Source organism: Ranitomeya imitator, chromosome 8, assembly GCF_032444005.1.
Source record: "Ranitomeya imitator isolate aRanImi1 chromosome 8, aRanImi1.pri, whole genome shotgun sequence".
NCBI classification, from domain to species: Eukaryota; Metazoa; Chordata; class Amphibia; order Anura; family Dendrobatidae; genus Ranitomeya; species Ranitomeya imitator.
This window is the reverse complement of record NC_091289.1, coordinates 53,231,775-53,520,132: the sequence shown is the minus strand read 5'-3', so window position 1 is coordinate 53,520,132 and position 288,358 is coordinate 53,231,775. Positions and strand designations below refer to the sequence as shown.

The 288,358-nt window shown below is 45.5% G+C and overlaps 3 protein-coding genes across 5 annotated transcripts in view; 2 read left to right on the top strand and 1 right to left on the bottom strand.

Moving 5' to 3' along the window:
* The first annotated feature begins 22,165 nt into the window (after positions 1–22,165).
* On the top strand, positions 22,166–24,401 carry LOC138647705 (protein BTG1-like). The gene is made up of 2 exons (XM_069736924.1): positions 22,166–22,552; positions 23,795–24,401. The coding sequence occupies exons 1-2, from the start codon at positions 22,435–22,437 to the stop codon at positions 24,136–24,138; spliced, it is 462 nt and encodes a 153-aa protein (XP_069593025.1). The 5' UTR covers positions 22,166–22,434; the 3' UTR covers positions 24,139–24,401.
* A 124,668-nt stretch (positions 24,402–149,069) lies between these two features.
* Positions 149,070–275,936, top strand: IPPK (inositol-pentakisphosphate 2-kinase). 3 transcript variants are annotated; one of them, XM_069736918.1, is made up of 13 exons: positions 149,100–149,354; positions 215,273–215,320; positions 220,324–220,419; positions 226,118–226,184; positions 237,117–237,235; positions 237,895–237,984; positions 239,407–239,465; positions 241,749–241,821; positions 243,369–243,651; positions 251,809–251,959; positions 263,763–263,865; positions 265,369–265,448; positions 269,493–275,936. In XM_069736918.1, the coding sequence occupies exons 1-13, from the start codon at positions 149,274–149,276 to the stop codon at positions 269,713–269,715; spliced, it is 1,473 nt and encodes a 490-aa protein (XP_069593019.1). In that variant the 5' UTR covers positions 149,100–149,273; the 3' UTR covers positions 269,716–275,936. The 3 variants fall into 3 exon arrangements, with proteins under 3 accessions (XP_069593020.1, XP_069593019.1, XP_069593021.1); XM_069736920.1 differs by lacking the exon at positions 149,100–149,354 and adding an exon at positions 194,180–194,259 and having other exon boundaries at positions 269,493–272,217; XM_069736919.1 differs by lacking the exon at positions 215,273–215,320 and having other exon boundaries at positions 149,070–149,354; positions 269,493–272,217.
* A 2,583-nt stretch (positions 275,937–278,519) lies between these two features.
* Positions 278,520–288,358, bottom strand: part of CENPP (centromere protein P) — a 406,761-nt gene continuing 396,922 nt past the window's right edge. The window contains exon 9 of the mRNA XM_069736923.1: positions 278,520–278,850. Within this exon, the coding sequence (XP_069593024.1) occupies positions 278,717–278,850 (134 nt within the window). The 3' untranslated portion in view covers positions 278,520–278,716. The remainder of the gene's footprint in view (positions 278,851–288,358) is intronic.

Genomic DNA, 288,358 nt, shown 5'->3' with positions numbered 1-288,358 from the left:
TTAACTTTTTAGTCACAAAAATGATTTTTCAGCAACAATTTTTTTATTTTCCCAATGGTAAAAGGAGAAACTGAACAACGAAAGTTGTTGTCCAATTTGTCCTGAGTACGCTGATACCTCATTTGTGGGGGTAAACCACTGTTTGGGCGCACGGCAGGGCTTGGAAGGGAAGGAGCGCCATTTGACTTTTTGAATGAAAAATTGGCTTCACTCTTTAGCGGACACCATGTCACGTTTGGAGAGCCCCCGTGTGCCTAAAAATTGGAGCTCCCCCACAAGTGACCCCATTTTGGAAACTAGACGCCCCAAGGAACTTATCTAGATGCATAGTGAGCCCTTTAAACCCCCAGGTGCTTCACAAATTGATCTGTAAAAATGAAAAAGTACTTTTTTTTCACAAAAAAATTATTTTCGCCTCAATTTTTTCATTTTCAGATGGACAACAGGATAAAATGGATCCTAAAATTTGTTGGGCAATTTCTCCTGAGTGCACCTATACCTCACATGTGGGGGTAAACCACTGTTTGGGCACATGGTAAGGCTCGGAAGGGAAGGAGCGCCATTTGACTTTTTGAATGAAAAATTATCTCCATCGTTAGCGGACACCATGTCACGTTTGGAGAGCCCCCGTGTGCCTAAAAATTGGATCTCCCCCACAAATGACCCCATTTTGGAAACTAGACGCCCCAAGGAACTTATCTAGATGCATAGTGAGCCCTTTAAACCCCCAGGTGCTTCACAAATTGATCTGTAAAAATGAAAAAGTACTTTTTTTTCACAAAAAATTTCTTTTCGCCTCAATTTTTTTATTTTCACATGGGCAATAGGATAAAATGGATCCTAAAATTTGTTGAGCAATTTCTCCCGAGTACGCCGATACCTCATATGTGGGGGTAAACCACTGTTTGGGCACACGGCAGGGCTCGGAAGGGAAGGCGCGCCTTTTGACTTTTTGAATGGAAAATTAGCTCCAATTGTTAGCGGACACCATGTCGCATTTGGAGAGCCCCTGTGTGCCTATGCATTGAAGCTCCCCCACAAGTGACCCCATTTTGGAAACTAGACCCCCCAAGGAACTTATCTAGATGCATACTGAGTACTTTAAACCCCCAGGTGCTTCACAGAAGTTTATAACGCAGAGCCATGAAAATAAAAAATAATTTTTCATTTCTCAAAAATGATTTTTTAGCCTGGAATTTCCTATTTTGCCAATGGTAATAGGAGAAATTGGACCACAAATGTTGTTGTCCAGTTTGTCCTGAGTACGCAGATACCCCATATGTGGGGGTAAACCACTGTTTGGGCGCACGGCAGGGCTCAGAAGGGAAGGCACGCCATTTGGCTTTTTAAATGGAAAATTAGCTCCAATCATTAGCGGACACCATGTCGCGTTTGGAGAGCCCCTATGTGCCTAAACATTGGAGATCCCCCACAAATGACCCCATTTTGGATACTAGACCCCCAAAGGAACTAATCTAGATGTGTGGTGAGCACTTTGAACCCTCAAGTGCTTCACAGAAGTTTATAACGCAGAGCCATGAAAATAAAATACAAAATTTCTTTTCTCAAAAATGATTTTTTAGCCCGCAATTTTTTATTTTCCCAAGGATAACAGCAGAAATTTGACCCCAAAAGTTGTTGTCCAGTTTCTCCTGAGTACGCTGATACCCCATATGTGGGGGTAAACCACTGTTTAGGCACATGCTGGGGCTCGGAAGTGAAGTAGTGACGTTTTGAAATGCAGACTTTGATGGAATGCTCTGCGGGCGTCACGTTGCGTTTGCAGAGCCCCTGATGTGGCTAAACAGTAGAAACCCCCCACAAGTGACCCAATTTTGGAAACTAGACCCCGAAAGGAACTTATCTAGATGTGAGGTGAGCACTTTGAACCCCCAAGTGCTTCACAGAAGTTCATAACACAGAGCAGTGAAAATAATAAATACGTTTTATTTCCTCAAAAATAATTTTTTAGCCCAGAATTTTTTAATTTTCCCAAGGGTAACAGGAGAAATTTGACCCCAATATTTGTTGTCCAGTTTCTCCTGAGTACGGTGATACCCCACATGTGGGGGTAAACTACTATTTGGGCACTTGCCGGGGCTCGGAAGTGAAGTAGTGACGTTTTGAAATACAGACTTTGATGGAATGCTCTACGGGCGTCACGTTGCGTTTGCAGAGCCCCTGATGTGACTAAACAGTAGAAACCCCCCACAAGTCACCCCATTTCGGAAACTAGACCCCGAAATGAAATTATCTAGATATGTGGTGAGCACTTTCAACCCCCAAGTGCTTCACAGAAGTTTATAACGCAGAGCCGTGAAAATAATAAATACGTTTTCTCTCCTCAAAAATAATTTTTTAGCCCAGAATTTTTTATTTTCCCAAGGGTTACAGGAGAAATTGGACCCCAAAAGTTGTTGTCCAGTTTCTCCTGAGTACGCCGATACCCCATGTGTGGGGGTAAACCACTGTTTGGGCGCACGTCGGGGCTCAGAAGGGAAGTAGTGACTTTTGAAATGCAGACTTTGATGGAATTGTCTGCGGACGTCACGTTGCGTTTGCAGAGCCCCTGGTGTGCCTAAACAGTAGAAACCCCCCACAAGTGACCCCATTTTGGAAACTAGACCCCCCAAGGAACTTATCTAGATATGTGTTGAGCACTTTGAACCCCCAAGTGCTTCACAGACGTTTACAACGCAGAGCCGTGAAAATAAAAAATCATTTTTCTTTCCTCAAAAATTATGTTTTAGCAAGCAATTTTTTATTTTCTCAAGGGTAACAGGAGAAATTGGACCCCAGTAATTGTTGCGCAGTTTGTCCTGAGTATGCTGGTACCCCATATGTGGGGGTAAACCACTGTTTGGGCACACGTCGGGGCTCGGAAGTGAGGGAGCACCATTTGACTTTTTGAATACAAGATTGGCTGGAATCAATGGTGGCGCCATGTTGCGTTTGGAGACCCCCTGATGTGCCTAAACAGTGGAAACCCCTCAATTCTAACTCCAACACACCCCTAAACCTTATCCCAACTGTAGCCGTAACCCTAATCACAACCCTAACCCCAACACACCCCTAACCACAACCCTAATTCCAACCCAACCCTAACCCTAAGGCTATGTGCCAACGTTGCGGATTCGTATGAGATTTTTCAGCACCATTTTTGAAAAATGCGCGGGTTAAAGGCACTGCGTTTTACCTGCGGATTTACCGCGGATTGCCAGTGTTTTTTGTGCGGATTTCACCTGTGGATTCCTATTGAGGAACAGGTGTAAAACGCTGCGGAATCCGCACAAAGAATTGACATGCTGCGGAAAATACAACACAGTGTTTCCGCGTGGTATTTTCCGCACCATGGGCACAGCGGATTTGGTTTTCCATATGTTTACATGGTACTGTAAACCTGATGGAACACTGCTGCGGATCCGCAGCGGCCAATCCGCTGTGAATCCTCAGCCAAATCCGCACCGTGTGCACATGGCCTAATTCTAAAGGTATGTGCACACGCTGCGGAAAACGCTGCGGATCCGCAGCAGTTTCCCATGAGTTTACAATTCAATGTAAACCTATGGGAAACAAAAATCGCTGTACACATGCTGCAGAAAAACAGCACGGAAACGCAGCGGTTTACATTCTGCAGCATGTCTCTTCTTTCTGCGGATTCCGCAGCGGTTTTACAACTGCTCCAATAGAAAATCGCAGTTGTAAAACTGCAGTGAAATGCGCAGAAAAACCGCGGTAAATCCACAGCGGTTTAGCACTGCGGATTTATCAAATCCTCTGCGGAAAAATCCGCAGAGGACCAGAATACGTGTGCACATCCCGAACCCTAACCCTACCCCTAACCCTACCCCTACCCCTAACCCTACCCCTACCCCTAACCCTAGCCCTAACCCTACCCCTAACCCTACCCCTAACCCTACCCCTAACCGTAACCCTACCCCTAACCCTACCCCTAACCCTAACCCTACCCCTAACCCTACCCCTAACCCTAACCCTAGTTCTAACTCCAACCTTAGTGAAAAAAAAAAAATTCTTTATTTTTTTTTATTGTCCCTACCTATGGGTGACAAAGGGGGGGGGGGGTCATTTACTATTTTTTTATTTTGATCACTGAGATAGGTTATATCTCAGTGATCAAAATTCACTCTGGAACGAATCTGCCGGCCGGCAGATTCGGCGGGCGCACTGCACATGCGCCCGCCATTTTGGAAGATGGCGGCGCCCAGGAAAGAAGACGGACACCGGCAGGCTCGGTAAGTATAAGGGGGGGGGAGATCAGGGCACGGGGGGGCGTCGGAGCACGGGGGGGGGGGGGGCGTCGGAGCACGGGGGGGAGGCGTCGGAGCACGGGGTGGGGGGCGTTGGAGCACAGATGAGGATCGGTGTGCGTGCGGGTGGATTGGAGCACGGGGTGGGGGATCGCTGTGCAGGGGGGGGTGATCGGAGCACGGGGGGGATCGCTGTGCGGGGGGGTGATCGGAGTGCGGGGGGGTTGACTGGAGCACGGGGGGAGCGGACAGGAGGACGGTGGAGCGGAGCACAGGATGGAGGGGAGCGCTGCACAGATCGGGGGGCTGGGGGGGGCGATCGGTGGGGTGGGGTGGGGGCACATCAGTGTTTCCAGCCATGGCCAATGATATTGCAGCATCGGCCATGGCTGGATTGTAATATTTCACCAGTTTTTTAGGTGAAATATTACAAATCGCTCTGATTGGCAGTTTCACTTTCAACAGCCAATCAGAGCGATCGTAGCCACGGGGGGGTGAAGCCACCCCCCCTGGGCTAAACTACCACTCCCCCTGTCCCTGCAGGCCGGGCGAAATGAGAGTTAACCCTTTCACCCGATCTGCAGGGACGCGATCTTTCTGTGACACAGCATATGCATCACAGGTCGGATTGGCACCGACTTTCATGACGCATACGCTGTGTCACAGGTCGGAAAGGGGTTAATAATGGTTGATGTAAAAAAAATCAGATTGCGTAGAGATGACAATTGCCATAAAAATCGCCCGTCATTTTTCTTGATTAGGATGATTTTCCATACGTTTGTGTGAACTTAGTCCTAGACATAGTGGGAAGGCGTTTACAGGTTTGATTTCAGAAATGAATAATAGGTCTGTCCTATTGACAAATTTTCTTTAACGATGTTTGATAATTATCACGTGGACATTCATTATTCTGAGTCACGTATCAATAGTGGATGTTGATGTATAAAAGAGTTATTCCCATCTCCGCTTTTAAAGGGGTTTCCACTACTAGAACAACCCCTTCTTGATCGAAATGTTCTGCCTGGATAACATAATAAAGCCTATACTCCCCTCCCGTGTTGGCGCTGTTCCCACGGTATCGGTACTCACTCTCCCCAGGGCGCTTGTGCGGTTGTTGTGACACGGGAAGCCGACGACCAATCAGCGCTGGCATCACTGGCCCCGCCTTCAGACGTTTTGAGCAGGAAGAGGAAGTCAGGAATCAGCTGCAGCTCTGACTTCCTCTTCCTGCTCAAAATGTCTGAAGGCGGAGCCAGTGATGGCGGTGCTGGGGTCACGTGTCACAACAACCACACGGGTGCCCTGGGGAGAAGGAGTGCCGACACCGCGGGAACAGCAGCAGCACGGGAGGTGAGTATAAGCTTTATTATGGTATCAGGGCTAAGTGAGAAGTTATCCAAGTAGTGGGCAACTTCTTTAATGCACTAGACGGTAATAACTACGTCCAAGCGCCGTCCATTGTAGGTGATCTGCAACAGAAATGAATGCCACAAATCAAGGGAGCTGCAACAGCACAGTTGAAACATCCCATAAGGACATAGCACATGTCTGACAAACAGTGTTTTATCAGCAGGAGATTATCACTACAGGACAAGTGGCCTTGTGCCTCCTAGTCCAACCCTGTCCCCATGACTTATTAGCAGCTGTCACTATACATTGGAAAGCAGCGATGTGGACAGGGTTGTACACAGCTCAACAACTGAGCTCTGCTAGATCTACAGCAAAGAATACTGTGATTCTATCATAACGGCCAGTAAACTAAGTGATACAGTACATCGCTGGAATCAGAGTCTCTGTCCCTACATCATGCTGCTCTCAGATTACATAGCAAAAACCTGCTGACAAATTCGCTGTACGATAAGTGTGATTCTGTTATGTTTGTGGCTTTGCTGCTTTATGTACAGGGGCTGTGGAGACTATTGTACCAGCACAGAATGCCTTTGATATTATGTTTCTTAATTGTATTTTCCGAATGTAGCCTGCTGGGTGACACGAATCTCTCCCTAGACACGCACATTACTATGGTGCTACGGCTGATTACATACACGCATCTTTATAATTGCTTTTACAATAATACTATCTAATACTATTATTAATCTAATACTATCTAATAGACCTGACAGAATAACAAATCTGCAGGTGGTCGGGCATTTAGGAAATAGCGACCACAATATTGTGCAGTTTCACCTGTCTTTCACTAGGGGGACTTGTCAGGGAGTCACAAAAACATTGAACTTTAGGAAGGCAAAGTTTGAACAGCTTAGAGATGCCCTTAATCTGGTAGACTGGGACAATATCCTCAGAAATAAGAATACAGATAATAAATGGGAAATGTTTAAGAACATCCTAAATAGGCAGTGTAAGCGGTTTATACCTTGTGGGAATAAAAGGACTAGAAATAGGAAAAACCCAATGTGGCTAAACAAAGAAGTAAGACAGGCAATTAACAGTAAAAAGAAAGCATTTGCACTACTAAAGCAGGATGGCACCATTGAAGCTCTAAAAAACTATAGGGAGAAAAATACTTTATCTAAAAAACTAATTAAAGCTGCCAAAAAGGAAACAGAGAAGCACATTGCTAAGGAGAGTAAAACTAATCCCAAACTGTTCTTCAACTATATCAATAGTAAAAGAATAAAAACTGAAAATGTAGGCCCCTTAAAAAATAGTGAGGAAAGAATGGTTGTAGATGACGAGGAAAAAGCTAACATATTAAACACCTTCTTCTCCACGGTATTCACGGTGGAAAATGAAATGCTAGGTGAAATCCCAAGAAACAATGAAAACCCTATATTAAGGGTCACCAATCTAACCCAAGAAGAGGTGCGAAACCGGCTAAATAAGATTAAAATAGATAAATCTCCGGGTCCGGATGGCATACACCCACGAGTAATAAGAGAACTAAGTAATGTAATAGATAAACCATTATTTCTTATTTTTAGTGACTCTATAGCGACAGGGTCTGTTCCGCAGGATTGGCGCATAGCAAATGTGGTGCCAATATTCAAAAAGGGCTCTAAAAGTGAACCTGGAAATTATAGGCCAGTAAGTCTAACCTCTATTGTTGGTAAAATATTTGAAGGGTTTCTGAGGGATGTTATTCTGGATTATCTCAATGAGAATAACTGTTTAACTCCATATCAGCATGGGTTTATGAGAAATCGCTCCTGTCAAACCAATCTAATCAGTTTTTATGAAGAGGTAAGCTATAGACTGGACCACGGTGAGTCATTGGACGTGGTATATCTTGATTTTTCCAAAGCGTTTGATACCGTGCCGCACAAGAGGTTGGTACACAAAATGAGAATGCTTGGTCTGGGGGAAAATGTGTGTAAATGGGTTAGTAACTGGCTTAGTGATAGAAAGCAGAGGGTGGTTATAAATGGTATAGTCTCTAACTGGGTCGCTGTGACCAGTGGGGTACCGCAGGGGTCAGTATTGGGACCTGTTCTCTTCAACATATTCATTAATGATCTGGTAGAAGGTTTACACAGTAACATATCGATATTTGCAGATGATACAAAACTATGTAAAGCAGTTAATACAAGAGAAGATAGTATTCTGCTACAGATGGATCTGGATAAGTTGGAAACTTGGACTGAAAGGTGGCAGATGAGGTTTAACAATGATAAATGTAAGGTTATACACATGGGAAGAAGGAATCAATATCACCATTACACACTGAATGGGAAACCACTGGGTAAATCTGACAGGGAGAAGGACTTGGGGATCCTAGTTAATGATAAACTTACCTGGAGCAGCCAGTGCCAGGCAGCAGCTGCCAAGGCAAACAGGATCATGGGGTGCATTAAAAGAGGTCTGGATACACATGATGAGAGCATTATACTGCCTCTGTACAAATCCCTAGTTAGACCGCACATGGAGTACTGTGTCCAGTTTTGGGCACCGGTGCTCAGGAAGGATATAATGGAACTAGAGAGAGTACAAAGGAGGGCAACAAAATTAATAAAGGGGATGGGAGAACTACAATACCCAGATAGATTAGCGAAATTAGGATTATTTAGTCTAGAAAAAAGACGACTGAGGGGCGATCTAATAACCATGTATAAGTATATAAGGGGACAATACAAATATCTCGCTGAGGATCTGTTTATACCAAGGAAGGTGACGGGCACAAGGGGGCATTCTTTGCGTCTGGAGGAGAGAAGGTTTTTCCACCAACATAGAAGAGGATTCTTTACTGTTAGGGCAGTGAGAATCTGGAATTGCTTGCCGGAGGAGGTGGTGATGGCGAACTCAGTCGAGGGGTTCAAGAGAGGCCTGGATGTCTTCCTGGAGCAGAACAATATTGTATCATACAATTATTAGGTTCTGTAGAAGGACGTAGATCTGGGTATTTATTATGATGGAATATAGGCTGAACTGGATGGACAAATGTCTTTTTTCGGCCTTACTAACTATGTTACTATGTTACTATGTTACAATTTCTATTCCTTATAAACAGACTGGCGATCAGATTTGGACAACTTAGCACAAAATACAATTCGGCCATAGATTATAACACTGGCGATTTCATCACTTTCTACGAGGTAGCTTAAGTCAAAACTTTAGAAATATGAATATGATTTTTTTTTCCACCAAAAGCAATAAAAAAAAGTTATTAAGTTATTCTAAAAGTTTAAAAAAAAAAGTTCCAAATAAGAGACAAGTAGCTAGTGACAGAGGAATGTTGGCACCGAATTGTGCAACTTTTTTTTTTTCCACTTGAAGCGATCTGGCCTTCTTTGATAAATGTCTCACTTAATCAGTCCTACATCCGCAAGCCATATGTCTGGCATTCCCTAAAAGGATGTGTTGTTATAAGGCTGTATGTGAACTCTGTCTAGGAGGAAACGTGGGTTATTTATAAGGGAGGGCAGCACTTTTTGCAAGTTACTCGTACAATCAGAGCCTGTGTACCTAACTGTGCAGTGTAGATGTGTCAGGTCACCGCAAATGTACAATAATAGCGAGGTTGCTGTCTGTCTGAGCTCCTTTTACACAAGACTGAATTCACCATGTATGAAATCCTGATCGTTACCGAAAGCGTTTTACGCCAATATGAAACTAGCTTACATATCGAACATCTGTGCAAATGTTTACAAAGACAGCAGCTCCAGAGAACAAGACCTGACCGCCAACTTTTGTAATATCTGCTAATTTAGTGTATTTAGATGCAAACATCACAATTGTGGGCTGCCAAAATCAAACTATTAACATGGTCGTACTTTTAGCCTGTCTGTCTATCCTCTGATACACCAGAAAATAACTTACATAGCGGAGATGCTCAATGCTTTCAGGGTTATGGATGATTTAAGAAATGATAGCCTATATTTTGGATGGTGCATCGATATTATATCTTGGGCGTCCATGGGTGGCATGGAGGCGATCAGCCTGTGGCACTGCTGAGGGGTTATGGAAGCCCAGGTTGCTTTGATAGCAGCCTTCAGCTCTTCTGCATTGTTGGGTCTGGTGTCTCTCATCTTCCTCTTGACAATACCCCACAGATTCTCTATGGGGTTAAGGTCAGGAGAGTTTGCTGCCAATCAAGCACAGTGATACTGTTGTTTGTAAACCAGGTATTGGTACTTCTGGCAGTGTGGACAGGAGCCAAGTCCTGCTGGAGAATGAAATTTCAATCTCCAAAAAGCTTGTCGGCAGAGGGAAGCATGAAGTGCTATAAAAATTTCCTGGTAGACGGCTGCGCTGACTTTGATCTTGATAAAACACAGTGGACCTACACCAGCAGATGACATGGCTCCTCAAACCATCACTGATTGTGGAAACTTCACACTAGACCTCCAGCAGCTTGGATTGTGGCCTCTCCACTCTTCCTCCAGACTCTGGGACCTTGATTTCCAAATGAAATGCAAAATTTACTTTCATCTGAAAACAACACCTTGGACCACCCCCTTAATAAAGGGGATGGGAGAACTACAATACCCAGATAGATTAGCGAAATTAGGATTATTTAGTCTAGAAAAAAGACGACTGAGGGGCGATCTAATAACCATGTATAAGTATATAAGGGGACAATACAAATATCTCGCTGAGGATCTGTTTATACCAAGGAAGGTGACGGGCACAAGGGGGCATTCTTTGCGTCTGGAGGAGAGAAGGTTTTTCCACCAACATAGAAGAGGATTCTTTACTGTTAGGGCAGTGAGAATCTGGAATTGCTTGCCAGAGGAGGTGGTGATGGCGAACTCAGTCGAGGGGTTCAAGAGAGGCCTGGATGTCTTCCTGGAGCAGAACAATATTGTATCATACAATTATTAGGTTCTGTAGAAGGACGTAGATCTGGGGACTTATTATGATGGAATATAGGCTGAACTGGATGGACAAATGTCTTTTTTCGGCCTTACTAACTATGTTACTATGTTACCACTGAGCAACAGTCCAGTTCTATTTCTCCTTGGCCCAGGTAAGACGCTTCTGGTGTTGTCTATTGGTCACAAGTAGCCGGACACAAGGAATGTGACACTTGCAGACGATATCTTGCATACGTCTGTATGTGGTGGCTCTTGAAGCAATGACCCCAGCAGAAGTCCACTCCTTGTGAATCTCCCCCAATTTTTTTTCAAGGTTGCAGTTATCCCGGTTGCTTGCACACCTTTTTCTACCACACTTTCTCCTTCCACTCAACTTTCCATTAATGGATATCTGTCAAGTCAGCAGTCTTCCCCATGATTGTGGAGCCTACTGAAACAGACTAAGGGACCCTTTTAAGCGCTTAAGAAGCCTTTGCAGGTGTTTTTTGCTAATTATTCTAATATACTGAGATAATGACTTTTGGGTTTTCATTGGCTGTAAGCCAGAATCATGAGCATTAACAGAAATAAACACTTGAAATAGATCACTCTATTTGTAATGACTCCATATAATGAGTTTCACTTTTTGTATTAAAGAACTGAAAGAAATTAACTTTTTGATGATATTCTAATTTTGTGAGAAGTACCGGTATGTCACTGTGCAATACACAGCATGAAGAAGCCCATCGGAGCACCAGAACTCTACTCAAATAGCGGGGATTGATGGCCTATCGTTAACTGGCCTAATTACATGGGCCAATTAAAACTGATGGAGACAGAATTATCCTACTGACCCCATACAGAATCATGTTGTCGGCAGCACATCCCCTGTATACATAATGTGATATGCTGGCAACACCGCTAATTTTTAAGCTGATCACACAACGAACAATCACTTTGCTCGTTTTAGGGCGATTGCTGTCATATTTAGGCCAATCAGTAATAGGAATCTAGGGTTTATTTGCAGATTATCGGTTTGTCCATATGGGCCTTTACTCTCCTCTTCCCATACAGAGCACATGCAGGCTCGGCTTAGCAGATCATGCATGCGTACGGCGATTCTCCAAAGTGATAACTGTCATCCATCTTTTAACTTTAAAGGTATTTATCTATTGGGTGTCAGCGAAAATGACAAAAAGCAAGCCCTGCTTTTGCTAAGGCATTTAGATACCTGGCTAGGGCAGCAAACTGAATTTTTGTCCCAGAAAAAAGCAGACCTAGCTAATAATCTGACCAAAGTATGAAAAAGTGAAGACCAATCTCCTTATCTAAGCCTAAGTGATGTGTCGGCGTTACGACTGTTTTCAGCATGCTCAAACATATTTAGAAATGATGTAACCCTTGTTTTCCAGAATATATCTTTTACCATACGGTTGTAATTTGATGCTGAGAAATTGTAGAAAGGTTTCGGGAGCAGTGAACAGTGGACCCTTATGTGAGTCCCAGCAGCAGAATGTAATCTCCTGGAAATGTTTGCTCTGAGTTTACATTCTTTGCAAACCTCTTCAGATCAGTTTATACGAGTATAATATAACTTTCATATAATTTACTCAATTGGCATTCTCCGTAAAGGAGATTATAAGAATTCATTATACAGATGCCTGAACATTGAACTTTCACACCAAGAAGGAAAAGTCTTGGGATTATGGAGTTCACAGGATGGAAAGACGTGTTACTAGTCTGCAAATGATGAAAAAATGCAAACTGCTCTTAGTAGTACGAGCAACATGTGCAGGGGCGGATTATAATAGGGTCAATGAGGGCGGGAGCCCAGGGCCCAGTGGTGTGGGGGGCCCTGGGCTACCGCTCAGATTGCCCGCCCCGGCCCGCATCGGGCCCTGTCTCATCTGCTCACCAGGCCCCTACCGGCGCTGCGGCAGTTAAACGCTATTGATGTGTGGGTGCGCGCCCGCACGTCAATAGCTAACAGCCGCCAGCCAATCGGAGGCTGGCAGCTGACATCAGCCGCAGCGTGCACGTCGCCGGCGTCTGATGTCATTGTCAGTCGCGAGGAGAGAGCTTCCCCGAAGGAGCGAGCGTGGACAGGTGAGGAGAACTTTTTTTTATATATTGTGAACAGCAATCCGGGGGGCCCGGGCCAGTATGCTGGACACTGGGGGCAGAGATGCTGGACACACTGGGGGCAATATGCTGGAGACACTGGGGCAGAATGCTGGAGTCACTGGGAGCAATATGCTGGACACACTGGGGGCAATATGCTGGAGACACTGCGGCAGAATGCTGGACACACTGGGGGCAATATGCTGGACACACTGGGGGCAATATGCTGGAGACACTGCGGCAGAATGCTGGACACACTGGGGGCAATATGCTGGACACACTGGGGGCAATATGCTGGAGACACTGCGGCAGAATGCTGGACACACTGGGAGCAATATGCTGGACACACTGGGGGCAATATGCTGAACACACTGGGGGCAGGATGCTGGACACACTGGGGGGCAGGATGCTGGATACACTGAGGGCAGGATGCTGGACACACTGGGGGCAGGATCCTGGAGTCACTGGGAGCAATATGCTGGACACACTGGGGGCAATATGCTGGAGACACTGCGGCAGAATGCTGGACACACTGGGAGCAATATGCTGGACACACTGGGGGCAATATGCTGGACACACTGGGGGCAATATGCTGGACACACTGGGGGCAGGATGCTGGACACACTGGGGGGCAGGATGCTGGATACACTGGGGGCAGGATGCTGGACACACTGGGGGCAGGATGCTGGACACACTGGGGGCAGGATACTGGACACACTGGGGCAGAATGCTGGACACACTGGGGGCAATATGCTGGACACACTGGGGGCAATATGCTGGAGACACTGGGACAGATTGCTGGACACATTGGGGGCAGAGATGCTGGACACTGGGGCAGAGATGCTGGACACACTGGAGGCAGGACTGGAGACAGATGGGGCAGGATTGGAGACATGGGCAGAATGTAGATACGGGGCATGATTGGAGACACGGGGCAGAATGAAAGATATGGGGCAGGAATGGAGACAGATCGTGCAGGATCATGGGGCAGGATGGATACGATGGAGAATGATGGGGCAGGATGGAGACATCATATGGGGCAGAATGGATACTCATGAGGGCAGGATGGGAGAACATATGGCTGGAGCCAGAAATGAGATACACGGGCAGGATGGGGGATTACCATAGGGTCTAATTAAGGGATATTATTACTGCAGTGATGTATTTATTTTATATTTTGAGGACACTGTTTTAAATGGGGGCGGTCCTGTTACTGTGTAGAGTGACACTATGTCGCCTCTTTTTCCTCATGTGGTGTAATGTAGAAGTTGGGAAAAATTAAGTAATGTGTTCTGCAAGCGGCGCTCGAGATAACTGTGTTATTTCCTGCAGAGACGAGTCCTGGCTGGATGAAGTGATGGAGGTCTGTGCTGGATGAAAGATGAAGGACTTCACCTAGAGGCGTCACTGGTGAGTCAGTATGTTACCTATACACTGACACTATACACTGTATACTATATACAGAGGTTCTGTGTATAATGTCACCGGTGATCACTGTATTACCTGTACACAGACACTGCATACTAAGTACAGTTCTCCTGTGAATACTGGCACTTATGGTGATAGTATTGTTTTTTTGTTTTCTTCCTAACTGAAGGGTAAATTGACTAGATCAATGGATGTTTGATAGGTTATAGTTTCACACAGCAACTATTTTCTTGGAATAATCTGGGTTCAGGTATATGATGACCCCGTCGCATGACTCGGTCACATAACCCCATCACATGACCCCGTCACATGACCGGGGGGCCCACAGTGTCTGAACAGCCCGGGGCCCTTTTACCCTTAATCCACCCCTGGGTGTTACATTGATTTGGTTGTGAAAACAGTGGTATGACCATTTTTACAAGGTGTCCCAGGAACTGGTTTTCGACACTGGTTTTCACATGCTACTGTGAGCAGCCTGCATGGCCTAAATGTGCTACCATGGCCTGCAGTATCTCCAGACTTATCTCCCATTAAAGGGAACCTGTCTCCTGAATTTGGCGGGACTGGTTTTGGGTCATATGGGCGGAGTTTTCAGGTGTTTGATTCACCCTTTCCTTACCCGCTGGCTGCATGCTGGCTGCAATATTGGATTGAAGTTCATTCTCTGTCCTCCGTAGTACACGCCTGCGCAAGGCAAGATTGCCTTACACGTTTGCCTATCACTAATCCTGAGCAAATGCATAAAGGTGTAGAGTGAAGTGAATAGCAGACCTGTATGTGAGTCCCCTATGGCCAATCTCGGTCCATTAACGAGCGCCGTTCGTCAAGTCTATGGGCGCTTGTTTACTACCTATCTACATTGGATGATGATTACTGATAGGAACAAAACCGATGGGAGTGCGATTGTTCTGTCCCCATACATCCTCATGTTATTGGCAGCATGCTACATCGTGTAGACGGGAAGTGTGCTGGCGATCAGGGCCGGCTCCAGGTTTTCGGGGGCCCTGGGCGAAAGAGTCTCAGTGGGCCCCCCCTTTAACACATACCCCGATTTATGATGCAGAGATACGGCAGAGAAATGTATAGTACAATGCCAGATTTCACTTCTTACATGAGTGACAGCTATTGTAAATTCTGCAGTGTATATATACAGGAGGAAAGGTGCTGTGCAGTGTATATATACAGGAGAGGTGCTGTGCAGTGTATATATACAGGAGGAAAGGTGCTGTGCAGTGTATATATACAGGAGAGGTGCTTTTCTGTTTTGAGTTTTTCTATGAAACAAAGACTTTTCTACATAAACAACGTTGTTTGGTTTTGCGGCCCCAACAGATCTGTGCTACAAAGTAACAGGCGGCTCGGGCATTAATGAGGGACCTGATGCTGAATCCTTTCCACAAACCCTAATGACCCAATTAGTGCCTCGTCATTAGAAGCTCATTAAACGCCTCCCTGTCCCGGGCAGTCATGTACAGTATGGGGGGATCCTGCAGCCCACCCCCTGACTGCTCCATACCATACACTGCCCTCTGTCGCGCTCACTATTACCCTGTGCATTTCTCCATCATCGTTACCCCATGTTACACTTGTCACCCCCCACTACAGAGTAGCAGGGCAGCCAATGTCACCCCCTCCCGGACCCTAATGGCAGCAGGAAATGTCTGCTCCTCTATTGGGTTGGAACCTGATTTAATCAAGGAATAATGTGTATTTGTTGCCGGTGGCTGCAGGGGAAGGGTTAAGTGATGCCATGTCCTTGGTGGGAGCAGTGGCAGCTGCTGGGACCTGGACAGAGACAACCAATGTTGCTGTGACTGCACAGTGTGACCTGGAGGAGAGAAGCTGAGACTCCGGAGCAGAAATCACCCACATGCCAGCACTGGGCAGAGTCCCTCCAGTCACCAGCCTGGGGCCACGGGGCCCCAATGTACAGCCCAAAGCTCAGTTTTATCCATGGCAGCAGCTCCCCTTCCTCCTGGCATCTGGTTAACCCCATTTATGCGGGTCGGATTGTTATCTTTAAGGTTTAGCAATAACCTTCATACAGATGGGAAGGGGTTAAGCTTCTTCCTATCCCACTGGTGCAGGTTTGGTGCAGCATGCATGTATTCTGGGAGAGCTGGGTGGCTACAGGCTGCACCCCACCAGCTGCTCCTCCAGACATCACCCACATTTTTAGGCAGCGGAGACAGACAGCAGCAGACTGAGCCACAGCTGCAACCACTGCTGGATACCATAACACTCACTCAGGCACTGGTAGACGGAGCTCCTCGGAATCTGCCTGATAAGTTCAGCTCAGCACTGTCTGCAGCCACCCAGGGGGGAGAGCAGAGAAGGTGCTCTCTCCGCCCACAAACAATGTCACACTGGCTGCCTTCTCTTAACCCCTATGTGTGCCTGCCTGGCTGCACTGACTGAGTGAGAAGATGCTTGTGTCAGAGCTGGCACATAGGGGTTAAGAGAACGCAGCCAGCAGTGACATTGTGGGCGGAGAGAGCATGTTATCTCCTGCTCTCCCAGCTGTAAGTGGGCCCCCCTCTCTCCCCAGGGCCCCGGCATTTGCCCGGAGTGCCGGGTGCTGACGCCGGCCCTGCTGGCGATAGCAATGATTTTTATGCCGACATAATCAATCCAATCACCCGATGAATGAGTGTTTTTACACGGGACAATAACCAGGAACGAGTGTTCCTTCGAATGCTTGTTGACCGATTCTCAGCCTGTCTTTAGTTTACATACATTCAATCACTCTGCCACTAAGCAGAGCCACACTTGCACTTCGGACGCCGCTGTGGTATACAGATGTGGTCCTGTTTTACATTATTCTGGCTGGGACTTTTAGTCCTGCTTCTGGTGTCTCACTGTTTAGTTCCTGACCTTGGCTTGTATTCTGAGGTTCTCAATTTTGACCCTGACCTCGAACTCCTGGATTCGATCTGACATCACGACCATTCTTCCAGCTCGATCCTCCGGGCCAGTAGCCTCTCTGTGGACATAACCCAGGGTGCCCTGCATGAGTCCAGATCCGTGTATAGGGGTTAAAGGGTGAAGGCTATAGTTCCCATGGGACCTACTAAGCGGATTGGCTTGTGCAAAGCCTGTCCATGGAAGGCTTCTACTTAGGCCATGTTCGTACGTTCAGTATTTGGTCAGTATTTTGCCAAAACAAGCAGTGGGTGATAAATACAGAAGTGGTGCATATGTTTCTATTATACTTTTCTTCTGATTGTTCCACTCCTGATTTTGACTTACAAATACTGATGTAAAAAACTAAACAAATACTGAACATGTGAACATGGCCTGACAGTTTGCCTTTACAGTATAATTTTCTCCAGAAATACTACAATGCAACCAAGATGGAGGCACCAAATAGTAGCACAAGAAGTACCTAGAGGTCTGTAACATGGACATCGGTGCAGTCTGTGCACCTCTGCATCACTCCATGCACATGGGATAGCACGCTGGTTGTTGGGTCAGCCAGTATCGTCACCACCAGTAATGTTACCATTGATTAACATATGATCTGTATGAGGCATCCTAGGGATGTAAAGCAAAACCTACGAGATGACCCAACATCAGCTGCAATGTAACTACAGACCATGTAAAATGTTTATAGGCAATAAAATGAAATACAAAGAAGCACAAAAGACGAACATTACAAGATTGTCGCCAACCCACTTATTAGACCACTTAGGTTAATTCCCTTAATACACTTATATGCGTTTTACAATGCAGTCATATTATGAGCATATGATATTGGCCTTTTACAATTAGAATCCATTTTCATAAAGTGTACCTCTTACCAAGCCGATCACTAGAACGGGTCAGAGATCTCGCCAGCTTCTGCGGCACTTGGTAGAGTTGAAGACAAGGCCTAAACAGTGGGGGAAATAAGTATTTGACCCCTTGCTGATTTTGGAAGTTTCCCCACTGACAAAGACATGAACAGTTTATTATTTTAAGGGTGGGTTAATTTTAACATTGAGAGATAGAATATCAAAAATAAAATCAAGAAAATCACATTGTATAAATTATATAAATTTATGTGCATTTTGCAGGGAGAAATAAGTATGGTAAATGCACAATGTAATGCAGTTTGCCATATCATTGTTTTTCTGCCGAGAATCATACAGAATCAAAAATAACATAGAAAGCTCCATTATACAATTACTGGTATACTGAGGTATGATATTAAAACTCTGCAAACTCTCGGAATGTTCATGAGCCCTTAAAGTTTGTAACTCTCCCTAGCGAGTCTAGCAGAAGGCAATGTGGTCTGAAAATGCCATGTACAGAGGTTTTAAAGGGACTCCGTCACCTGAATTTGGAGGGAACAATCTTCAGCCATAGGGGCGGGGTTTTTGGGTGTTTGATTCACCCTTTCCTTACCCGCTGGCTGCATGCTGGCTGCAATATTGGATTGAAGTTCATTCTCTGTCCTCCGTAGTACATGCCTGCACAAGGTAAGATTGCCTTATTATTATTGGGGATATGGTTGTGTTCAGAATTAGCCAATCATCACATTTAAATTCAGGTAGTCCATTATTTACAGTGATTCTGACTAAGCCCATATAAAGTTTAGCTTTTTTTTAGTAGGATTTTCCTGATATTTTCTTAGTTGTATTCCACAGCGCAAGTCATGGTCCGTAAACAGCTTACAACACAGCAAAGGGATCTCATTGTTGAAAGTTATCAGTCGAGAGAAAGGTAGCAACACATAAAATGTTCCAAGGCATTATATGAATTTGGCACAACAGTGACATTATCTAGAACTGGATCTCTCTCCAAAATGGATGAAAATAGAAAAAGAAAACTGATCTGTGAGGCTGCCAAGAGGCCTACAACAACATTGTTTTCAGGAATTTCTGGCAAGTACTGGTTGAGTACTGCATGTGACAACATTCTCCTGTATTCTTCATATGTCTGGCCTGTGAGATAGGGTGGCAAGATGAAAGATTTTTCTTACAAAGAAGAACATCCAAACCTAGCTATGTTTTTCCAAAACTTACATCGTCTTCCAAAAGCATGTGAAAAAATACCCACAAAAGCTAGCCCTGCACGTTACCAAAAAAACACCATACCCACAGTGAAGCATGATGGAGGCAGCATCATAATTTGGTGCTTGCTTTAGGCAAGGTGGAGGAAATTATGAACAGTTCCAAATAGCAGTCAATTTTGCATCAAAATCTTGAGGCCTTTGTTGAAAAGCTGAACATGGGGAATTTCATCATTCAGTACAACGACTCTAAGCATGCCTCTAAATTAACAAAAGAATGGTTTCACCAGAAGAACATCAAAGCTTTTGAAAGGCCCACAAAAGAGCCCAGAAGAGAATCCTATTGACAATGTATGTGTGACCTGAAGATGGCGCTGTATACAGGACATACCCTCGCAATCTGACACATCTGGAGCACTACTGTAAGAAGAGTGAACAGATTTACAAACACCTGGCATTTTAACAGGGGTGTGTAGACATTTTATAGCCATGTACATACCTGTGTGTAATAAAAAAAGATATTTAACCATTTGCTTAGCTTATTTTTTGTAATCGTATTTTAAATTACTAATAATAATAGGATATTGATTTATTCACAATTCTGCACCCTACAATTGTATCCATCTGTAGGGAAAATTTTAGTCAAATGGAAACTTACTTATCTAAGTTTTCTGTTAGGCACAACAAGGCAATATATCCAATGTGTTTTTAATTATTGTACTTGCTTATATACCATCGTATTCTGCAGTGTTTTCCAGACATCGCCGGCTCTGTCCCCATTGGAGCTCACAATCTACATTCCCTATCTGTAAGTTTCTGGAGTGTGGGAGGAAACTAATGAAAACATTAATGTTTAGGTACCACCCAACCACCTACGTGGAGGGTCCTTCATAGTGTCTGGAGGGCCCATAGTGAGGAGACAGCTCTAATATATCATGTAAGCGTGGCAATACCCGATAGTGAAGAACTCCATATACACAATCCAGCTGAATTGGTGAATTGTGCCATTTTACGTATTATAACAGGTATAGGCTGTTCACATGTCACTTTTATTTCTCGTCTTATGATGTATGGGCAATAGACCATAATGGATGGTCATCTCCTATGTCGTCCCAAGGCCCTCACTAAACCGCCTTCCCCCGCTTTCCTACCAGCCTCTCCTAGCTTTCACCCCGCTATTCCGAGAACTCCACTGAAGCAGCCTTCCATGGCTTTCCAGGGTCCAACACCCAGTTTCTGGAGTTATGTACTGAAGCAGCCTTCCCCAGTTTTTCCAAGTCCACCACCCAGCTTTCCCAGGTTCTCCACTTATGCAGATTCCCCAGCTTCTGAGTCCTCCACTGAAATAGCTTTCCCCAGCTTTATCACTCAGGTTTTCAGAACTCTCCAGTAAAGCAGATTTCTGAGATTCCTGGGATCCACTACTCAGCCTGTCCCAGCTTTATTACCTAGCTGTTCCAAGAGATCCAGTTCACCAGCCTTTCCCAGTTTTCTGTGATCTACCACCCAGCTTTCCCAATTCCTCTGCTAAAGCAGCCTTTCCCAGCTATCCCAGGTCCATCACCCAGTTTTCCCATGTCCTCCACTGAAGAATCTTTTATAGCTTTCCCAGGCCCACCATCAGTCTCCCAAATCCTCTGCTGAAGCAGCCATCCCCAGGTCCACCATTCAGCTTTCCTAAACTCTGCTCCTCCACTGAAGCCTCCTTTCCCAGGTCCATCACCCAGCTTTCCCGAGTCCTCCGCTGAAGCCTCCATTCCCATGTCCACCACCCAGCTTTCCTGAGTTCTCCGCTGAAGCCTCCATTCCCAGGTCCATCACCCAGCTTTCCTGAGTTCTCCGCTGAAGCCTCCATTCCCAGGTCCATCACCCAGCTTTCCCGACTTCTCCGCTGAAGCCTCCATTCCCAGGTCCACCACCCAGCTTTCCCGAGTCCTCCGCTGAAGCCTCCTTTCCCAGGTCCACCATCCAGCTTTCCTGAGTTCTCCGCTGAAGCCTCCATTCCCAGGTTCATCACCCAGCTTTCCCGACTTCTCCGCTGAAGCCTCCATTCCCAGGTCCATCACCCAGCTTTCCCGAGTCCTCCGCTGAAGCCTCCATTCCCAGGTCCATCACCCAGCTTTCCCGAGTCCTCCGCTGAAGCCTCCATTCCCAGGTCCATCACCCAGCTTTCCCGACTTCTCCGCTGAAGCCTCCATTCCCAGGTCCACCACCCAGCTTTCCCGAGTCCTCCGCTGAAGCCTCCATTCCCAGGTCCACCACCTAGCTTTCCCGAGTCCTCCGCTGAAGCCTCCATTCCCAGGTCCATCACCCAGCTTTCCCGACTTCTCCGCCGAAGCCTCCATTCCCAGGTCCATCACCCAGCTTTCCCGAGTCCTCCGCTGAAGCCTCCATTCCAAGGTCCATCACCCAGCTTTCCCGAGTCCTCCGCTGAAGCCTCCATTCCCAGGTCCACCACCCAGCTTTCCCGAGTCCTCCACTGAAGCCTCCATTCCCAGGTCCACCACCCAGCTTTCCCGAGTCCTCCACTGAAGCCTCCATTCCCAGGTCCACCACCCAGCTTTCCCGAGTCCTCCACTGAAGCCTCCATTCCCAGGTCCACCACCCAGCTTTCCTAAGCTCCAGTCCTTCGCTGCTGAAGCCTTCTTTAGCTTTCTATCACTCCTCTTTCCTCTTCCTCCGGTATTATTTATTCCTTGCATCTCCTGCCGTTACACTATTTATTCCTCTATGAATCTTCCATAGCTGTACCTATAGGTGGTATTTTCAGCGTTTCCTCCCCCTCTGAATGCAGCAGTTGCTCGGCGGCAGGAGGGGCACATAGCGGTCTGGAGGGTACACGGCTGGTCATGAGCGTGGTGCTGGGAGAAGTTTCTGCAGGAAGTTGCTGCTCGGGTTCACCCTATTTTCCACCTGTTGCTAAGCAGACTCCCCCTCCCCGCCACCCACTCCCACTTGTTGCTAGGCAGACTCCTCGCCCGTGACGTGTCGGGACGTTTCGTTTGTTTATTTATACATTGTAACAACCTGTGCGGACGTGCTGAGTCGGTTCCATTGTGACGTCACAGAGGCGTGGCTCCTCGCGGCCCCGCCCCCTCTTGTTTCCCCTCGGCTGTGGACGCTGCTATCAGCTTCTGGCTGTCTTGTCGTCCAGACGGAAAGCTGCGACCATAAGGCGCTGAGGCCAGAGAATAAGGCACGGGGCCTGGAGGGAGGGTGAAGAAGAGAGATTAATGACCCTATAGCAACCCCCCGAGACCTGGGCCACAGCCCCCCACTAATGTCCAGTATTGTCCCCCCAACCCCAAGAGCTGAGAGACCCTCGCAGAGAACCCACTGATTGTACGGTCTGGAGCAGGAACCTGAGGGCACCATGAAGACGGAGATCTCCACAGCTGCGGGCTTCCTCACCAGGCTCCTCACACACAGCGGCCTCCTGGAGGAGCAGCAGCTGCAGCGGTTCTGCCAGTCCCTGCAGGAGTCCATGAGAGGTGAGGAGCCGAGCGGCTGTACAATGCTCAGGACTTTATGACGTTCTCTACACTGTGTTCTGTCCCTCTGTGGGCGCAGACCTCATTCTCATAGATCATCGATGCCTTGGATTTGGCTTCATGGTCCATTGAGAACGCTGACGTTAGTTGTATTCTGTGTATATAGTAGCGGTATTTTGTATTTGTTAGTAGTATTTTGTGTAGTTAGTGGCTGTATATTGTGTGTGTTGGTGGTATTTTGTATAGTTAGTAGCTGAATTTTGTTTTTTTGTTCTATTTTGTACATATAGTAGCTGTATGGTGTGTTTTGTACACATCACATTGTAGCTGTATATTGTTTTTAGTGCTATTTTGTATATCTAGTAGCTGTATTTTGTATTTTAGTTATATTTTGTACATATAGTAGATGTGTATTGTATTTTGTATTTGTTAGTGGTATTTTTCATAGTAGTTGTATTTTGTACATATACTTGTTGTATTTTGTACATATAGTTGTTGTATTTCGTACATAGGCTTGTTGTATTTCGTACATAGGCTTGTTGTATTTTGTACATAGGCTTGTTGTATTTTGTACATAGGCTTGTTGTATTTCGTACATAGGCTTGTTGTATTTCGTACATAGGCTTGCTGTATTTCGTACATAGGCTTGTTGTATTTCGTACATAGGCTTGCTGTATTTCGTACATAGGCTTGCTGTATTTCGTACATAGGCTTGTTGTATTTCGTACATAGACTTGTTGTATTTTGTACATAGACTTGTTGTATTTTGTACATAGACTTGCTGTATTTTGTAGCCATCATTTACTTTGCTTGCATTATGACGTTGACCTAGTTTCTGCCCAGATCCTTTATTGTCTCTTTGTCTTCGGACTTCTGCAGTGTTCCTGTTATGAAAACTCTCCGCTGATCCATATTGATTGAGGAGATGTAGATCTAGATTAATGGATTGCCGCACACAAAACATTGCAGTTTATAGCTTCCAAAAGAATTGGTCAGAGCTGCCAAGGGCCTACAAGAATTCACTTGGCCCTTGTCTTTATGCAGAAGGGTTCATCTCGATGGTGCGAATGAATTCTCTGCCATATATTTTAGAATGAGTCCGAGGATTGAATAGTTATATTGTAATGAATAGTTGCTAATGTTGTTTTTTTTCTCCCTTCTCCCACCTCCTTTCAACTCCAACCCTCCCTTTTCTCCTCCTACTCTTCCCCACTCCCACTTTCTCCTCTTTGTCTCCAACAGATCATTATAAACATCACTGGTTTCCCCAGATTCCATGCAAAGGATCAGGGTATCGCTGTCTAAGAATCAACCACAAAATGGACCCTTTGATAGGTCGCGCGGCTGGACATATTGGCCTCAGCCATCAGAGACTGTTCCAGCTTCTTCCCAGTGAGCTGACAATGTGGGTCGACCCATTTGAAGTTTCCTATCGCATTGGAGAAGATGGATCTATCTGTGTATTATATGACGGATCACCAGCGGTGGTCAAGCCTTTGGAGACCCACTCTAGCTGCAAAGATGCACTTCGGATGGGACGGCACAGCCCGTCCAAAAACTACAGCATGATGACGGTTTCTAGTTAAATATACAGTTAAAAGGAACATTCATCTGAATTGTACAATGATTTATGTCTCCATGAAGTTAGATGACCTCCTCGGCACACAGACCCTAAATTGTAGTACTGCCAGGCCTCCGGGGCATAGTAATTGTAATTTGGTGTAAAAGGCGCTTATTAGGTTTTTTTTCTCCCCATGTGGAATTGTATATTGTAAATGAAATATTGAGTCAAGAGAGAATTTATATTTTGGCATTACCCTTGACTCTTTTTAATAAAACATATGTTTTATTATGGCTTCTTTTACTGTTCTCAAGGAAGAGACGTATTATTTATCAAAGATTAATGTGATCTTAATAAAGCCACATTGTTTGCTGTGACTAGAGAGGGTGAGGAAATCCAGAGCCGATAAAGTCTCCTTACACATCATCTGGGAAGTGTCTTGCCAGCAACAAAAAGTAAAAATTCTTTTTTTTCCTCTCTTCTTTGTTTGAGATATCTGTAATCTCACAAACTGGACATTGTTTTCAGGCTCTTCTGAAGCTTTACGCCCAGATACATTATAGCAGAGATGTCAAACTGCATTCCTCGAGGGCCGCAAACAGGTCATGTTTTCAGGATTTCCTTGCATTGCACAGGTGATAATTTAGTCACCTGCACAGAATGATTCCAGCACCTTGTGCAATACAAGGAAATCCTGAAAACATGACCTGTTTGCGGCCTTCGAGGAATGCAGTTTGACACCTCTGCATTATAGGATCTAAGAGAAGGAGAGGTTTATCTGATGCTTGTTTTCCTCAGTTGCATATTACATTTCCCAGAGGAGCATTGCATGGCCAATAAGTCTCCTTACACTGGCATATCAATCTCCATAAGGAGAAACGATACTCCTTAGACCCAAGGCTATTAAGGGAATGGGTAAACTACATTACCAAGACAGGTTATCAAACATGTTGTTGTTCAAGGCTTAGGGGCGATCTTATAGTGTACAAATATATGAGGGGACAGTACAGATCTTTCTTAAAAAAAAAAAAAAAAAAAAAAGTTTACATTTAGGCCGGTGATGGTGACGAGGGGGCATTTTCTAAGCGTAGAGGAAAAAAAAAAGGTTTTATCATATTCATGGGCAGGGATTCTTTACTGTAAGAGCAGTGAGATTATGAAACTCTCTGCCCCATGATGTGGTAATGCTTAACTAAACAAGTACAAAGAGGGCCTGTTCTTGAAAAATTATATTTATTTCTTTTACTTACTTATACAGCGCCATTAATTGCACACCGCTTTGCAGATGTTATCGACACTGTCCCCATAGGGGCTCACAATCTAAATTCCCTATCAGCATGTTTTTGGAGTGTGAGAGGAAACCGGAAGACCTGGAGAAAGCCCACGCAAACACGGGAAGAACCTACAAACTCCTTGCAGATGTCGTCCTTGGTTGGACTTGAAGCCAGTGCTGCTAACCACTGAGCCACCGTGCTGCCCCCTGCCATAATATTAACTATAGTACTAGATTCTGTGATAGGACATTAATCCAGAGAACTAGTCTGATTGCCATATGTGGATTCGGGAAGGAATTTTTCTCCTAATATGGGGCAATTAGCATCTGCCTCATGGGGTGTTTCCATCCTCTGGATCAGTGTTTCCCAATCTCCAGTCCTCACGGACCCCACAGGTCATGTTTTCAGGATTTCCTTAGTATTGCTCAAGTAGTGGAAGTATCATCAAGGCATCCGGAATTGTCTCACCTGTGCAACACTATGGAAATCCTGAAAACATGACCTGTGGGGTCCGTGAGGACTGGAGTTTGGGAAACACTGCTCTGGATCAACATGTTAGGTTGTAGATTGAACCTTGATGGACCTGTTTCTGAGGGATCTGTCCTCCATTACACAGACACACACTGATTTGGAGGAGAACAGTGAAATGTCTGGTCTCCGTGTTGTGCCACTGTCGGAAACGGAACACCAGTGACTGAGCTTCTTTCTCAACACATAACCGCTGATTGCTGGAACTTAGTGACCAGCCAATTGCCAGAGGAGCCTTCCAAGGGGGAATATGCCTTAAAGGATGTTATATCATTATTGTGAACAACATGCAGATGATCCTGAGATTTTGGAAATTCTTTAATCTTTAGAAAACCTTGTAGCTTTTTTTAAGATACCCAACACAATACAAAGTCTGTATCAAGGCTTCCAAGTGCTGCTGTTCTCTTGGGTCCGCCAGCAATGTTAGCATCCTAAAACTAAACCAATGGCTGATATTTCATTAACCAAGGATAAAGGATTGGTCTGCTACCCTAGCCTTGTATCTAAATGCCTTAGGCTAGGGTCACATTGCGTTAGGAGTGAAGATCCAAGACAAAAAGAAAAAAAGAAAAAAAAGGGGTCGAGCTGCACAGCCTTATCTTTCAGCAGATCAGCGGCAATGATTCACAGCAATCAGCCTTCAGTGCAGGGGGTGCTCGCATGGAAGACAACTGTGTACATATGACTAAGAGCAGAAAAACGCGGCAGCACTCACCCTGTAGTGGTCCAATGCTTTTATTCAAGACATGAGGATTTACAGCTTCACGGTCCGAGGGAGTGCAGGTGAACGGGAGGTGAGCAGGGAATGACGACGGCCGTTTCACGCTGATCAAGCGCTTCAACAGGTCTGATCAAACCTGTTGAAGCGCTTGATCAGCGTGAAACGGCCGTCGTCATTCCCTGCTCACCTCCCGTTCACCTGCACTCCCTCGGACCGTGAAGCTGTAAATCCTCATGTCTTGAATAAAAGCATTGGACTACTACAGGGTGAGTGCTGCCGCATTTTTCTGCTCTTAATCACATTGCGTTAGGGCAGTCTGTTTAGCGCATAGAGCTATGGACTGCGCTAACGCAATGTCGCAAAAGGGATCGCGTTAGCCGATCCCGCTAGCGCAGATCCCCGATCTGCGCTAGCGAGGAACGGACCGCAAGCAGCGTTCGCGGTCCGTCACTCAAATGACGGCACATCGCTAGCGCATGCCCAATGTGGGCGTGCGCTAGCGATGCGTTCGCCATTACAGGCAATGGCGGCGTTAACAGATTACGTTAGACCGCGTTATGCCGCGGTGTAACGTAGTTCGTTAAACGCAGTCACATAACGCAGTGTGACTCTAGCCTTAGACAAGACAAAGTGGGCTGTTTGGCATGTGCCCCAGTTTCTCCCAGTCAATGCCATAGCGCGAGGGTGGTCAGGGAGGCAATTGCCTTGGACTCCAAATTCTATGAGGGGGCAAAAAGTTTGCTGCTTATGAAGAGCACAACAGGCAAAATGAATTTGTCGTTGGCTACAGGGCACCAAATAGGCAGCAATCAAAACAACAAGCCTCAGCATAATGAAGGGAGCTTTGTCATCTCAGTCGCTGCCTATGCAGAGCGCAACAGCCAAAGACAAACTCATCTTGACCGCTGCTATCTGCATAAGCAAAACAGATGAGCATCTAATGAATTAAGATAGTATTGAATCAAGTGCACGATTCAATATGGTCTTCATTAATTATTCAAAACTAGGATTAACACTAAGGATTGGTTAGGTTTAGGATTAGGTTTAACCCCTTAGTGACGGAGCCAATTTTTTTAAATCTGACCATTGTCACTATATGTGGTAATAACTCTGGAACGCTTCAACAAATCCCAGTGATTTTGAGAATGTTTTTTCGTGACACATTATACTTTATGATAATGATAAATGTAGGTCAATATGTTTTGTGTTTATTTATAAAAAATATCAGAAATTTGAGAAAAATTTAAAAAAATTAACAATTTTCAAACTTTGAATGATTATCCCTTTAATCCAGATAGTCATACCATAGAAAAACATTAATAAATAATATTTCCCACATATCTGCTTTACATCAGCACCATTTGTAAAATGTTATTTTATTTTGTTAGCATTTTAGGAGGTTTAAAAATGTAGCAGCAATTTTTCTTTTTTTCATAGAAATTTACAAAATTTATTTTTTTAGGGACCTATCCATGTTTGAAGTGCCTTTACGGGTCCCATATATTGGGAAACCCCCAAAAGTGATACCATTTTAAAAACAGAACCCCCTGACATATTGAAAACTGCTGTCAGGTAGTTTATTAACCCTTCAGGTGCTTTGCAGGAATTAATGCAAAGTGGTATGACAGAAATGAAAATGTGTATTTTTACCACCTAAATATCTCTAAAGGTACCGTCACACTTAGCGACGCTGCAGCGATACCGACAACGATCCGAATCGCTGCAGCGTCGCTGTTTGGTCGCTGGAGAGCAGTCACACAGACCGCTCTCCAGCGACCAACGATGCCGGTAACCAGGGTAAACATCGGGTAACTAAGCGCAGGGCCGCGCTTAGTAACCCGATGTTTACCCTGGTTACCATGCTAAAAGTAAAAAAAAAAAAAACCGTACATACTTACCTAACGCTGTCTGTCCTCCAGCGCTGCGCTCTGCTTCTCTGCTCTCCTTCTGTACTGTCTGGGAGCCGGAAAGCAGAGCGGTGACGTCACCGCTCTGCTTTCCGGCTCACAGCCAGTACAGGAGGAGTGCAGAGCACAGCGCTGGAGGACAGACAGCGGTAGGTAAGCATGTATTGTTTGTTTTTTTTTACTTTTAGCATGGTAACCAGGGTAAACATCGGGTTACTAAGCGCGGCCCTGCGCTTAGTTACCCGATGTTTACCCTGGTTACCAGTGAAGACATCGCTGGATCGGTGTCACACACGCCAATCCAGCGATGTCAGCAGGAGTCCAGCGACGAAATAAAGTTCTGGACTTTATTCAGCGACCAACGATCTCCCAGCAGGGGCCTGATCGTTGGTCGCTGTCACACATAACGATTTCATTAACGATATCGTTGCTACGTCACAAATAGCAACGATATCGTTAACAATATCGTTATGTGTGAAGGTACCTTAACTTCTGAACAGATTACTACAGCCGGCAGACTCTAAGGCCGCTATTTGGTCATGAATTGCCAGGGCAAATATTAGGACCACAAAATTATGATCTCATGGTGCCAATTGGGATAAAGGGGAAGCCCCCACGCTCTGTTAACCATTTATAATGATGTAGTCACTATTGACAGCAGCATCTAAGGGGTTAAACAGAGTTGGACAGTGCAAACACTGATCGTGGCTGTTGCAGGAAGTTGTCAGCTATAGTGGACAGCCAACAGCTGCTGGATTGTCACCTGTATGGGGAGACTATTCTCTCATATCTCAGGTCAGTTAAAAGACGTATTGGCGGTCATTAAGGGGTTAAGACTAGGGCAGGGGCAGACATATCATTGGTACAATGTGTGTGGAGCGCCCCATAGGGCCGTGGGATACTCTGTACAGGGTCCGACACAGTTCTTAAAGGAGAAGGTCACGGCAGGAGTGACCCGGTCCGTGGCCCTGGGCATCCATAAATAAAGTGTTGTTTTGTGGTATAAGGGTTATGGGGAAAATGTTGGACACCACCCGTGGTATTCGGCTATAATAGCGAAGCTGCAATGAGATCCTCTGGGGCGATGGTGGTGCAGCAAAGATAGTGCAGCCATCCACTGATAGAGCTAGCCCCAGGGCAGTTGTAGAGTTAAGTGTTAAGATGGCGATTGTGGTTGTGCCAGGCAGGTGACGCAGGAATAACTCAAAGGACACAGCAAGGTGCAGCTTCCACTTTTACTCACAGTTCTCCAGTCCACAAACGCCAGCCGGATGCTGTGTTCTCCGGGTCAGTGGTCCAGCAAACTCCCAGGTAAATTGGGGTGCACCTTTCCAGGACACCTTTCTCTGGCCGTCTCCCTACACTGGCTTCCACTTCTCCTGCCCAGCATCTCACCCACAGTGTCCCAAGCCAGCAGCCACGAACCTGGTAGGGCGACGTCCTCTCAGTCCCCTGGATTCTATCCGGCTGCCATTATGGCGAGTTATGGGTGGATGTGGCTGTGACACTTACAGACGCCACAGCTTTCATTTTTTTAGCTGAACTTGAAGATTTCCACTAAGCTTGGGCCGGTCCCCTGACCGCGACCTGGTCCCTCCACCTGGCAATGGTCAGCGTGGATGCGGGCCACATGGGTGGCTTCTGCACTTCCCGTGCCCCTAGGACCCCCTCTGTCTCTCCCTCACTTCTCTCCTCAGCCACGTTCTTCACTCCTCTCCCTTTGGTCTACCAGGACCAACTGCTCTAGCACACTGTCTTTTTCGCCTCATAAGCTCCTCACCCTTTCCTACCTACCCCAACCACTCCCACCACCCAGTCCTATCCAGCCTGGGATGAGGCCTTCCTCTCTAAGGGTGCGCCCAGATCCCCTGACTGAACTGGTGTGTGTTGGATGTGAATGTTAGAGTCCTGGGTAGTGCCCCTCCTTACCTGACAGTGGGATACCACACCTCTGGATGAGGTGCAGTACCTCTATGGTGACTGGACCCTCAGGGGCGCCACATGAGCAGCTGGCCCAAGAGGTATGGGGACCACTGCCACCTTCATAGCAACATGCAGGTCCTGTCCCAGACATAAAGAAGGGCCCATATACTGTTCTTGTACATTGGCCTTCTTCCATCTGTGTCCTCCAGTTGGCTAGGGTTTGGATTAGGCTTACAAGTAAGGCTAGGCTGAGGGTTAGACTTAGGGCGCAGGCAGACAGCCGTATTATCCGTGCGAGGATCACATCACAATCCTTGGACTGGCTGACCTGAATGTGACAGCTCCATAGAAATACTCGCTGTCGTGCTCAGGTCAGGTGAGCCGACAGCCAGTCCCAAGATTGCGATGTGATCCTCGCACAAGTAATACTGCCCTGACTGTGCCCTTAGGTTTAAGGTTAGGGATAGAGCTAAGATAATAAAATTGTTACTTAAAAAAATGTAACTTAAAGAAAGAAAAAATATATATCACAATGTATAACATTTTAGTTTTTAAATTCTATCAAAAAGCAAAAAAAAATCTAGGCGGTCAAAGAGCAAACATCCTCAAATTGCAATACATATCCTTGAGAGGTAAGGGGTTCAATATTGGACTGGTAGAATGGAGTCGGAGTACTGTACTTCTGGTTCATGGCTATGGGGTGCAAAATACTTGCCTTGCACCAGGCGCTGGTAATTGACATTATGCCTATAGCTATACCAATACATATTACATCTGATTCATGGCCTGGAATAAAATTATAATGCCACAAAATGCACATCTAGGCCCTACCTTACTTATTGCCCGGGCCCCTATTTTTTTAAGCAGCTCTGTATAATGAAGTCATATTTGCCTTTACTTATCTTTTCCTCCATTTACAATAAAGACAGGACATTAAAAAAAAAACTTGAGACCGGATATAATGTGATTTAAAAGAGGAACTTGTCATTTTCATGAGGCTGCAGACTACATTATTGTGTGAATGGAATAATTCATCAGTGTCCCTCCCCGTGCGCTCAGCCGTGTGATACATATGTATGCAGAATGCAATACGGCTCATTAGAGAAAGAAGATAGATGTTCTTAGTTTAATGGTTGTCTTTGCTGAGGTTGGAGCTTGCAGGATTTAGAGTTTGGCATGGAGATTATCTTGCAGACTGCAGTATGTATGAACATGTTGTTATTTGCCCTGGCCAATGGTGTGAGAACGTTGTATATTGTGTTGCCCATGTTCCCTTTAATATATATATTTTTATATATATATATATATATATATATATATATATATATAATTTCTGGATGGCAGAAAGTGGCCCCAGTTCTACCATATTAACACTTTCCAAGCTTCCTAGCCTATATTCATGCTAAGAATTCAGCGGCATTATATGGGCATGACTAGAGTCGGACAGGCCCTGGTTCATGATTTGGACCTGCCCCCATGTTGGTCAGATCAATAACTATTACTTAAAGGGAGTGTGTCACCAGGTTTTTACTACCCCATCGTAGAACAGCATGAAGTAGGAGTAGAGTCCCTGACTCCAGCGATATATATCACTTACTGGGCTGCTTCCTGCTGTTTTGGTATAAACACTATTTTATCTGCTGTAGACCTAGCAGTTCTCTGAATGCTGAGCTCTGTATAACCCTGCCCACACCAATGCCAATGCTTTCATTGTACACTGTGCATAGGCAGAAAGCTGCCAATCAGCAGCTTGTTGGCATCCCGTCTGGCACATGCCCCACCAACGCATCGCTCTTCGCAGGGCTGTGGAGTCACAGTCGGAGCCCATTTTGGTGGAGTCTGTGTCGGTGTCATGGGAATTGAGGAGTCGGAGTCAGAGGTTTGGCTTACCAACTCCACAGTGATATATACAGTATATAGTACTAACATATTCCGGAGAGATTTACAAACATGTACAAACAAAACTAGACATTACATAGCAGCACATACAATGTAAGAGTTTACAATCTATGAGGAATTAGAAATGAGATTGGAAAGAATACATAAACCTGCAGGAACTAGCTATCAAGCCAGAAACTGTAGATAGAGTGTATTAGGTTTTGAGGGGTGTGGGGGCTATTGTTGAAGGAAGGGATCAGGTTCTGAGGAATCATGTGGAGGGAAGGAGTAATGTAAAGAAGTTAGGTTAGTGATTGTTATAGACCTGCCTAAAACAATACCCCCAAAAAGTTGAGCCAGGGCCTATGTTTGTATAAGTCCATTGCATATGTGTTCACACTGTGGCCATTAAACAAAAGAGAACCTAACATAAAAAAAACCAAAATGAGCATATGCCCTGTAGTAAGTAAATAAATAAAAAACATAAAAAGGTTTTTTTGTTAAATGGCCCTAGTGTGGGGGGCACGCCTTCCCTGAGCTCCTGTGGCACTCATCTTGACTGAGTGATTTAGAGGCAGAGGAAGGGATCAGCGCTTGCCTCACCCACTTCCCTAAAGTCCCTGAACGTCAAGGAGCTGATCTACATTTGCAGCAGTGTCTTGATCCGCTCCAAGAAGCAGGGGAGAGAAGAAGATGTGGTGCCGACCAAAATCGAAGACTTGGAGCTCGCACTGCCGGCGAGCAGAGGTATAAAGGTGCGTTGGGAGATGTGGCTGCGTGGTTGGAGAAATTAGCTCACAGGCTTCCATCATCTAGTACCCCACTCAAGAAGTCAGTGTCTGCCACACAGGGGGCGAGGGCCACACCTGGTGAAAGGTCTTGATTAATGGTCTTATCTCTGGAGAAGGAGACTGAGTTCCCTGAGCTGCCACTAGCTCCCCTGCCCCTAGATCCCCCCACAACCAAAATGGATCTGCAAAGTTGTATCCTTGAAGAGATTTCCTTGGGGGGCTCCCCTTCCCTGCAAGATGTCCTCAATGCTTTAATACATGCACCTTTTTACTCTCAATACACTGATGGGACAAGTTGACCATATACAAGAATCTATTTCTATAATACATCATGACGTGCATAAAAGGGCAGAACGCACCACAGCGGTCGAAAGCAGGGTTAGTGAGTTGGAAGACGCCCTCCGGACAGTCCACAGAGATATACAGAGTCACGTGCAAGCAGTCGTAGCACTTATCACTAATGCTGATGACCTGGAAAATTGTCAGAGACGCAAAGATATCAGACTGGCAGATGTCCCTGACAAAGCTGAGGGGAATGACCTGGATGTTTTTTTTTTTTTAAATGGTTACTGGATACCTTTGGCAAAGATACTTTCACTTCTTCATTTGTGGTGGAGAGCTCACAGGGTCCCCACAAAAACAAAACCCAGTAGACAGAGCCCCGGGCCTATTCAATTAAAATACTGCACTACAAGGAAGAAGAGATCATACTAAGGATGGCAAGAGAGAAGCAGGACATTAAGCTTGAGGAAATAGAAAATATAGTTTTCCTCAGACTTCTCACCACGGGAGGTCAAGCGCAGAAGGTCCCAGTTTCTGGACATAAAAGGGAGTATTAGGAGACTGGGCCTGCAATACACAATGATCTACGCAGCCAAGCTCAGGGTGGTTGTCTTTGGCACTATCACATTCTTTGAGTCCTCAAAAGACCACTTAGATGCCTGGATCGTCATGAGCAACAAACGCCTGAGGGGCCGGAAGGACTCGAGACAGCCCGAACACTCACTGACCCTGAACGTCCTTTTTCTCACTACCTGTTATTAATTTCAGAAGATCTCTCTGTTGCAGGACTCAGACCTCATTTAATGTTACTATGTGGCACCAGAACTTTTGTGGCTGGTATTTCTGGCCAAATCTTTGTGTTACTTAGTTTAATTTCCACATTAATGCGATGGGCGCTTGTTTCTGCCTTTGCAGATGCATGCACCTAATGGTTAAGGGTTTGGAAAGGTTTGCCTGAGACCCATCCCTTGCTAATAAGGGCAAGTTTACAACATTACTGGGAGGGGTTTTATTGGTTCACAGTTGAGGTAGATGAGGTAGATGGGGAGGGGAATGCTTATGCACAGAAATTTGGATCCTTTTAAGAGCAGGGTAATCGGCTAACTCGCAAGGATCATCTTTCATGGTTGTTCTTAAAGATGGTTACTTAGGTTGATTTGATTTCTTAGAATATTCGTGAGTTGAGCAACAACTCAAAAAGATTCGCAATCCTTGACTATATAAAAAGATTCAACCCTGCAATAATAGGACTACAGTGGACCTATCTAACAAACAGCACTATCAATCAGATACAAAGGTCCTGGATAAGGTATAACCTACGTTCTAATTACTCATGGGGGGTTGGTCTAATTATATAGAAAAGTCTCTCATTTACGCATATTGACTCCTTCAAAAACTCTGACAGTAGATTTCTTGGGGTTAGATGTAGAATCCTGCACTTTGAATGTATCATTGTCGTAGTCTATATACCCCCTCCATACTCAAATATCCCTGTCAAAAGGTACTTGAGAGACTGGCATTGTGGCCGGATGTACCCTTAGGGAGTCTGATGGATTGTAATAATTGCCACCTTGGAACTCATAGGTTTACGAGGGGAGGTAAAGCTTTGTCCCCCTTTGGTAGTCTAATCAGAGAGGTGGGACTGTTTGACATTTGAAGGGAGGAGTTTCCAAACTTAAAGGTCTTTTCTTGTGCCTCGTCTACCTATCAATCTCTTCCAAGGATTCAGCTAGCCTTATGTAGCGCTCAAATGACCACACTAATTTCCAAAATGTCTCTGTCGGATACTCTCGCTTCTGGCTACAGGTGCAGGTGGTCTGCCAAGATCTAGGTATTCAATAGGCTAGAAACGTAATCTATTCTGGTTTAAAATTATTAAATGCACTACCATTAGGGTGAAACTTGGGGAATTCTTTGATATCAATTCTCGTTTGGCCCTAATAATGTGGTTTTGGGGGGTTCTGATCAGATGGATTAAACTAGTAAAGGATAATTTTGCGGAAAAGAGGGCTTCAATTCGAGACTAAGGTTTGAGAATCCGAAACATTGTTTACCCAGTATAATTTGATAATTTGTGTTGGACAGCTAAACATTGACTGTCCAACACTGCACCTACAATAGAGGAAGTGGTCCAAACACTAGTATTCTAATGGAGAGAAAGATTTACATTGAGAGGAGAGCCATGGCCAAATTCGGCAAGCCGTGAGGAGACTGGATTACATGTCCAACAGTGGTACGCATCTGAAGCTCTCGCTGGGGACGTGGTCTTTAATATGTTTATTCTTGGATAATTCATGTACAGCCGGAGAGACGACTTCTCTGTACTGAAGCACTGGAATAAATGGTCCTTACATGTACTCATATCGGTCTGCATTCTGGGGTGGGAACAGTGTCGGACTGGAGTAGTTTGGGCCCACCAGAGAAAATCATTCTTGGGGCCCACCATGCTTAAAGGTACTAACTGCAGAGTCTTCCCTTAGCTTCCATCTAGTCAAGCTAATAATCAGAGAATTTTTTGCAAATATATACCTGTCCAAACAATCACCGGACAAACCAGGGTGCAATGATTTTTACTCTTGATTTAAAAACATCCTTATGGGCAGCAGATAACTTTGTGTAAATAAGACAAGTGCTGCCGAGAACAATGATATTCTATAACCACAGAAAGATTGTATTAATTAGACACACGCTAAACACAAGACACATACACACTAGACACAGGATACATACACACCAGTCACACACTAGACACAGGATACATACACACCAGTCACACACTAGACACAGGATACATACACACCAGTCACACACTAGACACAGGATACATACACACCAGTCACACACTAGACACAGGATACATACACACCAGTCACACACTAGACACAGGATACATACACACCAGTCACACACACTAGACACAGGATACATACACACCAGTCACACACACTAGACACAGGATACATACACACCAGTCACACACACTAGACACAGGATACATACACACCAGTCACACACTAGACACAGAATACATACACACCAGTCACACACACTAGACACAGGATACATACACACCAGTCACACACACTAGACACAGGATACATACACACCAGTCACACACTAGACACATGATACATACACACCAGTCACACACACTAGACACAGGATACATACACACCAGTCATACACTAGACACAGGATACATACACACCAGTCACACACACTAGACACAGGATACATACACACCAGTCACACACACTAGACACAGAATACATACACACCAGTCACACACACTAGACACAGGATACATACACACCAGTCACACACTAGACACATGATACATACACACCAGTCACACACACTAGACACAGGATACATACACACCAGTCATACACTAGACACAGGATACATACACACCAGTCACACACACTAGACACAGGATACATACACACCAGTCACACACTAGACACAGGATACATACACACCAGTCACACACTAGACACAGGATACATTCACACCAGTCACACACTAGACACAGGATACATACACACCAGTCACACACACTAGACACAGGATACATACACACCAGTCACACACACTAGACACAGGATACATACACACCAGTCACACACTAGACACAGGATACATACACACCAGTCACACACACTAGACACAGGATACATACACACCAGTCACACACACTAGACACAGGATACATACACACCAGTCACACACTAGACACAGGATACATGCACACCAGTCACACACTAGACACAGGATACATACACACCAGTCACACACTAGACACAGGACACATACACACCAGTCACACACTAGACACAGGACACATACACACCAGTCACACACTAGACACAGGATACATACACACCAGTCACACACTAGACACAGGATACATACACACCAGTCACACACACTAGACACAGGATACATACACACCAGTCACACACTAGACACAGGTTACATACACACCAGTCACACACTAGACACAGGATACATACACACCAGTCACACACTAGACACAGGACACATACACACCAGTCATACACTAGACACAGGATACATACACACCAGTCACACACACTAGACACAGGATACATACACACCAGTCACACACTAGACACAGGATACATACACACCAGTCACACACACTAGACACAGGATACATACACACCAGTCACACACTAGACACAGGATACATACACACCAGTCACACACACTAGACACAGGATACATACACACCAGTCACACACTAGACACAGGATACATACACACCAGTCACACACTAGACACAGGATACATGCACACCAGTCACACACTAGACACAGGATACATACACACCAGTCACACACACTAGACACAGAATACATACACACCAGTCACACACACTAGACACAGGATACATACACACCAGTCACACACTAGACACAGGATACATTCACACCAGTCACACACACTAGACACAGGATACATACACACCAGTCACACACTAGACACAGGATACATACACACCAGTCACACACACTAGACACAGGATACATACACACCAGTCACACACTAGACACAGGATACATACACACCAGTCACACACTAGACACAGGATACATACACACCAGTCACACACACTAGACACAGGATACATTCACACCAGTCACACACACTAGACACAGAATACATACACACCAGTCACACACTAGACACAGGATACATTCACACCAGTCACACACACTAGACACAGGATACATACACACCAGTCACACACTAGACACAGGATACATACACACCAGTCACACACACTAGACACAGAATACATACACACCAGTCACACACACTAGACACAGGATACATACACACCAGTCACACACTAGACACAGGATACATACACACCAGTCACACACTAGACACAGGATACATTCACACCAGTCACACACACTAGACACAGAATACATACACACCAGTCACACACACTAGACACAGGATACATTCACACCAGTCACACACTAGACACAGGATACATACACACCAGTCACACACACTAGACACAGGATACATACACACCAGTCACACACTAGACACAGGATACATACACACCAGTCACACACACTAGACACAGGATACATACACACCAGTCACACACTAGACACAGGATACATACACACCAGTCACACACACTAGACACAGGATACATACACACCAGTCACACACACTAGACACAGGATACATACACACCAGTCACACACTAGACACATGATACATACACACCAGTCACACACACTAGACACAGGATACATTCACACCAGTCACACACACTAGACACAGGATACATACACACCAGTCACACACTAGACACAGGATACATACACACCAGTCACACGCTAGACACAGGATACATACACACCAGTCACACACTAGACAAAGGATACATACACACCAGTCACACACACTAGACACAGGATACATTCACACCAGTCACACACACTAGACACAGAATACATACACACCAGTCACACACTAGACACAGGATACATTCACACCAGTCACACACACTAGACACAGGATACATACACACCAGTCACACACACTAGACACAGGATACATTCACACCAGTCACACACACTAGACACAGGATACATACACACCAGTCACACACACTAGACACAGGATACATTCACACCAGTCACACACACTAGACACAGGATACATACACACCAGTCACACACTAGACACAGGATACATACACACCAGTCACACACACTAGACACAGGATACATTCACACCAGTCACACACACTAGACACAGAATACATACACACCAGTCACACACTAGACACAGGATACATTCACACCAGTCACACACACTAGACACAGGATACATACACACCAGTCACACACTAGACACAGGATACATACACACCAGTCACACACTAGACACAGGATACATACACACCAGTCACACACACTAGACACAGGATACATACACACCAGTCACACACACTAGACACAGGATACATACACACCAGTCACACACTAGACACAGGATACATACACACCAGTCACACACTAGACACAGGATACATACACACCAGTCACACACACTAGACACAGGATACATACACACCAGTCACACACTAGACACAGGATACATACACACCAGTCACACACTAGACACATGATACATACACACCAGTCACACACACTAGACACAGGATACATACACACCAGTCACACACTAGACACAGGATACATACACACCAGTCACACACTAGACACAGGATACATACACACCAGTCACACACACTAGACACAGGATACATTCACACCAGTCACACACACTAGACACAGGATACATACACACCAGTCACACACTAGACACAGGATACATACACACCAGTCACACACTAGACACAGGATACATACACACCAGTCACACACACTAGACACAGGATACATACACACCAGTCACACACACTAGGCATATGACATATACACACCAGTCACACACACTAGACCCAAGACACATACACACCAGTCACACACACTAGGCATATGACACATACACACCAGTCACACACACTAGACACAAGAAGCATACACACCAGTTACACACTAGACACATGATACATACACACCAGTTACACACACTAGACACAGGATACATACACACCAGTCACACACACTAGGCATATGACATATACACACCAGTCACACACTAGACACAAGACGCATACACACCAGTCACATTCACTAGGAATAAGACACATACACACCAGTCACACACTAGACACAGGATTTGAGAGCCCGTTTCCAGGAGAGAGGCTATAGTCGAAGGTATATCAAACAGGGATACCATCAGGCTAAATATACCCCACGACAAGGCCTACTCGGTAGCTGTGGTAAAGTGAAGGATAAGGCCGGCTTCACACTCAGCGTATGAAAATACGGTCCATATATTACGGCCGTAATACGCTGAAAAGTCCCGAAAATAGTCGTCCGTAGCTCCTCCGTAGGCAGGGTGTTTCAGCGGTTTTTTGCGCATGGCATCCTCCGTATGTAATCCGTATGGCAGCCGTAATGCGTGTTTTTATCCCAGGCTTGCAAAACCGACATACGGCTATACAAGGGATCCATGTGTAAAAAAAAACAAAAAACATATATACTGTCTATATATATATATATATGTCAGTAGACACATATATGTATATCTAATATATAATTGCCTAGAATACTACTTCCTGCAATTTGTGCCAACTTCCGTGGCTTTGTCCGGAGCTAATGTCCGGAGCTAATGTCCGGAGCTAATGTCCGGAGATTAATTGCCTAGAATACTACTTCCTGCAATTTGTGCCAACTTCCATGGCTTTGTCCGGAGCTAATGTGCGGAGATAATGTGCGCAGATAATGTCCGGAGCTAATGTCCGGAGCTAATGTCCAGAGGTAATGTCCGGAGATAAGTGACGTCAACAGTGTCCAGTGTCTGATTGGTTGCCGCCTGCTGCGAGCGACCAATCAGAAACATGCCGTACTGTGACACACTCCGCCCGCCATTTTGGTGTGATTTTTGAATTTTTACCTCACAGCAAGTTTCTACTGCGTGGAGGCGGGCCCAGTGACGTTGCTCTTCAAGCTCCTGCCGAATTTCGTCAAAAAAATCATAATACCATTTACCAAAACTATATATATTTAGTTGTGAAGTGGTTCAGTGACATTTTCACACCAATTTTGAACTTTTGTTTGGTGTTTTCTCCATATACTGCCTATTATTTTTGTTCTTTCTTACTATTATTTATTAATTGTATTATTCTTACATTTGAATAAATAAAGTATATATGGATTCTAGACTCCCGATTCTTTAGAATCGGGCTGCCATCTAGTATATTAATATTTCATCCAGCGCGATATAGCAGAAAGCCGGTAATTCAATTACCGGCTTTTGCTTTCTCCTTCCTAAAACCCGACATGATATGAGACCTGGTTTACATACAGTAAACCATCTCATATCACCATTTTTTTTGCATATTCCACACTACTAATGTTAGTAGTGTGTCTATGCAAAATTTGGCCATTCTAGCTAGTAAATTAAGGGGTTAAATGGCGGAAAAAATTGGCGTGGGCTCCCGCACAATTTTCTCCGCCAGAGTAGTAAAGCCAGTGACTGAGGGCAAATATTAATAGCCTGGAGAGGGTCCACGGTTATTGCCACCCCCCCCCCCCCCCGGCTAAAAACACCTGCCCCCAGCCACCCCAGAAAAGGCACATCTGGAAGATGCGCCTATTCTGGCACTTGGCCACTCTCTTCCCATTCCCGTGTAGCAGTGGGATATGGGGTAATGAAGGGTTAATGCCACCTTGCTATTGTAAGGTGACATTAAGCCAGATTAATAATGGAGAGGCGTCAATTATGACACCTATCCATTATTAATCCAATACTAGTAAAGGGTTAAAAAAATACACAAACACATTTTTCACAATTATTTTAATGAAATAAAAACAAAGGTTGTTTTAATATTTTATTGAACGCCCAATCCAATCACTGAAGACCCTCGTTCTGTAACAAAAAAAACTTAATAAACCAACAATATCCTTACCTTCTGCAGATCTGTAAAGTCCAACGATGTAAATCCATCTGAAGGGGATAAAATATTTTGCAGCCACGAGCTTTGCTAATGCAAGGTTGCTCATGTCTGCAAAACCCCGGAGAATGTAGGTAAAGTAGGTCAATGACCTATATTTACCTGCATTTGCGGTGAGGCGCCCTCTGCTGGCTGTTCCTAGATCGTGGGAACTTTCCTAGAAAGCTCCCAGGCTCGAGATCATAAGAGGCGCCCTCTGCTAGTTGTCCTCGAGCCAGGGAGCTTTCTAGGACAACTTTCTCATTGACCTACTTTACCTACATTCTCCTGGGTTTTGCAGACATGAGCAATGTTGCATTAGCAAAGCTCATGGCTGCAAAATATTTTAACCTCTTCAGATGGATTTACATCATTGGACTTTACAGATCTGCGGAAGGTAAGGATATTGTTGGTTTATTATGTTTTTTTTTGTTACAGAACGAGGGTCTTCAGTGATTGGATTGGGCGTTCAATAAAATATTAAAACAACCTATGTTTTTATTTCATTAAAATAATTTTTAATAATGTGTTTGTGTATTTTTTTAACCCTTTACTAGTATTGGATTAATAATGGATAGGTGTCATAATTGACGCCTCTCCATTATTAATCTGGCTTAATGTCACCTTACAATAGCAAGGTGGCATTAACCCTTCATTACCCCGTATCCCACCGCTACACGGGAATTGGAAGAGAGTGGCCAAGTGCCAGAATAGGCGCATCTTCCAGATGTGCCTTTTCTGGGGTGGCTGAAGGCAGATGTTTTTAGCCAGGGGGAGGCCAATAACCATGGACCCTCTCCAGGCTATTAATATCTGCCCTCAGTCACTGGCTTTACTACTCTGGCGGAGAAAATTGAGCGGGAGCCCACGCCAATATTTTCCGCCATTTAACCCCTTAATTTACTAGCTAGAACGGCCAAATTTTGCATATACACACTACTAACATTAGTAGTGTGGAATATGCAAAAAAAATGGGGATATGAGATGGTTTACTGTATGTAAACCAGGTCTCATATCATGTCGGGTTTAGGAAGGAGAAAGCAAAAGCCGGTAATGGAATTACCGGCTTTAAAGCTGTCTGGCGCTGGAAGAAATATTAATATATATATATATATATATATATATGTGTGTGTCTCACTGACATATATATATATATATATATATATATATATATATATATATATATATACCTATTCTATGTGTACACATTTATTCTACCTATTCTATTGTAAGCTGTCAGTGTGATTTTACTGTACACCGCACTGAATTGCCGGCTTTTCTCTCTAACACCGCTGCGTATTCCTCGCAAGTCACACTGCTGGTCCGTGTGTAATCCGTATTTTTGGGGCTTCCATAGACTTTCATTGACGTTTTATTTGCGCAATACGGTGACAAACGCAGCATGCTGCGATTTTCTACGGCCGTAGAAAGCTGTATAATACGGATCAGTTTAATACGGCAGATAGGAGCAGGGGCATAGAGAATAATTGTGCCGTATTTTTTGCGAGTTTTACGGACGTAGTTTCTGCGCTCTTACGTCCGTAAAACTCGCAAGTGTGAAGCCGGCCTAAGAGTGACCCCCAAACGAGATTTATCTCAACTTTTAATTGCCAGTGGGACACTATTCGCCAGATTCTCACTAAACATTGGCCATCCTCCAAACTGATCCGATCTTGAGGAAAGAAATTTCCACAAGACCATTGATCACGGCTAGGAGAAGCAAAAATCTCAAGGATCAACTGGGGAAGAGCCACTATGTGGTTCCCCAGAAAAGTCCCTTTGGAAATTCAAAACAAAGGTAGGGATGTTTCACCTGCGGGAATTGTTTGGCGTGCAATTTGCATAATATCATAAGGGCTAAAACCTTTACAAATATGGATGGCACTCGGGAATACACTATTAACCATTACATTTCCTGTACCACTTCATATGTGATTTATTTTGCGCAGTGTCCCTGTTCTAAGGTCTATATTGGCCTAACTTCCAGGGAACTGCGCATTAGTGTAAGGGAGCACGTCAGGGACATACTCGCGGCAAAGGAGGTGGAGGACCTTTTGCTGTTGAAGACCCTGCCCAAACACTTCAGGCTATACCACAACTCTGACCCACGTGGCCTTAAAGTGAAGGGAATCGATAGAATACATGGGGGCATAAGAGGTGGAAATCTGAAGCAGATGCTAGCAAAGGTCGAAACCAGATGGATCGTGGAGCTTGGCACTATGTCCCCCAGTGGCTTAAACGAGAAATTGAGCTTTGCCCCGCACCTGTAATCCCTGCTTGTTTTTAATTCTGTTGTGTCTTTAGTAAGGCCATGTTCACACAGTGCGTTTTTTACCGCGGAAACGCAGCGGTTTTGCCGCTGCGGTTCCGCAGCTGTTTTCCATGCAGGATACAGTACAATGTACCCTATGGAAAACAGGACCCACTGTGCACATGATCCTGAATTTAAAAAAAAAACCCGCACTGATTAGCTGCGGTAAAAAAGAAGTACCATGTCACTTCTTTTTGTAAAACAGCAGCGGTTCTGCACCCATTGACCTCCATTGTGAGGTGAAAGCCGCAGTAAAACCCGCAGATGAAAAAAATATCTGCGGGTTTTACTGCGGTTTGTGGTGCAGAACCGCTGCAGTGTGGCTGCCCCCCGTGCCCCAATCCCACCCCCCCATGCTCCGATGCCACCCCCCCGTGCTCCGACGCCCCCCCCATCTCCCCCCCTTATACTTACCCGGTCCCGTTGTCCGTCCGGCCGTCTTCTCCCTGGGCGCCGCCATCTTGCAAAATGGCGGGCGCATGCGCAGTGCGCCCGCCGAATCTGCCAGCCGGCAGATTCGTTCCAAAGTGCATTTTGATCACTGAGATATAACCTATCTCAGTGATCAAAATAAAAAAAAATAGTAAATGACCCCCCCCCCTTTGTCACCCCCATAGGTAGGGACAATAAAAAAATAAAGAATTTTTTTTTTCCACTAAGGTTAGAATAGGGTTAGGGTTAGGGGTAGGGTTAGGGGTAGGGTTAGGGGTAGGGGTAGGGTTAGGGTTAGGGTTAGGGGTAGGGTTAGGGGTAGGGTTAGGGGTAGGGGTAGGGTTAGGGGTAGGGTTAGGGTATTTTCAGCCATTTTAACCCTAAAAAACTTCCTAGAAAACACACAGACTCTGGCTAGAAAACTGCATCAAAAAACGCATCAAAAACGCATCAAAAAGGCACCAAAAAAGCACCAAAAAAAAAGGACCTGCGTTTTCTGCCAAGAGCTGCGGTTTCAGTCCTGAAAAAAAAAGGATGGAAATCAGGAACGTGTGAACATACCCTAAATGTGTTTTATTGTTATATTTTTTTTATTTTAGTAATCCAGTTATATGAAACCTCATACTTTGCTATGGCTTGAGATATGGTTCCCCTATGATGATTAAGATCCTGTACTCACTGACAACCTCTGAAGATCGCATGAAAGCCGACTTGGTTGCACTATATGTTTGAAGAATCCCCCGAATTAACCTGGAGGCTATAAATCTGTGTTTGTGTTTTTTTCCCTGAATGCCCCTTGATCACTGTGTGATATATCACTGCTTGTATTTTTTGAGCAATTTGGACATCTAAATGATCTAAACATCAACATAGGGAAAGCGTAGGGAGATATGCGATCCTTCTCATTAGTATGCACAGGTCAGGGCGGGATCTCTGCACCACCTTAATCCATCAAGAGAAAGGGCTGCGCACTTGCGCATTAGAGGCTGGTGTGTGGGATAGTTGGACTTCAACAAAATGGCGACGCACATGTGCACCACACTCCGGGATCCGACATCTTTTTGTAGGCCTCTTTTAACTCCGGCGTTCAGATATGACGTCGCGGGGGATTTCCTCCCTGCACGCTGAAGCTGAGTGCCGGCATTAGATGCACCTGAGACCCGGGGGCGGCGGCACCGTGCGCGGCACACTATTGGGCAATAGGTGAGTGGGGGTACCATATAAGCCAGCAACTATGTAGACATGACATGCACAATTATCTTTTTCTCCCTTGAGAAAGCGGAAGACGCGAAACGTACGTCGGGACGTGTGTGATACTAAGGACGGGCTCACCACATGGGTATGTGTCAGGCATTATATATGTGTTAAACTGGACTGGGAACTTGGCACTATGCACTTTAGGTCTATTTAGACTAGGGCTTATATATTTGGGATGCCCATATGCTATGACACAGACTATATGATCCCAGAAGCCTGTATACTATTTCCTGTATCACTTTTTGTTGCTAGGTACTTGGGTACTCATCCTTTCCTCTTAATGAATACGACATTTTGATATTTTCTGTGTTTTTAATAATAAAATTTGTTAATTTTTCTAAACACTTTTTTGTGAGAGTGGTGTGTTTGGCTACTTGGTACCCGGTTGTTAGATTAGAACAGGATACATACACACCAGTCACACACACTAGACACGAGACGTACACACCAGTCACACACACTAGACACGACAAGTACACACCAGTCACACACTAGACAGATGATACATACACACCAGTCACACACACTAGAAACAGGATACATACACACCAGTCACATGCTAGACACATCACACATACACACCAGTCACACGCACTAGACACAGGGCACAAATTTGGCACCCCAGGAGTTCGGGTACCACAGTGGTACTGCCTTCCTCTCGGGGAGAGTGATGCCATGTCTGGAAATGAGAAGGATCCCTTTGGCAGGTAATCTGTACATGCAATACGTTCTGACTCCAGGCCAGAAGGGGGAGCTCTGAACCCGGTTTCAGGGGAGCTTCCCTAGATAGATATACATTTTGGTCTGGAAGAGGTGTTACTCAGTCTGTAGCAGACAAGGAACAGTGAGCACAGAAGTCAGGAGCTAGAAGAGAGCTGCGAGTGGGCTCCCTCTAAGCAGAAACCGGGCAGCGGGAGCCCGAGGCTGTGTAAAACTAAATGTCCCACGGCAGAACCGGAGGGCAGGAAATTGAAAGTGACTTACCCACATTACACCCTGAGGTACAGCAACACCCAGAGCCTGGAGTCACCGTGGATAGAGACCCCAATGAAACAGCTCACGTTGCCTACCATGCAGGAATTTTCCCAGGACAGAGAGTAAAAGAGGACCTTGAAAGAAGCCACAGGCAGCAAGGGACTATTATTTAGCGCATTGTGGAAGGCTCCCAATCCGACCTGGCAAAGGGGATTCTACTCGTTTTCAGGCTGTCTGGACTCCACTGTCACCTATTGCTGGTACCCTGGACTGTGGCTGTCTACCATCAGTAAACAAGGTAAAGAGACTGCAACCCTGTGTCCTCCGTTTATTTTCCGGCACCACACCATCCTTGCCAACCACACCGGGAGCCCCGAGGACCCAGCTTCACCTGTGGGAAGCCATACCATCCCTGCTGCCATAACATCACCCCAGAGGACACCTTTAAGCAGCATCGGTCACCCCTGACTGAGTACCACAGGTGGCTTCACAAACTTTTATTATTTTACAAACCTCTTTAAAGGCTGTACCTTTTACTTGGGTTCCCAGTGCCACAGACTGGGTCACCGCCACCGTGACACATCCCTTTAAGTACCGAACCCGGTACCGAGTACCCCATGGCACTGGCAGGAGTTTCAACTTGGCGTCATGAACAGGATTCATGCCCCGTCATCGCCGGGTACTGTGTGCCATAGATGGCGTTAAATTTGTTTGTAAGCTGCCATTGCCACACTGCATGGAGCGCGAGAAGAAAGAGGGAGGCGTGCCTTTGTGGGCAGAGCCTGGAAAAAGAGCGCGAAGAGGAAGCGGGCGCCATGCAGAGAGATCTGCAAGTGAAGAAGCCGGAAGTCCCGGAAGGAGAACGGGGAGGAGCACCTTACTGAGTGCAGGAGGAACCGCTGCAGACTCTGGTGACGGGACGTCAAGCCTGCTTGAGGTTAGCACGGAGGAAGGGATATGTCCCTATTGAGGGCAGAGCAAAGTACTGCAGTACGCAGGCGCCTGGCCTCTCTGACCTTTCCCGGAGCAGCAGCAGGAAGACAAGAAGAGGAAGTCATCGTATGAAGATGGAGGCGCCGGACCCGGACCGCGACGCCCATCGGACTGGACCGCAGTGGGACAGCCCCTGCGTAAGTATAATATAACCTGTTCTTCTTACCTTTCAGGTTACATCGGAGGTTTATCTACAGCTTTACAGAATGCTGTAGATAAGCCCCTGATGCCAGCGGCCTTAGCTCACATACGATTTTTGGGGTGACAGATTCCCTTTAAAGACAGGGCCATCCGGGTGCTACATGAACCACAGCCCAGCCACACAGCGCCCCCTTGGCATCAGCAATCATGTACCATCAGGAGGTGGCATCCTTTCATCAGGCCCCCGTTGAGGCCGATGAACAGATCCTGGATGATGATCCCTCAACAGAACTGCACCTCCAGGTCTAGGAACTGACTAAAAGCGTAGCTGCACTAGCCAGAACCGTGGAGTCCCTGCAGGAATTCCCAAAGGAGAAAATCCAGCTGGCTTCCAGTCCAGATGACGTCCCCTGTAAATTGTGATTATGTGGTTTTGAAGTGCCAGCCTTTAATACAATTGGACGTTTTTCGTGAATTTGATACCTACTCTTATCTCTGTGGTAGTAAGCTCAGTTCCTTTCCAATATCACTGTAGTAAGCTCTGTTCTGCTCCCATATCTCTGTAGTAAGGTTAGTTCTGCTTCCATATCTCTGTAGTAAGCTCGGTTCTGCTCCCATGTCTCTGCAGTAAGCTCAGTTCTGCTCCCATATCTCTCTAGTAAGCTCGGTTCTGCTTCCATATCTCTGTAGTAAGCTCGGTTCTGCTCCCATGTCTCTGCAGTAAGCTCAGTTCTGCTCCAATATCTCTCTAGTAAGCTCGGTTCTCCATCCATATTTCTGTAGTAAGCTCGGTTTTGCTCCCATGTCTCTGTAGTAAGCTCGGTTCTGCTTCCATATCTCTGTAATAAGCTGGGTTGCTCCAATATCTGTAGTAAGCTCAGTTCTGCTCCAATATCTTTGTAGTAAGCTCAGTTCTGCTCCCGTGTCTTTGAAATAAGTTAGGTTCTGCTCCCATGTCTCTGTAGTAAGCTTTGTTCTGTGCCGTGTTATGACCTGGTGGTTAGGAGCACCCGACCTGATAGTTAAACTCATACAGGACGAGCTCTGGGATGTGGGAGCTCTGCTGACCGCAAGCCCTAATCCTATCACACACACTAAAAATAGCCGTGGAGCGCTCCTGACGCTCCCTAGGCGCCTCGTCACAGCCTCAGAGCTAGCTAGCCCTAGAGATAGAAAATAAAGCCTACCTTGCCTCAGAGAAATTCCCCAAAGGAATAGGCAGCCCCCCACATATAATCACTGTGAGAAAAGATGAAAGTCACAAATGCAGAAATGAAATAGGTTTCAGCAAAGAGAGGCCAGACTTACTAAATAGACAGAGGATAGGAAAGGAATCTTTGCGGTCAGCACAAAAACCTACAAAAGACCACGCAGAGTGTGCAAAAAAGACCTCCGCACCGACTCACGGTGCGGGGGGGGGGGGGGATGGCACTCTGCATCCCAGAGCTTCCAGCTGGCAAGACAAAATCAGGATAACCAGCTGGACAAAGAAACAATGAGCAAAAATAACAATAAGGAACTTAGCTTCTGCAGGAGAAGACAGGTCACCAGGCAGATCCAGGAGCGAACTGAACCAATGCTAAAACATTGACAGCTGGCATGGAGTAACGATCTGAGTGGAGTTAAATAGAGAAGCCAACCAAAGGATAAACCACGTCACCTGTGTAAGGAACCTCAGAAGCAGCAGCTTCACTCATAGCCACCAGAGGGAGCCCATAGACAGAACTCGCCGAAGTACCATTCACGACCACAGGAGGGAGTTCGACAACAGAATTCACAACAGTACCCCCCCTTGAGGAGGGGTCACTGAACCCTCACCAGAGCCCCCAGGCCGATAAGGATGAGCCAAATGAAAGGCACGAACAAGATCGGCAGCATGAACATCAGAGGCAAAAACCCATGAATTATCTTCTTGACCATAACCCTTCCACTTGACCAGGTACTGGAGTTTCCGTCTCGAAACACGAGAATCCAAAATCTTCACCACATACTCCAACTCCCCTTCGACCAACACCGGGGCAGGAGGATCAACGGAGGGAACCATAGGTGCCACGTATCTCCGCAACAACGACCTATGGAACACATTATGGATGGCAAAAGAAGCTGGAAGGTCCAAACGAAATGACACAGGATTAAGAACCTCAGAAATCTTATATGGTCCAATGAAACGAGGCTTAAACTTAGGAGAGGAAACCTTCATAGGAACGTGACGAGATGACAACCAAACCAAATCCCCAACACGGGACCAACACAACGCCGGCGGTTAGCGAAACGTTGAGCCTTCTCCTGGGACAATGTCAAATTGTCCACCACATGAGTCCAAATCTGCTGCAACCTGTCCACCACCGCATCCACACCAGGACAGTCCGAAGGCTCAACCTGCCCTGAAGAGAAACGAGGATGGAAACCAGAATTGCAGAAAAAAGGAGAAACTAAAGTAGCCGAGCTGGCCCGATTATTAAGGGCGTACTCAGCCAGAGGCAAGAAGGACACCCAATCATCCTGATCAGCAGAAACAAAGCATCTCAGATATGTCTCCAAAGTCTGATTAGTTCGTTCGGTTTAGCCATTAGTCTGAGGATGGAAAGCCGAAGAAAAAGACAAATCAATGCCCATCTTAGCGCAAAAGGACCGCCAAAACCTTGAAACAAACTGGGAACCTCTGTCCGAGACGATGTTCTCCGGAATGCCATGCAAACGAACCACATGCTGGAAAAACAATGGCACCAAATCAGAGGAGGAAGGCAGTTTAGATAAGGGTACCAAATGGACTATCTTAGAGAAGCGATCACAAACCACCCAAATGACCGACATCTTTTGAGAAAAAGGGAGATCAGAAATAAAATCCATGGAAATATGCGTCCAGGGCCTCTTCGGAATCGGCAAGGGCAAAAGCAACCCACTGGCACGAGAACAGCAGGGCTTAGCCCAAGCACAAATCCCACAGGACTGCACAAAAGAACGCACATCCCGTGACAAAGACGGCCACTAAAAGGATCTAGCCACCAAATCTCTGGTACCAAAGATTCCAGGATGACCAGCCAATACTGAACAATGAATCTCCGAGATAACTCTACCAGTCCATCTATCAGGGACAAACAGTTTCTCCGTAGGACAACGGTCAGGTCTATCAGCCTGAAACTTTTGCAGCACACGCCGCAAATAAGGGGAAATGGCAGACAAAATTACCCCTTCTTTAAGAATACCCGCCGGCTCCGGAACACCCGGAGAGTCAGGCACAAAACTCCTTGACAGGGCATCAGCCTTCACATTCTTAGATCCCGGAAGGTATGAAAGCACAAAATCAAAATGGGAGAAAAACGCATCTACATCTCGCAATGCAGGATCTCCTGGCGCAAGGGAAAATGCTCAGTCTTGAGGGTCACCACGCAACAAAGAAATTATGATTTTTACTTGTTGAACGGGGTCACCAGAGGAGCGGGGTTTCAAAGCTAGAAACAGTTTACAATTATTTTTGAAATTCAAGAATCTAGATCTATCCCCAGAAAATAAATCAGGAATAGGAATTCTAGGCTCAAACATAGGATTCTGAACCACAAAATCTTGAATGTTTTGTACTCTTGCAGTGAGATGATCCACACAAGAGGATAGACCCTGAATGTCCATCTCTACACCTATGTTCTGAACCACCCAAAGGTCTAGGGGAAAAGAAAGACAAAACACAGTGCAAAGAAAAAAAAATGGTCTCAGAAGTCCTCTTATCTCTCTATTGAGATGCATTAATACTTTTGGCCAGCTGTACTGTTATGACCTGGTGGTTAGGAGCACCCGACCTGATAGTTAAACTCATACAGAACGAGCTCTGGGATGTGGGAGCTCTGCTGACCGCAAGCCCTAATCCTATCACACACACTAAAAATAGCCGTTGAGCGCTCCTGACGCTCCCTAGGCGCCTCGTCACAGCCTCAGAGCTAGCTAGCCCTAGAGATAGAAAATAAAGCCTACCTTGCCTCAGAGAAATTCCCCAAAGAAATAGGCAGCCCCCCACATATAATCACTGTGAGAAAAGATGAAAGTCACAAACGCAGAAATGAAATAGGTTTCAGCAAAGAGAGGCCAGACTTACTAAATAGACAGAGGATAGGAAAGGAATCTTTGCGGTCAGCACAAAAACCTACAAAAGACCACGCATAGTGTGCAAAAAAGACCTCCGCACCGACTCACGGTGCGGGGGGGGGGGGGGGAGAGCCACTCTGCATCCCAGAGCTTCCAGCTGGCAAGACAAAATCAGGATAACCAGCTGGACAAAGAAACAATGAGCAAAAATAACAATAAGGAACTTAGCTTCTGCAGGAGAAGACAGGTCACCAGGCAGATCCAGGAGCGAACTGAACCAATGCTAAAACATTGACAGCTGGCATGGAGTAACGATCTGAGTGGAGTTAAATAGAGAAGCCAACCAAAGGATAAACCACGTCACCTGTGTAAGGAACCTCAGGAGCAGCAGCTTCACTCATAGCCACCAGAGGGAGCCCATAGACAGAACTCGCCGAAGTACCATTCATGACCACAGGAGGGAGTTCGACAACAGAATTCACAACAGTGCCGCCCATATCTCTGTAGTAAGCTCAGTTCTGCTCCCATATCTCTGTAGTAAGCTTGGTTTTGCTCCCATATCTCTGTAGTAAGGTCGGTTCTGCTCCCTTATCTACATAGTAATCCATCCTTCTCGTGTCTATGTAGTCAGCTTGCTTCTGTTACAGTATCTATGTAGGCAGTAAGCTTGGTTCTGCTCCCATATCCATGCAGCTAGCTCCGTTCTATTTATATATATCTACTAGATGGTGGCCCAATTCTAACATATCGGGTATTCTAGAATATGTATGTATATAGCAGCCACATAGTATATAGCACAGGCCACATACCAAACAGTATATAACACAGCCCACGCAGTATATAACATTGTCCACGTAGTATATAACACTACCCACGTAGTATATAGCAGCGACGTAGTATATGTAACACTGCCCACATAGTATATAGCACAGCCCACGCAGTATATAACACAGCCCACGCAGTACATAACACTGCCCACCATATACTGTATATTGCACAGCCCACGCAGTATATAACACAGCCCATGCAGTATATAACAGCCCACGCAATATATAACAACACTGCCCTCGCAATATATAGCACAGCCCACACAGTATATAACACAGCCCATGCAGTATATAACACTGCCCAAGTATTATATACCAGCCACGCAGTATATAACACTGCCCACGTAGTATATAGCAGTGTGGGTACCAAAATTAAAAAAGTTATATACTCACCCTCCGTCGTCCAGCGAAGCTGTGTCGATGCGCGCGCGGCTGCCGCCAGCTTCCATTCCCAGAGATGCATTGCGAAATTACCCAGATAACTTAGCGGTCTCGCATTAGATCTTTTTACTATTGATGCTGCATAGGCAGCGCCAGCATCAATAGTAAAAAGTTGGTCACACAGGGTTAATAGCAGCATTAACAGAGTGCGTTACCCGCGGCATAACGCGGTCCGTTAACGCTGTCATTAACCCCTTTACCCCCAAGGGTGGTTTGCACATTAATGACCGGGCCAATTTTTACAATTCTGACCACTGTCCCTTTATGAGGTTATAACTCTGGAACGCTTCAACGGATCCCAGTGATTCTGACATGGTTTTCTCGTGACATATTGTACTTCATGACAATGGTAAAAATTCTTTGATAGTACCTGCGTTTATTTATGAAAAAAACGGAAATTTGGCGAAAATTATGAAAATTTCGCAATTTTCCAACTTTGAATTTTTATGCAATTAAATCACAGAGATATGTCACACAAAATACTTAATAAGTAACATTTCCCACATGTCTACTTTACATCAGCACAATTTTGGAACCAAAATTTTTTTTTGTTAGGGAGTTATAAGGGTTAAAAGTTGACCAGCAATTTCTCATTTTTACAACACCATTTTTTTTTAGGGACCACATCTCATTTGAAGTCATTTTGAGGGGTCTATATGATAGAAAATACCCAAGTGTGACACCATTCTAAAAACTACACCCCTCAAGGTGCTCAAAACCATATTCAAGAAGTTTATTAACCCTTCTGGTGCTTCACAGGAATTTTTTGAATGTTTAAATAAAAATGAACATTTAACTTTTTTTCACAAAAAATTTAATTCAGCTCCAATTTGTTTTATTTTACCAAGGGTAACAGGAGAAAATGGACCCCAAAAGTTGTTGTACAATTTGTCCTGAGTACACCGATGCCCCATATGTGGGGGTAAACCACTGTTTGGGCGCATGGCAGAGCTCGGAAGCGAAGGAGCGCCATTTGACTTTTCAATGCAAAATTGACTGGAATTGAGATGGGACGCCATGTTTCGTTTGGAGAGCCCCTGATGTGCCTAAACATTGAAACCCCCCACAAGTGACACCATTTTGGAAAGTAGACCCCCTAAGGAACTTATCTAGAGGTGTGGTGAGCACTTTGACCCACCAAGTGCTTCACAGAAGTTTATAATGTAGAACCGTAAAAATAAAAAATCATATTTTTTCACAAAAATTATCTTTTCGCCCCCAATTTTTTATTTTCCCAAGGGTAAGAGAAGAAATTGGACCCCAAAAGTTGTTGTACAATTTGTCCTGAGTACGCTGATACCCCATATGTGGGGGTAAACCACTGTTTGGGCGGATGGGAGAGCTCGGAAGGGAAGGAGCGCCGTTTGACTTTTCAATGCAAAATTGACAGGAATTGAGATGGGACGCCATGTTGCGTTTGGAGAGCCACTGATGTGCCTAAACATTGAAACCCCCCACAAGTGACACAATTTTGGAAAGTAGACCCCCTAAGGAACTTATCTAGAGGTGTGGTGAGCACTTTGACCCACCAAGTGCTTCAAAGAAGTTTATAATGCAGAGCCGTAAAAATAAAACAAAAAATTTTTCCCACAAAAAATTATTTTTTTAGCCCCCAGTTTTGTATTTTCCCGAGGGTAACAGGAGAAATTGGACCCCAAAATTTGTTGCCCAATTTGTCCTGAGTATGCTGATACCCCATATGTGGGGGGGAACCACCGTTTGGGCGCATGGGAGGGCTCGGAAGGGAAGGAGTGCCATTTGGAATGCAGACTTAGATGGAATGGTCTGCAGGCGTCACATTGCGTTTGCAGAACCCCTAATGTACCTAAACAGTAGAAACCCCCCATATTGGAAACTAGACCCCCCAGGGAACTTATCTAGATGTGTTGTGAGAACTTTGAACCCCCAAGTGTTTCACTACAGTTTATAACGCAGAGCCGTGAAAATAAAAAATCTTTTTTTTCCCCACAAAAATAATTTTCTAGCCCCCAGTTTTGTATTTTCCCAAGGGTAACAGGAGAAATTGGACCCCAAAAGTTGTTGTCCAATTTGTCCTGAGTACGCTGATACCCCATATGTTGGGGTAAACCCCTGTTTGGGCACACGGGAGAGCTCGGAAGGGAAGAAGCACTGTTTTACTTTTTCAACGCAGAATTGGCTGGAATTGAGATCGGACGCCATGTCGCGTTTGGAGAGCCCCTGATGTGCCTAAACAGTGGAAACCCCCCAATTATAACTGAAACCCTAATCCAAACACACCCCTAACCCTAATCCCAACAGTAACCCTAACCACACCACACCTCTAACCCTGACACACCCCTAACCCTAATCCTAACCCTATCCCCAACTGTAAATGTAATCTAAACCCTAACTGTAACTTTAGCCCCAACCCTAACTTTAGCCCCAACCCAAACTGTAGCCCTAACCCTAGCCCTAACCCTAGTCCTAACCCTAGCCCTAACCCTAACCCTAGCCCTAACCCTAGCCCTTGCCCTAACCCTAACCCTAGCCCTAACCCTAGCCCTAACCCTAACCTTAGCCCTAGCCCTAATGGGAAAATGGAAATAAATACATTTTTATAATTTTTCCCTAACTAAGGGGTTGATGAACGGGGGTTTGATTTACTTTTATAGTGGGTTTTTTAGCGGATTTTTATGATTGGCAGCCGTCACACACTGAAAGACGCTTTTTATTGCAAAAAATATTTTTTGCGTTACCATATTTTGAGAGCTATAATTTTTCCATATTTTGGTTCACAGAGTCATGTGAGGTCTTGTTTTTTTGCGGGACGAGTTGATGTTTTTATTGGTAACATTTTCGGGCACGTGACTTTTTTTATCGCTTTTTATTCCGATTTTTGTGAGGCAGAATGACCAAAAACCAGCTATTCATGAATTTCTTTTGGGGGAGGCGTTTATACCGTTCCGCGTTTGGTAAAATTGATGAAGCAGTTTTATTCTTCGGGTCAGTACGATTACAGCGACACCTCATTTATATCATTTTTTTTATGTTTTGGCGCTTTTATACGATAAAAACTATTTTATAGAAAAAATAATTATTTTTGCATCGCTTTATTCTCAGGACTATAACTTTTTAATTTTTTTACTGATGATGCTGTATGGCGGCTCGATTTTTGCGGGACAAGATGACATTTTCAGCGGTACCATGGATATTTATATTTGTCTTTTTGATCGCGTGTTATTCCACTTTTTGTTCGGCGGTATGATAATAAAGTGTTGTTTTTTGCCCCGTTTTTTTTTTTTTTTTCTTACGGTGTTTACTGAAGGGGTTAACTAGTGGGCCAGTTTTATAGGTTGGGCTGTTACGGACACGGCGATACTACATATGTGTACTATTATTGTTTTTTTTTTCATTTAGATAAAGAAATGTATTTATGGGAATAATATTTTTATTTTTTTTTCTTTATTTAGGAATATTTTTTTTTATTTTTTTTTACACATTTGGAAAATTTTTTTAATAACTTTTTTACTTTGCCCCAGGGGGGGACATCACAGTCCGGTGATCTGACAGTTTGCACAGCACTCTGTCAGATCACCGATCTTACTTACAGGGCTGCAGGCTTCACAGTGCCTGCTCTGAGCAGGCTCTGTGAAGCCACCTCCCTCCCTGCAGGACCCGGATCCGCAGCCATCTTGGATCCGGGCCTGGAGCAGGGAGGGAGGTGAGCAGACCCTCGCAGCAACGCGATCACATCACGTTGCTGCGGGGGGCTCAGGGAAGCCCGCAGGGAGCCACCTCCCTGCGTGATGCTTTCCTGCACCGCCGGCACATCGCGATCATGTTTGATCGCGGTGTGCCAGGGGTTAATGTGCCGGGAGCGGTTCGTGACCGCTCCTGGCACATAGTGCCGGATGTCAGCTGCGATAGGCAGCTGACACTCGGCCGCGCTCCCCCCGTGAGCGCCGATCGCGCTGGATGTACTATCCCGTCGGTGGTCATAAGGGCCCACCCCACCTTGATGGGATAGTACGTCCGATGTCAGAAAGGGGTTAACCCTGTGGGAGCGCTGACTGGAGGGGAGTATGGAGCGAGTGCCGGGCACTGACTGGACGGGAGTAGGGAGGGACTAATTCTCGGCCGGGCTGTGGCCGTCGCTGATTGGTCGCGGCAGCCAGGACAGGCAGCTGGCGAGACCACTCAGCGACGTGGGATTTCCGTGACGGAAGTTGCAGACAGAAAGAAAGACAGTCAGACAGACGGAAGTACTCCTTAAGGTACCGTCACACTTTAGCGACGCTGCAGCGATACCGACAACGATCCGGATCGCTGCAGCGTCGCTGTTTGGTCGCTGGAGAGCTGTCACACAGACAGCTCTCCAGCAACCAACGATCCCGAGGTCCCCGGTAACCAGGGTAAACATCGGGTTACTAAGCGCAGGGCCGCGCTTAGTAACCCGATGTTTACCCTGGTTACCATCGTTAAAGTAAAAAAAACAAACGCTACATACTTTCCTACCGCTGTCTGTCCTCGGCGCTGGGCTTCTCTGCTCTGGCTGTGAGCGCCGGGCAGCCGGAAAGCACAGCGGTGACGTCACCGCTCTGCTTTCCGGCCGCTGTGCTCACAGCCAGACCAGAGAAGCCCAGCGCCGAGGACAGACAGCGGTAGGAAAGTATGTAGCGTTTGTTTTTTTTACTTTAACGATGGTAACCAGGGTAAACATCGAGTTACTAAGCGCGGCCCTGCGCTTAGTAACCCGATGTTTACCCTGGTTACCAGCGAAGACATCGCTGAATCGGCGTCACACACGCCGATTCAGCGATGTCAGCGGGACCTCAGCGATCAAAAAATGGCCCAGGCCATTCCGACACGACCAGCGATCTCACAGCAGGGGCCTGATCGCTGGTACGTGTCACACATAGCGAGATCGCTACTGAGATCGCTGTTGCGTCACAAAACTTGTGACTCAGCAGTGATCTCGCTAGCGATCTCGCTATGTGTGACGGGGCCTTTAGACAATTATATACATAGATGTACAAGCCTGTTTTTAAAGCCTGTTATCTCTTTTGCTTTAACCCTTTCTGACCTCGGACAGGATAGTACGTCCGAGGTCAGAACCCCCGCTTTGATGCGCGCTGCGGCGGTGTGATGACAGTGTATATAATATACAGGTATAATATACGTGTTTGCATGGGTTTCCTCTGGGTTCTCCGGTTTCCTCCCACATTCCAAAGACATACTGATAGGGAATTTAGATTGTGAGCCCCATTGGGGACAGCGATGATAATGTGTGCAAAAACTGTAAAGCGCTGCGGAATATGTTAGCGCTATATAAAAATAAAGATTATTATTATTATAATATTTAGGTACCGTGCCGCTATGTATGATGACAGTGTATATAATATATAGGTATCCTGCCGCTATGTATGATGACAGTGTATATAATATACAGGTACCCTGCCGTTATGTATGATGACAGTGTATATAATATATAGGTACCCTGCCGCTATGTATGATGACAGTGTATATAATATATAGGTATCCTGCCGCTATGTATGATGACAGTGTATATAATATACAGGTACCCTGCCGCTATGTATGATGACAGTGTATATAACATACAGGTACCCTGCCGCTATGTATGATGACAGTGTATATAATATACAGGTACCCTGCCGCTATGTATGATGACAGTGTATATAATATACAGGTACCCTGCCGCTATGTATGATGACAGTGTATATAATATACAGGTACCCTGCCGCTATGTATGATGACAGTGTATATAACATACAGGTACCCTGCCGCTATGTATGATGACAGTGTATATAATATACAGGTACCCTGCCGCTATGTATGATGACAGTGTATATAATATACAGGTACCCTGCCGCTATGTATGATGACAGTGTATATAATATATAGGTACCCTGCCGCTATGTATGATGACAGTGTATAAAATATATAGGTACCCTGCCGCTATGTATGATGACAGTGTATATAACATACAGGTACCCTGCCGCTATGTATGATGACAGTGTATATAATATACAGGTACCCTGCCGCTATGTATGATGACAGTGTATATAATATATAGGTACCCTGCCGCTATGTATGATGACAGTGTATATAATATATAGGTACCCTGCCGCTATGTATGATGACAGTGTATATAATATACAGGTACCCTGCCGCTATGTATGATGACAGTGTATATAATATATGGGTACCCTGCCGCTATGTATGATGACAGTGTATATAATATATAGGTACCCTGCCGCTATGTATGATGACAGCGTATATAATATATAGGTACCCTGCCGCTATGTATGGTGACAGCGTATATAACATACAGGTACCCTGCCGCTATGTATGATGACAGTGTATATAATATACAGGTACCCTGCCGCTATGTATGATGGCAGTGTATATAACATACAGGTACCCTGCCGCTATGTATGATGACAGTGTATATAATATACAGGTACCCTGCCGCTATGTATGATGACAGTGTATATAATATACAGGTACCCTGCCGCTATGTATGATGACAGTGTATATAACATACAGGTACCCTGCCGCTATGTATGATGACAGTGTATATAATATTCAGGTACCCTGCCGCTATGTATGATGACAGTGTATATAATATACAGGTACCCTGCCGCTATGTATGATGATAGTGTATATAATATATAGGTATCCTGCCGCTATGTATGATGACAGTGTATATAATATATAGGTATCCTGCCGCTATGTATGATGACAGTGTATATAATATATAGGTATCCTGCCGCTATGTATGATGACAGTGTATATAATATATAGGTATCCTGCCGCTATGTATGATGACAGTGTATATAATATATAGGTATCCTGCCACTATGTATGATGACAGTGTATATAATATATAGGTACCCTGCCGCTATGTATGATGACAGTGTATATAATATATAGGTATCCTGCCGCTATGTATGATGACAGTGTATATAATATATAGGTATCCTGCCACTATGTATGATGACAGTGTATATAATAGTATCCTGCCGCTATGTATGATGACAGTGTATATAATATATAGGTACCCTGCCGCTATGTATGATGACAGTGTATATAATATATAGGTACCCTGCCGCTATGTATGATGACAGTGTATATAATATATGGGTACCCTGCCGCTATGTATGATGACAGTGTATATAATACATAGGTACCCTGCCGCTATGTATGATGACAGCGTATATAATATATAGGTACCCTGCCGCTATGTATGGTGACAGCGTATATAACATACAGGTACCCTGCCGCTATGTATGATGACAGTGTATATAATATACAGGTACCCTGCCGCTATGTATGATGGCAGTGTATATAACATACAGGTACCCTGCCGCTATGTATGATGACAGTGTATATAATATACAGGTACCCTGCCGCTATGTATGATGACAGTGTATATAATATACAGGTACCCTGCCGCTATGTATGATGACATTGTATATAACATACAGGTACCCTGCCGCTATGTATGATGACAGTGTATATAATATTCAGGTACCCTGCCGCTATGTATGATGACAGTGTATATAATATTCAGGTACCCTGCCGCTATGTATGATGATAGTGTATATAATATATAGGTACCCTGCCGCTATGTATGATGACAGTGTATATAATATTTAGGTACCCTGCCGCTATGTATGATGACAGTGTATATAATATACAGGTACCCTGCCGCTATGTATGATGACAGTGTATATAATATATAGGTATCCTGCCGCTATGTATGATGACAGTGTATATAATATATAGGTATCCTGCCGCTATGTATGATGACAGTGTATATAATATATAGGTACCCTGCCGCTATGCATGATGACGGTGTATATAATATATAGGTATCGTGCCGCTATGTATGATGACAGTGTATATAATATACAGGTACCCTGCCGCTATGTATGATGACAGTGTATATAATATACAGGTACCCTGCCGCAATGTATGATGACAGTGTATATAATATACAGGTACCCTGCCGCTATGTATGATGACAGTGTATATAATATACAGGTACACTGCCGCTATGTATGATGACAGTGTATATAATATTTAGGTACCCTGCCGCTATGTATGATGACAGTGTATATAATATACAGGTACCCTGCCGCTATGTATGATGACAGTGTATATAATATACAGGTACACTGCCGCTATGTATGATGACAGTGTATATAATATTTAGGTACCCTGCCGCTATGTATGATGACAGTGTATATAATATACAGGTACCCTGCCGCTATGTATGATGACAGTGTATATAATATACAGGTACACTGCCGCTATGTATGATGACAGTGTATATAATATTTAGGTACCCTGCTGCTATGTATGATGACAGTGTATATAATATATAGGTATCCTGCCGCTATGTATGATGACAGTGTATATAATATATAGGTACCCTGCCGCTATGTATGATGACAGTGTATATAATATATAGGTATCGTGCCGCTATGTATGATGACAGTGTATATAATATACAGGTACCCTGCCGCTATGTATGATGACAGTGTATATAATATACAGGTACCCTGCCGCTATGTATGATGACAGTGTATATAATATACAGGTACCCTGCCACTATGTATGATGACAGTGTATATAATATACAGGTACACTGCCGCTATGTATGATGACAGTGTATATAATATTTAGGTACCCTGCCGCTATGTATGATGACAGTGTATATAATATACAGGTACCCTGCCGCTATGTATGGTGACAGCGTATATAACATACATGTACCCTGCCGCTATGTATGATGACAGTGTATATAATATATAGGTACACTGCCGCTATGTATGATGACAGTGTATATAATATTTAGGTACCCTGCCGCTATGTATGATGACAGTGTATATAATATATAGGTACCCTGCCGCTATGTATGATGACAGTGTATATAATATATAGGTATCCTGCTGCTATGTATGATGACAGTGTATATAATATATAGGTATCCTGCCGCTATGTATGATGACAGTGTATATAATATATAGGTACCCTGCCGCTATGCATGGTGACAGTGTATATAATATATAGGTACCCTGCCGCTATGTATGATGACAGTGTATATAATATATAGGTATCCTGCCGCTATGTATGATGACAGTGTATATAATATACAGGTACCCTGCCGCTATGTATGATGACAGTGTATGTAATATACAGGTACCCTGCCGCTATGTATGATGACAGTGTATATAATATATAGGTATCCTGCTGCTATGTATGATGACAGTGTATATAATATATAGGTATCCTGCCGCTATGTATGATGACAGTGTATATAATATATAGGTACCCTGCCGCTATGTATGATGACAGTGTATATAATATACCGGTATCCTGCCGCTATGCATGGTGACAGTGTATATAATATATAGGTACCCTGCCGCTATGTATGATGACAGTGTATATAATATATAGGTATCCTGCCGCTATGTATGATGACAGTGTATATAATATACAGGTACCCTGCCGCTATGTATGATGACAGTGTATATAATATACAGGTACCCTGCCGCTATGTATGATGACAGTGTATATAATATATAGGTATCCTGCCGCTATGTATGATGACAGTGTATATAATATATAGGTATCCTGCCGCTATGTATGATGACAGTGTATATAATATACAGGTACCCTGCCGCTATGTATGATGACAGTGTATATAATATACAGGTACCCTGCCGCTATGTATGATGACAGTGTATATAATATATAGGTATCCTGCCGCTATGTATGATGACAGTGTATATAATATACAGGTACCCTGCCGCTATGTATGATGACAGTGTATATAATATACAGGTACCCTGCCGCTATGTATGATGACAGTGTATATAATATACAGGTACCCTGTCGCTATGTATGATGACAGTGTATATAATATATAGGTACCCTGCCGCTATGTATGATGACAGTGTATATAATATACCGGTATCCTGCCGCTATGCATGGTGACAGTGTATATAATATATAGGTACCCTGCCGCTATGTATGATGACAGTGTATATAATATATAGGTATCCTGCCGCTATGTATGATGACAGTGTATATAATATACTAGACTGTGGCCCGATTCTAACGCATCGGGTATTCTAGAATATGCATGTCCTCGTAGTATATGGACAATGATGATTCCAGAATTCGCGGCAGACTGTGCCCGTCGCTGATTGGTCGAAGCGACCTTTATGACATCATCATCGCCATGGCAACCATTATGACATCATCGTCGTTGTGCCCGTTGCTGATTGGTCGAGGCCTGGCGGCCTCGACCAATCAGAGAGCCGGGATTTCCAGGACAGACAGACAGACAGACAGACGGAAAAACCCTTAGACAATTATATATATAGATAGGTATCCTGCCGCTATGTATGATGACAGTGTATATAATATATAGGTATCCTGCCGCTATGTATGATGACAGTGTATATAATATATAGGTACCCTGCCGCTATGTATGATGATAGTGTATATAATATATAGGTATCCTGCCGCTATGTATGATGACAGTGTATATAATACACAGGTACCCTGCCGCTATGTATGATGACAGTGTATATAATATACAGGTACCCTGCCGCTATGTATGATGACAGTGTATATAATATACAGGTACCCTGCCGCTATGTATGATGACAGTGTATATAATATATAGGTATCCTGCCGCTATGTATGATGACAGTGTATATAATATATAGGTATCCTGCCGCTATGTATGATGACAGTGTATATAATATACAGGTACCCTGCCGCTATGTATGATGACAGTGTATATAATATACAGGTACCCTGCCGCTATGTATGATGACAGTGTATATAATATATAGGTATCCTGCCGCTATGTATGATGACAGTGTATATAATATATAGGTATCCTGCCGCTATGTATGATGACAGTGTATATAATATACAGGTACCCTGCCGCTATGTATGATGACAGTGTATATAATATACAGGTACCCTGCCGCTATGTATGATGACAGTGTATATAATATATAGGTATCCTGCCGCTATGTATGATGACAGTGTATATAATATACAGGTACCCTGCCGCTATGTATGATGACAGTGTATATAATATATAGGTACCCTGCCGCTATGTATGATGACAGTGTATATAATATATAGGTACCCTGCCGCTATGTATGATGACAGTGTATATAATATATAGGTATCCTGCCGCTATGTATGATGACAGTGTATATAATATATAGGTATCCTGCCGCTATGTATGATGACAGTGTATATAATATATAGGTACCCTGCCGCTATGTATGATGACAGTGTATATAATATACAGGTACCCTGCCGCTATGTATGATGACAGTGTATATAATATATAGGTACCCTGCCGCTATGTATGATGACAGTGTATATAATATATAGGTACCCTGCCGCTATGTATGATGACAGTGTATATAATATACAGGTATCCTGCCGCTATGTATGATGACAGTGTATATAATATATAGGTACCCTGCCGCTATGTATGATGACAGTGTATATAATATACAGGTACCCTGCCGCTATGTATGATGACAGTGTATATAATATACAGGTACCCTGCCGCTATGTATGATGACAGTGTATATAATATACAGGTACCCTGCCGCTATGTGTGATGACAGTGTATATAATATATAGGTATCCTGCTGCTATGTGTGATGACAGTGTATATAATATATAGGTACCCTGCAGCTATGTATGATGACAGTGTATATAATATATAGGTATCCTGCCGCTATGTATGATGACAGTGTATATAATATACAGGTACCCTGCCGCTATGTATGATGACAGTGTATATAATATATAGGTATCCTGCCGCTATGTATGGTGACAGTGTATATAATATATAGGTATCCTGCCGCTATGTATGATGACAGTGTATATAATATACAGGTACCCTGCCGCTATGTATGATGACAGTGTATATAATATACAGGTACCCTGCCGCTATGTATGATGACAGTGTATATAATATACAGGTACCCTGCCGCTATGTATGATGACAGTGTATATAATATATAGGTATCCTGCCGCTATGTATGGTGACAGTGTAGAAACCTTTTTACGACCACTCACATTTGATCTTTTACCATAATGGATTTACAGTCTGTACCTTTTTTGCAGCTCTGATTACAATTAGTGATGAGCGAACGTGCTCAGACAAGGTGTTATCCCAACACGCTCCGGTGCTAATAGAGTATCTTCGGAGTGCTCGCATGCTATGTTCTAGTCCCCGCGGCTCCATGTCTTGTGGCTGTTCAATAGCCGGAACACATGCATGGATCACCTAACAAACAGTCTGTCCCTGCATGTGTTACGGCTGTTGAACAGGCACCAGACATGCAGCCGCGGGGACTAGAACATAGTATTCGAGCCGAAGACACTCTATTAGCGCCTGAACATGTTGGGATAACGCCTCATCTGAGCACGCTCACTCATCACTAATTACAATCCTTGATTATGTAATGGGACATTGATACAGGGAACTAGTCTGATCGCCACTTGTGGGGTCGGGAAGAAATTTTTCCCCTAATATGGGGCCTTTTGCCTCACGGGGTTTTTCCTTCCTCTGGATCAACATGAATGGGCTTCTTTAGATTTAGGAAAATGTCCCTTAAATATAACAGGTTACATTGAACTAGGGACTTATCCTGATTGTCCCTTCTATCGTTATGTTTATACAGAGGATTCCATTCTTTAGATTGTAAGCTCCTAGGAGTGAGGTTTATCCTGTCATGTTAGTACATTGTGAGCCGTGACCGGCAGGAATCCTCTCTAGATATTATATATGTAATATTATAATAATAATAATTTTTATTTATATAGCGCCAACATATTCCGCAGCACTTTACAGTTAAGCGGGGACATGTACAGACAATAAATTCAGTACAAGTTAAGCACTGTAAGCCTTCACCCCTCAATGACCAGACTTATTTACTTTTCCATTTTCATCTTTTATCTATGATATTAGTATTAGCCCTTTTATAGATATAGATTTTATAATAATTAATGTTTTGTATCATCTTAATTTTCCCTATAAATATTGTCATAAAGTCATTAACGGGTAAAGTCAATATTCCTAGATTGTGAGCTCCTCGGAGCAGGATTGTGTGCCCCAGAAATAGAATAATAATAACAATTATTATTATTATTTATTGCAAGGAGTTTATTAAAGACGTTGTCCACTACTTAGGCAATTTGTCATAATCCTCGCTTGGCCCCCATAAAATAATAAAGCCTATACTCGCCTCCCATGCTGGTGTCGTTCCCCCGTTGTCAGCACTCGCTCTCCCCAGGGCTCCCGTGCTGTTGTTGTGACACCTGGTGCCCGGCGCCCATTTAGCGCTGGCGTCACTGTCCCCACCTTCCTACAATTCGAACATGAAGAGGAAGCCCGAGATCAGCTGCAGCCCCGACCTCCTCTTCAGGTTCGATTTGTCTGAAGGCGGGGCCAACAACGTCAGCTCTGATTGGGCAACTGGGTCACATGACACAACACAGCAGGAGAGCCCCAGGGAGAGCGAGTGCTGACACCGTGGGAACAGCGCCAGCATGGGAGGTGAGTATAGGCTTTATTATTTTATGGGGACCAAACATTTTGATCAAGAAGGGGCTGTCCTAGTAGTGGACAACCCCTTTAACTATTTCTTGTCTTAGCCAATTTTGTTTTTGCGCCTTTATTTTTTTTCCTCCTCTTCTTCCAAGAACCATAACTTTTTTATTTTTCCATCAATGTGGCCATGTGAGGACTTGTTTTTTTTTACCGGGACAAATTATTAGGATTTTTTATGGTTATTATTATTTAATATTCTGGGACATCTATTGCGCTCACTTTAATTTTCCATGACACGTATTATAATTATTATTTTTGGTAATAAATACAATGTAGCCACAATTAGTTCTGCTGTCGTTCTTTTCTGGGATTATTAGATCACACAATTACTAGTGATGATTATAGACGCTATTTCTCCATATTCCATGATGATCTGGAGCACAACCTGACCAGTCCCCGTCCATCATCCACTCTCCACTCTTTATGATCATCCTATAAGTCTGCAGCAGGAGTGTACCTAGAGTCTTAGGGCCCCGGGTCAAGTTTTGGACCTCCCCACACCCCCAGAACCACCAAGTCGTTGCTTTGATGTGTGGGCCCCGGTCAATCTGCTTAAATCTGTAAGGATATATGTGTTTCCTCAGATGTATTGACCCTTGTAGAATTCTAGATCTAGATCCTATAAAGACAATTGTGTTCGCCCTCTCATGTAACAATGTCTCCCATCCTGACATCTTTCTGTAATAATGTCCCTCATCCTAAGTCCCTTCCTGGTATAATGTCCCCATCCTGTAATAATGTCCCTCATCCTAGGCCCCTTCCTGTTACAATGTTCCCCATCTTGGTATAATTTCCCTCATCCCGGGCCCCTTTTACTTGTTTAAATAATTCCCCCATCCTATAAAAATCTACCCCATCCTAGTATACTGTCTCCCATTCTGGGTCGCCTTACTGATATAATGACACCCATCCTGGCATAATGTCTACCATCCTGAGCCCATTTCTTGTGTAATGTCTTCCGTCCTGCGCCCCTTCCTGTATAATGACCCCCAAACTGGTATCATGACCCTATCCTGGTATAATGATTCCCACCCTGGGCCCCATTTAGGTATAATAACTGCCATCCTGGACGCCTTCTTTGTATAATTTCCCCATCCTGAGCCCCTTCCTGGTATAATGTCCGTCTTGCTGCTCTTTTCCAAAACATTAGAAAAAAATAAACAATTCATTTTACCTTTTTTTCCGCTCCCACGGCAGAGGGGTGTCCTCTCCTATAGCCTGTGGCTCAGTTCGGCGTGACAGCTATGGATCGTGGATGATGTCACTGCGTGACGGGCACACCATCGTCAGCTGCCAGCCTCTGATTGGCCATTGGCGTGTGTTGCAGTACATTTTTCCGGCGGGTCTGTGGGTCACAATGCACTTCAGCCTGAAGTAGGAAATGGCATTTTTAAGTCACTTTTCTTTATTCGTCTTACATTATTATTTAAGTTTTTGTGCCAAATTCCTCCAAATGCATGTAAAGGAGCTACGGAGACACCATCACGTGTTTCTCGACGCAAGCAATGAATAGCCAGGCCTTTCCCCGGGAAGGAACAACCACGGGAAGGGCAGCATCCTATGAAGGAAAGCCACCTATGCCAAGCATGGTATCCATCCACAGACAGCTGTTTCGGGGTTTTTGCCCCTCATCAGTGTGGAGTAGGAACCTGGCTATTAGGAGCAGTGCCTAGTGAAAAGGCTATAAAGGCACAGATGATTGGCCTCGGGGAGACCAAAACATCCAACACCGCGGAGACACCATCACGTGTTTCTCAACGCAGTGATTCCAGAACACTGCCCCCATCCCTTATGGGAAATATGCAGATGCATGTAAAGAAGCTACGGAGACACCATCACGTGTTTCTCGATGCAAGCAATGAATAGCCAGGCCTTTCCCCGGGAAGGAACAACCACGGGAAGGGCAGCATCCTATGAAGGAAAGCCACCTATGCCAAGCATGGTATCCATCCACAGACAGCTGTTTCGGGGTTTTTGCCCCTCATCAGTGTGGACTAGGAATCTGGCTATTAGGAGCAGTGCCTAGTGAAAAGGCTGTAAAGGCACAGATGATTGGCCTCGGGGAGACCAAAACATCCAACACCTTCATAGGATGCTGCCCTTCCCGTGGTTGTTCCTTCCCGGGGAAAGGCCTGGCTATTCATTGCTTGCGTCGAGAAACACGTGATGGTGTCTCCGTAGCTTCTTTACATGCATCTGCATATTTCCCATAAGGGATGGGGGCAGTGTTCTGGAATCACTGCGTTGAGAAACACGTGATGGTGTTTCCGCGGTGTTGGATGTTTTGGTCTCCCCGAGGCCAATCATCTGTGCCTTTATAGCCTTTTCACTAGGCACTGCTCCTAATAGCCAGATTCCTACTCCACACTGATGAGGGGCAAAAACCCCGAAACAGCTGTCTGTGGATGGATACCATGCTTGGCATAGGTGGCTTTCCTTCATAGGATGCTGCCCTTCCCGTGGTTGTTCCTTCCCGGGGAAAGGCCTGGCTATTCATTGCTTGCGTCGAGAAACACGTGATGGTGTCTCCATAGCTTCTTTACATGCATCTGCATATTTCCCATAAAGGATGGGGGCAGTGTTCTGGAATCACTGCGTTGAGAAACACGTGATGGTGTCTCCGCGGTGTTGGATGTTTTGGTCTCCCCGAGGCCAATCATCTGTGCCTTTATAGCCTTTTCACTAGGCACTGCTCCTAATAGCCAGATTCCTCCTCCACACTGAAGAGGGGCAAATACCCCGAAACAGCTGTCTGTGGATGGATACCATGCTTGGCATAGGTGGCTTTCCTTCATAGGATGCTGCCCTTCCCGTGGTTGTTCCTTCCCGGGGAAAGGCCTGGCTATTCACTGCTTGCGTCGAGAAACACGTGATGGTGTCTCCGTAGCTTCTTTACATGCATCTGCATATTTCCCATAAGGGATGGGGGCAGTGTTCTGGAATCACTGCGTTGAGAAACACGTGATGGTGTCTCCGCGGTGTTGGATGTTTTGGTCTCCCCGAGGCCAATCATCTGTGCCTTTATAAATTCCTCCAAATGGCACACGGGTTATGAATTTTGTGTCAAATCAATGCAGCTCACTTTTTTTGTCTTTAAAGGTGTTTTTACAACTTTTTTTAGAGCAAAAAAATAGCATGATCTGATAAAATGTGGCAAAATATACAGAAAATATTCAGGTGTACAAAAAACTACTCCGAGCTGTGGATCAGGGATCGGAGGACATTTGCACACAAAGTTTGTGACTTTTTAAAAAGTCACAATTGATCAGTCAGTCGCAAACATCTGCAAAACAAAAACTGGGCCTGCGGAAGTGAACATAAGCAAAAACAGGCAAACACATCAAAAACAGACTTAAAAAAAGATGAGAATTAAAAAAACAGAATTTGGCGCAAATCAAAAATAGTTGGATAATTCCAAATAACAAAAACTAGACAAAAAAATAAAACAAAACATTGCAAATGTAATAAGAAATTGGGCACTTAGTTTATTTTGTGTTAAAGGTTTGCCATCTAGTGGTAACAAAAAAAAAAATCTAATTGTAGAGGTGATGTGTGGCATAAATGGATGTCCACTACCCGGACAGCATCTGTGGTCAGCCCAGGAGAACTGGCCAAGGACAGAAGACCCCTGGTGTTCGGGGATTATAGGAGTGGACATGAAAAAAGTTTGTTGTATCGATCTATAAATGCAGATCGGTCATTTAACTGCTTGGAAATTCGAGAAGTAATTTTAGCACAAAATTGTTTAGTTATTGGGGCCAACAGAATCCCACTTTTGCCTTTATCATCTGACACTTATTTCTCGTAAACTCATATCCTTGACTTCTCGTACAGTGAAATTCTACATTCCCCGCGTCTGACCCTAAGGGGAGCCCTCTGGCTGTAGACAGTTTCCACTGAACCTGATATATTGAAATATCACTCGGTAATACATTGTGTCACCTTACCTACTTGGGTTTTTTCTAATTGCTTTTTAACTAAAAAAGGCTGATTCTTTCTATACTGTCCCAGAGTTTAGAAGTTGTCGTTCTTGGAGTATTCTGTCCTTGCTTGATCTTAGGGTAATTTTTTGTCTGGTTTGTATTTTCTAATGATCTCATTGTTTTGTCAAAGTTGACAAAATTTCAATAAAATCAGAAGTTTATATAAAAAAAAAAAGCAAAGAAAAGAATAAACATTCTGCGAGATGTTAGCAGTTAATTAATAGGAAAATATAGGCAGCACATAAAGTAGTGCATGTTTTTTGTGGATTTTTCCAACTTTTTTTTCTCATTTGTTACTACATTTATTAATTTATTAATCTTAAATCTCATTAACTGGACACCCTGATGCTGTTTAAAGGGAATCTCTCACCAGTTTTTTGCTAACTCATATGAGAGCAGCATAATGTAGGATAAGAGACCCTGATTCCAGCGATGTATCACTTAGTTTATTGGGTGCAGCAGTTGCGACACAATCAGAGTGCTTAGGAATAGCATGCAGCAGAGCTCAGGAAGCTAACCCCGCCCATACTGAGTCGCCCCACGGGCTAGGGGTACTCGGTAGCGGTTCCTGCGGTTCACAGGGGGATGTCACGGTGGCTGCGACCCGGTCTGTGGCCCTGGGCACCCATGTAAAAGGGGGAAAGGTATTTAAAAGGATAGAGTTTATGTTCGTGACGCCACCTGTGGTATTCGGTCAGGGTGACCGACGATGCTTTAAGGGGTTCGCTGGGGTGATGTTATGGCAGCTAGATGGTATACCTTCCCACAGGTGAAGTGTATCCCCAGGGCTTCCCGGTGTGTAGATGGTGAGAGGCGCAGAGAATAACGAGGACGCAGGGTTGCAGTCTCTTTACCTTTACTGAAGACTTCAGCATCCACAGTCCAGGGCACCAGATCACAGGGCAGGCAGAGTCCGGCCAGTTTGGAGGCAAGTCCAGAGTCCCCTTGTCCAGGTGGAGAATAGAAGCCTTCCTTTCGGCTGCGGTGGTGTAGTCCCTTACTGCCTATGGCTTCACATAAGGTCCTCACAGATGTTTCGCTCTCTCTGTCCCCCGGATAGGATAGACAAAACCCGTATGACTTGTGACTTGAGCCTGTTTATAGGATCTCTTAGATGACCCGGCTCTGTGGGGTGTCACCGTGCCTCCTGGGTGTAGGTGCGGACAGGTAACGTGCAGTTAGCTGTCCTGCCGGTCTTTGATGTAAGGCGTAGAGGTCCTCACAACCTCAGTGTTCCGGCTACTGGCGTTTCTGCACCTCAGAAGGAGGCAGCCTGCTCGGGGCTGGTTCCCTTCTGATATCCTCTCCTATGCTTCCTCTCCTGCATGCTCCCTGAAATAATTCGGCCTTCAATGTCTCTTTCTGGGAGCTGCAGCTCTATGGGCATGCACAGCTCCTTGAACCTTCTATCCTCCGCAGACGGCTGTCTGGAACTAACTGAGCTGAGCTCAGCCAGCAACTAACTGTGTCCGGAACTGACTAACTTTCCCTACAGTCCACCAGTTATTTATATATTGGGAGTGACCGAATAAATAGGAACAGAAGCTCCCCCTGGTGGCCTGGAGTGTGAAGTGTTGCATGTTTGTGGTACCTGGATGCAGTTATCCTTCCTTGCCTCCAAACGGAGCATCACTCTCCCCTGGAGGAAAGCAATGCCACTGTGACAACCAGGACCCTGGGGCACCACAATACCACAGCTAATCTCGCCCACATCATGCTCTCCATGTACATTGTCTATTGAAAGTGGGCTGCTTATCACAGGAGGGGCATGGTTGGACTAACAGAACACAGATTGATAAGTGACACATCGTTGAAATCTATTCTGGGGACAGGTTCTCTTTACAGAGGAGCTGTCTCAACTCTCCACATTTCTGTTTTAGTGAAATCTTGCATCACACATGAAATATCAATTCTGGAGCATGCTGGATTGGACAGTGTCAGTGTTTAGGTAGGGCTGGTTTTAAACAAAGTGGGGCCCTGGGCAAAAGTCTAAAGTGGGGCCCCAAATGCTAACATGTTGCACCATCATAGAAACATTTCCTTTGTATTTACATGTGCTGAGATCAGGCCATTCAATGAGTGTGATCGACAATACTGAAGTCATTCGCAGCTTGCTTCCCGGCCTCTTTACTCCGGCTGTGGAAGAATGATGGGCAAAGAACAATCATTAGTAGATCAATCTGTCCCCATACAATCTCATGTTATCAGCAGCACATCTGCCGTTTACACCGGCGATGTGCTGCTGAGAATAAGGATTTCTGTTACGGCATAAACAATCCAATCACTCAATGAATAGGCAGCATTTTTCTATTAGCAAAACAACACAGCGGTAGGAAAAAAAGACCTACAGAGTATATGTATAGGCATGTATATGTATGGGCATACTGCGGTGGGACCTCTGCAGGCAGCTGGTGATAGTGACATGTAAGTGATGCTCTTCTACTCTAGTTCCCCTTCTGTTTTATATATGGTTATGGAAAGCTATATCCAATTGATTACAGTATATTTAGAGGGTCATGCTACATTTATTTTATACCTCTTATGCATTTCACCTACTGCACATGCCTATGTTCCTCTGCATGTGTGTTCAGCAGCCTCTGTGTTTTACTATTTGTATACCTTGTGTCCTAAATTAATAAAGTATTTTAATTGAATGCATATACGCTGTAGGTATTTTTTCCTATCTCTGTGTTGTTTTGCTATATTATGTGAGTTGAGCCCTTACTGTGGTTTTTATATGGGTCCCTTGTTGATAATGATAGCGTTTTTCTATTAGCATAATGCGCCCCATAGTTCTCCATATAGTATGAGGCACACCCCATAGTCCTCTGTATAGTATAATGTACCCTATAGTCCTCCATATAGTATAATATGAACCATAGTTCTCACTGTACGTAGTATAATACACACCCCAAAGTCCTCAACATTGTATAATGCATCTCCTAGTCCTCCATATTGTATAATTCACTCCCACAGTCATCCTGTCATGATCCATTTTTGGATTTGTGGCAGCTCTGGTTCCACTGTTTTAAATGTAGCTTTTTTCTTTTCAGGCCAGCGGAGTTAATGTCAGTTTCCCCTGTTGGCAGCCTGCTGCATCTGCACAGTTTCTAGGTCAGCTGCTGTGGGTGGTGACCACTCCCACCATCCTTTAAATGGTCACCTGATGCATCAGCTGATTGTTGGTGATAGAGTTTCTCTATGGAGACCAGCCTTGCAGTTGCAGCTCTCTGGTGTCAGCTACTTCTGTGTCATCTGCAGTGTGCAGCTTGGCATCGGTGTCTGGAAGCTAAGTGTTGTATTTATACCTTGTCTCGTGTTTGTCACCACCCCCTGTGTCAATACCATCTGCAGTGGTGAGGCTAGTGCCCTTGCCGGCCCGTGCACTAGCCAGGGCAGTGCGAGGTAACAGCTAGGGACGAGGTTCATGACAGCGGCAGGGGGAAGGACCCGCTTAGGGCGTTAGGGGAGTGCAGGGACAGGTTCAGGTTGGAGCTCAAGAGGTGTCCCATTCATCATTCCATATTCGTGGGGCCTTCCTCTCCCCTATACTATTCCATTGTGTGTGTGTTGTGCTGTCCAATGACCGACCCCCTGGTGGGACTGTGACACCTCCATATAGTACAATGCACTTCCCATAGTATAATGCACGCCATAGTCTTTCATACAGCATTATGCATTCCCCATAGAGCTCCATACAGTATAATGCATTCCCCATAGTCCACCATACAGTATAATGCATTCCCAATAGTCCTCCATACAGTATAATGCACTCTCAATATAGCTCCATACAGCGTTGGACTGGAGCACCTTGGGCCCACCAGAGAAAATCATTCTTGGGGCCCACTATGTAGCTACATAGAAATAGATACAAGACCACCAATTGTGCGGTAAAAAGCGCTAATATCAGGGTATAATATAAGGTAGTTCACGTCTTAATAATGTAGCAAGGGTTGGGGTAGCCCCCTCACAGAATATAATGTAGCCCCCTCATAAAATATAATGCAGTCCCCTCTCATAGAATATAATGCAGCACCCCACAAAATATAATGCAACCCTCTCAGGTATGACGCAGTCCCCACCATAGAATATAATGTAGCACCCCATAGGGTATAATGCAGCCCCCCCATATAGTATAATGCCACCCACCACAGAATATAATGTAGTCCCGAGAGAATGCAGTTCCACCACAGAATATAATGCAGCCCCCCCATAGAGTATACTGTAGCCCCCTCATATAGTATGATGTAGCCCCCATAATATTATGTAGTACCTTGAGTATAATGCAGTCCCCCCACAGAATATAATGTAGCCCCCCAGGGCCGTATTTAGAGTTTCTGCTGCCCTAGGCACTTTTAGTGCTGCCTCCCCCTTTGGTGAGTATGACACTATCGGCATAGACTTTGGCAAGAATCACTGATGTGAAAGTCGCCTTTTGCAGCAGATCCTACAGTTTTTCTGCATCTGCCACGTAACGGATTACTTACGGCAACACTGCGTTCGGCCTCATTCATTCCCTATGGGATTTGCGGCACTTGCCGTGATCTGGCAAATGTGGTACCATACCTCCCAACTTTTGAAGAAGGGAAGGAGGTATAACGTTTGCGGCGCGCGTAGTGCGCCGCGGCAAATTTTAGGCCACGCCTCTGACCAGACCCATTTCACAACTAGTCACACCCATATCCACGTCCCAACCGCAGCCGTTTAGCACTGCTGATCACACTGTTTGCTTATAATTATTGTATATAAAACAAAAATATGGCCACACAGTGCTCCATACTGTATAATGGCCACACATGATGCTCAATACTGTATAACGGCCACCACACATGATGCTCCATACTGTATAATGGCCACACATGATGCTGCATACTGTATAATGGCCACACACAGTTCTTCATACTGTATAATGGCCACACATGATGCTCCATAGTGTATAATGGCCACACATTGCTCCATACTGTATAATGGCCAGACAGTGCTCCATACTGTATAATGATCCCACATAATGCTCAATACTGTATAATGGCCACAAATGATGCTCCATACTGTATAACCGCCACACATGATGCTCCATACTGTATTATGTCCATTGGCCACACATGATGCTCCATACTGTATAACGGCCACACATGATGCTCCATACTATATTATGTCCATTGGCCACACATGATGCTCCATACTGTATAACGGCCACACATGATGCTCCATACTGTATTATGTCCATTGGCCACACATGATGCTCCATACTGTATAACGGCCACACATGATGCTGAATACTGTATAATGACCCCCCTCCTGTATGCATGGCTCATCTCCCTCCTATCCCATATACATAGCTCATATTACCCCCCCCCCTGTATGCATGGCTTATATTCCCCCTGCATGGCTCATATTCCCCCCTGTATGGCTCATATTCCCCCCCGTATGCATGGCTTATATTCCCCCCTGTATGGCTCATATTCCCCCCCGTATGCATGGCTCATATTCCCCCCTGTATGCATGGCTCATATTCCCCCCTGTATGCATGGCTTATATTCCCCCCTGTATGGCTCATATTCCCCCCTGTATGCATGGCTTATATTCCCCCCTGTATGGCTCATATTCCCCCCCGTATGCATGGCTCATATTCCCCCCTGTATGCATGGCTCATTCCCCCCTGTATGGCTTATATTCCCCCCTGTATGGCTCATATTCCCCCCGTATGCATGGCTTATATTCCCCCTGCATGGCTTATATTCCCCCCTGCATGGCTTATATTCCCCCCTGCATGGCTTATATTCCCCCCTGCATGGCTTATATTCCCCCCTGTATGGCTCATATTTCCCCCTGCATGGCTTATATTCCCCCCTGCATGGCGGCTTATCTCTCTGCACCAGCACCCGCTCCTGCTCGGCGCGCCGGCTTATGTCCTCCTTCCTCTGTCCCCCCCTCCCTCCGTCCCTCATACTCACCTGTCCCACTGCACGGCCGTGCCGACATCCCTCGCGCTCTGTCCCGACTCCAGGCGGCGGCGCCGGCGCAGCAGCTTCTTCCTGCTTGAGCGGTCATGTGACACCGTTCATTAAGATCATGAATATGCGCATATTCATGATCTTAATGAGCGGTGTCACGTGACCGCTCGTTCAGGACGAGCTGCAGTGCAGACGCCGAGACCATCGCTGGAACAGGGTGAGTATTCAAGGTGGGCGGGGGCCCTGGAGCGGGAGGGGGGGGCCCTGGAGTGGGGGTGGGCGCCCTGGAGCAGTGGGGGCCCTGCCAGTAGGTGTCAGTGCCAGGGCCCACCGGAGGATCCTCCGGTTCCCCAGTGGGCCAGTCCGAGCCTGGCTCCATACAGTATAATGCATTCCCCATAGTCCTCCATACAGTATAATGCACCCCATAGTCCTCAATACATTATAATACACCATAGTTCTTGATATTAATGCAGCCCACATATAGTTTTTGATATAGCAGAATGCAGCCCCATAGAATATAATGAAGCCCCATAGGGTATAAAGTATAATGCAGCCCCATAAAGTATAGAGTATAATGCAGCACCATAGAATAAAATGCAGCTCCATTGAGTAAAATGCCACCCCATAATGTATCATGCAGCCCCATAGAGTACATATAGTATAATGCGACCCATAGAGTACATATAGTATAATACACACCCCTTAGTCCTCCAGTATTATGGCCACCACATACTCACTGATTTAATAAAAATGCATTACTCTCCTCATTCCCTCACTGCTTCGGTCTCTGCAACAAGTCTCCTCAGTAGTTCCTCTGTCTGGCATAGCGTGGAACTGCGTCAAACACTCTATCCTCCATTATTGCTTTTCAACTGTATCGGCATCTATGATGCCGATACAGTTGAACGCACGATGCGGGGAGAGGGGTGAGTGCTGGCCCCCTCTCACTCACAGGCCCCATAATGGCCCCGTGGTGTGCCGCTATTAGCTGCATGCCACTGGCGGGAGCCCCTGGGGGAGTGGAGGCCCTAGGCAAATGCCTAGTTCACCTGCCCCTAATGCTAGCCGCCCTGTGTTTAGAGACACACTCCCAGCAGTCATACATTATCAGGAGGATCAACAGAGAAACTATACAATGCATTGTTTTAATAAAAGATGCTCCAGAACTTATTTCATAACATATCAAGTATTTATCATAACAGATATATCAGAAGAGCTGCTTCTAATATCATATTGGCTACATTCCAGTAAACTGATTTATAGACTTTTTCAAACTATGTGCTAGAAGTTTTTCTGATTTATATAATAAAATGAAAAGTGCCTTTCTGATTTAATATTGGTAATTCCAAGGTGCTGGCATAAGAAGAGGCTGCTTACGCTGCTGCCCACCCTGTCTTTCTGAACTAATACTGGGCATACCAAAAGTGTAGACAAGAAGAGGCTGCTCACACTGCTGTCCACCCTGTCTATCTGATCTAATACTGGAAATACTAGGGGTGCTGATGTAGGAAGAGGCTGCTCACACTGCTGTTCATCCTGTCGATCTGATCTAATACTCGTGATATCAGCCGTGCTATGGTAAGAAGAGGCTGCTCACACTACTGTCCACCCTGTCTATCTGATCTAATACTGGAGATTCCTGGGGTGCTGACATAGGAAGAGGCTCCTCACACTGCTGTTGAACCTGTCTATCTGATCTAAGACTGAACATACCAGGAGTGCTGAAGCAAGAAGAGGCTGCTAACACTGCTGTCCACCTTGTCTATCTCATCAAATATTGGAGATACCAGGGATGCTGGGGTAAAAAGAGACTACTAACATTGCTGTTTTCCTGTCTATCTGATCTAATACTGAAGATACCAGGGGTGCTGAGGTAAGAAGAGGCTGCTCACACTGCTATCCACCACGACTTTCTGAAAGTTAAGTGCATGCTGTGAACTATAGCTATTAGTGATGAGCGAGTATACTCGGGGCTCGGGTTTTCCAGAGCACGCTCAGGTGGTCTCCGAGTATTTATGACTGCTCGGAGATTTAGTTTCCCTTGCTGCACCTGGATGATTTGCAGCTACTAGACAGCTTGATTACATGTGGGGATTCCCTAGCAACCAGGCAACCCCCACATGTACTCAGGCTGGCTGGTAGCTGTAAATCATCCAGCTGTGGCAAGGAAAACGAAATCTCTGAACAGTCATAAATACTCAGAGACCACCCGAGCAACGAGTACACTCGCTCATCACTAATAACTATCTGATCAAATACTGGTGATATCAGGAGTGCTGAGGCAAGAAGAGACCACTCGGACTGCAGTCCACCCTGTCTTTCTGATCTAATACTGTAGATACCAGGAGTGCTGACATCAGAAAAGACTGCTCACACCCAGGGCCGTATTTAGAGTTTCTGCTGCCCTAGGCACTTTTAGTGCTGCCTCCCCCTTTGGTGAGTATGACACTATCGGCAGTGACTTTGGCAAAAATCGCTGATGTGAAAGTCGCCTTTTGCAGCAGATCCGACAGTTTTTCCGCATCTGCCGCGTAATGGATCACTTAGGGCAACACTGCGTTCGGCCTCATTCATTCCCTATGGGACTTACAGACATGTGCGGCTCTTGCGGTTTTGCCGCCATCCGGCAAATGCGGTACTTGCAGCAATGAGAAAAAACACTACTAGCAGTGTTTTATGTATCATCGTAAGTGCAAAACCGCAATTGCCGCACATGTTCGCAAGTAGCCATCATTACCTGTCCCTGCACCTTGCTAGCTCATCCCTATCCAACCCTCCCTGACCTAAAACTACACTATAAAGCTTCAGAAAAGCAATTTATTAACTGCCATATTCCTATGATAATGAGGGCTCTAGGCTACGGCGTAGACTGGGACGGGCAGTCTCCGGGTCTCCATTCTCTCTGTGCACACCCTCAGTCCCTGCCTCACTGCCTGTGCACAGACCTCCCTCCACCGCACCCGGTAATCACCGCTCGCAGTAGCATACCAGCAGAGGTGTATCTAGGGTTTCTGGCACCCGGGGAAAGAATTCATTTTGGTGCCCCCCCTCCGCCAAGGACATATGTGATTTGCACACTCAGTCATGTGCCCACGAGCTCCTCTCCCTAATGCTCTCAATGTTCAGTGAAAAACTAAGAGAAGCAGAAGAGAAGCTCGATGTCGCAGGACCATAAGAGTATGTGTCCACGTTCAGGATTGCATCAGGATTTGGTCAGGATTTTTCATCAGTATTTGTAGCCAAAACCAGGAGTGGAACAATTAGAGGAAAACTATAATAGAACCATATGCTCCACTTCTGTATTTATCACCCACTCCTGGTTTTGGCTACAAATACTGATGTAAAATACTGACCAAATCCTGATGCAATCCTGAACGTGGACACACACCCTAATTCTGAAAAATCGCATATGAGTGACGTGTCCATGTGACGACTACTGGAACTTGCAGAGCTGAATCCTGACATCGCAGCTTCTGAATTCTCACAACGCATGCACTGCACTTTTAGGATTCTCCCTTGCCGGTGGACGGTCATGTCAGCACAAGTATGTGATTTGTAGACTTCTGACCACATTCTGACTAGATGTGCCCGGCCTCGCTCAGTTCATTTTCATTGACGGAGGTCACGCATGTCTAGTCAGCACGTGATCGCATTAATGTAAATCCCCAGCATGAGAGAATCCTGACAGCGTGCAGTGTGCACTGTGAGAATTCAGAAGTCTGCAGTCACAAAGAATGACTGCAGACTCATCACAAGCCTGGACATCCCCTTTAAAAGGGACTCTGTCACCTGAATTTGGAGGGAACAATTTTCAGCCATAGGGGCGGGGCTTTCGGGTGTTTGATTCACCCTTTCCTTACCCGCTGGCTGCATGCTGGCTGCAATATTGGATTGAAGCTCATTCTCTGTCCTCCATAGTACACGCCTGCGCAAGGCAAGATTGCAGATTGTGCAGGTACAGTATGTACTACGGAGGACAGAGAATGAGCTTCAATCCAATATTGCAGCCAGCATGCAGCCAGCGGGTATGGAAAGGGTGAATCAAACACCCGAAAACCCCACCCCTATGGCTGAAAATTGTTCCCTCCAAATTCAGGTGACAGTGTCCCTTTAAATCTCCTAACATATATAAAAACATGAGAGTTAGCATCACAAATAACATTTACATCCAGGTACCTGATAGATGACGTCGCCTCTGGAGCCGTTCTCCTTTTCTTCATCTTGTCCAGATCCCATGATGAGTTTTCTCATCCACAGCCGTCTCTGCAGACTTCCATCTTCGCCGCTCTTTTGCAGAAAGTCTCCACATGACGCCCTTAAAGATACAAGTGTCATTATAATGCTCCCAAATAAAAAATTGCCCCTCACTATATTGTCTGCACAAAGTATGACCCCCACACTGTCCCTCTTATGGTACATGCTCTTCACACTGTCCTCTCCTTTCTATACCAGTCCCCTCTTCACACTGTCCTCTCACACTGTGTCCCCCTTATAGGGCCCAGTATTTATACTCCATATTTATACTCCATCCTCCCACACTGCGTTCATGCCTCCCCCATCCTCCCACCCTGCGTTCATGGCTCCCCCATCCTTCTCCCCTGCAAGCATGGCTCCCCCATCCTCCCACTCTGCGTTCATGGCTCCCCATCCTTCTCCCCTGCGTTCATGGCTCCCCCATCCTTCTCCCCTGCGTTCATGGCTCCCCCATCCTCCCACTCTGCGTTCATGGCTCCCCCATCCTCCCACTCTGCGTTCATGGCTCCCCCATCCTCCCACTCTGCGTTCATGGCTCCCCATCCTTCTCCCCTGCGTTCATGGCTCCCCATCCTTCTCCCCTGTATGCACGGCTCCCCATCCTTCTCCCCTGTATGCACGGCTCCCCATCCTTCTCCCCTGTATGCACGGCTCCCCATCCTTCTCCCCTGTGTGCACGGCTCCCCATCCTTCTCCCCTGTGTGCACGGCTCCCCATCCTTCTCCCCTGTGTACATGGCTCCCCATCCTTCTCCCCTGTGTGCACGGCTCCCCATCCTTCTCCCCTGTGTGCACGGCTCCCCAACCTTCTCCCCTGTGTGCACGGCTCCCCATCCTTCTCCCCTGTGTACATGGCTCCCCATCCTTCTCCCCTGTGTGCACGGCTCCCCATCCTTCTCCCCTGTATGCACGACTCCCCATCCTCCCCTGTATGCACGGCTCCCCATCCTTCTCCCCTGTATGCACGGCTCCCCATCCTTCTCCCCTGTGTGCACGGCTCCCCATCATTCTCCCCTGTATGCACGACTCCCCATCCTTCTCCCCTGTATGCACGGCTCCCCATCCTTCTCCCCTGTATGCATGGCTCCCCATCCTCCTCCCCTGTGTGCACGGCACCCCACTTTTTTCCCTGTCATACTTACCTCTCACCGGCGCGCAGCACAGAACTTCCTGGCATCTCAGCGTCTTCCTTCCTGTCTTCAGCGGTCACATGGTAGCGCTAATTAAGGGTGATGAATATGCGCATATTCATCACCCTTAATGATCGGTACCATGTGACCGCTGAAGACAGGACGGCGCTGAGACGCAGTTGCAGCCACCGCTGGAGGAAGGTGAGTATTACGTCTTCAGGGAGGGAGGGAGGGGGGCGGGAAGGAGGGAGGAGCGGGAAGGGGGGAGGGAGGAGGGGGGGCGGAAACTTGACCCCGGAGTTTTATAAAATAAAAAAAAAAAAAAAAGGAAAAAACCTAGCTCAAGGGCGCCCCCCCGCATCCCGCCGCCCTAGGCACGTGCCCTCAAGTGCCTAGTGGCAAATACGGCCCTGCTCACACCGCTATCCACCCTTTCTATCTGATCTAATACCGTAAATACCAGGAGTGCTGGGGTAAGAAGAGGCTGCTCACACTGCTACCCACTTTGTCTGATCTCATACTGGAGATAGCATGTAAGGCTACTCTGCTAACACTATTGCATGGTATGAGGACATCAGAACAGTGAAAAAGTTGAGTTTCAGCTCACCCCCATTAGCAAATCCATGAGAGTCCACAGGAACATCCGAGCAAGGAAAACGCCACTTACTGCTGAGTAAGTAAGAAAAAGAAATCCAGCTCCGGAGTAAAAGTCATCAATTTTATTTCCACATATTTAAAATTCGGAAAAAGCTGCTTGCAAGCAACTGCACAACTATTCCAGAAAAGAAGCCATAAGTTAGCTGAACGAGTTTCGAGCACGCATGGTGCTCTTTGTCCACAGCACTTACTCATGAGGACATCAGATCAGACTGTTCTGAAATCCTATGCATGCTCTTTTAAGGTCCAGGCTCAGAATGCTTCTGTCATGCATAGTGAGTTGAGATATATTGTATACAACTCAGCCTCACCAAGCTTACTGTGCATGATCATGATCTATCCCGTGTGTGCCACTTCTGCTCCAGACCATAATCATTTGCAGTAAGTTTGGGGAGACTGGGATGTATACAGCTTGACTCAGTCACTGCGCTTGGCAGAACCCAGACTCTAAAAAAAGCATGACCAGAATTTCAGAAACGTCTGATCTGATGTCACCATACCATGGAGAAATCAATAGAGAATTGGTGTGTGTTTAAAGGGATGATTCCCTCTCGTGTCTCCCCTTTTCCTCATAGTTTGTAAGCTTGCGAGCAGGGCCCTCACTCCTCTTGGTATCTATTTTGAACTGTGATCTCTGTTATGCTCTAATGTCTATTGTCTGTACAAGTCCCCTCTATAATTTGTAAAGCGCTGCGGAATATGTTGGCGCTATATAAATAAAAATTATTATTATATTATTATGATTCAGTGATTCAGCCAGGATGCTGTTTCACCTAGATGAGTTGGAGTAAAGGTTTTTCACACAAGTAGGCACATTTTTATTTTATAACTATGTCACAACAACTAGTTGTACAGCTTTACAGAGCTGAGTGCGCAGTCATATTCTTATCTGTTACAGCACTTGTTTTTCTCTGTTCCCCTCCTCTGTGTGCTCCTGACAAGGCCCTCCTCGCTGAGTTATTATCAAGCTAATCTAAGTATAAAATTCATCTTCTGCCTCTGTGCACACTCTTTATATTCTGCCATCCACATCAGTATAGCTGCAGTGTGGTTTTATATCACTAGCTGGTTCCAGCAGAGCTCCACTCTCCTACAATCCTCCCTAACAGCAGTGCAGAGCTGTGTTTCTTCCCTGCAGGATGGGACTCTGCATACAGGGGACAGCAAGAAGGATTAATCTGGCTCAAACCTTATTTGGTTAGCTAACCATGCCCACTTTCCGACACATTTTTTTTAAGTGCCAAAAGTGAAGTAAAAATAGCAAAATGTTCTAAACTTATGCCCACAATCTACACACGACAAAATGTTGTGACATTTTGGCACTAAAAACCTGGGACAAAAAAAACTGTTTCCAGGAATTTATAATTTTACAATACAAAAATAACATTTATTTCTTAAAAGTGGTTTACCCCTTGAAGCTTCACTAAAAAAACAAAAAACACTGCGTTACAAAACTGAAGTCGAACACTTGTAGGAACACTAATCATTATATTTTTCTCACTTGAAAATACTTATTATTATCTGATTGCTTCAGTTACTGATGGAGTGTGATACAATAAGAAAAGTTGTATTGGACTGGTTTTTCGGGTTTGCTAATTAGCAGTTATAATATGATAATTATAATATATCTAAGTGTTGATGACATTATGAAATATTTAATTGTTAATGATGTTTGTTAGAATTTAAGAAATAAATCCTTGCAAGTATAGGAGGAAGAGTATCGTATGCTTAATGATATCAATGGTTGTATGTCATCTCGTCTTCACTAACACATAAAACAGGGAGCGGTGAATCAAGACTACTTTTTCCATGCAGTAAAGAATGACAGTTCACCGGGGCAATAAAGCTGACTAGTGACAATAGGGCTGACTGCAGTCTGTGCAGTGACGATGGGCTGCAGTGTTGTTATGCTGCTTGAATACCATGTTGCAATCCTGTTTATTAGCAGGTGCGATCCATTTTTTTATTGTTTAAGTGAGGCAACCCTACTCATATCCTGTGTGATCTTTCCATCTGAACTCCTGTGTGAACGAAGCAAACACAACAGGAAAGGACACTGCCCTTGTTGAGTTTCACACGGCCATAAATGCACCATGTTCTGGCCCGACCTCTCAGTATATACAAATCCTTCAGAGGTAGACACATACTGTAAATCCGGCTTCCTTATAAACACTGAGTTATATGCCAGACCTTTCACTAACACATTTACAAATCCCTCAGCGGATGATGGGGTAGTAGTGTTTATAGAACGGAGTCAGTGTGTTATACTAAAGCGGCAAGAAGCCTAAATACGATTTACGTCTGCAAAATTACAACGCTTTGTACAAAGTGAGAAAATTAAGAAATAAGTGACATCATGCAAGGGGGGGAACAAGTTAACTAATATGATGACCTGATTTTTTATGTCTCCATTATGTTCTAGATTTGTAATAATATTGCAGATCCATACAACACTATGAATCGGCCTGTACACTAAAAAAGGTTCACAACCACAGATTTTTTAGATGATGCTGGAAAACTTTTTTTTATATCTGGGATCAAAAATGTTTCTTGATCAATTCACTTGAATTGGAGCTGATGTGCAATAAAGGTCAGACCGGCCCATGGGGAAACCGGTGATTCCTCAGGTACGCCCCTATGCAGGAATAAGTTACTTACCCCTCAACATAGGCAGCAGTTGGGCCAATATACAGGTGCTTCTCACAAAATTAGAATAAAAAGTGAATTTATTTCAGTTCTTCAATACAAAAAGTGAATCTCATATATTATATAGAGTCATTACAAACAGAGTGATCTATTTCAAGAGTTTATTTCTGTTAATGTTGATGATTATGGCTTACAGCCAATAAAAACCCGAAAGTCATTATCTCAGTAAATTAGAATACTTTATAACACCAGCTTGAAAAATGCTGGAAGCCAGCGGCTGTGGCTGACACCGTGCTCACTATTAAAGAGCAATGAATACTCACTGCCCTCTATGCACATAGTCCCGGCGTAGAGCGCAGTGAGTATTCTGTTAGCTGTCCGCGGCTTGTAAGCAACGTATGTCGTCCCTGCCATGTGCTGCTTACAAGCATAAAGCAGCTGCTGGCACCGGAACAAGACGCTGCGAGGAAGCGCAGGAAGGTAAGTGTAATGGTTTGTTTTTTAATGTTTTTCTGATGGGGCCCTGCTTAACAGGATGGGAATGGGTCAATCATAGATAAATTAATATTTACTGCCCATCATGCCCATGGGCGTGGAATGCAGTGAATATTTATTTCTCTTGAGCAGTGGGCAGAGGAGTTAGCCGCAGCAGCCGGCTCCTGCCTCCTGTGACCCGCTGCTCCGCTGCTGTCGCTCACCACCTTCTCACCACAGCCAGACATGTATATCCAGACTATAAGATAAAGCCCCCCCAACTTTTTTTGGAGGAAAAAAGTGCATCTTATAGTCTGAAAAATACGGTAAATGCTTCAGATTACCAAACAAATTTAAATATGAGACAAAGATAACACAAGTAAACACAAAATGCAGTTTTTAAATGAAGGTCTTTATTATTAAGGGAAAAAGAAATCCAAACCTACAGGGTCCTGTGTGAAAAAGTGATTGCCCCTTAAACCTAATAACTGGTTGGGCCACCCTTAGCAGCAACAACTGCAATCAAGCATTTGTGATAACTGGTAATGCCTGTTTTACAACGCTCTGGAGGAATTTTGGCACACTCATCTTTGTAGAACTGTTGTAAATCAGCCACATTGGAGGGTTTCCAAGCATGAACCTTTTTAAGGTCATGCCACAGCATCTTAATTGGATTAAGGTCAGGACTTTGTTCCATGTTTTTGCCATTTGTGGATAATGTCTCTCACTGTGGTTCGCTAGAGTCCCAAAGCTGTATAAAGGCTTTATATCCTTTTCCAGACTGATAGAGCTCAATTACTTTGTTTCTCATTTGTTCCATAAGTTCTTTGGATCGCTGCATGATGTATAGCTTTTGGGGATCTTTTGGTCTACTTCACTTTGTCAGGCTGGTCCTATTTAAGTGATTTCTTGATTGATTGTGGCAATAATCAGGCTTGCATGTGGATGGGGAAATTGAATTCAGCTTCCCAAAGATGTGATAAACCACAGTTAATTTATGTTTTAAGGAAGGGGGGGGGGGGTTAAATCACTTTTTCACACAGGACCCTGTATGTTTGGATGTCTTTTTCCCTTAATAATAAACAGCTTCTTATAAAAACTGCATTTTGTGATTACTTGTGTTATCTTTGTCTAATATTTAAATTTGTTCAATGATCTCAATATTTAAAAGTGACAAACATGCAAAAGAATAGGAAATCAGGAAGGGGAAAACACTTTTTTCACACAGCTGTATAATATGATGATTGCAATATAATAAGAGGATAAAAACTTTGAGGGGAGTGTGTCTTTAAATTATTCCAGAATTGCTGTTTCTTTGCTCATGCCACCTTCTAAAAATAAGAAAGGGGATTAAGTGTGCTTACCCATAGCGGAGTCAGCAGCAAGGAAAATCCAGCAGTGCAGCAGGAAGATCAATCGATAGCTGAAAAAGGTAAATCCAACTTGAGAAATCCGATGTATATAAAAGTATCAAATGCATTATTTTACTTTAATTTGATACGGTTACCAGAGCTCCTAACCTAGGTAACCTACTATCACCAAGTTTACCTCAATAAACACCAAATAAAAAAAACAAACTTGGCTACAAACCGCTGGTTTCAATCAATGCGGCCACAAGATTTGCACAAACATATAGTCAACACTACTGAGTTTAAATCCACATCTAGTAAGATAAGGTACAATCTAAAAAAAAATCTAACTGCAATTCTACATACATAGTTTATTTACTGGACTGTTTAACTTGCAATGTTCAGTATGTTGGCTGCACCATAGGTCCATTAACCCCTTCATGACCGGGGGATTTTTCGTTTTTCCGTGTTCGTTTTTCGCTCCCCTCCTTCCCAGAGCCATAACTTTTTTATTTTTACGTCAATTTGGCCATGTGAGGGCTTATTTTTTGCGGGACGAGTTGTACTTTTGAACGACATCATTGGTTTTAGCATGTCGTGTACTAGAAAACGGGAAAAAAATTCCAAGTGCGGTGAAATTGCAAAAAAAGTGCAATCCCACATTGGTTTTTTGTTTGGCTTTTCTGCTAGGTTCACTAAATGCTAAAACTGACCTGCCATTATGATTCTCCAGGTCATTACGAGTTCAAAGACACCAAACATGACTAGGTTATTTTTTATCTAAGTGGTGAAAAAAAATTCCAAACTTTGCTAAAAAAAAAAAAAAAAAAAAATTGCGCCATTTTCCGATACTCGTAGCGTCTCCATTTTTCATCATCTGGGGTCGGTTGAGGGCTTATTTTTTGCGTGCCGAGATGACGTTTTTAATGATAGCATTTCGGTGCAGATACGTTCTTTTGATCGCCCGTTATTGCATTTTAATGCAATGTCGCGGCGACCAAAAAAACGTAATTCTGGCGTTTCGAATTTTTTTCCCGCTACGCTGTTTAGCGATCAGGTTAATACTTTTTTTAATTGATAGATCGGGCGATTCTGAGCGCGGCGATACCAAATATGCGTAGATTTGATATTTTTTTTATTGATTTATTTTGATTGGGGCGAAAGGGGGGTGATTTAAACTTTTATGTTTTTTTTATTTTTTTCACATTTTTTTAAACTTTTTTTTTTAACTTTTGCCATGCTTCAATAGCCTCCATGGGAGGCTATAAGCAGGCACAGCACAATCGGCTCTGCTACATAGCAGCGATCTGCTGATCGCTGCTATGTAGCAGAATTGCACGTGTGCTGTGAGCGCCGACCACAGGGTGGCGCTCACAGCGACGGGCAATCAGTAGCCATAGAGGTCTCTAGGACCTCTATGGTTACCATTCACAAGCATCGCCGACCCCCGATCATGTGACGGGGGTCGGCGATGACGTCATTTCCGGCCGCCCGGCCGGAAGCGGTAGTTAAATGCCGCTGTCTGCGTTTGACAGCGGCATTTAACTAGTTAATAGGTGCGGGCAGATCGCGATTCTGCCCGCGCCTATTACGGGCACATGTCAGCTGTTCAAAACAGCTGACATGTCCCGGCTTTGGTGCGGGCTCACCGCGGAGCCCTGCATCAAAGCAGGGGAGCCGGCATCGGACGGTATAGTACGTCCGATGCCGGTAAGGGGTTAAAGATAAGAATCAGGAGACACCTATTTGACGCTGCCAACCAGGACCGCCGTTAGGGGCAGGCAAACTAGGCATCTGCCTAGGGCCGAGACTCTCACAGGGGCCCCCAGTCAATGGCATGCTCTAATAGCGGCAAACCACTATGGGGCCACTTAGTAAGAGGGTCCGGTGTCACGCCGCTTCCCCCCACATGGCGAATTCAGCATATTGGCATCATAGCTGCCGATTCAGCTGAAAGCAATGATAGAGGAGATAACGCTCGCTCTTCCATCACTCTTCCTCTGCTTCTGACTTAGTGGACGGGCGATGATATCACTTCATCATGCGCCATTCTGTGCCAGCAGTGGAGCTGATGAGACGCGCTGCAGAAGCCAGAGCAGTTGGGGAATGGGAAGAGGTAAGTATTGTGTGTGTGTTTTTACATTATACTGTGTGTAATACTGCTGGACTGTGGGACTGCATTATTTTGTGCGTGTGTGTGTGGGCTGCATTATACTGTGTGGGGTGATGCATTATACTTCGTGGTGGGGGGCTGCATTATACTGTGTCCAAAGAAAAAAGAACACACACATCCGCACCTGCTAATATGTCAAACCCACCGACCGTGTACAGCTAACGGTCTTGCACCTGTGACTGCAGTATCGGCTGTATATATCCTCCACACAAAGCTTCAGGGGTGCAGCTTCCAGAAATGCATATGAAGTCCAATGAAAAAGTAGAAAAAGAGATAGGAGCGCACTTACCCTGCGGCCGTTTCGTGCTAAATGGCACTTCAACGGGTCCTCAACTTCCGTTGAAGTGCCATTTAGCACGAAACGGCCGTTGTCCGTAGCTGATCCCGCCCCTCCCTGCTGTTCGTTTTTTATGTCCCAATAAAGTGATGTGTACCACACCAGGGTAAGTGCGCTCCTATCTCTTTTTCTACTTTTGCATTATACTGTGTGTGTGTGTGTGTAAGGGGGGCTGCATCATACTGTATGTGTTTGAGGATGCACTACATTACTGTATGTGTGTGTGTAGGGGGCTGCATTATACTGTGTGTGGGAGGGATACATCATACTGTGTGTGGGGGGGCTTCATTATACTGTGTGTGCGTAGGGGGGCTGCATTATACTGTGTGTGTAGGGGGGCTGCATTCTACTGTGTGCGTGGGGGAGTTGCATTATACTCAATGGGAGGCTGCATTATACTCTATTGGTGGATGCATTGTACTCTATCTAATTGCTGCATTGTACTCTATGGAGGGGTTGCATTATACTGTGTGTGTGTAGGGAGGCTGCATTATGCTGTGTGTGTGGGGACGGCTGCCTTATACTGTGTGAGGGGATGCATTATACTGTGTGCGTTGTGGCTGAATTATACTGTGTGGGGGACTTAATTATAGTGTGTGTGTAGGGTGGCTGCATTATACAATGTGTATGCACTATTTAGCAGTAGTATTTTGTATGGTCCACTTTCATTGCATTATGCACTTTAACTGTTCCCAATATGTTGTTGGGAGGTTATTAGCACCTGTTGGTGCATAGCCTGTGTAGCATAGAGACTTAGTTTCCACATTATAATATATACTATATATTGCTGTCATTGGTATAATAGAGGTATAGAGGGGTAAACTTAGATTGGACTGGGTACATCCGTATACAATTATATTTCTATTTCCATTGGGGTTTTTTTTAGCATTGGTGCATAGCCCTTATTAGGATTACAGGAATTTTTGTTTTCATAGTCCTTTCTGCCCGACCCTTACTTTGCTAGCAATATTATACAATATATAAGTATACAGTTACACTTTTTACCATATTTAGACCATTATGCCATATTACACTTTGTTATTTGATTGAGTTGTCCTGTTCGTGTGCTGTTCCCAGCAAATTTTTTATGAAGATTTTTCTGCTGTTCATTAATGGTTTTAATTACTTTTATTAAAATAAATTTTATTATATTTGGTATATTTAGCCTTAGCCTCTTTTTCCTGTAATACTTTGGTATGGGAAGTTGGATTTTGATATGAATTGTTTGAGGTGTGCACCACACTGTTTATGGACATATGATAATATTAATGTGTATGGGGAGGGCTGCATTATTCTGTGTGTGTGGGGGGTGGCTGCATTATAGTGTGTGTGTGTGTGTGGGGAGGTTGCATTATATTTTGTGTTTGTGGGGGCTGCATAATACTATGTGAATGGGGCTGAATTTTGCTGTGTGTGGGGGATTGCATCATACTCTAAGAGAAGGCTGCATTATAATCTATGAGGGCTGCTTCATTATACTTGAGGTGGAGCTCCATTATACTCTGAGAGGCTCTGCATTATACTCTATTGGGGGCTGCACTGTGCTCTGTGGGGGGGCTGCATTATACTGATTGTGAGGGCTGTTGCATTATACTGTGTGTGTGTGTGTGTGTGTGTGTAGGGGGCTGCATTATACTGTGTGTAGTTGGTGTTGAATTATACTCTGAGGGGGGGTACATTATACTCTATGAGGGGGCGCTGCATTATACTCTATGATGGGGCACTGCATTATACTTTGAGGGGGGATGCATTATACAACGTGGATGACTATGGGATGCATTATACTATATGGAGGACTATTAGGACTATTAGGAGTGAATTAAAGTATATGGAGGGATATGGGGCACATTACACTATATGGAGGACTATGGGGCACATTATACAATATGGAGGACTACGGGGGTACATTATACTATATGGAGGACTATGGCGTGTATTATACTAAACAAGCAAAATGCTGCCTATTTATCAAGTGCAATAACTTGTTTTGTTCACACCGGAACAAAAATCATTGTTCTTTCTGCTGTTCTAGGTGCTTTTAGTGCTGCCTCCCCCATTGGTGAGTATGACACTATCGGCAGTGACTTTGCCATAAATCGCTGATGTGAAAGTCGCCTTTTGCAGCAGATCCGGCAGTTTTTCCGCATCTGCCGCGTAACGGATCACTTACGGCAACACTGCATTCGGCCTCATTCATTCCCTATGGGACTTGTGGACATGTGTGGCACTTGCGGTTTTGCCGCGATCTGGCAAATGCGGTACTTGCAGCAATGGAAAAAAAACACTGCTAGCAGTGTTTTTTGTATCACCGCAAGTGCAAAACCGCAAGTGCCGCACATGTTCGCAAGTAGCCATCACTACCTGTTCCTGAACCTTGCTAGCTCATCCCTAACCATCCCTCTGACCTAAAACTACACTATAAAGCTTTAGAAAAACAATTTATTAACTGACATATTCCTATGATAATGAGGGTTCCAGGCTACGGCATAGACTGGGACGTCTAAAAACAAGAAAAAGAAGCGCACATAGAGTAATACCTTCAGGTGTCGCAATCACGTGGACCCCCACAAAACAGACTCACCTGGTCTGGTTGTGACAGGTCACAACTCCCTTGGATCAGCACGTATGGTCGCAGCAAGCTCCCGGCAAGCAGAACAAATCCACATGGAGAGAAGTAGAACCGGAGAATAGAAGCCGCGCAGACCACAATAAAGGTATCAGAGTTACACACACACTCTGTTTATTAGCCTACGCGTTTCGTGGCCAACAGGCCACTTCATCAGGGCATCAAGATTCATCAGTAAAAACAGGTATATATACCTACAAATACAATCAAAAAAAATATATACAAACATGTATAAACCCCACCTTCTTACGACATCACTTCTGGTGAGAACGCCCACTTTAAATCAAAAATTTATAAATACACCCATAACATTAATTACAAAACATTAAAATACATAAAACACAATAATCAATCTTTAGAACTACAAATATTAATCAATAAATAATAAAAACAAATATATATAAACATTTCTGGTATCTAGATCAACCAGGATCAGAACTCACATATGAAGAAACCTAAAAACTATCCTCCAGAGAATAAACCTCCGTCTTATACCACTACACCACCTGGTGGTCTTAGGTGAGGGCAACTATTTATCCTGGATCCACCAGTTAAACCCATTCAAGACGCTATCATATGTTGACCCATAATAAAGGAAAAACAAACAAAGGGCTCATATAAGGTAACAACATCACATAATATGAAGTAAAAAAGTAAAAAAGTAAGGGAAAGAATGGGTTCCCATATGCTCAATTTCCACAACTCTTTTCGGATATGAACCCATATGATCTAGAGGTCTACAAACACTACAAAGGAATAAGCAGCACCTCAAACCAGTTAACCACCGGAGTTCATGAAAAATGGGGAGCACTGAGGTCCATAGTCTCTCCCCACGACGACACACGGAGGAACTCCTACAATCAAGAAAATCCATCACAGAAGAATCTCCGTGAGATGAAACTCATGATATTAATTACTTATAGGTACCTAGAAGAGGTCGCTAACCTCATTCAATCCACCAGGGCTTAAGGTGCCCAACTTAAATATCCAATATGTTTCTTTTTTACCTAGGACCTCCAATCTCCTAGGTGTATTAACAGGCACATGATCAATGGGAGTAACAGATAATTTAACATTCCCATGATGAACTATGGTACAATGTCGCGACAATCCATGTTCAGAAAAACCTCTAAGAATATTAAACCTATGGGAGTTCACACGTTTGTGAAGAGGTTGAGAAGTTCTTCCCACATACTGTTTACCACAGTTGCACTGAATCAAATAGATTACGTAATCTGTCTGACACGTCATTCTAAAATTGATATTAAAAGCCTTCCCTTTTTTTGCAAACGACGTGAAGCTGTCAACATTGTTACTAATAGATCTACAACATTTACACCTACGTCCATTACATCGGTAAGAACCGTAACAGCCAATCCATTCTTTACCTACTGAAGTGCATCCAGAGGAGGAAATCTTAACTACACTAGGTGCCAAAACATTTTTTATAGTAGGAGCCCTTTTAAATGTTACTGTTGGTTTCATGGGAACCACCTTATTAAGGATCGGATCGTTTAAGATCACACTCCAATGTTCAAACATTGGAGTGTGATCTTAAACGATCCGATCCTTAATAAGGTGGTTCCCATGAAACCAACAGTAACATTTAAAAGGGCTCCTACTATAAAAAATGTTTTGGCACCTAGTGTAGTTAAGATTTGTTGTTTGAACATTGGAGTGTGATCTTAAACGATCCGATCCTTAATAAGGTGGTTCGCATATGAGTGAAGTGTCCATGTGACGACTACTGGAACCTGCAGAGCCGAATCCTGACATCGCAGCTTCTGAATTCTCACAGCTAACGCACTGCACACTTTTAGGATTCTCCCTTGCCGGTGGACAGTCATGTCAGCACAAGTATGTGATTTGTATACTTCTGACCACATTCTGGCTAGACGTGCCCGGCCTCACTCAGTTGATTTTCATTGATGGAGGCCACATATGTCTAGTCAGCATGTGACCACATGTATGTAAATCGCCAGCAGAATGCTGACAGCGTCCAGTGCGCACTGTGAGAACTCAGAAGTCTGCAATCACAAAGAATGACTGCAGACTTATCACAAACCTGGACATCCCCTTTAATGCTCCTAACATAAATAAAAATATGAGAGTTAGTTAGTATCACAAATAACATTTACATCCAGGTACCCTATAGATGACGTCGTCTCTGGAGCCGTTCTCCTTCTTTTCTTCATCTTGTCCAGATCCCATGATGAGTTTTATCATCCACAGCTCGTCTCTGCAGACTTCCATCTTCTCTGCTCTTTTCCAGAAAATCTCCAGATGATGCCCTTAAAGATACAAGTGTCATTATAATGCTCCTGAATAAAAAATTGCCCCAACTATATTGTCTGCACAAAATATGACCCCCACATTGTCCCTCTTATGGTACATGCTCTTCACATCTCTCCTTTCCATACCGGCCCCCTCTTCACACTGTCCTCTTACACTGTGTCCCCCTATAGGGCCCAGTATTTATACTGTACTCTCATCGCACTCCCCCTCGTTGGTATACTGTCCCCTCCTGGCTGTGCCCTTACACTGTCCCTCCATGCTACGCCCTCACTACTCAGTTTGTATTCTGTGCCCACTCACTTTTCTGCCCCCATACTGTCTCCTCACACTATTCCCCTCCCTCCTCATACTGTCTCCTCTCACATCCCCCCTGTTCACCATACTGTCTCCTCATATATTTACCCCCTCACTTTCTATACTGCCTGCTCACCTGACTCCCCATACTTTGTCTGCACACATCCCATCACCCTCACTCCCCGTACTCTCTCCACATCCATTTTTCACATCGCTACTCATACTGTGTCCACACACATACCCCGTTCGCTCCTCATACTGTCTGCACCCGTCCCCCCATATTGTTTCCTCATATATGCCCCCATTCCCCCATACTGTTTCCTCATACATGCGCCCCGTTACCCAGTACTGTTTCCTCATACATGTCCCCCATCCTCCCATCCTGTATGCATGGCTCGGCTCCCCCATCCTCCCATCTTGTATGCATGGCTCGGCTCCCCCATCCTCCCATCTTGTATGCATGGCTCGGCTCCCTCATACTGCCATCTTATATGCATGGCTCGGCTCCCCCATCCTCCCACCCTGTATGCATGGTTCCCCCATCCTGTATGCATGGTTCCCCCTCCTCCCACCCTGTATGCATGGCTCCCCCATCCTCTCACCCTGTATGCATGGCTCCCCCATCCTCCCACCCTGTATGCATTGTTCCCCCATCCTGTATGCATGGTTCCCCCATCCTCCCACCCTGTATGCATGGTTCCCCCATCCTCCCACCCTGTATGCATGGCTCCCCCATCCTCCCATCCTGTATGCATGGCTCCCCTATCCTCCCATCCTGTATGCATGGCTCCCCCATCCTCCCATCCTGTATGCATGGCTCCCCCACCCTCCCATCCTGTATGCATGGCTCCCCCATCCTCCCATCTTGTATGCATGACTCCCCCATCCTCCCATCCTGTATGCTTGGCTCCCCCATCCTGTGTGCATGGCTCGGCTCTCTCATCCTCCCACCCTGTATGCATGGCTCCCCCATCCTGTATGCATGGCTTCCCCATCCTCCCATCCTGTATGCACGGCTCCCCCATCCTGTATGCATGGCTCCCCCATTCTCCCATCCTGTATGCATGGCTCCCTCACCCTGTATGCATGGCTCGGCTTCCCCATCCTCCCATCCTGTATGCATGGCTCCCCCATCCTCCCACCCTGTATGCATGGCTCCCCCATCCTCCCACCCTGTGTGCATGGCTCCCCCATCCTCCCACTCTGTGTGCATGGCTCCCCCATCCTGTATGCATGGCTCCCCCATCCTCCCACCGTGTGTGCATGGCTCCCCCATCCTCCCACACTGTGTGCATGACTCCCCTATCCTCCCACCCTGTGTGCATGGCTCCCCCATCCTCCCACCCTGTGTGCATGGCTCCCCCATCCTCCCACCCTGTATGCATGGCTCCCCCATTCTCCCACCCTGTATGCATGGCTTCACCATCCTCCACCCTGTATGCATGGCTCCCCCATCCTCCCACCCTGTATGCATACCTCCTCCATCCTCCTCCCGTCCTCCTCCCATCCTCCCCTGTCATACTCACCTTTCTCTCACCGCACAGTGCAGAACTTCCCGGCATCTCTGCAGCGTCTTCCTTCCTGTATGAGTGGTCACGTGGTACCGCTCATTAAGGTGATGAATATGCATCCATATTCATCACCTTAATGAGCGGTACCACGTGACCGCTGAGGACAGGACGAAGTCTTCAAGGAGGTGGGGAGGGGGGGGAGGAAGGTAGGTGGAAGGGTTGAGAGGGGGCGGGCGCTTGACCCCGAACTTTATAAAAAAAAACCTTGCTCAAGTGTGCCCCCCGCATCCTGGCGCCCTAGACACGTGCCCTCAAGTGCCTAATGGCAAATACGGCCCTGTCGACAGCACATTTCCGGATGAAAACTGCAGATATGCTGCTGATAACACGATACTGTATGGGGACAGATTGATCTACTAGTGATCGTTCTGTGCCCACTATTCTTCCTCAGCCGGTGGAAAGAGGTCAGGAAACAAGCATCGAACGACGTCAATATTTTCGATCACGCTCATTTAACGACCTGAACTCAGCGCATGTAAATACAAAGGAAATGTTTCTGTGTGATGGTGCAATATGTGAGCATTTGGGACCCCACCTTAAAGTTTTACCCAGGACCCCACTTTCTCTAAAACCAGCTCTGCTGCTAACAAACAGATCTTTAAATGCTCTGCAGCATCTAAACATTTCTCTGTTCATCACAATGGGGATACCTCACAGTGTAGAGTCATGGGTTTAGAAAAAGTACATAAATCACATAGAGGAGGAGACCACCATAGGAAACTGCTTAATCGGGAGTCCTGGTGGATATATTTGCTTCAGACAAGAACGCCTCAGGGAATGAATGTTAAACATGATTTGACATTCGCTATACATCCATTCAGATCATTGTTTTATTCATTGTTATGTGTATTGTTCCACATTTTTCTACCTTTAACTTGCATGTTAAATGAGTTTTTATTGGTTTATCACATCTTTTCTCTGATTGGCATAGACAGGAAGCACTATATAATATTAACCGACTGGCCCTTTTTAGATTGCTGAGGGTCTGAAACGCGTCTGTCTGTATAGGGCTGTGACTACCATGCTGTTGTCTTATTTTTACTTTGCCTATTAAATTTGATACTTTCATACATATCAGATTTCTGAAGCTGGATTTACCTTTTACGGCTACTGACCTTCTAAAAATGGTATAAAAAGTCATCGAAACGTTGTGTATTTCCCAAAATGGTAGGCAAGAAAACTACAGATCATCTCACAAAAAAAAACAAGCCCTCATACAGCTCCATTTTCCTAAGGGCAGGTCATCAATATCATTTTAGTGGAAAACCAGTTTAAACAATAGTGAACCGTGGGAGGATATGAATTACACAGACATATTACCTGTGTCACGCAGATCATTTGACTGCCTCTCCCATACACAGGAGTGCTCGGCCCACCTCTGTATTCTATGAAAGAGCCGCAGCAGAATTATCAGGCATATATCCCAACAAAAAAAACAGAAGAAGAAAGCGTGTGCATTTCTATTCTTGAAAAGTTAATTTTTATTGAAATATTCAAATATAAAATTTATCTTAAAACAGGGAGAGGTGTCAATGAGTGCCACATGACTGGAGGTACAGTGGTTACTGACAGTATTTAGACCCCTTTACATTTTTCACTCTTTGTTTCATTGCAGCCATTTGGTAAATTCTAAAAAGTTCATTTTTTTCTCATTAATGTACATTCTGCACCCCATCTTGACTGAAAAAAACAGAAATGTAGACATTTATTAAAAAAGAAAATCTGAAATATCACATGGTCATAAGTATTCAGACCCTTTGCTCAGTATTGAGTAGAAGCACCTTTTTGAGCTAGTACAGCCATGAGTCTTCTTGGGAATGATACAAGTTTTTCACACCTGGATTTGGGGATCCTCTGCCATTCTTCCTTACAGATCCTCTCCAGTTCCGTCAGGTTGGATGGTGAACGTTGGTGGACAGCCATTTTCAGTTCTCTCCAGAGATGCTCAGTTGGGTTTAGGTCAGGACTCTGGCTGGGCCAGTCAAGAATGGTCACAGAGTTGTTCTGAAGCTATTCCTTTGTTATTTGAGCTGTGTGCTTAGGGTCATTGTCTTGTTGGAAGGTGAACCTTCTGCAAAGTCTGAGGTCCAGAGCACTCTGGAAGAGGTTTTCATCCAGGATATCTCTGTACTTGGCCACATTCATGTTTCCTTCAATGGCAACCAGTCGACCTGTCCCTGCAGCTGAAAAACACCCCCATAGCATGATGCTACCTGTCATGATCCCAATGGCAGGGGATCACAAAAGGACAAGCACACAAAAAACAGAACAAGCTCTAGGGTGATGGAAACTGAGCTGACCGCGATCCTGAACCTAATTCACAACACTAGCAGTAGCCGGGGAACGTGCCTACGATGATTCTAGATGTCTCGCGCCAGCCGAAGGACTAGCTTCCCCTATTAGAAGAAACAAAGACCTCTCTTGCCTCCAGAGAAACACCCCACAGAAATAGCAGCCCCCCACATGTAATGACGGTGAAATGAGAGGAAAGCACATACGTAGAAATGAAAACAGATTCAGCAAAATGAGGCCCGCTAAAACTAGATAGCAGAGGATACAAAAGTGAACTGCGCGGTCAGCGAAAAACCCTACAAAAAACCATCCTGAAATTACCTGAACTCATGTGCCAACTCATGGAACATGAGGAGTAATATCAGCCCACTAGAGCAACCAGCAACAAGGAATCACATAACTGCAAGCTGGACTAAAACAAAAATAAAGCAAAACGTGGAACAGGAAAATCAAAAACTTAGCTTGTCCTGAAGATTACAGAAGCGGAAAGCAGAGGTAACAAGACACACTGATTACATTGATCGCCGGCGAGGAAATGACAAGAAAGCCAGGTTAAATAGGAAACTCCCATATCCTGATAGAACAGGTGGACACCAGAGACCGCAGAGAACACAAGTCACCCAGTACCATCTGTAACCACCAGAGGGAGCCCAAAAACAGAATCCACAACAGTACCCCCCCCTTGAGGAGGGGTCACCGAACCCTCACGAGAACCACCAGGGCGACCAGGATGAGCCCTATGAAATGCACGGACCAAATCAGCAGCATGAACATCAGAGGCAACCACCCAAGAATTATCCTCCTGACCATAACCCTTCCACTTGACCAAATACTGAAGTTTCCGTCTGGAAACACGAGAATCCAAGATCTTCTCCACAACATACTCCAATTCTCCCTCCACCAGCACCGGAGCAGGAGGCTCAAGCGAAGGAACAACAGGTACCTCATACTTCCGCAACAACGACCGATGGAACACATTATGAATAGCAAACGATGCCGGGAGATCCAAACGAAACGACACAGGGTTAAGAATTTCCAAGATCCTATAGGGACCGATAAACCGAGGCTTGAACTTAGGAGAAGAGACCTTCATAGGAACAAAACGAGAAGACAACCACACCAAGTCCCCAACACGAAGTCGAGGACCCACGCGGCGACGGCGATTAGCAAACTGCTGAGCCCTCTCCTGGGACAACTTCAAATTGTCCACCACATGACTCCAAATCTGATGCAACCTATCCACCACCATGTCCACTCCAGGACAATCAGAAGGCTCCACCTGACCAGAGGAAAAACGAGGATGAAACCCCGAATTACAAAAGAAAGGAGAAACCAAGGTAGCAGAACTAGCCCGATTATTAAGGGCAAATTCGGCAAGCGGCAAAAAGGTAACCCAGTCATCTTGATCAGCAGAAACAAAACACCTTAAATAAGTTTCCAAGGTCTGATTAGTTCGTTCCGTCTGGCCATTCGTCTGAGGATGGAATGCAGACGAAAAGGACAAATCAATGCCCATCTTAGCACAGAACGTCCGCCAAAATCTAGACACAAACTGGGATCCCCTGTCAGAAACGATGTTCTCCAGAATCCCATGCAAACGAACCACGTTCTGAAAAAAACAGAGGGACCAACTCAGAGGAGGAAGGTAACTTAGGCAAGGGGACCAGATGAACCATCTTAGAAAAGCGGTCACACACAACCCAGATGACGGACATTTTTTGAGAGACAGGGAGATCCGAAATAAAGTCCATGGAAATGTGCGTCCAAGGCCTCTTCGGGATAGGCAAAGGTGACAACAATCCACTGGCCCGAGAACAGCAAGGCTTAGCCCGAGCGCAAACTTCACAAGACTGCACAAAAGAACGCACATCCCTCGACAAGGAAGGCCACCAAAAAGACCTGGCCACCAAGTCTCTAGTACCAAATATTCCAGGATGACCTGCCAACGCAGAAGAATGGACCTCGGAGATGACTCTACTGGTCCAATTATCCGGAACAAACAGTCTTTCAGGCGGACAACGATCAGGTTTATCCGCCTGAAACTCCTGCAAAGCACGTCGCAAGTCTGGGAAGACAGCCGACAAAATCACCCCATCCCTAAGGATACCAGTGGGCTCAGAATTTCCAGGGGAATCAGGCACAAAACTCCTAGAAAGAGCATCCGCCTTCACATTCTTTGAACCTGGCAGATATGAAACCACAAAATCGAAACGGGAGAAAAACAGTGACCAACGAGCCTGTCTAGGATTCAGACGCTTGGCAGACTCAAGGTAAATCAGATTTTTGTGATCAGTCAAGACCACCACACGATGTCTAGCACCCTCAAGCCAATGACGCCACTCCTCAAATGCCCACTTCATGGCCAAAAGCTCCCAATTACCAACATCATAATTCCGCTCAGTGGGCGAAAACTTTCTAGAAAAGAACGCACATGGCTTCATCACCGAGCAATCGGAGCTTCTCTGTGACAAAACCGCCCCCGCTCCAATCTCAGAAGCATCAACCTCAACCTGAAAAGGAAGCGAAACATCTGGCTGACGCAACACAGGAGCAGAAGAAAACCGGCGCTTAAGTTCCTGAAAGGCCTCCACAGCCGCAGGAGACCAATCAGCAACATCAGCACCCTTCTTAGTCAGATCCGTCAAAGGCTTAACAACACTAGAAAAATTAGTTATGAAACGACGATGAAAATTAGCAAAGCCCAAGAACTTCTGTAGACTCTTAAGAGATGTAGGCTGCGTCCAGTCACAAATAGCTTGAACCTTGACGGGATCCATCTCAATAGTAGAAGGGGAAAAAATATACCCCAAAAAAGAAATCTTCTGGACTCCAAAGAGACATTTAGAACCCTTTACAAACAAAGAATTGGCCCGCAGGACCTGAAACACCTTCCTGACCTGCTGAACATGGGACTCACAGTCATCAGAAAAAACCAAAACATCATCCAAATACACAATCATAAATTTATCCAGATATTCACGGAAAATATCGTGCATAAAGGACTGGAAGACAGAAGGAGCATTAGAAAGTCCAAAAGGCATCACCAAATACTCAAAATGGCCCTCAGGCGTATTAAATGCGGTTTTCCACTCATCACCCTGCTTAATCCGCACAAGATTATACGCACCCCGAAGATCAATCTTAGTGAACCATTTAGCCCCCTTAATGCGAGCGAACAAATCAGTCAACAATGGCAAAGGATACTGATATTTGACCGTAATCTTATTCAAAAGACGGTAATCTATACAAGGCCTCAAGGAACCATCTTTTTTGGCCACGAAAAAAAAAACCTGCTCCCAAAGGAGATGAAGATGGACGGATATGTCCCTTTTCCAAGGACTCCTTAACATAATCCCGCATAGCAGTATGCTCTGGCACTGACAGATTGAACAAACGACCTTTAGGAAATTTACTGCCAGGAATCAAATCTATAGCACAATCGCAATCCCTGTGAGGAGGAAGCGAATTGAGCTTAGGCTCCTCAAAAACATCCCGATAATCAGACAAAAATACAGGAACCTCAGAAGGAGTAGATGAAGCGATAGAAATCGGAGGTGCATCATCATGAACCCCCTGACATCCCCAGCTTAACACAGACATCGTTTTCCAGTCCAAGACTGGGTTATGAGTTTGTAACCATGGCAGACCAAGCACTAAGACATCATGTAAATTATACAGTACCAGGAAGCGAATCACCTCCTGATGAACGGGAGTCATACGCATGGTCACGTGTGTCCAGTACTGAGGTTTATTCATAGCCAAAGGTGTAGAGTCAATTCCTTTCAAAGGAATAGGGACTTCCAGAGGCTCCAGACTAAACCCACAGCGGTTGGCAAATGACCAATCCATAAGACTCAGGGCAGCGCCTGAATCCACATAGGCATCGACGGAAATGGCTGATAATGAACAAATCAGAGTCACAGACAGAATGAACTTAGACTGTAAAGTACTAATGGCAACAGACTTATCAACCTTTTTTGTGTGTTTAGAGCATGCTGATATAACATGAGCTGAATCACCACAATAAAAACACAACCCATTTTTCCGCCTATAGTTTTGCCGTTCACTTCTGGACTGAATTCTATCACATTGCATTGTCTCAGGTGCCTGTTCAGAAGACACCGCCAAATGGTGCACAGGTTTGCGCTCCCGTAAACGCCGATCAATCTGAATGGCCATAGTCATAGACTCATTCAGACCTGTAGGCGCCGGGAACCCCACCATAACATCTTTAATGGCCTCAGAAAGGCCATCTCTGAATTTTGCAGCCAGAGCGCACTCATTCTACTGAGTAAGCACCGACCATTTCCGAAATTTCTGACAATATATTTCTGCTTCATCTTGCCCCTGAGAGAGAGCCAATAAAGCTTTTTCAGCCTGAATCTCTAGGTTAGGTTCCTCATAGAGCAAACCCAATGCCAGAAAAAACGCATCCACATTGAGCAACGCAGGATCCCCTGGTGCCAATGCAAATGCCCAATTCTGAGGGTCACCCCGCAGGAAAGATATTACAATTTTGACTTGCTGAGCAGGGTCTCCAGAGGAGCGAGATTTCAAAGAAAGAAACAACTTGCAATTGTTCCTAAAATTCAGAAAACTAGATCTATCTCCAGAAAAAAACTCTGGGATAGGAATTCTAGGTTCAGACATAGGAGCATGTACAACAAAATCTTGTATATTTTGAACCTTAGCAGCAAGATTATTCAGGCTGGAAGCCAAACTCTGGACGTCCATGATAAACAGCTGAGGTCAGAGCCATTCAAGGATTAAGAGGAGGTAAGACGCAGCCAGGCTGCAATTAAGGCTAGGCAGCAAACTCTGAGGGAAGGAAAAAAAAAAAAAACTTCCTCAGACTACTTTTCCTCCTACTTCAGCCTATACGATTACCACTTTTCTGGCCGGCGATACTGTCATGATCCCAATGGCAGGGGATCACAAAAGGACAAGCACACAAAAAACAGAACAAGCTCTAGGGTGATGGAAACTGAGCTGACCGCGATCCTGAACCTAATTCACAACACTAGCAGTAGCCGGGGAACGTGCCTACGATGATTCTAGACGTCTCGCGCCAGCCGAAGGACTAGCTTCCCCTATTAGAAGAAACAAAGACCTCTCTTGCCTCCAGAGAAACACCCCACAGAAATAGCAGCCCCCCACATGTAATGACGGTGAAATGAGAGGAAAGCACATACGTAGAAATGAAAACAGATTCAGCAAAATGAGGCCCGCTAAAACTAGATAGCAGAGGATACAAAAGTGAACTGCGCGGTCAGCGAAAAACCCTACAAAAAACCATCCTGAAATTACCTGAACTCATGTGCCAACTCATGGAACATGAGGAGTAATATCAGCCCACTAGAGCAACCAGCAACAAGGAATCACATAACTGCAAGCTGGACTAAAACAAAAATAAAGCAAAACGTGGAACAGGAAAATCAAAAACTTAGCTTGTCCTGAAGATTACAGAAGCGGAAAGCAGAGGTAACAAGACACACTGATTACATTGATCGCCGGCGAGGAAATGACAAGAAAGCCAGGTTAAATAGGAAACTCCCATATCCTGATAGAACAGGTGGACACCAGAGACCGCAGAGAACACAAGTCACCCAGTACCATCTGTAACCACCAGAGGGAGCCCAAAAACAGAATCCACAACAGCTACCATCACCATGTTTCACTGTTTTCTACCACACATATGGCTTAGAATTATCACCAAAAAGGTCCATCTTTGTCTCATCAGACCAGAGACTCTTATTTTTCATAGTCTGGGAGTCCTTCATGTGTTTTTTTTAGCAAACTCTATGCGGGCTTTCATATGTCTTGCATTGAGGAGATGAAATATGAAAATTAAATTGCATTACTGCACTAGAAATATGAAAAATTGGGATTACTTAGCGCATAAATTGGCCAATTCATGTGTACACGGCAGCCACGATAAGGCGATTCTCGTTGCCTGGAACTAATGCCAATCCTCTCTTAGACTGAAGTCTAAATCTCTATGGAGGGGTAGGATTCTGCTGCAATTAAAAACACCTGAGGCTAAGAGGTGGAGTGCTCAGTCAGAAGGCTTTTGCATACAAATAACAAAAGACTGACCGTCACATCCAAACATAAATTAGGTCTGAACACGTGCTTACCTAGAATAGCCAGCTCATGTGCAATCAAACAAAAAGCAGCAGCAAAAAGCAAGCCAATTCAGTCTAAAAAATGCAATAATGGGCGATCAAAAGATCGTATCTACACCAAAATGCTATAAAAAAATCAGCTCGGCACGCAAAAATGAGCCCTCACCCAGCCCCAGATCACGAAAAATGTAGACGCAACGCATCTCGGAAAATGGAGCAATTTTTTTTTTAACAAACTTTTGATTTTTTTTTTCACCACTTAAATAAAAATAACCTATACATGTTTGGTATCTACTAAATGGCAGAGAATCATAACGGTAGGTCAGTTTTATCAGTTGGTGAACATGTTAAAAAAAAACCCACTTTTTTTGCAATTTAACCCCACTTGGAATTTTTTTTCCATTTTCCAGTGCATGATATGGTAAAAACCAAACATGTCGTTCAAAAGTACAACTTGTCCCTCAAAAAACAAGCCCTCACATGGCCATATGGACGGAAAAATAAAAAAGTTATAGTTCTGGGAAGAAGGGGAGCAAAAAAATGAAACGCAAAAACGAAAATGGGCTGTGAAGAAGTGATTTACTATGTCCTGTCCGTGTCAGCTGATACAGTATACAAGTGATTCTCACTAAATTAGAATATCATCAAAAAGTTAATTTATTTTAGTTCTTCAATACAAAAAGTGAAACTCATATATTATATAGAGTCATTACAACCTTTTGTGGCTTACCATCTTTGTGGATGACTGCCTTCTGGACATCTGTGAGAAACCAAAAAACACCAAGCGCACAACTAATAAATTGTATAAAATAGGTGTCAGCCGGGGTGCAAAAAGTGGCCAATGTACAACCAGAAAAAAAAAAGAGAAAAAGGAGCCACTATATATATATGCACACCACGGACATATGAAACAACAATAACTCATATAAAGTAACAAGAATTTTATTGGCAAACCACACAAAGAGAATTTAAAACATAATTAAAAACAATGCATATAAACAACTTGGTCCCTCCGTTATTATAAACATATAGTGTTATAGTATACAATCATATGCCTGCAAAACAATGTAAAGGGAAAACCTATCCCCTGGCTCATGAGGTCAAAATGGGGACATACCCAAAACCTGGACACAAATACTGACTGCCCTGAGCCACCAAACTGATGGAAAAGTGCATGCAAAAGAGCGGAAAACAGTAGCTAACTGCACAATAACATAGTGACCTACAAGCGATCACTCATAACGGACGCATGGGGGAAAAACCCCAAACAAGAAATAGGCAGTAGGACAGTGCCCAGTACGATTAGCGGGTTAAATAACTCATAATAGAGCCAAGAGGTGCAGTATTACCCAGAGGAGTAACAGAGGACAAAATCCCCATGTGCAGGCACACCGGAACCAAGGCAACGCGACCCCACGCGTATCGCCCTCTGAATAGGGCTTCGTCAGGGGAAGATGTGGTGTGGATACCAAGTCCTGTTAATATAGCAACTAATGATACAGACCTGATGAAGATCAGGTGAGCAGGAGCATGGAGTGGACGGCAATAAGCTGTGTTCACCATTGCACATGCGGCATATAGAACAGACGTACCTCCCTGCAGAGCAGAGAGAGAGCCTGGCAATAACAGTGCGCAGGCGCAGTGTGGCAAGAGGCGCCAATGAGCATGGAGCGGGCAATAGTAAAATGCAGTACTTGTTGTGCCTGAGGACATAAAGTCAAAGAGAAATGACAAGCTACCGTCATTTGAAGGAGCACAGAAAGACTCAGGATGTGGGCAAGCTTGTGCAGCCTAATCAGGGGTGCATATACAGAATATCAACCCAAAGGGAAAAAAAAAAAAAAAAATTACACACATAGGGCAAAAGAAGTCAAATGACATGAAAAATGTCTAAATCATAAGGGCAAACCCCCCCACTGATGAAAATATATGGGGGGAAAAGGCAAGATAGTGTGAATAGGAAACTGGGAAAAAGGGACAAATTGTCAATCCCTAACCCATGTATACACCAACACATAAAGCCAGATTTATCATTCATAAACATACAAGCCACATTCAGCCCCCGGGGGTATTAAACACATACCGCATGTATAATTCACATATACGCATCATAAAAATTTTTTTTAATAGAGACCCAAATGCGTGCATATATCAAAATAGTTTTATTAAACAGCACAACATCCGGAATATATAACAATCAGGTTTTACTTAATAAAATATTATATAATATATATTTGCACATGACCCGTGATACGGCCTATAAATATGCTTTTCCTTCTTTCCTTCCTCCTTTTTCCTCCTCCTTCTACTATTTCTTCTTTGCACATCCCCTTTTAGAACCTACAAGGTCAAACAGTAGTCAAATAGACGCCCAATGATGAAAACATTCCCAAAATGGGAAGAGATGAATCCCGTGTCCGAGTCCTGCCCCAAAGTAGCATTGTTGAAAGAAAAATATATGCCAAGAAACGTACAAGCAAAATGGTTTAGAGTAGGGCGCCCACTACACCAACTAACCATGATCATCAAGCAAGAGAGAAAAACCCCATGAGCCAGGTGTGGAGGCAGTAATGCGCGATATGCAAGAATAGAACAATACGACAGTAATCTGTCCGGTCAGGAGCACCTGAATAGCCACCACATATAAGAATAAAACAAATATACAGAATACACCATATACGGGCAGGGCCAGCACATCGGTATGTACAAACCACCATAATACCAAAGCCATACAGAGAATGAATACAAATCATATTCATCGTCCAAGTGGTAATGGATATGAAGAGTGTAACCATGCACCCAGGTGTGCTGAAGAGTTGGTGGAAGGCAACCAATGCGTAATTTTCTTAAAAAGTTTTAATCCCAGATCAACATCGGCATATTCCTCCATAATAGATTCCAAGTAGATTCACCCAGGTAGGTCCTATATAACACCTAGAGAATGGGAAGAAGAGAGAACACAGGCAATTAGCCCAGAAAACCTGTAAACAACAACTCCTCATTGAGACCCGCTGGGGCCACCGACCCCAGATCAAAGATCCATCGGGCCTCGGATCTGAGGAGACGGGGCTTAATAGGACCACCCCTGTTGGAACAGTTGATCCTTTCCAGCCCCACCACTTGTGTATGGGACACACGACCTGAGTCTTCCCCATGATTGTGGAGCTACTGAAACAGACTAAGGGACCTTTGTAGACGCTTAGGAAGCCTTTGCAGGTGTTTTTTGTTAATTATTCTAATTTACTGAGATAATGACTTTTGTAATGACTCTATATAATATAGGAGTTTCACTTTTTGTATTGAAGAACTGAAATAAATTCACTTTTTGATGATATTCTAATTTAGTGACAAGCACTTGTATGCAGGACTTACATCTCACCAACTGAGGATCTGGGTTAGGGATCATGTTAGAGACATAAAAAATGGATTAGAGGTTATGGATGACACACAGCTCAAACCCATACAAGGCATTTTAAAGCTGTACAGGGCTGTGATGCGGGTCTCCTAAGGTACATGGGACTGATCGCGTCTTGATTGGGGACTGGAGGAAGAAATTGGCACAATTAGAATCCCAATGGATAATGAGAATTGATTGTGTTCGACCCTTAACGAGATCCTGAGTTTTGCCCCTTTCCTTTATATTAGTAGTGTAGGGTGTTGATTCTTTTGTTTTAATTTTGTATTTTAGCCTCACTTTTAGTGTTACATTGAATAATGTTATAAATGACTATGATATAGCCACTCCACACTGTGTCAATATTATTATTGCTGATGACATTTTGTTGTATACATCCATGATGCATTGTGTGATGTTTTTTCTTCATTTTTTTGGCTGTTTCTTTTTTTCTAGATGCTATTTTTGCACATGATCGCTTGCATGCAATTAACTGATAGCCTGTATCTAATTGCGCCATGTGTTTCATGTGTTCTTTCCTCTTCCTGCTTGCTATATATACATCTGACTTGGACACACTTATTGTCAGGATTAAGAGTGTCCAGCTCTAAATGCGTAGACCTGTGTCCTATTTCCCCTCCCTTCCCTTCCCTTATCCCTCCTCCCCTCCATTTTTGTCACTTGTTTTTATCGATATGTTTCAGTCTTATATTTCTTAATTTTAATTATTAAAAGTCATGTTTTAATTTTTCATACCATGCCGGATGCTGGAAGCTTTTCTTCCACTATGCTCTTTGCTCAGTTGCCGGTCTGGAGTCCATGCACCGTTGACGGAGGCAATCTTTTCCACACTTGATGAGATGAATTTTTTGCTTTTTTCATTTTTGAAGCTCATTGTCCTAGTGCGGCCAGCTCCAGAACTGTTTCCTAATAAGTTCTTGTTCACATACGTGGTTATCTTCAATATCCAAACTGTCCATACAGTCCGTCAGTCTCCGTTTCCTGCTAGTCACTGACCTCAGTATTGTCTCCCCATATCAGTGAACCCAATCCCTGGGATGAGCAGCTGCAGGACTGGGTCCTGCCTAAGAGTGGTGCCTGGCGACTACCTGCAGCCCAGTCTGTCTCCACCACCAGGAGCTCTGGCGAACACCAGGTAGCTGCTTCGGTACGCCCCTTCCTAGGCAGGTCCTGTCCCGTGGCACGGTGGGTCCACATACCAAGTGCGCCACCTGCGGGTTTGACAACTATTTTATACAGGTGATACCATCAAGCACATATCCTTACAATCTTAGCACCCAAACATTAGATGCATCATACTATACATCTCAGAAACTTTGTAAAAGGGACTGTTATTGATTGGCAAAATTTTGCGTGGTTTTCAGAAAGTAGGATTATGAAACATGTAGGAGTTACACAACTCAGCCAAAGCTGGAAGACCATGAAAACTCACTCCAAAAGGTTTCAGACTGGCTCTGTAAGATGTCCGCAGCACCACGGGTCAGCTGAAATGGTCCACCACTGGATGCTGGAGCAGTAAAACATGCAAATGGGGGATCATCTCCATTTTCCTGTCCAGGGTTTTGCGATGGGATGCCCACCATATGTGAAGCTCAAGTGCCCACCTACTTTTGTCCCAAGGAGTTAATATAGCATGCAACTACATTTTCTCTTTGCTGTTTCCAACTTTATATGACCCCGTATCTGTGCTTTCCAATTAATTCAAATTGTTTTCATCCTGACTTGATTATCAGATGTTTAGAAATCGCATGGGAATATATTTTGTTTCCGTTTCCAACTATTAATGGTCTATTATAATTATCTAATCTCATTACATGTGCATCTTAAGATCTTCCACGAACTGAGTGCAGTACAATGTGTAAAGCATTCACATTACCAAGTAAAGCAGCACAACTTTTTACATCCCTGTTATCTGTTAAAGGTACGATTATCATAACCGTAAGGGCTCATTCACACGTCTGATTTTTCCACTTACGAGAAATAGGAACCGATTATTCTGATCAGACTTTGTGTGAGTTTGATCATTGTGGCCCGAGTGTCAGCCCTTTTTCTCATACGTGGAGAAATAAAAAAAAGTTTCGCCAACCTTCTCCATTCTGACAGTCCGTTAAAATTGGACCGCCCTCGGATGTCATCCAGCAGTGGTCCGATTTTTTTCTACGGACCCAATGACTGGCATGGCCGATTTTGATCCGCCACTTGAATCAAAATTGGACAAGTCTCCACGATTTTTTCTATGTGAATGATCCCATAGACTTTCACAAGTGTGAGTGCTATCCATGAAAAGCTCGGTTACCACTCGTACGTGAAAATCGGATACCTGAATGAGCCCTAACAGTGTGCAAAATACATATAGTGCACTTATTTAGTAGTAGAAGGAAACCATACAAATTCCAAACTGGCAGTTTCACAAATGTTGGCTCAGGTGTTGCATATTAATGAGTGGTTTTATTTTACAGTGGGATGACCCATCTCGGTGGTCCTTACACTGGGGATAGAGATTTTGATCTCTGATGTAGTTTCCACTGGAGTAAGGTGTATTATGAGACACAAGTTACTTCATGCCTCGCATGCTCCTCTTAATGAATGAGACAACTTGTACTCCACTCCGAACCCTCATCAAGTCCATCGTGAAAAACGTCGGCCTTGATGAATTGGGTCCAAGTGTCCTTTAATATAAGCCCACGGTCTTGTCTCACACATTGCTCTGGAATTAATGCAGCAGATGCCATTTTAATCACTTTCTCCTCCGAATATGCCTAATTATTCCATGGTGCCAAGCTCAGCACCATGACAAGCCCTGCATGACCTCATGTCGTTGCTTGACTCTTCCTTCTTTGAAACAAAGTCAGGGAATTCGAGTTCGATTGTGCCACCGGAAATAGCAGCCGTCCAAACATCAACACAAAAGGAGCAAGACAGGCGTACATCGATCAGCTGGACAAAGACTCCGGGGCCAAAAAAGGGCAAATCAGAAAACACAAAAATACCGTACACAAGAGGGGTGATAAGGGTTAGCCAATACTTGGCAATGGTTGTATGAGCTCACTAGACATGTTGTATTAAATCATCTGAAATTCTTCAATTCCTGGGTGATTTACAAGAAACTTCTGTTGTGGCTACACCTTCCTTCCATCTACATTTTTTTGCAATCTTTACAGAGCGTTTTTCTCCCTGTTTCAAAACAGAATGTGACATTTTTGGAAGCATAACCAAGAGATCACCAAAGCTTCATGTAGAGAAAGTGATGCTTTGTGCTACCAGGAAACACTTGTATTTGAAAAAATAACCAGTACAACATAACACTAACTAATATCCACGGGATCAGACGACAATCTAATGTGTATGGGGGCTTCATGAATCTCCCCTGACCGATTATTATAAGAGCAATGTACGGTAATAAAAGTGATATATCAAGGGGAAAAAAAGGTGTGGAAAACACCAGCACTTGAGTAAAAGATGAATACTTTATTAGAAACAAAAAGGTAAAAACATGGTGCAAACAGACAATTTAGCATTTTTTAGTTTTTTTTTTTCTGTGTATGGTGTTTATTGATCAGGTTAAGAATTTTTATATTTTGAAGATTGGACTTTTCTGGATGCAATAATACCACATACAGGGGCATGTAAAAGTTTGGGCATCGCAGGTCAAAATTACTGTTATTGTGAACAATTAAGCAAGTTGGAGATGAAATGATTTCTAAAAGGGTGCAGGAGAGGTTTTCTTCTGATGACTCTTCCATGTAGGCCATATTTGTGCAGGTGTCTCCAGGGCCGTATTTAGAGTTTCTGCTGCCCTAGGCACTTTTAGTGCTGCCTCCCCCTTTGGTGAGTTTGACACTCTCGGCAGTGACTTTGGCAAGAATTGCTGATGTGAAAGTCGCCTTTTGCAGCAGATCTGGCAGTTTTTCTGCATCTGCCGCATAACGGATCACTTACGGCAACACTGCGTTCGGCCTCATTCATTCCCTATGGGATTTGCGGCACTTGCCGTGATCTGGCAAATGCGGTACCATACCGCCCAACTTTTGAAGAAGGGAAATAGGTATAAAGTTTGCGGCGCGCGTAGTGCGCCGTGGCAAATTTTAGGCCACGCCTCTGACCACACCCATTTCACAACTAGTCACACCCATATTCACGTCCCAACCACACCCATTTAGCACTGCTGATGACACTGTTTCATATACAATAATTATAAACAAAAAAATATGGCCACACAGTGCTCCATACTGTATAATGGCCACACATGATGCTCAATACTGTATAATGGCCACACATGATGCTCCATACTGTATAACGGCCACACACAAAGCTCCATACTGTATAATGGCCACACATGATGCTCCATACTGTATAACGGCCACACATGATGCTCCATACTGTATAATGGCCACACACAGTTCTCCATACTGTATAATGATCCCACATGATGCTCAATACTGTATAATGGCCACACATGATGCTCCATACTGTATAATGGCCACACATGATGCTCCATACTGTATAATGGCCACACATGATGTTCAATACTGTATAATGGCCATTGGCCACACATGATGCTCCACACTGTGTAGTGGCAACACATGTTGCTCCATACTGTATAATGACCCCACATTATGTTCAATACTGTATAATGGCCCCACATGATGCTCAATACTGTATAATGGCCACACATGATGCTCCATACTGTATAATGGCCACACATGATGCTCCATACTCTATAATGGCCACACATGATGCTCCATACTGTATAACGGCCACACATGATGCTCCATACTGTATAATGGCCACACACAGTTCTCCATACTGTATAATGATCCCACATGATGCTCAATACTGTATAATGGCCACACATGATGCTCCATACTGTATAATGGCCACACATGATGCTCCATAGTGTATAATGGCCACACAAGATGCTCAATACTGTATAATGGCCATTGGCCACACATGATGCTCCATACTGTGTAGTGGCAACACATGATGCTCCATACTGTATAATGACCCCACACGATGTTTAATACTGTATAATGGCCCCACATGATGCTCAATACTGTATAATGGCCACACATGATGCTCCATACTGTATAATGGCCACACATGATGCTCCATACTCTATAATGGCCACACATGATGCTCCATACTGTATAACGGCCACACATGATGCTCCATACTGTATAATGGCCACACACAGTTCTCCATACTGTATAATGATCCCACATGATGCTCAATACTGTATAATGGCCACACATGATGCTCCATACTGTATAATGGCCAAACATGATGCTCCATACTGTATAATGGCCACACAAGATGCTCAATACTGTATAATGGCCATTGGCCACACATGATGCTCCATACTGTGTAGTGGCAACACATGATGCTCCATACTGTATAATGACCCCACATGATGTTCAATACTGTATAATGGCCCCACATGATGCTCAATACTGTATAATGGCCACACATGATGCTCCATACTGTATAATGGCCACACATGATGCTCCATACTGTATAATGGCCACACATGATGCTCTATACTGTATAACGGCCACACATGATGCTCCATACTGTATAATGGCCACACACAGTTCTCCATACTGTATAATGATCCCACATGATGCTCAATACTGTATAATGGCCACACATTATGCTCCATACTGTATAATGGCCACACATGATGCTCCATACTGTATAATGGCCACACAAGATGCTCAATGCTGTATAATGGCCATTGGCCACACATGATGCTCCATACTGTGTAGTGGCAACACATGATGCTCCATACTGTATAATGACCCCACACGATGTTCAATACTGTATAATGGCCCCACATGATGCTCAATAATGTATAATGATCCCACATGATGCTCAATACTGTATAATGGCCACACATGATGCTCCATACTCTATAATGGCCACACATGATGCTCCATACTGTATAACGGCCACACATGATGCTCCATACTGTATAATGGCCACACACAGTTCTCCATACTGTATAATGATCCCACATGATGCTCAATACTGTATAATGGCCACACATGATGCTCCATACTGTATAATGGCCAAACATGATGCTCCACACTGTATAATGGCCACACAAGATGCTCAATACTGTATAATGGCCATTGGCCACACATGATGCTCCATACTGTGTAGTGGCAACACATGATGCTCCATACTGTATAATGACCCCACATGATGTTTAATACTGTATAATGGCCCCACATGATGCTCAATACTGTATAATGGCCACACATGATGCTCCATACTGTATAATGGCCACACATGATGCTCCATACTCTATAATGGCCACACATGATGCTCCATACTGTATAACGGCCACACATGATGCTCCATACTGTATAATGGCCACACACAGCTCTCCATACTGTATAATGATCCCACATGATGCTCAATACTGTATAATGGCCATTGGCCACACATGATGCTCCATACTGTGTAGTGGCAACACATGATGCTCCATACTGTATAATGACCCCACATGATGTTCAATACTGTATAATGGCCCCACATGATGCTCAATACTGTATAATGGCCACACATGATGCTCCATACTGTATAATGGCCACACATGATGCTCCATACTGTATAATGGCCACACATGATGCTCCATACTGTATAACGGCCACACATGATGCTCCATACTGTATAATGGCCACACACAGTTCTCCATACTGTATAATGATCCCACATGATGCTCAATACTGTATAATGGCCACACATTATGCTCCATACTGTATAATGGCCACACATGATGCTCCATACCGTATAATGGCCACACAAGATGCTCAATACTGTATAATGGCCATTGGCCACACATGATGCTCCATACTGTGTAGTGGCAACACATGATGCTCCATACTGTATAATGACCCCACATGATGTTCAATACTGTATAATGGCCCCACATGATGCTCAATACTGTATAATGGCCACACATGATGCTCCATACTGTATAATGGCCACACGATGCTCCATACTCTATAATGGCCACACATGATGCTCCATACTGTATAACAGCCACACATGATGCTCCATACTGTATAATGGCCACACACAGTTCTCCATACTGTATAATGATCCCACATGATGCTCCATACTGTATAATGGCCACACATGATGCTCCATACTGTATAATGGCCAAACATGATGCTCCATACTGTATAATGGCCACACAAGATGCTCAATACTGTATAATGGCCATTGGCCACACATGATGCTCCATACTGTGTAGTGGCAACACATGATGCTCCATACTGTATAATGACCCCACATGATGTTCAATACTGTATAATGGCCCCACATGATGCTCAATACTGTATAATGGCCACACATGATGCTCCATACTGTATAATGGCCACACATGATGCTCCATACTGTATAATGGCCACACATGATGCTCCATACTGTATAACGGCCACACATGATGCTCCATACTGTATAATGGCCACACACAGTTCTCCATACTGTATAATGATCCCACATGATGCTCAATACTGTATAATGGCCACACATGATGCTCCATACTGTATAACGGCCACACATGATGCTCCATACTGTATAATGGCCACACATGATGCTCCATACTGTATAATGGCCACACATGATGCCCCATACTGTATAATGGCCACACAAGATGCTCAATACTGTATAATGGCCATTGGCCACACATGATGCTCCATACTGTGTAGTGGCAACACATGATGCTCCATACTGTATAATGACCCCACACGATGTTCAATACTGTAAAATGGCCACACATGATGCTCCATACTCTATAATGGCCACACATGATGCTCCATACTGTATAATGACCCCACATGATGCTCAATATTGTATAATGGCCACACATGATGCTTCCATACTGTAGAATGGCCACACATGATGCTCCATACTGTATAATGGCCACACATGATGCTCCATACTGTATAATGGCCACACATGATGTTCCATACTGTATAATGACCCCACATGATGCTCAATACTGTATAATGCCCCCCTCCCAGCTTGTATGCATGGCTCATCTCCCCCCCTCCTGTATGCATGGCTCATCTCCCTCCCATCCCATATGCATGGCTCATATTCCCCCCCCCCTCATGTATGCATCGCTCATATTCCCCCCCTCCTGTATGCATGGCTCATCTCTCTCCCATCCCATATGCATGGCTCATATCCCCCCTCCTGTATGCATGGCTCATACCCCCCCCTCCTGTATGCATGGCTCATATCCCCCCCTGTATGCATGGCTCATCTCCCTCCCATCCCATATGCATGGCTCATATTGTCCCCTCCTGTATGAATGGCTCATATTCCCCCCTCCTGTATGCATGGCTCATCTCTCTCCCATCCCATATGCATGGCTCATATCCCCCCTCCTGTATGCATGGCTCATATCCCCCCCCTCCTGTATGCATGGCTCATATCCCCCCCTGTATGCATGGCTCATCTCCCTCCCATCCCATATGCATGGCTCATATTCCCCCCTCCTGTATGAATGGCTCATATTCCCCCCTCCTGTATGAATGGCTCATATTCCCCCCCCTCCTGTATGCATGGCTCATATTCCCCCCCTCCTGTATGCATGGCTCATATTCCCCTCTCCTGTATGCATGGCTCATCTCCCTCCCATCCCATATGCATGGCTCATATTCCCCCCCTCATGTGTGCATGGCTCATATTCCCCCCTTGTGAATGCATGGCTCATCCCATATGCATGCTCATATTCCCCCCCCAACCTGTATGCATGGCTCATATTCCCCCCCTCCTGTATGCATGGTTCATATCCCCCCTGTATGCATGGCTCATATTCCCCCCCCCCTCCTGTATGCATGGCTCATATTCCCCCCTCCTGTATGCATGGCTCATCTCCCTCCCATCCCATATGCATGGCTCATATTCCCCTCCTCCTGTATGCATGGCTCATATTCCGCCCCACCTGTATGCATGGCTCATATTCCCCCTCCTCCTGTATGTATGGCTCATATTCCCCCCCTCCTGTATGCATGGCTCATATTCCCCCCTCCTGTATGCATGACTCATCTCCCTCCCATCCCATATGCATGGCTCATATTCCCCCCCTCCTGTATGTATGGCTCATATTCCCCCCCCTCCTATATGCATGGCTCATATTCCCCCCTCCTGTATGCATGGCTCATCTCCCTCCCATCCCATATGCATGGCTCATATTCCCCCTTGTGTATGCATGGCTCATCCCATATGCATGCTCATATTCCTCCCCCCCACCTGTATGCATGGCTCATATTCCCCCTCTCCTGTATGCATGGTTCATATCCCCCCCTGTATGCATGGCTCCTATTTCCCCCATGTGTATGCATGGCTCATCCCATATGCATGCTCATATTCCCCCCCACCTGTATGCATGGCTCATATTCCCCCCTCCTGTATGCATGGTTCATATCCCCCCTGTATGCATGGCTCATATTCCCCCCTCCTGTATGCATGGTTCATATCCCCCCTGTATGCATGGCTCATATTCCCCCCCTCCTGTATGCATGGCTCATATCCCCCCCTGTATGCATGGCTCATATCCCCCCCCCCTCCTGTATGCATGGCTCATATCCCCCCCTCCTGTATGCATGGCTCATATCCCCCCTCCTATATTCATGGCTCATATTTCCCCCCTCCTGTATGCATGGCTCATATCCCCCCCTCCTGTATGCATGGCTCATATTCCCCTCCCTCCTGTGTGCATGGCTCATATCTCCCCCCTTCTGTATGCATGGCTCATCCCATATGCATGGCTCATATTCCCCCCCACCTGTATGCATGGCTCATATTCCCCCCTCCTGTATGCATGGCTCATATTCCATATTCCCCCCCTCCTGTATGCATGGCTCATCTCTCTCCCATCCCATATGCATGGCTCATATCCCCCCCTTCTGTATGCATGGCTCATATTCCATATTCCCCCCCTCCTGTATGCATGGCTCATCTCTCTCCCATCCCATATGCATGGCTCATATCCCCCCCTTCTGTATGCATGGCTCATATTCCCCCCCTCCTGTATGCATGGCTCATATTCCCCCCTTGTGTATGCATGGCTCATCCCATATGCATGGCTCATATTCCCCCCCAACTGTATGCATGGCTCATATTCCCCCCTTCCTGTATGCATGGTTCATATCCCCCCCTGTATGCATGGCTCATATTCCCCCCCCTCCTGTATGCATGGCTCATATTCCCCCCCTCCTGTATGCATGGCTCATCTCCCTCCCATATGAATGGCTCATATTCCCCTCCCTCCTGTGTGCATGGCTCATATCCCCCCCTTCTGTATGCATGGCTCATCTCATATGCATGGCTCATATCCCCCCCCTCCTGTATGCATGGCTCATATTCCCCCCCACCTGTATGCGTGGCTCATATCCCCCCCTCCTGTATGCATGGCTCATATTCCCCCCCTCCTGTATGCATGGCTCATATTCCCCCCTTCTGCATGCATGGCTCATATTCCCCCCCTCCTGTATGCATGGCTCATATTCCCCCCCTCCTGTATGCATGGTTCATATTCCCCCCCCCCCCCTCCTGTATGCATGGCTCATCTCCCTCCCATCCCATATGCATGGCTCCTATTCCCCCCCTGTATGCATGGCTTACCGTCCTCCTTCATCCCCCGTCCCCTGTCACTCATACTCACCTTTCCCACACCGCGCGGCCGCGCCGAACATCCCTCTAGCTCTGTCCCAACTCCCGGCGCAGCACCTTTTTCCTGAGTGAGCGGTCATGTGGTACCGCTCATTAACCCCTTTACCCCCAAGGGTGGTTTGCACGTTAATGACCGGGCCAATATTTACAATTCTGACCACTGTCCCTTTGTGAGGTTATAACTCTGGAACGCTTCAACGGATCCCAGTGATTCTGACATTGTTTTCTCGTGACATATTGTACTTCATGACAATGGTAAAAATTCTTTGATAGTAACTGCGTTTATTTGTGAAAAAAACGGAAATTTGGCGAAAATTATGAAAATTTCGCAATTTTCCAACTTTGAATTTTTATGCAATTAAATCACAGAGATATGTCACACAAAATACTTAATAACTAACATTTCCCACATGTCTACTTTACATCAGCACAATTTTGGAACCAAAATTTTTTTTTGTTAGGGAGTTATAAGGGTTAAAAGTTGACCAGCAATTTCTCATTTCTACAACACCATTTTTTTTAGGGACCACATCTCATTTGAAGTCATTTTGAGGGGTCTATATGATAGAAAATACCCAAGTGTGACACCATTCTAAAAACTACACCCCTCAAGGTGCTCAAAACCATATTCAAGAAGTTTATTAACCCTTCTGGTGCTTCACAGGAATTTTTTGAATGTTTAAATAAAAATGAACATTTAACTTTTTTTCACAAAAAATTTAATTCAGCTCCAATTTGTTTTATTTTACCAAGGGTAACAGGAGAAAATGGACCCCAAACATTATTGTACAATTTGTCCTGAGTACGCCAATACCCCACATGTGGGGGTAAACCACTGTTTGGGCGCATGGCAGAGCTCGGAAGCGAAGGAGCGCCATTTGACTTTTCAATGCAAAATTGACTGGAATTGAGATGGGACGCCATGTTTCGTTTGGAGAGCCCCTGATGTGCCTAAACATTGAAACCCCCCACAAGTGACACCATTTTGGAAAGTAGACCCCCTAAGGAACTTATCTAGAGGTGTGGTGAGCACTTTGACCCACCAAGTGCTTCACAGAAGTTTATAATGTAGAACCGTAAAAATAAAAAATCATATTTTTTCACAAAAATTAACTTTCCGCCCCCAATTTTTTATTTTCCCAAGGGTAAGAGAAGAAATTGGACCACAAAAGTTGTTTTACAATTTGTCCTGAGTACGCTGATACCCCATATGTGGGGGTAAACCCCTGTTTGGGCACATGGGAGAGCCCGGAAGGGAAGGAGCGCCGTTTGACTTTTCAATGCAAAATTGACAGGAATTGAGATGGGACGCCATGTTGCGTTTGGAGAGCCACTGATGTGCCTAAACATTGAAACCCCCCACAAGTGACACCATTTTGGAAAGTAGACCCCCTAAGGAACTTATCTAGAGGTGTGGTGAGCACTTTGACCCACCAAGTGCTTCACAGAAGTTTATAATGCAGAGCCGTAAAAATAAAACAAAAATTTTTTCCCACAAAAATTATTTTTTTAGCCCCCAGTTTTGCATTTTCCTGAGGGTAACAGGAGAAAGTGGACCCCAAAATTTGTTGCCCAATTTGTCCTGAGTGCGATGATACACCATATGTGGGGGGAACCACTGTTTGGGCGCATGGGAGGGTTCGGGAGGGAAGGAGTGCCATTTGAATGCAGACTTAGATGGAATGGTCTGCAGGTGTCACATTGCGTTTGCAGAGCCCCTAATGTACCGAAACAGTAGAAACCCCCCACAAGTAACACCATTTTGGAAAGTAGACCCCCTAAGGAACTTATCTACATGTGTTGTGAGCGCTTTGACCCACCAAGGGCTTCACAGAAATTTATAATGGAGAGCCGTAAAAATAAAACAAAATTTTTTTCCCACAAAAATTATTTTTTAGCCCCCAGTTTTGTATTTTCCCGAGGGTAACAGGAGAAATTGGACCCCAACATTTGTTGTCCAATTTGTCCTGAGTGCGCTGATACCCCATATGTGGGGGGGAACCACTGTTTGGGCGCATGGGAGGGCTCGGAAGGGAAGGAGCTCCATTTGGAATGCAGACTTAGATGGAATGGTCTGCAGGCGTCACATTGCGTTTGCAGAACCCCTAATGTACCTAAACAGTAAAAATCCCCCACAAGTGACCCCATATTGGAAACTAGACCCCCCATGGAACTTATCTAGATGTGTTGTGAGAACTTTGAACCCCCAAGTGTTTCACTACAGTTTATAACGCAGAGCCGTGAAAATAAAAAATCTTTTTTTTTCCCACAAAAATTATTTTTTAGCCCCCAGTTTTGTATTTTCCCAAGGGTAACAGGAGAAATTGGACCCCAAAAGTTGTTGTCCTATTTGTCCTGAGTACGCTGATACCCCATATGTTGGGGTAAACCCCTGTTTGGGCACACGGGAGAGCTCGGAAGGGAAGAAGCACTGTTTTACTTTTTCAATGCAGAATTGGCTGGAATTGAGATCGGACGCCATGTCGCGTTTGGAGAGCCCCTGATGTGCCTAAACAGTGGAAACCTCCCAATTATTACTGAAACCCTAATCCAAACACACCCCTAACCCTAATCCCAACAGTAACCCTAACCACACCTCTAACCCTGACACACCCCTAACCCTAATCCCAACCCTATTCCCAACTGTAAATGTAATCTAAACCCTAACCGTAACTTTAGCCCCAACCCTAACTGTAGCCTTAACCCTAGCCCTAACCCTAGCTCTAACCCTAGCCCTAACCCTAGCCCTAACCCTAGCCCTAACCCTAGCCCTAACCCTAACCCTAGCTCTAACCCTAGCCCTAACCCTAGCCCTAGCCCTAACCCTAGCCCTAACCCTAGCCCTAGCCCTAACCCTAATGGAAAAATGGAAATAAATACATTTTTTTAATTTTTCCCTAACTAAGGGGGTGATGAAGGGGGGTTTGATTTACTTTTATAGTGAGTTTTTTAGCGGATTTTTATGATTGGCAGCCATCACACACTGAAAGACGCTTTTTATTGCAAAAAATATTTTTTGCGTTACCACATTTTGAGAGCTATAATTTTTCCATATTTTGGTTCACAGAGTCATGTGAGGTCTTGTTTTTTGCGGGACGAGTTGACGTTTTTATTGGTAACATTTTCGGGCACGTTACATTTTTTGATCGCTTTTTATTCCGATTTTTGTGAGGCAGAATGACCAAAAACCAGCTATTCATGAATTTCTTTTGGGGGAGGCGTTTATACCGTTCCGCGTTTGGTAAAATTGATAAAGCAGTTTTATTCTTCGCGTCAGTACGATTACAGCGACATCTCATTTATATCATTTTTTTATGTTTTGGCGCTTTTATACGATAAAAACTATTCTATAGAAAAAATAATTATTTTTGCATCGCTTTATTCTCAGGACTATAACTTTTGTATTTTTTTGCTGATGATGCTGTATGGCAGCTCGTTTTTTGCGGGACAAGATGACGCTTTCAGCGGTACCATGATTATTTATATCTGTCTTTTTGAACGTGTGTTATTCCACTTTTTGTTCGGCGGTATGATAATAAAGCGTTGTTTTTTGCCTCGTTTTTTTTTTTTCTTACGGTGTTTACTGAAGGGGTTAACTAGTGGGCCAGTTTTATAGGTCGGGCCATTACGGACGCGGCGATACTAAATATGTGTACTTTTCTTGTTTTTTTTTTATTTAGATAAAGAAATGTACTTATGGGAATAATATATATATATATTTTTTTTTTCATTATTTAGGAATATTTTTTTTTTTTTTTTTTTTTACACATTTTGAAATTTTTTTTTTTACTTTTTTACATTGTCCCAGGGGCGGACATCACAGATCGGTGATCTGACAGTTTGCACAGCACTGTCAGATCACCGATCTGAGAGCAGTGCAGGCTGCTTCACAGTGCCTGCTCTAAGCAGGCTCTGTGAAGCCACCTCCCTTCCTGCAGGACCCGGATCCGTGGCCATCTTGGATCCGGGTCTGGAGCAGGCAGGGAGGGAGGTAAGACCCTCGCAGCAACGCGATCACATCGCGTTGCTGTGGGGGGCTCAGGGAAGCCCGCAGGGAGCCCCTTCCCTGCGCGATGCTTCCCTGCACCGCCGGCACATCGCGATCATGTTTGATCGCGGTGTGCCGGGGGTTAATGTGCCGGGAGCGGTCCGTGACCGCTCCTGGCACATAGTGCCGGATGTCAGCTGCGATAGGCAGCTGACACCCGGCCGCGATCGGCCGCGCTCCCCCCGTGAGCGCCGTCGATCGCGCTGGACGTACTATCCCGTCGGTGGTCATCGGGGCCCACCCCACCTCGACGGGATAGTACGTCCGATGTCAGAAAGGGGTTAAGGTCATGAATATGCCCATATTCATGACCTTAATGAGTGGTACCACGTGACCGCTCACTCAGGATGAGCTGCAGACGCTAAGACCAGGCATCGCTGGAGCAGGGTGAGTATCACGTTTTCAAGGAGGGTGGGAGGCAGGCAGGCGGTCGGGGGGGGGGGGGGGCGGTCGGTCGGGAGGTGACCCAGGACTTAAATAAAAAAAAAAAACCTTGCTCAGGTGCCGCCCCCCATATCGTCCCGCCCTAGGCACGTGCCCTCAAGTGCCTAGTGGCAAATACGGCCCTGGGTGTCTCTGAACAGTAGAACAATGTACCACAACTCCAGAGTCTGTTAAATGTTTCTGAAGGTCTTTTGTAGTCAAGCGGGGGTTCTTATTTGTCTCTCTAGCAATCCTACAAGCTGCTCTCACTGAAATTTTGCTTGGTCTTCCAGACATTATATTGACCTCCACTGTTCCTGTTAACTGCCATTTCTTAATTACATTTCGTACTGAGGAAAGGCCAACTTGAAAATGCTTTGCCATCTTCTTACAGCCTTCTCCTGCTTTGTGGGCCTCCACCATTTTCATTGCTAGGCAGCTGTTTAGAAGAACCCATGGCTGCTGTTTTTGGACACAAAGTTAGGAGGCTGGGTTTTTATAAAGCTGGGAAATGTGCATCACCTGGCCTTCCCTAACGATGATAGTGAACAAGCAATAACCCTAACAGGCTAATTAAGGTCTGAAACTTGGTCAAAGTGCACACAAACCTCCAAGGGTGTCCAAATCTTTGCATCGGCCCATTTTCCTTTTTGTAATTTTTAAAATGTAAAAAATGACAATACGTATATTTTTTTTTGCCTAAAATACAAAAGAAATATGTCATCTTTAACTTTAGGCCTTTTAGAGATCAATTAATCTTCAACTTGCTTAACTGTTCACAAGAACAGTAATTTTGACAAGGGGTGCCCACTGTATGTGTATTTTTGCATCTTTACTTTTAATGGGGGGAAAGATTGGAGCGATTGAATTTAGATATTTTCATATTTTTAAAAATCTTTTTCAAACTTTTTGTCCTTTAGAGGACTTAGGGGACTTTTGGTGCTCGTCTGATCACTTGTACTATACACAACAATACCACAGCATATTGCTGCATATAGTAAATATTACAATCTCCTTTGAAGCCCGGTCACAGACTGTGTGTCAAGGAAGCTCTGTAATGACAAGCACAGAGGTCTCCATCAGACCCCCAGCTGTCATAGAAACCCATCGGCACCACATGATGGCGTCAAGGGCACATAGAACGATGCGCCCCCATGCTCGTTCTGCTAACGCCGCTGTCAAAGATTGAGAGCGGCATTTAACAGCTTAACAGTGGGGGACCCCTCATTACCTATGAGTATTGGGCGCGCTCACCCCATGAGCCTGCTTCATACATCGGCTACCAACTTGTGCTGTACATGGATGGCGGATATCGGTAAGGGGTTAATAGTCTATTCAGAAAAGCCGACTGCACATCATATGAATACAGAATGATTGGCAATAGTTCATTCTGTGCTGTTTTTGTTCTCGGCAGCACATATTCTATTTACCCAGGACCAAGTGCTGCCGAGAACGATGTTTGTAAGCAAGCCCTGTGTTTTCAATGTTTTTCTAATAAAGTGTAGGACTTCTATTGGAAGGCATAACAACTTTCGGTTTCCCTAGAATTATAAAATAACAGGAGGTGTCGAAAAGATCCTCTACATTGGAGCAATCCAAAATAATATAAAATTTGCTTCTAATCTTTTCCATATTGTTTAAGAAAAGCAATAATGTATGTACACCAGGCATTCACATTCTTCATTCCTGAGTGATGCATTTCTTCCCGTAACCCATAGATTATGTCTAACTCCAGTGGATTCCTTTGAGGAATTATCATCAGCTAAACAGCAATTTTTGCTTCCGCTGGCGAATTTGCTGTGATATAAGGCTGTGGAGGTGCTGATTATACACGGTAATCTGAAGAATTATCACACTGACATGTATAACCGATAGAAGGGTCCCACGGCACTTAAGCAGTTTCTCATTTATCAGGTTGTGTGCGAACAATTATTCCAACATGGCGATCCTCTACGTAGAACATAGGTAATGGAAAAAAACGAATGGGTTGATTCTGCGCTACTTTAGGAAGAATGACAGATGCCAATCTAATAGTAATTGGTTTATTTATCAGCATGAATAGGTATAAATAGTCTATGTAGAAAATAAAGGTAAAAACTACTATTAAGGGGGTCACTAAGAAATCACTAATATGGCATGGCGCATTAATGGAACAGCAAACTTCTGAATTGTAGCTAGAAGTCATGGTGGAGGTCTGGGCCAGATGGTAAAGATAAGGGAAGGCGAATCGCTACAATTAGCGAAGACCTCACTTCAGAGCGCCTGTAATTACATGCATTACCTTAGTGCTATTATTATTGTATATTAGTATACAGTGGGGCAAAAAAGTATTTAGTCAGTCAGCAATAGTGCAAGTTCCACCACTTAAAAAGATGAGAGGCGTCTGTAATTTACATCATAGGTAGACCTCAACTATGGGAGACAAACTGAGAAAAAAAAATCCAGAAAATCACATTGTCTGTTTTTTTAACATTTTATTTGCATATTATGGTGGAAAATAAGTATTTGGTCAGAAACAAAATTTCATCTCAATACTTTGTAATATATCCTTTGTTGGCAATGACAGAGGTCGAACGTTTTCTGTAAGTCTTCACAAGGTTGCCACAAACTGTTGTTGGTATGTTGGCCCATTCCTCCATGCAGATCTCCTCTAGAGCAGTGATGTTTTGGGCTTTTCGCTTGGCAACACGGACTTTCAACTCCCTCCAAAGGTTTTCTATAGGGTTGAGATCTGGAGACTGGCTACGCCACTCCAGGACCTTGAAATGCTTCTTACGAAGCCACTCCTTCGTTGCCCTGGCGGTGTGCTTTGGATCATTGTCATGTTGAAAGACCCAGCCACGTTTCATCTTCAATGCCCTTGCTGATGGAAGGAGGTTTGCACTCAAAATCTCACGATACATGGCCCCATTCATTCTTTCATGTACCCGGATCAGTCGTCCTGGCCCCTTTGCAGAGAAACAGCCCCAAAGCATGATGTTTCAACCACCATGCTTTACAGTAGGTATGGTGTTTGATGGATGCAACTCAGTATTCTTTTTCCTCCAAACACGACAAGTTGTGTTTCTACCAAACAGTTCCAGTTTGGTTTCATCAGACCATAGGACATTCTCCCAAAACTCCTCTGGATCATCCAAATGCTCTCTAGCAAACTTCAGACGGGCCCGGACATGTACTGGCTTAAGCAGTGGGACACGTCTGGCACTGCAGGATCTGAGTCCATGGTGGCGTAGTGTGTTACTTATGGTAGGCCTTGTTACATTGGTCCCAGCTCTCTGCAGTTCATTCACTAGGTCCCCCCGCGTGGTTCTGGGATTTTTGCTCACCGTTCTTGTGATCATTCTGACCCCACGGGGTGGGATTTTGCGTGGAGCCCCAGATCGAGGGAGATTATCAGTGGTCTTGTATGTCTTCCATTTTCTAATTATTGCTCCCACTGTTGATTTCTTCACTCCAAGCTGGTTGGCTATTGCAGATTCAGTCTTCGCAGCCTGGTGCAGGGCTATTATTTTATTTCTGGTGTCCTTTGACAGCTCTTTGGTCTTCACCATAGTGGAGTTTGGAGTCAGACTGTTTGAGGGTGTGCACAGGTGTCTTTTTATACTGATAACAAGTTTAAACAGGTGTCATTACTACAGGTAATGAGTGGAGGAAAGAGGAGACTCTTAAAGAAGAAGTTACACGTCTGTGAGAGCCAGAAATCTTGATTGTTTGTTTCTGACCAAATACTTATTTTCCACCATAATATGCAAATAAAATGTTAAAAAAACAGACAATGTGATTTTCTGGATTTTTTTTTCTCAGTTTGTCTCCCATAGTTGAGGTCTACTTATGATGTAAATTACAGACGCCTCTCATCTTTTTAAGTGGTGGAACTTGCACTATTGCTGACTGACTAAATACTTTTTTGCCCCACTGTATATACTGATTGTGATATAATCAGTGATGGTTTGGGGAGCCATGTCATCTGCTGGTGTAGGTCCACTATGTTTTATCAAGACCAAAGTCAGCGCAGCAGTCTACCAGGACATTTTAGAGCACTTCATGCTTCCCTCTGCCGACAAACTTTTTGGATATGGAAATTTAATTCTCCAGCAGGACTTGGCTCCTGTCCACACTGCCAGAAGTACTAATACCTGGTTTACAAACAACAGTATCCCTGTGCTTGACTGGCAGCAAACTCACCTGACCTTAACCTCATAGAGAATCTGTAGGATATTGTAAAGAGAAAGATGAGAGACACCAGGCCCAACAATGCAGATGAGCTGAAGGCTGCTATCAAAGCAACCTGGGCTTCCATAACACCCCAGCAGTGCCGCAGACTGATCGCAGATTGATGCAAAAGGAGCCCGACCAAGTATTGAGTGCATTTACTGAACATACATGTCAGTAAGCCAACATTTCAGATGTTAAAATCATTTTTTCAAGCCGATATTATAAAGTATTCTAATTTACTGAGATAATGACGTTTGGGTTTTCATTGGCTTTAAGCCATAATCATCAACATTCATAGAAATAAACACTTGAAATAGATCACTCTGTGTGTAATTACTTTATATATGAGTTTCACTTTTTGTATTGAAGAACTGAAATAAATTAACTTTTTGATGATATACTAATTATGTGAGAAGCACTTGTAGATAGATATTTATATTTCTGTAACATTTATATTTTTTCAGTCCATTTAGCTGTATGAAGGATTTTTGTTTTTCATCTTTTACATTTTACAAATTACAAAAAGGTAAATGGGCTGATGCAAACGTTTGGGCACCCTGCATGGTTAGTACCTAGTAGCACCCCCTTTTTGCGAGTATCACAGCTTGTAAACGCTTTTTGTAGCCAGCCAATTGTCTTTCAACTTTTGTTTAAGGAATTTTTGTTCATTTTTCTTTGGAATATTCTCTCACTTCTCTGAGATTCTTGGGTCGCCTTGCATCATCTGCTATTTTGAGGTCTAGCCATAGATTTTCAAAGATGTTCAGATCAGGGGACTGTGAGGGCCATTGTAAACCCTTCAGCTTGTGCCTGTTGAGGACGCCTATTGTGGATTTTGATGTGCGTTTAGAATCATTATCCATTTGTAGAAGCCATCTTCTTTTCAACTTCAGCTTTTTTACACTTGGTGTTATGTTTGCATCAAGAATTTGTTGATATTTCATTGAATCCATTCTCCTCCCCACCTGTGAAATGTCCTCTGTGCCCATTGGCTGCAACCCAACCCCAACCTTAATGGTTGGTGAGATGTTCTTTTCCTGAAATTCTGTGCCCTATTTTCTCATTACATTGTGGCCGGTTCTATTTTAACCTCATCTGTTCACAGGACTTGCTTCCAAAAATGAATCAGGCTTACATATACTGTATTTTTCGCTTTGTAAGACGCTCCGGTTTATAAAACACACCCCAAATTTTGAGGAGAAAAATAGGAACCTTTTTTTAATAAATTGCTGGTGATTGTTATAATCCATGCGTCTTATTGCTTACCAGGAGTGGTGGCTGCAGTGAAGCGGGGTCCCAGGGTCACTGCTGGAGGAGACAGGAGTGGAGCGTTGCTGCAGGCTGGGATGAGGGGGTGTGCAGGTGTCCTGTGCTGCAGGGGAGCTCCGATGGTGCAGGGGTGTCTCTGGTGCTGAAGGGTGTCTCCAATGCTGCGGGGGGCTCTGCCGACATTTTGTGAAAGGCCAGAGCCCCCCGGCAGTTCGTCCATGCTTTCCTGTGCGGTGGACTTTGGGTAAATGGCCGCCGGGAGGCGACGCATGTGCAGATGGAGATCTTGAGACCAAGATCTTGAGAGATGAGATCTCAGCACTGAAATCTCATCTCCTGAGATCCCGGCGGCCATTTTCCTGGAGTCTGTCACACAGGAAAGCATGGGCAAACTGCCAGGGGGCTCTTGCCTTTGACAAAATGCTGGCAGAGCCCCCCGCAGCACGGGAGACTCCAGCATCACCCTGGGCAGCAGTGGACAACCTGGGCAGCGGCCGCAGACACCCCCTCATCCCAGTTTGCAATGGTAAGCGGTATTTCCGCTTTGTAAGACGCACCCCCATTTCCCCCCCAAATTTGGGGGAAACAAAGTGCATCTTACAAAGCAAAAAATACAGTATATATTTTTTGCCTAAAATACAAAGGAAACGTGTCACCTTTAACTTTAGGTCTTTTAGAGATTAATTCATCCTTAACTTTAACTGTTCACAATAACAGTAATTTTGACCAGGGGCGCCCAAACTTTTACATGTCACTATATGCTTTATAACAAGTTTTTCTAGGATTTTTCTAAATTTCATAGTAACTGTAAAAAAAATAAATACAGAGCCGCTACTCCTTGAATTCCGTGTGACTCGATGGTTCTGATTTGGGCATCGAGGGGTATTTAATAGCAAGTTCTCTATTTATAGTGCTTTTGTAAAAAGCACTATATTGTTATTCCACCGTAGACAACTTATTATAGTGCTTTTGTAAAAAGCACTATATTGTTATTCCCCCGTAGACAACTTATTCTTCTTCTTATTATTATTCAGTCCGCAATTAATGCGGCCCGAACCGCTGCACGCACAGACTCCAGTGAGGTGTCATTTCGAAGCCAGCGTTCCTGGGAGGTGTGCTAAGTATTTTTCGTGTCGATCGGATTTGTAGTTTTGGCGCAATTTGCGTTTGAAAATGTTGTCTCAATGCATTTCAATAGGGAAATCTTGCCATAAGCTTATAATGGCAGTTATTTGGAAATTGCCTCAGAAATCAGCCCAACTGCCACCTGGCTGATTAGCTCATTGATATGCGAAGTCAGACCCAGTTACTATGCCAACGCCTACGAACTCTACATGACCCCACCAGGACACAGTTTTGCCAGATAATATCAGCTCTTAAAGTGACCCGCACACCAAATCCGACCCAGAGTGACCCCGGCCACCAAATCGGACCCAGAGTGACCCCGCCCTCCAAATGTGACCCAGAGAGACCCCGCCCATCAAATGTGACCCAGAGTGACCCCGCCCACCAAATGTGACCCAGAGTGACCCCACCCACCAAATGTGACCCAGAGTGACCCCACCCACCAAATGTGACCCAGAGTGACCCCGCCCACCAAATGTGACCCAGAGTGACCCCGCCCACCAAATGTGACCCAGAGTGACCCCGCCCACCAAATGTGACCCAGAGTGACCCCGCCCACCAAATCGGACCCAGAGTGACCCCGCCCACCAAATGTGACCCAGAGTGACCCCGCCCAACAAATGTGACCCAGAGTGACCCCACCCACCAAATCGGACCCAGAGTGACCACGCCCACCAAATGTGACCCAGAGTGACCCCGCCCACCAAATCGGACCCAGAGTGACCCCGCCCACCAAATGTGACTCAGTGACCCCGCCCACCAAATGTGACTCAGTGACCCCGCCCACCAAATGTGACCCAGAGTGACCCCGCCCACCAAATGTGACCCAGAGTGACCCCGCCCACCAAATGTGACCCAGAGTGACCCCGCCCACCAAATGTGACCCAGAGTGACCCCGCCCATCAAATCGGACCCAGAGTGACCCCGCCCACCAAATCGGACCCAGAGTGACCCCGCCCACCAAATGTGACCCAGAGTGACCCCGCCCACCAAATGTGACCCAGAGTGACCCCGCCCACCAAATGTGACCCAGAGTGACCCCGCCCACCAAATGTGACCCAGAGTGACCCCGCCCACCAAATGTGACCCAGAGTGACACCGCCCACCAAATGTGACCCAGAGTGACCCCGCCCACCAAATGTGACCCAGAGTGACCCCGCCCACCAAATGTGACCCAGAGTGACCCCGCCCACCAAATGTGACCCAGAGTGACCCCGCCCACCAAATGTGACCCAGAGTGACCCCGCCCACCAAATGTGACCCAGAGTGACCCCGCCCACCAAATGTGACCCAGAGTGACCCCGCCCATCAAATCGGATCCAGAGTGACCCCGCCCACCAAATCGGACCCAGAGTGACCCCGCCCACCAAATGTGACCCAGAGTGACCCCGCCCACCAAATGTGACCCAGAGTGACCCCGCCCACCAAATGTGACCCAGAGTGACCCCGCCCACCAAATGTGACCCAGAGTGACCCCGCCCACCAAATGTGACCCAGAGTGACCCCGCCCACCAAATGTGACCCAGAGTGACCCCGCCCACCAAATGTGACCCAGAGTGACCCCGCCCACCAAATGTGACCCAGAGTGACCCCGCCCACCAAATCGGACCCAGAGTGACCCCGCCCACCAAATCGGACCCAGAGTGACTCCGCCAACCAAATGTGACCCAGAGTGACCCCGCCCACCAAATGTGACCCAAAGTGACCCCGCCCACCAAATGTGACCCAGAGTGACCCCGCCCAACAAATGTGACCCAGAGGTGCCCCGCCCACCAAATCTGACCCAGAGGTGCCCCGCCCACCAAATCTGACCCAGAGGTGCCCCGCCCACCAAATCTGACCGAGGTGCCCTGCCCACCAAATCTGACCCAGAGGTGCTCTGCCCACCAAATCTGACCCAGTGGCCCCGCCCACCAAATCTGACCCAGAGTGGTCCCGTCTACCAAATCGGACACAGAGTGGCCCCGCCCACCAAATCATCCCCTGAGGGGCCCCGCCCACCAAACCAGCGCCTGAGGGGCACCCAAGTGTGAAAGTCTTGCAGGGGCAGCCCGGGCACCATTACAAAGCACTATCTGTAGTTCCTTCAGGAAATACCCATCTAGTTATAGTGCTTTGTAAAAAGCACTGTATTGTTATTCCACCGTAGACAACTTCTTATTCTTATTCTTCTTATTATTATTAGGCTTTTTTCCGCAATTAATGCGGCCCGAACCGCTACACGCACAGACTCCAGTGAGGTGTCATTTCGAAGCCAGCGTCCCCAAGAGGTGTGCTAAGTATTTTTCGTGTCGATCGGATTTGTAGTTTTGGCGCAATTAACGTTTGAAAATTGTTTTTCTCTCATTGGAATGCATTGCCAATGCATTTCAATAGGGAAATTTAGCCATAAGGTATAATGGCTGATTACTGAGGCAATTTGAAAAATTACTGCCAACTGCCACCTGGCTGATCAGCTCATTGATATGTGCAGTCACACCCAGTTACTATGACAACGCCTACGAACTCTACATGACCCCACCAGGACACAGTTTTGCCAGATAATATCAGCTCTTAAAGTGACCAACCCACCAAATTGTTACCTGAGGTGTCCAGCCCACCAAATAGGAGGCCGAGGGGCCCCGACCACCACATCGGAGGCCGAGGGGCCCCGACCTCCAAATCGGAGGCCGAGGGGCCCCGACCTCCATATCGGAGGCCGAGGGGCCCCGACCTCCAAATCGGAGGCCGAGGGGCCCCGACCTCCATATCGGAGGCCGAGGGGCCCCGACTTCCAAATCGGAGGCCGAGGGGCCCCGGCCTCCATATCGGAGGCCGAGGGGCCCCGACCTCCAAATCGAAGGCCGAGGGGCCCCGACCTCCATATCGGAGGCCGAGGGGCCCCGGCCTCCATATCGGAGGCCGAGGGGCCCCGACCTCCATATCGGAGGCCGAGGGGCCCCGGTCTCCATATCGGAGGCCGAGGGGCCCCGGCCTCCATATCGGAGGCCGAGGGGCCCCGACCTCCATATCGGAGGCCTAGGGGCCCCAACCTCCATATCGGAGGCCGAGGGGCCCCGGCCTCCATGTCGGAGGCCGAGGGGCCCCGGCCTCCAAATCGGAGGCCGAGGGGCCCCGGCCTCCAAATCGGAGGCCGAGGCGCCCCGGCCTCCAAATCGGAGGCCGAGGCGCCCCGGCCTCCAAATCGGAGGCCGAGGGGCCCCGGCCTCCAAATCGGAGGCCGAGGGGCCCCGGCCTCCAAATCGGAGGCCGAGGGGCCCCGGCCTCCAAATCGGAGGCCGAGGGGCCCCGGCCTCCAAATCGGAGGCCGAGGGGCCCCGGCCTCCAAATCGGAGGCCGAGGGACCCCGGCCTCCAAATCGGACCCTGAGGGGCCCCGACCTCCAAATCGGACCCTGAGGGGCCCCGACCACCAAAGTGGACCCTGAGGGGCCCCGACCTCCAAATCGGACCCTGAGGGGCCCCGACCACCAAATCGGACCCTGAGGGGCCCCGACCTCCAAATCGGACCCTGAGGGGCCCCGACCACCAAATCGGACCCTGAGGGGCCCCGACCACCAAATCGGACCCTGAGGGGCCCCGACCACCAAATCGGACCCTGAGGGGCCCCGACCACCAAATCGGACCCTGAGGGGCCCCGACCACCAAATCGGACCCTGAGGGGCCCCGACCACCAAATCGGACCCTGAGGGGCCCCGACCACCAAATCGGACCCTGAGGGGCCCCGACCTCCAAATCGGACCCTGAGGGGCCCCGACCACCAAATCGGACCCTGAGGGGCCCCGACCACCAAATCGGACCCTGAGGGGCCCCGACCACCAAATCGGACCCTGAGGGGCCCCGACCTCCAAATCGGACCGAGGGGCCCCGACCACCAAATCGGACCCTGAGGGGCCCCGACCACCAAATCGGACCCTGAGGGGCCCCGACCACCAAATCGGACCCTGAGGGGCCCCGACCACCAAATCGGACCCTGAGGGGCCCCGACCACCAAATCGGACCCTGAGGGGCCCCGACCACCAAATCGGACCCTGAGGGGCCCCGACCTCCAAATCGGACCCTGAGGGGCCCCGACCACCAAATCGGACCCTGAGGGGCCCCGACCTCCAAATCGGACCCTGAGGGGCCCCGACCTCCAAATCGGACCCTGAGGGGCGCCGACCTCCAAATCGGACCCTGAGGGGCCCCGACAACCAAATCGGACCCTGAGGGGCCCCACTTACCAAATCCACGCCTGAAGGGCACCCAAGTGTGAAAGTCTTGCAGGGACAGCACGGGCACCATTCCAAAGCACTATCTGTAGTTCCTTCAGGAAATACCCATCTAGTTATAGTGCTTTTGTAAAAAGCACTATATTGTTATTCCCCCGTAGACAACTTATTATTATTATTATTATTATTATTCAGTCCGCGATTAATGCGGCCCGAACCGCTGCACGCACAGACTCCAGTGAGGTGTCATTTCGAAGCCAGCGTTCCCAAGAGGTGTGCTAAGTATTTTTCGTGTCGATCGGATTTGTAGTTTTGGCGCAATTTGCGTTTTTCCCCTGTTTGGAATGCAATTTCTCTATGGGTAAATTTTCCTATAAGCTTATAATGGGCTGATTTCTGAGGCAATTTCAAACTAACTGCCAACTGCCACCTGGCTGATTAGCTCACTGCTATGTGCAGTCAGATGCAGTTACTATGACAACGCCTACGAACTCTACATGACCCCACCAGGACACAGTTTTGCCAGATAATATCAGCTCTTAAAGTGACCCGCACACCAAATCTGACCCTGAGGTGCCCAGTGCACCCCCGGTCCCGTGTGTGAAAAGTAAGTGCACCCCCGTTCCTGGTGTGAAAAGTAAGTGCACCCCGGTCCCATGTGTGTGAAAAGTAAGTGCACCCCCAGTCCCTTGTGTGAAAAGTAAGTGCACCCCGATCCCGTTTGTGAAAAGTAAGTGCACCCCCAGTCCCGTGGGTGAAAATTAAGTGCACCCCAGTCCCGTGTGTGAAAAGTAAGTGCACCCCCGGTCCTGAGTGTGAAAAGTAAGCGCACCCCAGGTCCCGTAAGTGAAAAGTAAGTGCACCCTCGGTCCCGTGGGTGAAAAGTAAGTGCATCCCTGGTCCCGGGTGTGAAAAGTAAGTGCACCCCCGGTCCCGTGGTTGAAAAGTAAGTGCACCCCCGGTCCCGTGGGTGAAAAGTAAGTGCACCCCCGGTCCCGTGAGTGAAAAGTAAGTGCACCCCTGGTCCCGTGTGTGAAAAGTAAGTGCACCCCCGTTCCTGGTGTGAAAAGTAAGTGCACCCCCGGTCCCTTGTGTGAAAAGTAAGTGCACCCCGGTCCCATGTGTGTGAAAAGTAAGTGCACCCCGATCCCGTTTGTGAAAAGTAAGTGCACCCCTGGTCCCGTGGGTGAAAAGTAAGTGCACCCAGGTCCCGTGTGTGAAAAAGTAAGTGTGCCCCCGCCCACCAAATCGGACCCAGAGTGACCCCGCCCACCAAAACGGACCAAGAGTGACCCCGCCCACCAAATCGGACCCAGAGTGACCCCGCCCACCAAATCGGACCCAGAGTGACCCCGCCCACCAAATCGGACCCAGAGTGACCCCGCCCACCAAATCGGACCCAGAGTGACCCCGCCCACCAAATCGGACCCTGTGGGGCCCCGTCCACCAAATCGGACCCTGAGGGACCCCTTCTACCAAATCGGACCCTGAGGGACCCCGTCCACCAAATCGGACCCTGAGGGACCCCCCGTCCACCAAATCTGACCCAGAGTGACCCCGCCCACCAAATCAGACCCAGAGTGACCCCGCCCACCAAATCGGACCCAGAGTGACCCCGCCCACCAAATCGGACCCAGAGTGACCCCGCCCACCAAATCGGACCCAGAGTGACCCCGCCCACCAAATCGGACCCAGAGTGACCCCGCCCACCAAATCGGACCCTGTGGGGCCCCGTCCACCAAATCGGACCCTGAGGGACCCCTTCTACCAAATCGGACCCTGAGGGACCCCGTCCACCAAATTGGACCCTGAGGGACCCCGTCCACCAAATCGGACCCTGAGGGGCACCGTCCACCAAATCGGACCCTGAGGGGTCCCGCCCACCAAATTGGACCCTGAGGGGCCCCGCCCACCAAATCAGCACCTGAAGGGCACCCAAGTGTGAAAGTCTTGCAGGGGTAGCCCGGGCACCATTCCAAAGCACTATCTGTAGTTCCTTCAGGAAATACCCATCTAGTTATTATTATTATTATTATTATTCAGTCCGCAATTAATGCGGCCCGAACCGCTGCACGCACAGACTCCAGTGAGGTGTCATTTCGAAGCTTGCGTTCCTGGCAGGTGTGCTAAGTATTTTTCGTGTCGATCGGATTTGTAGTTTTGGCGCAATTGGCGTTTGAAAATTTTGTCTCAATGCATTTCAATGGGGAAATGGCTGATTTCTGAGGCAATTTCAAAATAACTGCCAACTGCCACCTGGCTGATCAGCTCATTGATATGCGAAGTCAGACCCAGTTACTATGCCGACGCCTACGAACTCTACATGACCCCACCAGGACACAGTTTTGCCAGATAATATCAGCTCTTAAAGTGACTCGCACACCAAAATGTGACCCTGAGGTGCCCCGCCCACCAAATTGGACACAGAGTGACCCCGCCCGCCAAATGTGACCCAGAGTGACCCCGCCCACCAAATGTGACCCAGAGTGACCCCGCCCACCAAATGTGACCCAGAGTGACCCCGCCCACCAAATCGGACCCAGAGTGACCCCGCCCACCAAATGTGACCCAGAGTGACCCCGCCCACCAAATCGGACCCATAGTGACCCCGCCCACCAAATGTGACCCAGAGTGACCCCGCCCACCAAATGTGACCCAGAGTGACCCCGCCCACCAAATGTGACCCAGAGTGACCCCGCCCACCAAATGTGACCCAGAGTGACCCCGCCCACCAAATGTGACCCAGAGTGACCCCGCCCACCAAATCGGACCCAGAGTGACCCCGCCCACCAAATCGGACCCAGAGTGACCCCGCCCACCAAATGTGACCCAGAGTGACCCCGCCCACCAAATGTGACCCAGAGTGACCCCGCCCACCAAATGTGACCCAGAGTGACCCCGCCCACCAAATGTGACCCAGAGTGACCCCGCTCACCAAATGTGACCCAGAGTGACCCCGCCCACCAAATGTGACCCAGAGTGACCCCGCCCACCAAATGTGACCCAGAGTGACCCCGCCCACCAAATGTCACCCAGAGTGACCCCGCCCACCAAAGGTGACCCAGAGTGACCCCGCCCACCAAATGTGACCCAGAATGACCCCGCCCACCAAATGTGACCCAGAGTGGCCCCGCCCACCAAATCGGACCGCGAGTGGCCCCGCCCACCAAATCGGACCCAGAGGTGCCCCGCCCACCAAATCGGACCCAGAGGTGCCCCGCCCACCAAATCGGACCCAGAGTGACCCCGCCCACCAAATCGGACCCGGAGTGACCCCGCCCACCAAATCGGACCCAGAGTGACCCCGCCCACCAAATCGGACCCAGAGTGACCCCGCCCACCAAATGGGACCCAGAGTGACCCCGCCCACCAAATGTGACCCAGAGTGACCCCGCCCACCAAATGTGACCCAGAGTGACCCCGCCCACCAAATGTGACCCAGAGTGACCCCGCCCACCAAATGTGACCCAGAGTGACCCCGCCCACCAAATGTGACCCAGAGTGACCCCGCCCACCAAATGTGACCCATAGTGACCCCGCCCACCAAATGTGACCCAGAGTGACCCCGCCCACCAAATGTGACCCAGAGTGACCCGCCCACCAAATATGACCCAGAGTGACCCCGCCCACCAAATGTGACCCACAGTGACCCCGCCCACCAAATGTGACCCAGAGTGACCCCGCCCACCAAATGTGACCCAGAGTGACCCCGCCCACCAAATGTGACCCAGAGTGACCCCGCCCACCAAATGTGACCCAGAGTGACCCCGCCCACCAAATGTGACCCAGAGTGACCCCGCCCACCAAATGTGACCCAGAGTGACCCCGCCCACCAAATGTGACACAGAGTGACCCCGCCCACCAAATGTGACCCAGAGTGACCCCGCCCACCAAATGTGACCCAGAGTGACCCCGCCCACCAAATGTGACCCAGAGTGACCCCGCCCACCAAATGTGACCCAGAGTGACCCTGCCCACCAAATCTGACCCAGAGTGGCCCCGCCCACCAAATCTGACCCAGAGTGGCCCCGCCCACCAAATCGGACCCAGAGTGGTCCCGTCTACCAAATCGGACACAGAGTGGCCCCGCCCACCAAATCATCCCCTGAGGGGCCCCGCCCACCAAACCAGCGCCTGAGGGGCACCCAAGTGTGAAAGTCTTGCAGGGGCAGCCCGGGCACCATTACAAAGCACTATCTGTAGTTCCTTCAGGAAATACCCATCTAGTTATTATTATTATAGTGCTTTTGTAAAAAGCACTATATTGTTATTCCCCCGTAGACAACTTATTATTATTATTATTATTATTATTCAGTCCGCGATTAATGCGGCCCGAACCGCTGCACGCACAGACTCCAGTGAGGTGTCATTTCGAAGCCAGCGTTCCCAAGAGGTGTGCTAAGTATTTTTCGTGTCGATCGGATTTGTAGTTTTGGCGCAATTTGCGTTTTTCCCCTGATTGGAATGCAATTTCTCTATGGGTAAATTTTCCTATAAGCTTATAATGGGCTGATTTCTGAGGCAATTTCAAACTAACTGCCAACTGCCACCTGGCTGATTAGCTCACTGCTATGTGCAGTCAGACCCAGTTACTATGCCAACGAGTACGAACTCTACATGACCTCACTAGGACACAGTTTTGCCAGATAATATCAGCTCTTAAAGTGACCCGCACACCAAATCTGACCCTGAGGTGCCCAGTGCACCCCCGGTCCCGTGTGTGAAAAGTAAGTGCACCCCCGTTCCTGGTGTGAAAAGTAAGTGCACCCCGGTCCCATGTGTGTGAAAAGTAAGTGCACCCCAGGTCCCTTGTGTGAAAAGTAAGTGCACCCCGGTCCCATGTGTGTGAAAAGTAAGTGCACCCCGATCCCGTTTGTGAAAAGTAAGTGCACCCCCAGTCCCGTGGGTGAAAATTAAGTGCACCCCGGTCCCGTGTGTGAAAAGTAAGTGCACCCCCGGTCCTGAGTGTGAAAAGTAAGCGCACCCCAGGTCCCGTAAGTGAAAAGTAAGTGCACCCTCGGTCCTGTGGGTGAAAAGTAAGTGCACCCCGGTCCCGTGTGTGAAAAGTAAGTGCATCCCTGGTCCCGTGTGTGAAAAATAAGTGCACCCTCGGTCCCGTGGGTGAAAAGTAAGTGCACCCCGGTCCCGTGTGTGACAAGTAAGTGCATCCCTGGTCCCGGGTGTGAAAAGTAAGTGCACCCCTGGTCCCGTGGTTGAAAAGTAAGTGCACCCCCGGTCCCGTGGGTGAAAAGTAAGTGCACCCCCGGTCCCGTGAGTGAAAAGTAAGTGCACCCCTGGTCCCGTGTGTGAAAAGTAAGTGCACCCCCGTTCCTGGTGTGAAAAGTAAGTGCACCCCCGGTCCCTTGTGTGAAAAGTAAGTGCACCCCGGTCCCATGTGTGTGAAAAGTAAGTGCACCCCGATCCCGTTTGTGAAAAGTAAGTGCACCCCCGGTCCCGTGGGTGAAAATTAAGTGCACCCCCAGTCCCGTGGGTGAAAATTAAGTGCACCCCAGTCCCGTGTGTGAAAAGTAAGTGCACCCCCGGTCCTGAGTGTGAAAAGTAAGCGCACCCCAGGTCCCGTAAGTGAAAAGTAAGTGCACCCTCGGTCCCGTGGGTGAAAAGTAAGTGCACCCCGGTCCCAAGTGTGAAAAGTAAGTGCACCCCTGGTCCCGTGGGTGAAAAGTAAGTGCACCCAGGTCCCGTGTGTGAAAAAGTAAGTGTGCCCCCGCCCCCCAAATCGGACCCTGAGTGACCCCGCCCCCAAATCGGACCCCGAGTGACCCGGACCCCCGAATCGGACCCCGAGTGGCCCCGCCCCCCAAATTGGACCCAGAGTGACCCCGCCCACCAAATCTGACCCAGAGTGACCCCGCCCACCAAATCTGACCCAGAGTGACCCCGCCCACCAAATCGGACCCAGAGTGACCCCGCCCACCAAATCGGACCCAGAGTGACCCCGCCCACCAAATCGGACCCAGAGGTGCCCCGCCCACCAAATCGGACCCAGAGGTGCCCCGCCCACCAAATCGGACCCAGAGGTGCCCCGCCCACCAAATCGGACCCAGAGGTGCCCCGCCCACCAAATCGGACCCAGAGTGACCCCGCCCACCAAATCGGACCCAGAGTGTCCCCGCCCACCAAATCGGACCCAGAGTGACCCCGCCCACCAAATCGGACCCAGAGTGACCCCGCCCACCAAATCGGACCCAGAGTGACCCCGCCCACCAAATCGCACCCAGAGTGACCCCGCCCACCAAATCGGACCCAGAGTGACCCCGCCCACCAAATCGGACCCAGAGTGACCCCGCCCACCAAATCGGACCCAGAGTGACCCCGCCCACCGAATCGGACCCAGAGTGACCCCGCCCACCGAATCGGACCCAGAGGTGCCCCGCCCACCGAATCGGACCCAGAGGTGCCCCGCCCACCGAATCGGACCCAGAGGTGCCCCGCCCACCGAATCGCACCCAGAGTGACCCCGCCCACCAAATCGGACCCAGAGTGACCCCGCCCATCAAATCGGACCCAGAGTGACCCCGCCCACCAAATCAGACCCTGTGGGGCCCCGTCCACCAAATCGGACCCTGAGGGACCCCTTCTACCAAATCGGACCCAGAGTGACCCCGCCCACCAAATCGGACCCAGAGTGACCCCGCCCACCAAATCGGACCCAGAGTGACCCCGCCCACCAAATCGGACCCAGAGTGACCCCGCCCACCAAATCGGACCCAGAGTGACCCCGCCCACCAAATCGGACCCTGTGGGGCCCCGTCCACCAAATCGGACCCTGAGGGACCCCTTCTACCAAATCGGACCCTGAGGGACCCCGTCCACCAAATCGGACCCTGAGGGACCCCCTCCACCAAATCGGACCCTGAGGGGCACCGTCCACCAAATCGGACCCTGAGGGGCCCCGCCCACCAAATTGGACCCTGAGGGGCCCCGCCCACCAAATCAGCACCTGAAGGGCACCCAAGTGTGAAAGTCTTGCAGGGGTAGCCCGGGCACCATTCCAAAGCACTATCTGTAGTTCCTTCAGGAAATACACATCTAGTTATAGTGCTTTGTAAAAAGCACTGTATTGTTATTCCACCGTAGACAACTTCTTATTCTTATTCTTCTTATTATTATTAGGCTTTTTTCCGCAATTAATGCGGCCCGAACCGCTACACGCACAGACTCCAGTGAGGTGTCATTTCGAAGCCAGCGTCCCCAAGAGGTGTGCTAAGTATTTTTCGTGTCGATCGGATTTGTAGTTTTGGCGCAATTAACGTTTGAAAATTGTTTTTCTCTCATTGGAATGCATTGCCAATGCATTTCAATAGGGAAATTTAGCCATAAGGTATAATGGCTGATTACTGAGGCAATTTAAAAAATAACTGCCAACTGCCACCTGGCTGATCAGCTCATTGATATGTGCAGTCACACCCAGTTACTATGACAACGCCTACGAACTCTACATGACCCCACCAGGACACAGTTTTGCCAGATAATATCAGCTCTTAAAGTGACCAACCCACCAAATTGTTACCTGAGGTGTCCAGCCCACCAAATAGGAGGCCGAGGGGCCCCGACCACCACATCGGAGGCCGAGGGGCCCCGACCTCCAAATCGGAGGCCGAGGGGCCCCGACCTCCATATCGGAGGCCGAGGGGCCCCGACCTCCAAATCGGAGGCCGAGGGGCCCCGACCTCCATATCGGAGGCCGAGGGGCCCCGACTTCCAAATCGGAGGCCGAGGGGCCCCGGCCTCCATATCGGAGGCCGAGGGGCCCCGACCTCCAAATCGAAGGCCGAGGGGCCCCGACCTCCATATCGGAGGCCGAGGGGCCCCGGCCTCCATATCGGAGGCCGAGGGGCCCCGACCTCCATATCGGAGGCCGAGGGGCCCCGGTCTCCATATCGGAGGCCGAGGGGCCCCGGTCTCCATATCGGAGGCCGAGGGGCCCCGGCCTCCATATCGGAGGCCGAGGGGTCCCGACCTCCATATCGGAGGCCTAGGGGCCCCGATCTCCCCGCCCACCAAATGTGACCCAGAGTGACCCCGCCCACCAAATGTGACCCAGAGTGACCCCGCCCACCAAATGTGACCCAGAGTGACCCCGCCCACCAAATGTGACCCAGAGTGACCCCGCCCACCAAATGTGACCCAGAGTGACCCCGCCCACCAAATGTGACCCCGCCCACCAAATGTGACCCCGCCCACCAAATATGACCCCGCCCACCAAATGTGACCCCGCCCACCAAATGTGACCCCGCCCACCAAATGTGACCCAGAGTGACCCCGCCCACCAAATGTGACCCAGAGTGACCCCACCCACCAAATGTGACCCAGAGTGACCCCGCCCACCAAATGTGACCCAGAGTGACCCCGCCCACCAAATGTGACCCAGAGTGACCCCGCCCACCAAATGTGACCCAGAGTGACCCCGCCCACCAAATGTGACCCAGAGTGACCCCGCCCACCATATGTGACCCAGAGTGACCCCGCCCACCAAATGTGACCCAGAGTGACCCCGCCCACCAAATGTGACCCAGAGTGACCCCGCCCACCAAATGTGACCCAGAGTGACCCCGCCCACCAAATGTGACCCAGAGTGACCCCGCCCACCAAATGTGACCCAGAGTGACCCCGCCCACCAAATGTGACCCAGAGTGACCCCGCCCACCAAATGTGACCCAGAGTGACCCCGCCCACCAAATGTGACCCAGAGTGACCCCGCCCACCAAATGTGACCCAGAGTGACCCCGCCCACCAAATGTGACCCAGAGTGACACCGCCCACCAAATGTGACCCAGAGGTGCCCCGCCCACCAAATGTGACCCAGAGTGACCCCGCCCACCAAATGTGACCCAGAGGTGCCCCGCCCACCAAATGTGACCCAGAGGTGCCCCGCCCACCAAATGTGACCCAGAGGTGCCCCGCCCACCAAATCTGACCCAGAGGTGCCCCGCCCACCAAATCTGACCCAGAGGTGCCCCGCCCACCAAATCTGACCCAGAGGTGCACTGCCCACCAAATCTGACCCAGAGTGGCCCCGCCCACCAAATCGGACCCAGAGTGGTCCCGTCTACCAAATCGGACACAGAGTGGCCCCGCCCACCAAATCATCCCCTGAGGGGCCCTGCCCACCAAACCAGCACCTGAAGGGCACCCAAGTGTGAAAGTCTTGCAGGGGCAGCCCGGGCACCATTACAAAGCACTATCTGTAGTTCCTTCAGGAAATACCCATCTAGTTATAGTGCTTTTGTAAAAAGCACTATATTGTTATTCCCCCGTAGACAACTTATTATTATTATTATTATTATTATTCAGTCCGCGATTAATGCGGCCCGAACCGCTGCACGCAGACTCCAGTGAGGTGTCATTTCGAAGCCAGCGTTCCCAAGAGGTGTGCTAAGTATTTTTCGTGTCGATCGGATTTGTAGTTTTGGCGCAATTTGCGTTTTTCCCCTGTTTGGAATGCAATTTCTCTATGGGTAAATTTTCCTATAAGCTTATAATGGGCTGATTTCTGAGGCAATTTCAAACTAACTGCCAACTGCCACCTGGCTGATTAGCTCACTGCTATGTGCAGTCAGATGCAGTTACTATGACAACGCCTACGAACTCTACATGACCCCACCAGGACACAGTTTTGCCAGATAATATCAGCTCTTAAAGTGACCCGCACACCAAATCTGACCCTGAGGTGCCCAGTGCACCCCCGGTCCCGTGTGTGAAAAGTAAGTGCACCCCCGTTCCTGGTGTGAAAAGTAAGTGCACCCCGGTCCCATGTGTGTGAAAAGTAAGTGCACCCCCAGTCCCTTGTGTGAAAAGTAAGTGCACCCCGATCCCGTTTGTGAAAAGTAAGTGCACCCCCAGTCCCGTGGGTGAAAATTAAGTGCACCCCAGTCCCGTGTGTGAAAAGTAAGTGCACCCCCGGTCCTGAGTGTGAAAAGTAAGCGCACCCCAGGTCCCGTAAGTGAAAAGTAAGTGCACCCTCGGTCCCGTGGGTGAAAAGTAAGTGCATCCCTGGTCCCGGGTGTGAAAAGTAAGTGCACCCCCGGTCCCGTGGTTGAAAAGTAAGTGCACCCCCGGTCCCGTGGGTGAAAAGTAAGTGCACCCCCGGTCCCGTGAGTGAAAAGTAAGTGCACCCCTGGTCCCGTGTGTGAAAAGTAAGTGCACCCCCGTTCCTGGTGTGAAAAGTAAGTGCACCCCCGGTCCCTTGTGTGAAAAGTAAGTGCACCCCGGTCCCATGTGTGTGAAAAGTAAGTGCACCCCGATCCCGTTTGTGAAAAGTAAGTGCACCCCTGGTCCCGTGGGTGAAAAGTAAGTGCACCCAGGTCCCGTGTGTGAAAAAGTAAGTGTGCCCCCGCCCACCAAATCGGACCCAGAGTGACCCCGCCCACCAAAACGGACCCAGAGTGACCCCGCCCACCAAATCGGACCCAGAGTGACCCCGCCCACCAAATCGGACCCAGAGTGACCCCGCCCACCAAATCGGACCCAGAGTGACCCCGCCCACCAAATCGGACCCAGAGTGACCCCGCCCACCAAATCGGACCCTGTGGGGCCCCGTCCACCAAATCGGACCCTGAGGGACCCCTTCTACCAAATCGGACCCTGAGGGACCCCGTCCACCAAATCGGACCCTGAGTGACCCCGCCCACCAAATCAGACCCAGAGTGACCCCGCCCACCAAATCGGACCCAGAGTGACCCCGCCCACCAAATCGGACCCTGAGTGACCCCGCCCACCAAATCAGACCCAGAGTGACCCCGCCCACCAAATCGGACCCAGAGTGACCCCGCCCACCAAATCGGACCCAGAGTGACCCCGCCCACCAAATCGGACCCAGAGTGACCCCGCCCACCAAATCGGACCCAGAGTGACCCCGCCCACCAAATCGGACCCAGAGTGACCCCGCCCACCAAATCGGACCCAGAGTGACCCCGCCCACCAAATCGGACACTGAGGGGCCCCACCCACCAAATCAGCGCCTGAAGGGCACCCAAGTGTGAAAGTCTTGCAGGGGCAGCCCGGGCACCATTCCAAAGCACTATCTGTAGTTCCTTCAGGAAATACCCATCTAGTTATTATTATTATTCAGTCCGCGATTAATGCGGCCCGAACCGCTGCACGCACAGACTCCAGTGAGGTGTCATTTCGAAGCCAGCGTTCCCAAGAGGTGTGCTAAGTATTTTTCGTGTCGATCGGATTTGTAGTTTTGGCGCAATTTGCGTTTTTCCCCTGATTGGAATGCAATTTCTCTATGGGTAAATTTTCCTATAAGCTTATAATGGCTGACTTCTGAGGCAATTTCAAACTAACTGCCAACTGCCACCTGGCTGATTAGCTCACTGCTATGTGCAGTCAGACCCAGTTACTATGACAACGCCTACGAACTCTACATGACCCCACCAGGACACAGTTTTGCCAGATAATATCAGCTCTTAAAGTGACCCGCACACCAAATCTGACCCTGAGGTGCCCAGTGCACCCCCGGTCCCGTGTGTGAAAAGTAAGTGCACCCCCGGTCCCGTTGGTGAAATTAAGTGCACCCCCAGTCCCGTGGGTGAAAATTAAGTGCACCCCAGTCCCGTGTGTGAAAAGTAAGTGCACCCCCGGTCCTGAGTGTGAAAAGTAAGCGCACCCCAGGTCCCGTAAGTGAAAAGTAAGTGCACCCTCGGTCCCGTGGGTGAAAAGTAAGTGCACCCCGGTCCCGTGTGTGAAAAGTAAGTGCACCCCTGGTCCCGTGGGTGAAAAGTAAGTGCACCCAGGTCCCGTGTGTGAAAAAGTAAGTGTGCCCCCGCCCCCAAATCGGACCCCGAGTGACCCCGCCCCCGAATCGGACCCCGAGTGACCCGGACCCCCGAATCGGACCCAGAGTGGCCCCGCCCACCAAATCTGACCCAGAGTGGCCCCGCCCACCAAATCGGACCCAGAGTGACCCCGCCCACCAAATGTGACCCAGAGTGACCCCGCCCACCAAATCGGACCCAGAGTGACCCCGCCCACCAAATCGGACCCAGAGTGACCCCGCCCACCAAATCGGACCCAGAGTGACCCCGCCCACCAAATCGGACCCAGAGTGACCCCGCCCACCAAATCGGACCCAGAGGTGCCCCGCACACCAAATCGGACCCAGAGGTGCCCCGCCCACCAAATCGGACCCAGAGGTGCCCCGCCCACCAAATCGGACCCAGAGGTGCCCCGCCCACCAAATCGGACCCAGAGGTGCCCCGCCCACCAAATCGGACCCGGAGGGGCCCCGCCCACCAAATCGGACCCGGAGGGGCCCCGCCCACCAAATCGGACCCGGAGGGGCCCCGCCCACCAAATCGGACCCAGAGTGACCCCGCCCACCAAATCGGACCCTGTGGGGCCCCGTCCACCAAATCGGACCCTGAGGGACCCCTTCTACCAAATCGGACCCAGAGTGACCCCGCCCACCAAATCGGACCCAGAGTGACCCCGCCCATCAAATCGGACCCAGAGTGACCCCGCCCACCAAATCAGACCCTGTGGGGCCCCGTCCACCAAATCGGACCCTGAGGGACCCCTTCTACCAAATCGGACCCAGAGTGACCCCGCCCACCAAATCGGACCCAGAGTGACCCCGCCCACCAAATCGGACCCTGAGTGACCCCGCCCACCAAATCGGACCCTGTGGGGCCCCGTCCACCAAATCGGACCCTGAGGGACCCCTTCTACCAAATCGGACCCTGAGGGACCCCGTCCACCAAATCGGACCCTGAGGGACCCCGTCCACCAAATCGGACCCTGAGGGGCACCGTCCACCAAATCGGACCCTGAGGGGCCCCGCCCACCAAATTGGACCCTGAGGGGCCCCGCCCACCAAATCAGCACCTGAAGGGCACCCAAGTGTGAAAGTCTTGCAGGGGCAGCCCGGGCACCATTCCAAAGCACTATCTGTAGTTCCTTCAGGAAATACACATCTAGTTTTATTATAGTGCTTTGTAAAAAGCACTATATTGTTATTCCACCGTAGTCAACTTCTTCTTCTTCTTATTCAGTCCGCAATTAATGCGGCCCGAACCGCTGCACGCACAGACTCCAGTGAGGTGTCATTTCGAAGCCAGCGTTCCTGGGAGGTGTGCTAAGTATTTTTCGTGTCGATTGGATTTGTAGTTTTGGCGCAATTGGCGTTTGAAAATTTTTTCTCAATGCATTTCAATGGGGAAATTGTTCCAATAAGGTATTTCTGATTTCTGAGGCAATTTCAAAATAACTGCCAACTGCCACCTGGCTGATTAGCTCATTGCTATGTGCAGTCAGACCCAGTTACTATGCCAACGCCTACGAACTCTACATGACCCCACCAGGACACAGTTTTGCCAGATAATATCAGCTCTTAAAGTGACCCGCACACCAAATATGACCCTGAGGTGCCCAGCCCACTAAATCAGACCCTGAGGGGCCCCGCCCACCAAATCGGCCCCTGAGGGGCCCCGCCCTCCAAATCGGCCCCTGAGGGGCCCCGCCCTCCAAATTGGCTCCTGAGGGGCCCCGCCCACCAAATCGGCCCCTGAGAGGCCCCGCCCACCAAATCGGCCCCTGAGGGGCCCCGCCCACCAAACCAGCACCTGAGGGGCACCCAAGTGTGAAAGTCTTGCAGGGGCAACCCGGGCACCATTCCAAAGCACTATCTGTAGTTCCTTCAGGAAATACCCATCTAGTTAACATTTAATATTCTTATAAGTTTTGGTAAATCTTGGCTATCTGTAAAAGACTGTGCGTCGTCTGGACACCCCCTCTAATGGGTCTCTAATCCGTTACATAGTACGGTCAGCACACGGACCAATGCATGGCTGCGGGGTCGCACACACGTCAGCACGCGCTCCATTGATCCGCACTTCGATCACACTCGCCCCTGATAGGTCAATGGGTGCACAGATCACGTGCCGCTCACACCCTGCAGATCGCCATCACAATTATTGGGCCTTTTATTAAATCGTTGCTATAACAAACCGAAGCCAGCGGACATCAGATCCGGACATATGGATCATACACGGACCGGAAGCTGTATGTGACAGATGGAACAGCTCTCACACAATTATCCATAGACCACGCCCTGCAAAAATTATCTAGAATAAAATAAAACATATGTTAAATTAAAATGTTTAAAATGAGACATTATCGCCCCCCTCCCCGTGATATTCTCAGGGCTGAGGCGGCACTGTGCGTCTCCTGAGAACTGTACACATATACAACCCCAGTCCGTTGTGAGGTGACACAACCTCCCGCCAGCAGCTCCGGCCTGCAGCCCAGCAGCCGCCACACTGCCGCTCTGCTGCTTCCGCTCCGTGGTCATGAACCCTGTGCGTAGGCCAATCACAGAGCCGTGGGCGTGGCTTCCTGCACAGGGGCGGCCCGACGTGACGTAGAAGCTGTAGTTTTGGCTGTGTCGTTAGCAGGGCGCAGAGTGTGACACTCCGGGTGTGCGCTCCATGCCGGGCACAGCGGGCACCTCACCGGGGCGCTGACGTCACCGAGCGGCTCCCGACTGTCCGGGTACTCGGAACTCTGCACTCACCGGTCCCCTCACCCGGGCTGAGCTCCGGGCATGGAAGCGGAGAAGATGGACGAGAATGAATGGAGTTACCACGGGGAGGGGAACAAAAGCCTGGTGGTGGCCCACTCACAGGTGAGGGCACGGGGCGGCGTGGGGCCTGGGGGACAGGGGCTGCTCACTGCTGCACAGGGTGGCGGCGCTGGATGTGTGTGTCTGCACCTTCTGTGTGTATATATGTGTGGCCCTGCTCCCTCCTGTGTAATGTGTGTACTGTATACAATGTGTATATATGTGTCTGTCCCCTCCTGTGTAATGTGTGTATATATGTGTGGCCCTGCTCCCTCCTGTGTGTGTACTGTATACAGTGTGTATATATGTGTCTGTCCCCTCCTGTGTAATGTGTGTATATATGTGTGGCCCTGCTCCCTCCTGTGTGTGTACTGTATACAGTGTGTATATATGTGTGGCCCTGCTCCCTCCTGTGTGTGTACTGTATACAGTGTGTATATATGTGTGGCCCTGCTCCCTCCTGTGTGTGTACTGTATACAGTGTGTATATATGTGTGGCCCTGCTCCCTCCTGTGTGTATACTGTATACAATGTGTATATATGTGTGGCCCTGCTCCCTCCTGTGTAATGTGTGTATATATGTGTGGCCCTGCTCCCTCCTGTGTGTGTACTGTATACAATGTGTATATATGTGTCTGTCCCCTCCTGTGTAATGTGTGTATATATGTGTGGCCCTGCTCCCTCCTGTGTGTGTACTGTATACAATGTGTATATATGTGTCTGTCCCCTCCTGTGTAATGTGTGTATATATGTGTGGCCCTGCTCCCTCCTGTGTGTGTACTGTATACAGTGTATATATGTGTCTGTCCCCTCCTGTGTAATGTGTGTATATATGTGTCTGTCCCCTCCTGTGTAATGTGTGTATATATGTGTCTGTCCCCTCCTGTGTAATGTGTGTATATATGTGTCTGTCCCCTCCTGTGTAATGTGTGTATATATGTGTGGCCCTGCTCCCTCCTGTGTGTATATGTAATGTGTGTATCTGACCCACCTCCTGTGTGTGTATACTGTATACAGTGTGTGTGTGTGACCCACCTCCTGTGGACTGTATACAGTGTGTATGTGTCTGTTACTGCTCCCTCCTGTGTATGTACTGTGTACAGTGTGTGTATATGTGTCCTCCCTCCTGTGTGTGTACTGTATAGAGTGTGTATCTGTTTCCGGCCCTCTCTTGTGTATACAGTGTGTGTGTCCTCCTGTGTATATAGTGTGTGTATATAGTGTGTGTCCTGCTTTTAGTGTTTGCCCTCCTGCTGTGTGTATAGTGTGTCCTGCTGTGTATATAGTGTCCTCCTGTGTATAGTGTGTGTGTGTCCTGCTTTTAGTGTTTGCCCTCCTGCTGTGTATATAGTGTGTCCTGCTGTGTATATAGTGTGTTCTCCTTTGTATAGTGTGTGTCCTTCTTTTAGTGTCTGCCCTCCTGCTGTGTATATAGTGTGTGTATATAGTGTGTGTCCTGCTTTTAGTGTCTGCCCTCCTGCTGTGTGTATACAGTGTGTCGTTACTCCTCCTGTGAGGACTGTTTGTCGTGTGTATATAGTTTGTATAGCGAGATCTGGTCCTGTGTACGGTGTGTGACACTAGTGTGCGGGCTGTGAGTACAGGCCAGGAGAGGTGTCTTATCAGGACAGGGACCCACCAATGAAGGACGCGTTGTCGTTGGCTGTTGCTTTCACATATATTGGCCAATCTGTGCGCTAAGTATCGGTACTTTCCCTCTTACTGTAATTTTTCATAGTACTGTAATATTGCGGTTGCATTTTTCCAGTATTCCCTGTGTACATAGTGTAGTGTTTATAATTTGTAAAGCGCTGCGGAATATGTTGGCGCTATATAAATAAAATTATTATTATTATTATAGTGTTTTCTATGGCAGTAATGCAGTTACAATATTATAAAGTTATCATTCAGGGTGCAGCATGTCTTGTTGTAAGGCTGTATGTATACTGTGTATGTATAATATATGGTTAAGCTGCACTGTATATACAGTGAGGACTGTATATACCTGGTTAGTGTGGGTGTATGTATCTATAATACTGTATACACACAGCGAAATTGCAGCACCAAAGAAGAACAGTGATGGAGATTGCAGGATGGGCAGGCATGTGAACTGGAGCCTGTCAGCTGATACATGCTGTTGCGGTGTCAGGTCTCAGCCACTGGCTGCACAATCTCAGCTTTGTATGTTTGTTTCTGAAACGCTGAAGAGTTTAAAAAAATAAGATAGCTGCCAGTGACCGAGCCGCATTGTTCACTAGTCGTACAGGCGGGTCCCTGGCATCTTCTCCCAGAATTGTCTGGTCTCTGCCTACATGCCCATAGAAGTAGAGACCTGGCAGCGACAGGGCGAAGCCGCTGGGAGCCTGGTCTTCATCATGCTGGAAAAAGCCTTGTTCATCAACATATTGCTCCTGGATGGTTGGGAGAAGTTGCTCTTGGAGGATGTTTAGATCCCATTCTGCAGGAAGTACAGGAGATTGGACCTCTGTGAACTGGGGTTCATACATTGGGTCCAGTAGTTCAGAGCAGGATGTGCTGTAATTTTTTTCATAAGAATTTTGGAAAGTTATGAAATGTCCTATAAATGTCTGTCCTGTTCCTGATCCTGCTTTTGGTTGAGATGAATCTGTGCTGCCCTTTATGTACATGCTCAGTAGTGACCAGTGTCGTGGAGTCGTAGTGGAGATGAATGTGTGCTGCACTTTATGTACATGATCAGTAGTGACCAGTGCTGTGGGGTCATAGCGGAGATGAATCTGTGCTGCACTTTATGCACATGATCAGTAGTGACCAGTGCTGTGGAGTCGGAGTGGAGATGAATCTGTGCTGCACTTTATGTACATGATCAGTAGTGACCAGTGCTGTGGAGTCGGAGTGGAGATGAATCTGTGCTGCACTTTATGTACATGATCAGTAGTGACCAGTGCTGTGGAGTCGGAGTGGAGATGAATCTGTGCTGCACTTTATGTACATGATCAGTAGTGACCAGTGCTGTGGAGTCGGAGTGGAGATGAATCTGTGCTGCACTTTATGCACATGCTCAGTAGTGACCAGTGCGGTGGAGTCGGAGTGGAGATGAATCTGTGCTGCACTTTATGCACATGCTCAGTAGTGACCAGTGCTGTGCGGTCGTAGTGGAGATGAATCTGTGCTGCACTTTATGTAGATGCTCAGTAGTGACCAGTGCGGTGGAGTCGGAGTGGAGATGAATCTGTGCTGCACTTTATGTACATGCTCAGTAGTGACCAGAACTGCAGAGTCGTAGTGGAGATGAATCTATGCTGCACTTTATGTACATGCTCAGTAGTGACCAGTGCTGTGGGGTCGTAGTGGAGATGAATCTGCTGCACTTTATGTACATGCTCAGTAGTGACCAGTGCTGTGGAGTCGTAGTGGAGATGAATCTGCTGCACTTTATGTACATGATCAGTAGTGACCAGTGCTGTGGAGTCAGGGCCGGCTCCAGGTTTTTGAGGGCCCCGGGCGAAAGAGTCTCAGTGGGCCCCCCCCTTTAACACATACCCGATTTATGATGCACAGATATGGCAGAGAAATGTATAGTACAATGCCAGATTTCACTTCTTACATGAGTGACAGCTATTGTAAATTCTGCAGTGTATATATACAGGACAGGAGGAGTGATACTGTGCAGTGTATATATACAGGAGGAAAGGTGCTGTGCAGTGTATATATACAGGAGAGGTGCTGTGCAATGTATACATACAGGAGGAAAGGTGCTGTGCAGTGTATATATACAGGAGAGGTGCTGTGCAGTGTCGTGAGCAGGGCGTTGTTGTATCAGAAAATCTTTTCTGTTTTGAGTTTTTCTATGAAACAAAGACTTTTCTACATAAACAACGTTGTTTGGTTTTGCGGCCCTAACAGATCTGTGCTACAAAGTTAGGGTACCGTCACACTATAACATTTCGATCGCTACGACGGTACGATTCGTGACGTTCCAGCGATATCGTTACGATATCGCTGTGTCTGACACGCAGCAGCGATCAGGGATCCTGCTGAGAATCGTACGTCGTAGCAGATCGTTTAGAACTTTCTTTCATCGCTGGATCTCCCGCTGTCATCGCTAGATCGGTGTGTGTGACACCGATCTAGCGATGCGATCCAGCGATGCGTTCACTTGTAACCAGGGTAAACATCGGGTAACTAAGCGCAGGACCGCGCTTGGTTACCCGATGTTTACCCTGGTTACAAGCGTTAAACTAAAAAAAAACAAACAGCACATACTTACATTCTGGTGTCCGTCAGGTCCCTTGCAGTCTGCTTCCAGCACTGTGACTGCCGGCCGTAAAGTGAAAGCAGAGCACAGCGGCTGTGCTTTCACTTTCACTTTATGGCCGGCAGTCACTGAGTGCGGGAACCAGACTGCAAGGGACCTGACGGACACCAGAATGTAAGTATGTGCTGTTTGTTTTTTTTTAGTTTAACGCTTGTAACCAGGGTAAACATCGGGTAACTAAGCGCGGTCCTGCGCTTAGTTACCCGATGTTTACCCTGGTTACCCAGGGACCTCGGCATCGTTGGTCGCTGGAGAGCTGTCTGTGTGACAGCTCCCCAGCGACCACACTACGATTTACCTACGATCACGGCCAGGTCATATCGCTGGTCGTGATCGTAGGTAAATCGTATAGTGTGACGGTACCCTAACATCGCTCGGGCATTAATGAGGGACCTGATGCTGAATCCTTTCCACAAACCCTAATGACCCAATTAGTGCCCCGTCATTAGAAGCTCATTAAACGCCTCCCTGTCCCGAGCAATCATGTACAGTATGGGGGGATCCTGCAGCCCACCCGTGACTGCTCCATACCATACACTGCCCTCCGTCGCTCTCACTATTATCCTGTGCATTTCTCCTTCATCGTTACCCCATGTTACACTTGTCACCCCCCACTACAGAGTAGCAGGGCAGCCAATGTCACCCCCTCCCGGACCCTAATGGCAGCAGGAAATGTCTGCTCCTCTATTGGGTTGGAACCTGATTTAATCAAGGAATAATGTGGATTTGTTGCCGGTGGCTGCAGGGGAAGGGTTAAGTGATGCCATGTCCTTGGTGGGAGCAGTGGCAGCTGCTGGGATCTGGACAGAGACAACCAATGTTGCTGTGACTGCACAGTGTGATGTGGAGCAGAGAAGCTGAGACTCCGGAGCAGAAATCACCCACATGCCAGCACTGGGCAGAGTCCCTCCAGTCACCAGCCTGGGGCCACGGGGCCCCAACCTACAGCCCACAGCTCAGATTTATCCATGGCAGCAGCTCCCCTTCCTCCTGGCATCTGGTTAACCCCATTTATGCGGGTCAGATTGTTATATTTAAGGTTTAGCAATAACCTTCATACAGATGGGAAGGGGTTAAGCTTCTTCCTACCCCACTGGTGCAGGTTTGGTGCAGCATGCATGTATTCTGGGGTTCTGGGAGAGCTGGGTGGCTGCAGGTTGCACCCCACCAGCTGCTCCTCCAGACATCACCCACATTTTTAGGCAGCAGAGACAGACAGCAGCAGACTGAGCCACAGGACCAACTGCAATTATTGCTGGATACCTTTGCACTCTGGTAGGACTAGCTCCTCCGGAATCTTCCTGATAAGTTCAGCTCAGCAGCACTGTCTGCAGCCAGCCAGGGGCCAGAGCAGAGAACTGCTCTCTCCGCCCACAAAGAGTCACACTGGCTGCCTTCTGTTAACCCCTATGTGTGCCTGCCTGGCTGCACTGACTGAGTGAGAAGATGCTTCTGTCAGATCTGGCACATAGGGGTTAAGAGAACGCAGCCAGCAGTGACTTTGTGGGCGGAGAGAGCATGTTATCTACTGCTCTGCTCTCCCAGCTGCTAGTGGGCCCCCCTTTCTTCCCAAGGCCCCGGCATTTGCCCGCTGTGCCGGGTGCTGACGCCGGCCCTGTGTGGAGTCGTAGTGGAGATGAATCTGTGCTGCACTTTATGCACATGCTCAGTTGTGACCAGTGCTGTGGAGTCGTAGTGGAGATGAATCTGCTGCACTTTATGTACACGATCAGTAGTGACCAGTGCTGTGGAGTCATAGTGGAGATGAATCTGTGCTGCACTTTATGTACATGCTCAGTAGTGACCAGTGCTGTGGAGTCGTAGTGGAGATGAATCTGCTGCACTTTATGTACATGATCAGTAGTGACCAGTGCTGTGGAGTCGTAGTGGAGATGAATCTGTGCTGCACTTTATGTACACGATCAGTAGTGACCAGTGCTGTGGAGTCATAGTGGAGATGAATCTGTGCTGCACTTTATGTACATGCTCAGTAGTGACCAGTGCTGTGGGGTAATAGTGGAGATGAATCTGTGCTGCACTTTATGTACACGATCAGTAGTGACCAGTGCTGTGGGGTCGGCAGTAATTGAGGAGTCGGGGTTTGGCTTACAGACTTCACAGCCCTGGGGCTCATTCAAAGTTTCGCCTAGGATCACCGCCATGACTAAAGAATATGATCTAAACATCCTCCAAGAGCAGCGTCTCCCACGATCCAGGAGCAATTTGTAGATGAGCAATGTTTTTTTTTTTTTTTTCTGCATGATGGAGACCAAGTCACAAGGCAAAAGTGGCTCAGTGAACAAAACAGTGAATTGTTGGTTCCTTGGCAAAGAAATTCCTCAGGTCTCAATCACATTGAGAACTTATCAATCCTCACACATCAGGTGACAAGGAGAAACAATTGAAATTGTGGTAAACCCCCAAGCACAGATTTGACCAGAATGGGCGGTCGTCAGTCAGGATTTTGCCCAGAAGCTGATATCCCACTACCAGGGCGAAGGGCAGAAGTCTTAAAAAATAAGGGTCAACTCTGAAAATATTAAGTTTTTGCATAAACATGACATTTTTCCAGAAAAGTTTGAAAACTTATGCTGATAATTGTACTTTTGTAACCATAGAAACATCTGACTAATAGTTATAAAAACACTGCCAAATTGTGGTTCTCACAAAGTTTGCTTCAAAGACTTTTCATTGAGGGTGTACTCATTTTCGTAGCATGATCTTGAAAGAATTTGTTAGGACAATTACTTTCGGGGGTTGTGCAGAATAACATTCTGTTTGCAATCAGTGGTTCACATTTGTTGGAGTATTTTTGTAGTGTGGCATCCCATAGAAAATGTTCATTCTGAAAGTTTTTCTGACAAATCTGTTGGGGTGTACTTATTTAATGTTGAACACTGTCTAAATGTTATACTATGTATATTGTGTCCATCAGTAACACTCCTCCTGTATATACTGTGTGTGTCACCAGTGTGAGCCCCTCCTGTGTGTGTATACTGTACTGTGTATGTATGTGTGTGTGTGTATATGCTTCTATGCTTAGTTTATGGTATAGCGGTATTTTTATTTTGCTCTGCTATGCGGTTTTCAGCTTGTTCTGCTGATCCCCATCTCATCTGTAGAGTGATCGTCCTCCGCAGCCTATAAATGAGAATGGTAAATGCATCTCGTGGTTGTCGTTACACTTTGCTGTGTGATTAATGCTTATGATGGAAGTGCGATCACGACCTTTTATAACTATTTTTTGACCCTTCTATATGTTCATGTTGCAATTCTGATTTAAAGGACTTTACCATAAGGCTACATTCCCATGATGAGCCTTTGGTGCATTTTTGATGTTGCAGAATTTCTGCACCTATTATTTAAATTAAGTTTCTTTGGTTTTGTTTTGTTGTTGTTGTTTTTTTTTTTTTTTTTTTACACTGTGATTTTTGTTTGTGTCATGCTTTTAAATGAAGCTGCCTTGTTTTTTACACATCCTGGTATTTTTTACAGAAAAAGAATAAATTTGGCTCTCCAAAACTAGATGCAAGGAACGTAGGAATATTTCATTAAATACAGGTTCATCCACTGTTTAGAAAAGAATTTGACGTTTCGGCCGTTTTACATGGCCTTCATCAGAACAGTGGGACCTTCATATGGGTGTTATCTCATAGCGCTGTGCTTCTTTGGCTACATAAGTGCAATTATTGACAAATACAAGTGTATATAAAGCCTCAATATTTTCAGCATTGACCCTTATTTTTCAAGACTGTTTTGTACAGCTGACATGTGCCCGCAATAGCGGCGAGTGGAATTACGATCCACCCACCACTAACAACTAGTTAAATGCCGCTGTCAAACGCTGACAGCGGCATTTAACTAGCGCTTCTGGCCGGAAATGAGCGCATCGCTGACCCACATCACATGATCGGGGGTCAGCGATGCGTTAGCATAACAACCAGAAGTCTCCTTGAGACCTCTGGTTGTTGATGCCGGATTGCTATGAGCGCCACCCTGTGGTCGGCGCTCATAGCAATGCAGTAAATCAGACGATCGCTCCTATGTAGCAGAGCCGATCGAGTTGTGCCAGCTTCTAGCCTCCCATGGAGGCCATTGAAGCATGCCAAAAAGTAAAAAAAAAATGTTTAAAAAAAAAAAAATTGAGATCAGAACGATGGAGGTCGGTCATCAGACACCCCCTAACCGATCAGCTGTTAAAAGCAGTTGTTGGATTTAAACACATGGAACAGAGCTGCACTACGTAGTTTCAGTCAATATGTCGCGGCTACTGCCGAGTAGAGGCTTTGCTGCAGTACCTCGGAGCCACCACTACACATCAGCGGCGCAGTTGAGAACTGTTCCATATGTGGAATTTTAATAATCTTTATTCTTATATAGCGCTAACATATTCCGCAGCGCTTTACAGTTTGCACACATTATCATCACTGTCCCCGATGGGGCTCACAATCTAAATTCCCTATCAGTATGTCTTTGGAATGTGGGAGGAAACCGGAGTACCCAGAGGAAACCCACGCAAACAAGGAGAGAACATACAAATTCTTTGCAAATGTTGTCCTGGGTGGGATTAGAACCCAGGATCCCAGCGCTGCAATGCTACTGTGCTAACCACTGCGCCACCGTGCTGCCCTGGCGCCACCGTGCTGCCCTGAATTTTCTATTTACACAGGTAACATGCAGGTTCAGGGAGCAATTCACCAGTCGTGATCTCTCTACGGGGTGACATTCCGAATGATAATCTGCAAGAGAAATTGACGTGATACACATTTTAAAAGATTAGTTTAAATCTCATCTAATGCCTGGTAGTATTATCTGCTGTAGTTTTTTTTTTTTAACTAGCGCATATGGCCGGAAATGAGCGCATCGCTGACCCACATCACATGATCGGGGGTCAGCGATGCGTTAGCATAACAACCAGAAGTCTCCTTGAGACCTCTATGGTTGTTGATGCCGGATTGCTATGAGCCCAACTTTGTGGTCGGCGCTCATAGCAATGCAGTAAATCTGACAATCGCTCCTATGTAGCAGAGCCGATCGAGTTGTGCCAGCTTCTAGCCTCCGATGGAGGCTATTGAAGCATGCCAAAAAGTAAAAAAAAATGTTTAAAAAAAAATATGAAAAAAATAAAAATGTAAGGCTGTGTGCACACATTGCTGTTTTTTCGCGTTTTTTCCTGATAAAAACGCTATAAAACCGCAAAAAAACCGCATACAATAAGCATCGCATCATTTTGAATGAATTCCGCATGTTTTGTGCACATGATGCGTTTTTTTCTGCGAAAAAAACGCAGCATGTTCATTAATTTTGCGGGGTTTTTTTTTTTGCGAATTTCCCACTACAAAATGCATTGGGAAATGTCCGGAAAAACCGCATCAAAAACGCATGCAGATTTCTTGCGTATTTCTTGCAGAAAATTTCAGGTTTTTCTCAGGAATTTTCTGCGAGAAATCCTGAACGTGTGCACATAGCCTAAATGTTTAAATCACCCTCCTTGCGCCCCGTTCAAAATAAAAAAAAAAAAATAAAAATCAAACATACACATATTTAGTATTGCTGTGTTCAGAATCGCCCGATCTATCAATAAAAAAAAGGATTAACCTGATCGCTAAACGACGTAGCGAGAAAAAAATTTGAAATGCCAGATTTACATTTTTTTGGTTGCCGCGACATTGCATTAAAATGCAATAATGTGCGATTAAAAGAACGTATCTGCACCAAAATGGTATAATTAAAAACATCAGCTCAGCACGCAAAAAATAAGCCCTCACCCGACTCAAGATCCCAGAAAATGGAGACGCTACGGGTATCGGAAAATTGCTCAAATTTTTTTTTTTTTACCACTTACGGTAGATAAAAAATAACTTAGACATATTAGGTGTCTATGAACTCGTAATGACCTGGAGAATCATAATGGCAGGTCAGATTTAGCATTTAGTGAACCAAACAAAAAACAAGTGTGTCATTGCACTTTTTTTTTTTTCTTCTTTTGCAATTTTTGGATTTTTTTTCCCGTTTTCTAGTACACGACATGGTAAAACCAAACATGTCATTCAAAAGTACAACTCGTCCCGCAAAAAATAAGCCCTCACATGGCCAAATTGACAGAAAAATAAAAAGTTATGGCTTCGGGAAGAAGGGGAGCGAAAAACGAAAAAGCAAAACCGAAAAAAGCTGGGGTCATGAAGGGGTTAAGGTAGTGGTGCTTGGGCTTAAGGTACCGTTACACTAAACGATTTACCAACGATCACGACCAGCGTTACGACCTGGCTGTGATCATTGGTAAGTCGTTGTGTGGTCGCTGGGGAGCTGTCACACAGACAGCTCTCTCCAGCGACCAACGATCCGGGGAACGACTTCGGCATCGTTGAAACTGTCTTCAACGATCCTGAAGTCCCCGGGTAACCAGGGTAAACATCGGGTTACTAAGTGCAGGGCCGCGCTTAGTAACCCGATATTTACCCTGGTTACCATTGTAAAAAAAAAAATGAAAAGAAAAAAGAAAAACCGTACATACTCACATTGTGATGTCTCACGTCCCCCGGCGTCCACAGGGTTAAAACTACTTTCGGCATGTGTGTGACGGTACCTTAAGTTCTGGTAATGAAGAGGTGTATATCAGATGCCCCCATTACTAACCCAGGAAAAAAAACGAAAAACACACACACAAATGCTTTAGGCTATGTTCACACGTTCCTGATTTCCCTCCTTTTTTTTCAGGACTAAAAACCGCAGCTCTTGGCAGAAAACGCAGGTCTTTTTTTTGGTGCGTTTTTTTATGCGTTTTTTTTATGCAGTTTTCTATGCAGAGTCTGTGTGTTTTCTAGGAAGTTTTTTAGGGTTAAAATGGCTGCAAATACCCTAACCCTACCCCTAACCCTACCCCTAACGCTAACCCTATTCTAACCTTAGTGGGAAAAAAAAATTCTTAATTTTTTTATTGTCCCTACCTATGGGGGTGACAAAGGGGGGGGGGGGCATTTACTATTTTTTTTATTTTGTTCACTGAGATAGGTTATATCTCATTGATCAAAATGCACTTTGTAACGAATCTGCCGGACGGACACCGGGAGGCCGGGTAAGTATAAGGGGGGGAGATGAGGGCACGGGGGGGGGGGGGGGAGATGAGGGCACGTGGGGGGGGGGAGGGGGGGGATGTGGGAGCATGGGGGGGTGGGATTGGGGCACGGGGGGGCAGCCACACTGCAGCGGTTCTGCACCACAAACCGCAGAAAACCCGCAGATATTTTTTTCATCTGCGGGTTTTACTGTGGGTTTGACCTCACAATGGAGGTCTATGGGTGCAGAACCGCTGCAGTTCCGCAAAAAGAAGTGACATGGTACTTCTTTTTTACCGTGGCTATTCAGCGTGGCTTTTTTCGCGATTTTCCGCAATGTGGGCACAACAGTTCCTGTTTTCCATAGGGTACACTGTAATGTACCCTGCATGGAAAACAGCTGCGGACCCGCAGCGGGAAAATCGCGGCGATTCTGCATGAAAAAAAGGATGGTGTGAACATGGCCTTATTCAAACAAACACTCCCCCCAGACACCTCTCCATTACTAACATGATGCCAGGTGTGTTTTTGGATACTTTACAGCTGACATAAAGTCCAAGCACCATTACCTTGATGGGCAACGCAGCAGGTGAGTCGGGAAGAGCCGAGGCAAAGTGACAGAATTGGAGCATTTATTGTGATGCTCCGCTTCCGGGGAGGGTGCAGGGTTGGTATTTTTAGGCTGGGAAGAGACCAGTAACCATGGACATTCCCAGCCTGATAATATCCGCTCACAGCTGTCTGCTTTACCTTTGCTGGTTGCCAAAAAATGGGAGGGGCGGACACTAGATTTTTTTTATTTTTTTATTTTGTTTTTGATGTATTAGGATAATAGATGTACAGTAAGCTACACATGTAAGACACTAATTCCTGAGTCACACAGATGGCCAACAGAAAAGCATACTGATAATAAAAACGGATCGTCTCGTGTACTTTTTTGTGTAAATCTTTTTTATTGAATAATATTCATTAATGAATATTCTGTAATGAATAATATTCATTACAGATCAAAACCTCGTCCGACAAATAAGTGATTAGTCTCATGTACTTTTTTTTTTTAAACTGATATGTGAAAGGGGCCTTACTGTGCAAGTGTTCTGCTGCTACAGGAATATTGATGGCCAATTTGATAAGTCATTGAGATCAGAACGATGGAGGTCCTTCATCAGACACCCCCCAACCGATCAGCTGTTAAAAGCAGTTGTTGGATTTAAACACATGGAACAGAGCTGCATTACGTAGTTTCAGTCAATATGTCGCGGCTACTGCCAAGTAGAGGCTTTGCTGCAGTACCTCGGAGCCACCACTACACATCAGCGGCGCAGTTGAGAACTGTTCCATATGTGGAATTTTAATAATCTTTATTCTTATATAGCGCTAACATATTCCGCAGCGCTTTACAGTTTGAACACATTATCATCACTGTCCCCGATGGGGCTCACAATCTAAATTCCCTATCAGTATGTCTTTGGAATGTGGGAGGAAACCCACGCAAACAAGGAGAGAACATACAAATTCTTTGCAAATGTTGTCCTGGGTGGGATTAGAACCCAGGACCCCAGCGCTGCAAGGCTGCTGTGCTAACCACTAAGCCACCGTGCTGCCCTGGCGCCACCGTGCTGCCCTGAATTTTCTATTTACACAGGTAACATGCAGGTTCAGGGAGCAATTCACCAGTCGTGATCTCTCTACGGGGTGACATTCCGAATGATAATCTGCAAGAGAAATTGACGTGATACACATTTTAAAAGATTAGTTTAAATCTCATCTAATGCCTGGTAGTATAATCTGCTGTAGTTTTTTTTTTTTTTTTTCATAAATACATGATGGAAACGTGCAACATTTTCCATCCCATGTGGATGTACTTTTGGAGTGCAGGAGCAGTGGCAGCAGTGTGTGGATTGCAGGGGGCAGCGGTGTGTGGATTGCAGGGGGCAGCGGTGTGTGGATTGCAGGGGGCAGCGGTGTGTGGATTGCAGGGGGCAGCGGTGTGTGGATTGCAGGCGGCAGCGGTGTGTGGATTGCAGGGGGCAGCGGTGTGTGGATTGCAGGGGGCAGCGGTGTGTGGATTGCAGGGGGCAGCGGTGTGTGGATTGCAGGGGGCAGCGGTGTGTGGATTGCAGGGAGCAGCGGCAGCAGTGTGTGGATTGCAGGGAGCAGTCGCAGCAGTGTGTGGATTGCAGGGAGCAGTCGCAGCATGCCATACACCGTCAGGGCTTGTACACAACTATTTCCAGTCTGTGTGAATACTCTAAGAATGTGCTATCTTGATCCATGATGTCATATATGTTAAAGTACGCTAAAGAAGGCAGCGCCTGCACCCGGATCCAATCATGTCTGCATTTTCTGGGTATGACTCGCCCACTTTCTATATGGCCATCTGAACCCAGCCTACCTGAGGTTTTCACCTTGCTCATAAATGAAAGTATAGATAATAATAATAGATGATACATAGTAACTGTTCTGGTAAGTGAACATGGCATCCTTCCGAGTTTTTCTGGGCGAGCCGCTTCAGGAAAGCGCCGATGGTCCTTTTCACCATCTCGTGTAGAAAAGTGATCGTCCCCCACGGTCTGTAGTTGCGAATGGTAAAGGCATCCTGTGGTGTAGGAAGTGGTTGTCATTATACTTTCCTGTGTGATTAATGTTCTATTCCTGAAATTATGTGCCCTTTTTTTTTCTCCACACATACCTTTTGATCATTGTGGCAAAATAACTCTATTTTAACCTCGTCGGTCCACAGGATTTGTCTTCAAAATGCATAAGGTTTGTTTAGATGTTCTTTTGCATACCATACTTCTGATTCTGAATTTTATGGTTAGGATACAGGAGAGGTTTTCTTCTGATAATACTTCCATGAAGCCATATTTGTGCAGGTGTCCCTGAATAGTAGAACAATGTACCACAACTTCAGAGTCTGCTAAATCTTTGACTGTCTTTTGCAGTCAAGCAGGGGTTCTGATTTGCCTCTCTAGCAATCTGAGCAGCTCTCACTGAAATTTTGCTTGGTCTTCCAGACTTTATCTTGACCTCCATTGTTCCTGGTAACTGCCATTAATTACATTTCGAACTGAGGAAAGGGCAACTTGAAAACGTTTTGCTTTCTTCGTATAGCCGCCTCCTGCTTTGTGAGCCTCCACCATTTTCATTTTTAGAGTTCTAGGCGACTGCTCAGAAGAACCCATGGCTGCTGTTTTTTTGGCACAAGGTTAGAGAAGGCTGGGTTTTTATGAAGCTGGGAAATTTGCATCACCTGGCCTTTCCTTACGATGATCGTGAACATGCCATAACCCTAATAGGCTAATTAATTTCTGAGCCCACACATCTCAAAGGGTACCCAAACTTTTGCCTGTGCCCATTTTCATTTTTGTAATTTTTAAAATATAAATAATGACTCTTTGCTTAAAATACAAAGGAAGGAGATCATTTCATCTTCAACTTGCTTCACTGTTCACAATACCAGTAATTTTAACCAAACTTTTACATGTCCGTGTATGTTCATGTTGCAATTCTGATTTAAAGGACTCTACCATGAAATTAGTAAAACTCTGCTGTCATCACATGGGAGGTTCATCCACCTTCCCTGCATGATGAGTGAGTAGATGGACTGGTCTTCTCTTGGGCCTTCCTGCAATCTCTGGCATGAGGACTTCTGCCCACGGTATTATTTTAGGACTGTCGGTATAGTATGATTTGTAGATGATGGGCAAAGTAATTAGTGGCTGCCCTTGGTAATGTGCGGTCTTCATGATGGCATGTTAGTAATGTCATACGCTCGTTATTTGGGTCAGTACTGATTATTAATCTGTCATTATGAATAATGAGAATTGCATCAACCTATAAACCAAAAAAACAAACCCCTAGTATTGTCATGCCACTAGCCACGCAATATCACCTACAAATACCTGACATCCATATACGGTAAATGAAAAATACACAAAATAATTGTTTATTAAAAATTTTTTAGGGTGTTTTCAGATGTTCTGGTGGTTCTGCTGCACCACGACAGATTGGCAGATTTTTTTTTTTTTCAAAAGGGATTCCTGGAATGCACTTTTTAATGTTTGCTTTTATACTGTGTATTTCTGTGCCTGGTACGGCAGCTCAGCCCCGATGAAATGTGTTTGCTCATTTCTTAGCAATGTTGCTACAATGATTTGACCTAAACCACTATCTATATGTTCTTATAAAATGTGGTAATGCTCTGAAAAAGTGATTGGTGTCGGGCATGCTATTTGGCAGCATTGCTTTATAGGCTGCCATATATTGGCTCCTGCCACATCAAGAATTATGGAAGTCACAGGATAGATAGAAATGTGAATTATTTGCAAATTATTAAAAAATTGGAAACATCTTGATTTATTCAGTTTGTAGTTTGAGTGCCACGTGCAGACATCCCTGCACTTACAGCCTTGGCTGCAATCTTTGGTGTTATTAATGGTTGTCTTAGGAATGTTTTCCAACGCTGAATGCATCTGTGTATGAAAATCATCAAGATCCACTGCTGGCAGCTTTCTTTACTACTGCCAACCAATAATGTCCCAGATGTGCTTGATGGGAGACAAGTCTGGAGACTATGTAGCCATGGCAACAGGTTAAGGCCACCCAGTCTACTCACAGTAGCAAAAGCAACATTCCCTCTCTATGGCGCTGCCCACGTGGTCTACAATCAATCTCTGGCTATCTTTGTTTCCAAGAGAAAGGTGGTACTGCTGAAAAGGACTGACGTCCATTTCAGCCTTTACTGATGTCTTGCCCTGTAGCAGGGTAGCCACTGAGAGCGGTGGCGTGAGGTGAAAAGAACAGCTCTAGCTGGATGTCTGGCTCGTGGCCCAATGTTGTACCTTCTAAAGGTTTGTGTAGACCAGTGTTCCCCAAGTCCAGTCCTCAAGAGCCACCAACAGGTCATGTTTTCAGGATTTGCTTAGTATTGACCAGGTGATGATTACATTACATGGAAAGGCAAGAATTCCATCACCTGTGCAATACTAAGGAAATCCTGAAAGCATGACCTGTTGGTGGCTCTTGAGGACAGGAGTTGGGGAACACTGGTGTAGACACTGATATCTCAGTCTTGGTAAGTGACATCTAATTTCACTTGCAGTACAGCATGGATCAGTATGTTCTATTCTTATAATCTAACAAGACCGCGTTGGCAACACCATGAAGAGGCATTAAAGAGGGAACGTCACATCGGCCCTCCTCCCAGGATTATGTTGCCTGGTGGCATAATCAGTCCATGGAGTTGGTAAGCTAAACCTCCGACGACTCAATAAATGACCAAGTATGGAATGGACAAGGCTGCGGTTAGGTGGATTCATAACTGGTTCAGTGATCGGACCCAAAGTGGTCATAAATGGCTGCACATCCAGTTGGAAGAATGTCTCAGTGGGGGTACCACAGGGCTCTAGCCCCGTGACCCTGTGTTTTTCAACATTTTTATCAATTATTTAGATGATGGAATTGAGGGAAAACTGATTTATATTTTTTGATGACACAAAGCTAGGAGGGATAACTAATACTAGAGAGGAGAGAGCGAGAGGATTCAAAAAGATATAAGTAAACTGGAGCAGTGGGCAGCAACTAACAGAATGGTTAACAGGAAGAAATGCAGAGTCCTACATCTGGGCAAAAAAAATGAATAACGCATATACTGAATGGGAGGAATAGGGCTAAGCAACAGCACATGCGAAAAAGACTTGGCTATACTAATAGATCACAGACTGCACATGAGTCAACAGTGTGATGCAGCAGCAAAAAAGGCAAATGCAATTCTGGGATGTATTAACAGAAGCATACAGTCTAGATCACCTGAAGTAATTATCACCCTCTACTCCTACTTGGTCAGACCTCATCTGGAATACTGTGTCCAGTTCTGTGCACCACATTTTTAAAAAGACATGAACAAACTGGAGCAAGTTTAGAGAAGAGCGACCAGGACGGTTGGAGGAGTTGGGCATGTTTAGCCTGCAAAAGAGAAGACTGAGAGGAGACTTGATAGTTGTCTACAAATATCTCAACTGCTGTCCCACTGTAGAGGTATCGGCTTTATTCTCATCAGCCATGGGATGAAACTGAATGGGAGGAGACACAGATTAGATATTAGAAAAAACTTTTGACAGTTCGGGTGATCAAGTGGAACAGGTGGCCACGAGAGATGTGAGTTCTCCTTCAATGGAAGTTTTCAAACAGAGAGCCTGGACAGATATCTGTCTGGGATGATTTAGTGAATCCTGCATTGAGCAGAGGGTTGGACCAGATGACCCAGGAGGTCCCTTCTAACTCTATGATTCTATGTAATCTGATTTTAATTATTTTAAGGCTAGAGAAGTACTCGCCTTAATCCTGCTTTCCTGTTCACGTTCGTTATTAAGATGAGTGCAGGGCTGCAGGTATTCCTTATCGGTGTCTTTTCGCTCTGATCTGTAGAGGAGGCGCTTTACTACAGAGCATGTACATAAAGTGCAGGACAGATTCATCTCAATTAAAAACCCAGATCCTTAGATCAGGAACAGAACAGACATTTATAGGACATTTCATAACTTTCCCAAATTCTTAAGGAAAAATATTCAGCGCATACTACATTGAAACACTGTACCAATTTATTTATATATTTTAGGAGTCGGAGTTGGTCCATTTTATACAGACTCCGACTCCACCAAAATGGACACCAACTCCAGTCCTGGGCATAAAGTATGCTATCCAGACACCTCTAATCATCATTCCAGGTACACTATCGTGGTGTTACTTTGATTTGGTTGTTACACTACATAACTCTTCATCCATATTTAAGTGGGCGGTCCTCTTCATCAACATCCTGTCAGCACTGTAGGTGCTGTAATTTCCTTTTCCTCACTTCCCACATTGCATTTGTCTAACCATTGTCCAATGGCATGCCAGAACTGAAAGCCTGTATGTAGTTCCACAGACTGAAAAGTAGGCTCGGATAGGCAAAGACCCACTGTGATCCTTTCCATGTCTTCCCTGGGTGGATTACACCTGACAACAGTGGGCAGCATGTTAGAGCAGTTGTCGCCCTGTCTTCCTTGTCATGTAGTGGGCACTTGTTTACCAATTTTAGCGTCTCTAGCTGCTAGAGACCTTTTTTTGTATTTTGGTATATTTAATAAACTTTGTAATATGTATCTAATTTTGGACTATTGCACTGATTTATTCCTGCGGGTTTTGATGTTAGACACAAGCGAGACACGTTATAGGCTGCCCTCCCTGTATGGCGTTTTTTCAGAAGTAACGCAACGTAACGTTAAAACAAAGTTGCAAGTCGTAGATCAAATGATATCAAGTTGTGTGTTAGTACACGGACCATTAAACATGACATAATGGAAATGATGGTAAATCTGTTAGTGTCTGCGTGTTTCTCAGTATGGCTCATCTGTGTTCTTGGTGACCTATGAGAAGAAGACACTTGTGGTGATTTGTGTCCACATGACTGACCACATCAGGCCCAGACTATGCCGGTTACTTTTGGCCACATGATGACCTTGCTGCAGAAGTCTTGATGTTGTATTAACCCCTTCACCCCAAAGCCTGTTTTCACCTAAGTGACAGGGCCAATTTTTACAATTCTGACCACTGTCACTTTATGAGGTCATAACTCTGAAACGCTTCAACGGATCCTGGTGATTCTGACACTGTTTTCTCGTGACATATTGTACTTCATGATAGTGGTAAAACTTCTTCGATATGACTTGCATTTATTTGTGAAAAAAACAAAAATTTGTCGGAAATTATGAAAATTTAGCAATTTTCAAACTCTTAGTTTTTATGCCCTTAAATTAGAGAGTTATATCACATAATATAGTTAATAAACAACATTTCCCACATGTCTGCTTTACATCAGCACAATTTTGGAAACATAATTTTTGTTAGGGAGTTATAAGGGTTAAAAGTTGACCAGCGATTTCTCATTTTTGCAACAAAATTTGCAAAACCATTTTTTTACGGACCACCTCACACTTGAAGTGACTTTGAGGGGTCTATATGACAGAAAATGCCCAAAAGTGACACCATTCTAAAAACTGCACCCCTCAAGGTACTCAAAACCACATTCAAAAAGTTTATTAACCCTTCAGGTGCTTCACAGGAATTTTTTGAATGTTTAAAAAAATTGAACATTTAACTTTTTTTTCACACAATTTTTACTTCAGGTCCAATTTGTTTCATTTTACCAAGGGTAACAGGAGAAATTGGACCACAAAAGTCGTTGTACAATTTGTCCTGAGTACGCCGATACCCCATATGTGGGGGTAAACCACTGTTTGGGCACATGGCAGAGCTCGGAAGGGAAGGAGCGCCACTTGACTTTTCAATCCAAGATTTGCTGGAATTGAGATCGGAGCCCATGTCACGATTGGAGAGCCCCTGATGTGCCTAAACAGTGGAAACCCCCACAAGTGACCCCATATTGGAAACTAGACCCCCCAGGGAACTTATCTAGATGTGTTGTGAGAGCTTTGAACCAACAAGTGTTTCACTACAGTTTATAACGCAGAGCCGTGACAATAAAAAAAATATTTTTTTTCCACGAAAATGATATTTTAGCCCCCACGTTTTTATTTTCCCAAGGGTAACAGGACAAATTAGACCCCAAAAGTTGTTGTCCAACTTGTCCTGAGAACGCTGATACCCCATATGTTGGGGGGAACCACTGTTTGGGTGCACGGCAGAGCTCGGAAGGGAAGGAGCGCCATTTGAAATGCAGACTTAGATGGATTGGTCTGCAGGCGTCATGTTGCATTTGCAGAGCCCCTGATGTACCTAAACAGTAGAAACCCCCCACAAGTGACCCCATATTGGAAACTAGACCCCCCAGGGAACTCATCTAGATGTGTTGAGAGCTTTGAACCAACAAGTGTTTCACTACAGTTTATAACGCAGAGCCGTGAAAATAAAAAATATTTTTTTTTCCACGAAAATGATATTTTATCCCCTATGTTTTTATTTTCCCAAGGGTAACAGGACAAATTGGACCCCAAAAGTTGTTGTCCAATTTGTCCTGAGTACGCTGATACTCCATATGTTGGGGGGAACCACTGTTTGGGCGCACGGGAGAGCTCGGAAGTGAAGGAGCACTGTTTTACTTTTTCAAAGCAGAATTGGCTGGAATTGAGATCGGACGCCATGTCGCGTTTGGAGAGCCCCTGATGTGCCTAAACAGTGGAAACCCCCCAATTATAACTGAAACCCTAGCCCTAACCCTAGCCCTAACCCTAACCCTAGCCCTAGCCCTAGCCCAAATCGGAAAATTGAAATAAATACATTTTTTTTTTACATTTTATTATTTTTCCCTAACTAAGGGGGTGATGAAGGGGGGTTTGATTTACTTTTATAGCGTTTTTTTTGGCGGATTTTTAGGGTTGGCAGCTGTCACACACTAAAAGACGCTTTTTAGTGCAAAAAATAGTTTTTGCATCACCACATTTTGGGAGCTATAATTTATCCATATTTTGGCCCACAGAGTCATGTGAGATCTTGTTTTTTGCGGGACGAGTTGACGTTTTTATTGGTAACATTTTCGGGCAGATGACATTTTTTGATCGCTTTTTATTCCGATTTTTGGGAGGCGGAATGAACAAAAACCAGCAATTCCTGAATTTCTTTTAGGGGGGGCGTTTATACCGTTCCACGTGTGGTAAAATGGATAAAGCAGTTTTATTCTTCAGGTCAGTACGATTACAGCGATACCTCATTTATGTAATTTTTTTATGTTTTGGCGCTTTTACACAAAAACTATTTTATATAAAAAAAAAATTGTTTTTGCATCGCATTATTCTGAGAGCTATAACTTTTTTATTTTTCTGCTGATGATGCTGTATCACAGCTTTTTTTTTGCGGGACAAGATGACGTTTTCAGCGGTACCATGGTTATTTATATCCATCGTTTTCATCGCGTGTTATTCCACTTTTTGTTCGCCTGTATGATGATAAAGCAATGTTTTTTGCCTTTTTTTTATTTGTTTTGCGGTGTTCACTGAAGGGGTTAACTAGTGGGATAGTTTTATAGAGCGGGTCGTTACGGACGCGGTGATACCAAATAGGTGTACATTTATTGTTTTTTTTTAATTTACATAAATGGATTTATTGGGAAATGTTTTTTTTTTTTTATTTGGGGATTTTTTTTTTTTTTTTTTAACCTTCTACCATTGTCCCAGGGTGGGACATCTCTGTATTAGATCAGATCGTTGATCTGACAGGCAGTTTAGCTGGCTTTCTGGCGCCTGCTCTCAGCAGGCGCCGGCTAGCCAGGTCATTTCATGACCCGGAAGGAGTCCGGCGGCCATCTTGGATCCGGGGACTCCTTCCGGGTCACCGGAGCAACGCGATCTCATTGCGTTGCTCCGGTGGGAGAGCGCAGGGAGCCCCCGTCCCTGCGCGATCCCCCTCTATGCCGCTGTCACTACTGACAGCGGCATCAGAGGGGTTAAATGCCCGCGATCGGCGATAGCGCCGATCGTGGGCATTGCTGCGGGGTGTCAGCTGTCATATACAGCTGACACCCGCACCCGATCACCGTGGCGCTCAGCGCGAGACCGCGGTGATCGGTGCGCCGTACTAGTACTGCTGCTGGCACAAATGCAGTGCCGGCAGCGCAGTACTAGTACGGCGCATGGCGCGAAGGGGTTAATAATCATATAAAGTTTACGATTTTGATTTTATCGTGGCTTTATACCATGGATACTATTTCCTAACTGCCCCATTTTATATTAAAAAATATAGAGTATTGCATTGGCCTATTTGAATGTGTCATGCAAATAAAGTACATGTCATATAAAGGGAAATTATATTATATATTACACCCCAACGGTGCTTACTATTTTTTTTTTTTTTTTTTTTAAGGCTGTGACCAAGGTCCTGAAAGGGCCAAAATGTTGGCCATTACTATAGGTACATAAGGAAACCTAAGCTGTTCTCTCAGTAAATATGTCCCACTAATATCGAGTGTTGTGGTTAATTATAGTATATAGGAAGGAATCCCCGTGACTAATCAGAGCTAGCAGCCAAGAGGTTGTGGCATTCAGGTAATTGAGAAGTGTCCAGTTATCAGATTCACATGCAGGAAAGATATATAACTTGGTACCATGTTAGCCAGTGGATAAGAAATCTATATAATTGCCTAAAGGTACCGTCACACTCAGCGACGCTGCAGCGATATAGACAACGAGCCGATCGCTGCAGCGTCGCTGTTTCGGTCGCTGTAGAGAGGTCAAACACAGCAACTCCAGAACGATGCAGGAGCGATCCAGTGATGTAACGGCGACTCACTTATCGTTCTCGCTGGTTGTTAGCTCCATGTAAAAACGTTGCTGGCATCGTTGCTTTTGATGTCAAACATGACGATACACGCCAACCTGACGACAAAATAAAGTTCTGGACTTCTAGCTCCGACCAGCGATGGCACAGCGGGATCCAGATCGCTGCTGCGTGTCAAACACAACGAGATCGCTATCCAGGACGCTGCAACGTCACGGATTGTTGTCGTTCTCTTTGCAAAGTTGCTGAGTGTGAAGGTACCTTAAGAAGTACTTCCGTCCGTCTGTTTGTCTGTCTGCAACTTCCGTAATGGAAATCCAGGGTCGCTGATTGGTCGCGGGCTGTGTTGTATACTGCGTGGGCTGTGTTGTATACTGCGTGGGCTGTGTTGTATACTGCGTGGGCTGTGTTGTATACTGCGTGGGCTGTGTTGTATACTGCGTGGGCAGTGGCTGTGCTATATACTGCTATACATATTCTAGAATACCCGATGCGTTAGAATCGGGCCACCATCTAGTATATTTACAATTCAGAGACCTCAGTGGTTGATACCTTTTAATGGCTAACAGAAAAGACGGTAACAAATTGCAAGCTTTCGAGACTACACAGGTCTCTTCATCAGTCATAGACTAATAGAAATTCTACAGAATAATAAAAGAGACATCCCTGTATCAGAAGCCAATCGACCGTCCAACATACCTTAAATGGGACAGTTTCCATCCAAAACACATAAAAAACTCTATTGTCTACAGCCAAGCCATCAGATACAATCGTATATGTTCCAACCCCATGGATAGGGATGAACACCTTGGTCGCCTCAGAAAGACCTTTTTGAATCAGGGCTACCATCCAAGAACAATTCAAAACCAAATTACAATAGCCACCAGAATATCAAGGATTCACCTGCTACATTACAAAGCTAAAGAAGAAAATAACCGGGTGCCTCTAGTAGTTACCTACAATCCAAATCTGGAGGTGCTAATGGGAGCTGCACGGAAATTACAACCTTTACTGCAAAAAGATGCCCGATTACAATCCATCTTTCCAGACCCCCCACTACTGTGTCTTAGGCAGCCCCCAAATCTAAGAAGCATCATTGTCAGAAGCTCCCTGTCCTCTCCAACAGCTGCAGGTACCTTTCCTTGCAACCAGAAAAAATGTAACACCTGTCCATTTATAATGACCATGGACAAGATAAAGATCCCAAATTCACATCAGGACTGCAAGATCCCAGGTACTTTCAGCTGCGTCACCTCTAATGTGGTGTACTTAATGTCCACCTGGGGTCTGTATGTGGGGGAGACAGGGCAGAAACTGAGAACAAGGATGAACTCTCATGTCATACAATAAGAGAAAAAAGAATGGATCTACCTGTGGCAATACATTTTTGTCTCCCGAATCATAGCATTATGGACATGAAATTACTTGTGTTAAAACCCTGCTGTGCTGTTCGGTCAAAAATGACCGTTTTCGAACTTTGATATTTAAAAAAAAATTATGCGGTTCTGAAACTTGTGGTTACTTCTATTTTCCTAATTTGAGGGGTTCTTTCTAAGGGTACTTTTTTTTTTTTTTTTCTTTTTTGGTTTAGTTTTTTTTTTTTACACTTGTACTGTACCCTGTCAAAAATGACCGAATAGCATTTTATGCTAATTTCAGCCCATTTTTGAGTAAAACAAATGAGTTATAATTTCTTTTGAGACTACTTGTGGCATTTACTATTGTTTATGAAGTAAACAGTTGCTTTAGGTGCAGATTTACACATGCTTTCAGTACAAACCATACGCATTGGCTTTCAGTACAGTTCTGTGTAATTTTTTTCTCTGTATGTTATTTACCCTTCTTTTCCTCTAAAAATAAGCAAATTCTGTTGTCGAGATTGCATGTTGTAAAAGAAAAGAGTTTTTTTTCCTTGTGTTGGTTCTCTGAGCAAAGCAGACCTGAAATGCTAATGAGTCATGTCTGCCAAATGTTTTTTTTTTTTTTTGGCAGGACTAAGTACACGTTAGCATTGCCAAAGCATATGGTAAACATGGGGGTGGGGGAGGGAGGCATATAGAGGTCCAGGATATCCCCTATCCTCTAAAAGGAGTCTGATATGTTTCCAGGGTGGGGTATAGGAGTCCATGACATATCAGGCTCAGTATCTCAATTATTTTTATATTGCTTATGCATTTTTATTTTTATTTTTTTTTAATTTTTACTATTTTTTCAAAATCTTTGCACGCAGTTAAATTTTATACTATAGTTAATTTTAGTTATAGTTATAGATGGTTATAGTTGGTATAGTAGCAGTAGTAGTTGTTTTAGTTAGTTAAGCTCAAATTTGTAATTTCTGTGCAGAATTCACTAAGCCCTTGTAACCTTTTATAAACACAAAATAAATAAAATTGAGTTTTTTTACATATTTTTTTTTTTTTATATAATGACCAACCATGTTCACATACAGTATAATGCAACAGGTATTCAAATTTTTTTTTTTTTAAGTAGCTAAAACAGCATTTTAATAGGTCCGGTCAAAAATGACCGGAGTAGTACAAGTGTATAGTGGAAACGAACAGACGAGCAGGGTTAAAGGGTAACTTCAAAACTCAGAGAGACAGAAAAGTCTGGGAATATAAACTGATGACCTTTGAGACTCTCAGTGCAGGAATGAATGTGTCTCATGGATTTGTCTTTTTACATTAACTAAGGAATTTGCTCCTCAGACCATGTGGGGTCATCATAACATAGAACCAGACCCCAATCAAAGGACAATAAAACATTCACATTCCTTATCTATGAACTGTTCCAATATTTATGGACATAACTGTTTATCACTGACATAACGGTAGTTCTGCTTCACGTCACCTGTCTTGTCTATGGCATTTTTCTGTGCTGTTGTGCATAAATATGTGATTTTCTTTTAGTCTATGCCTGATGAAGAGACCTGAGTAGTCTCGGAACCTTGCAATTTGTTACCATCTTTTCAGTTAGCCATTAAAAGGTATCAACTACTGAGGACTCTCAATTCTAAATATTTATTTTTTTCATGTTCACATGCAAATTAAAAAAATATAAAAAATAAGTGGCATTACAACAACGCGTTTCAACTACCAACTCCTTCATCAGGAGAACCTGATATCTGATACACTGATAGCTGTCCTTAATGATTAGACCAGGGTGTTCTCTCTCTCATGGAGTGTTACAGCTAGAATTCATGCAGAGCCCTGTGTACATATTGTATAGAGACTCTGTCATTTAGTCTCTGAGCTGTAGACCTACAGGTACTGCGTATAGTCTTACATTTGGTGATTATTCTGTGTGAATTTGACTCTTATAGGTGTGAATACCGCCCTAATATAATGTTAGTTTACTACTATTTGCAACAGATAACGTTGCAAAATCATTGCACCGAAACCTACTCTAAAAGGGTTGTCCACTACTTGGATCTCAATCTGAAAGCTTGCCCTTGTTTAAAATACAACCTATGATCCTTTTCCATGCTGGAAGAATTCCAGCAGTGTCGGCACCTACGTTCCCAGGGCTCACCGTCATTGTCCCCGCCTTCGGACATAAAAGTAATTAAGAGGAAGTTAGTGACTGGCGCAGCTCTGACTTCCTCTTGATTACTTCTTCATCTGAAGGCGGGGACAGTGGAGATTGGGCGGAGGGCTTGTGTGATGTAACAACCTCACGTCAGCCCCGGGAATGCAAGTGCCGACACTGCTGGAACAGCGCCAGTACAGAAGGTGGGTATAGGGGTTATTTTAATGGGCAGATATTTAGATTGAGAAGTGGTTGTCCTGGTAGTGGACAACCCCTTAAAGCCCCTGATGCGCTTTAGTTCAACATCAGCTCCTGTGACTGAGCAGAACCATGGAATTGAATTAGATGTGAACAGAGCCTTACATTTTGTTTTCTGTCTTCTAGAAATGTTGCAAAAAAATAAATTCTCACCACAGTTTGTTTGCACTAGCTCTTCATATGGCGGGAGCACCACAAGGCGTGAAATGGTTACAGGACAAAAATAGGTGTTCTTGTTGGATGTATCTGAGCGTCTGTCTGTGTCTTGCACTGGGCTCCGTCATGGATACACAAGGTGCTCAGTGCTTCTATTGTATGGGGTTTATATTCAGTGCTGTATCTGTGTACAGAAATCCGCAGAGAGGGAACTCCTCTTCATGCACATCACTGTATTCCGGCTCCATGTGGCTGCTGTAAAGCAAATCTGTCCAGTTAGGAAGTATAAGCCATTGTGAATCAGGTTCACCTAATTTTGGTGCAAATGACGGTGACAACAGGAGTACTGGAGGGAACAGTGAGACAACCCCATGAAAAGGAACGGGTTTGCTTGTGGTGGCCACAGATCGCTCTCTGCTTTGACTTGCTGACTTATTCTCTAGATTTGCTAGTGTCCTTGCTGGTAGTATTTGACGTCAGCTGCAACCCAGTCCAGCACCTCTAGGTTTGTGGTGTGCCCAGCACAGTCTCAAGAGTAGACCTGGGGAAAGTGTGGCCCAAGGGCCACATCCAGCCATTTGGCTTTCTCTGTCCGTCCTGCCTGTTATTAGGTTATGTTCCCACGATGACAATTGATTTGGTGAGTTTTGGTGTTGCAGACTTTTTGCAGTGTCACTACCAGGGCGGTCGAGTCGGTAAGCCAAACCTCTGAATCCTCAATTTCCCTGACTCCCGACCCCACAGCACTGGTCACTACTGATCATGTGCATAAAGTGCAGCACAGATTCATCTCCACTATGACCCCACAGCACTGGTCACTACTGAGCATGTACATAAAGTGCAGCACAGATTCATCTCCACTACGACCCCACAGCACTGGTCACTACTGAGTATGTACATAAAGTGCAGCACAGATTCATCTCCACCCCAACCCCACAACACTGGTCACTACTGAGCATGTACATAAAGTGCAGCACAGATTCATCTCCACTACGACCCCACAGCACTGGTCACTACTGATCATGTACATAAAGTGCAGCACAGATTCATCTCCACTACGACCCCACAACACTGGTCACTACTGAGCATGTACATAAAGTGCAGCACAGATTCATCTCCACTGTGACCCCACAGCACTGGTCACTGCTGAGCATGTACATAAAGTGCAGCACAGATTCATCTCCACTACGACTCCACAGCACTGGTCACTACTGATCATGTACATAAAGGGCAGCACAGATTCATCTTCACTAAAAGCCCAGATCCTTAGATCTGGGACAGAACAGACATTTATAGGACATTTCAGAACTTTCCCAAATTCTTATGAAACCATTTACAGCACATCTGGCACTGACCTGCTGAACCCAATTTATTATATATTTTAGGAGTTTGAGTACGGTGGGTCCATTTTATACTGGTTACTACATTTATTTCATTACTTGCATTTTTTTGTTCTTTGAGATTTTGAGTGCATTTTTTACTTGTGTTTTTATTGTTGTTTTTTGATCATGCGGTTTTTGTCTGTTTTTGATATGTCATGCTCTAAATAAATCTGCTTTGTTTTCCATACTTCCGGGCATATGACTTTGATAGTCATGTGCTGATTCCATGCGTTTTTGATGCGTTTCCATGAATGATTAGGTATTTCTCGTGTATCCAATAGAGTCCAGTTGGGCCCGGGCGCTGCAGAGGATCGGAGAAGGTGCGGTCGGATTTTATTTACTTCAAACTACTAGTCTGAGCCCATTGAAAAATGATTTTTATTCTCTAGAGAATGCCTTTATAAAGCCATAATTTTTTTTACTCTTAGCTTGGAAAACATTGTTTATTTTTTTCATTTTGCTATTGAGATGAGAAAAATTTGATATACATTTTACAAAATGTGTGGTCTGTTAATGGTAATCCCATAATTTAAAAAAAAGCTATCTGACAGAATTAGTGTTTTGGTCACCAGATTTCTATTAGAAAAAAAAATTAAGTTAAAAAACGAATTTAATTCAGAATAATAATAATAATAAAAACTTCACAAAAAAAATCAAGACCCAACCCCACACAGCTTCATCAATAGAAAACGGAACTCGTGAAATGGTGGAACAATGTTGTTTTGTCTTCACATGGCAAAATGACCCCCCCCATCAAGCCTTCATACTTCATATGGCTATAGTAGAAGAAAAAAAAAAATGTTATGGCTCTTAAAAGTAGAGGATAAAAAAGAAGCGTAGAAACAAATATTGGCCAGAGTGATAAAGGGTTAATGCGGTTTGGCTTTTTCTTTGTCATTGCCAAAGGGATGTACTGTGCCGTAAACCCCCCAAACTCCGGGTGTAGTCCTGTAAGCTCTTTAATAATACATGTGAAACTCTGCAGGAAAGCATATGTGGCCGCGCTCTTCTACGCAGCAATGTTCCTCCGATAACTTCAAGAGGTCTCGGTGTGCCCGGGCTGGGTCATGCCACTGCTTTATCTGTGGGACCCTTAAGTGTTTTATTGATGGTTTGTATCAGCCGTGAGGCAGCGTTATATTAGGAAGGAATTTGCATGATGAGTGAACTCATTTTTTTTTACAGGTCACATGCTGGGTTATATTTACCCGACAGCTATTTTAGACGTGAATATAAAAAAAATAACATATTTTGAGCTTAGATATTTGATAAAAACTGGTAGATCCTGCTAATCTTGAGTTTTGTGGGGGCTCCTTTTGGGAGTGTTGGATTATTTATAAGTGGTTTTAGACTCTCTCCCACATAGACAAATGATCCCAATGTACCTGCCCCCCCTACCTTATTTACCCCCTCCCTTGACCTTATTTACCCCCTCCCTTGACCGTATTTACACCCTCCCTTGACCTTATTTTCCCCGCCAACCTTAGTTGTCTCCCCCCGACCTTAGTTGTCCCCTCACACCTTGGCTGTCTCCTCCCCCGACCTTGGCTGTCTCCTCCCCCGACCTTGGCTGTCTCCTCCCCCGACCTTGGCTGTCTCCTCCCCCGACCTTGGCTGTCTCCTCCCCTGACTTTATTTTCCCCTCCCAACCATTTTTTCCAACCGCCCCTTCCTGATGACCCTTTATTTCTTTTTTTTTTTTTCTCCCCCTGACCCTGTGGATGGCAAACGAGAAGAAATTCCAGCTCTATATTATGCAGAAATATTTTTTTCATAAAAGCCCATGTGTGAAATTCAGACATCGAATGTCATGTACAAATTCCTTAAAAACAATGTAGATCTACATGTTTCAGATGAGATCCGTCCTTAATCATAACATTGCAACTGTTATCAACATATAAACACTAGAGTGCAACTTTTTTTTGTTTATTGTATACTAGATGGTGGCCCGATTCTAACGCATCGGGTATTCTAGAATATGCATGTCCACGTAGTATATTGCCCAGCCACGTAGTATATTGCCCAGCCACGTAGTATATTGCCCAGCCACGTAGTATATTGCCCAGCCACGTAGTATATTGCCCAGCCACGTAGTATATTGCCAAGCCACGTAGTATATTGCCAAGCCACGTAGTATATTGCCAAGCCACGTAGTATATTGCCAAGCCACGTAGTATATTGCCCAGCCACGTAGTATATTGCCCAGCCACGTAGTATATTGTCCAGCCACGTAGTATATTGCCCAGAGCAACGTAGTATATTGCCCAGAGCAACGTAGTATATTGCCCAGAGCAACGTAGTATATTGCCCAGAGCAACGTAGTATATTGCCCAGAGCAACGTAGTATATTGCTGAGCCAAGTATGTCACAGGTTAAAAAAAATAAAAAATAAACATACTCCCCTAACGATCCGAGGGCCCCTTGTAGTTGAACATACTCACCATTCTGGTCGCTGCTCCTCAGCGTCCCGTCTCTCTGCTTCCTGGGATCCAACGGCGCTGTGCAGATGGGCGCGCGGCTGCCGCCATCTTGCGTTCCCCGGATGCTTTGCGAAATTACCCATATGACTTGGCGGTCTCGCGAGACCGCTAGGTCTTCTGGGTAATTTCGCAAAGCATCGCTGGGAAAGGAAGATGGCGTCAGGCGCGAGCGGCTCAGCGGACAACGGAGGGTGAGTTTAGCAGTTTTTTTACTATTTTTAACATTACTTTCTTTTACTATTGATGCCGCATAGGCAGCATCAATAGTAAAAGGTTGGGGACACACAGGGTTAAAAGTGGCGGTAATGGAGTGCGTTACCGCCGGCATTAACCCTGTGTTAGCGCTGACCGGAGGGGAGTATGGAACGGAGCGCCGGGGACACTGACTGCGGGGAGCGGAGCGCCGGGGACACTGACTGCGGGGAGCGGAGCGCCGGGGACACTGACTGCGGGGAGCGGAGCGGCCATTTTCTTCTGGACTGTGCCCGTCGCTGATTGGTCGTGGCTGTTTTGCGGTGACCAATCAGCGACTTGGATTTCCATGATAGACAGAGGCCACGAGCAATGAATATATGACAGAAGGACAGACAGACAGACGAAAGTACCCCTTAGACAATTATGTATATAGATGGAGGTAGCTGCTCCTACTTGGCACCTGTTCACATTAGCTTGGAGCTGCCAGTCAGACTTTTGTCATTTGTTTATTAGCTCTGACTGAGCACTCTGCTCTTCAGCATGTGGTGGATTTTAATTGGAACAGGGTCCTAGCTACCCATAAAATCAAACTTGGAAGAGAGGTATTCACATCTACCCAGGAATTCAGGCTTCAGTCTTAGAGAAGTATTCTCATTAGACACATTAGGACCCAGCAGTTTTGAGACCACCTTGACGTTGGTTACTGTGCAGGCATGTATTGGCCAAATTATGTGCTAAGTGTCTAATTTTTTTTCCTAGTATACAGAACCTGTACAGCTATTCACATTTCATATATTTCACATTAACATGCTTTAGCATGATATGATAGAGTGCAACTGTTTTTGTTTATTTTATCAACATATAAATAGACTTCGAATCCATTAACACTTGTGGCTTAATTGATTCCAACATGTGATTTCATTATTTATCAATGTGTGAAGGGAAAATGAGTGAAAGGGAGTGGTTGTTCCTTTAAATCTTATCATTGCATGAAAAGATTTACAAATACACAGGTGTATCTGAGTAGGAGGTAACGCATGGTTAAAAACCCGAATGTATGGGACACTATGTGAATTCCATTGTCTACACTGTAGACTGTGAGCCCTCGTGGGCAGGGCCCTCTCTCCTCGTGTACTTGTGTGTGCCTTGTTTTACGCATGTTTATTGTACTTGTCTATATTTGCCCCGTTCACATGCAAAGCGCCATGGAATAAATGGCGCTATAAAAATGTATAATAATAATAATACATATATCCTGCAGCGATAGAATATTGCTACAGATTATTACAGAATACACAGTAATATTTTTAATAACAAGTCACAAGGGACTTTATCTATAAACCACTTTTTTTTCCCCTGACCATTTTTTCCCCTACTCTTTTTTTCTTTTTTTTTCCTCCCCCCCCCCGCCACCCTCCCCATGTTTAATCCTCCCCATGTTTAATTATTCCAACAAACGCGAGGTCAGATCCAATAAAAAATAAAAATAAAAAATATTACATGGGAAAACCAGGGATTCAAGCTTCAGGAGGCTAATTTGCATATTCCAGGTGCCTTCTGGGAGAAGCGAAGTCTCCCTAAGCTAGAAGATCGTTGGGTACAGCCGGGACCAGCTGCTTCGAAAGCATCACCAAACCGCGCGCCGTAAGGCCTGTAGGACATTATTGCAAGAGAGCTTGGCTGAGTAGATTACACAAGAAGGAAAACACACAGCAAGTCAGCAGGATCTAGGAGCAACATGGCAGATGTGACAACCTACATGGTGAGCTGCAGCATGTGCTACATGTTCACAGATCGACCAGAAGAAGAATCCAATTTCACCTGTCAGAAGTGTAGACTAGTGGCCCTTTTAGAAGAAAAGGTGCGGGGTCTGGAAGAAAGAATAGCAACTTTGAAACTCATCAAAGAGAATGAAGACTTTCTAGACAGAACAGAAGCATCTCTACTGGTCACAGAAGGTGCAAAAAGTGTCAGAGAACCTCCAAAAGCAGATGAGTGGAAGCATGTGACCAAAAGAAGCAAGAAGACCATGGAGAAATCACCAACCACACAACTGAAGAACCGATATCAAATCTTTGTAGAGGATGAAGATGGCACACCTAAGAATGAAGCAATACCAGCAAGCAAAAAAGAAAAGGGCACACAGCAACAAGTGACAGCAAAAAGTACAGCCAAGAAGCAACGAAGAGTGGTGGTGGTGGGAGACTCACTACTGAGAGGCACCGAAGCAGCCATCTGCAGACCGGACATAACTGCAAGAGAAGTATGCTGCCTTCCAGGTGCGATGATCAAGGATGTGACCGATAGGATACCAAAGCTCTTCAGCTCCAAGGACGTCCACCCATTTCTTCTGATACATGTTGGCACCAATGACACGGCAAGGAAGGACCTACTGACAATCTGCAAGGACTTTGAAGAGTTGGGGAAGAAAGTAAAGGAACTGGATGCACAGGTAGTTTTTTCTTCTATCCTTCCAGTAGACGGGCATGGCACCAGGAGATGGAACAGGATCCTTGATGCAAACAACTGGCTAAGACGATGGTGCAGACAACAAGGATTTGGATTCCTGGACCACGGTGTGAATTACTGGTATGATGGACTCCTCGCCAGAGACGGACTACACCTCAACAAACCTGGGAAACACACATTCGCCAGAAGACTCGCTACACTCATCAGGAGGGCGTTAAACTAGAAGAAGAGGGGACGGGAAGAAAAACATTAGACTCGAACAAAGACGACCCAGGAAAACATACTCAGAAGGGAGGTAAGAACATTTCTAAAACAATCCACAGTGAGGAGATTGGAACAAAACAAAATCCTCTAAACTGCATGCTCGCAAACGCCAGAAGCCTGACAAACAAGATGGAAGAACTAGAAGCAGAAATATCTACAGGTAACTTTGACATAGTGGGAATAACCGAGACATGGTTAGATGAAAGCTATGACTGGGCAGTTAACTTACAGGGTTACAGTCTGTTTAGAAAGGATCGTAAAAATCGGAGAGGAGGAGGGGTTTGTCTCTATGTAAAGTCTTGTCTAAAGTCCACTTTAAGGGAAGATATTAGCGAAGGGAATGAGGATGTCGAGTCCATATGGGTTGAAATTCATGGAGGGAAAAATGGTAACAAAATTCTCATTGGGGTCTGTTACAAACCCCCAAATATAACAGAAAGCATGGAAAGTCTACTTCTAAAGCAGATAGATGAAGCTGCAACCCATAATGAGGTCCTGGTTATGGGGGACTTTAACTACCCGGATATTAACTGGGAAACAGAAACCTGTGAAACCCATAAAGGCAACAGGTTTCTGCTAATAACCAAGAAAAATTATCTTTCACAATTGGTGCAGAATCCAACCAGAGGAGCAGCACTTTTAGACCTAATACTATCTAATAGACCTGACAGAATAACAAATCTGCAGGTGGTTGGGCATTTAGGAAATAGCGACCACAATATTGTGCAGTTTCACCTGTCTTTCACTAGGGGGACTTGTCAGGGAGTCACAAAAACATTGAACTTTAGGAAGGCAAAGTTTGAACAGCTTAGAGATGCCCTTAATCTGGTAGACTGGGACAATATCCTCAGAAATGAGAATACAGATAATAAATGGGAAATGTTTAAGAACATCCTAAATAGGCAGTGTAAGCGGTTTATACCTTGTGGGAATAAAAGGACTAGAAATAGGAAAAACCCAATGTGGCTAAACAAAGAAGTAAGACAGGCAATTAACAGTAAAAAGAAAGCATTTGCACTACTAAAGCAGGATGGCACCATTGAAGCTCTAAAAAACTATAGGGAGAAAAATACTTTATCTAAAAAACTAATTAAAGCTGCCAAAAAGGAAACAGAGAAGCACATTGCTAAGGAGAGTAAAACTAATCCCAAACTGTTCTTCAACTATATCAATAGTAAAAGAATAAAAACTGAAAATGTAGGCCCCTTAAAAAATAGTGAGGAAAGAATGGTCGTAGATGACGAGGAAAAAGCTAACATATTAAACACCTTCTTCTCCACGGTATTCACGGTGGAAAATGAAATGCTAGGTGAAATCCCAAGAAACAATGAAAACCCTATATTAAGGGTCACCAATCTAACCCAAGAAGAGGTGCGAAACCGGCTAAATAAGATTAAAATAGATAAATCTCCGGGTCCGGATGGCATACACCCACGAGTACTAAGAGAACTAAGTAATGTAATAGATAAACCATTATTTCTTATTTTTAGTGACTCTATAGCGACAGGGTCTGTTCCGCAGGACTGGCGCATAGCAAATGTGGTGCCAATATTCAAAAAGGGCTCTAAAAGTGAACCTGGAAATTATAGGCCAGTAAGTCTAACCTCTATTGTTGGTAAAATATTTGAAGGGTTTCTGAGGGATGTTATTCTGGATTATCTCAATGAGAATAACTGTTTAACTCCATATCAGCATGGGTTTATGAGAAATCGCTCCTGTCAAACCAATCTAATCAGTTTTTATGAAGAGGTAAGCTATAGACTGGACCACGGTGAGTCATTGGACGTGGTATATCTCGATTTTTCCAAAGCGTTTGATACCGTGCCGCACAAGAGGTTGGTACACAAAATGAGAATGCTTGGTCTGGGGGAAAATGTGTGTAAATGGGTTAGTAACTGGCTTAGTGATAGAAAGCAGAGGGTGGTTATAAATGGTATAGTCTCTAACTGGGTCGCTGTGACCAGTGGGGTACCGCAGGGGTCAGTATTGGGACCTGTTCTCTTCAACATATTCATTAATGATCTGGTAGAAGGTTTACACAGTAAAATATCGATATTTGCAGATGATACAAAACTATGTAAAGCAGTTAATACAAGAGAAGATAGTATTCTGCTACAGATGGATCTGGATAAGTTGGAAACTTGGGCTGAAAGGTGGCAGATGAGGTTTAACAATGATAAATGTAAGGTTATACACATGGGAAGAGGGAATCAATATCACCATTACACACTGAACGGGAAACCACTGGGTAAATCTGACAGGGAGAAGGACTTGGGGATCCTAGTTAATGATAAACTTACCTGGAGCAGCCAGTGCCAGGCAGCAGCTGCCAAGGCAAACAGGATCATGGGGTGCATTAAAAGAGGTCTGGATACACATGATGAGAGCATTATACTGCCTCTGTACAAATCCCTAGTTAGACCGCACATGGAGTACTGTGTCCAGTTTTGGGCACCGGTGCTCAGGAAGGATATAATGGAACTAGAGAGAGTACAAAGGAGGGCAACAAAATTAATAAAGGGGATGGGAGAACTACAATACCCAGATAGATTAGCGAAATTAGGATTATTTAGTCTAGAAAAAAGACGACTGAGGGGCGATCTAATAACCATGTATAAGTATATAAGGGGACAATACATATATCTTGCTGAGGATCTGTTTATACCAAGGAAGGTGACGGGCACAAGGGGGCATTCTTTGCGTCTGGAGGAGAGAAGGTTTTTCCACCAACATAGAAGAGGATTCTTTACTGTTAGGGCAGTGAGAATCTGGAATTGCTTGCCTGAGGAGGTGGTGATGGCGAACTCAGTCGAGGGGTTCAAGAGAGGCCTGGATGTCTTCCTGGAGCAGAACAATATTGTATCATACAATTATTAGGTTCTGTAGAAGGACGTAGATCTGGGTATTTATTATGATGGAATATAGGCTGAACTGGATGGACAAATGTCTTTTTTCGGCCTTACTAACTATGTTACTATGTTACTATGTAAAAGGTTAAAAGACTTATAGATTCTTACCACATCAGAAATTACCAAACTATTAAATTATCACCTGGTCAACACTATAAAAAAAACAAAAAAAAACAAAGTTATTCGAAACATGTTTTTTCCCCAATTTTTCAAATTTATTTATTATTATTAGTCCTTCCAAAAACAAGAATTAAAAGGAGTCAAAAAGTCCAATGTACCCTAAAATTTGATCATATGTAAACTACAAGTCACACTAAAAGGCAAGCCCTAAGCTGCAGTAAAAAAAAAAAGAAAAATAAAAAAAAATACCCTTTTGGGACGGGAACCGCCCTAATGGGACTACATGTCAAAGTATTATGCAGTTTGATAGTTAATCCACTTATGATTAGTGCCCGGGGATTTTACTGAAGGGCTTATATTTAATCTGATTACTTAATATTGGTTCTCAGGAAGCCTTCTAATCGAGGTATGCATATATTAATGAGCGTCGCCTAATGCGCCTCATGGAGGGGGCGAGTTAGGAATGATATTGTGTACATAAAGCAAACATGTTCCCTAATGTTATTATTGGAAATAATCCCTTTATCTCGTGACTTTACAGAGCTCAGGCGCTAGGTAGTCTGGAAATTCCCGAGTAGCACCCAACGTCTTCTTTATAGTTTATCTAATTCTTGGGTCACTTATAAAATCAGATTGGATCCTGAATGCGTCTACAGCTGTTGTAAGACCTTTCCCTGGACATAATGAGAGTGTCTTTAGGGGCCCGGACTGAAAAGGGGGCTTCTGCAATGTGTCAGCTCTCGGGTGATCAGTGGAGATGCAGGGTATCTGATTGATATCAGTGGATGATCCTAAAAACACATTTAAGGTACTGTCACACTAGACGATATCGCTAGCGATCCGTGACGTTGCAGCGTCCTCTCTAGCGATATCGTTCAGTGTGACAGGCAGCAGCGATCAGGCCCCTGCTGTGCTGTCGCTGGTCGGGGAAGAAAGTCCAGAACTTTATTTCGTCGCTGGACTCCCCGCAGACATCGCTGAATCGGCGTGTGTGACACCGATTCAGCGATGTCTTTGCTGGTAACCAGGGTAAACATCGGGTAACTAAGCGCAGGGCCGCGCTTAGTAACCCGATGTTTACCCTGGTTACCATCCTAAAAGTAAAAAAACAAACACTACATACTTACCTACAGCCGTCTGTCCTCCAGCGCTGTGCTCTGCTCTCCTCCTGCTCTGGCTGTGAGCGTCGGTCAGCCGGAAAGCAGAGCGGTGACGTCACCGCTCTGTTTTCTGGCTGCCCGGCGCTCACAGCCAGACCAGAGAAGCAGAGCGCCGAGGACAGACAGCAGAAGGTAAGTATGTAGCGTTTGTTTTTTTACTTTTTACTTTACAGTGGCGGATAATCCTGCAGATTCTAACGGTAACAACCCATCGTTCCGGATAATTGGGTAATGTGAATGGATTGAGCGACTGTCGAAAAAAAATATTCGTTCATCGTACGAGTCGTTTATGCGAGCAAAAAAATTCTTGTTCATCTTTAAGATAAAAATTACTTTATAGAAATGGAGATTGTTCGCTCATTCAATGATTAGACCAGCAAAGAGGAGAGGAAATTCAGCTTCTAAATAAGCAGGGCTGACCTTGGCTTGGCTGACTTTGGCCTGGCTGACTTTGGCCTGGCTGACTTTGGCTTGGCTGACTTTGGCTTGGCTGACTTTGGCTTGGCTGACTTTGGCTTGGCTGACTTTGGCTTGGCTGACTTTGGCTTGGCTGACCTTGGCTTGGCTGACCTTGGCTTGGCTGACCTTGGCTTGGCTGACTTTGGCTTGGCTGACCTTGGCTTGGCTGACCTTGGCTTGGCTGACCTTGGCTTGGCTGACCTTGGCTTGGCTGACTTTGGCTTGGCTGACTTTGGCTTGGCTGACTCTGGCTTGGCTGACTCTGGCTTGCCTGACTCTGGCATGGCTGACTCTGGCTTGGCTGACCTTGGCTTGGCTGACCTTGGCTTGGCTGACTTTGGCTTGGCTGACTTTGGCTTGGCTGACTTTGGCTTGGCTGACTTTGGCTTGGCTGACTCTGGCTTGGCTGACTCTGGCTTGGCTGACTTTGGCTTGGCTGACTTTGGCTTGGCTGACCTTGGCTTGGCTGACTCTGGCTTGGCTGACTCTGGCTTGGCTGACTCTGGCTTGGCTGACTCTGGCTTGGCTGACTCTGGCTTGGCTGACTTTGGCTTGGCTGACTTTGGCTTGGCTGACTTTGGCTTGGCTGACTTTGGCTTGGCTGACTTTGGCTTGGCTGACTTTGGCTTGGCTGACTCTGGCTTGGCTGACTCTGGCTTGGCTGACTTTGGCTTGGCTGACTTTGGCTTGGCTGACTTTGGCTTGGCTGACTTTGGCTTGGCTGACTCTGGCTTGGCTGACTTTGGCTTGGCTGACCTTGGCTTGGCTGACCTTGGCTTGGCTGACTCTGGCTTGGCTGACTCTGGCTTGGCTGACTCTGGCTTGGCTGACTTTGGCTTGGCTAATCGTGTAGTGAAATGATTGTTCAGTAATGGATGGAGAATTAGAAAGAAATGTCTTGTCTTTATTATTGATAGATATTACCAATGAAAACCATGAAATTGATGATCGTGCATTGTATTGATAATTCCATAATTTTTTTTCTGTACAATATCAGCGGAAATGTTTATACAATTGTTTGATTTCATCTACCACTTTTAGGATGAAAGCTCTTATACACCTATAGCTTAGGGAAACTGTCCGTGTGAGCATTGCTCGATGTTTGAGTTGACGATCACTATTCAACATTTCATTCATGATTCCTATATAAACATTTGTCTGACTTTGGTTGTTGGCTGTGACTTAAGTTACCGTCACACTCAGCGACGCTGCAGCGATATAGACAACGAGCCGAACGCTGCAGCGTCGCTGTTTCGGTCGCTGTAGAGACGTCAAACATGGCAACAACAGTAAGATGCAGGAGCGATCCAGTGACGTAACGGCGACTCACTTATCGTTCTCGCTGGTTGTTCGCTCCATGTAAAACATTGCTGGCATCGTTGCTTTTGCTGTTAAACATGACGATACACGCCGACCTGAGGACGAAATAAAGTTCTGGACTTCTAGCTCCGACCAGCGATGTCACAGCGGGATCCAGATCGCTGCTGCGTGTCAAACACAACGAGATCGCTATCCAGGACGCTGCAACGTCACGGATCGTTGTTGTTCTCGTTGTAAAGTTGCTCAGTGTGAAGGTACCTTTATGGTCGCATCATTCAAGCAATTCTAGGTGAATCCTAATGATGGGACTTAAGCCTGTCACTGAACTATCTATGGTATTCTATAATGGGGTGTGTATTTCTGGGGCTAATATTTTCCTTGCCTGATGTATCCTGCTTGATAACTTGGATAAAGACCTGAAATATGTCAGTGCTGTTCACATGTAAACCTGTTAAACAAGAATGAAAAGGACTAAACAAATGTTTGTCCTGTAGAAATATTAGTGTACATATTATTAAAGGGACTCTGTCACCTGAATTTGGAGGGAACAATCTTCAGCCATAGGGGCGGGGTTTTCGGGTGTTTGATTCACCCTTTCCTTACCCGCTCGCTGCATGCTGGCTGCAATATTGGATTGAAGTTCATTCTCTGTCATCCATAGTACACGCCTGCACAAGGCAATCTTGCACAGCGCAGGCATGTACTATGGAGGACAGAGCATGAACTTCAATCCAATATTTCGGCCAGCATGCAGCCAGCGGGTAAGGAAAGAGTGAATCAAACACCCAAAAACCCCGCCCCTATGCATGAAGATTGTTTCCTCCAAATTCAGGTGACCGAGTCCCTTTAACCCCTTTCTGACATCAGACGTACTATCCCGTCGAGGTGGGGTGGGCCCCTATGACCACCGACGGGATAGTACGTCATACGCGATCGGCCGCACTCACGGGGGGATCGCGGCCGGGTGTCAGCTGCCTATCGCAGCTGACATCCGGCACTGTGCCAGGAGCGGTCATGGACCGCTCCCAGCACGTTAAACCCTGGCACACCGCGATCAAACATGATCGCGAGGTGCCGGCGGTACAGGGAAGCATCGCGCAGGGAGGGGGCTCCCTGCGGGCTTCCCTGAGCTCCCCGCAGCAATGCGATGTGATCGCGTTGCTGCGAGGGTCTCCGTACCTCCCTCCCTGCTTGTTCCAGGCCCGGATCCAAGATGGCTGCGGCATCCGGGTCCTGCAGGGAGGGAGGTGGCTTCACAGAGCCTGCTCAGAGCAGGCACTGTGAAGCCTGCAGTGCTGTAAGTCAGATCGGTGATCTGACAGAGTGCTGTGCAAACTGTCAGATCACCGATCTGTGATGTCCCCACCTGGGACAAAGTAAAGTTAAAATTTTTTTCTACAAATGTGTAAAAAAGAAAAAAAAAAATTCCTAAATGAAAAAAAAAAATATATTATTCCCATAAATACATTTCTTTATCTAAATAAAAAAAACAAAACAATAATAGTACACATATTTAGTATCGCCACGTCCGTAACGGCCTGACCTATAAAACTGGCCCACTAGTTAACCCCTTCAGTAAACACCATAAGAAAAAAAAAAAGAGGCAAAAAACAACACTTTATTATCATACCGCCAAACAAAAAGTGGAATAACACGCGATCAAAAAGATGGATATAAATAACCATGGAACCGCTGAAAACGTCATCTTGTCCTGCAAAAAACGAGCCGCCATACAGCATCATCAGCAAAAAAATAAAAAAGTTATAGTCCTGAGAATAAAGCGATGCAAAAATAATAATTTTTTCTATAAAATAGTTTTTATCGTATATAAGCGCCAAAACATGAAAAAATGATATAAATGAGGTGTCGCTGTAATCATACTGACCGGAAGAATAAAACGGCTTTATCAATATTACCAAACGCGGAACGGTATAAACGCCTCCCCCAAAAGAAATTCATGAATAGCTGGTTTTTGGTCATTCTGCCTCACAAAAATCGGAATAAAAAGCGATCAAAAAATGTCACGTGCCCAAAAATGTTACCAATAAAAACGTCAACTCGTCCCACAAAAAACAAGACCTCACATGAGTCTGTGGACCAAAATGTGGAAAAATTATAGCTCTCAAAATGTGGTAACGCAAAAAATATTTTTTGCAATAAAAAGCGTCTTTCAGTGTGTGACGGCTGCCAATAATAAAAATCCGCTATAAAAGTAAATCAAACCCCCCTTCATCACCCCCTTAGTTAGGGAAAAATTAAAAAATTAAAAAAATGTATTTATTTCCATTCTCCCATTAGGGCTAGGGTTAGGGCTACAGTTTGGGTTGGGGCTAAAGTTACGGTTAGGGTTTGGATTACATTTATGGTTGGGATTAGGGTTAGGGGTGTGTCTGGGTTAGGGGTGTGGTTAGGGTTACTGTTGGGATTAGGGTTAGGGGTGTGTTTGGATTAGGGTTTTAGTTATAATTGGGGGGTTTCCACTGTTTAGGCACATCAGGGGCTCTCCAAACGCGACATGGCGTCCGATCTCAATTCCAGCCAATTCTGCGTTGAAAAAGTAAAACAGTGCTTCTTCCCTTCCGAGCTCTCCCGTGCGCCCAAACAGGGGTTTACGCCAACATATGCAGTATCGGCGTACTCAGGACAAATAGTACAACAACTTTTGGGGTCGAATTTCTCCTCTTACCCCCGGGAAAATACAAAACTGGGGGCTAAAAAATAATTTTTGGGGGAAAGTTTTTTTTATTTTTTATTTTCACGGCTCTGCGTTACAAACTGTAGTGAAACACTTGAGGGTTCAAAGCTCTCACAACACATCTAGATAAGCTCCTTAGGGGGTCTAGTTTCCAAAATGGTGTCACTTGTGGGGGTTTCTACTGTTTAGGTACATTAGGGGCTCTGCAAACGCAATGTGACACCTGCAGACCATTCCATCTAAGTCTGCATTCCAAATGGAGCTCCTTCCCTTCCAAGCCCTCCCATGCGCCCAAACGGTGGTTCCCCCCCACATATGGGGTATCAGCGCACTCAGGACAAATTGGACCCCAAAATTTGTTGTCCAATTTCTCCTGTTACCCTCGGGAAAATACAAAACTGGGGGCTAAAAAATAATTTTTGTGGGAAAAAATTTTTGTTTTATGTTTACGGCTCTGCATTATAAACTTCTGTGAAGCCCTTGGTGGGTCAAAGCGCCCACCACACATCTGGATAAGTTCCTTAGGGGGTCTACTTTCCAAAATGGTGTCACTTGTGGGGGGTTTCAATGTTTAGGCACATCAGTGGCTCTCCAAACGCAACATGGCGTCCCATCTCAATTCCTGTCAATTTTGCATTGAAAAGTCAAATGGTGCTCCTTCCCTTCCGAGCTCTCCCATGCGCCCAAACAGTGGTTTACCCCCACATATGGGGCATCGGTGTACTCAGGACAAATTGTACAACAACTTTTCGGGTCCATTTTCTCCTGTTACCCATGGTAAAATAAAACAAATTGGAGCTGAAGTAAATTTTTTGTGAAAAAAAGTTAAATGTTCATTTTTATTTAACCCTGCTGTTCTGTTGGTCAAAAATGACCGACTTTGAACTTCAATATTCTTTAAAATATTCAAGATGCGGCTCTGAAACCCGTGGCCGACCGACCCATCCTCATTTAAGTCAATCAACCACAAGTTTCAGAACCGCATCTTGAACACCCCAAAAAATACCAAAGTTCAAAATAGGTCTCCCCAGACCGAACAGAACAGCAGGGTTAAACATTCCAAAAAATCCTGTGAAGCACCAGAAGGGTTAATAAACTTCTTGAATGTGGTTTTGAGCACCTTGAGGGGTGCAGTTTTTAGAATGGTGTCACACTTGGGTATTTTCTATCATATAGACCCTTCAAAATGACTTCAAATGAGATGTGGTCCCTAAAAAAAAAAAGGTGTTTGTAAAAATGAGAAATTGCTGGTCAACTTTTAACCCTTATAACTCCCTAACAAAAAAAAATTTTGGTTCCAAAATTGTGCTGATGTAAAGTAGACATGTGGGAAATGTTACTTATTAAGTATTTTGTGTGACATCTCTGTGATTTAATTGCATAAAAATTCAAAGTTGGAAAATTGTGAAATTTTCATAATTTTCGCCAAATTTCCGTTTTTTTTCACAAATAAACGCAGGTACTATCAAAGAATTTTTACCACTATCATGAAGTACAATATGTCACGAGAAAACAATGTCAGAATCACCGGGATCCGTTGAAGCGTTCCAGAGTTATAACCTCATAAAGAGACAGTGGTCAGAATTGTAAAAATTGGCCCGGTCATTAACGTGCAAACCACCCTTGGGGGTAAAGGGGTTAAAGACATCGGTCACCAGAATTTTGCCACCTAATGTAATAGCCGCATAATGTAGGGCCAGAGACTCTGATTCCGGTGATGTCACTTACTGAGCTGCTTGCTGTAGTGTTTATAAAATGTCTGTTTCTTTAGCAGGAGATTATCACTAGAGAACTGGTAAATCTGGTGCTAGTTAGTACCACCACTGACAGCTTTCTGTGTACACTGTGCATAGGCAGAAAGCTGCCAATCAGTGGTGTGGACGGGGTTATCCAGAGCTCAGCATTAGAGAACTGTTAGATCTGCAGAAGATAATTCAGGGATTATATCAATACTACAGCAAGTAGCTCCGTAAGTGACACATTTCTGGAATCAGGGTCTCTGTCTCTGCATTATGCTGCTCTCAGATCGGATAACAAAAACCTGGGGACCAATTCCTTTTATGAATGGTAGGAAATTCCAGTGCAACGCAGGGGAATGGGACCTTTTATAATACATGCCTTGGAGATTAATCTGCTCTGAATTGAGGACATGCTATGAAAATTACAAGAAATGCACAACCTACCGTATTTGGTCCTTTGCAATGTAACGGTTAAATCTCCATGTTTGTAGACAGCGATGGAAAATTCCATTTAGGCTGAGATCACACAACTGTTTTCCTCTCATCCAAGAAAATCATTTCGATTACGCTGATCAACTCTGATTTGATTATCTCAGATGAGGCGACAAAAAAATTTGCTCCATCTTCTTCTCCATTCAGTCTGTCCGTGAAAATTAGACCGCAACCAGATGCCATCCGAGTGCAGCTGGATATTTTTTTTCCACTGTTCCATAGACTTGAATGGCTGAGTGCAATCTGAACGGATGCAACGGAGGCATGCGAGAAAAAAATCGGACATGTGCACAACCCCATAGGATAACATGTGGACATAAGCTGTCCGTCAAAGCGGCTGACCGCACTCGTCCGATTTTTACGCTCATGTGCACGAGCCCTTATGGTGATTGTTTAGGTTCTCTTTCTATATGATTTACATCAACGCTGAAACCTTTGCCTTTCTTACCCATGTATAACAATAATAATTTTATTTCTATAGCACCAACTTATTCCACAGCACTTTACCACTGAGTCGGTATCTTTTTTGCATCTTTTATCATGCATCTTTAATAGGGCAAATGTGATTGGCCAATCGTCCATTTTTATGTGATTTGTCTTTTTTTGTAATTTGTAGATTTGCTGTGTATGTACCAAGAAGCTTTTCCGTCACATCCTGCACACTGCTGTGGAATTATTTCATGGAAGAGGAATTGGCCTTAAAGGGAATGTGACAGCAGGTATTTGCTATGTACTTTGATGGCTGCATGATGTAGAGGCAGAGACCCTGATTCCAGCGATGTGTCAGTTTCGTTTTGCGATTTCAATACAATCAGTATTTTATCAACAGGAGTTCATCACTATAGGACAGCTGGCCTCCTGCATCCTAGGCCGCCCCCAGCTCACTGTCACTATACAATGTACACACAAAGATGTGGTGTGGACGGGGTTATACAGGGCTCAACATCTGAGCTCTGCTAGATCTGCTGCAGAGAAAACTGTGACCATCATAACTACTGCACCTAGTATACTAAGTGACACATCACTGGAATCAGGGTCTCTGTCCCTACGTTATGTTGCTGGCAGATTCCCTTTAACTGAACACGATCACCTATATAGATTTAGTCTGGCTCCAGTAATATGTGCCTGTCCTGAGGACTTCTGACAGCTCTGATAATATGCTCCTCGTTTCTGATGGCCGTGTGATATTTGTCAATGACATCCTGTTACACACCTCAGATTCTTGCACCTTCTCATTGTGACACGGTTCCTCTGATCCAGCCTTGAAGGGATCTATTATTTGATTTCACAGACCTGATGCATTTATAGCCTGTGATTCAGGAATGATGGGAAATGTTCTGGCCATGCTCATCGGAGAACTGTCAGCCCAAAGGTTATTCTATCGTCTCTCTCCTGACCACTCTGTACATGCTCATTCTCTATGGGGACAGTGGAGTCGGCTGCTGCCAGACTAATTTGGCAGCGACTTATCTGCCCAAAGAACAAAAGTATCGAGTGATTGAATTTCTTGTATCCAATGACCTAAACTGTTGGGAGTCTGTCTTTTATCTGTTTGGACTTTCATCTATTCATAGGACCCATAACTGGCCACACACCTTTTAGATGGCTGTTATCCTAATACTCATTGGGTCGAGCGTTCTTCCACCCAACCCTAGCCCACCAAGCCGTGTTCTCGATAGGGAGACCATGTCCCACAGCACTTTATAATTAAGGGGGGGCGTACAAACAATAAAGACATCACAAATTAACACCTAAGGGCAGTCTCGCACGTCCAGATATTTCCGATACCGGAAAAATCGGTACCGGAATTATCCGTGTCCGTGTGCCGCTGCGTTTCTGTGGCACATCAGTGTGGCACACGTGTGCCGCCCGTGTGCCCACTGGGTACCACACGCACCGTGCTGGAGACGGCGCTAAAATTTAGCGCTGTCCCCGGCATCGTGCTGAAGCCCCATTCATATCTTCCCTGCAGCAGCGTTTGCTGTAGAGAAGATAGGAATATTAGTGTGTAAAATCAATATCCAGGTCCCCATCCCCCTCCCACTCCCTGTGCGCCAAAGTCCCCCCCCCCCCACCCCGCTGTGATTAAAATACTCAACCTAGCTTCCGGATCCCTCGCAGCGTCCTGTCCTGGCCGCACCTTGTACTGTATGAGCGGTCACGTGGGGCCGCTCGTTTACAGTAATGAATATGCGGCTCCACCCCTTTGGGAGGTGGAGCCTCATATTCATGATTGTGATCGGTGGCCCCACGTGACCGCTCGAAACTGTCACCTCACGTACCGGAGCCACTGACGTGTGAAACTGGCCTAATACAGGGTCTCCCTAAAGTCTGGACACCTAGGCAAAAAATACACATTTTCAGCAAATTTATTAACATTTTATTCAATTGGAATATTAACTTATTCAATGATTTCAATAATTGTTTGAGGCTCTTTGCAAAATTGACGTGAACACGATGTAATAAATAATAATAATCTTTTATATAGCGCTAACATATTCCGCAGCGCTTTACAGTTTGCACACATTATCATCGCTGTCCCCGATGGGGCTCACAATCTAAATTCCCTATCAGTATGTCTTTGGAATGTGGAAGGAAACCAGTGTACCCGGAGGAAACCCACGCAAACACGGGGAGAACATATAAACTCCTTGTAGATGTCGTCCTTGGTGGGATTTGAACCCAGGACTCCCACGAAGCAAGGCTAACCACTGAGTGACCATGCTGCCCCACTTAGCACATTCATTCTTTGTGTTCAGTCGAGTGTTACATTTGTGATTTTCATTCAGTACACCTTCTCCTTTAGCAGACCACAGGAAAAGAAGTCGAGGAGGGCTAAGGTCAGGCGAATGAGGAGGGCTAAGGTCAGGCGAACGAGGAGGGCTAAGGTCGGGCGAACGAGGAGGGCTAAGGTCGGGCGAACGAGGAGGGCTAAGGTCGGGCGAACGAGGAGGGCTAAGGTCGGGCGAACGAGGAGGGCTAAGGTCGGGCGAACGAGGAGGGCTAAGGTCGGGCGAACGAGGAGGGCTAAGGTCGGGCGAACGAGGAGGGCTAAGGTCGGGCGAACGAGGAGGGCTAAGGTCGGGCGAACGAGGAGGGCTAAGGTCGGGCGAACGAGGAGGGCTAAGGTCGGGCGAACGAGGAGGGCTAAGGTCGGGCGAACGAGGAGGGCTAAGGTCGGGCGAACGAGGAGGGCTAAGGTCGGGCGAACGAGGAGGGCTAAGGTCGGGCGAACGAGGAGGGCTAAGGTCGGGCGAACGAGGAGGGCTAAGGTCGGGCGAACGAGGAGGGCTAAGGTCGGGCGAACGAGGAGGGCTAAGGTCGGGCGAACGAGGAGGGCTAAGGTCGGGCGAACGAGGAGGGCTAAGGTCGGGCGAACGAGGAGGGCTAAGGTCGGGCGAACGAGGAGGGCTAAGGTCGGGCGAACGAGGAGGGCTAAGGTCGGGCGAACGATGAGACCACTCCACATGGCAACGTCTTCCAATCCAGTTAGGTAAATAGTCATTCAACCAATCTCTTACCACCGTTGCAAAATGGGCAGGGACGCCATCCTGTTGAAACAGGAGTCCTTCATGTAAACCTTCACATTGGGGATTAACTGATCTCTTAGCATGGCGATATAAGCCTCACCAATTACATGTTCATTGAAGAAGAGTGGTCCTAACACCTGAACAAACCACTTTCTTTTTTTCTCCTTGCCACTTTCTATAACCAACAAAATTTGGTTTGCTTTGCAGCCTTTGCCACCTTGGAAAAGCCAAGTGGGATCCTCCTTGGAAGATCTACATTAAATTCATCTGCTATCTTTCCGTGTGACCATCCTTCACGTCCACTGAGAAGTTGCATTTCAATTCTTTCTTCATTCTACAAAGCCATGTTTAATCTGTGGAGGAAAACTTTTTTTTATAGTTAATGAGAATTCCTAGGTGTTCAGATTTTAGGGACAAACCTGTACAACAGTTGCAGGAGGAGTGGGGGTCCTGATAGCAAGCGTACAATCTACAAGGAAATAGGAGGACACAATAGGTAGAACCTGATGGTCATGTATGGTCCAGCTGTCATAATAGGGGTCTACGAAAAGCTGCCAGATCCGGTCGTCAGCCAGTATCTGCCTAAGTACAGATACAAAGTGCTTTTGGATGCATGGAGGATGTGGAGACAGATGAGTAGGAGGGAGCAGATGTTGAGGAAAGTTTAGAAATGGGGACCAGGGGAGAGTCAGTTTGGTGAAGGGAGGTGATAGGCCTAAAGAGGTGTTTTCAAAGCATGCTTAAAAATGTGTGTGTTGGGTATTAATCGGATCATCCAGGGTAGTATGTTCCAGAGAACTGGTGTGGCATGATAGAGGTCTTGGAGATGCGAGGTTCAGATTATGGCGGATGTTTGTTTTAGCTCCGTTGTAGAACATGGGTTGGGTGATGGAGATGCGGGAGGAGATGTTTGGAGGTGCAGAACTGTTAAAGCTTTCTGGGTGAGAGAAGTTTATATTGTACGTTGTAGTGGATGGGTAACCAGTGTAATGACTGGCACAGGGTGGAGGCGTCAGTGGACTGGCTGGACAGATAAATTCATATTCAACTCTGTAGCGACTGACTTTGTATCCATAGGTAAACATTGAGATTGCACTGTGGTAATCCTCCAGTCTTAAACTTCCGTCTTTTCAGAACCGTCACAATCAGTCGATTTTTGAGAATGCTGGATCCTGCATTTTCCCATAGATTTGTATTAGCGACGGATTGTGACGGATAGCCATCCGTTTCATCTGTCGTGCACTGGATCCGTCGTAAAATAGCGGTCCGTCGTGCAGAGAAAATGTTCATTGTAACGTTTTTTTGTGCACATCGGAAAATCGGTCAGTGACGCATCCTGCGCTGGCCGTCGTCGGCTACAATGGAAGCCTATGGACGCAGGATCCGTCGCTGACCGTCACACACTGGAATCCAGCGACGGATCCAGTTTTTCCTTTCTGAGCATGCCCGGAAGGATTTTCAAGTCAGGGAAAAAATCTCTCTCTCTCGTTCGTCGTGGTGCAGCAAAATGACGTATAGACGGACGTTATGAAAATAGGGAAAAACGTGTGCGACGGATCCAGTGTAATGACGTCGTAGAGAAATTCTGGGGACGAGAGAGTGATAGATGCTGCATCTAGGGGGGGGGGGGGGGGAAATCAGCATATTAAAGGAAATCTGCACAGAATTTTGCCCCTTTTTTGGAAATTATACAGGCTGGCTGCCCAGATCGGGCACGTTGCCAAGTTTAATGTACATTCCAGGTTATTTTCCAGTCTGACACTATGGACAATCATGAGATAAGTTGTGCGCTGCACATTGTGCTGTATGTATGCAGGAATTCAGGTTTCATCACAGTAAATAGCTTGTAACTGGAAATACTTGTTATAAATTGCTCCGCTTCATTCAGCGCTACAGCTTAAGGCTGCCATTTCTGGGGGTGGTCGTGCAGGTCGTGTTACGAACCTGTCCTCTACGTGCGTTTGTAGCACAGACGTGAACTCGGCCATTAAAATACACGTACGGTGCATAAAAAAATATGACATTTCTGGATGGCTTTTTTTTTTTTTTTTTTTTTTTTTACATTTTTTGCCACAAATCGTTCTTCTATAGGTCGACTGAAAATGTCCGCTCCCAATATCGCCACTTAAAGACTATCTGCAATGTGGGAACACTATACTGAATGAATTGGTGTTCCATCATCTATCAATATTGATCAGGTTCTGCATGTAGATTTTATTTCACTTTTTTCTGGCAATGAATGCAAATATATATGCAAAAACTGATGGAATACTAATGTATGAATTTTCAGCACCCCTTATAGATGTTGATTTTCGTATTCTCGTGTTAAAACAGATCAAAATGGCGCATGCTGCGTTCTTCTAAAACAGAAGTGAGAAAACTTCCATGTAAGTAGCTCCATTAGTTTACACTAGCACCATCTTCCAAGCCATAAAAGACGGAGGTATGGATGACCAATACCATCCTGAGAAAGAGGCCTGAATAAAGTGGCTATTTGAAATGGCCAATTGGGTGTGGCCTAACCGCCAATTATTATTATTTTTTTTTTGCAAAGCACCAACAATCCTAAAAGCATGGGAGTTCCAGCAATTTTACCCTCACATTTCTGACACTTCTGATTCGTCAAATAGATTCTAAAAATGCATTGAGTAAAATCACTAGTACGTTCTAAAATCAGAAATGTAAAAAAATGTTTTTAGAGAAGTCAGGAGCACGGTGACTTAGATGTTAGCTCTGGGGCCCTGGGTTCAAATCCCACCAAGGACTCCATCTGCAAGGACCTGTCAATTGAGTGGGGCAGGGAGATACCACCAGGGGCCCCTACTTGGAATAGTCGGTGTAGACGCGTAGTCCCTGGTCAGCTTTCCAAAGTGCCGCAGTTCAGGCAGCAATAAGCCTGCCGTAGTTGGTGGTCGGTAGACGGCGGACATTCTCAGGCTTCCTAATAAGTAGCTGTGGCCGCTGCCCCTGTGTATACAGAACAATCAGTAATGGATCCTTCAGCGTGCATAGTTCTCAGCAGCACATGTCCTGCTTAGGCTGACCAAGGATGAGGTGCTGCCGAGAACAATGCTTTTTAAGCTTGCTTAAAAGTTGCTTTACTCGACGAATGAGCGTTTTTCTCGATTTCGACAGATTGACAGCCGGTGTACAGCACCCCATTATCTGGGAAGGGCGTTTGTAGGAACGGCATTCACAATGGTCAGCCAGTGAAGGTCCAGCTGTCATTTATACACATGGATAAAGGACCCAGAAATCTATTTCTTTTTTTTTTCTAGCGTTATCACTGTAGACTCGGTGCCGTATATTTTATGTGCTTGGAAGCTGCAGCCCTGCCCAGCTGTTCTTCATGATACATACATAATGTGGGACAACAGCTATCAAAATCCCACAAAAGCTTCCCAGACATGCTTTGTCGTGTCCGGCGTCTCCAGGGAAAGGAACGGCTTTTGTTTTTAATCCCTGAAGATACAAGGCATGGTGCAACATGTCAGGGGGGATGAGGAATTTCGCTTCGACTGGATTATATAGGGATATTCATTCCGGTATTCACTTTTCCCCTGCTTTCAGACCTAGTTAGGCTACTTTCACACATCAGGTTTTCAGTGTCAGGCTAAATCCGGCTAATTTTCAAAAAACCAGATCAGGTTTTTTTTCCCCCATAGACTTGTATTAGTGCCGGATTGCACCGGATGACATTGCGTTTCGTCCGGTTTTTGCCGAAATCTGCCGCTTCCGGTTTCTTGAAAAAACGTCCACAGCAACGTTTTTTGTCTCCGGCGAAAAAGCCTGAAGCGCCGGATTCGGCGGCCTGATCCGGTTTTTTAAACTGAGCATGATCCAAATTTTTTTTTTTATCCAATAGTCTAGATATGCTAGCCGGATCCGTCAAAAAAATGGATCCGTTGCATCAGTTTTTCACAATCTGCGCCGGATCCAGTTTTTCCAACATTCGCCGGTTTTAGCCTGACACTGAAAACCTGATGTGTGAAAATAGCCTTAGCCGTAACTTATCTGTTGTAGAAGATAGCCTCGGGCATGGTAACATCCGGCATGGCCAAAATCTGCCGTTAAGGAAGAGCGGAAAGAGATGGTTGGTGAACTCGCTGATAGAGGATGTTTTGGATCACTTATTTCTAATGAGCATTTCCACCTTTTTATAAAACCTGATTCATGGTTACAAGTAACCCCAAGTTTCCTTTAGTCATCCGGATCACACGCGAGTCCCCATGTTGGAGAGCTTGTGGCCACCAAACGAATAATTCCATAATATATAGATTTATATCTATCTCCGATACCATGTCTTTTTTCGTTGCTGTACGGCATTGTTGGGATCAGGGCTGTGGAGTTGTAGTCATGGAGTCGGAGCCCATTTTGGTGGAGTCGGAGGTTTGGCTTACCGACTCAACAGCCCTGTTTGGGAGAGTAAAATACAGCCAGGAGTAACTATGTTTATATTAAAGATATTCGGTTGTCACTATAAGACATCGAGCCTAACAATTAAGGTCACATTCCCGGTGACCTCAATGGATGACAGGCCATAGCATGGAAACCTGTAGAAACTGCCCTTCCCCATGAAAGCTGTTTTGGACCTTGTACACATTATTTTCTGCTTTTGTATTGGGACATTTGCTCTGTCAGCACAGGAATCTGCCGGCCAATAATTAATCAATATCCTGTTAGCCATGATAGCAAGCGACTTGTGTCGTTGGCTCTTGCGTTGCTTTGTAGAGGACGGCTGGCTGCCATTCTATTTATTTAGCATTAATAAGGTTATTCTGGATTATCTTAGCGGGGGCTCCATTCATAACCTTTTACAGCATGATATCCTCTGAACAAGGAGTACAATTCATGAATGTTCTGAGAACCAAGCTTTTGATTTTTTTTGGTCATATTTTGGATCATAATGTTTTTCTTGGCGTCCTTTTTTCTTACAGGCTGCCATTTAAAGGGAATCTGACAGCTGATTCATGGTGCTGGAACCACAGGCAGCACAAATCAGAGGCTGGCTCCCTTACTTCCCTAGATGGATGGTTCACCCGGATGGAGACCATGCAACTGTGATGTCTAGAATGAGGCGAGTCCCCGGCAGCATCTCCCCGTCGTGCTCCCTCTGACTGATGGATCATTTGCTTACACACAGACGTATCAGTCTAGGGGATCGGGGCGGAGAGAAGCCACCGGAGACCTATTTTCATGACTATGAATATTGTACATTCACACTGAAGGCATCAAAACTATGAATTAACACATGTGGAATTATATACTTGGCAAAAAAGTGTGAAACAACTGAAATTATGTCTTAAATTCTAGGTTCTTCAAAGTAGCCACCTTTTGCTTTGATGACTGCTTTGTACACTCTTGGCATTCTCTTAATGAGCTTCTAGAGGTAGTCACCGGGAATGGTCTTCCAACAATCTTGAAGGAGTTCCCAGAGATGCTTAGCACTTGTTAGCCCTATTGCCTTCACTCTGTGGTCCAGCTCACCCCAAACCATCTCGATTGGGTTCAGGTCTGGTGACTGTGGAGGCCAGGTCATCTGGCGTAGCACCTCATCACTCTCCTTCTTGGTCAAATAGCCCTTTCATAGCCTGGGGGTGGTTTGGGGTCATTGTCCTGTTGAAAAATAAATGATGGTCCAACTAAACGCAAACCGGATGGAATATTATGCCACTGCAAGATGCTGTGGTAGCCATGCTGGTTCAGTATGCCTTCAATTTTGAATAAATCCCCAACAGTGTCACCAGCAAAGCACCCCACACCATCACACCCCCTCCTCCATGCTTCACGGTGGGAACCAGGCATAGAGTCCATCCGTTCACCTTTTCTGCATCACACAAAGACACGGTGGTTGGAACCAAAGATCTCAAATTTGGACTCATCAGACCAAAGCACAGATTTCCACTGGTCTAATGTCCATTCCTTGTGTTCTTTAGCCCAAACAAGTCTCTTTGCTTGTTGCGTGTCCTTAGCAGTGGTGTCCTAGCAGCTATTTTACCATGAAGGCCTGCTGTACAAAGTCTCCTCTTAACAGTTGTTGTAGACATGTGTCTGCTGCTAGAACTCTGTGGCATTGACCTGGTCTCTAATCTGAGCTGCTGTTAACCTGCAATTTCTGAGGCTGGTGACTCAGATAAACTTATCCTCAGAAGCAGAGGTGACTCTTGGTCTTCCTTTCCTGGGGCGGTCCTCATGTGAGCCAGTTTCTTTGTAGTGCTTGATGGTTTTTGCCACTGCACTTGGGAACACTTTCAAAGGTTTCCCAATTTTTCGGACTGACTGACCTTCATTTCTTAAAGTAATGATGGCCACTCGTTTTTCTTTACTTAGCTGCTTTTTTCTTGCCATAATACAAATTCTATCAGTCTATTCAGTAGGACTATCAGCTATGTATCCACCAAATATCTGCACAACACAACTGATGGTCCCAACCCCATTTATAAGGCAAGAAATCCCACTTATTAAACCTGACAGGGCACACCTGTGAAGTGAAAACCATTCCCGGTGACTACCTCTGGAAGCTCATCAAGAGAATGCCAAGAGTGTGCAAAGCAGTCATCAAAGCAAAAGGTGGCTACTTTGAAGAACATAGAATATAAGACATAATTTCACTTGTTTCACACTTTTTTGTTAGTATATAATTCCACATGTGTTAATTCATAGTTTCGATGCCTTCAGTGTGAATGTACAATTTTCATAGTCATGAAAATACAGAAAAATCATTAAATGAGGTGTGTCCAAACTATTGGTCTGTACTGTATATATATGTGTGTATATATATATATATATATATATATATATATATATATATATATATATATATATATATATATATATATATATATATATACACATATATATACATATATATATATATATATATATATATATATATATATATATATATACATATATATATATATATATATATATATATATATATATATATACATATATATATATATATATATATATATATATATATATATATATAAAAATATATATATATATATATATATATATATATATATATATATATATATATATATATATAGGTCCTTCTCAAAAAATTAGCATATAGTGTTAAATTTCATTATTTCCCATAATGTAATGATTACAATTAAACTTTCATATATTATAGATTCATTATCCACCAACTGAAATTTGTCAGGTCTTTTATTGCTTTAATACTGATGATTTTGGCATACAACTCCTGATAACCCAAAAAACCTGTCTCAATAAATTAGCATATTTCACCCATCCAATCAAATAAAAGTGTTTTTTAATAACAAACAAAAAAAACAACAAATAATAATGTTCGGTTATGCACTCAATACTTGGTCGGGAATCCTTTGGCAGAAATGACTGCTTCAATGCGGCGTGGCATGGAGGCAATCAGCCTGTGACACTGCTGAGATGTTATGGAGGCCCAGGATGCTTCAATAGCGGCCTTAAGCTCATCCAGAGTGTTGGGTCTTGCGTCTCTCAACTTTCTCTTCACAATATCCCACAGATTCTCTATGGGGTTCAGGTCAGGAGAGTTGGCAGGCCAATTGAGCACAGTAATACCATGGTCAGTAAACCATTTACCAGTGGTTTTGGCACTGTGAGCAGGTGCCAGGTCGTGCTGAAAAATGAAATCTTCATCTCCATAAAGCATTTCAGCCGATGGAAGCATGAAGTGCTCCAAAATCTCCTGATAGCTAGCTGCATTGACCCTGCCCTTGATGAAACACAGTGGACCAACACCAGCAGCTGACATGGCACCCCACACCATCACTGACTGTGGGTACTTGACACTGGACTTCAGGCATTTTGGCATTTCCTTCTCCCCAGTCTTCCTCCAGACTCTGGCACCTTGATTTCCGAATGACATGCAAAATTTGCTTTCATCAGAAAAAAGTACTTGGGACCACTTAGCAACAGTCCAGTGCTGCTTCTCTGTAGCTCAAAAGTGGCTTTACCTGGGGAATGCGGCACCTGTAGCCCATTTCCTGCACACGCCTGTGCACGGTGGCTCTGGATGTTTCCACACCAGACTCAGTCCACTGCTTCCTCAGGTTCCCCAAGGTCTGGAATCGGTCCTTCTCCACAATCTTCCTCAGGGTCCGGTCTCCTCTTCTCGTTGTACAGCGTTTTCTGCCACATTGTTTCCTTCCAACAGACTTACCATTGAGGTGTCTTGATACAGCACTCTGGGAACAGCCTATTTGTTGAGAAATTTCTTTCTGGGTCTTACCCTCTTGCTTGAGGGTGTCAATGATGGCCTTCTTGACATCTGTCAGGTCGCTAGTCTTACCCATGATGGGGGTTTTGAGTAATGAACCAGGCAGGGAGTTTATAAAAGCCTCAGGTATCTTTTGCATGTGTTTAGAGTTAATTAGTTGATTCAGAAGATTAGGGTAATAGGTCGTTTAGAGAACCTTTTCTTGATATGCTAATTTATTGAGACAGGTTTTTTGGGTTATCAGGAGTTGTATGCCAAAATCATCAGTATTAAAACAATAAAAGACCTGACAAATTTCAGTTGGTGGATAATGAATCTATAATATATGAAAGTTTAATTGTAATCATTACATTATGGTAAATAATGAAATTTAACACTATATGCAAATTTTTTGAGAAGGACCTGTATATATATATATATATATATATATATAATTTTGTCTAAGGGGTACTTCCGTCTTTCTGTCCTCAACTTCCGTAACGGAAATCCCGCGTCGCTGATTGGTCTCAATCAGCGACGGGCACAGTCTGATTAGTCCCTCCCTACTCCCCGCAGTCACTGCCCGCATACTCCCCTCCGGTCACCGATAACACAGGGTTAATGCCAGCGGTAACGGACCGCGTAACCGCTGCTATTAACCCTGTGTCCCCAACTGTTTACTATTGATGCTGCCTATGCAGCATCAATAGTAAAAAATGTAATGTTAAAAATAATGAAAAACAAAAAACCTGCTATTCTCACCCTCCGTAGTCCGCCGAGCCGCACGCGGCTGCCACCATCTAACGTTTCCAGAGATGCATTGCGAAATTACCCAGAAGACTTAGCGCTCTTGCGAGACCGCTAAGTCACGTGGGTAATTTCGCAATGCATCCTGGGAACGGAAGATGGCGGCAGCCGCGCGCTCATCGCCTGCGCCAGAGCCTCGCTGGATTGGATCCCGGCAGGTGAGTATATAACTATTTTTAATTTTAATTATTATTTTTTTTAACAGGGATATGGTGCCGACACTGCTGTATACTACTTAGGCTGTGTAATATACCACGTGGCTGCTATATACTACTTGGCCAGTGTTATATACTGCGTGGGCTGTGTAATATACCGCGTGGCTGCTATATACTACCTGGCCAGTGTTATATACTGCGTGGGCTGTGTTATATATTACGTGGCCAGTGTTATATACTGCGTGGCTTGTGTTATATACTACGTCGACTGTGTTATATACTGCGTAGCTGCTATATACTGCGTGGGCTGTGTTATATACTGTTTGGGCTGTGTTATACACTGCGAGGCCACTGTTATATATTGCGTGGCCTGTATTAATGCATCGGGTATTCTAGAATATGTATGTATATAGCAGCCACATAGTATATAACACGGGCCACATCGTATTTGTCTGCTATATACTACATGTCTCCTATATACTACGTGGCCTATATATGCATACATTTAAATCCAAATGACCTAAGCACCAGGCTTGGTCACATTCCGTACCAGTAAAAAAGACCACAGTACCAACCCATACAAGAATAAATGATTGGCACAAGGAATGTAAAATTAACACATTTTATTCATTAATCATTAATTAAACATACATCATAATTACCTAGGCACCTCAAACAACAACTAGACGCCACTAGGCATAGGGCCCAAATAACCACAACTACTATATTATAACTAGTAGGAAATAAACTCATACAGTATAGTATAACCTAACATAAACACGGTACCTCCCTATGTCATACCTAGTTTAAGCCACTGGCACACGCCTAAGTGGCAAAACAAACCGAGGGAAATTATCCATGTGCTTAGTAGGATACCTACATAGTATAAAAGTACTTCAAGTGAAGGTATATTACCTATATAGTGCCCACGTCCTAATGCGCGGCCCACCCCGACGCGCGTTTCGCCAGTTCTTCTTCCGGGGGCGTGTATCCTTAGGGAGGTAGGCGGACCTTATATATGCCCCAAAACCAATCAAAAGAATGGCGTCCCTGGTAACCCTGCATCATATGTCTGTGACGTCGGATGTAAACAAAGGCGGGGTTATGACGGCTCATCCGGCGCCCAGTATCGCTGCCAACAGGACAACCCCTCGCCGGTCAAAGGCATTGGCCGCGTCGCGCCCAGCACATCGCTGAGCGGAAGTCAGACAAGACCAAACGAGACCAGATTAGGGACGCCCGGAGCGACCAAGGCAGCGCATGCGCACAACCCCTGTGCCAGAACATAGCTACATAATCACATTACCGCCGCGTGAAGTGCCCATCTATCAACTACTACTGCCAGTGGCCCTAAGATAAAGTGCTGATGTGACTATAAAAGTGCAACAGTGCATGGTAATAGCAGCTTGGCTTCAACCACAATATACTAGCTCTATAATCAAAAGGTGACACATACCTTCTACTGGTATATGAATAATAGGAGTGCGTTCTACCAATGTTAAGTGGTTATAGCAATATATAATGGATATTAATATATTAATACTAATAACTTGAATAAAGACTAAGCCGTGAGCATTCAGCTACATATATAGCATACCTTATGACAATGAAATAATACAACAAGTGCAGCAAATACAGTAATTAATACATAAACATACACTGACAATAAACAAACAGAAGAACACATGATCGATCACAGGCATGACAAACATCAAGATACCAGGTTGTGTATATAACATATTTCCACATATTGGACGAATATTAACTTCCAGTAAAATCTTCTGCTCCATAACAGCAATAAATCTTCCATTATTCAACAACTTTCTTGGTTGGTATTTTCATCTTTAAGGGTGTGGTTTACAAACAATGCCAAGGTACTGCCATGGGGGCCAGTTGTGCCCCATCGTATGCGAACCTATTTCTCGGCCTCTGGGAGCGTGAGATCTTTGTGTGTGATCCTATACCTCATTCCGGCCTGATTTCAGGCTGGATGAGGTATATCGATGACATTTGGTTCATCTGGGAAGGCTCCCCTGATGAGTTGGGTACGTGTATGGACACACTGAACCAAAATGACTTGAACATCAGGCTTACTTTTAAGGCAGGCAGAAATGTGGAATTCTTGGATTTGTCTATCGGAGTTGATGAACGAGGCTTTCTATTTACAGATTTATATAGAAAGCCGACTGCAACTAATTCCTTTCTCCACGCTACCTCTGCACATCATCCAGCGACTATTAGAGGAATCCCAACTGGACAATTCCTACGTGCAAAAAGGATTTGTACAAATCCAGAAGATTTTGAAGTACAATCTGTGGATCTGAGTAGGAGATTCCTTGAAAGAGGTTACAGCAAGTGTAATATCAGGAAGGGATATAAAAGAGCAGTAAATACTAGTAGAAATGACCTTCTGTATAGACAAGTGGACAAACCTGGACGATCTGACAAGGTAAACGGGGTACGTTTTATCACTACATACCACAATAAATGGCACCGGTTTACGGGTATCCTCCAGAAACACTGGAAAGTATTACATTCTGACCCAATTCTCAGAAAGATTCTACTGGAGAGACCTATGGTTGTGGCCAAAAGAACTAAAAATTTGCGTGATATTCTGGTCCATAGTCTCTATACTCCAGGGGGGATGCCATGTCTGCTGGGTCCACTAACTCGGGTTTTTATCCCTGTGGTCTATGCAAAGCGTGCCTCAATCATGTTAAAAGCAAAACCTTCTCTAATTTTGATAATACCAAAACCTTTACCATCAGGAAACGGATTACATGTGCCTCTCGTGGCGTAATCTATCACGCCACGTGCCCCTGCAATAAAGTCTATATTGGACTTACCACCCGCGAATTGAAGATCCGGACGCGTGAACATTGCAGGGACATTATAAATACTAAAACAGCTCAGGAAGAAACATCTTTAAAACCTATACCTAGGCATTTTAGGCAATATCATCAGTGCAATCCACATGGTTTAAAGGTAAAAGGGATAGATTTAGTATCCATGGGAATGAGAATCAGAGGGGGTAACCTGAGTAAGCTGCTGGCACAGACAGAAAGTCGGTGGATTTATAGGCTGGGCACGATAGCACCACAGGGACTAAACGAAAGCTTTGGCTTTGGGGCATTTTTGTAAAAGAATCTGGTCTCGCTTTCTTTTTATATATGAGGTTTTTTAGGGGGGGGAATCTTTTGTTGGTTTTATTTAATATTGATTTTCTTTTATTATTATTCTAGATCTTGTTATCTTCGAGCGGTTTTTTTTTGCCTTATATTTGCTTCCTATTGATCAAGTTATCCCTATGGACAACCAAGAAAGTTGTTGAATAATGGAAGATTTATTGCTGTTATGGAGCAGAAGATTTTACTGGAAGTTAATATTCGTCCAATATGTGGAAATATGTTATATACACAACCTGGTATCTTGATGTTTGTCATGCCTGTGATCGATCATGTGTTCTTCTGTTTGTTTATTGTCAGTGTATGTTTATGTATTAATTACTGTATTTGCTGCACTTGTTGTATTATTTCATTGTCATAAGGTATGCTATATATGTAGCTGAATGCTCACGGCTTAGTCTTTATTCAAGTTATTAGTATTAATATATTAATATCCATTATATATTGCTATAACCACTTAACATTGGTAGAACGCACTCCTATTATTCATATACCAGTAGAAGGTATGTGTCACCTTTTGATTATAGAGCTAGTATATTGTGGTTGAAGCCAAGCTGCTATTACCATGCACTGTTGCACTTTTATAGTCACATCAGCACTTTATCTTAGGGCCACTGGCAGTAGTAGTTGATAGATGGGCACTTCACGCGGCGGTAATGTGATTATGTAGCTATGTTCTGGCACAGGGGTTGTGCGCATGCGCTGCCTTGGTCGCTCCGGGCGTCCCTAATCTGGTCTCGTTTGGTCTTGTCTGACTTCCGCTCAGCGATGTGCTGGGCGCGACGCGGCCAATGCCTTTGACCGGCGAGGGGTTGTCCTGTTGGCAGCGATACTGGGCGCCGGATGCGCCGTCATAACCCCGCCTTTGTTTACATCCGACGTCACAGACATATGATGCAGGGTTACCAGGGACGCCATTCTTTTGATTGGTTTTGGGGCATATATAAGGTCCGCCTACCTCCCTAAGGATACACGCCCCCGGAAGAAGAACTGGCGAAACGCGCGTCGGGGTGGGCCGCGCATTAGGACGTGGGCACTATATAGGTAATATACCTTCACTTGAAGTACTTTTATACTATGTAGGTATCCTACTAAGCACATGGATAATTTCCCTCGGTTTGTTTTGCCACTTAGGCGTGTGCCAGTGGCTTAAACTAGGTATGACATAGGGAGGTACCGTGTTTATGTTAGGTTATACTATACTGTATGAGTTTATTTCCTACTAGTTATAATATAGTAGTTGTGGTTATTTGTGCCCTATGCCTAGTGGCGTCTAGTTGTTGTTTGAGGTGCCTAGGTAATTATGATGTATGTTTAATTAATGATTAATGAATAAAATGTGTTAATTTTACATTCCTTGTGCCAATCATTTATTCTTGTATGGGTTGGTACTGTGGTCTTTTTTACGTGGCCTATATAGTATGTGGCTGCTATATACATATACATACATATTCTAGAATACCCGATGCGTTAGAATCGGGCCACCATCTAGTGTATATAATATATATATATATCAGTTGAAACCAGAAGTCTGCATAAAAAGACACACAATCTTGCTTTTCTCAATATCTGACATGAACTCAGGATAAACCTTTTCTGTTTTAGGTCAGTTAGGATTACCAGAATTATTAATATTTGCCAAATGCCAGAATAATGAGGGAGAGGCTGTGTTCAGGCATTTTTATTACTTGCGGTGTTCTCCCTACAGGTCCCATGATGCTCCGTCCCCTTCTCCGCCAGAAGGTCTGATCTACGTGCCGTACATCAAACGCTTTATTTCTTTATATTTTTCTGATACTTCTTTCTTTCTGCTCTGACCTTCCAATAATTGGGTTTTCTGGTTTAAAAAAAAAACCTTGTGTTCTGTTTGTAAAACAAAACACGGATTGGATCTGAGGTTTTTGGTGTAGCGGTGTAGTTACAGTTGGGCACCATATAATTGACTAAAGGTATCTGTGTTCCTAGTGCTGCAGATCACGAGTGGGTGAAAAGCCTCCGCAAAATGAATCCCCTCTTAAAATCATCGTCTTTACTGTGACAATCAAAGGAAAATCCCTCTGCGTCTGACATGTTGGCTGTTTTGTATGAGCCAGGCATGTCGGCTGTCTTCTCGCCTTACTGATCACTGTACCATGTTGTGACGGGCAGAGACTGGTGCCCCTTACCAGCCCCTCGCTATAACAGCAGCGCATTCCTCCCTAATCTGCTGTTTGCACAGCGCTGGCCTCTGTCTTTGCACTGACCTCTCATTGTTGTGTGTGGACTTTGCTGATCACGTAGATGTCATGTTAGTTCATTACTGACCGACCTGACTTCTACCTTTACCTACAGTGATATTGTGCCAAGAATGGAAATCATGTATATTATTATTTGTCTCCCCTACACATACCCCCTTTTCCTTCCTGCAGTGTGCAGTCATAGGGCCATATAAGATGGGCGGCTATCGCATCGTAATGCTCGGACTGGCCGGTGGCTCTTCTGACCAGAGCGTGATGGCTGCATAGAAATACCTGCTGCCATGCTCGGGTCAGGAGAGCTGCCGGCCGGTCTGTGCATTGTGAGACGATAGTCATCCATGTTATATGGCCCGTCTATGTATTGCCTTAGAGACACCACATACACGGGTGATCTGAAACTTTCCCCCCCCCCCCAGTTAATTGCACCATTTTAATACTTACTGCACTTTGGTCTGTCCATATAAGGCCCAGTTCAGACATTGTATTTGTTTTTCATACCCCCAATATAGTCTACTGGCTGTTAACGTGTGTGTATTTTACAATCTCCTAAAGGCAATCTGTCGGCAATTTTTCTTATATAATCTGAGCGCTGGATGGTGTAGGGGCAGAGAGCCTGATTCCGGCGATGTGTCACTTGCTGGGCTGTTTGGTGCAGTTTTCATACAATCCCTATTTTCTCTACTGTAGATGTAGCAGCTCTCTGAATGCTGAGCTGTGTATAACCCCGCCCACATCCCTGATTGGCTGCTTTCGGTTTACACTATCGTAGCTTCATTACTATGCAGTCAGTGGTGCGGTTGGGGGGTTACACAGATTAGATGGACCAATTAGCACAGGACACCAAGTCCTGCAATAATAATCTCCTGCTGATAAAACACTGATTGTATTGAAACTACAGCCAGCTATTGAGCAAGTGACACATCCCTGGAATCATTATGCTGCTCTCAGATTAAATAGTAAAAAAAAACCTGCTGACAGATTCCATTCCAGTCCTTTTTTGATCCAGATGAAACACACAATCAAATAAATTGGCGCCTGTGAAAAATAAAACAGACAACACAAGGATGCAGTCACTGTGAGGTTTGCTTTTTGGTCTTGATTGGTTAGGAAAAACTTAGATTTTTAGAAAAAAAGAAAAACTTGTCGATTTATAATCAGGCCGTGTTTCTTTCATATATGAGAAAAAAACTGGACATCTGAATGGTGACGAAGCGATAACATGTGAGATGATCTGCAGGTGTGCGGACGGTCCGAGCAGGGGAATATGGCGCAACTTCAGCCACTGATCGCACGACCCAATAAGCTTAGAAAAGCTGTGAAGGCTCTTTATTTGCTACAACTGTACAATTCCCTGTGTTCTTGCATCCCATGTACTGACCCGCTCTGATCGTGTGCCGATAGGTGACGGCCAGCCCGGTGTGTCCTGGGGGAAGGGACGATGGCCGTTGTGTCCCGTCCGTCACTCTTTGGTATTGCAGGAACTTGAGCAAACTTTGACTTTCTCCGACTCCGGTTTCCGCCATTGATCGTCCTCCACTCCAGATCTGGGCTGAAATAACCTTCAGTAAAACATTGTAGCAAATAGACAAGATGTTTCCCTTTTTTTTTTTTTTTTTCAGTTCTTGGAAATGTTACAGAAAATGTAAAGGAATGTTTAACCATTCTCAGCCGTGCGTTCCCCTGCCTGTGTATTAGAGGAAGTGTGGGGTGGCCGAATAATCAAGTGGCCAACTACAGCTTTCACAATATGTAAGGCACACGAGCAAAGAAGGGGAACTCTGGAAATGCCGAAGGGACCGAGACCCCCCAGCCCTGTGTAACCCGGGCTCCGCTGCCCCCGGGGATAAGCCGTGCTACCGCTGGCATCCGGGCTCTGGCCGCAGCAGGCACGTACATTATCTGAGGCCTCCTTTCCTCTACCTTATCAGCACACCGGGGTTACTGTACACATTTTGGCGCAATGCACAAATGGTTACGACTGATAGAATGACTGTAGGCAGTGGGTCATGAGCCGGTTATGCTACCTATTGACATGCCGCACATACATTTTATTGGCCCATAAACCCATATGGGTGTTGCCTCATGTGGAGTTGTTTAGTCAGCACAATTATCTGCCGTTATCAGTTCCCTTATTGCAGGGAGCCTGTGACAATCCCTGGAGCTTGCTCTGTATGTTGTGGCCACGTTACTGCACTCAGCAATTCAGTCTCTTGTGGTTGATATGATCCCGGTGGTTTCTGTAGAAGATCCTAAATCTTTGATGCCTCATTTGACACAAATCCTAATTCCAGTCTGTGCAGTATTTTCACACGTGAAATGATGCTCTTTGACATTTGGAAACACTCCTACAGTGCAGCACGCTGGAGGCTTTCAGGAAAAAATATTCCTAAGTAGTATTCAGCCATGTACTAACTTATCTGCTCCATCTCGAGTCCCTGCTGCTTTACTTCCATCCAGTCCTGGATGACTTGCTGTTTTGAGTAATATGAAGTTCTACACATCGGAGAAGGGGGCTGGCTTGGCTTGTGTTGCCCACATGACCAGACCCTGAGCAGCCGGGACCTAGGATGGTGCTGCCACTGAAGGCTTGGCGCATCTGGCTTAGTAAGTCATGTTTTGTGCTATTTATTCCTCGCTTGTGAATATTTTTTCTCTCTTGAAAATCTTTTTGGCGAAGGGCGGTGCAGATGATGGTCTCTTTATGAGGATCTACCCGCTCTGCTGGACACATTGTGTCCGGATAATCAAACCCTTTGGGGTGCAGAATTCCAGAGGATGGGGGATACTTGGGAGATGTCTTGGAGGCGATAGGGTGAGGAACAAATAAGTGTGGAGGAGAGAAGGTGGTCTTGGGATGACTGAAGAGTTCATGTGGGAAGATATCAGGAGATTAGTTTGGAAATCTATGGAGGGAACAGATTATGGACGGCTTTCTAGGTCCATGTTAGTAGTTTGAAGTGGATACTTGGGGGATTTGGAAGCCAATGAAGGGATTTGCAGAGGGGAGAAGAGGAGGAGTAGCGAGGAGACAGGTAGATTAGTCAGGCAGCAGAGTTAAGGACGGACTGGATAAGTCGGAGACTATTAGCACGAACACCACAGAGGCCAAAAGGAATAGATGGAGAAGAGTAGGTGTCCCAAAACCGAGCATGAGGGACACCAACAGAAAGAGAAGTATAAGGCGGTAGTATGGGAATGTAAGGGAGAAAGGTATGAAGTGATCCAGGAGAGGGCGAGGTCTTTGCCGCCAAGGGACGATAGGATCTGTAGTAAGAGGGAGCGGTCAGCAGAGGCAGAGGACAGGTCTAGAAGGAGGAGCATAGAGAATTGTCTGTTAAGATTTGCCGATAAGTTGTTAGTAATTTTGGTAACAAAAATACTGGATTACAAGTAGCTACTAAGAGGAGGTCATCCAGACTGACCCCAAACATGCTCTTATGATGTTTGTTTGATCAGGGCACAGGTACTTGTGTAAGTGTTCACTGATTGTCTGCAGCGCCTCAGAGTATATCGGCCATATTCAAGCAGCAGGAAGTAATAGATTTCTTTTTGTACTGTCTTTCTTCGGTTACTGTTTTTCTTGTAATACTGTTTTTCCTTCTATTATTTCAGAGGTGTGTCGTTCTACGATTCCTGAAGTTCCTCCCAAACAGAAATCTGGTAAGGCGATCACTTGGTCTTTGGTTTTACTGAACTTTGTACAGATATGCCGTATACTTAAAAATGTTAAATGTATACAAACCTTACCACAAAACGCTCATTTACTTCTGAGCCACTTCTCATCACCAGGTATCATGGTGATCAGTATAACGGCGCTGACCTGACACTGTCTGTAGTGCACAATCCTGCTGACAGGTTCCCTTTATGCGTTCTAAGATCTGGATCACTGACTGCTTCAGGAACATGGAGATTTTTTAAGCCTACGTGCAGGTTTTCTCAGTAGTGGAGCGAGCTCTTTCCTACAGGTTTATTTATTGGGTTTTCTTGCACTTTTTCTGTATAGTATGGCCGTATACTGGATGCTTATGTTTTTTTGAGCCCCATCCCTTATGTAAGGTAGGTTTACATCACTTCGGGTAGGTGGAGGGTTTTCCTTTTAGGTGGGGTTAATAGGAGGGGGTTTCTTGGTGTGGAAATGTATTATTTTAAGGGCAATCATTCTGGTTTATGCCGTGTTGTCAGTGATACTTGCATATATTTCTAGTTTTACCATATGGTTTAATGACCGTGTTCACCTCGTGTGACAATCGTGGCTTCAGAGATTGGACTGAATGACACACAGTTTTTGAGTCTATTAGGAAAGCTAACCCGGCAATCGTAGGATTGCTGAAGACACGTGATTCCATTAATATGTTGTTACGTAGGTCCTGGGTGGGGTGTATTTTAATTCTGTATATTCTAATTATTCATATATGGCTTCTTTGTACTCTAGTGTCCCCATTCGATACATGGCCTCCTGTAGAGATGATGGGGAAGGTTTGTTGGTGTCCGGCGTACAATATCTCGCATTGAATGTATAGGTTCACATTGTGTTAGTGGGTGTCCGCTGACGGAATCCGTTACATAGCGCAACTAATGCTATGTAATGGATCCGTTAGCGCACCCATTGACCACAATGTATGTAACGCATCCCTAACGCATGCCATTTTTGGCATGCGTTCGAGATGTTTCGTTATTTTCTGATGGTCCTCGAACGCTGCTTGCAGCGTTTTTGGGTCCGTTCTCGCTAGCGCAGATCGTGCATCTGCTAGCGCGATCGCTAAACGCGATCCCTTTTTAGACATTGCGTTAACGCAGTCCGTTAGCGTATGCGCTAAACGAACTGCACTAACGCAATGTGAACCTTTATTCTCGTGGTTTATGTCCCCACTCTCCGTATTCAAATCTTCCACTTATAAAAAAATTCTAATGAAATTTACTGATTGGTCAGAAATCCTTGTAATGATTCTGGGTGACGTTAATGATAGTTGTAACCCTCTTAAAGAGCAGTTCCCTGGGGGGGGGGACCACACCTTGTGTCCCTTTGGTGGTCTTGATCCCAGTAGATCTCTGGAGGGACATGACAGATACCCTTATCACTGACTTTGGGATTCCGGGGAGAAATCACACGATTCCAGCTGTCGCTATCGTATGTGGTATAAAATAGTAAACTGCTTTATTTGCCTAATGGAGGAAGCCGGCCTCTGTTTGCATTAAACCAGCCCAGTAACTGATTGCTTCCTCTCTAGTTGGCAAATGCAGTGCTTTCTTGCACAAACAACCTGTAGGGAATAGGTGACTGTGGCCTGAAGTCATGAAGTGTCCTAGTCTGGGTTAAGTTACTTCTAGTTTTACAGATACTGGCCATGATAGAAGTCTACAGCACCTTCATAAGTTTCCACAGCCTGAGCAATTTTTACTCATTATCTTCTTTTTCTCTTTTCTCACACTTCTGCCCATTGCACAACATTCACAGACAGAAGCGTGTAGAATCGGGAGTAATGTTTGTATTTGTAGCCATCAGTGTGGTGTCACAGTGGAGATGAGTGGTGCTGCAGATGCCGCTTATCTCTTCCTGCAGACTGTGTTATGATGGGAAATCCCTTCTCCTGTTCTGACTACTGAGTAATTGACGTGTACTCACTTTTTCCCTCCCTTCTTTTTTTTTTTTAAAGAGACACTAAACGTAAAAAGTTCACAACATACAAAAATATTGTCTCTTCCTTCATTCTCCTTCTTGTTTTCTTACTTTTATTTTTTATGTCTGATACTATAATTAGCGTTGAATCCACACATCTATGAAATCCGGACCGTTTTCTGATCATAAGTGGCCCAACTGGTGGGTGCCTTTTTACACAGTGGATATTTAAAAGTCTACATATCTCAGTTAAAATGCCAGATTTTCATCGTGTGTGTGTGTGTGTATGTATGTATATAAATATATATGTATGTAAATATAATGTTTCTTGTAGTTGATGATGAGGTTTGCGCACACGTCAGGAGGAATTTTGGTCCACTCCTCTTTGCAGATCATCTCTAAATCATTAAGCTTTTGAGGCTGTCGCTACGCAACTCGGAGCTTCAACTCCCTCCATAAGTTTTCTATGGGATTAAGGTCTGGAGACTGGCTAGGCCACTCCATGACCGTATTGTCTGTGTCAATCACTGTCACTGTAGCAGGCATAGCCGGATGGGACTTGCAACCCCATCGGACGATGCACACACACACACGCGCGCGCGCGCGCACGCACACACACACACACACACACACACACACACACACACACACACACCAGACCCCCGCGCACACACACAGACATGCGCACACACACCAAAAAAGGAAAAAAGGAAGCGGCACCGCTCGACTTATCAGAGATAATCAACTCAATGTGGGAAAATTCTGAACAATTGGTAGTCCGATCAAGAGACAGGAGGTGCTTGCGTGAAACAAAGTGTCCATGTAAACCAAAAGAGGAGGTAGAAAAAACGCAATAGCACTCACCGATCTGTGGCAGTTCAAACGTCCTTTATTAGAACATACAGCGAGCAATCTTCACGGCTCAAGGGAGGGAGTGCGACAGGCAAGACGGCTTGCCTGTCGCACTCCTACTCTCACTCCCTCCCTTGGTTTACATGCGCACACACACACTGACACAGCCCCGGAAGACCCTTCCACACAACCCCGGCAGGTCCCCGCCCACACACGCAGTCCCCGCCCACACACGCAGTCCCCGCCCACACACGCAGTCCCCGCCCACACGCGCAGTCCCCGCCCACACGCGCAGTCCCCGCCCACACGCGCAGTCCCCGCCCACACGCGCAGTCCCCGCCCACACGCGCAGTCCCCGCCCACACGCGCAGTCCCCGCCCACACGCGCAGTCCCCGCCCACACGCGCAGTCCCCGCCCACACGCGCAGTCCCCGCCCACACGCGCAGTCCCCGCCCACACGCGCAGTCCCCGCCCACACGCGCAGTCCCCGCCCACACACGCAGTCCCCGCCCACACACGCAGTCCCCGCCCACACACGCGCCAACCCTGGAGTTTTAACAGAAACATATAGACGTTTTATATTCACTGTGTATTTATATAGCCTAGTATAAATAAGTGCATACTGGAAGCTACATTATTGCTCCATGACCTGCACCTCCAACTTTATACAACAAGAAACAATGTGTAGAATAATCTAGATCAGATCTGGGCAAAGAGTGGCCCATGGTCCACATCTGGCCCTTTGGCTGTCACTGCCTGGCCTGTGGACAAGGACAGCCAAAATTTAAATCCTGTGGCGGTGCTGGGATTTCTGTAACCTCTTAGGGTATGTGCACACGTAGATGGAACTTCTGCAGATTTTTCCCACATCTGTTTGGAGAAATCCGCAGGTAAAAAGCACTGCGTTTTACCTGTGGATTTACCGCGGATTTTATGCGGTTTTGGTGCGGATTCCACCTGCGGTTTTACACCTGCGGATTCCTATTGAGGGGCAGGTGTAAACCTCTGCGGAATCCGCACAAAGAATGAACATGGTTTTCCACAGCATGTGCACTGCGGATTTTGTTTTCCATAGGTTTACATGGTACTGTAAACTCAGGGAAAACTGCTGCGAATCCGCAGCAAAATCCGCAACGTGTGCACATAGCCTTAGAGACCCAGGTCCGGTGCACACCATCCATTGCAAGCAGTGTGTGCCTGTCTGCTGAGGCCCGGCCTGCTGACGCTGTCACCAGTGTGTGCCTGTCTGAGGTGCAGCTTGCTGACGCGGTCACCAGTGTGTGCCTGTCTGCTGAGGCGCAGCCTGCTGACGCTGTCACCCAGTGTGTGCCTGTCTGCTGAGGCGTGGCCTGCTGACGCTGTCACCAGTGTGTGCCTGTCTGTTGAGGCGCAGCTTGCTGACGCGGTCACCAGTGTGTGCCTATTTGCTGAGGCGCGGCCTGCTGACGCGGTCACCAGTGTGTGCCTATTTGCTGAGGCGCGGCCTGCTGACTCTGTCACCAGTGTGTGCCTGTCTGCTGAGGCGCGGCCTGCTGATGCTGTCACTAGTGTGTGCCTGTCTGCTGAGGCGCAGCTTGCTGATGCTGTCACCAGTGTGTCCCTGTCTGCTGAGGCGTGGCCTGCTGATGCTGTCACCGGTGTGTGCCTGTCTGCTGAGGTGCGGCTTGCTGATGCTGTCACTAGTGTGTGCCTGTCTGCTGAGGCGCGGCCTGCTGATGCTGTCACCAGTGTGTGCCTGTCTGCTGAGGCGCGGCCTGCTGATGCTGTCACCAGTGTGTGCCTGTCTGCTGAGGCGCAGCTTGCTGACTCTGTCACCGGTGTGTGCCTGTCTGCTGAGGTGCGGCTTGCTGATGCTGTCACCAGTGTGTGCCTGTCTGAGGCGCTGCCCACTTTGTGCCTGCTGACGCTGTCACCAGGGTGTGCCTGATCGCTGCCTGCAGAACACCAAGAAAATTCACCGTGGCCCTGGAGGAAGTCCCTGCCGCAGCAGAATGCTGTGCTGCATAGTGGCCCTTTTAATCAGCTGAACACTAGAAGTGTTGGGATAATTGGGCTCGATTTTTAAGCTAAGAAAATATTGGTAAGAACATTTCTGTGCCTAATATTACCCTGAATATGACGGCAGGCTTTCCTTCTGTGTCTCCTCATCCACGGTCCTTGTCGTTAACATCAGTTTTTTCTTTTTTATTTCAGATGGCAGAAGAGGTTTACCAACATTTGCACAATATTCTAGATTTTGGCAAACACATAATGAAGCAGTTTTTAGGAGAAAACTACGTTCACCATGGAGTAAGTAAACTCTTCCCCAGCTGTAATGGCCACCGTCTTGTGCTTTAGTGGCCACGTGTCATCAGATCTGCTGACTGGCACCTAAAAAATATCATCATCATCGCACTCCTTGGACATGGTACTTTTCCAATTACTTACAATGGGAGTTGCACATCTGATTTCTGCAGCCTCTTACTGATCAGGGAATTTTTCATTTTTTGCGCTTTAGTTTTCTTTTCCCTTTCTTCCAAAAAACGTAACTTTTATTTTTTTAATTCCTCAGTCTACATGCACGTATGAAGTCCTGTGTTATTCTACATTACAGCTGTACACCTGGTCTTGCAAAGAGACCATTCTTTGTACTGTACTGAAATGCAAGGAAAAATGGGGGAAGAAAATCCATGTGTGGTGAAATGCTATATATATATATATATAAAAAAAAAATGCTAGTCTGCTTTTTTTGTTTTAAACTTTTTATTATGACATCTGTCAATGCCAAACTTGCATCGTTTTTTCTATTTAAAGGGTTTTTCCCACAAAGTACATTTTAATCAATAGATCTTGGAATAATAATAATTTCCACAATCGGATGTGTTTAAATAAAATGTTCCTGTGCTGAGATAATCTTATAAATGAGCCCCTGCTGTGTACTGTGTAATGGCCGTGTCTGACCGTGCAGGGACATGGTCTGATCATATCACAGCTCCCGGGCAGGGGAGTAAGCGAAAGATAATGTTTTCAATTTTTTGGTTTATTAGTGGAGCTGTTTATGGGCTTGTTTTTCCGTGGTGAGCCGTCCTATTTATTATTACCAATTTGTGGTACATATGAAGTTTTTATTGCATTTTTTAGTGATATTTCTTTTTTCCCCTCTTTATATTATTTTACCATGCAAGTTAGTTTGAATTTTTTTGTCATTTTTAACAAGGAAAGGGTGTTTTTTTTTTTTTTTTTTTTTTTACATACTGATTTATTTAAAAAAAATAAAATAATCCCCATTTTTTTTTTTTCCTTGAACCTGCAATGCTCTCATTGTATTCTGCACATTACACAATACATTGGTATTGCATTATATAGTGAAAATCTTTGGCCTCCTATGAAGTCCACCCACCGGAGTGCCACAATGGCAGTGACTGGGGCCTGCAGCAGGCCGCTGGCGACCATGGTCACTTGCTGCCCCTCAGTCACATCGTAATGGGCCTAATGGCGGTCAGTGCTCTTTAAATGCCGCCGTTACAAATTCTCAGTGGCATCTAAATGGTTAACAGCGGCTCGTACTCTGGCCTTCGCTGTTAGGCACAGATGCCGACTATGTAATATTGCCAGCATCTTTGTGCAGCATTTATTAACATCTTAATGAGGGAAGGGGTTAAACACGCAAGATTTTTTTTTGCACTGTTTGGTGTCATAAAATCTCATTATAATTATGAAAAAAAACAAACCTCAAAGAATTCAATGTCAGAAACGGTAATTACCGTATTTCAATTCATTATAAAACCTAAAAAATAGAGAGAGAGAACCATGTTTCTATGATATTATTTAACCCCTTAGTGACAGAGCCAATTTGGTACTTAATGACCAGGCCAATTTTTGCAATTCTGACCACTGTCACTTTATGAGGTTATAACTCTGGAACGCTTCAACGGATCCCGCTGATTCTGAGATTGTTTTTTCGTGACATATTGTACTTCATGTTAGTGGTAACATTTATTCGATATTACTTGCGATCATTTATGAAAAAAACGGAAATATGGCGAAAATTTTTAAAATTTTGCAATTTTCAAACTTTGTATTTTTATGCCCTTAAATCAGAGAGATATGTCACGAAAAATAGTTAATAAATAACATTTCCCACATGTCTACTTTACATCAGCACAATTTTGGAAACAAAATTTTTTTTTGTTAGGGAGTTATAAGGGTTAAAAGTTGACCAGCAATTTCTCATTTTTACAACACCATTTTTTTTTTAGGGACCACATCACATTTGAAGTCATTTTGAGGGGTCTATATGATAGAAAATAATGAAGTGTGACACCATTCTAAAAACTACACCCCTCAAGGTTCTCAAAACCACATTCAAGAAGTTTATTAACCCTTTACGTGCTTCACAGGAACTGAAACAATGTGGAAGGAAAAAATGAACATTTAACTTTTTTTTTGCAAACATCTTAATTCAGAACCATTTTTTTTATTTTCACAAGTGTAAAAACAGAAATGTAACCATAAATTTTGTTATGCAATTTCTCCTGAATACGCCAATACCCCATATGTGGGGGTAAACCACTGTTAGGGCGCACCGCAGAACTTAGAAGTGAAGGAGCGCCGTTTGACTTTTTCAATGCAGAATTGGCTGGAATTGAGATCGGACGCCATGTCACATTTAGAGAGCCCCTGATGTGCCTAAACAGTGGAAACTCCCCACAAGTGACACCATTTTGGAAACTAGACCCCTTAAGGAACTTATCTAGATGTGTGGCGAGCACTTTGAACCCCCATGTGCTTCACAGAAGTTTATAACGTAGAGCCGTGAAAAAAAAAAATCGCATTTTTTCTACAAAAATGATCTTTTTGCCCACAAATTTTTATTTTCACAAGGGTAACAGGAGAAATTAGACCACAAAAGTTGTTGTGCAATTTCTCCTGAGTACGCTGATACCCAATATGTGGGGGTAAACAACTGTTAGGGCGCACCGCAGAGCTTGGAAGAGAAGGAGTGCCGTTTTACTTTTTCAATGTAGAATTGGCTGGAATTGAGATCGGACGCCATGTCACGTTTAGAGAGCCCCTGATGTGCCTAAACAGTGGAAACCCCCCACAAGTGACACCATTTTGGAAACTAGACCCCTTAAGGAACTTATCTAGATGTGTGGTGAGAACCTTGAATGCCCAAGTGCTTCACAGAAGTTTATAATGCAGAGCCGTGAAAATAAAAAATATTTTTTTTTTTCCACAAAAAAGATTTTTTAGCCCCCAAGTTTTTATTTTCACAAGGGTAACAAGAGAAATTGGACTGCAATAGTTGTTGTCCAATTTGTCCTGAGTATGCTGGTACCCCATATGTGGGGGTAAACCACTGTTTGGGCGCACGGCAGAGCTCGGAAGGAAGGAGCGCCGTTTTGGAATGCAGACTTTGATAGAATGGTCTGCGGGTATTATGTTGCGTTTGCAGAGCCCCTGATGTACCTAACCAGTAGAAACCCTCCACAAGTGACCCCATTTTGGAAACTAGACCCCCCAAGGAACTTATCTAGATGTGTGGTGAGAACTTTGAATGCCCAAATGCTTCACAGAAGTTTAGAATGCAGAGTCGTGAAAATAAAAAATATTTTTTTTTCCACAAAAAAGATATTGTAGCCCCCAAGTTTTTATTTTTACAAGGGTAACAGGAGAAATTGGACTGCAATAGTTGTTGTCCAATTTATCCCGAGTACGCTGATGCGCCATATGTGGGGGTAACCCACTGTTTGGGCGCACAGCAGAGCTCAGAAGGGAGGGAGCACCATTTGACTTTTTGAGCGCAAAATTGGCTGTCGTATTTGGAGACCCCCTGATGTACCTAAACAGTGGAAACCCCCCAATTCTAGCTCCAACCCTAACCCCAACACACCCCTAACCCTAATCCCAACCTGATCCATAATCCTAATCACTAACCCTAACCATAATCACAACCCTTACCCCAAAACAACCCTAATGTCAACCCTAACCATAACCCTAATCAAAACCCTAAATCCAACACACCCCTAATCCTAATCTCAACCCTAACCTCAAACCTAACCCTAATCCCAATACACCCCTAATCACAACCCTAACCTTAACCCTAATCCCAAACCTAACCCTAATCCCAAGCGTAACCCTAATCCAAACCCTAACCCTAATCCCAGCTCTAACCCTAACTTTAGCCCCAACCCTAGCCCTAACTTTAGCCCTAACCCTAACCCTAGCCCTAAGGCTACTTTCACACTTGCGTCGTTTGGCATTCCGTCGCAATCCGTCCTTTTGGACAAGAAACGGATCCTGCAAATGTGCCCGCAGGATGCGTTTTTTGCCCATAGACTTGTATTGCCGACGGATCGTGACGGATGGCCACACGTCGCGTCCGTCGTGCACTGGATCAGTTGGGTTTTGGCGGAGCGTCGGCACAAAAAAACGTTCAATGAAACGTTTTTTTGTACGTCGCATCCGCCATTTCTGACCGCGCATGCGTGGCCGTAACTCCGCCCCCTCCTCCCCAGGACATAGATTGGGCAGCGGATGCGTTGAAAAACTACAGCTGCTGCCCACGTTGTGCACAATTTTCACAACGTGCGTCGGTATGTCGGGCCGACGCATTGCGACGGCCCCGTACCGACGTAAGTGTGAAAGAAGCCTAACCCTAAGTTTAGCCCCAACCCTAACCCTAAATTTAGCCCCAACCCTAACCCTAAATTTAGCCCTAACCCTACCCCTAACCCTACCCCTAACCGTAACCCTACCCCTAACCCTACCCCTAACCCTACCCCTAATTTTAGCCCCAACTGCTGTTCTCCTGCCGGCCGGCAGATGGAGACAGATGGCGGGCGCACTGGGCATGCGTCCGCCATGTTCTTCTGCCGGCGGCCAGGAGGAGCAGCAAGAGGATCCAGGGACCTAGGTGAGTATGCTAGGGTCCCCGAATCCCCCTATTTCTCTGTCCTCTGATGTGTGATCACATCAGAGGACAGAGAATTACACTTTACTTTTTTTTTTTTTTTTTTTTTTGCGGTCGCCGGTAAACAGTTAATTACCGGCGATCGCAAAACAGGGGTCGGTAATACCGACCCCGATCATGCTCTTTGGGGTCTCGGCTACCCCCGGCAGCCGAGACCCCAAAGATTCTCCCGGTGCCGGACGGCGGGCGCACTGCGCATGCGCCCGCCATTTTGAAGATGGCAGCGCCCACCGGGAGACACGAGGAGCATCGGGGGAGCTAGGTGAGTATTGGGGGGCCACCTGGGACCCCTTTTCTCTGTCCTCCGATGTGCGATCACATCGGAGGACAGAGAAATTAAAAAGAGATCGCTTTTTTTTTTTTTTTGCGATCGCCGGTAAACGGTTAATTACCGGCGATCGCAAATGCGGGGTGGGTTAAAAACCCCCCGAATCATGTTCTCTGGGGTCTCGGCTACCCTCGGCATCCGAGACCCCGGAGAAAATCGGCCTCTGGGGGGCGCTATGGACTTTTTCCACAGCGCCGTTAATTAACGGCGCTGTGGTTTAAGTACCCTTAGCGGCCGCCGTTAAAAGGCGTATCGGCGGTCGCTAAGGGGTTAACGTACTGAATTCTTGCTGTTTTCGGTGGTAATCTGCTTATGGCTGGCCGTGTTGCAATGAAAAGATTCCATTTGTTATAAATCTGGAAGCAGATGTCCGTTGAGAGCAGATGATTATTCCATGGAAGCCCCCACTTCCTCCCTGCCCAGCGACCTCTGCTCGGGTCACCGAGCATGCCCACAGCACACTGACCAGACCCCAGTTTCTCTCCTTGAGTGATGTCAACAGCGCCGAATATTTTCTGTCCGCCATATTTACGTACATAAATAAAATCCACAATAGGCCAAAAGCCAAGATCTGCATTTCATTCAATGGTTTTAGTTGGTAAAAACTGATATATTCTCTTGAAGTCAGGAATGCAGATTTTGATTTGTTTGGCTTGTTAGTGAATTCTCGGTTTTTACCCGGCTTGTGGTGATTTATTTTACAGGATGTGGTGCAATTACCCTTGGATTTTCTGAAGCGCCTCTGTGTGAAAGTGCAGTCGGAGAGGCCAGGTAAGTGGCTGACTGTGGTGCAATCAGTGGTTACTCATTTCCTTGTCATCTCCTTTATCGTGGTGCTGAAATCCACCCCCACATGAAGACATTGCTGCGCACACCTATATACCGGTGTCCGATCTCTAGGTACAGTCACACATCTGTGGGGCACATCCTACTGTCCTCCGATTTGTCTTTTTTTCTTAGGCTGCACATTGACAATGAACCACACACACTCGCACATATATACCTTATTTTCCAGATTATAAGACACACTTTTTTTTTTTTATCCTAATTTTTTTGGGGAAAATTGGGGTGCGTCTTATAATCCAAATTGTAGCTGTGGTGGAGCTTACCGGCTGCTGTGCAGCGGGGTCCCAGGGTCGCTGCTACCGGAAGCTTCTGGAGGAGGCAAAATCGGGCTAGTACCACGAGGTGTTGAGCGGTGCGCGGCCTCCATTGACATTTTGTGACAACGTGGAGTCCTGCACCTTCCATACTCTTCTTTGAGGTGGACTCTGAGGAAAATGGCTGCCAGGGGCACAGGTGGAAATTGGGATTTTTGCACCAAGATCTCAGCTCCCAAGACCTCAATTGCACATGCACCGCCTCCGGCGGCCATTTTCCCGGAGTCCATCACATTAGAAAGTATGGAAGGTGCGGGGCTCTGGGCTGTAACAAAATGTCGGCGGAGCCCCCGCACCACTGAACATTTCATCGTACCAGCCTGAGGCCTCTGTAGCCATGGCCCAACTCCTGCCGCCGCTGCATCCTACCAGCCTGGAGACGGCAGCATCTCCTGCATCTGCCAGCAGCGACACAACCTACAATATTCTTCCAAAATTAATTTTTGCTTCCAGAACGACAATAAAGCATTTAAACCTACAAAAATATATAGTCCAAATTCTCAAATTTCTAAGAATAATATTATTAGGGACTATATAACACAATAGAAGCAAATAGCCAAAGTTTATAAATATAACAAACTTTTTATTTAAATATTATAAACGATAACATCATATCCACAGTAAATCCGTGAGTATCACCGATAGCAGACAGAAAAACAGGAGACAAGAAATTTTGCCAGGCAGCAAAACGCAGGGTGAAAACCACACCACATTGAATTCCTAAATATATAAACTGCCCCGGTCTGAGATACCATATAAGTAGACAACCATGGCAATTAAGTCACAATGGACTCAAAAAGGAAGGGGTTCAAACAAAGTATAATGGAATTAGAGTAATGTGTCATGTTCACAAGAGTAAGGGTACCGTCACACTATAACATTTCGATCGCTACGACGGTACGATTCGTGACGTTCCAGCGATATCGTTACGATATCGCTGTGTCTGACACGCAGCAGCGATCAGGGATCCTGCTGAGAATCGTACGTCGTAGCAGATCGCTTAGAACTTTCTTTCATCGCTGGATCTCCCGCTGTCATCGCTAGATCGGTGTGTGTGACACCGATCTAGCGATCTAGCGATGCGATCCAGCGATGCGTTCGCTTGTAACCAGGGTAAACATCGGGTAACTAAGCGCAGGACCGCGTAGTTACCCGATGTTTACCCTGGTTACAAGAGTTAAACTAAAAAAAACCAAACAGCACATACTTACATTCTGGTGTCCGTCAGGTCCCTTGCCGTCTGCTTCCAGCACTGTGACTGCCGGCCGTAAAGTGAAAGCAGAGCACAGCGGCTGTGCTTTCACTTTCACTTTACAGCCGGCAGTCACAGTGCGGGAAGCAGAGACTGCAAGGGACCTGACGGACACCAGATGTAAGTATGTGCTGTTTTTTTTTTTTTAGTTTTACACTTGTAACCAGGGTAAACATCGGGTAACTAAGCGCGGTCCTGCGCTTAGTTACCCGATGTTTACCCTGGTTACCCAGGGACCTCGGCATCGTTGGTCGCTGGAGAGCTGTCTGTGTGACAGCTCCCCAGCGACCACACTACGATTTACCTACGATCACGGCCAGGTCATATCGCTGGTCGTGATCGTAGGTAAATCATATAGTGTGACGGTACCCTAACTAACCAGATTGAACCTCTAGCACAACAGGTAGAAAGTAAATATACAATGGTATGTTAAATTGCTATACCTGTAGCCATGGTTAGTCTATGAAGGGTGGGTAGGTCCTGCTGCCGTGCTGCCAAGCGCCTCGACGCGCGTTTCGCCCGATGAGCTTTGTCAGGAGGCGTGGCTAGTGCGGCAGGAGAAGTTCCCTATACAGTGCGTACAATTTGGATTTAATAGACGGCCGGTGTGTGGTGTACCGCAGGTGTAATAGTGCCGATGATGTCATCAGAGCGGGCGTTTATCTAAGACATTTGTCTAATAGGAAATGCAAGGATTAACTGACTATCAGAATGTAAAAAAGGACCTTCCAAATTTTGCACCAATAGCATTACTCATAAGCGGTCATGTGATGCAGTCACATGGATATTGAAAGCATCAATAGTGTGCAGAAGGACCTTCCGATTTGGGCCAATGAGAGTGCTTCTTCATGGTCACATGGGGCCCATGGTATAAACTGTTGATATGATGTTATCGTTTATAATATTTAAATAAAGTTTATTATATTTATAAACTTTGGCTATTTGCTTCTATTGTGTTATATAGCCCCTAATAATATTATTCTGAGAAATTTGAGAATTTGGACTATATATTTTTGTAGGTTTAAATCTACCAGCAGCGACCCTGCCACCTGGGACCCCACTCCATCACTGCTATCCCCCAGGTAAACTACCGCAAAAGCAAATTATAACACGCATCATTTTATTTAAAAAAAAATGTATTTACAGCCCCAAAATTTGGAGTGCATCTTATAAACTGGGGCGTCTTATAATCCGCAAAATACGGTATACATTTTTTCAAAAACTGATCAGTGTTTGGCCTGTGAGACGCGACATCTGCTATTTCCATCCATTTTGTGGAACAGACTCTGCCATTAACACCTTAATGCATGATGATGTATGTTGTAGTTGGTATGAGCACATGTGGAGAGGGATGGATCATGAGCTGAGCTCCCTCCACACACAGGAAATGCCGGATATTTGACAGTGTCACACGTAACGCTTCTTATATTTGGTATATTTGCATCCATATAGCTCAGCCTCCTGTTTTCTTTCCTTCAACCTCTATATTATTTCCTCGCTATCATCCTGCAATGTTATTCCTGTGCATCCCCCGATGCATCAGTTCAGCATCACATGACCAACTGCTGGGATGACTCTGCTCATCAATCTTTATAGATTTTTCTTAAAGGTAATCTGTCAGCAGGTTTGTTTTGCTATTGATTCTGAGAGCAGCATGATGTAGGGGCAGAGATCCTGATTACAGGGATATGCCCATTATTAAGCTGTGTGCTGTAGTTCAATACAATCGGTTTTTATCATAAGATTATCATAGCTGAACTACTAATTACATGCAGGCAAGTGAGGCTAATCTGAGTTACCTCACCACTGATTGGCAACTTGCTGACAATGCACAGTGTAACCCCAAAGCTGTCAATCAGTAGTGTGGGCAGGGTTATGCACAGCCCACAAGTCATAGCTGTGGGACATCTACATCAGAGGAAATGAGGATTCTATCAAAGCTGCACCAAGCATCCTAGTGACACATCCTGGAGTGGGGGTCTCTGGCTTTACATTATGCTGCAATCTGATTCCAGAGGAAAAACAAGCTGACAGATTACCTTTAAATAAACTAATTTATATATATATAAAGCTGTGTGTGTATGTATCAAGCCAAGCCTACTCCGCATAGCCACATTCACTCCACACCCAAAGCCCTGCCCACACGACCCACGTTGTTAGTGCACACGGGCGGAGACACTTTCACCTCGAAAGCCATCCTGCAAAACTCACCGGCTGCGACATCCCAGCCGCTGCGAGCTACAGTCAGGGCCGCCGCCTTCAGAGTATCAGTGCGCGGCAGGCACAGGCCACATCTAGCTCCGTCGTGTCTAGAATGGAGTTGCTCCTGTGAGGCAAGACGTCAAGGGAAAGGGAGGAGCCTCATGGATTACACCGCTGTGCTCATAACAGGAAGTTCCTGTGCACGAGTGAGGTGGAAATGAGAGGAGTGAGGTGGAAATGAGAGGAGTGAGGTGGAAATGAGAGGAGTGAGGTGGAAATGAGAGGAGTGAGGTGGAAATGAGAGGAGTGAGGTGCTGCTGTAGTATGAGGCTGTGTATAAGGCCCCATTCACACGTTCAGTATTTGGTCAGTATTTTACCTCAGTATTTATAAGCCAAAACAACGAGTGGGAGAAAATTACAGAAGTGGTGACATGTTTCTAATATACTTTTCCTCTGATTGTTTTACTCCAAGCTTTAGCTTACAAATACTGAGGTAAAAATACTGACCAAATAACATGTGAATGAGAAAAACCAAAAATGTTGTTCATCAAAAGTCTCTTGAATGAGTTGAAAATAAAATACTATCAATATTTGGCTAATCATTTAGTTAACTTGTGTTGCAAATCTGTAGTGTTGAATATATAATGGGAAATGTTTTTATGTGCAATATAATCATTATCATTTGTTATAACAAACCATAGTTTGTTACTAGGCCTGGGCAACGCTCAGCTAGTCTACTATATAATTGTCTAAGGGTCACTTCCGTCTGTCTGTCTTTCTTTCGGTCACAGATATTCATTGGTCACGACCTCTGTCTGTCATGGAAATCCAAGTCGCTGATTGGTCGCGGCAAAACAGCCACGACCAATCCGCGACCGGTACAGTGCAGCGGAAAAATGTCCGCTCCTTACTCCCCGCAGTCAGTGCCCGGCGCCCGCTCCGTACTCCCCTCCAGTCGGCGCTCACACAGGGTTAATGGCTGCGTTACACCGCGTTATAACACACTCCATTAACGCTGCTATTAACCCTGTGTGACCAACTTTTTACTATTGATGATGCGTATGCAGCATCAATAGTAAAAAGATCTAATTGTACAAATAATAATGAAAAAAAAGGTTATTCTCACCCTCCGACGTGGTGCTGTCCTCAGGAGTGCAAGCGGCAGGTTCCGGTGGCAAGGATGCTATGCGAGAAGGACCTTCCATGGCGTCACGGTCATGTGACCGCGACGTCATCACAGGTCCTGCGCTCATACCAACCCTGGGACCGGAAGCTGCCATGTGCACCGCACACAAGCGCCAGAACTACAAGGAGCCCTCGGAACGCGAGTATATGTTTATTTTTTATTTTAAGTCTTTTTTTACCCTGTTACATACGTGGCTGGGCAATATACTACGTGGCTGGGCAATATTCTATGTGACTGGGCAATATACTACGTGGCTGGGCAATATACTACGTGGGCGGTGCAATATACTACGTGGACATGCATATTCTAGAATACCCGATGCGTTAGAATCGGGCCACCATCCAGTATATTATAAGTACAGTATGAATTCAGAATGCTGAACTGAAATTTCTTCCCCCTATTACTGGGTGAAAGGAGCTGTGCAGTCATTATCTGGGATAGTAACTTCTGTCTTCCAGTTTTTGGAGAATTCCCAAGTACATTTGTCTTTTGTTCAGCCGAGTTGCAAAAAAATAAATAAATAAAAGGTGGTCAAAATAATCATATGTACCCCAAAATCACAGCAGTAAAACTAAATCTAGGCCCACAAAAAATGAGCTCTCACACAGTATTCGTCAATTGACAATTAAAATAATTTATTTTTGGCTGCCATGTTATGAGACCCATAGCTTTTTAACCCCTTTCTGCCAGCTGATGGGATAGTACGTCACCTGGCAGACTCCCCTGCTTTGAGGTGGGCTCTGGCTGTGAGCCCACCTCAAAGCCGTGACATGTCAGCGCGTAATGGGCGCAAGCGGAATCGCGATAAGCCCGCGCCTATTAACTAGTTGAATGCCGCTGTCAAAGTCTGACAAGACAAGCGCCGCCGGCCGCAAGCGCTCGCACTGCTGACCCCCGTCAGGGGGTCAGCGGTGCATTGCCATAACAACCAGAGGTCTCCTTGAGGCCTCTATGGTTGTTGATGGCAGATTGCTTTGAGCGCCACCCTGTGGTCGGCACTCAAAGCAATGCTGCATTTCTGCTACATAGGTGATCAAGTTGTGCATGCTTCTAGCCTGCTATGGAGGCTATTGAAGAAGGCAAAAAAAAAAAAAAAAGTGTTTAAAAATATAAAAGTTCAAATCACCCCCCTTTTGCCCCAATTAAAATAAAACAAGGATAAAAAAATCAAGCATACACATATTTGGTATCGCCGCGTTCAGAATCGCCCGATCTATCAATTAAAAAAAGAGTAACCTGATCGTCAAACGGCGTAGTGAGAAAAAAAATCAAAACGACAAAATTACGTTTTTTTGGTAACTGCAACATTGCATTAAAATGCAATAACGGGCGATCAAAAAAACATATCTGCACCAAAATGGTATCATTAAAAACATCAGGTCGGCACGCAAAAAATAAGCCCTCACCCAACCCCAGATCATGAAAAATGGAGACGCTACGGGTATCGGAAAATTGCGCAGTTTTTTTTTTTTATAGCAAAGTTTGGATTTTTTTTTTCCACCACTTAGATAAGAGAACCTAGACATGTTTGTGTGTCTATGAACTCGTAATGACCTGGAGAAACATAATGGCAGGTCAGTTTTAGCATTTAGTGAACCTAGCAAAAAAGCCAAACAAAAAACTAGTGTGGGATTGCACTTTTTTTTGCAATTTCATTGCACTTGGATTTTTTTTCCATTGTCTGTTACACAACCTGGTAAAACCAATGGTATCGTTCAAAAGTACAACTCGTCCCGCAAAATATAAGCCCTCACATGACCAGATTGACGGAAAAATGAAAAAGTTATGGCTCTGGGAAGGAGGGGAGCGAAAAACGAAAATGAAAAAAGCTGCTGGGGTTAAGGGGCTAAAATCCCCAGGCCTTTTTTTTTTTTCCTTCTAAAGTGTAGAAAAACCCTCAAAAACCTAAAACAAAAAAACCCACAAACTATATAGATTTGCTGTTGCCGTATTTATTTTGACCTACTCAATAAAGATGTGTGTGTTATAGACATCTAGATATCGATAGCTTCAATACATATCTCTATTTAATGCTATATTATAATCCAGACCAGTGTTTCTCAACTCCGGTCCTCAAGCTCCGCCAACAGGTCACGTTTTCAGGATTTCCTTAGTATCGCAGGGGTGATAATTTCATCACCTGCTCAAGCATTAATTCCATCACCTGGGCAATACTAAGGAAATCCTGAAAACATGACCTGTTGGTGGCTCTTGAGGACTGGAGTTGAGAAATACTAACCTAGACTATTTTCTAATATAAGGTACTTGAATTTATAAAGTGTGAAGAGTAGTGATGAGCGAGTATACTCGTTGCTCGGGTGGTCTCTGAGTATTTATGACTGCTCGGAGATTTAGTTTTCATTGCCTCAGCTGAATGATTTACAGTTACTAGCCAGGCTGAGTACATGTGGGGGTTGCCTGGTTGCTAGGGAACCCCCACATGTAATCAAGCTGGCTAGTAGCTGTAAATCATTCAGCTGCTGCTGCTGAAAACTAAATCTCCGAGCAGTCATAAATACTCGAAGACCACCCGAGCGTGCTCCGGAAAACCCGAGCAACGAGTATACTCGCTCATCACTAGTAAATAGGCAGAAGGATTAAAGGGGTGGTTCGAAATGCATATTATTCCTAAATCCCGATCTATTTAATGCTATTATCTAAAGTATTTGTTAATATACTTGACTTAAGAAATTTCTTATCATTCCTTAACTACACTATCTAATTAATTTTCTTTGTTTTTCCTACTTTTTCATGCTTCTATTAATAATCCCAGTGCATGCTCGGATACTCTAACAAAAGCGTCATCAGAGGACACATGCTAGAGCATCTGCTTCCTCCCTGCAATGAAGCGTCATCATTATTTTTATTTATTTATTTTTTTTACTACCTTTTTGATGAAACTTTGTACTAGAATCGTAGTGCATGTTGGAATTAATCAAACAGAAGGGGGCAAATGCTGCAGTCACTGCCATAGCCCCTACCCCCACCTTTGTTTCAATGGCTGAGGTAGTCTCTCCTCTGTCACTTTGCAATATGTGCAGTGACAGTGCGCTCTGTTGCTGGCTCAGATCAGTAGTAAAGAGCCAGAAAGAAAACACGTTGTCAGTGCGCGTTGTCAGAATACCCCGCATGCAGAGACCAGTAACGTCACTAATTGGGGAACCACGCTTGTCTCTGCTTGCCAGATACTCTGACAACGTGAACTGACAGTGCGCTCTCTTGTCAGCTCTTTACTATGTACCTGAGCCGTCGACAGAGCGCACTCTCAGTGCCCTTATTGCATAGTGACAGAGCAGGGACTAGCTCGGCCCCTGAAACAAAGGTCACTGATGATGCTTGAGTTTACGGTGGGGGTAGGGGCTATGGCGGTGACTGCAGCATTTGCCCCCCTGATGGCTCTTCTGTTTGATTAATTCCAACATGCGCTAGGATTCTAATACAAAGTTTCATCAAAAAGGTAGTAAAAAAAAAAGCAATTAGCGTAGAAAATAGTGTAGATTATGGCATTAAATAGATATGGATCGATGTTGAAAACTAATATATCAGACCGCCACTTTAATCCTCCTGATTCGTCACACTTTATTTGTGCAGTATTTGATTAGCATAAATGCATGTCAGAAACCAATGGCAGAATTGCTGTTCTTTTCTATTATTTCCCTTAAAGATGTAATAGAATTTAATTACTAAGTTATATGTACCCCAAAACGATGCCACTGACCAATACAAGTTGTTGTAGAAAAAAAAAAAAAAGCTCTGTTTGGAAGTAAAAATAAAACACTTATGACTAAATGAATGCACTATGAAAAATGAAGAACAAGAACAATGTAAAATCCTCCCTGAAGGGGTTATATGGCGTCACTATGTGCACACTGACAATGACCGTCACATCAGTGTGAAGAGTGGTAGGAGCTGCTGTATGGGGAGGCCAGATAAGACCCTTTATATATGACTGCTGCATGCTCTCTACATGATACCGTGTGCTGCCTTCAGGGAACATACAGCAGCTGGTGCCAGGAAGGTTAAGTGGTGAGGCAGGTCTGGAGAAATGAGAACTCTGGGTCCATGCATTCTCGATGGGCGGATAAAAAAAAAACCCAAAACTTGGTTGTAGGTTTTCCAGGCTAAACATAAATTTCTGCCGGGCGCCTTTCTCCCTGCGGATTGCTGAATCCTGACAGTGTGCAGTATGGTCATGTGATGTGTTTTCCATGCTTGTGGTCATGGGCTGACCCAACTTTTCCACTTCTTTGGTCTGGGCTACCCTGCAACTTTTTGTAGTGCTATTGATTTAATTTTAACTATTTTGGCTACAACATTAGCAGCCATTAGTGAGGAATCCTAACACTGAGCATATTACGAATAACTAAAGCAATTGTTACCATCCACCTCTCGTGTCTCCCCTTTTCCTCATAGTTTGTAAGCTTGCGAGCAGGGCCCTCACTCCTCCTGGTATCTGTTTTGAACTGTATTTCTGTTATGCTGTAATGTCTATTGTCTGTACAAGTCCCCTCTATAATTTGTAAAGCGCTGCGGAATATGTTGGCGCTATATAAATAAAAATTATTATTATTATTATTATTATTATTTTTACACCCTGTGCAAATGTAACAATCTGCTATGAGAAACAACAAAGAACCTCATGTATGAAAATCCATAAATATGCGCCTTACATATGGAAGGTAAGAGTATTAGTCTATCTTAACCAAATTTAAAGGAATGACATAAAACCATAATACATATAAAAATGCCTTTATTCAAAATATATAGTGGGCAGAATGGCACATACAAAAGTGTGCCTGTACCTGGAGACACTGCAGAAATGTATTTTTAGCCAGAAAAATTTCATTAAACAACTTTTTTGACTTACTAAAACTATCTTCCCCTGGTATTCAGAATACGTCACTCCTAGGGCTATGCTCGCATCGCATTCTAAGCATGAGTTTAATGTGTACACTGGATTTTACGCTACATGGATGTGACGAATACCAGCACGTATAGCCAGGATTTCACCAGTATACATCATCCAGTTATAATAAACCATTTATCTGCTCCATTTCCCTGTAACTCTTGTGCCCAGACGTAATATGGACAACGATTCATCCATAAAATGCATATAAGAAAAATCACTGATGTTTAAGTGAGGCCTTAAAGGGGTTGTCCGGCCTTGGGCTGCAAGTCTGCAGTCACTTTGACTGTAGGTTTGTGAATACTCACATCGCACACATTGCCGGCTGTAAGGATTCTCCTGTGCTTGGAATGTGACCGCAAATATGTGATATGCATACACCCGGCCACATTCTGACTAGACGCGCGTGACCTCACTCTAGTCACTTGTGTTTAGCGAGGCTGGGCACGGCTAGTCGTAATGTGGCTGGAAGTATGCAAATTTCATTCTTCACCGGAGAATCCTCATAGCATGCAGTGTGCGCAGTGTGAACATTCACAGGTCTGCAGTCACTCTAAGGCCCATTTAATGTTAGTGTGTTTTTTTTTTTTGTTTGTTTGTTTTTTTACTATTTGCTAGATTCAAGAAATCCAGAGGATGTGATGCGGGATTAGATCATGTGGTTTATTCTCAACACATTTTGAAGTTGAAGCAACTGCTTCATCAGGACAACCATAATCAATCATGAAGAAGTTGGTTGTGAATAAACCGCATGATCTATTCTGCCGCAGCGTTCACACCCCGATTCCTCAGTTGTGGGTTAAACAATCCCAAAAGGTGAGCAATTCCTCCACCTCCGCCGGATAAGACCCTATTACGCTTGGTGTCTCCCCCTCTTCCTTCCCTTTGTAATCCGTGGACTTCGTGGTAACAGTCTGCACTGTGTAGGTGCAATAGAGAGCTGCCTACATGGAACCCGTTTGTGACTTCTCCCAATATTTTCCCTTTTGTTGCAGAGTCCCGATGTGAGAAAGACATGGATGTCAGCGGGTACGCCATGTGCCTTCCCAACCTCACCCGTTTGCAGACTTTCCCCTTTGTGGAGCACAGGCCTATATTTTGCATAGAGATTAAGGTGAACAGACTGATATCCTTTTGTGTTGCATTTGTATAGGTGTACGTCACAAGACTATTTTCACAGCTCCTAAGTGGTTAACTGGGATCGTGTGTCACGTCGTTGCTCTTTTTAACTTTTTTATTTTTTTTTATTTTGGGGTTTTTATTTATTTTTAAATGCAAACTTCCTAGATGATCCTAAATTCTCATTCTCCGTTGTTGCTACTATATAATACACTGCGGATTTTCCACCCCAAATCCACAGCGTATTACCCCTATAATATACCCTTACAAATACAAAAAAAAGGTTTCCAGAAGGAGGCATGGCACATTGCATATGTGAGGAGAGCAGCACACATATAACAGTGCTGGAGGAGGAGTCCAGCCTCCACGACGTGCACTGACCCCGCACAGTATACCTGGCTGTGCAGGGGAACTTCTTCCCAGTGGTGTCCTGTTCCAGAGATGCTGAGCTCCAACATGGAGGAGCCTGGGTTTGTCGCCGTGAATGAGCTGCATTGTATTCCTGTTTCTGTTTCATCTGCGTCCAGCACCGGGCTTAGTCCTGCGGAGATTATGGTTAACTCTTTCTTGCCCTGTGTTTTGTAAACCTTTTATATACCGAGCTGACTATAAAGATTAATTCTCTATTCTCTCTCTTTTTTTTTTATAACCTAGCCCAAATGTGGATTTATCCCGTCGTCGGCCCACATCACAAAGGAGGTTAAGAAAAAGGTGTGTCGTTTCTGTATGCACCAGCATCTAAAGGTTGGTAATGGCTGCTCTGCACCGAGTGACAACACCCCAGAGGTCGGCTCATATTACTGTGAAGGCCATTTGCGGAGTTTGGCAGATACGCCTAGATAAATAGCTTATTTTAATTTGCCTGAATATGTTTTGGCAGAGGAAAGATTATTTTCCTAACAAACAGGACTGGGATCTTGTGACAATTTGCATTTTACGTTCCGGCATTTATTCTAATGTTTAAAGCACTTCAAGTAGATGAAAATTGGATTTCAGGTCAATAACCCTGAGAGTAGAAGAGGTCCTCCCTTACATCTTAGATAGCCGTCAACTGACCGCTACTCCTGTTACCCCCATACACGTTTTCAATGGGAAGAGAGAATCTAAAATGATTGGGTGTTGTAAATCAGCATGTCAGTGCCCTAACACTATGTTCCAGTCCCCGCGGCTGCCGGTCTCATTGCTATTCAACAGCCGCCACGCATGGGCCGCCACGCATGGGCCGCCACGCATGGGCCGCAGCACATGGACCACAACACATGGACCACAACACATGGACCGCGGCTGTTGAATAGCAATAAGACCTGCAGCAATGACCCTCTGATAACGCCTTATCCCAGCACGTTCACCCATCACTAATTAGAACCCCTGAGTGTCTACATTTGAATGGGCCCTAATGACCGGCTAATTTTTTTAAAAAAATTTTGTGCCTCTGTTCACCAATTATAATTTTGTTTTCTACTTTTGTCAGTGACATGACCCTGAGGTTTCGTTTTATGCAGGCAGTGGCTTTTTGAGGGTACATATACATTATTGTACAATGTATAAAATTTAGCTTTGCAATGCGAATGTTTAAAAAAAAACAAACAAAAAAAAAAAACGAAATGGCTTTTTTTTTTTTACTGTAAACATTTTGAACCAAAAAAACATAGAATAAATGATCTACCGTAGGTTATTACGGTCAGGTAAATACCTAAAATTTTAGTTTTTTGGGTTATATTTATGTAATATAATCTATATATAAGTTTTAATAAAATGTTAATACATTGATATGTTCTGAGCACTTACTATAGCAGGGACTGGACTTTCTCCCAGATTGCAGGGGCTTTATCCCCTCGCTATAAATTCACAATCGTGCAGGATTAATTCCCAGAATCATGTGCCGTTCCCAGCACTCAGGCGCTATCAGACTAACCTGCATGTAGTGCCAGACATTTGTCCTCTGACTATGCGGGGAGAGTGCAGCACATCTTATATACACAAGATAAGACGAATCCATAATTTGTGACTAATTTAACATGAACATTAAAGTCCACACTGGATCAGTGAGTAAGACCGATACTAGATGGCCGCAAAGTCACCTGGATGAGTAGTGTTCTCTACAGAAGGGACCAGAGTGTTGCTTGCTTTTGATGATAACTTTATATTTTGTGTTGTTTTTTCAAGGTTGCCAAAGGAAAATGGAAGCGGATTAGCAAGTACTGCCCCCTGGATCTCTTTTCAGGGTACTACTATATTTGTTTTCAAATAAACTTGATTTCTGTAACACTTTAACCATCAGCAGCATCACAATTGTTAAAGGGTTATTCCCAAAATGTGTTAAGTTAACCCTTATAGTCTGGGTAGCGGCTAATTTACTGATTACTGGAGTCCTGATATTGGTATTACAAGAGGATCCCAGCGGTCAGACCCCCAGCGATCCAGTTATTCTATGAATAGGGTATAATGGGTTGTCCAATACTTATATTGATGGCCCACTCTTCAATAGGTCATCAATATGTGATCGGCGGGGTGCGTCATCCCCACCATTGTGCTGTTACCAGTGCTACCGCAGCAGCACAGCGCCGTCAACTCTGTAGTGGCCGCAGCGGGTACTGCAGAGCCACCCCATCTCTTATGAATAGGGGCGAATGTCCAGTAACTGAACGCTGCCATTATTCAGCTGACGGAGTTGTTTCGCTTTGCAACTGATCACATCTGTGAGCTGCTGAAGGTTTCTTTTCCCTACAGATCAGATATTAATGATCTATCCTATGGGTAAGGGTACCGTCACACATAACGATATCGTTAACGATATCGTTGCTTTTTGTGACGTAGCAACGATATCGTTAACTAAATCGTTGTGTGACAGCGACCAACGATCAGGCCCCTGCTGGGAGATCGTTGGTCGCTGGGGAAAGTCCAGCACTTTATTTTGTCGCTGGATCTCCCGCTGACATCGCTGAATCGGCGTGTGTGACGCTGATTCAGCGATTTCGTCACTGGTAACCAGGGTAAACATCGGGTTACTAAGCGCAGGGCCGGGCTTAGTAACCCGATGTTTACCCTGGTTACCGTTGTAAATGTAAAAAAACAAACACTACATACTTACATTCCCGGTGTCTGGTCAGGTCCCTCGCCTTCAGCTTCCCGCACTGACTGGTGAGCGCCGGCCAGCCGTAAAGCACAGCACAGCGGTGACGTCACCGCTGTACTTTACGGTCGGCGCTCAGTCAGTGCTGGAAGCTGAAGGCGAGGGACCTGACCAGACACCGGGAATGTAAGTATGTAGTGTTTGTTTTTTACATTTACAACGGTAAACATCGGGTTACTAAGCGCGGCCCTGCGCTTAGTAACCTGATGTTTACCCTGGTTACCGGCATCGTTAGTCGCTGGAGAGCGGTCTGTGTGACAGCTCTCCAGCGACCAAACAGCGACGCTGCAGCGATCGACATCGTTGTCGGTATCGCTGCAGCATCGCTTAAGGTACCTTCACACTGAGCGACGCTGCAGCGATACCGACAACGATGTCGATCGCTGCAGCGTCGCTGTTTGGTCGCTGGAGAGCTGTCACACAGACCGCTCTCCAGCGACTAACGATGCCGGTAACCAGGGTAAACATCGGGTTACTAAGCGCAGGGCCGCGCTTAGTAACCCGATGTTTACCCTGGTTACCATCGTAAAAGTAAAAAAAACAAACACTACATACTTACCTTCCGCTGTCTGTCCTCCGGCGCTGTGCTTTCCTGCACTGACTGTGAGCACAGCGGCCGGAAAGCAGAGCGGTGACGTCACCGCTGTGCTTTCCGGCTGGCCGGCGCTCACAGTCAGTGCAGAGAAGCAGAGCGCCGGGGACAGACAGCGGAAGGTAAGTATGTAGTGTTTGTTTTTTTTACTTTTACGCTGGTAACCAGGGTAAACATTCTGCGCTTAGTAACCCGATGTTTACCCTGGTTACCAGTGAAGACATCGTTGAATCGGCGTCACACACGCCGATTCAGCGATGTCTGCAGGGAGTCCAGCGACTAAATAAAGTTCTGGACTTTCTGCAGCGACCAACGACATCACAGCAGGATCCTGATCGCTGCTGCCTGTCAAACTGAACGATATCGCTAGCCAGGACGCTGCAACGTCACAGATCACTAGTGATATCGTTCAGTGTGACGGTACCTTTAGTGTGACGGTACCTTAAGTCCTGGACAACCTCTTTTAACATTTTGGAATTAATCCTTTTAAATAGTTAAGTGACTTTTCATCCCCAGTGACTGCCATTGTAACAATTCAATGTGTTTTCTGTTTTAGACCTCTGTAACATTCTGAAAATGCACAAGAAATTAGTAGATTTTAAATACCTTTTTCTATATTCTAGCCCCTTTTTTCATACTCTTGATAAGTCCCGTATACCCATAGGCAGGAGCTCTTGGCTCATGCTGTATGAGCTGAATAGCCGCTCCGTGGCCCCTCCATAGTCGGTGTGTACGTCCCGCTGAAGGATGTCATGTTGTTAAGCTTTTCCTTCTTTCCCACAGCCACACACAGAGGATGCATTTTGCCTTGATGAGTTTACTTCAGGAGTCCCAAAACAACTTAAAAATCTTTAAGGTACAAACCCATTTGTTGGTCTTTGCTTACTTAGTCGGGATTTCCTTTTGGGGGCAATCATCCCCCTCCACCCCTTTAAATGCATGTTTTTTTTTTTGCTAAAAATCGCTTTTGTAATTGGGTTTCATTACAAATGTTGCATTGTTTCCTTCTATTACCTCTGTGTAGCACAGTCTATTGTTTCTGTAGAAGGAGTTAGTGGAGAATCTGTCAGTGAGCTCCTGATGATGATGGTCCAATGGGAGAGATTCTTACTTTTATCCTCCTTTTTGACCTCCTCTCAGCTGCTGCCTAAGGCTACATTCGCATTCGCGTCTTTGGTCGCAGCGTCGCCGCCGCAATGCACGACGGATGTGAAACGCACGCAAAAACGCATTGTTTTGTGACGCATGCGTCCATTTTTGGCTTGATTTTGGACGCAAAAAAATGCAACTTGCTGCGTCCTCTGCGCCCTGACGCTTGCGCCAAAAATGACGCATGCGTCACAAAACGCAAGACTCTTGTCCATGCGCCCCCATGTTAAGTATAGTCCCTATGCGTTGCCGAACCTGCGCCCGACGCAACGCAAATGTCAACGTAGCCTTAGAGCCATATATATATTTTTCATTTTTCTGTTACTTTTATTATTTTGCGGAGCTACTTAATTTTTTAAAAACCAAATTACGCCATTCAAAGCTTCAAGTACAAGGGGGATTGTGACGAAAAAAATAAAAATAAAATATATATACCCTAACTTTAGCCCAACTCTAACCGTAATGGAAATAAAAAATATATTTTTATTATTTTTCCCCATCTATGGGGGTTTCATTTATTATTTTTGTATTTTGATCACTGATGGGGTCTATCACAGTGATCAAAATGAACCAATAGGAAAAATGTCCTATTGTTGGCGGGTGCCACCCGCAGATCTTGGCGGGCACACTGCGCATGCATCCGCCATTTTCTCCAAGAAGACGACTCCGGTGGCCTGGGGGACTTCATGGGGGGATGCAGGGACTCCGCAGGTACTGGGGGGGACCCCATTTCTCTTTCCTCTGATGTTCTAGATCATAGCAGAGGAGAGAAAAAATAAATGGAAAATCTGACTTTTTTTGTGCGTTCGCCGTTATACTTTTAATAACAGCGATCGCAACACCGGGGTCGGTAAAAACTGACCTAAATCATGTTCTCTGGGGTCTCAGCTACCCCTGGTAACTGAGACCCCTAAGAAATTCCAACTCGGAGGGTCACTATACACTTATTTCTCAGCACCGTTAAAAAGCAGTGCTTTGGTTTAAGCACCCTTAACTGCTGCCGTTAAAAGGCGTATCGGCGGTCGTTAAGGGGTTAAATGGTTAACCGAGCTCAACTGTGGCTGTCCGGTCTCATTCATACAGCGGTGTTGTATGGGAATTTATTCACAGATACGATACCTACCCATTTGTAACAAAACTGGTAAATCCATGCATTTAAGTAAAAATAATAATCTACCGGTAATTGTCCCCAGATGTTGTCAACGCCTTGTAAGAAATGAGTGAATTCTTAACAGCCACTTTTTTTCCCCCCAGAATGGAGAATTAATATACGGCTGCCGGGATGACCAGGAATACCTCACTGACCTGAATGAGCTCGCTCGCCAACTGAAGCCATTCTTCTTCCCTGCAAATGGATTGGTTGGTGGATCTCAATGCACAAAAAATGTCCTGAAAGAACTGATCCATGTCCTGACGTCCACGCTGCTGAGCCCCGGCACAGATGCTGGAAGAGCCGGAAACATGAAGCCCATCCCAGGCTCCCAGGGCAGGAATTACTGTGAGGCCGGTCACCTCTGTACCGAGTATCTGAGGAGTGGTAAGAACCACAGCCAGGATTGTGTCCTGGTCGCACTTGCGTAAATGCTGCGGAATAGGACATAAATGCTGCGGAATAGGACGTAACTGCCGCGGAATAGGACTTAACTGCCGCGGAATAGGACGTAACTGCCGCGGCACAGGACGTAACTGCCGCGGCACAGGACGTAACTGCCGCGGCACAGGACGTTTCTTCCAGCCTTGGATCTGTGCTAAGGCTCCTTGCAGCAGTCAGAGTAACATAAAGGTCTTTAATCAGTTTTTTAAAAAAAATTATGAACACCTGAAAAAAAAAAAGTTATCTAAAATCTAAAGGGGAGGGAAGAAAGCCTTTATAACTTTGTACACCCTTACCTTATATACTGATTTTCAATTGTCATTTCCTTTTTTATCCCAGAATTGACCTTACACATCGCTGCTGCCTCCATATTGGAGTCTGCATTTCTCAGACCTTGCACATAAATAACGGCGTTGTTAAAGGCATTTTCCCACAAAGGAAAGTTGATTTTAATCAATAGATTTTGAAATAATAAGCTCAGATGCAGTTCTGCCATGTTTTTTTGCGTTAATTCTGTAGTCAAAGTCCTGGTTTGTGGCGCCATATTCAGAGACCTGTAAGAGTTTTGTTTTTCCATCGATTGAGCTGGGTGAGGGTTTGTTTTTTTGCATGACAAACTGACAGTTTCATTGATACCATTTTTGGCTATATATGATATTTTAATCCATTTTTATTACATTTTAATTTATTTTCTTAGGGAAGAGTAGTGACCAAAAAAACACATTTCTGGAGTTTTTTGTTTTTTTTCTTATGTCATTTACCGATCAGGTTATTTTTTCTATTTTGCTACATCAGACTTATTAACTCAGTGATATCAAATATGTTTAATATTTTTTAATATCTTTATTTTTAATGGGTGGAAAGAGGGTTGATTTGAACTTTTTATATTTACGTTTTTGTATTTTTTTTTTACTTTTTTTTTTTTTAATGTATTCCCCTCATGAGACCTGAACCTGCAATAGTCTGCTCACTTATACTATATAACGTAATATTGCAGTAAATAGTGAAATCTCGGTCTCCTTTAAAGCTCAGTAATATAGCTGATCTTCAGAGGAGTACCAAGATGGCGGCTGCCCCCAGCTGCAGTAGTAACTCATGGGAGCTGGTAAGGGCAGATAGTGGTGCACATTCCATTTAAATGCCACTGTCATTCTGAAACCGCTGCGGCCGGAGCTCATCTTCGGGCATGGCTGTTAGACAGATATCAGCTATATTATATAGGCTATATCTACCACATGTGGAGGGAGCTCAGCTCCTGGGGCTTCTCCACAAATGCAATCACCCCTTCAATCACGTACATGATACTGCGTTAAGGGATTCAAGGGAATCTGTCAGAAGCATCAAACCCTCCAAAGCCGTCTATATGGGCTTGTTGGTCATACAGAATTTAAATGATAATTTGATATCGGCAATGCAGTGTCTTACTCCAGAGAATTCCATGGTTTTCTTAATATGTAAATGAGCTGTTCAGATCTATGGGCCGGACATAATCTCTCTAGAGAATCTGACTCCAGAGTTACTTTAAATGACAGGGGGGCATTCGCCTTGTGAGACATGTAATGACTGAAAGTCTGATATCACTACAGAGCTGTGTGATATTATAATGAACAGAGAGCTTTGTCTCATTACAAACACATCTGCAGCAACAACTCTCCTCTCATAATTGTAATCAGACACAGCTGTGCAGCAGAGCTGAGCGCACAAACACTTCTTCAGCTTCCGCCTCACAGGCAGCCAATGTGGTGGCAGGGGCGGTACAGCAGAGCTGACCGCAGTATATAGAGCTGTAGATGTGTTTGTAATGATTCAAAGTTCTGCTGTACTATGTTAGTTCTAATCAGGCACAGCTCTGCAGTGAAGTCAGAAGTGTCAGTCATTACATGTCTTACACTGGCAACTAATCCTTTCTTTTTTTTAATCAAATATTTTTATTAAACAGTAAGAAAAATATAAGTAGATTACATTACTGTAAACAGTACATACATATGCTCTGCATTTTCAATAAACTTTTTAATCCCAAACCAGCTTCCCTCCCCTCCCCTCCCCCCCATCCCCGGAGACCCAAGAAAAACCACTCCGATCCTCCCAAACGTCTATCCTTAACCAAGAACAAGAAGGTGTCATGTCAATACTGCTCCCACGGGGGCAGAGTACCCAAAAAACTAGAAAACAATCTCCAGATCACGCCGACTTGAGCCAAGGATTCCACAACTTGTTGAAAAGGTCCATCTTGTTTCTTTTAGAATAAATGCTCTTCTCCAATGCCACGATATAGTCCACTTGTGTCATGAAATCTCTTCTCGTTGGTGGCTCTACCCTTATCCAAAACTTAGCGATCAACTTTCGAGCAATAAACAGCAATCTTGCAATGACTGTTTTGTACGAGTTATCAGTTACAATCTCCTCTACGTAACCCAATATGCATACCAAAGGATCCCGTGGTATCGAACATTTGTATGTTAGTCCCACTTTATTTAGCACCACGATCCAAAACGAGGATAACCTGGGGCACTGCCACATCATATGGAGGATACCCGCCTCGGACTGCGAGCACCTAGGGCATTCGGAGTTAGGTCTTAAACCAGCTTTATACAACATGTCCGGAGTTCTATAAGCCCTATGAATGACCAACAGCTGTGACAGCCTCCCAGGCTCACTCATCGAGATCCTGGGCACGTATTCCAATATTGAGTCCCACTGATCGCCGTCAATCACCCCCAGGTCTGCCTCCCACTTTGCTCTAGCTCTGATAGGGTGCCCCTCTAAAAAGGAAAATAGAAGAAATTCATATATTCCTGAGATCACCCCCTTCGTGCCTTCCCCTATGAGGATAAAATCTAGCATTAGATCCACCTGGATCTCCATAGGCCCCTTCTTACATTGTGCCCGATATGCATGAGAGATGCGGTTGTATTGGTACAATTCAGAGCTTGGCAGCTGAAATTCCTCCTGTAGTGTTTCAAAATTCTTAATTCTACCCTGGTGCAAAACTTGGCTTATCCGAGAAATTCCCGCTCCCTTCCAAACATGGAATCCCTCCATCTGTCTAAACTCCTGCAAGAGACAATTATTCCATATGGGCGAAAACCTAGTAAGTGCCCTCACACCCCTAATTCCTTTAACTTTGTCCCAAACCTTATGGATGAGCCTAACAGTGCAAAATTTAGTCCCCTTCTCTCGGAAATGCCCACCCTCCAAACCCTCAACTAGTACCCTTGACCCAATCAGTTTCCTCAGACTGCAGGGTGTCCGCTCCCAACCCGATTCCACACCCCATCCCCTAAAATGCTGACATTGTGAAGCCAAAAAATATAACCATGGGTTGGGCAGTGCCACTCCCCCCTCCGTCTTTGGTCTTTGTAGGATTTCCTGTTTAAATCTAGGACTTTTCCCTCCCCAAATCAGCTCGCCAAATAGAGATCTAATCCTCCGAAATCTATTCTGCGATATCCATATAGGGGAGTTGTGCAGCACGTAGAGAAGTTGCGGCATCACAATCATCTTTATTAGATTTATTCTACCAATGACCGATAAGTGTAACTTTTTCCACGCCTGAACCTTAATACGTATCTTCCGCAATAGTGGCGCCAAATTTAGTTCCTCAAAACTCGTCAGAGGCAACGCAATCTGAATCCCCAAATATTTAAATTTATCCACCAACCTCAACTTTGCATGAGATTCCCTCATAGCACTATTCTCATAATCCCCATCCACTAACATCATATTGGACTTTTCCCAATTGATTCTCAGGCCAGAGTAGCTCCCAAATTCTTCAATAATGGCCTCCGCCCCTGTCAGGGACTCCCCCGAATCCTCCAAGAAGAGCAAAATATCATCTGCGTATAACGCTACCTTCTCTTCCGAATCTCCGTACATAAATCCCCTCACCTCCTGGGAACCTCTAATTTTTGCAGCAAGGGGTTCCACCGCCAAGGCAAAAAGCAGTGGGGACAAAGGACAGCCCTGTCTAGTCCCCCTAGACAAAGAGAAAGTCTCAGAGAGGACGCCATTCACCCTTACCTTTGCCACCGGGGAAGAATACAGCAGCCGCACCCATGAGATGAACCTAGGTCCAAACCCCAAACGTTCCAACACTGTCCACAGATAACTCCACTCCACACAGTCAAAGGCTTTGTGGGCGTCCAAAGATGCCACAACCCGTTTGCCAGCATTATCTGAAGGGATTTGTAAATTTAAGAACAACCTTCTCAGGTTGATTGCCGTTGACTTGTTAGGCATGAAGCCTGACTGGTCAGGGTGCACCAATTTGTCTATCACCCTACTCAACCTATTTGCCAAGGCTTTTGCCAAAATCTTAATATCGGCAGTCAATAGTGAAATTGGTCTATAGGATTCTGGCATCAGTGGATCTTTATCAGCCTTAGGGATAACCACCACTATAGCCTCTCTCATCGACAAAGGCAACTCCCCTCTTTCCAGCGAGCTATTGTACACCCCCACCAGCCTGGCCAACAGAGTTTCTTTCAAGGTCTTATAAACCTCAGCTGGAATGCCGTCCGCTCCCGGGGCCTTACCCCCCGCAACACCTGCCAAAGCCACCCCCAGTTCCTCCTCCCCAATCGGTTCCTCCAATAATTCACACTCCTCTCTACTCAACCGGGGCATATCAATTTCTTCCAAGTACCTCTCCATATCCTCGGATCCCTTCTCCACACTGGACGTATATAATTTTCCATAAAATTTCCTGAACACTTCCAGGATCTGCTCCCCCTGAGTAACCAACGTTCCCTCCTCCGTCTTAATAGAGTAAACATGTGAAGAGTCTCTTTGCGCGGATGCCACTACCGAGAGCAAGTGCCCCACTTTCTCCCCCTCCGAGTAGAAAGTTTCTCTCTGGAAGGCCCTCAACCTCTCCGCCTTTTTCAAAAATAACTGATCGACCTCCCGCTGAGCTGCCCTCATACGACTCTGAGATTCCCCGGTACGATGTTCCCCCAATGCCGCCTCTGCTGCTTTCAACTCCTCTAAAACGCCCTGATCCCGCTCTTTGGTCCTTGTCTTATGTCTTGAGATATCCCTAAACAAAATTCCCCTTAAATAAGCTTTCATGGTGTCCCACACTACATGGCATTCCGCGCTCCCTTCATTAATTTTGAAAAATTCCTCTATCTCTACTCCCACCTTTGCCATGTCCAAAATTTGTAGCCAGACTGGGTGAATTTTCCAACCCGCCCTCCTTAATCCAACCTGACCTGACAACTTTAGAGAGACCCGAACTGGGCTATGGTCTGATAAAATCCTGGGATTATATTCCACCCCGTTTAACAGTTCGTTCATCCTATCGTTACCCAAGGCAACATCAATTCTTGACATCGAGCCGTATGTAGTCGAGTAACAGGAATAGGAATATGTATTGGGATTGCGGACCCTCCATAAATCAATCCAACCAATTTCTCTGAGATAGTTACCAAAGGGAGTGTCATTACCGTCCCTGCGCTGTGATGCGTGGTTACTCTTGTCCCAGTGGTCATTTGCTATATTGTTTACATCACCCACCACCAGAAGGGGGATCCCATCCCAACCTCTTATAGCCTCCAATATGTCCTGGATCTTCCTTCCAGAGTATGGCGGAGGTATATACAATGATACTATGCACATTAAACAGTCAAGGATTTTACACACTAACAAAACGTATTGACCATCCGTATCAATTTTAACCTCAACTTCCTCAAATGGGGTATTAGTGTGAATTAAGACTGACACTCCCCTCGCGTAACTAGAGAACGTCGAATGATACGCCTTGCGCACCCACCGTTTCTGTAATATATCAACTTTTTCCTCCACTAGGTGGGTTTCTTGCAGGCAGATCACCGAGGGCCTCTGTTTCAGAAGATACTGAAATATTGCCGCGCGCTTAGTGGCGTCCGCTAACCCCCTAACATTCCAGCTTATAATATTAACGTCCCCTCCCATTTTCTAGAGAAAAAACAATGAGTTAGAGCAGTCTCCTTCAGGTCTCCCCCGACACCCCCCCATCCCCCTTTCCCAACTTCCCCATCTAAAACTCAATAGAATTCAACTAGTACAAACTTTCTTTCTCTGTATGAGAACTGAGAGCTCTTGATACAACCTAGAACTGAGCCCCTTGCAGTCCATCTCTCCCCCTCCCACCGCTATCAACATGAAATATTCTTTGCGCCGCCGAGCACACTATTTCAAACTTTTGGGTGCATTCTGTAAGACAAGTTCAAAAATCACCATCAGGGGGTATAAACAAATGAATGACGAAGTCTCAGCGTCAGTCTCATCGGCTCCGATCCACGCCAATTTTCTTAGTATTGGTATCTAGCCAGTGCATAGCCTCCTCCGGGTTCTGGAAAAAATGAACACGGTCCAGCGCCACCACCCTGAGCTTAGCCGGGTATAACATCGAATATTTTAGGTCCAGGTCTCGGAGCCGCCTCTTGACCTCGCCGAACCTCATTCTCAGTTTCTGCACCGATGCCGAGTAGTCCGGATAAATGGAGATCCGATTTCCGTCTATGCTCAGTCCGTCACTGATCCTGGCCTTCCTTAGTAGGGTTTCCCGGTCCCGATAGTCCAAAATTTTTGCCAGCAGAGCTCGAGGGGGGGATCCAGGCGGCAGGGGCCGGGTGGGGACTCTATGGGCCCTCTCCACGGAGAAGTGGTTGGTAAGGTCTGCTCCTCCCACCGAGTTTTTGAGCCATGCCTCAATGTATTCCGTAGGATTATTCCCCTCCACCTTCTCCGGCACCCCAATTATTCTTAGATTGTTCCTACGGGAACGATTTTCCAGGTCATCTGTTTTAAATTCCAGTTCTGCAATGCGCTGAATGTATCTCTTTTCTCTTTTCAACAGTTCATTTGTCTGATCTTCCACACTGCCCACGCGCTCCTCCACCACCTCCACTCTTTTCTCCACTTTACGCATAGCAGAATTAAGGGACTTCATTTCAACTGTTAGATCGTCTACCCTTAGGTTCAGCGCAGCCAGGGCAGATTTGCAGTGTATAACGACTGAGAAAATGTCCTGCAGTGTAGGTTCCCCCACGTTTGATTGCTGCGCACCCTCAGAGTCCTTAGCCTGCACTGGACTGGCGGTGGGTGACATGTTAGTTGTCTCTTGCATCTCCTGCCTCTTCCCTGGAGAAAGCCGCTCCTCCACCACACTGAGGGTGTCATCCCCTCCTCTCTCCTGTCTCTGCGGGACTTCCTCCTCATCTGGCCCCTCAGGGCCCAGCAGCAGGGCACCCCCCTCCTCTGTCCGAGCAAACCGCTCCAGCCGGGCGATTACCTCAAGCCTCCGGCGGTATGCGGTGCTGGCTCTGGCCGCCTCCTCCTCTGCCACGGCGCCATCTTGGATTTTCGCGCCAGCCGCGGGCGCTGACTGTCTTTTGCGCGGCATTACCGCTCTTCTCCTTTCGCTGCCTCCGGCACTCTCCTCCATGCCCAGGGGTCCTGCGGAGCAACTTCGCCCGGTTTTCGGCGCTCGGCGGCGCCTTCAAGGGTGAGGATTTAGGTGCGGTGCGGGGAGAGAGATCCGTCGCACGTCCGCTCACATCGCTCGCTAGGCCACGCCCCGGCAACTAATCCTTTCATTAAAAATAAACTCTGGAGGCAGATTCTCATACAGATCTATGTCTGGCCCATAGATCTTTAAGAGCTCGTTTACATATTAAGAAAAACTTGGATTTTTCTGAAATAACACTCAGAACACACACCACAAATACCATGAATCACAGATATCAAGGTATCATTTTATTTAGGTTCCTATAACCTACATGACCATGTAGACGGCTTGGGAAGGTTGATCCCACAGACAGACTTGCTTTAATAGAGATCAGTAGATTAAAGCTTTGATCATTTTCATGAGCACCTCAGCCATGTAAGTGTTTTGACAAGGATGCAGAGTTATCTTCCATGGATTCGGGGAAGATGTTTCAGCTCTCTAATTTTGTAATAACTTCTAGAAGCTAAAGATCCATCTAATTAGCTAGGTGAGACCTAAGTATGAAGATCCAGGCTTCCAAGATGTTGTGTCCCACCGGGACCATAGAGCGATGTACAGTGAGTACTGTCTGCAGGTGATGTGAGACCTTGTAATGTTTTTTTTGGCAGGTAAACACAAGATGGAGAGCACGGGATTGCCTAAAGGATGTATTTTGTACAAGCTGCTCCAAGCTCAGATGCTGGACATGCTTGACATTAAAGGACTGCACCCTTTGTATAAGAGGGTTGAAAAGTATCTGGAGGAGTGCCCTGAGGAGAGGTAAGCTGGTGGCCCAAGACTTGGAAAAAAGTCTCATGTTTGTACATTTATGGTGCATCAAGACCGGCCGACAATCGGTGATCTAGTGTTTGGTGACATGCAAACGAACAAGTAATCTGAGGACGTCAGACATTACACAAAGGGTTAAGCGGGCCGCTTCACTGCTCAGCCTTTTGATGCTTCTGCTTCCAGTATTTGGGCCCTCAGGGGAGGGCGTCTTTGAGGATCTTCCAGCTCCGGCTTGTGTGTTGTCACAACAGCTTTCACAGGATTACCCTACATTTTTCCCAGAACAATGCGGCATAGTTTTCCTGGGCTTTGTTGCCGCACCCATTAGCTCTTGGATGAGAGACGAGCTTGTTTATAGCAGACATGGGTGTGGGACTGTCCCAGTATAGCAGAGCAGGAAAGAGCCGTGAGCCTGAAATAACAGATGTGAGAGTACGCTATGTAGTGTGTAGTCACAGCCGCCCGGCACTGAATCTCCCTATATCCAGTGCGTACTGTGTAGGCTGCACACAAGTATTGTACAGTATTGGGATTGGGGATTTTCCTATATTTTCAATAATTCATCTTTGACCCTTTTAATACCCGGCACATTTCAGGCATTTTTTATATTATTTTTCTTCCAAGAGCCTTAACTTTTTTTTTTTTTTTTGGCTATATGCGAGTAGCCATATGAGGGCTTGTTTTTATGGGAAGAGTTGTATGAGATTTCAAGTGTGTTGCCACATTGGGGGACACAGGACCGTGAGTGTATGCTGCTGTCACTAGGAGATTGACACTAAGTAAATACAAAAAGGGTTAGCTCCTCCTCTGCAGTATACAGCGCCCACTGGCTCCGGATAATACCAGTTCTTGCTTAGTGTCCGTAGGAGGCACACTGCGTCTGTTTCTTTCCAGACATTTTTATTTTTTTCTCAATTTGTGCAAGAGGATGAAGGGGGCGACGGACACTTTTAAGGGGTCCGATCTCTCCCGAAACACCAACAGGCGAGCACGGCGAGTTTACTCCCCGTACCCTTTCCTGCGATGTGGGATGCTCGGCCGTGGACATGCCCTGTGAAATCCTAGGGGAGCAAACCCTTAGGATACACAGAGGCCATCTTCCCAGAGTACTGTCCGGCCGCCCTCCCTCTTCTCCACCACTAAAAGAATAGCGGTGCTGCAAGGAGCTTCCCAGTCCCTCTCCAGCTCCTCATCAAGAGGGCGCTGGATCGAGGTGGACTGCATCGCCCCTCATACCTAGCCTGAAGAGGGTCTCTAGCGGTGAGTCTTCTGGGGTAAGGGGGGGCTCCTGAGCGCACGGCGGGCTCGGCCGCATCTTGCGGCTGGGCACCGCTCTTTTAGTTCCCGGCTTCTGACTGCTAGGCCGCGGCCCACCCACAGCGCGCGTCACGCGTGAGCTCCCGCCCACCGCTTCAGCGCTTCTCACACACTGCGAGAAGCGCCCTCCAAGCTCTCGGCGGCCATCTTGTCACAACAGGGGGGACCTCGACGCCACTTCTCACCAGTGCGGCATCTGGACACAGGACCTGGGTACGTGCGCTGCGCGCCACCGCTGACAGCTCCCATCCTTCTGCATGCTCCCCTCTACAAAGTGCTCCGTTTTTACTAGCTGCCCAGTGCTCCGCTTTACTGGCTGCACAGTGCTCTGTTTTTACTGGCTGCACAGCCTGCACGGAGATTAGCAGACAACATGTCTCTGCCTAAACACAAAAAGTCTGCAAAAACGAATACAGTGTTCTTTACTTCTTGCACCTCCTGTCAGGCTGCGCTACCAAGCGGGCATACTGCCCTGGTCTGTAATGCTTGTGACCCTAAAAGCGCTCAGGAGCCCCCTGCTGCAAACGAGCCCGCGGTGACTAGTCCCAACAAGTGGCCATCTAGGAAGCGCGTCCGTAGTCGTCCCCCAGGCCCTCTGGTGCCTCGGCGTCTGGTAGCTCCGCTTCCCGCTCTCGCTCCCCAGGCACCTCTTCCGACCAGGACTCTGATCCTGAGTCCGATGGGCCTCTAGATCTAGAGTCGCCAGGTTATCAGAGCACTATAGATAGTCTTATTGAGGCCGTCAACCAGTCCCTTCAAGTCGACGAGGAACCGGCGACTTCCAGTACGTATAATTCGGTGTCCTTCAAAAAGACTAAACGTACTCACAGAGTATTTTCCAATCACCCGGAGTTCCAGGCCACAGTCCAGCGACATACGGAGCTTCCAGACAAACGTTTTCAGGGCCAGAGATCTCTTGAGTCCAAATATCCCTTTTCTCTGAAAACAATGGACAGAATCCCATCCTGTGGATCCTCCTGTCTCACGTTTGTCCTCTAAAACTATCCTATCTGTGCCGGACGGGTCTTCTATCAAAGATCCCACGGACCGCCTAGTTGACAGCCTCGGCCGTTCAGTCTTTGAGGCTTCAGGCTCTGCACTCTTCCCCTCTTTTGCTGCTACCTGCGTAGCCAAAGCTGTGGCTTTTTGGGCAGACTCTCTGCATAAGACCTTACAGAACAGCGACCTTTCTAATGACATAGCGGAGCTTGCAAATCAAATCTCCTTGGCTGGTGATTACTTAGTTAACGCTTCCCTGGACGCGGCGAACTGCTCTGCACTTACGGCTGCTAACGCTGTGGCGATTAGGAGAGCGCTATGCCTGAGGAACTGGCGAGCGGACTCCGTATCTAAAAAGTCGCTCACATCTCTGCCCTATCTTAGTGGCTGTCTTTTTGGTGAAAAACTGGACAAACTGATTTCCGACGCTACGGGAGGTAAAAGTATTTCCCTTCCCCAGCAGAGATTCAGACAAACGTTCCAACGACAGCCACAGGCCCAGTTTCGGCCCTTTCGTGGAACCTACTCATGGCATTCATCGCCCAGTTCCCCTGGTTCGGGCGCCGTGTCGCCAGAGACAAGAGCCCTCAGGCTTCATACAGGCCCAACCATTCCTGGCCACTCCACACAATCTAGGTCCAGGGGATCCAGACCCCAATCATCTTCTTCCAAATGACTCGCAATCCCGTCCGGACGACACAAGCAAAGTTGGCGGACGCCTTCTCTTGTTCCGTCATGCCTGGCTCGCCGTCGTTCACGACGAGTGGGTCAGGGATCTGGTGTCCTCCGGTTAAAAAATCGATTTCTCCCCCCCCCCCCCCTCCAACCCCCGTTTTTTGCTTCTCGCCCTCCCGAAGCGGGAAGGCGCGCCTGAGCTTTTTCCCAGGCCATCCAGTCGCTCCAACCCCCCTGCTCCATCCATTTCGGCATGAGGATTCTTGGAAAAATGGTGGCCGCAATGGAAGCGATTCCTTTTGCGCAACTACACCTCCGCCCCCTCCAGAACGCTCTTCTGGGCGCATGGGACGGGAGTCCGTTTTCCCTCGACCGTGTCCCCTCTCCCCTCAGGTCAGGCAGACACTCCAATGGTGGATGCTCCAATCCTCTCTTCTCCAAGGGAGGTCCTTCCTCCCGGTCCATTGGCTGGTAGTCGCCACCGACGTCAGCCTACTAGGCTGGGGAGCGGTTTTTCGCCATCACACTGCGCAGGGAACCTGGACTCGTCACGAGTCTCATCTTCCAATCAACATCCTGGAGATACGGGCGATCAGGCTGTCCCTAAAGCGGTTCCATCATCTCCTTGCAGGTCGCCCCATCCGTATCCAGTCGGACAATGCCACGGCAGTGACTTATATAAATCATCAGGGGGGCACCCGCAGCAGAGCTGCAATGCGCGAGGTAGAACACATCCTTCGCTGGGCCGAACACAACCACTCGGTCATATCGGTCATTCACATTCCAGGAGTGGAGAATTGGGCTGTGGACTTCCTCAGCTGGCAAAGTCTTGCCTCAGGAGAGTGGTCTCTCCATCAGGACGTATTCCAACAAATCTGTCTTCGTTTGGGTACTCCGGACGTAGACCTTATGGCTTCCTGGTTCAATGCCAAGGTACCTCAGTTTGTGGCCCGGGATCCCAGAGCAATCGGAGGGGACGCGCTAGTCCTTCCCTGGAGTCAGTTTCACTTCCCTTGCCTCTTCCCTACTGCCCCCCCCCTCTCTGCCCCTGCTCCCCAGAGTGATCAGGGCAGAGGGTGTCCCGGTAATTCTCATCGCCCCGGATTGGCCTCTTTCTCAGGGCCCGATCTACCACCAGAACTCAGGGGCCCTGTGTTTGACGACTTGGCCGTTGAATCCTGGGTTCTGACTTAAGCGGGTTTTTCCCGCGAGGTAGTTTCCACCTTGATCAGTGCCCGAAAGCTGGTGTCATCGTGTATCTACCATCGGACCTGGAAGATCTTTTTTGATTGGTGCAGAAGCAAAGGTCGCCCTCTGATGGTTTTCAACATGCCTACCATCCTGGTTTTCCTCCAATCCGGTCTGGTCTTGGGGCTTTCGCTGAGTTCCCTTAAAGGGCAAGTCTCGTCCTTGTCAGTTCTTTTTCAACAATAAATCGCTTCCAAACCTCAGGTCAGAACATTCTTTCAGGGAGTGTCTCACGTGGTGCCTCCCTACAAGGCGCCCGCTAGAGGCTTGGGACCTTAACCTGGTCCTAGGTGTCCTACAGGAATCTCCCTTCGAGCCGTTGCAGGACATCTCTCTGCGTCTCCTTTCATGGAAAGTGGCTTTTCTCGTGGCTTTACCTCGATCAGACGAGTCTAGGAGTTGGCGGCTCTTTCCTGTAGGAAGCCGTTCCTTACGTTCCACCGGGACAAGGTAGTTCTCCGACCGTCCGCTACTTTCCTCCCGAAGGTGGTGTCGTCCTTCCGTCTCTTTGCCCTGCTCCAACGCACCGCGTGGAGAAGGCTCTTCACTCCTTGGATCTTGTCAGAGCCCTCAGGAAGTATGTGTCTAGGACGGCATCTTTTCGACAGACTGATGCTCTGTTCGTGCTCCCGGCGGGACACCGGAAGGGACTGGCCGCCTCTAAGTCGACAATCGCCAGATGGATTCGGTCGACTATTCAAGAGGCTTACCGCGTCAGAGGCAAGCCTATCCCTGTGGGCCTCAGGGCACACTCCACTCGGTCGGTGGGTGCATCCTGGGCCATTCAGAATCGAGTGTCTGCAGAGCAGGTTTGCAAAGCTGCAACCTGGTCTTGCCTGCACACCTTTTCAAAGCATTACAATGTCCATACTCAGGCATATTCAGATGCAAGCCTGGGTAGGCATATCCTGCAGGCAGCGGCAGCGCACCTGTAGTCAGCAGGTGCCATAAGTTTACACTGTTGGGTTGTTATTCCCCACTTAGGGACTGCATTTGGACGTCCCACGGTCCTGTGTCCCCCAATGTGGCGATGGAGAAATAGGGATTTTTGTGTACTCACCGTAAAATCCTTTTCTCCGAGCCGCTCATTGGTGGGGATACAGCACCCACCCTTGTTTGGCTTGTTGCCTATAATAAGTGTTCTAGTCTGACGTGTTGTTTCTATGGTTAAGAGTTTTTATTGTTAATCTCCTACTGCTTTGCTACGAACTGGTATTATCCGGAGCCAGTGGGCGGTGTATACTGCAGAGGAGGAGCTAACCCTTTTTTGTATTTACTTAGTGTCAGCCTCCTAGTGACAGCAGCATACACCCACGGTCCTGTGTCCCCCAATGAGTGGCTCGGAGAAAAGGATTTTACGGTGAGTTCACAAAAATCCCTATTTTATTCACCATGTTCATTATATGGTAAACTGATCTGGTCATATGATTCCCCGAATTTTAGAAATTTGTAAAAAAAATTATAATAAAATAGTTTTTGTTGCGATTTTTCCCAGAACCATAGCATTTCCATTTTGGTGATAAATTAGGGCTTATTATTTGCTTCCTTAGCTGACGTTTTGATTGCCTCTTATTGCATTTTATTGCAATGTTGCGGCGACTAAAAAACGTAATTCTGGTGTTTTTATTTTTTTCTCATTACGCCGTTTACCGATCGGATTAGTTTATTTTATATTTTGATAGTGCTTCTGCAATGCTATAGATAGCAGAAATCACGATGCCCCATGAACGCCAGTCACGAGCTGTCAGGACAGCCCATCAGCTCCCAGCGATCATGTGACGGGCGCCGATGGTGGGATTTGTGACTCGCTTTTGGCTATGTGAGCCCACATCAAAAGCCGGGACATTACCGCTGACGTACATGTACGGCAAAGGTAGTGAAGGGGTTTAAATCAGAAATTAATGTTCAGGGTGGATCAGACCTGGGCAGAGTCCGGCCCATGCGCCACATCCGGTCCTCTGGCTGTTTCAGGCTGGCTCGCAGACCTACACAACCAAACAGCTGAAAACAGTGGCCTGCGGGCCGCACCGTGCATTCGTCCTTAATTTTTATTTTGACATCTATGTATGAATGTCTGTAGGGTGTGTGTCTGTATATAGAGCGACATTTATTTATGCGTTTCTTGTATGACGCCATCATATTACACAGCAATGTACAGACATTATCGGCACTGTCCCCATAGGGAATTTAGATTGTGCGTCCCTGTCACTATGTCTTTGGGCTGTGGGAGGAAAGCGGTGAACCCAGAGGAAATGCACGCAAACACCGGGAGAACATACAAACTCAATGCAGATGTTGTCCTTGGTGGGATATGAACCCAGGACCCCAATGCTGCACGGCTGCAGTACTAACCACTGAGCCACTGACTATGCGAGAACACATGTTTTATATAGGGGGACTGTGTGAGGGCTGATACTGTATATAGGGGGTGTTGTGTATGGGTTCATACTGTTTATAGGGTGCCTATGTGGGGGATCATACTGCATATAAGCTGGCTGTGTGGGGGCTCATAGATGGGTGTTGGCATACTTGATTCCACTTAATATTAAGTGCTAAAAATAATGTAAAATAATAATATATTAATATTGAGCAGAATTAATTTCAGCCTATCGGTTTGGCCTCCACAACAGTCAGTCTGTCATATAGCCCCTTGGTAAAAATAATTGCCCACCCTAGAGGTGCAGTTTAGGCTACGTTCACACTAGCGTTATGCTAGTTTGCGTCGGGCGACGCAGCGGCGACGCATGCGTCATGCGCCCCTATATTTAACATGGGGGACGCATGCGTTTTTGTTTGTTGCGTTGTGCGACGCATGCGTCTTTTTTGCCGCAAGCGTCGGACCAAGAAAACGCAACAAGTTGCATTTTTCTTGCGTCCGAATTTCGGCAAAAAACGACGCATGCGTCGCAAAACGCAGCGTTTTTGCGTGCGTTTTGGTGCGTTTTTGTGTGCGTTGCGTCGCCGACGCAGCGGCGCACAACGCTAATGTGAACGTAGCCTTATCTTTGACATCTGAAATCTCCAGTTCTGCAGCTCACCACTAGATGGCAGAGCTGCATTGGTCTTTGGTTTATTGCAGATTGTTGGCGTCCTGTAACAGGAGTGTCCAAGAAACCGTCTCCATAATCCGTCATGGTGTACAGAAGGGAGCGGAACGCACCGCGGCGGTTGGGGGCAGAGTCAGTGAGTTGGAGGATGCTCTCCGCCCTGTCCGCAGAGATGTTCAGAACCATACACAGGCCATGACGGCGCTGTTTGCTGAAGTAGAAAACGCAGAATTTCACCTGACACACAGTAACGTAAGGCTAGTTGGTGTGCTGAAAAAGGTGGAAGCGGGGCCTGGACAGTTTTAGTTTTTTTTTCTTTTCTTTTTTTAAATGGCTCCTGGATACATTTGGAAAAGAGGTGCTTACTCCCCTGTTCACATTGGAGAGGACGCATAGTCCCTACAAGACCTGGGCCGGTGGGTAGGCCGCCCACACCTACCCCAATATAAAATACTCCACTATAAAGACAGAGACATTATACTTAGGAAGGCAAGGCAGGAGCAAGGTATCCAGTTTGGTGGACAAAAAATTAATATTTTCAGACTTTTCCATGGAAGTTCAACAATCTTTGTTTCTGGACAATGAGGGCGCTGGGGTTCAGCTTCATTCTTTGTCTTCCAAGTATGCCCTGAGCTGGCTGGACACAGTCACTGCTCTGAGTATACAGCGCGGCGGCTGTAACCACGGCCCTGACTGACAGCTGAGCCCTAATGCAGAGCGAGTGTCAGTCATTGCCGGGGAGCGATTACAGCCACCGCGCTGTATACTCAGAGAGGTGACTGAACCCGTGTCGGCTGTGACTGACAGCTGAGCCCTAATGCAGAGCGAGTGTCAGTCTTTGCAGGAGGAGCGGTTACAGCTGCCGCGCTGTATACTCAGAGAGGTGACTGAACCCGCGCCGGCAGTGACTGACAGCTGAGCCCCAATGCAGAGCGAGTGTCAGTCATTGCCGGGGAGCGGTTAGAGCCGCCACACTGTATACTCAGAGAGGTGACTGAACTCGCGGCCGGCCCTGACTGACAGCTGAGCCGCAACGCATATTTTTCAAAATCTGTTTTACTCCCTTTGGATAACATGGGTACATTGGCTCTGGAGGGCATTTCAGGTATTCCAGTGGTACAGGAATGCAAATACCTGGGCATTCACATCACAAGGAAAACGCAGGACTTTATATTCCTGAATCTCAGCACTGAATAGTACAGTTAATGCCAAGGGGAAACTTCCACTAATTAAGATGTGCCTTGTACCTTGCGTTCTACAGTCATGGCCAAAAGTATTGACACCCCTGCAATTCTGTCAGATAATACTCAGTTTCTTCCTGAAAATGATTGCAAACACAAATTATTGGTATTATTATCTTCATTTAATTTGTCTTAAATGAAAAAACACAAAAAGAATTGTCCTAAAGCCAAATTGGATATAATTTCACTCCAAACATAAAAAAGGGGGTGGACAAAAGTATTGGCACCCTTCGAAAAATCATGTGATGCTTCTCTAATTTTTGTAATTAACAGCACCTGTAACTTACCTGTGGCACCTAACTGGTGTTGGCAATCACTAAATCACATTTGCAGCCAGTTGACATGGATTAAAGTTGACTCAACCTCTGTCTTGTGTCCTTGTGTGTACCACATTGAGCATGGAGAAAAGAAAGAAGACCAAAGAACTGTCTGAGGACTTGAGAAACCAAATTGTGAGGAAGCATGAGCAATCTCAAGGCTACAGGTCCATCTCCAAAGACATGAATGTTCCTGTGTCTACCGTGCGCAGTGTCATCAAGAAGTTTACAGCCCATGGCACTGTGGCTAACCTCCCTAGATGTGGACGGAAAAGAAAAATTGACAAGAGATTTCAACGCAAGATTGTGCGGACGTTGGATAAAGAACCTCGACTAACATCTAAACAAGTTCAAGCTGCCCTGCAGTCCGAGAGTACAAGTGTCAACCCGTACTATCCGTCGGCGTCTGAATGAAAAGGGACTGTATGGTAGGAGACCAAGGAAGACCTCACTTCTTACCCCAAGACATAAAAAAAGCCAGGCTGGAGTTTGACAAAACTTACCTGAAAAAGCCTAAAACATTTTGGAAGAATGTTCTCTGGTCAGATGAGACAAAAGTAGAGCTTTTTGGGCAAAGGCATCAACATAGCGTTTACAGGAGAAAAAAGAGGCATTCAAAGAAAAGAACACAGTCCCTACAGTCAAACATGGCAGAGGTTCCCTGATGTTTTGGGGTTGCTTTGCTGCCTCTGGCACTAGACCGCTTGACCGTGTGCATGGTATTATGAAGTCTGAAGACTACCAACAAATTTTTCAGTATAATGAAGGGCCCAGTGTGAGAAAGCTGGGTCTCCCTCAGAGATCATGGGTCTTCCAGCAGGACAACGACCCAAAACACACTTCAAAAAGCACTAGAAAATGGTTTGAGAGAAAGCACTGGAGACTTCTAAGGTGGCCAGCAATGAGTCCAGACCTGAATCCCATAGAACACCTGTGGAGAGATCTAAAATTGGTTGTTTGGAGAAGGCAGCCTTCAAATATCAGGGACCTGGAGCAGTTTGCCAAAGAATGGTCTAAAATTCCAGCAGAACATTGTAAGAAACTCAGTAATGGTTACCGGAAGCAGTTGGGCGCAGTTATTTTGGCTAAAGGTTGTGCAACCAAGTATTAGGCTGAGGGTGCCAATACTTTTGTCTGGCCCATTTTTGGAGTTTTGTGTGAAATGATCAATGTTTTGCTTTTTGCTTCATTCTCTATTGTGTTTTTTCATTTAAGACAAATTAAATGAAGATAATAATACCAAATAATTTATGTTTACAATCATTTTCAGGAAGAAAATGAGTATTATCTGACAGAATTGCAGGGGTGTCAATACTTTTGGCCATGACTGTATACGTTCTCCATCATTCTCCCATGCGGATTCCCAAATATTGATTTTTAAAAATGCACAATATTTTTAGGGACTTGGTTTGGAAGAAGAGCATTCCTAGAATTTTTAATTTTGAAAAGCTTCAATTACCAAAAGATCAGGGGGGATTACTGCTGCCACATATGGGGGGCTATTTCCGAGCCTCCCTATTTCAACACTTTAGGGGGTGAGTCCTGGAGGGGACGCATGAAGCCGGGACATCAGTGCTAAAACACATGGGGGGGGGGGAAGGAAATTTGCTACTAGCACTTCTGGAACCCCTTAAATTTAAGGGTTGTTCAAGATGACTCCTTACTTTATTTCTTAATAGTAGATGTAATACTTATGTTCTGGTCCTGTCCCCAACTGGCTGAATTATGGGAACCTCCTGTCAGAGATTTAGTCTCAGAAGTGTTTGGCCTCCAAGTTCCTCTTAATCCCAAGACCTGTATTCTGGGCCTTGTTGGAGACGAGGTAGGTTCGGCACCAACTGACTATTGCCAAAATACTCTGCAAAGTCAGGAAGTCTATCGCTAAGCATTGGTTGGCCAAGGATCCCCCATCGGTAGACAAAATGACCTAGTTTTTCAGTCACACAACGCTGATGGAAAAAAGGTTTCTATTACAAGGGAAGAAACGGCTAAATGTGTAATTCTCAATGTACTAATACTTTAATATTATTTGATTCCATGTTTTGATGTGCACCAGAAAGGGAGGGGAAGTTTGTTGGGGCTGTGGTTGGGGTGGAGGGAGGCGGGTGGATGGGTTAAATTTGTGCAAATTATATATGTACAAGATGTATAATGATCGTATTTTCTCCAAATGCTTGTCGCTGCTCTTGATGAATGTTTAAATGTTTCTTGATAAAAAAAAATAGAAAAAAAAAAACTCGCAAACTTTTAGGGGTACTTGAGTGTTCAAACTTTTAAAGTTCCAGAAACCACTATCTTGGCTTTAACCCTGCTGTTGTCTTCCGTCAAAAACGACCGACCTTGAACTTCAATATTCTTTAAAATATTCAAGATGCGGCTCTGAAACCTGTGGCCGACCGACCCATCCTCATTTAAGTCAATCAACCACAAGTTTCAGAACCACATCTTGAACACCCCAAAAAATACCAAAGTTTAAAATCGGTCTCCCCAGACCGAAGACAACAGCAGGGTTAATGTCTTCTATAAATGCAGTTGAGTAATATTTTATTAATGGCGTATTGTGGCTTCACGTGTATTCCATGTATGATAATGTGAATCGTTTAGAAGAGGCTTCATCCAGCAATGGATGCCCAGGAAAGGCAGTGTACAGTGGTCTTCAGTGCATACGTACCTGAACCTTATGCCCAGCACAGACATGGGGTCCTCGCTGCTCTGTATGAGGGTTTCTCCATTACATATGTTATCATAGCTTCTAGATGAGCAGCCATGAACAAGTAAAGCGACTAATTCTCCCTGTGTTGGACGTACAGCGACTTATTGACGTTCAGTGGCCATATATTAGATACAAGTATATAGCGTACTGTGCAATTGACAGTATATGAGCTGAGGAGAACTACAATGCACATGGTCGTTTGCTTCCTTATAACACGTTGCATTAATCCTTTTTCAGAAGTCCTCTGCTATTGGATGGACCTTATGATGAAACCTTCTTTGAGAGGCTAAAGGATCTGTCTCTGGAAGATGATGGTAGTGTGGAGTACGCAGTAACTAAGGTAAGAGACCACGCTCCCTGCTATATATTCCTTATGTTAAGTGGGTTTTCTGACTTTGGTCACTGGGGGAAAAGTTCATAAAGTAATGAAAAACACAATACATACCTGATAAAATCCACTGACTTTGCTGCCTCTGGCGGTCTGTTCTGCGGCAACAACACTTCTGATTATCCACGTGAGTCCACAGGTATTTTATGTCACCACCAATCAGTAGCCACGATTGAGTCTTGTGCACAGAAGTACTGCCAACCCCAGATGAAGCGATAAATGCGAAACGTGCACTGGCCGACAATAACTACTTCTACATGAGGGCCTCTTGCTGTCAAATCCAACGATTTTAGACAAAACATCTCAGCACACAACAATTTCATCCGGGTGCACAGCAGCCATAGCAGACGTAAAAGCGTAAATCGTAAAAAAGCCGGCATTCTGTCGTCCTACAAAGAATTCTTTCAAGCAGGACAGAGTGACGGCTATATATATATATATATATATATATATATATATATATATATATATATATATACATACACACACTCTTGTGGTAGTGTAACTTTGGTTGATGTCCGCCATATTCTGCCTCTGTTGTGCTGTGGACACCCATGTGAGTGCCATTACTGTCCTGTGATTTGTGCTATTTAGATACCAGCCGCTTACTACGCCTTTCCTGCTTTTGCTTACACATACTTTCCCCTATGCTGGCTCCTCTATTCTCTCATTTTGTTCTAGTCTCTTTCTTATATCACCTTTTATGTATTTAATGTATTTTTCTATCTTACCTTCTGCTGTCATAAAATCTGATAAGAGATTTCTGGGCTGAGAAGAAAAGTCTGCAGTCAGGCTAACTGCAGACTGCCGAATTGTGAAAGTGTGTGATGAGCTCAGTGTCAGGATTCCCCATGTGCAGTCACGTGACCCCCAAGTACACGATTTATATAGTTGTGGTCACTTGCCAAATAGGTTTCTCATAAAATATTGAGAGAAATAAAAGAAGAGTCTAATCAGCACATGACTGCAGCTCTATAAATGTCATACTGGAGGGTCACACAACGGCCCACCCGCATGGGGAATACAGGGGAATCATGACAGTGTGCTCATTGCACATTGTCACACTTTCAGCAGTATGCAGTTACACAGATTGACTGTAGACTTTTCTTCTCATCCCAGAAAATCCTTTTAATAAAATCTTAATCTTATTGCAATAAGTCTTGAACTTATCCCCCGATTTGGTGCTAGTATCAGCGTGCAAGACTTTGAGCTTTTGTTTGATGACCGAGAAGTTGATAAGATAACATAACAACTTCTGTTAAGTTAAGCTAAATTCAGGACACATTCCCTTTAACTATGTAGATTGTAAGAAATGTGTTAATGGCGTAGCTATTTTTTTTATTTCTAATATGCTCCTTAGAGGCGTCCCACTTGGAGACGTGTGAGTCCTTTAGAGAGAGCACAGCAGGGTGTGAGCACTTTATGGCCACTTTATGGATGTCTTCCTATTTTCAGATTCAGCAATACCGAGTAGCAATGACGGCCAAGGATTGTTCCATAATGATTGCCCTTTCCCCCACTGTTCAGGAGGAATGGTAAGTACATATAGTTAGGCATTAACTTCTCTGCCGCGGTCACAGATAATTACAGGGCCAGTGACTGTAACCACGATATTTGGCAATAGCACATTGGCGATGATATGACCACTAGATGTGGACATTGGTACCAGTCACTAGATATTCCATTATTCGGGGTACGAGGATGTACCAGTGAAGATGGCTCATCCGCGCTGACCGTAATAGAAATGTACCAGATTATTAGCGGAGCTGCATGGTTGAGGGATTGTCTAGTAAAGTAATGCAGAGTTGGATAGTCGATAACTACTATAGGAAGTCTTCCATTTCCACGAATTTAAAGGGTTCGTTCACTACTGGAAAGCACCCTGCTTAATCACTTCAAGGCCCCACAGAAAACAAGAACAATCTATCATCTCCTCCCACGGCGGCACCTTTCCAACAATCTAATGCACTGCAAAACCATTGCAGTGTATTAGATGAGTGATCAGACAATACTATAGTTTGTCCCTTCCTAGGACAAAATTAAAAAGTTAAAAATAGTTTTTAAAAATGTTTTTTTTAAATCACAATGAAGAGCAAAAAAAAAATGAAGAAATGTTATACCAATAAATACACGTAATGTAAAATCAAAAATAAACAAAGTACACATTTGGTATCGCTGCATCCGATAACTGTCCCATTAGTTAACCCTTTCGGTGAACACACACACACAAAAAAGGATCAAACATAGCTTTTTCATGATACCGCCGAACAAAAAGTGGAATAAAACGCAGTCAAATGTATATAAAAATGGTACATCTGAAAACATCATTTTGTCCTACAAAACACAATCTGCCATACAGCTTCATCAGTGGAGAAATAAAAAAGCTATAGTTTTCGAAATATTGCAATGCAAAAAGAATTTAAAATAAGACATAAATTTGGTATTGCTGTAATCACACTGACCTGAAGAATAAAGCCGTCTAATCACTTATACCGCACGTGGAACGGCGTAAAAAATAAAACCAATTCTTCACCTGCTGTTGATTTGTTAATTCTGCCTTCCAAAGATCGCAGTAAGGCTCGGCTCACATTTATCCTGAACTCTGGGCTGAGCACTTACACCGGGGTTTCTGTGTAAATATCTGAAATACGTGATTCAGACGGAACCCCCGGCAGAAGATTTCCTATATGGAGGCACTCTGGACACTGTCTGGCCTATCATCCGGCGCTGTCCATCTTTTTAGGTGTGCATAAAAGCATGGTCGGCCACAGTTTTGTGTACATCTGAAGAGAAGGATACCGCTAAACAGAGGCCAGGTGGAGTCCAGGGTTAACTCTGCTGCCTCATGATAGTGATTGGATTCCTCACATCATTCGGAGATTCAGATGAAAATCCCAATGTAAGTGCTCTGTGTAGAGCACTAGGTAAATGTGATTTAAAATAATCCCAGTAAAAGCTTCAATTCCGTCCATAAAAAAGCAAGTCTTTACTCGGGTCCATTGTCTGTTAACAGAAATATAGGGGGCTTAACGTTACTGGAAACACACAGGCTCTGGAAAAGCTAAATGGTTCCTCACCATCAAAAGAAATCCAGCGAATTATGTACTCCCAAATCCAAATGTCCCCCTCCTTTCTGAGCCCCACAGTGTGCCTTAATCTCATTCAGCATCCACATGATTGGCATTTCTGTATCTATGAGAGCCCCCTTAATATACGGGGTGCATGGCTCCAGAATCGTGATCTGGGCATAACATACTGGGCACTAGAATGGCACATTTTCAACATCTATTGCTGTTTATTTCTGGAAAACACCCATGGAGTCAAAATCATCACTACATCTGTAGATAAATTACCAGATGGGTGTAATTTCCAAAATGAGGTAACTAGAGGGGGTATTCTGCTCTTCTAGTACTTAAAGGGAACCTGTCGCCCCCAGAATCGAAGGTGAGCTAAGCCCACCAGCATCAGGGGCTTATCTACAGCATTCTGTAATGCTGTAGATAAGCCCCCGATGTATCCTAAAAGATGAGAAAAAGAGGTTAGATTATACTCACCCAGGGGCGGTCCCGCTGCGGTCCGATAGGCGTCACGGTCCAGTCCGGGGCCTCCCATCTTCTTACGATGACCTCCTCTTCTTGTAGTCATGCTCCGGCGCAGGCGTACTTTGTCTGCCCTATTGAGGGCGCTGGAGCCACAGCGTATACAAGAAGAGGACGTCATCGTAAGAAGATGAGAGGCCCTGGATCGGGCCGCGACGCTCATTGTACCGGGACCGCCCCTGGGTGAGTATAATCTAACCGCTTTTTCTCATCTTTCAGGATACATCAGGGGCTTATCTACAGCATTCCAGAATGCTGTAGATAAGCCCCTGATGCTGGTGGGCTTAGCTCACCTTCGATTTTGGGGGTGACAGGTTCCCTTTAAGGGCTCTGTATATGGAGTCCGCAAACTATTCTAGGAAAATCTGCACTCCAGGAGTCAAATAGTGGTCTATCCCTCCAGAGTCTCGCTGTGTGGGGCTAAAGCAACATTTTTGTGGGAAAAATTTCACTGCTTTCAAAATGTTGCTCCTTCCTTTCAGAGCTCGGCAGTGCGCTCAAACAGTAGTTTCCCACCACGCATGGGATATTGGCATACTCAAAAGAAATTGAACAACAAAGATTGGGGTCCTTTTTCCTCCAGTATTTACTCACCACACATAGGGTCATTTAGGCACATCGGGGGCTATGCAAATTTAACATGGTGTCCCCTATTTATTACAGCCAATTTTGTGCTTCAAAAGTCAAACAGTGCTCCTCTTCTTCCGAACCCTGATGTGTTCCCAAATAATAGTTTTCCCTCCACATATAGGGGCATCGGCGTATTCAGGACAATTTGCACAGCAAATGTTGGGGTCCATTTTCTCCTGTTAAACTTGTGAAAATGAAAAGTTTGGGGCTAAAGAAACCTTTTTGTGGGAAAAATGTATTTTTTTTTTTATTTTTTTTTTTTATGGCTCAACTTAATCAAATTCTGTGAAGTATCTGTGGGTTCAAGGTGCTCACGGCACCTCTAAATGATTTCCTAGTTTCCAAAATGGGGTAACTTATGGAGGGTTTCCACTGTTTAGGCACGCTAGGGGCTCTGCAAAAGCAACATGGCATCCACTGTTTGTTCCAGCCAATTTTGTGCTTCAAAAGTCAAATGGTGCTCCTTCCAAGCCCTGCAGTTCGCCCAAACAGTAGTTTTCACCCACATATGGGGTATCTGCGTACTCTGGAGAAATTACACAACAAATGTTGGTGTCCGTTTTCTTTTGTTTTCCTTGTAAATCTGAAAAATTTTGGGCTAAAACATTTTTGTGGAAAACTTAAGTATTACGGTATCAAACATTGAAGTTTATAGTGTACAGTACAGTGTTGAAGATGGTTGATGCATGATTAGTATTGAAGGGACATCTGTCACCCCTAAAACAAAAATTAAACCACTAATCCTCTATAAAAATCCTACTTGTGGTATAGATTTTAGTGGTTTAGTTAGGCAAAACTATTTCATTTGAAATTGAGGGTTCTTTGGTGCTCCCTTGGTGTGGCCAAGAGCTCAGTGCATCATCATGTCCTTTCAATTTGCCTTCTGAACCCTTTGTCATAAGTTGGTTGACAGCACACAAATCTGAACTTTGGCTCCTGTCTGCGGCTACTGCTCGGTACTATACTGGAGCCGGTAATAACACTGTGAGCATGGCTGGATAGCTGCAGTGTCTGTGCTGGAGTTCAGAGGCACTGATTGACAGCAGGAAAGTGAACGCTGCCTCAAAGCAATCAAGATGACAAAATGCTTCGTATGCAAATTGAAGGGGCAGCATAATGGTGCACCGAGCACTTGGCCACACCAAGGGTGCACTCATTTGCATATAAAATATTTTTGCATAAACTTTTCTTGCAACTAAACCTCTAAAATCTATCCTACAGATATATAAGTATGTAGGGGCTTAGTCCCTATAAAAATCATAAGTAGCATTTTTGGGGTGACACACTCCCTCCAAGTCTTTAGTCCTGTCATTTCCTTGCGTCACATCAATCTGTGTTCTCTTGTTTCAGTTTTGATTCTAGACCCTTAATAAAAGCCTCAAGATCCAGCTTTATGTATTCAGTTTCCATCCTGGATTTGGACTTAAAACCCTATGAGAACATCCCCCACCAGTACAAGCGGGACAGTAAGATTGTTAACCATTACCTTAGCCTTCAGAGCCGGGAGGAGCCGAGCACCTCGCTCATCTTTCCAGAAAGAGAAGACTGCACCCTGCTCCTGCACCAAGTATAGTGCTGAGATGTGGTTTTTAGTAGCGGAGAATGCCGTCACTTTATCTCGCTGATTCAGCATGCCGGGCGCTACACTTCCTTATATTGCAGAGGCCAAAATTACTCATTTTGACAATTTTTTTTAATTTTTGAGAAGCGGGAAAGGGAAAGACTCGCTCGATGAGATGAACTGTAGATGAAGCCTTTGCTCCTCTTGCTGGTTTGATACATGAAGATAGACTACAAAAGATTTGTAATATAGATTTGTAAGATTACCGAGCCTTTATATACCTGGGAGACGAGCTGCCGGTAATTAGATGAATCCTGGTCCTTGGCATTCATTCTGCTGCTTTCATATAGAGTGCCTAAGGAGAGGTCCGGGCAAACCTCTACTGAGCCTTCTACGAAGGCCTGCGCTGTGTCCGGGTAAGGCCGTGTGTGCATCTACGTACAGGCTGTGGTTTTATAGAACGTGCAATGCAAAACACATCCGATCTCCTTACTGTTCACAGATGGTTGTCTGCATCCATAATCCTCGCCCATTGTTCTTTTGCTCTACCTTCACCAGGAAAGACGTCTGGAAAGTTGCTCTGCCGTGGTGCAGCCCGAGTTTAGCTTCTGTAAATGCAAACTGTGCCCAAACCTTGAAGTTAATGTGGGAATAATGAATTTGCACCGTGTCCCATGTCCTCTGTGATGTCGGTGCAGCAGTGAGCCTGGTATTGGTTGCTAATTCCGTATACCTCTGAAATGTAACATCATTCTTGTATGATAACGTATGTCTAGATTTTGGAGCTTACTGCTTTTACATGAATTTATTTTTTTAGGCCCTTAAAGGTTGTAATGGGGTCTCCTGCCTAAGACACCACTGATAGCTCCAAACCCTGCTGAGAACGGTGCAGTTCCGGAGGTAGAAGCTCTTCGTGCACAGAGCAGTGTACGGAGCCATACAGTTACTATGGAGCCATACACTGCTCTGTGCACTCACGCAAACATTGAACCATTCTAAGCCGTGTTTTCAATGATCATTCTGAATTTTGTTCCTTAAACCCCTACTGGTCTTCAGGATATTTAAGGGCCTACGGAATATAAAAGACAACGAAGTTTAGTTACACTTTAAAGTAACCATCACATACTTCTGTACCATATTCTGCCACCCCCACTTAGGTGCTAATTTTATTTCAAGACTTGAGCTAAAGGGTTTGTTCAGCATGGAACTTTTTTTCTCCTTATTCTGGACACCCCTTTAAATGGCAAACATCTGGCAACAGATTCCATTTATTCTGAGAGCAGCATTACGTCGCAGTTGAGGCCCTTATTCCAGCGATGCATCACTTACTGGGCCCCTTGCTGTCTTTTTGCTCTATAATCCGTTTTCTCTGCTGCAGATCTAGCAGTGCTCTGAAGGCTGAGCTGTGTGTAACCCCGCCCACACCACTGATTGGCAGCTTTGTTTACACTGGCAGAAAGCTGCTGTGGGGGTGGGGTTATACAGCGCAGTTGACTAGTAGGCATGAGACATCTAGTCATATAGTGTTAATTTCCTGCTGATTAAAACACTGATTTTATTGAAACAGCAGCACACAGCCCAGTAAGAGACACATCGCTGGAATTGGACTTTGTGCCCCTACATCATGCTGCTTTCAGATTCCATAGTAAATACCTGCTGACAGATTCTCTTTAATGCCGGAGGACTGCTCATGTCAGATCACTGGTGCATGTGTAGCTCTGCCTTCCTCATTCACTGCTTTGTCTACTCGTTAGGCTTCAGGATTACACATTAATCCTGCTGTCACGGCATAGTTCACACAGCTGCACTATTCTGTATCTGGAAATAAAGAACCACTAATACCTGCAAGTGTGAAGTAAAGTTCACTATGTGGCTGGTCTAAGCCCACAATGCCCAGGAACCTCTGACATTTACGGCAAGGTTTAGGCTATGTGCACACGTTGCAGATTTGACTGTGGAATTTTCTGTGCAGATTCTGCATTTCTTGGCAGAAAACGCAGGTCAGAATCTGCGCCTTTTTTTGGTCTGTGCACACGTTGCAGATTTTTGTACAGATTTCTTCCTTTTTTTTACCCCTGCGGATTTCTGTTATGGAATAGGTGCAGAAACGCAGCAGATCTGCAAAAAGAATTGCCATGGTCCTTTTTTGAATCTGCTGCGTTTTCTGTGCAGATTTTTCCGCACCATCAGCACAGCACTTTTTTTTTTTGCCATTGATTTAGATTGTACTGTAAATCACTTGCGGATCCGCAGCGTTTCGGCGCAGAAAAAAACTCTGCGGATCCGCAGGAGATCTGCAACGTGTGCACACAGCCTTAAAGTGAACTTTCCGCAAGCGATATATTGCTAAACCTCATAATGATGCCTACGTTTTGCTAACTTGCCAAACTATAAGTAAACTAATTAGAGCGTAGTTTTCTAACAATGTAATCTTGACTGCAGCCATATTAGGCTCTTAGACACTAATGAGTTTGTTTACTACAAATTTCAATAAAAATTGCAAACATCTTCAAGTAAATAGACAACATTTAGTGTTTTATCCCAAGTCTAACTTATGCCTTACTACTTAGTTAAATGCCCAATTTCATGACTTAGGGGGTTGTCCGCCTTTTGGGAACATTTTCTGAGCTCTTCTCTGCTGGTTTATGATCACAGACCCCATCAAAGTTGAATGTTCAGGGAAACCGAGCCAGAAACAAAGTCAAACTGGGCACAATTTTTAAGGAAATCTGATTGCAATATTGAGTTGTAGCACGCACTTCACAAAATGTAATGTGATCTGAAGGTAGTCACCCCCAAACAAACTAATGCTACAATTACACCTGCCTGATGGTGCTGACATTTCTGCTTGTATGTAGGGCGAGAAGATGGCGATTACCGTCCTTCCTTGTGTAACTTCATGGGGAGGGGGATTTATATATTTCCCCCAAAACTGTCATCCTGTAGCAAAAACCTCTTGAACTCGAGCTACAGTTTAAGTAATGGCCTTAGGTAGGGGGCAATGATGTGATATAGGGCAGGAGAGGAGCCGGAGTTTGCAGTCTGCTCCCTGCCCTTTATTTGGATTTTTCTGCTCGCAGACATTGATCTGGTAAGTGACGGTGTATTAGGGATTGAAACATGGTGAACTTTACTTCTGTATCTGTACACTGAAGGTACTTTTTAACTTTTTTTGTGATTGGTGCTCATGATGTTTTTTAGGGTCACATATATGAGATATTTACTGCACGCCGCTGCTATGGTTTATTTTTTTTTATTATGCAAAAAAAAAAAATAGATTATTACTAATATCTGTAAATTCTGTTCACTGCATCCCCCCCCCCCCCTTCTTTGTATAATTAAGCACTAAAGCTCATTCACATAAGGCACACATTAATGTCTGGGGAACGAAAATGTGGCCATCTACATCACTGACATTTCTGTAATGTAGATGGTGGTTATATAGCATTCATGCAGTGCATGGCCGAAGATATGAGGGCATATTTGGAATTTGGTGGAGGTGATGGTTTAGCAGTAGGGATGAGCAGATGCGTTGAAGTTTGGGTTCTGCTGAACTTTAGCCAAAGTTCTGTTCTGGCACCAGAGCTGTATCCAATCTTGAACCCGAACCTTAAAGAAATCAATAGGGATCTCTGTCTGTCTCTTGGTCTGTGTGTGTCTTTCTTAACACCATCAAACACATTAACGTTTCTCTTGAATCTCCTCCTCAACAAGTGATGAACATGTAGGCCCCAGCTACCGTTATGGATCTCAGAAAATTGATATAGATACATACACACACACAGCTCTGGCAAAAATTAAGAGACCACTGCACAGTTTTATATAAATCAGCTTCTCTACGTGTCTGGCAGCCATTCCATTCCAGTGTCAGTTGAATTCCAATCAGAGTACACCTCATTCTACTTAATAAGCTTCTGATTAGGTGATCACCTAAACAAATTATTATTTAACGAAGGAAAGTATAAAAACCCTGTTGTGGTGTTCACAATCCTCTTGCAATAGGACAAGCTGGATGGCAAAACTAGTGCTAGTAATATCCTAAAAGTAATAGGAATGAAAAAATAATTTATAACCATGCCAAAGGAGTTGAAAAGGAAAGTCTTGAGTGAGGAAAAGAAGGGCTCAATTCTGGCTTTACTAGCAGAGGCACACAGTGGGCATCATGTTGCCTCCATCCTTAAAATTTCTAAGACGGCAGTCCATTACAACAAGGTCAAGCCGCAGACATTGGGGACAACAAAGCTACAGATCGGCAGAGGGTGAAAACTGCTCTCCACTGACTGGGATGACCGTCATGTTATTCAAATGTCACTCGGCAACCGCAGGATAACATCGTGACCTACAAAAGGAATGGCAGCTGGGGTGAAGTGCACGGCAAGAACAATTCGTAACAGGCTCCTAGAGGCAGGACTCAAGTAATCGAAAGCTAGAAAAAAGCCTTTCATCAATGAGAAGCAAGGCCAGGCTGAAGTTTGCCAAAGACCATAAGGATTGGGCCATAGAGGACTGGAGTAAGGTAATCTTCTCTGATGAGTATAATTTTCAGCTTTGCCCAACACCTGGTACAAGCCACAGTGTCTTGCACCCACTGTGAGATTTAGTGGAGGATCGGTGATGATCTGGGGATGCTTCAGCAAAGCTGGAATAGGGCAGGTTGTTCTTTGCGAAGGATGTATGAATCAAGCTGCATAAAAAATTATTGTGGAAAAACAGTTGATTCCTTCTGCTCAGGTAATGTTCCCCAACTCTGAGGACTGTTTTTTCCAGCAGGACAATGCGCCATGAAACAGCTAGGTCAATCAAGGTGTGGATGAAGGACCACCACATCACAACCTTGTCATGGCCAGCCCAATCTCCAGACCTGAAAACCTCTGGAATGTAATCAAGAGGAAGATGGATAGTCACAAGCCATCAAACAGAGAAGAACTGCTTACATTTTTGTAGGAGGAGTGGCATAAAGTCACCTAAAAGCAGTGTGAAAGACTGGTGGAAAGCTGCCAAGACGCATGAAAGCTGGGAATAAAAATCATGGCTATTCCACAAAATATTGATTTCTGAACTGTTCCTGAATTAAAACATTAGTATTGTTGTTTCTAAATGATTATGAACTTGTTTTCTTTGCATTATTTGAGGTCTGCAAGCGATGCATTTTTTTTGTTATTTTGACCATTTCTCATTTTCAGAAAATAAATACAAAATTTATTGCTTGGAACTTCGGAGACATGTTGTCAGTAGTTTATAGGTATATCTTTGAGTAAAATGTGAATTGTTCTTTTATTCTATAAAGAGAAAAATCAGACAAACTGAACACTTTGCAGTGGTCTTTTAATTTTTGACAGAGCTGTATAAATATATGTATACTGACTGTGGCGTGTAATACGCAGCTCTGCTAAGTCCGTGCTGTGTACTACCAATGGCGACATGCGTTTGCATGTTAAAATCCCCTAATGGCTCTTGTTTTTTTGGTGGAGGGTTTAAAAAGTTTTAATCTGGGGAAAAAAGGCTAATCAAGTCAGCAATGACACGTACTATAACACAATTATTATTTATCCTGCACTGTGAAAACTGCAAAAAAAGCTAACATTTCCATTTTTGTTCATCCCACTTCACAACCCCCCCGAAGCGATAACGTTTTATACATTTGAAAATTGTACCATTAAATAGCCTAAAAAAAAAGAACTCCAAAGTATGTGTATATAGTGCACTAAAAACGGACTGCAATTGGCGATGCCCAAAGTTGTTGGAGAGAACGCGTCCTTATTGGTCTGAATGGGAGCTATATGTAATCCGTCTGCTCCGTGACTAGTGGTGACCTTATAATGCAAAAATGGAAGTATCTGCCAAAGCTGTTCATACATGGACAAGTCTTAAGGATGTGACCCGTAGCCTAAAATAAAGGGGGTCACCTCGCCGCCCTCCATGAGCGGCTGCAGGACACAACCACTGATCAGAAGAGATGTCCGCTATCTTCTGGCCATGCACTGCACTTTTATAGCTTTCTAATAAATGAAGGAAGGCTCCTCATCCCCCCCCATCCATTCTGGGCCTTGTCACTCAGAGCCTAGAAGTAGAACTCGGAAATACCCATGGGAACAGTCCCCTATTACACAGGGAACATTGCTGCAGGTAATGGATAAGAGGAGGCAAAGTGACCACTCGGGTTTACCTTACTGGGCTGAAATTACCCTACAGAAATTGTATTTTTATCATTTACAATTGTACTAAAGTGACAGAAAAAAAAAGAATTTTCCCAATTCTGCATGGTTTAGATTTTGGAGTGAGAGACCGAGCAATTAAGAGAAGTGGGTAATGCAGTTCTCTTAGTTTATGGTTTCTTCACTAAGGTACACAAAATAATTCTATTTGAATGGGAACCTTTAGAAGTAAATGCTCCTGTTTCTCAATTTTGCTGTTAGATGCTTATGTTGTCCCTTTGTAGTAGCTGGCCTCCATAACAGCAGTGCACAAACTGATCCATGAGACGCGACTGTGCATGTGTAACCATTGGAAAATGAGTAGTGATGAGCGAACGTGCTGGGATAAGGCGTTATCTGAGCATGCTCGAGTCCCCGTGGCTGCATGTCTCACGGCTGTTCGGCAGTCCACAATGCAGGCGCGAGGACTCTGAATATATTTTTCAAGCACGCCGAAGACACGCAGTTCACTCCTGAGCGTGCTCACTCATCACGACAAAAGCGCACTAGGGGGCGCTGTAACATATGTAAACTGCAATATCTATACACACTTTTTTTTCCCTATAATTACAGTTGCTGCTTCGCATGATCCAACAGAAAAATATACTGTTTAAATGACAAGTTCTCAGTGTATAAAATCTTAAGGAGCTATTGTTACCTTTGGCTGGATTAGTGGTTTGTGCTGGGGACTACATGAAATCCCATTTTGCCTCTCTGGGCACAGGGGCTGTAATGTTCCCACCGCGGGATCCATTTCCGATTCTGAATGCATCGGGTTCTCTTTATGCCGAACAAGAGCTGACGGATTACATCGTTTTTCAACATCTGGACGTTACATTGGTTGTGGGCAGTTACATACATAGAATTTGGTTGCAAATGAGTGTAATGTCACAGTAGACGTGCCTGCAGCCGAATATTCATATCAGTCTTTATTCTTAAAGATTATATCTACCGTCACGCGGTTTTGTTCTTATCCTAATACATCTTCTAGATCCTGCCTTTTGTATCTACAGCCCCGATTCAGACAGTGTAGTGTAATATTGGGGTCAGGTGTCCTTATATATCTCCTATTACTTTGGGAAATGGCCATATATAGGACCGAGATGGGAATGCGATGCTCGGACTGGCCGGCGGCTCTCCGCACCCGAGTACCATCACTTTATGTATTGCTCTGCAGCGGCCACGCTCTGGTCAGGAGACCCGCGGCCAGTCCGGGTGCTGGGATCTCTGGTTATATGGTCGCCTGACTGTACCGTAAGGCCCCAATGCACATCAGACCGATGAACCCGCTGATATGGGTGCCCGTGTCTGACCATTTAATGTGCATGGGGGCCTCCTGACAGATGTTGGGACACAGAAAAATCCAACCTGCCCCATTTTGAACGGCCAATCCTCGTATTTTCCCTGTTATAAGCCGCCATCAGAGGAGTCGGGTGGAAACTCTCATTGAGGACACCGCTCTCTGCCATACAAGAGAGCTCGGCTGTCAGCCGGATAATCAGAATAACTATCCTTCAGCTGACAGCTATCGACTGTGTATGAGAGGCTTTAGGTGCAGTGGATAAAAGTAAAGAAAAAACCCTTTTAGAAGGTAGTCCTCTTTGGAAAACTCTTTGTAAAAAGGGTTCACAAACAGAAGAATCTTATGCTAGGGTGTCCATCTGCGGAAATTCCCAGCAGTCCGCCGTAAGCTAAGGATCTATTTAATTCCCCTGCAGGAGGAATAAACCAATCTGTGCTCCTGTAGCTCAGTCGGCGGTACGTGCACAGACGTTCTCGTCCCCCCAGAGAAGCCGCACTTATGCCAGACGCCCTGTTATGGATACTTTGCTTTAGAAAACCCATTTGACAATATTATACCATCATATTAAAGTGAACTTTCTATTGGCTTCATGCCGCCATTATCCCTCATTGCAGATGGCTGTTTGGCATGCTGTGATGTGTCAGATAAACGAGATGGGCGCAGGCAGAAAAGTCCGGACTGCGGCTTCTCCCCACTCATTCATTGTCTGCCTACTTTTGTAGATCCATCAAAGAGGAGCCAGGTGGGCATTGTTAGGTTCACTTCTCACCATGCTGAAACGCTGCCTTGCTTTTTTTTTACCCTGTGAAACGCTACATGGTTTAAGTCTAAAACACACTTCTATAATTAAAGGAGTTGTCCACTACTCGGTCAGCCCCTTCTGAATTCCTAGGTGACCCCCTTGTAAAATAATAACACCGCCGGTGCCGTTCTAGCAGTGTCTACACTAACTTGGTTGTATCAGAGCCGGTGTCGACACCACTGGAAGGCATCGGAGGTGAATATAAGCGTTATTTTACAAGAATGCAAACCTAGAGATCGACAATGGACAACCCCTTTAAGGACCCTTTTAGGCAGCATGAAACTGCTGACAAATTCCTTTAAGCATAGTCTGTGCATTGGCTTTACCGGGGAGGACACCGGAGGAAGTCCACTTTTCCATTGTAGGGCCGCTCCCGGGTCCGGAGCCCCTCTATGTACCCCACTGCCCGTATTTACTTGGCCCACAAGCAACAACAAATCTAATGTGATTACCGTTACCAGAATTGTGTTTGGGGAGCGTCCATGTTCTGCTGACTCTGGTCATCGATAACCATGTAGAGAGTTGATCTGGATTTTTATTTTTATGTATTTTCTCATTTTCGTATTTAACAATTGTATTTATTTTCCATGTGTTGATCGATGATGTACCATGTGCCATATTTACTGTACATAGAGCATGACTTGTGGATATTGTTTATACGGCGGATGCAACTACAAGGTTTATAGTCAATAAAACATTGGAAGACCTTTCCTTCTAGTCGCTGCCTCTCGTCACGCAGAATGAATGAATGATGTTCTCGATGGTTGCCTGAAGGCCGCTGGCTTGGAGGAGGGTTTTGAAGTTCACAGCTGCATTTTCCACTACTCCAGATTTATCCACAGCTTTTGCTATTAAAAAACAAAAAACAATCGGTTATTAGTAAGGCGTGGGCCTAGTCTGGACTCTACAGTTATGGTGAACACGTTCCAATGGGCCCGATTCACCAAAGCTTTCACGCAACTTGGAGCTGCAACCAAACTCTGGGTTTTCTCACCAGTTCCTCCCAGCTCTGCCAAAATGGATGGTAGGGGTGTGGGGAAAGCCACAGCTTGTTTAATTTCTCACGATCAGCTGTTCCCTTCACCAGAACTCTCACTCCTGTCCCTGACTGAAGATTTCTGCCGTGCTTCGCGCCCTTCATCAGACGCTCTTCATTTATGGTGTGGGCGTCTTCGTGTATCTGGCGTGTCTGACTCCAGCAGACTCTTTCTCCAAGACCGGTGTGAACAATGTCTGTCTTGAATCAGCCCAATATCTTCAGAAATCAGTGTGTCTCTGTTTTGTTTCACAGATGAAGCTCGTTCCCATTATAGTATAGGGTGCTATTCTCATGTCTCGGTGATAGTGATGAGCGAGTATACTCGTTGCTCGGGTGGTCTCCGGATATTTGTGACTGCTCGGAGATTTAGCTTCTGTCGACGCAGCTGCATGATTTACTGCTGCTAGCCAGGCTGAGTACATGTGGGGATTCCCTAGCAACCAGGCAACCCCCACATGTATTCAAGCTGTCTAGCAGTCGCAAATTATGCAGCTGCATTTACAAAAACTAAATTTCTGAGCACTAACAAATACTCGGAGACCACCCGAGCAACGAGTATACTCGCTCATCACTACTTGGTGGCTTTGGGGTATGTGCACATGTTTAGATTTTTGCAGCAGAAAAGTCTGCAAATATTCGTGTCGGTAGGAAAACCGCTGAGTGTGTTTTTACCTGTGTTCCTCCTCCTTCCACCCATCCCATTCATTTGATTGGGTGAAGAATGCTGCAAAAACCCTGACAGAATTCACGTGTTGCAGATGTGAAAAACTGCTTTGAAGATTCATATCTGGAAGGAAATATAAGCAGCGCGTGCATGAGATTTCAGGACTCATGCACTTTCCTGGTGTAATACACTACCTTTTTTTCCCCTAAGACTTTCCCTGGATTGTGATTTATTTTTTTTTATGTAACATTTGAAGTTCGGTTCACATTTTATTTTTCTCAGTCTGTCCGCAGTATGGTTTTCCCCACAGAGCCCTTTTTTCTTCAGTGTAAAGTCTATGGTATGATTCTTTGGATATTGTACATCATTTCTTTGGAATACCAGGGCAGGTGGGTTTTCTCTGCAATCCAAAAATCAAGATCTCAGGATCAGATGGTTTGTCAGCGCGCTTGAGTCCATCCGACTCCTTCTTCAGGACTAACCACTAACAATCCTGCCAGGCTGACGAGATCGCCTTTCTGGCTGACACACAACATTTATCTCCTGTGCTTGTTCTGTCAGGTTTCATGAACATAGGAATGAGCGTTCATGATACCTGACAGGACGCTGCCCTCACCCGACTCTCGAGCAGATGTCTTTACGCAGCCCGCCCTACAACCTCACCGCTGGGAGCTGACATGCTTAAAATCCTAATAGTGCACTAACAAAAGATTACCTTTTCCCAATTTTTTTTTGGGCTAAATACAGGTATTTAGTAAAATGTACTTATTTTTTATTACATTCCTCTAAGTACCCCTTTAAATGAAAAATAAATAAAAAAAAAAAAAGTTTGGTATTGCCATAAACATAAAGGGGTGTTCCCAATTTGTAGTAGGTGTAATAATAATATTAGCAAATACTTCCAATTAGAAATGTAGTATAGTTCTTATTCCCTATGCCTCTTTCCTCATGTGCACGCATTGCAGGACCTTAGGTGTCCATGGTTACAACCACTGCTATAGTGATAGTTGCTAGTGATCGTAACTATGGACACCTGAGGTCCTGTAATTTCTGCACATGAGGAAAGAAACATTGCGACTCAAATACCTTTCTAACTGGAGATATTTGCTAATATTATTTCACCTGCTACATATTAAACGCGTTTGGAAGTACAAAATTACTTCTTCCTCAGGATGTGACCAGTTGTGGTCATATAAGGAAGTAGTCATTTTTGTACACATGCGGTCATACCCTGAGGAAGAAGTAATTTTGTACTTCCCAACGCATCGAATAAATCACTACCTTTCTCTTACCCCATGACGGCACTAACGAGAGAGAGGGATCCGCCCTCAGGGACAGGAAACCCACAGGTTAAAAAGGCGGGACCTCTCCTCCACCTCAGTTCGGTTTCCTGTCCCCGACGGGGATCCCACAGCTCACCATCCAGGAGTCCAGGGACTATCGGGCCGAGTTCAGGCAGCGGGGGGCCCTGCCACGGTCTCAGGTGGATTCCTCCCTGAAGGCGCGTTCCGGGGTCGGCGGGCCTCGTGCATATGCGCGGAGGGGAGGCAGTGAAGAGGAGAAGACAGCATGCCTCTTCCCCTTTCAAGGAGTCGATCGGTAATAGGTAGCGGCGGCTACCTGGAGGTTTCCTCCGCCGGTCCATGAGGCGCACAGGGGGTGGTGACGCCGGTCACCGATAAGCGGCAAATCGCAGAGCAGCAGCGGCTGCGGAAGCTCCGTCCCTCCTGTGAGCCGGTAACTAATGGGCGCGCGCGCGAGGTTCAGCGTCTTACTGCGCAGGCGTGGGGGTCACTTCCGGGGCGGCGCAGGGTACCTCTGGGTAAACCGGAAGTTACCTGGCGCCGCTCTGTCAGTATATATCCGGAAGGAAAGGGGCATACCGCTGCTCAGTGATTACCGCCATGAGTGGAATAGAGCAGTCGGTGGAAGAAATTTCACAGGCCCCTGTGACAAAGAATCCGAAGGAGCGCCATTCGTCACGGAAACCTACGCAGCGCAGCAGCTCAGGATCCCAGCGCAGCAGCTCAGGATCCCAGCGCAGCAGAGGCTCTGGTGGATCCAGGAGGGAGACGGTGGTTCAAGTGGAGGAGGCATCCTCAAAGCCACAACCGGTATCTTCCTCACATTAGGAGGGTAAGTGACCTCCGTGAAAGTGTATATTCTAATAGGGGTTTATTGTTTCCTAGGGAAAGAAATGCCAAGGGAAAAGTAAACAAAGTGTGCCCACTTTGTTCAGCAGATTTGCCAGATTCGTGGGTTAAAAAACTCTGTGCGTCATGTATTAGGAACACCATTAATGAGGAGACGCCGAGTTTCACATCTGAATTAAAAGACTTAATTAAAACCCAAGTGGCAGACGCACTAAAAAGCGTAAAAAAACGTAAAAGAAAACGTAAAGAAAAAACTCCAGATTACAGCTCCAGCGAGGGAGATAGCACGAGTGAGGATTCAGATAGCTCTACAGCTTCAGCATCCTCCTCCGCATCTTCAGAAAGCGGTCGCAACTGTTTCCCAATAGATGAAACGGATGCGCTGGTAAAAATGGTTAGGGCGACAATGGGTCTGGCGGACACTCGTTCCAAAAAATCCGTACAAGATCTAATGTTTAGTGGCCTGGAACAAAAGAAGTACAGAGTATTCCCATTAAACGAAAAAATACAAGCCCTAATAAAAAAGGAGTGGAAAAGACCAGACAAAAAAGTACTGTTGACACCCAAAAGGAAATACCCATTTGACGACCCAGCCTGCGCATCATGGGGAAAGGCGCCAAAATTAGACGTCGCCATTGCGAAAACCTCCAAAAAATTCGCTCTGCCTTTTGAGGACATGGGAACCCTCAAGGATCCTATGGATAAAAAAGCCGATGTCTTTCTAAAGGGGTCCTGGGAGGCCGCCAGCGGGGGGCTAAAACCCGGTATAGCTGCTACTTGTACAGCAAGAGCTCCGATGGTCTGGCTAGATCATTTAGAAACTCAATTAAAAAATAAAACCCCGAGAGAGTCTATACTGGACTCAGTGTCAGCAATGAGAGGTGCCGCTGCGTATCTAGCAGATGTCTCAATAGACTCAGTTAGGCTGACGGCAAGATCAGCTTCTTTCTCAAATGCGGCTAGGAGAGCATTATGGCTGAAGTGCTGGCCGGGGGATCTGCAAACTAAAGCCAAGTTGTGTTCCATACCGTGTGAAGGTGAATATTTGTTCGGTCCCACCCTAGACGATGTCCTCGAAAAAGCGGTGGATAAAAAGAAAGCCTTTCCAGGATTCCCAAATCAGTCTTACAGGCGGCCCTTTCGAGGGAGAAGGTTCACACAAAGACGCCCCCCAAAAAACCAAAAGGAGGGGTGGGAAGACAGAAAATTCAAAAAAGGAGGGTTTATGTTTAACAAACCGGATAATAAAAAACAGCCACAATGAGGGTGCGCCCCAGGTAGGAGGGAGACTGACTCACTTTCTTCAAACCTGGGAAAAAATTTCTGGAAGTGCCTGGACTTTAAACATTATAAAGACGGGCCTAAAACCAGCTTTTCACACAATGCCACACAGTCAGTTTGTGGTTACACCACAAAGAAAGTCGGAGATCGAGCAACTGAGTATCCAGAGGGAAGTTCTCAGTCTTCTGGAAAAGAAAGTCTTACAGGAAGTTCCACGACAGGAAGAGACGAGGGGATTTTATTCTCCACTTTTTCTTCGAACGAAGCCGGACGGAACTTTCAGGGTGATAATAAATTTGAAACAACTAAACAAATACCTGGTGATAGAGAAATTCAAAATGGAAACAATAAAATCATGTGTCAGATCCCTTATCCCGTCTTGTTTCATGACTGTAATAGACTTAAAAGACGCGTATTATCATGTGCCAATACATCCGGAGTTCCGAAAGTACCTCAGACTGGCAGTGATGATACAAGGGAGATTAAAACATTACCAATACAGAGCTCTTCCGTTTGGTCTAGCCATTGCCCCAAGGGTATTTACAAAATTAATGGCGGAAGTAATGGCCCATATAAGGGAACAAAACATATTGATTGTGCCTTATCTGGACGACCTACTAGTGATGGGCAGTTCCTCTCTTCATTGCAGCCAGCAACTAGACAGAGTGATGGTAGCCCTATCGAATCTAGGATGGTTTCTGAACCTGGAAAAGTCCAGGCTTATCCCGTCTCAAGTGCAGCTGTACTTAGGGATAGTAATAGACTCAACAAAGCAAGAGTGTCGTCTACCAGAAGAGAAAGTATCCAATATGATACATCTAGTGAATCAGTTGAGTGTTTCTCCTCTGATCACTCTAAGGAAAGCCATGTCCATACTGGGGTCAATGACATCTTGTATCCCAGCGGTCCAGTGGGCTCAGAGCCACTTGAGAGATCTCCAGTGGGAAATACTGGAAGCAGTATCCCACGCAGGAGGAAATTTAGAGACGCAATTAAAAATATCCTCTCGAACAAAAACTTCCTTAAGCTGGTGGACAAATCCATCCAATCTCAGGAGGGGGGTTCCATGGGTGTGGCCGGTCTCGATAATCCTGACCACAGACGCAAGTCCTTGGGGGTGGGGGGCCCACCTAAACAGGCAAATTGCCCAAGGTCCTTGGTCAGGGGAAGAAAAAGACCTTACTTCGAACATGAAAGAGCTTTTAGCAGTTCAGTATGCCATCAATCATTTTTTAACATCCCTCCGTTCCCACCACGTGAGAGTACTGACGGACAACAGGGTGGTAGTAGCATATTTAAATTATCAGGGAGGGAAGAGGTCTCAATCCCTAATGAAAGTGACAAATTTCATCATGTCGCAAGCAGAAGCCAACTTGTCCGACCCTGACAGCCCTTCACATAAAAGGGTCAGAAAATCAAACTGCAGATTTTCTAAGAAGAACCCAATTAAAACAGGGGGAATGGGAGTTAAATACAAAAATATTCAAACGCATAGTGGATCTTTGGGGGGCCCCGGATATAGATCTATTTGCAAACCATCAAAATCGGAAAACGGAGGCATTCTGCTCGATAGATCCTCGGGGGAGTCCAGTGGCTATAGACGCGTTGTTAATTCCATGGAAATTCCATCTAGCTTATGTGTTTCCTCCGATAGCTCTAATTCCCTTAGTCTTGAAGAAAATCAGGGAAGACAGAGCCAAAGTGATAGCTCCGTTCTGGCCGAAAAGAGTATGGTTCCCATGGCTACGCCTAATGTCCATAGCGGATCCATGGGTACTCCCAGATATCCCAGACCTTCTGCATCAAGGGCCAGTGAATCACCCACAAATAAAAAGTTTGCACATGACGGCCTGGCTTTTGAAAGGGAACTGTTAACAAAAAAGGGATTTTCTTCAAATCTAATTTCTACCCTGCTGGCCAGTAGAAAACCTATAACTACCAGAGCCTACGGCAAAGTCTGGAAAAAGTTCGTCTCCACGTCAGGGGTTATCCTATCAAATCAGATGCCAATTCAGGAAATTTTAGAATTTCTTCAAAAAGGATTAGAGAAAGGCCTAGCAACAAACACTCTGAAAGTTCAAATTGCAGCATTGGGTGCCCTTTACAACCAGGATCTGGCGGGGAATCACTGGGTAAAAAGATTTATTAGAGCATCTACTAGGTCCAGATCAGTTATACATCTCACCGCTCCTCCCTGGGATCTGAACTTAGTCCTTTCAGCACTAACTAAGGCACCGTTCGAACCTTTATCTCAGGCTTCACTGAAAATAATATCTTGGAAAACCTGTTTATTGGTGGCCCTAACCTCAACTCGCAGGATTAGTGATCTGCAGGCCTTATCAGCTTACCCACCTCTAACCCAAATATTAGATGACAGAGTAATCCTTAAAACTGACCCTTCTTACCTTCCCAAAGTGGCGTCAAAATTCCACAGATCTCAAGAGATAGCGTTACCATCTTTTTGCCCCAATCCAAAAAACAAAAAAGAGGAGGCTCTACACACACTAGACGTAAAGAGATGTCTAACACACTATCTGTCAGCCACAAGGGAGTGTAGGAAAGGGAGGGCTCTGTTTGTCTGCTTTCAGGGACCAAATAAGGGTCACAAGGCATCGAAAGCCACGTTGGCAAGGTGGGTAAGAGATGCCATCAAGATGTCATATACCTCTTCCGGAGAACAAGCTCCGAACACAATTAAGGCCCATTCAACCAGGTCGGTGGCAACCTCTTGGGCTGAACGTGGTGGAGCATCAATAGATCAAATATGTAGAGCAGCCACTTGGTCTTCCCCCCTCTACATTCTTCAAGCACTATCAGCTTAATCTATCTTCTCCCTCAGACTTAACTTTTGGTAGGAGAGTTCTTGAGGCAGTAGTCCCACCCTAAAACTTTCATTCTTTGAAATTCTCTCGTTAGTGCCGTCATGGGGTAAGAGAATATCGTAGTTACTTACCGATAACGGTATTTCTCTGATCCCATGACGGCACCTGTATATTCCCTCCCTTCACGTGTGGGTGTCCACACTACTAATAATTTAAGTCACGAGGTGTGCAAATAAAAATAAAATAAAAATAAATATATATATATATATATATATATATATGAGCTTATATAAGTTATATAGTTATGATTTGTTGTGTAAAAATAACCAATTAAGTTACAGCAGAAATTCCCTGCAAGGCTCTGTAAACCAACTGAGGTGGAGGAGAGGTCCCGCCTTTTTAACCTGTGGGTTTCCTGTCCCTGAGGGCGGATCCCTCTCTCTCGTTAGTGCCGTCATGGGATCAGAGAAATACCGTTATCGGTAAGTAACTACGATATGCAACTCATCACATCGGGATATACGTCTCCGTTCATTCAGCAGCGCGGAAAATTATCCACAACAATCCCTTTCCTTGAGGCCTAAGGCCGGGATCACACATGCGAGAAATACGTCCGAGTCTCGCATGGTAATACCCGGCATTGCCGCTGTCTCTCTGGAGCGGAGCGTGAGGTTCCATGTATTGCTATGCAGCCGCACGCTCCGCTCCAGAGAGACAGCGGCAATGCCGGGGATTACCATGCGAGACTCGGACGTATTTCTCGCATGTGTGATCCCGGCCTAAGGGTCACTTGCTGACCTGTGGATCTGCTGCAGATGACTGCTCACATTCCATGCTTTCTCAACGGATACAACAGGTTAGTTTATTAATCTGAGTAAAACCTTATTGAATCTACCGGATAAGACCCCATTGCCCCTTGATTACCTACTACATATTGGGATAGGCTCTTGGAGATGAGAAAAGCCCTTTAATGGAGAATCGTGATTCTGAGTAAATTTACCCACACAATGTACGCTGTGAAAAAAACTAGATGGAATTGCATTTTTGGGGGGTCAAAAGTTCTACACTTGGATTTTTTACAATTTCTTAAGTAAATGTTAAAAATGAAACTAATGGCATCACTCAAAACCACTACAAAATACCAACCCCTCATACAACTATATCAAAAGAAAAAAAAAGTTATAGCTGTTGGAAAAATGGAAGGAGAAAAAGTGCAAAAACACTGCGGAGAGAAGAATAAAGAGTTCTGTAAGTGATGATATGGCCACACACAGCCCTGATCTCAACATCGTGGCGACTGTCTGGGCAGCGGCGGACATACAGCTAATGCAGCTGCACAGGGGACCGGAGGTGGAGTGGGCCCTTGGCTAATACTGAGGTCAATCTGAGGTCTTTCTCGGAGCCCGAGGCTCAGGGGGTCCATGGCCAGATTGCCCTCATCATATGCAGCAGGCAGGAGAAAATGGCAGTGGAGCTGCAGGATTCCATCTTCTTGCCCGATGCTTTTGGTCTGAGACCGGCACACGCGGCTTGATGACATCAGCATGCAGCGTACAACTGTGTCAAAACTCAAGATAAAGTTGACGACGATGCTGTGGGGAATGGCAGAGAGGTGAGTGGTGGTGTGTTTTGTTTTTTATCCAATACACTGGGGAGAACAATGATAGGGCTGGTGGAGAGGATACTGATGTGTGGGGGAAACAATTATGGATGTGGTGGTGAGGACACTGAGGTATGGTGGAGGAGAACAATGACGGGGTGGTGGAGAGGATACTGAGGTGTGGTGGGGGAGAACAATGATGGAGGAGGTGGTGAGGACACTGAGGTATGGTGGGGAAGAACAATGACGGGGTGGTGGAGAGGACACTGAGGTATGGTGGGGGAGAACAATGATGGAGGAGGTGGTGAGGACACTGAGGTATGGTGGGGAAGAACAATGACGGGGTGGTGGAGAGGACACAGGTATGGTGGGGAAGAACAATGACAGGGTGGTGGAGAGGACACTGAGGTGTGGGGGAAAACAATGATGGAGGTGGTGGTGAGGACAGGTATGGTCGGGGAGAACAATGACTGGGTGGTGGGGAGGACACAGGTGTGGGGAAAATGATGGAGGTGGTGAGGACACTGAGGTGTAGTTGGGGAGAACAGTAATGAGGCTGGTGGAGAAGACACTAAGGTGTGGTGGGAGAGGGCACTGAGGGGTGGTGGGGGAAAACAAAGATGGGGTGGGGAATTAGGGGGACTTATATTGGACTTATAAACAGGGGAGGAGGACGTTAGATATGGATGTAAAATGAATTAGGTGGTGGAGGAAAGTGATCAGCCCTGATAGCGTCCACCACCATCTTACAATTCATTATGACACTATCAAGGACTTAAAATTTATTGAGGAATGAG

Excerpts from the sequence above, each read along its gene's own strand:
- IPPK (XM_069736918.1), top strand. The coding sequence starts at position 149,274 with ATGGAAGCGGAGAAGATGGACGAGAATGAATGGAGTTACCACGGGGAG. Across the intron at positions 226,185-237,116 it reads AGTGCAGTCGGAGAGGCCAG|AGTCCCGATGTGAGAAAGAC; the intron begins GTAAGTGGCTGA and ends CTTTTGTTGCAG. Across the intron at positions 241,822-243,368 it reads ACAACTTAAAAATCTTTAAG|AATGGAGAATTAATATACGG; the intron begins GTACAAACCCAT and ends TTTTCCCCCCAG.
- LOC138647705 (XM_069736924.1), top strand. The coding sequence starts at position 22,435 with ATGAAGACGGAGATCTCCACAGCTGCGGGCTTCCTCACCAGGCTCCTC. Across the intron at positions 22,553-23,794 it reads CCTGCAGGAGTCCATGAGAG|ATCATTATAAACATCACTGG; the intron begins GTGAGGAGCCGA and ends TGTCTCCAACAG.